Below are 288,358 nucleotides of genomic sequence, written 5' to 3'. Positions count from 1 at the left end.
TACCTTGTAGGTCTGTCAGCACAGTTTACAGCGATGTATTTCTTATTCAGGAACGCAGCTCCATTCTTGTAAAAATCACATTAACACACAACCCCTATATGAAGCCAGCTTCCTTTACTTCCTGGTGTAGGATGACGTCATCAGACATACACAGTACAGTTAGTGGGCAGCAGTTAGCAGCAGCAAATAGTTAAGCCCATTGATGAAAGCAATGCCTCAAAAGGCCCATTAATGGAAAGCAGCTCCTCTAAAGGCACATTGATGGAAAGCTATGACCCTAAAGGTTCATTGATGGAAAGTAATGACCCTAAAGGCCCATTGATGGAAAGCTATGACCCTAAAGGCCCATTGATGGAAAGCTATGACCCTAAAGGCCCATTGATGGAAAGCTTTGCCCATATAGACCCACTGATGGAAAGCTATGACCCTAAAGGTCCACTGATGGAAAGCTATGACCCTAAAGGCCCACTGATGGAAAGCTATGACCCTAAAGGCCCATTGATGGAAAGCTATGACCCTAAAGGCCCATTGATGGAAAGCTATGACCCTAAAGGCCCATTGATGGAAAGCTATGACCCTAAAGGCCCATTGATGGAAAGCTATGACCCTAAAGGCCCATTGATGGAAAGCTATGACCCTAAAGGCCCATTGATGGAAAGCTATGACCCTAAAGGCCCATTGATGGAAAGCTATGACCCTAAAGGACCATTGATGGAAAGCTATGACCCTAAAGGTCAATTGATGGAAAGCTTTGACCGTAAAGGCCCATTGATGGAAAGCTATGACCGTAAAGGCCCATTGATTGAAAGCTATGACCCTAAAGGCCCATTGATGGAAAGCTATGACCCTAAAGGCCCATTGATGGAAAGCTATGACCCTAAAGGCCCATTGATGAAAAGCTATGACCCTAAAGGCCCATTGATGGAAAGCTATGACCCTAAAGGCCCATTGATGGAAAGCTATGACCCTAAAGGCCCATTGATTGAAAGCAACGCCCCTAAAGGCCCATTGATGGAAAACCACGCCCCTAAAGCCCTTTTCTGCTCATTTGCATAACACTCACTTGCATTACAAGAATGGAGCAGTGTTCCTGAATATGAAATACATCCTTGTAAACTGTACTGATAACCCTACAAGATACAGGGATTAGTTTATATCCCAATTTTATGCTGACAGACTCCCTATAAACACCCCGAACACACTCTCACTATAACTAGTATGGCATTCATGTCAATATACATGAATGTTATTACAAATTATACATCGACAAGGCCCATGTATAGTACTTGAATAGAAAATGCAGACCAGATGGAGCAGCTCTCAAACATGCCACCAAATATATACTGTACATAATTTTTGTTACGTTGTGTCCAATGGTTTCATAGACTTCAGCGCCACAAAGTTTAATTATGAAAAATCTGAGTGCAACTGTGACATCTGGCAGAGAAATCCTGCTTTGACCTCGCGCCTGTAAGAGAAATATTTTTCTGATTACCATGACTATCATCTGTATTTGTTCTAATTCTAATTTTTATTCGCCCCAACCACTCAACATTATTGTGCTTCAATTCTGCTCGTACTAAAAAGCACATAAAAAGTTATTACATTCTTTGTGGCAAAAGAAAATCTTTACTCAACAGATTTCTGGCTTATAATAATAAATAATCTCTTTACTATGTCTTCATTGCCTTTAAAAGGGAACCTGCCAGATCCATCTCCTCACCCAAATCACTAAAAGTACCTAATAGGCCATCTCACGAGCTCTGCACTGGCGCCATCATAGCGCCCAGAGGTGTAACTTGAAGCTCCTGAGCCCCAATGCAAAATATGTAACAGGGCCCCCACTTACCATGTAATATCTATAATACTGGAGTTGTAGAGAAGCCTGTGGACCCCCTGAAGCTCCAGGGCCTGGTAGCAATTGCTACCTCTGCAACCCCTATAGCTACACCTCTGATAGTGCCCATCCAATACTTTCATCCATTGAAACTGAACATTTATTCAATATGTAGGTAAATTGCGTTTTTGACATAAAGGGGCTTAGAGCTACTTGCGAAAGGCAAGCTGTCCATGTCTATTGTAGGACTGGGCCAGTAGAGTAACAGAGGACCTTCTAGTAAACCCTTGCTCTAGTATAATAATAATTCAGCAGAGTTCGTGCAAATCTGCATGTTACTTTGGTCTACTTACTAGAGGTTGGAAAAGGGTCCAAGGATTCTCAGTCCTACATTGTCCATATCTCTACCTTTGCCTCTCTTCTCTGACCATGGGTGCAACTAGCATAGACTAGGCCCCATAGAAAACTTTTGAACTAGTCCCCCCCCCCCATGGCATAGCACCCCATTTAAGAAATAATCCATTGTAGAGTCTTTAATAATAATACTATAATGTCTTCCTCTTGTGAGTTCAGATATTTCTGAAATATGAATTATGGAATTATGAAATATGAATTAACTATCTTAACCTTACTGTTGTACTTTGTTGTACTTTGTTCTTGAGGATCTTTTATTTTGCCACTTGGTCACCCAGAAGGTTGCTCTTCCCATTCTCAGGTATTCCTTGTTGTTAGGATAACAGATGTAGATCTGGGCTAATAGTGAGAACCAGTACTAGATACTCAGATTTAAATGGTAAATACGGCACCATGTGTTCAACACCTCCTGGACCGCACCAATTCCAATCCCGCAATGGCGTTCACCAGAGCCCCAGATGGCGGGGATGGACTTGGCTGCACTGCTGGGCAGAGTGGTACAGGTTGGGAAACTCCAAACTCACAGCGCACCACAAAGCACAGTAAACCAGACACTGAGATCTCTTAACAGCAGACGTTTTCAGGTAGAAGTGTATGTCCAGGATCCAGAAGGCTGTGGCAGGTGGTTAACAGGTGGCAGCAGAGATTAAAGCGTAGACGTATGGTCCAGGGTTGTCACCAAGAGGGAAACGTTGTACAATGGGAATCCAATGGGAACGTCAGGCAGGCCGGGTCAGTAACAGGAATGGTCGATCAGTACAAAACGGTAATTCAGGAAGTGGAGGTCTAGAAGCAAGCTGGGGTCATAGCACAAAATTCAGGAGGCAAAGGCAAGGTCAGAGGTCAAAGCAAGGGGGTCAGAAACACAGGTAATCAGACAAAGGAATATGCTTACTATCAGAACACAGGATCAACTGAATAGCCATCGACTGGCCAGAGCCCACCTTAAATAGCTCCGGTCCGCTGCTAGGCCGCAAACCGGAAGTACCCTGTCCAGCTCAGGAGGAGGCCAGCAACTCTTGCACAACGTTGCGGAGGTTCCGGCCTGCCTCCTGAGACCCATAAGTAAGGGACCCAGGAGCGCAGGAGGAGGAGGACTGGCAGCTTCTGCATGGCGCCGCGGAGACTCAGGCCCTGCCCCTGGCACTTGTGCTGGGTGGTCAATTAGATTGTTAAAACCCTTCAAGACATTGAGGGTCATAGAATACTGGTAAGAACATTTCAATCATAAGTGACAAGGTTCATATACTGTAGGTGAAAACCTGGATATGACTACATGAAATATAAGACATGAGATACATAGATGTATATGTTTCATCTTCCAGTCTGAACCGCGTACCCTACCCTGTAAATAAGGGTGAACCATTGCCTTGTTTTGTTTAGTATGGAGTGTTACATATTTCTAGTCTGTGCTTCAGCTCTGGATCTCGAGTGATTGCCTGGCTGGAGAGTGATAAGGATTGTAATATGTTTTTCATCTGTTCTCCACATGACAGAACACTCGCTGCAAGCCAAACGCCGTCTAATTCCACTTACTAATGTAATAAAGGCACAGCTAATAAAAAGCCCTTGATGGACAAAACAAATCTTTTGATGAAAACTGAAATTGTATCAGCACATGGACTCAAAATAGTTACGGATGTGCACAAATATTTTAAGGAAAACAGATTCTGCAGTCTTGGCATCCTTCAAGAATACTGTAGCTTGTAGACAGGAATCTTACTAAATATTAGTAAATACTACAGGGTCTTATAGAATGATGTATGAACAAGGATCTGGGTATACATATCCCTTTAACAAAAGCATTTAACTCAGTTTCTTAAAGGGGTTTTATGATGTGGACATTCCATTTCTGTTAAAGATATTTTCTGTAACTTTTAAACATTTTCATGGGAGCAGATAATTCTGTAAAGGATAAGAGAGCGTATCTCACCATTGGAAAATATCAGAAATCTCCTACATACTAAGGCCCCATATAGCAAGCCACAGCCAAAAAGCGCTGCGGGGCATTGCCTTGGTTCCAAAAAACAATAGGCCCGATTCACATCTGTGCATGGGTTTCCATTTGGGGAGTCCACTCGGGAACTCCCTGAACGGAAACCTAATCTGCATTAAAAAAGCGGTTACCTTAGGAAACCCGCAGACCCCATAGACCTTAATGGCGTCCATGTGGTTTCTGCTCAGTTTCCATACAAAAAATGCAGAGACAAAAGTACTGCTTCCAGCGCTTTTCTCTCCACATTTTTCATGCAGAGAGGGGAACGGAATCCCGAACGCAGATGTGAACCGGGCCTAAGTGGCATCATCGTAGTTGCTCTAAAGAGCTCATTTGCAAATAGACACAAAAGGCAAAATATCAGCAATGGCATCACTGAAGCAGAGAAAAACACTATATCTGATTCAGGACACCCTAACCTATCTGGGTTGTGTTGATATACCGGGTTCTGGTAAAAAAAAAAAAACGTGGTAAAAGTGCCAGCTACACTCGTAAAGTCGATGGAAATGAAGGTCCGCGGAGTAAAATTTAACTTTTATTTTGTCATCAATAAAACTGTGCCATCATAGCAGAAGTCTGGCCTGAGAATAGAGCAACGCGTTTCGGGACAGTACGTCCCTTCTTCTCGGCTCGACGTACTGTCCTGAAATGCGTTGCTCTATTCTCAGGCCAGACTTCTGCTATGATGGCACAGTTTTATTGATGACAAAATAAAAGTTAAATTTTACTCCGCGGACCTTCATTTCCATCGACTTTACGAGTGTAGTTGGCACTTTTACCACGTTGTTGCACCTGATTGAACAGCAGGAGGAGGTTGCCTGCATGCCGTGCTCCTCAAGATCTGGTGGACTTGTCTATTTCAACAGAGGGTAAGCTGATACACTTCGATTTTCTTTGTCTTAAAAAAAAAAAACCCTTTAAAGAGGACCTTTCACTATCTCCAACAAGTACAGTTCTTCATATCATTTAATAGTTGCTGCTCCACTGATTCTGGCACAGTTGGAATTTTCTCTCTATCCCCCACCATTCCAGGGCAATCAATGCTGTTAGTTTTGGTGCCTGATATAGTATTTCGTCTCTGTACCGTCAGGAGGGCAGTGTCAGGCAGGAGCAGATAAGGGGTTTGAGTCTGAGCTCTGACACTGGCTGCCTCTGATTGGAGCTCTGAATCACACCCCCTGCCTGACACCACCCTTCTGACATTTCAGAGCTTAAATAGCAAGTCAGGCACCAAAATTAACTGCTCTTGTTGCTTGAGAACAACAGGGGCGCCTATTAAGAGATGCTAAGAACTTGAATTGGTGGAGGTGGCGAAAAGTCCGCTTTAAGGTGATCACAGGGTGTCTTGCTACTGGGACCGACAATGATCAGTTTTCATCTGCAAGAACCTGGCATGAAGTGTTCAATCTCCCTGCAGCACTACTACAGGAAAAATAAGGTATTACATGGTGCCCAATGAAAACAAAATACTGGATACTCAGAAGTGAAGGTAACTTTGTATACAGATGTATTGGATAGTCTGACGTGAAGATAGCTTTGCTGCTGCTCTTGGTATAGATGACTGCCTCAGATTTTCTAACAGATTGTTTACAGCTAGGCTTTCTATAGTGCTCACAGTTTGTTATATACACTATACACTATTCTTGCACTGTAGGTTTCTCTGTTTGAATGCTGCAACAATAACCAAGGCAAACATGTAGGATTACATTCAGACTGCAATTTATAGAGGGCTTAAGCCCAAGCGGACTCCCCCGAACGGAAACCCAAACGCAGATGTGAATAGGGCCTTCCATACGTGCTAGTGGCAGATCATTGTGCACAGTGGATAGCCTGGAGTAGTTTGTGATGTCACTACCACGCTGTATACTGTCATCACCTATACACTTTCTGGAAACATCACCACTCCAGGGATCGTTTCTTAAGAATTAAGGCTCCTCTGTAACTCGGTAAGATTGCAGAAATGTGTCCCACACACATATAAGATGCGCTGTTCAATATCATTCCAGAAGAAGGTTACAAATTTCATCCATTATGAACATCAAATATAGCAAATAAGCAGAATAACTACATGAAAAGCAAGGATCAAAGATCTACCTGCCATACTCCTTGGGATGCACGATACATCCTGGCAGCCACATGTGAGGAGAAGAAGAAAGCACTGTAGATGAAAGGCAGATGATGGATGTAGCACCGAGATATGATTATGCAGTGATATTATTATGGAGACCATACACTGCGTTGCTGTTGAGATCATCGCGTTTTTGCTGGATTGGAATTGTACTAAAATCAAATGCCAAGAATTCAGCAATGTGTTGGACAAAGGGGAATATTCCATCACAGATTATCTGTCGCCTTGGACTCCATCCAAGTAGGCCATACTTTAAAGAGATATTCCCATCTCAAGTATTTATGGAATATTTTTAGGAGATACCATAAAGTCATTGAAGAAAGTAGTGGCAAACTGGATGTCCCCCCTCCATCTGCAGCAATTCGATTGCACTTGTATCCTGGTATATAGCTGCCTCCATGACTGCTCACATATTCTTAGTTATGCATTAAGGAAAATGTTTGTTTTTGTACCGTGTTAGCCAGTGGTTATGAAATATAAAAAACAAAAAACTTGCAAGTTTTCAGTAGGTGATACCTTTTTTAATGGCTAACTCATAATGATGACAGAATATAATGTTTCGAAGCTCTCGGCTTCTTCTTCAGATATAACTAAAAACACTTTATAAAGGCTGCATATTTATGTACAACTGGACACATAGGGATAGGATTTCAGGAGGGAGGGGGAAGAGGCTTATTACTATATACATATAAATATAAACAATTCACAGTTCCCAGGTTCTTTATCTTTATGGCTGTCTTAGTTCAGTGATTTGTATAGAATGACATTAACCCATGTGATGCATTCATTCCATTCTCCAGAGTGTTAAATAGGGTCATGCACCTGTACTCATAAATACGTCTGTTTCCTTGATTTGAAATTCCCTCTCAAAATCTAGATTTTCATGTCATTGGTGATATTATGATCTTCCTTGCAGAAATGTTTTGGCAAGGTTTTGGAAATCGCAGCATGTCAATAATATCTACGGAAACGCCGGCGGCTTTCCCATAGCTGTAATGGTAACAAAGTCCGCTGAGGAAAACTCTGTGAACTTTCTGTTCAAAGCGCTGCGGAAAGAACCGCAATGTGTTCCTGCAGCAGTTTATGCCGCAGCGCTTTAGAGCTGTGGAATGTCCCGTGAGGCCTTAGCTTTAGGCCAAGGACCCACATTACAGAAAAGCTGCTTTTTTGTTGAAGATTTTGCTGTATTTTTTTGAGTGAAAGCCTGGACCGGAGTGAACAGAAGGGAGAAGTATAAGAGTTTCACTTATACTTCCAATTGCTCTTGTATCTACTTCAGTGTTTGGCTCAAAAAAAAACCACAGCAAAATCTCCAACAAAAAAAACAGCTTTCTGCAATGGGGGACCTCAACCTTTAAGGTACTGTACTTAGTGCTAACCTTTTTTAAAGGCACGTTATGCATCAAATTAAAATAGAGTATACAGTGGGGCAAAAAAGTATTTAGTCAGTCATCAATAGTGCAAGTTCCACCACTTAAAAAGATGAGAGGCGTCTGTAATTTACATCATAGGTAGACCTCAACTATGAGAGACAAAATGAGAAAACAAATCCAGAAACTCTGATGCTGTGTTCATGTACTGAGCTTGGTTCTGGTACTGTATTCATGTGATAAGCTTGGTCCTGGTACTATATTTATCTATGCACTGACCTTGGTTATATTTAGTTTGATTTTGGTGCTGTATGTATGTACTGGACTTGATTTGGGTGCAATATGTTTGTTTATAGGGCTTAGTTTTGTTACCATATTTCTGATCTGAGCTGGGTTCTGATATGTATTGTTTTTCATTCTGGTCCTTTCATTACTAGGCTTGGTTCTAATACTATATTCATATACCGAGCTTTATTCTGGTACTGTATATGTACTGACATTTTTGTCTTTGCTGTCTGTCTTCTATCTCCCAGATCCTCCCTAGGGTGCTTGTGGGGGTGCTATTTCACTGTTTGCCTCAGATAACAAACCTGGGTGAGACTCACTATTGGGCAGCATGCCATTAATGTTTCCATAGTGAGGTTTTCTAACGCAGGTTTACAGAGTGAGATCCTATATATGACAATGGTATATGGAAAAACCCTGCACTTGTAAAGATATTCTGCAAGAGTAATATTCAAGTGCCATAACCAGTATGTACAATTCTGTGAAACATAATGAACTGTAATTAACTGACTTTATTTATTTAATATTTATTGTACGTAATTAAAATTGTCATTGTTTTAATTACTCTTTATTTATTATAGAGCTATGTAACACTGCCCCCTACTGATCCAAAACAATTCAGTAGAAATTTTCCATGCACGGAATAGGAATCCAGCGGTTTCCTGATCAACACAAGATGAAATGAATGTAACAAAGAATTAAGACCTTTAATACTGTATAGACAGGGCTTAATAGGATGCCTATCAGTCAAATGAGCCAAGCATATACATGGACAGGTTTCCTAGTAGGACTAGAAACAAATGTAAAAACAAGTTATAAAATATTTTTGAAAATTTTTAAAAACACAAAAAAGCTTTTTAGACTATTTAAAATGCTATATCATGTTAAAAAAGCTAAATAAAAAAAGTACATATAATTGGTATTGCTGCGTCTGTAACAACCTGAACTATAAAAAAAAAAATCACTTTATTTATGTGTAATCGGGTTTTATCAAGGATTTTATATAAAAACAAAGGGAAAGAGAAGAACGACCAGCAACGTTCAAGAGAAAAAAAAAAAGAAAACATGTCAGATACTTTATTCAGCTCAATGCCATGGAAGGAGGAATCAAGTGATAAAGCAGCAGAGACACAGACATGCTGCTGCAGCTAGTAGGAGGTTTTCTATCTTACCTAAGTACTTTATTCACTATTCGATCTATAATGTTCCTTTACTTCTCTATAATGTGCTCCATTCTGTTTATGGGAGACATCATAGCAACTAGTCTCTGTCCATCAGCTCAGGGAAAACTGACGCTAGGTTCACACCAGCGTTCGGCAGTCTGTTCTGTGGTTTGCATGCAGAAGACGGAAACCTGTCAGATCGGTCCGGCCGTGAGCGCCGGTGAGTGTTTTATGTTCTCCGCCACGAAACTGTTTTTTTTAAAACGGGACACAGAGTACTGCACGTCCGACTCTGTGTCCGGTTTAAAAAAACCAGTTTCGCCGTGAAGAGCATGAAACACTCACCGCCGCTCACGACCGGACATCTTTCAAACCTATTCAAATGAATGGGTTTGAAAGAGTCCTGCAGGTTTCCGTCTCCTGTCTCTGTTTTGTGCAGGCAACGGAAACCTGCAGAACGGAGACCGGGCGCAGATGTGAACGAGCCCATAGACGTATGGATAGAGGAGAGCCTGTACAGGGGAAAACTGGTGAAAAATGCAATATACAAATAATAAAAATGTAGTGTAGGGTACCGACTTCATGGCTGTCCACTCTCATTTGTTACGACTATTAAAAAATTATTGTTTAATGCTTTTCTTGGTGATTTTGCAAGTTTCCCACAAAACCAAGTGGATGTTAACAATTAACAGGCAGCTGCCATGTGTGGCCTTACATTGGAGTTTAATGATATGCTCAATACTATGTGCTAATCCATCTGTTCTGTATTACAATTATTAACCCAAGCCACTCTCAGGCCAGTAATGTAATACACCATTAGGCCTGGGTTATACCTAGAGAGGATTTCTATAGTAAGAGCGCCTGCTAGTGCACCACTACATCTGCACATTCTATAGTGAATTCACATTGTGTGGCAAAAAAATTGCAAGTGAAATCTGTAAAAACCATGTGGCTTCCCTGTATTTGCCACATAGCCGAAAACTTTGCAATTCAAATACATTATATACATGCACCGGTATACTATGACTTGTTTATTCGTTTATGTTGCTTACTTATATACCGCCATCATATTCTGCAGCGCTTTTTTCTATGTAGTACCCTATTTAAAGGGATCCTATCATTAGAATCACTTTTTTAACTAAGTACACGTCGGAATAGCCTTAAGAAAGGCTATTCTTCTCTTACCTTTCTTTTTCTGATTTATGCCGCTGTTCCTGAGAAATTTCTAATTTCTTCCATATGTAAATGAGTTTTCAGACAGCACTGGGTACGTTCCCCTGCGCTCAAACAGCACAGAGGGAGTTCCCTGTGCTGTCCGAAAACTCTCCAGCGACCCATCTGTCTTCTTCTCCAGACCGCCGCTTCTCTGGGTCGCCGGCCCCATCTTCGGCCAAAGGCGCTGACTGCGCATGTTCATTGGCCATTTTCCTTTGGCCTCTTACAAGAGCGCCCATTTGGCCACAAAAAGATGGCTGATGGACGTGCGCAGTCGGCGCTTTTGGGCGTAGATGCTACTTTATGCATATCTGTGTATAGTGATTCTGAACAGTTATTCATAGTGAAAGATAAGAAGTCTACAATAAGTTGCTATGCTATCTCCCATAGACAGCATACAGAAGGAGAGGAGAACCTGCTCCATAACTCACCTTGCTTCACCCAGAACCATCATCAAGCTCATAAAGATTACTTTAGAGAAGTACTAATCTGCATAGACGTAAATAAATTACATGGAGTGTGATACAAAACTTGCTATTATCTTCAGCTTCTCCTCTTTTACTGGACTCTCAGGTAACCCTCTCCCCCCACCCCATCTCTTTTGTATAGACTTCTATCCTGAACTGTAATATGATACCACTAGCAAGTCAGACTTTAGCAGAAATTTCAGAGTGAAAGTCAGTTGAGCAGGGAGACTTGCAAGTGTACAAAGAAGCATTTTTTATCTTATTTATTAAACAGCTTCATATATTCACTTAATTTATGCAAAATGTGTTAAAATTTATTGGCCATTTAAAGGGAGTCAACTACCAGTACTACATTAGATAGCAAATAAACATATATAATCTTTGTTATGTATGTCTGGTAGATTTGGAAAAAAACAGATTTGAAGTCCTATGCAAATGAGGAATCTTGTTGTGCAGGAGAGGGAGGGGGCTTCAGTTCCCTAAAACACTCCTCTTGCCACTCAGACCCCTACCCCTGTTTTTATGGGTTATTAGTAGCCTAGGGAGCATTTTTTGCCAACGTGCAATCATGCTCCAGAGTGAAACAATGTTCATATGTGTGTGAGGTCTCTTTTTATCATCTCAATTGCAGCGTCTCCGTCAGAAATCACTGACCAAAAGATTACTGCAGGCAAAAAACGGACACCCTATGGACCCCATTATGATCATTGGAGTCCATTGGGCTCTTTCCTAGTCTTCTATTCTTGTGGTCCATTTTCATTTCTTCTGGTCTTCTGACGGATGGATATCCAAAAGCAAATGTGACCTTAGTTTAATTTGTATGGAAATTAGCTGTTTGGTGCATCTAACCTCAGCATAAAGATTGACAGGTCCTGATGTGCAATGAAAACAAGTAGTGTTCTGGTAGCCAAGTGCCGAAGCCCAGATGGAGGGAATCAAAGGATGGGAGTAGTAATGGTGGTAGCTGTGCCACCGGATAAGCCGAGTGCCCTCAACCAATCTCCCCTAGCCCAGCTCCTAGGCCGGACACTAATGGGGGGGCTGTTGTGCTACCAGATGTTGGTGGTAGTAGTTTCCCCAGGGCACTTCCAGTTGGAGAGGGGTCCTCTCTTACCCTGACCTCGTGTGATGGTGTTCGGAAGCGCCTTGATGTTAATGCAGGAATGTCTTAGGAGGCAGTGATGCAGTGAAACACGTTTTCTCAGCAAACCGTAAACCTTGCAGATTCCAAATAGGGGTTGTAGTCTCCCACTGTATAGTTCTCCCAGCTTTAGTCTTCAGGAAATGCCCAGTTATGTTATGGCTCTAGTGCTGTACTCCACTCCAACAACTCTATCTCCAAATCTCAGATGCCTCCAGCAGTGGATACTGGAGTCTGTTCTCCAAGCAGTCCTTCCAGGGGCCTGGTTACCTTGTGATGACAGGTCCCAGACAACATTTCTGGCAGAGAACTCCTTCTCTCCTCCTGGCACAGAGTCCTAGTGATGGACAGCAGAATTATTTGTCTCAGTGCTGTCTCTATGTGGGCCTTGGGCAGAATCTTCTCCCTCAAGGGCTGTGTGGAAGCTGTTGGGTCTCAGTACACAGAGCTGGCTCGCTCTGTTTCCAACTACAAACTACTAACTCTAGGGCCCCAATGGTCTTCTGGAGAAAAAAGTCTCCCAAACCCCACCAATGGCTTGTGATAGGTCAGGTTTGTACCAAGTGTAGGGGACTTAAAATTGGGAAACAAATAGGGAATTTACAAAGGGAGAGCTGCAAAATACAATACATTGAACGTAAAACATATAGACAGAACATAGAAACACATCCAGATACACAAAGACAAACTCAATAGACGTAGGAGCACTCTGGGATGCTGCACAACCATTTGTAATGTGTATATCTCACAAAGTGCAGGGAGTAGGGGAGTTAGTGGTTGCCATACAGACACTCATCCCCAGTATCCACAAGGGTCAGTTGTAGCTCAGGGTGACATTAGAACTGCAGAGTGAAAACCTGTAGTAACACCTGCATGTTAATATATAAGAGTTTGCATTGTATTTGCCTTTATAATAGAAACAAATCTACAAAATGCATTTTTACACGAGCCATTGAGTTCTCTACTGAAGTCAATTAAGTAAAACTGCTGCAAAACCGCAACAGATAGGATATGAGTTCAGTAAAGCATTTCCCAATGAAAAATGTTGACAAGTCTTACTCACCATCATGGCTCATCAATTTCTCTACTGCAAAGAAACACAATTGGAAAAAAAACATGCCAGAAAAGTTCTTTTGTATTCCACTAGATGGAAGCAACACCAAATACAATGAAGAAGTATTCACATTATCTGACATTGTATTGCCCATTACTAACAGTCTATTTGGAAAGGAATTTAAAAAAAAATAAGGCAGACCCAACCTAACCTATATATCAGAGAAGTGTCTAAGGTCTGAAGATAAGTTGTACATGGGCGTCAGTGTAACAACCATGCCCTTTGCTATGTAAGAGCAGCTCCCGCTCTGTTGGACCAGTTGTCCATACATGACATGGATGCCAAGGTAATGCTACATTTCTACTTCTCTGGCAATAATCATAAATCATGGTGGATGGGAGGCGGCAGGATGGAATAATTACTTTAATATAAAGATTATCTTTGAAAACTACCTTAAGAAATCTTTTTGCCAAGATGCCAATATTATCAATATTTATATGTCTTCCTCCCATTTAAAAAGGACCTTTGATGTCCTCATGTATATGCGGTTTTATATACCGCTAGAAAGCTGACAGTTTTCTCATAATGTGCCCTAGGTAGGGCTGTTTTAACCCATTGGTGGGCCCTGTGCAAATGTTTCATAAGTGGGCTCCTCGCCCTCACCACCACCTAGATATATCTGACCTGTACAAATTCTAATGCCCCCTAAATGGCCCCCACATAGTATAACGTCCCTTAGTGGCTAATGCCTCCCTAGTGGCCCCATAATGACCCTCATAATGTCCACTTACAGGTTGCCCCCACAGATTCATATCCCCCACCCCCCTGGTTGCTCCCACAGTGTCATGTGCCCCCCCAAGTTTCCCTCACACTGTCATGTCTACCGCTGGTTGACCCCATAGTGTCATGTACCCCCAGGTTGCTCCCACAGTATCATGTCCCCCCACACTGTCATGTCCTGCTCAGGTTGCCCCCACAGTATCATGTTCGACCCACCCCTCAGGTTGCCCCGACAGTATGTCCCCTACAATGTCATGTCCCCCCCCCCTGGTTGCCCCCACTGTATCATGTCCCCCCAGGTTGCCCTCACAGTATGTCTCCCCACACTGTCATGTCTGCCTTACGTTGCCCTCACAGTACCATTTCCCTGACCCCTCAGTTTGCCACAACAGTATGCCCCCTTGAGTGTCATAGCCACCCCCCAAGATTGCTTCCACAGTTTTGTGTCTCCCACTGTATATATCAGAGAAAAACAAACATTATTACTCACCTTTCCCAGTTCCCCTGTTCACTCTTGTCTCTGGTGCTGGAGTCTTCAAGGAGCATCAGGCGTGCTGTAAGTGATATCACTACACCGCGCCTCCTGCTTCCACGACACTAGGAGCAAAGACTGCAACTGGGTGGTGAAGCAGGGAGAAGATGGCTCCCTACTGAATCATTGGCTTCAACTCATTGGTGTCCTCTGGATGCCGATAAGTTGGTGCAGACCGGACCCACTGCCCTGGACAGTGGGACAGCAAATGCAGGACTGTCCCACACTGTCCCTCACACTGTCCAAAGGGAGCCCCCGCTACCATAGGGCCACTGGTGTACTTAAAGCATCCCTGGCCCCGGGGCTGGAGATATCGATGCAAGTCTATGGACGTAGTCTCTTATGTTTTATTTCTAGAAAGTATGTACATGTACTATCGGTGGGTGTTTCTCACAGCCCAGCTAAACTGTCAGGATCACCCTTCTGACAGTGGGGGAATATCGGTGCCGAAACTAACTGCACTGATCTCTCCAGCCCCGGGGCACATGACGGGAAAGTCAGCAGTGCGCTAAATTCAGCACACTGTCGGCTTTCTAGCGGTATATAAAACAGTGTATGCATGAGGACATGAAAGGTCCTCTTTAATATATTTGCAAATTAATTTTTTAGCAGTTTAAAGGGGTTTGCTCATGAATAACTATTACCCCATCAATAGAATAGAACATAAGCTATAGATCTGTGGGGGTTTGAACAGAGGGATCCCCATCCATCATGAGAATTGATGTCTCTTGTATCCAGTATAAGTGGATTGACAGTCTCTCAGAGGCACTGCCGCTCAAATCTATAAGACGGCCAAGTACAACGCTCAGCTACCTCCAGCAGTCACAGAGAATGGAGCAACACACCTACATGGTCATTGTTTCCTTCAGAGAGAAGTACAAGGGACCCTGAGGTGTAACGTGAAGCTCATGGGCCTCATTGCTAAATCTGTACCAGACACCATTGTTTATACTGGTAGTACTGGTTTACTCATAATGGGAAGGGACAGGAGCGACTGCACCCTCCTCACCCTCCTCACTCCCTCATCTTACGCCCCTGAAGGAACTCCAGTTGGACCTCTACCAATCTAGAACTTATCATCTATTCTGGGTATAAGTTGTATTCATGAGCTTTGCCATTTTATACACCTATAATACAGTCCTGTTTTCCATTTTCCTTATCAGCGGGAGTTTTATCCACTTCACAGTCACTTATTTTCTGGTAGATATTCCTATTCTAAATATTTTCATGCATTATTAATACTTCTTACAAGCTAGGAATGAAGCAGCTGTGAAGTTCTTTCAACAACTTCACGACCACATTAATTTTGCCTCAAATGAGCTCGCCAAGTCAGTTTCAGTGGTTATAATTTTCCATGGAGAATCTAGGACAGCAGCCCACTCCGCTGCTGTACACACTGCTATAGGCCCCGATACATATTATACAGCTCCATGCCGGTCTTAACCTGCGCAATAAGTTTATACTCTCTATGAACTTTAAAAAAAATGACGGATTATTGAAAGAAAGTAAAAACTAAACATCTCTTGGTCTCTAGGCTGGGTCCCACATTGCAGGAACGCAGATTTTTTTTATGCAGATTTTTTTGAGCCAAAACCAGGAGTAGACTGTGCAAAAGGTAGAGGTATAAGAACTTCCTATATATTTCCCATTCCATAGTAGCAATTCTTGGCTTTGGCTCAAAAAAAGGCAGCAAAATCTGCAACAAAAAGAGCTGCGTTTCCACAAGGTGGCCTTAGCCTTAAAGAGATTCTCTAAGACCCAAAGGTAATGGATACCAATGACCTAGTCACAGGATAGGTCACCAGCATCTAATCATTCGGGGTCTGACACTCGGACCCTGCACTCATCAGGTTATTCCACTGTCAGAAGCTGTATATAAGCCAAAAGCAGAGCTGTCGTATACGGCGCCACTACTACAGTATACAGCTCAGCCTCCATTCACATTAATATCATCAGAGCTGCTTCCAAGCATATTCCATATATGCAGCTTCCGGCAGCCGAATCAACTAATAGATGCAGGGTAAAGGTGTCAGACAATGCCTTTAAACACTGTCTTACATTCAACTACATATTCTTTAAAGGGGTTTGACCAAGGTGGCACATTATTAATATGGTGTTTTAGGTTGTTATGTGACACATTTTATTGTCCAGGTCTTCAGCATACGCATGGCCTAGCTTCTCCTGAACCATCATGTTTCCATGTTAGTTAAGACCACAAACTGTGACAGAACAGATCGTATTGATCCAGAAATCATCAAAGTCTTCTACAGTTAGTATTGTTAAATGGCAGCTCAGTGATAAATGAACCTTGGTTTCCCATTCCTGACTTCACAAAACTTTGTATAAAGTAAAATGTCTTATATTTTAATATTTTTTAATTTAATATTTTTTTTTTTTTTTTAACCATATTTCAATTTGACTACAATCATATAATACAACCAAATTCTACAAAAAATAGAAAATATATATATCAACTTGTTTTCTTCCTCCATTCCTTCACTAAGTCTGTTATCACTATTATCCATATGTTAGCCTCATAAACTATGAGGGTAAAGGAAAGTAGTCTGATAAATGGTGAAATAAGCATTTTTTTCAATAAGATATTTCACATAGGTTCTTCTAGTTATCTGAATAAGCTGGCGTTCACACTACTCTTATTAATGTCTGCTGCTGTCATCAATCACAGGATGATTGCAATGGACATTAAATGACAGATGTAGTTGGTCTTTTTGTTTTGTTTTTTAATGACAGATGTAGTTGTAGCTCCATCCATTGGGTGTCCATTGCATTCACTCCAATGTAAAAAAATATAACGGAAGCTTTCTTCCGTCATGTTCTTTACTTTTCTGATGGAATAAAAAGTTGTACATGCAAGACTTTCTCTTCCATTACAAAAGTGTAAACAAACATGACGCAAGAATGTATCCGTCATATCGTTTACATTCATGTCCGTGGGAATGGACACAGACAGAGGGGGCTCTGTCTATGTCTGTTACTCTGCTACAGTTAATGTCCATTACTGTCATCTCCTGTCATCTCAGCTAGAAGTGGAGCTTCCAAGTAAATGATCTGTCCAGGTGAGGACCTTTTGACCTCCGTTCTTTGTCACATCTAAACATCTAATAGAATATTTGGGGAAAGAACGTAACTTCTGACCCCAGACAGTATCATTGGAGCCTTCAGTAAATGTGTCCTGTCCCGGTGTCTTTGGAGTGTTCACCAATTGGGTATGTCCACTTTGTGCCTACAACTGATACACATATCAAACATCTACTATTTAGCTCTCATATAAGAATATGGAGATGTATGTGATTTGGGATTCAGCTTCTGAATAAGCTTCAGAATCCTATCCAAAGATCACCCCTTTATCAAAGCCAGTTTTTCTGCCATATTTCACTTCCATCTTAGGGTAAGTTCACACAGAGTAACGTGCCGCGTGATGTGGCACGTATATGCCGTGTGAGATTTTGAGCGCCGTATATGCTCCCATTGATATGCTCCCTACAACTGCCGATTGTAGGTAGTGTAGTGGAGGGGGGGAGGTATCATACTTACCTTTCACATCTTCATAGCAGCGCTGGTGCTGCTGTTCATCCCGCCAGTGGTGGGAGGGGCTTAGCGAGGATTCCAGGGGCGGGGCTTAGAGGAGCTTGCGTGGGCGGGGCTTAGCGATCCCCACTTCACTGACACAGCACCCGGCTGGATGCTGTACTCTGTGCTCCGTGTGCACAGCAAAGCCGACTGCTGCCTCTGGGGTGAGCTGGGAGAGCTCATCCTACAGCAGCAGGGACAGTGGACACAACAGCCGAGGCAGCAGCCGGCTTTGCTGTGCACATGATTTTTGGGCATGTCTTATTTTCGGGGGGTGTCTTATATTAGGCAATTCAACAGAAACCCCTGTATGCCTTACTTTCGGGGAAACACGGTATATGTACATAAAATGCAAACGTGAATGAGGCCTAAGGCTGTTGCTGATACCTTGCTCACCTTTTTTTATTTTAATGCTGAACTTTAGGCAATAGTATAGTAAAATATAAATTGTATACTGATCCCCCCCCCCCCCCCCCCGAAAAAGTTGAAAACCACAGTATTTATGTATTCATATAAGCTAAACTAACATCTGCTTATGCCATAATATTCCTTCATATGTTCCAGCCATTTTGTATTAGACCAATTGTGTAAAACAATCATCATCTTCAATTATCATTGACGTTCAAGTAAAGATTTAACCCTAGTTCTGTTGCTGGTGGTCCTCTGCCCATCCTGAATTGTATAAGGGTAATTGTTAGGTGATAGATTTTTAAGGCCTCGTTCACATCTGCGTCAGTAATCCGTTCAGGGGAATTGACCTGGGGACCCCCGAATGGACTACTAAACACATTTGCAAGTAGAGTGCCAGTGAAAGCACACGGATCCCATAGACTATAATGAGGTCCATGTGCTTGCCACCAGATCTCCACAGGGATCATGCGTACATGAAAGTAGTGCATGATTTGTGCAGGCAATACGCGGCAAGCACACCGACCCCATTATAGGGGACCGTGTGCTTTTACTACACAGCACTTGCAATTGCATTTGGTATTCCGCTCGGAGAGTCCCCATGTGGACTCCCCAAACAGAATACCGATCACAGATGTGAACGAAGGGTCAGTCTTGAAAATAATCTGGTATAATGGGTTATGAGCTAAAGATATGCCTATGGCTATTCAGGTGCTGAGTGAGTAAAAATACCCCCCCCCCATTTTTGTTAATTACCTTGGTAATCGATATGTAAATTAGGTTGATTGTGCATGGTCGGCATATCGTGCACCCCTTAGCGTCATAGCTTCTGCATGCCCACCGCTGCCTCCAAGCCCCCCCTCCTCCGGCTTATTCACGGCGGTTTCTATTGAACGCTCACAGGCGCTCATGGCTGGACACTGTTTGTTGGGTTTCCGTCTCTTGTCAGCAGAAGGCGGAAACCTGAAAGCAGAGCCCGTGAATCCGCCCTGAGAGTCTGTTACTTTCATCCTATAAGGAATGTCAGTAATGAGCATTCACAACAGTAGTGTGAACATCCCCTTACTAATGTGTTAGGTGAGCAGCCATGCCGGTGGTGTCACCATCACATTCACTTTCCTCTGGATTTCATCTTTATCTCCCTGATTTCAGATCACATTGAGGAACTTGACTCATTTATTAGACCAGCACATGGACACCCCATAGGAATAAAGACATGGACACAAAGATATAAGGAGAAATTAACATTTTATTTCTAGTTAATAGTGGGGCAATTATTTTATTACTTTAAACCTATTTTTACATGTATTAATATTAAGTATATAACATTTCTATATATGTAAGTACATGGCTAACGTTAGTATCTATCTGGTATATTTTTTTTAAATATTATTTTTTTTCTTTTATAAAGGTATACTAAGTTACTATATTTATGTGTACAGTATTAAATGTGCCAAACTAAACCTATTTTTTAATATATCTATATTATTTATGGGTGTTCCTAGCAAAAGTCAGTATTTAATCTATCTGATATATTTTTAAAAAATATTTTTTCTTTTATATATGTGTGCTATATTACTGTGTATATGTGTATACGATAAATTGTGTCAAACTAAACCTATTTATAGACTGCGTTGATCCAGAGGAAGGCGAAAACCCCCCTTGAGGAAAGAGCCAATTGTCCTCATGTAAGGGGGGAAATTCCTTCCTGACCCCAAATATGGCGATCAGAGCAAGTCCCAGGATCAAAAGACAGTATCTAACCTTCCTAATGAGAAAAAATAAGTTTTTCTTAAATAGATCTATTTTATAATACTATAATCTCTATAATATTTATATGTATCTGTATAATATATAATATGTGAAACTAAACCTATCTATAGACTGTGTTGATCCAGAGGAAGGCGAAAACCCCCCTTGAGGAAAGAGCCAATTGTCCTCAGGTAAGGGGGGAAATTCCTTCCTGACCCCAAATATGGCGATCAGAGCAAGTCCCAGGATCAAAAGCCAGTCTGGTGTGAAAAAAGTGTATTATTAGTATATAAGCTTTACATTAGATGAGACTAAAACTATTTTTTCTTTTTTTTTCTATTTTTATATTGTTATATGAATTACTACTTATTACCTTCAGATCTATTATACTAAACCTATTTAAGGCTGAGTTGATCAAGAGGAAGGCAAAAACCTTTTTGAGGAGTGAGCCAATTGTCCTCAAGGGGAAAAATTCCTTCCTGACCCCAAATATGGCGATCGGATCATGTCCCAAGATCAAAGCCGATATCTAAATCTAACATCTATCTATCTATCTATCTGCCTACTTGTATCTGTGTGTATCTATACGTATCCATCTACATCTCTATATGTCTATACTTGTATCTATGTGTCTATACTTATAGCTAGGTGTGTGTGTAACCTATGTGTAATGTATGAGTGCTGTGTATAACTTACCGTATTTTTCGGACTATAAGACGCACTTTTTTTCCCCCAAATTTCGGAGGAAAATGAGGGTGCGTCTTATAGTCTGAATGTGGGTTTGCAGCATGGCCGCGCTACTGCCACTGCTGGTTTTCTTCAGCGGCAGTAGCGCGGCAATCAGCAGGCCCCGGCAGCTAAGACAGTCCCCGGCATCTGCTGTAATAGACCGGCGGATGCCGGGGAGTGTCTTAGCTGCCGGGGCCTGCAGATTGCCGCGCTACTGCCACCGCTGGTTTTCTTCAGCGGCAGGAGTGTGACAATACTGCAGGCCCCGGCAGCTAAGACAGTCCCCGGCATCTGCTGTAATAGACCGGCGGATGCCAGGGACTGTCTTAGCTGCCGGGGCCTGCGGATTGCCGCACTACTGCCGCTGAAGAAAACCAGCGGTGGCAGTAGCACGGCCATGCTGCAAACCCACTGCTCCTCCGCAGGTCCCGACAGTCAGTTAGCCCCCCCCCCGGCCTCATACCTTTAGTGATGCAGGCCGGCTCCTGCACGGCGAGGCCGCAGGAGCCGGCCTGTTCCGATGACAGCCGGGAGCCTAATGAAGGCTCCCAGGCCTGTCATAGATATATATTACTATCGCGGCTGGTCTATGACCCTCCACGATAGTAATGTATAGAATCTCCCATAGACGGCAATACACTTGTATTGCCGTCTATGGGACTTGCAATCAAATGATTGCAGGTTCAAGCCCCCTAGGCGGGGGATATTAAAATAGTAAAAAAAAAAAAAAAAAAAAAAAAAAAAAAACACCACTTAAAAAAAATATAATAAAAAATAAAATAAATAAAAGTTCACCTCCTTTCCCTAGAATACATATAAAAGTATAACATTACTGTGAAACATATACATTAGGTATCCCTGTGTCTGAAAATGCCCGGTCTACACCTGGCCCGACAAAAAAACGCCCTATACATCCCCGTACAGCTGCAGGGTCACCTGTCAATGTGGCCTTGCAGCTGTTCCAAAACTACAACTCCCATATATTAAATATTTTACCATTTTTTGCCTGAAAATTTTTTTTCCCTATTTTTCTCCTCTAAAACCTGGGTGCGTCTTATAGTCCGAAAAATACGGTACCTGGCCTGCACGCATGCACAGGCCACTCCTTGGGGTCGCGGGCAGTCTTTAGGAGGTAGTGATGTCCGATGCCAGCCAGATATTAGGATGATGAGGTCGAAGTCCAGGACAACAGCTTGATGGAAGATCAGCAGCATTGAGATGGTTCGAGAGGATGTTGCAGGCAGCCGAGGTCTCTTCCAGATGTAGAGGTATGGGTCGGGAAGCACAACGTTCTGGGCATTAGGCGCGGCTGATCCGGGTCCAGCTTGGTGACTTGTATGAAAAATCGGACACATGGTGAAGAGTCTGTTTCGCCGGCCACAGAAGGTGTTGATTCTCCAGAACTGCCTTGGGTGGTACAAATGGCGGATGTGCTCTCCTCATCTCCAGTTCCTCCCAGCAGATGATGGTAAAGAAGGGATGGTCTCTGATGTTACCGTTCACACCCAGCCGCTTCTTAGGATTCCTCTGCAGCAGTCCTGAGAGCAGGTGTTGTAAATCGGTGTCCAGCAATGTTGAATGTTCTGCTTTGGCTGGGTTGATGGATAATTTCACCGCGGGGAAGCATCCTGATGACATTCTGTGCACAATAATTCCCAGGCTCCACCAGTCCACTGCTGCGTCATAATCCTCTCTTAGAAGGATCTCTGGGGCCGTATAACGTAATGTGCCCGCCGCTCCACGGATCTTATTGGAGGAGGTGACGTCATCTCGGGCAAGCCCCAGGTCTATGATGTGGATGTGACCATTCCCGTCCAGCATGATGTTGGCTGGCTTCAAATCTCTGCAATGAAAGAAGACAGATGAAGTGTAAATGAAAGAGAATGGGAAATCTGTCCAAGGTTGTAGTGATATAAAACACATGGCATGTACCTCAGCAAAACCAAGCATCATTCAGGGCTCTGGAAAAGCTGGGTACATTATTCCACCATTACAAATGACATCTGCTTACCTGTGGATGATGTTCTTTCCATGAAGGAACTGGAGGCCGCATACCATCTCTGCCGTGTAGAATCTGAGAGAGGACAGAGTGTAGTATCAATGACACGAAATCATTCCCTAGTAATCCCCTAATATCCTGCTATTATCTAAGAGTCACCAGCAGCAGAAGGCGCTGTGTATGGTCGTCTGTATTCCCTCCAGTCTCTTCTAGATCTGACCTGACATGTCACCATATATTTTCCACCCTTCAGTCCACTGTCACTCGTTTCCCACGTCATTCACGTACCTTGTAGTTTCGATGTTCAGACTGCCGCACCGTCTCAGTAACTCCTCAAGGCTGCCGCCGGACAGATACTCCATGATGAAATACGCTCTATCCTGAGACTGATGTGCGGCATTTAGATGGCAGAGGAATGGGCAGTCCCGGACCTTGAGGAGTATCCGTCGCTCTCTCATAATAATTGCTGCGTTGTCCCTTTTCTTGTTGACGATCTTGACAGCCATGAAGATGTTTTGGCCGGGGACGGATGCCAGGACCACCTGAAGAAAAAGATGGAAAAGTCATTGAATGTGGCCATAGGGGAAATTCTTACATATTTATTACATGGGGGATTTTATCTACAGGGGTCTCTGGCTATTCTGCCACCTGTGACAGAGGGGTGGACCGAGTGGTCGCTCAGTCAGCTGGATCCAGACCCTACAGATCAGAAGAATATAATGTACCATATACATAGGCATAACTAGAAGAAACTGTAGATAGGAACAGTGAAATAATGGTCAAGTATATTTACAGATCTAGGTGGACATTGGTTGTAATATGTATACAGACGTCGATATATACATTGTGTTCTTACTGCAGCCAGGGCAGGTAAATAATAGAGATGAGCGAACAGTGTTCTATCGAACTCATGTTCGATCGGATATTAGGCTGTTCGGCATGTTCGAATCGAATACCGCGTGGTAAAGTGCGCCATTACTCGATTCCCCTCCCACCTTCCCTGGCGCCTTTTTTGCTCCAATAACAGCGCAGGGTAGGTGGGACAGGAACTACGACACCGGTGACGTTGAAAAAAGTAGGCAAAACCCATTGGCTGCCGAAAACATGTGACCTCTAATTTAAAAGAACAGCGACGCCCAGGTTCGCGTCATTCTGAGCTTGCAATTCACCGGGGACGGAGGTTTCCGTCCAGTTAGCTAGGGCTTAGATTCTGGGTAGGCAGGGACAGGCTAGGATAGGAAGGAGAAGACAACCAACAGCTCTTATAAGAGCTAAATTCCAGGGAGAAGCTTGTCAGTGTAACGTGGCACTGACGGGCTCAATCGCCGCAACCCAGCTTTCCGCGGATCCTGAATGGAATACACTGACAGTGTATTCCCGTATACCCGATATATACCCCCGATACCCGTTCCAACGGTGTGCCCCCCCACCTTCACCCCAGAAATACCCTGCAAGTCCCCTAGCAATAGAATTGGGGCTATATACACCCACTATTTTTGCTACTGCCATATAGTGCCATTGTCTCACTGGGAATTCAAAGAATATATTGGGGTTACAAATACCCTCATTTCTTGCTACTGGTATATAGTGCCAGTTTCTGACTGGGAATTCAAAGAATATATTGGGGTTATAAATACCCTCATTTCTTGCTACTGGTATATAGTGCCATTGTCTGACTGGGAATTCAAAGAATATATTGGGGTTACAAATACCCTCATTTCTTGCTACTGGTATATAGTGCCATTGTCTGACTGGGAATTCAAAGAATATATTGGGGTTACAAATACCCTCATTTCTTGCTACTGCCATATAGTGCCAGTTTCTGACTGGTAATTCAAAGAATATATTGGGGTTACGTGCACCCACAATTTTTGCTACTGGTATATAGTGCCATTGTCTGACTGGGAATTCAAAGAATATATTGGGGTTACAAATACCCTCATTTCTTGCTACTGCCATATAGTGCCAGTTTCTGACTGGTAATTCAAAGAATATATTGGGGTTATAAATACCCTCATTTCTTGCTACTGCCATATAGTGCCAGTTTCTGACTGGTAATTCAAAGAATATATTGGGGTTACGTGCACCCACAATTTTTGCTACTGGTATATAGTGCCATTGTCTGACTGGGAATTCAAAGAATATATTGGGGTTACAAATACCCTCATTTCTTGCTACTGGTATATAGTGCCATTGTCTGACTGGGAATTCAAAGAATATATTGGGGTTACAAATACCCTCATTTCTTGCTACTGGTATATAGTGCCATTGTCTGACTGGGAATTCAAAGAATATATTGGGGTTACAAATACCCTCATTTCTTGCTACTGGTATATAGTGCCATTGTCTGACTGGGAATTCAAAGAATATATTGGGGCTACAAATACCCTCATTTCTTGCTACTGGTATATAGTGCCATTGTCTGACTGGGAATTCAAAGAATATATTGGGGTTACAAATACCCTCATTTCTTGCTACTGCCATATAGTGCCAGTTTCTGACTGGGAATTCAAAGAATATATTGGGGTTACGTGCACCCACAATTTTTGCTACTGGTATATAGTGCCATTGTCTGACTGGGAATTCAAAGAATATATTGGGGTTACAAATACCCTCATTTCTTGCTACTGCCATATAGTGCCAGTTTCTGACTGGTAATTCAAAGAATATATTGGGGTTATAAATACCCTCATTTCTTGCTACTGCCATATAGTGCCGGTTTCTGACTGGTAATTCAAAGAATATATTGGGGTTACGTGCACCCACAATTGTTGCTACTGGTATATAGTGCCATTGTCTGACTGGGAATTCAAAGAATATATTGGGGTTACAAATACCCTCATTTCTTGCTACTGGTATATAGTGCCATTGTCTGACTGGGAATTCAAAGAATATATTGGGGTTACAAATACCCTCATTTCTTGCTACTGTCATATAGTGCCAGTTTCTGACTGGTAATTCAAAGAATATATTGGAGTTACGTGCACCCACAATTTTTGCTACTGGTATATAGTGCCATTGTCTGACTGGGAATTCAAAGAATATATTGGGGTTACAAATACCCTCATTTCTTGCTACTGCCATATAGTGCCAGTTTCTGACTGGTAATTCAAAGAATATATTGGGGTTACGTGCACCCACAATTTTTGCTACTGGTATATAGTGCCATTGTCTGACTGGGAATTCAAAGAATATATTGGGGTTACAAATACCCTCATTTCTTGCTACTGCCATATAGTGCCAGTTTCTGACTGGTAATTCAAAGAATATATTGGGGTTATAAATACCCTCATTTCTTGCTACTGCCATATAGTGCCAGTTTCTGACTGGTAATTCAAAGAATATATTGGGGTTACGTGCATCCACAATTTTTGCTACTGGTATATAGTGCCATTGTCTGACTGGGAATTCAAAGAATATATTGGGGTTACAAATACCCTCATTTCTTGCTACTGGTATATAGTGCCATTGTCTGACTGGGAATTCAAAGAATATATTGGGGTTACAAATACCCTCATTTCTTGCTACTGCCATATAGTGCCAGTTTCTGACTGGTAATTCAAAGAATATATTGGGGTTACGTGCACCCACAATTTTTGCTACTGGTATATAGTGCCATTGTCTGACTGGGAATTCAAAGAATATATTGGGGTTACAAATACCCTCATTTCTTGCTACTGCCATATAGTGCCAGTTTCTGACTGGTAATTCAAAGAATATATTGGGGTTATAAATACCCTCATTTCTTGCTACTGCCATATAGTGCCAGTTTCTGACTGGTAATTCAAAGAATATATTGGGGTTACGTGCACCCACAATTTTTGCTACTGGTATATAGTGCCATTGTCTGACTGGGAATTCAAAGAATATATTGGGGTTACAAATACCCTCATTTCTTGCTACTGGTATATAGTGCCATTGTCTGACTGGGAATTCAAAGAATATATTGGGGTTACAAATACCCTCATTTCTTGCTACTGGTATATAGTGCCATTGTCTGACTGGGAATTCAAAGAATATATTGGGGTTACAAATACCCTCATTTCTTGCTACTGGTATATAGTGCCATTGTCTGACTGGGAATTCAAAGAATATATTGGGGTTACAAATACCCTCATTTCTTGCTACTGGTATATAGTGCCATTGTCTGACTGGGAATTCAAAGAATATATTGGGGTTACAAATACCCTCATTTCTTGCTACTGGTATATAGTGCCATTGTCTGACTGGGAATTCAAAGAATATATTGGGGCTACAAATACCCTCATTTCTTGCTACTGGTATATAGTGCCATTGTCTGACTGGGAATTCAAAGAATATATTGGGGTTACAAATACCCTCATTTCTTGCTACTGGTATATAGTGTTAGGAGTATTTAGGTTCTTTACTTTCTATTTTTCTTACCTGGGGAGTTTTTGGCTGCGCAGTGTCTGGGGTGGCATCCTGGCGCTGCGGGGTTGTCCTGACGTGAGTATTGGTGCACACCTTCTGACTTGCACGTGCGCACTGATGGTAGGCAGCTTTATCTCCTGGTTGATTAGTCTGTCCTCCCATTTGCACCTGGGAGGAGTGGTCTCTACTCTGTATTTAAACCCATGCCTCCCATGGTTCTGTGCTGAGTGTCGCTTTTACAGAGTTAGGCCTTAGCAGGAGGAGTAGGTGGTGTTCTGGGATAGAGGAAGTTCCGTGGTTGATTTTTGGGAGGTTTGGGTGAACGAGTTGGTTTGTGTGTTTTCCCTTCTGTGTTCACCAATTCTCCCTCAGTGTATAATTGACTGTGTGAGTGAATTGCCTTATCCTTTGATTTCTACTCAGTTTCCCTGTGTTTGTTTCCTAGTGTAAGGTTCCTTCCCATATTGGTTTGGGGGAATCCTTTCCCACATTTTTCCTGTGTGCTGCTTGTGGTGTTAGTCAGCGCACACCCTTGTCAGTCCCTGTCAGTAGCAGCTTCACTTGTTCGTTAGGGGTGACCCCCTTTAGTCTCCAGTCCCTAGAGGTCTTATAGGGCATTCCTTCTCCCACTTCCCTCTAGGCCTACGGAATCAGTGAGAGAGGAGCTGTCGGGGTCAGGCTTAGCCTGAGTACAGCCGACCAATACCCATGAGGCAGGGACCGGGATAGCTAGTGGGAGTAGTGCAGGGCGAGATTCCCTACTGCTATCCCTTAACCCGTTGCAGCTACCTGGACTGACATAACATATAGTGCCATTGTCTGACTGGGAATTCAAAGAATATATTGGGGTTACAAATACCCTCATTTCTTGCTACTGGTATATAGTGCCATTGTCTGACTGGGAATTCAAAGAATATATTGGGGTTACAAATACCCTTATTTCTTGCTACTGGTATATAGTGCCATTGTCTGACTGGGAATTCAAAGAATATATTGGGGTTACAAATACCCTCATTTCTTGCTACTGGTATATAGTGCCATTGTCTGGCTGGGAATTCAGAGAATATATTGGGGTTACAAATACCCTTATTTCCCCCTACGCCAAACAGCAGCACAAGATGGGGTATTCCTGCCCCTGTGTGCTGTTAGGACAGGTGGAACTTTTAATTAGCTAACAGTTTTTCCCCCTATAAGAGGCCAGAGCGACCTCCTCCCCCCTGTGTTTTTTCTGTCCTGTGCGACTGGACAGGTGGAGGAGGCTGTGGCCTCCTCTATGGTTTAGAATAAGGTGTCTTAGATCCTTTCTTCTCTTTCCCTTCTTTCTGAGTGAAAGATCTAGGTTTATACTGCAGTCTTTTGTCTTACCTGCCTTGTGCAGGTTACTGACTTTTTCAGCTGCAGTTCATTTACTGCCCTGCAGTAAGGTAAGCCATGTCCTTTTTCAGCTTTCCCTCTGTGTTCACTGCAGAGACTAAAAGCACTAATTTCTATTTGCTATGGGCACTCTGTCAACTTCACAATATCGAAGTCGATTCACCGCCATTATGGTAAGATCCAACCAAATTTTTGTATTTCTTGCGGTTTTTCAATGTGCATTTAATTCCTAAGCGGGGACTATATGCTGTGAACCTAAAAGAAGGGTTCAGATACCTATGTACTGTCATTACTTATTAGGTGCATATTTGCTTATTGCTCACATGATGGTGGATGCTCTAAGGCATTTTGTTGTAAGGTTATGCATGTCTGCACTGCTGTCAGTACGGGGTCCTCCAGCTAGGAGCCCTTCATTTATTGTTGTCATCTCCTGGGTGAAGGAGTACATGCAGATTTCTGGTAAGGTTCCCTCTCCCAGTTTTCATAAGAGGTCTTACTTAGAAATAGAAGCCCTAGTGGCTCAAGCTGTAGGGTTACAGACTTGTATGCCTGAATCCACAGTATCCTGGGTTCAATCCCAGTTGCGCTTTGCATTTGTGATATATAAAAAAAAAAAAAAAAAAAAAAAAAGTTAATAAGGTACTTGTGGTTCTCATGGTCCATTCACATGGAGAAAGTCTCTAAACTTCATGCTGGACTCTGTCTGCTTGAAAATCTCCCTCCTCTAGGTGGGAAAAGATCATATCAGCAGTGCATTATTTATAGGTAATACAGCGGGTTTCCATCCTAACTGCCAAAGGTTACTGGATCTTATGTCAGTTGCAGTCCCTTGGGCCATATAGCGCATGCGGCCTGCAGAAGGTAAGTCTGAGGCCTGGAATCACAACCCGTGGGGCCTGGAGGGGCTTCATTTTAAGGGCTGGATGTCCATGTCCAGATAGTCTGGACCCTGTTGACCACAGAGACAGCCCTCTCCGGTAGAGAGCGCATCTACAGGAGATTCCCATACGGGCAATGAGGAATTGGATGGAGGAGGCTGTGTCATCCAGCTGACAAAAAACTCAGCAGTCTGGGTCAAGCCAATTTAGTTATTCCTCAAAATTTGTCTTTCATCCAGGTGGTGTTCCATCTTAAGGACGGGATGTCCATGGTCCAGCTAGCGCTGGACCCTGTTGACTATAAACGCCCCTCTCTCACTAGTGGGGCGAATCTAGAGAAAAGTTCCATAGGAATAAAGTGGAATTGGATGAAGAGTTCATGGTCCAGTTTACCTGGACCCTGTTGCCCACTGATGCATCCCTCTCTGGTGGAGAGTGTCCACGGTCCAGCTAAGGCTGGAACCTGTTGACTACCTATGTCTCCCTCTCTGGTGGAGAGCACATCCAGATAAGCATTCCATAGGAGGAACATGAAATTGAATGTAGAGTCCACGGTCCAATTTATCTGGACCCTGTTGACCACTGATGCATCCCTCTCTGGTGGAGAGTGTCCATGGTCCAGCTAAGGCCGGACCCTGTTGACTACCTATGTCTCCCTCTCTGGTGGAGAGAACATCCAGATAAGCGTTCCATAGGAGGAACATGAAATTGAATGTAGAGTCCACGGTCCAATTTATCTGGACCCTGTTGACCACTGATGCATCCCTCTCTGGTGGAGAGTGTCCATGGTCCAGCTAAGGCCGGACCCTGTTGACTACCTATGTCTCCCTCTCTGGTGGAGAGAACATCCAGATAAGCGTTCCATAGGAGGAACATGAAATTGAATGTAGAGTCCACGGTCCAATTTATCTGGACCCTGTTGACCACTGATGCATCCCTCTCTGGTGGAGAGTGTCCATGGTCCAGCTAAGGCCGGACCCTGTTGACTACCTATGTCTCCCTCTCTGGTGGAGAGAACATCCAGATAAGCGTTCCATAGGAGGAACATGAAATTGAATGTAGAGTCCACGGTCCAATTTATCTGGACCCTGTTGACCACTGATGCATCCCTCTCTGGTGGAGAGTGTCCATGGTCCAGCTAAGGCCGGACCCTGTTGACTACCTATGTCTCCCTCTCTGGTGGAGAGAACATCCAGATAAGCGTTCCATAGGAGGAACATGAAATTGAATGTAGAGTCCACGGTCCAATTTATCTGGACCCTGTTGACCACTGATGCATCCCTCTCTGGTGGAGAGTGTCCACGGTCCAGCTAAGGCCGGACCCTGTTGACTACCTATGTCTCCCTCTCTGGTGGAGAGCACATCTAGAGAAGCATTCCATAGGAGGAACATGAAATTAAATGTAGAGTCCACGGTCCAGTTTACCTGGACCCTGTTGACCACTGATGCATCCCTCTCTGGTGGAGAGTGGCCATGGTCCATCTAACGCCAGACCCTGTTGACTACCTATGCCTCCCTCTCTGAGGAGAGCACATCTAGATCGGCTGGGTAGGCTATTTGGTCTCATCATATGTCCGCCTGATCACGGCTTATCCAAGATCCATCGGTCCTTCAACTTGTTCAAGCCAGACAAATACGTAAGGACCCTCCCTCTCCAGGGCATCAAGCAACTTTATCTAGACAGCTCTCCCATTCGGCAAATCCTTGGCCCCCCACACCTTCACAAAGGTAGTGGCCCCGGTCGTAGCCGCCCTGCGCCTCCAAGGGATCTTATTGTCCCATAACTAGACGAATGGCTCCTAAAAGCCCGGTCAAAGGAGGTGCTTGCCACACAGTTGGAATCCACTGTGGCTTTCCTAAATGAGCTGGGCTGGCTAATAAACTGGCAGAAGTCGGTAGTGGTTCCATCTACCCCGATTCAATTTCTGGGTTTATCTTGGATTCTCTCAGCATGATGATCTCCCTGCCTCCTCCTTGGAAGGAGAAGATTGGTCAAGCGGCTCATCACCTATCCACAACCCGGAAGGTTACTATCAGGACCGCCATGAAGGTCCTAGGTCTCATGTCCGCAGCCATCAAGGCAGTTCTGTGGGCCCTATGGCACATGCGCCCCTTACAGTGCGAGATCCTGAGAGTCGGGAACCACAGTCCTTCGGGGCTACAGAAGCCTATCCAGTTATCCATCAGAACCCGTCGATCACTGGCTTGGTGGTCCCAGCTCAGAGACGGGAAATCCACGGTCCAGACATCCTGGACCCTGTTGACCACAGATGCCTCCCTCACAAGATGGGGAGTGCTTCTGGGGGAGACCCCGGTACGTGGGACCTGGAACCAACTTAGAGAACGCTCATTTGTCCAACTGGCGAGAGCTCACTGCGGTGCACCGTGTGCTTCTAATGTTTGCACCCCACCTGCAAGGGAAAGCTGTGAGAGTGAAACAGACAACTTAACAGCAGTCCGATATATCAGCAAACAAGGGGGGAACCAGATCCCCCTCGCTTCTGCAGGTGACAAATCTAATATTCTCCTGGTGGAGAGGAATCTTTCACAACTATCAGCAGTTCATATTCAAGGTGGGCTGAACATCCTTGCGGATCAGCTAAGCAGAGGCCTGGTGATGACAGGCGAATGGTCCCTAAATCCGGACATCTTTCATCATCTCACTGAGATGTGGGGTCTCCCCGAGGTGGACCTGATGGCCACCCAGTACAACGCCAAAGTGACAAGGTTTTGCTCCCTCTACCGGGAAGACAATCCTTTGGCGGTAGATGCCCTGTCAATACCTTGGAGGTTCAAACTGGCATACGTTTTTCCTCCTATTCTGATGATTCCGAAGGTATTGGCGAAACTCAGGCAGGACCAGACTTCGGCAATAGTGATCATGCCGTTCTGGCCAAAAAAGGGCATGGTTTACCCACCTCATCCTAATGAGTCAAGGGACCTACTGGAGGCTTCCACAAGTCCAAAACCTGGTAATTCTGAACTGACAGCTCTGCCAGGACCTGGACAGGTTCAACCTCATGGCCTGGAGGTTGACCGCATCGTATACGGAGATAGACGATTATCCCAGGCCGTTCTAAGAACGTTGGCCCATTCAAGAGCGGATTCAACTAACAGGAGTTACCAAAGGATCTCGGATAGGCAGCTTAATAACTCTGCTATCGAATCGGTCTTGGAGTTCCTACAGAGTGACCTGGATAAGGGGCTAACTCCAGCTACCCTGAAGGTTCATGTTTCAGCACTTTCCGCTCTTCTAGGGACCTGGTTATAACAAGATCCTCTATTAAAGTAATTCCTTAAAGGGGCCTCTAGGCTCCGCCCTCAGATGCAGCCCCCTGTCCCGCAATGGGACTTGGCTGCGGTTCTTCAGGGGCTTTGTTCTCCCCCGTTTGAACTCTTAACAGAAGTGGACTGGAGATATCTCTCCTACAAGGTAACCTTCTTGTTGGCAATTACCTCTGCCAAAAGGATTGGAGAATTACAAGCTTTGGCTGCCTCGGAGCCATTCATTACCTTTTTCCCTGATAGGGTTCAACTTGGGTTCATCCAGGGATTTTGTCCTAGGGTCGCATATATCTGCGCATATATTTGGATTGTACAGCTTCCTTTCGAAGAACCTGCTCATCAATACCTACGGCCGTAACAAAGGTGTTAAAGCCACCCTGTCAAGATGGATCAGGGAGGCCATCGCTTGCTCTCTTCGCGCTCAAGACCTACCAGTACCGGAATTGGAGCAACTTCCCGGTCAGAGAGACGCTCGCTCTCCTTAGAGCAGATATGTTCCGCTGCTTCCTGGAGTTTTCATCTGATGTTCGCCAGACACTGCAGATTGGACTGGCGCAGCTCAGAGGCCACAGCCTTCGGACATTCTGTCTTGGCATCTGCTTGCCAAGATCTCCCACCCTAGTTGGGATTTTACTTGCTAGATCCCCATCTTGTGCTGCTGTTTGGCGTAGGGGGAATGGAAGATTATAAAGATAATCTGTTTTCCCTTAGCCCAAACAGCAGCACAAGGCTCCCTCCCATTGTTTATGGTAATGTTTGTATTGTTATATTGCCTTTTATACTTTTTGACTAACACAGGGGGGAGGAGGTCGCTCTGGCCTCTTATAGGGGGAAAAACTGTTAGCTAATTAAAAGTTCCACCTGTCCTAACAGCACACAGGGGCAGGAATACCCCATCTTGTGCTGCTGTTTGGGCTAAGGGAAAACAGATTATCTTTATAATCTTCCATTCTTGCTACTGGTATATAGTGCCATTGTCTGACTGGGAATTCAAAGAATATATTGGGGTTACAAATACCCTCATTTCTTGCTACTGGTATATAGTGCCATTGTCTGACTGGGAATTCAAAGAATATATTGGGGTTACAAATACCCTTATTTCTTGCTACTGGTATATAGTGCCATTGTCTGACTGGGAATTCAAAGAATATATTGGGGTTACAAATACCCTCATTTCTTGCTACTGGTATATAGTGCCATTGTCTGACTGGGAATTCAAAGAATATATTGGGGTTACAAATACCCTCATTTCTTGCTACTGCCATATAGTGCCAGTTTCTGACTGGTAATTCAAAGAATATATTGGGGTTACGTGCACCCACAATTTTTGCTACTGGTATATAGTGCGATTGTCTGACTGGTAATTCAAAGAATATATTGGGGTTACGTGCACCCACAATTTTTGCTACTGGTATATAGTGCCAATTTCTAACTGGGAATTCAAAATGCGCAAGGCTCCCGGAAAGGGACGTGGACGAGGCCGTGGGCGAGGTCGGGGGAATGTTTCTGGGGAGCAAGGTAGCAGTGAAGCCACAGGGCGTCCCGTGCCTACTCCTGTGGGGCAGCAAGCATTGCGCCACTCCACAGTGCCAGGGTTGCTTGCCACATTAACTAAACTGCAGGGTACAAACCTTAGTAGACCCGAGAACCAGGAACAGGTCTTGCAATGGCTGTCAGAGAACGCTTACAGCACATTGTCCAGCAGCCAGTCAGACTCTGCCTCCTCTCCTCCTATTACCCAACAGTCTTGTCCTCCTTCCTCCCAAAATTCCCAAGCTTCACAGAACAATAACCCCAACTGTCCCTGCTCCCCAGAGCTGTTCTCCGCTCCTTTCATTGTCCCTCAACCTGCCCCTCCACGTCACGATTCCACGAACCTAACAGAGGAGCATCTGTGTCCAGATGCTCAAACACTAGAGTCTCCTCCATCTCCGTTCGAATTGGTGGTGGATGACCAGCAACCCACCCTCATCGACGATGCTGTGACGCAGTTGCCGTCAGGGCATCCAGTTGACCGGCGCATTGTGCGGGAGGAGGAGATGAGACAGGAGTTGGAAGAGGAAGTGGTGGATGATGAGGACACTGACCCGACCTGGACAGGGGGGATGTCAAGCGGGGAAAGTAGTGTGGATGTTGAGGCAAGTGCAGCACCAAAAAGGGTAGCTAGAGGCAGAGGCAGAGGTCAGCAGCTTAGGCGAAGCCAGGCCACACCCGGAATCTCCCAAGATGTTCCAGTTCGTACCCAGCCCCGAAAAACTCCCACCTCGAGGGCACGTTTCTCGAAGGTGTGGAGTTTTTTCAAGGAATGCGCCGAGGACAGATATAGTGTTGTCTGCACAATTTGCCTCTCGAAATTGATTAGGGGCTCTGAGAAGAGCAACCTGTCCACCACTTCAATGCGCCGTCATTTGGAATCCAAGCACTGGAATCAGTGGCAGGCAGCAACGGCAGGACAAAGGCCGCCTGCCGTTCACGCCCCTGCCACTGCCACTGCCACTGCTGACTGTGCTGGCGATGCACTCCAGAGAACGAGCCAGGACACCACTTCATCTGCCTCCGCCACTTTGTTGACTTCTCCCTCATCCTCCCCTGTTCCTGTCTTATCTCCTTCTCCTGCACCATCAAAGGCACCATCAGGCGCTTCTTTACAACAACCCACCATCTCTCAGACATTGGAGCGGCGGCAGAAATACACTGCTAACCACCCACACGCGCAAGCCTTGAACGCCAACATCGCTAAACTGCTGGCCCAGGAGATGTTGGCGTTCCGGCTTGTTGAAACTCCCGCCTTCCTGGACCTGATGGCAACTGCGGCACCTCGCTATGCCGTCCCTAGCCGTCACTACTTCTCCCGGTGTGCCGTCCCCGCCTTGCACCAGCACGTGTCACTCAACATCAGGCGGGCCCTTAGTTCCGCGCTTTGCACAAAGGTCCACTTGACCACCGACGCGTGGACAAGTGCATGCGGACAGGGACGCTACATTTCACTGACGGCACACTGGGTGAATGTAGTTGAGGCTGGGACTGCTTCCCAAACTGGCCTGGTGTACCTCGTCTCCCCGCCTAACATTCCTGGCAGGGACACGAGAAGAACACCCCCCTCCTCCTCCTCCTCCTCCTCCACCGCCTCCTCCTCCGCCACCGCCTCCTCCTCCGCTGTTAGATTGACCCCAGCTACGAGTTGGAAACGTTGCAGCACTGGCGTTGGTAGACGTCAGCAGGCTGTGCTGAAGCTGATCAGCTTGGGGGACAGACAGCACACTGCCTCCGAGGTGAGGGATGCCCTCCTCGATGAGACGGCAATATGGTTTGAGCCGCTGCACCTGGGCCCAGGCATGGTCGTTTGTGATAACGGCCGGAACCTGGTAGCAGCTCTGGAGCTTGCCGGACTCCAACATGTTCCATGCCTGGCCCACGTCTTCAACCTAGTGGTGCAACGTTTCCTAAAGAGCTACCCCAATGTTCCAGAGCTACTGGTGAAAGTGCGGCGCATGTGCGCCCACTTTCGCAAGTCGACAGTAGCCGCTGCTAGCTTAAAATCTCTCCAGCAACGCCTGCATGTGCCACAACACCGGCTTTTGTGCGACGTCCCCACACGCTGGAACTCAACGTTTCAGATGTTGAATAGAGTGGTTGAGCAGCAGAGACCTTTAATGGAATACCAGCTACAAAACCCTAGGGTGCCACAAAGTCAGCTGCCTCAGTTTCACATCCATGAGTGGCCATGGATGAGAGACCTTTGTGACATCCTACGGGTGTTTGAGGAGTCCACAAGGAGGGTGAGCTCTGAGGATGCGATGGTGAGCCTTACAATCCCGCTCTTGTGTGTTCTGAGAGAATCCCTGATTGACATCAGGGATAACTCAGATCACACAGAGGAGTCAGGGATAGCATCCGATCCGTCACAGCTGGAAAGTAGGTCCACACATCTGTCCGCTTCATCGCGTTTAATGGAGGAGGAGGAGGAGGAGGAGGAGGGGGAGGAGGAAGAAGAGTTGTCCGATGATGTGATGGTGATACAGGAGGCTTCCGGGCAACTTCGAATCGTCCCATTGTTGCAGCGCGGATGGGTAGACATGGAAGATGAGGAGGAAATGGAGATTGAACTTTCCGGTGGGGCCAGAGGAGTCATGCCAACTAACACTGTGGCAGACATGGCTGAGTTCATGTTGGGGTGCTTTACAACCGACAAGCGTATTGTCAAAATCATGGAGGACAACCAGTACTGGATCTTTGCTATCCTTGACCCCCGGTATAAAAACAACATCTCGTCTTTTATTCCGGTAGAGGGGAGGGCCAATCGCATCAATGCTTGCCACAGGCAATTGGTGCAGAATATGATGGAGATGTTTCCAGCATGTGACATTGGCGGCAGGGAGGGCAGTTCCTCCAGTAGGCGACCAAGTTCTCACCGGTCCACACAAACGAGGGGCACACTGTCTAAGGTCTGGGACACCTTGATGGCACCCCCTCGCCAAAGTGCCGCCACGGAGGGTCCTAGTGTCACCAGGCGTGAGAATTATAGGCGCATGTTGCGGGAATACCTTTCCGACCACAGCCCTGTCTTCTCCGACCCCTCTGCGCCCTACACGTATTGGGTGTCGAAGTTGGACCTGTGGCTTGAACTTGCCCTATATGCCTTGGAGGTGCTGTCCTGTCCTGCCGCCAGCGTCCTATCTGAGAGGGTGTTCAGTGCAGCCGGTGGCATCATCACTGACAAGCGCACCCGTCTGTCAGCTGAGAGTGCCGACCGGCTCACTTTGATAAAAATGAACCACCACTGGATAGAGCCTTCATTTTTGTGCCCACCTGTGTAAAGCACCCCAACATGAAACTCCATGTCTGTACTCAACCTCTCCAATTCCTCCGCATCCTCATACTCATCCACCATAAGCGTTGCACAATTCTGCTAATACTAGGCTCCCTCCACCCTGATTTCCACCAACTCTGCTGGTTAGAGGCTCCCTCCACCCTGCTTTCCCACAACTCTGCTGGTTAGAGGCTCCCTCCACTCTGCTTTCCCACAACTCTGCTGGTTAGAGGCTCCCTCCACCCTGATTTCCACCAACTCTGCTGGTTAGAGGCTCCCTCCACCCTGCTTTCCCACAACTCTGCTGGTTAGAGGCTCCCTCCACCATGAATTGGTCCAAACTGGGGTTTTTAGAGGCTCCCTCCACCATGAATTGGTCCAAACTGGGCTGGTTAGAGGCTCCCTCCACCATGAATTTGCCCAAACTGGGCTGGTTAGAGGCTCCCTCCACCATGAATTTGCCCAAACTGGGCTGGTTAGAGGCTCCCTCCACCATGAATTGGTCCAAACTGGGCTGGTTAGAGGCTCCCTCCACCATGAATTTGCCCAAACTGGGCTGGTTAGAGGCTCCCTCCACCATGAATTTGCCCAAACTGGGCTGGTTAGAGGCTCCCTCCACCATGAATTTGCCCAAACTGGGCTGTTTAGAGGCTCCCTCCATCATGAATTGGTCCAAACTGGGGTTTTAGAGGCTCCCTCCACCATGAATTGGTCCAAAATGGGTTTTTTAGAGACTCCCTCCACCATGAATTTGCCCAAACTGGGCTGGTTAGAGGCTCCCTCCACCATGAATTTGCCCAAACTGGGCTGTTTAGAGGCTCCCTCCATCATGAATTGGTCCAAACTGGGGTTTTAGAGGCTCCCTCCACCATGAATTGGTCCAAAATGGGTTTTTTAGAGACTCCCTCCACCATGAATTTGCCCAAACTAAGCTGTTTAGAGGCTCCCTCCATCATGAATTGGTCCAAACTGGGCTGCTTAGAGGCTCCCTCCACCATGAATTTGCCCAAACTGGGCTGGTTAGAGGCTCCCTCCATCATGAATTGGTCCAAACTGGGCTGCTTAGAGGCTCCCTCCACCATGAATTTGCCCAAACTGGGCTAGTTAGAGGCTCCCTCCACCATGAATTTGCCCAAACTGGGCTGTTTAGAGGCTCCCTCCATCATGAATTGGTCCAAACTGGGTTTTTTAGAGACTCCCTCCACCATGAATTTGCCCAAACTGGGCTAGTTAGAGGCTCCCTCCACCATGAATTGGTCCAAACTGGGCTGGTTAGAGGCTCCCTCCACCATGAATTTGCCCAAACTGGGCTGGTTAGAGGCTCCCTCCACCATGAATTGGTCCAAAATGGGTTTTTTAGAGACTCCCTCCACCATGAATTTGCCCAAACTGGGCTAGTTAGAGGCTCCCTCCACCATTAATTGGTCCAAACTGGGCTGGTTAGAGGCTCCCTCCACCATGAATTTGCCCAAACTGGGCTGTTTAGAGGCTCCCTCCATCATGAATTGGTCCAAACTGGGCTGGTTAGAGGCTCCCTCCACCATGAATTGGTCCAAACTGGGTTTTTTAGAGGCTCCCTCCACCATGAATTGGTCCAAACTGGGCTGGTTAGAGGCTCCCTCCACCATGAATTGGTCCAAACTGGGCTGGTTAGAGGCTCCCTCCACCATGAATTGGTCCAAACTGGGCTGGTTAGAGGCTCCCTCCACCATGAATTTGCCCCAACTCTGCTGGTTAGAGGCTCCCTCCACCCTGATTTTCAAAACAAATGTTGGTGCCAACCTCAACTTACTACAAGGGCCAAATTCACTGCTGGTGACAAGCTCTCCTCACTGCAAGTGCCAAATACACATGTTTCAAGGTGTTTTCCTACTGTCAGAGAGGTGGTATTGAGTGTGTAAAGTGTGTAGTTGTTAGGCTGTGATGTTGGGGTAATAGAGGGTCTTTGGTGTGTTAGATGCCCCCAGACATGCTTCCCCTGCTGTCCCAGTGTCATTCCAGAGGTGTTGGCATCATTTCCTGGGGTGTCATAGTGGACTTGGTGACCCTCCAGACACGGATTTGGGTTTCCCCCTTAACGAGTATCTGTTCCCCATAGACTATAATGGGGTTCGAAACCCGTTCGAACACACGAACATTGAGCGGCTGTTCGAATCGAATTTTGAACCTCGAACATTTTAGTGTTCGCTCATCTCTAGTAAATAACAATGTACATTTCCCAATCTCTTCAGTCCCTGAGACCAGCACCCCATCACACGGGATATCTGTTTCTAAGAGAATAGACCATGTGGAGGCTTATTACACTGCAGCTCTATAGAAGGAGTCACACATGTATATAGAAAGTTATTGGAGGTCCTCAGCACTAGAGATATAAAGGACTTATCATGGAGGATGGGAACTTTCTGGGTGTCCTGTCATTTACTTCATTAATGGAATGAATTCAGCGCACTGTCAGCTTTCCAGCAGTATATAGAACTGCCTGTGCCCGATCTGATGAAAGGTCCTCTTTAAGGAAGAATTATATTCTGAAATCTGAAGTGTACAATAGTTTATTTCCTAGGGGTTGTTGGAAGGTAGGCCATTTTAGCTGGCTGGCCCAAGGTACCTCAGTCTTACACTGTCTGCTCACTTATAATGATATGTAAGCCGAGGGTAGACCTCATTTCCATTACAGTGAGTACAGATTGCCAGTGAGTAATAATACTTGTCTGGAACATGATATACACCAGGCAGCAAACACTCAAGGAAACCTAGGGGGGTGGTATTTTGGTACACGATTTCCTTAACTTAAACCAGCCCAAGACAGGCCGCTTTAAAAACATGCTGAGCGGGAGCTGTGCTGGGCTGGTGCAGTAGTACAGACAGCGGGGAGGAGACTGACATGAAGGGATCCTCCTGCAGCACGGGCGCTGCACACTCACTATCTGCAGCTCACACTAGGACATCCATTAGCTCCGCCTCCTCCCCCTGCTCTCGTGGCTCCACCCACTCTGTGTTTCACTTCGTTGCCTCCATCAGCCAGGTCGTCTCAGCAATGGAGAGACCTGATACAAGTCACAGTGGGCAAAACTCCCCCTGTCTGCCCAGACTGGCCCTGAGGTCTCCCTCCTCTCACCCCAACTACTGGTCATGTCCTGAAGCCTGGAGCCCTTCCTGTGCCCACTGGTTCACCAGCTTACTCAAGTAAGCATCAATACTATGTAACCTATGAATGCAAGGAATGGTAGTGTTCAAAATCTTGCACGGACATTAGCAGCGGACACTAGCTGTGTCCATGACATTTTTCATTCATTTAAATGGCGATCGGGTGCGTTCTTTTGCACTCCGTGCCTGTCCTTCAGTGTCCGTTCATAAAGATGTCCGACTTTTCAAGCGGACAGAAAAAACCTACATGTCGGGTACACGGCCACAAAATAACGCGGCATATACGATCTACAGCTTTTATGGCGCTCAAAATCTTACACGCCGTATATGTGCCAGGTCACGCGGCACATTACTCCGTGTGAATGGACCCTTAGATAGGAGTGGGGGAGGGGGGGGGTGGAAGCAGGAGCTACTGGGAAGTCACTGGGATTGACAGACAGTTTTTTTTTTTCTCACTGTCTCTCCATCCTTGAATGACAGTGAACGTGTGACAGGACCCTTTTTCCATAATAGGTCCTTGTACGGTCTTATTTTTTTGTCTGACAATGAGCCTGTATGTAGTACAACGTTACTGACAGCTTCACTGTAAAGTTATTTAGTAAGTTATGGTCTTCCCTCCGTAGCACTGACCTACTCTCAATTTCTGGCATGAGATATAGAACATTTATTGTGGGATGATAGGAGCATGTGAAGCTGCTAGGATGTAAACCAGAATGTTATTTATTTAATTGTTTTTTTTTTTTTTTTTTGGGGGGGGGGGGGGCGCCTTTCTATAGTCCGCCTCAGGCAGCAGAGAGGCTAGGTTCACCCCTGGACGTAGGTGATAACTTGCTGATCAGTGGGGTCTCACCAGTGGGTGCCCAAGTGATCTTGAGAACAGAATCCCATTTTACCAATATGAATGGAGCAACAGGTTAGTAAAACTCATGGCCAGTCTATTCATCTCTACTGGGACTGCTAAAGAAAGCACAGTGTTGTAATATAAAAAGCAGGGTAATGGTCCTGAAAAAGGGGAGCCTCAGGGATGATACTACTGCCATAGCTGCCATTTACAGGCCCTTTTTTAATATACAATTTTTGTACTATGTATTTTACTTACCTGTCCCGTTCCCGCTCATTGCTATCTCTGCTTTGTCTTCCACCTCCAAGGGGCACCGCACAATACGTCCTGGTGATAAACAGTGTCTAGATGTTGCTCAGCATTAAGATGTCACATGCACCAACGCCTGCGAGACAAGGCAGTGAGCAGGACTGGGTATGAGTAAGTAAATATTACTTGCTGGTTTAATGGAGCAGGTAATAACCTAAAGTCGCTCTCTAGGAGGTAGAATATTATGTAGGAGGCCCTTTAGACTTTAAAGTGGCAGTATACTGTGTGCAGGGGGCCAGGAAAGAGGCAAATACTGTTTGAGGGACAATAAAGGAGCAATATACCATGCGTGGGGACAGTAATAGGGGGCATTATACCATGTGGGGATTGGCCCAGTCCCAATCTTGCTATAGGTCCCCGCTGCTCCTAGTTATGCCCCTGGCAGCCTAATATTCTCTGTATAATATTAGAGGCCTGCAGAGGTGGAGCTCCATAGACGTCTAGAGGTGGCACATTACACCCCCATAAAGTTTGGAGGTTGTGTAGACCCATAATGAGCTTTTATTTCAATAGGGACGGCACAGAATAACTTAGTTGTTTCATTTCATCAGATTTATACTTCTGTCTAATTCTGACGAACTGAAGGCAATTTTAATGCATTTTAATAACAAGATGTTTGGAATAAATTGTCTCATTTTTTTATCCCTGAAGGTTCATTACTCTGTTACTGAAAAATAGATTACAATAACCAATGATGAGAATAATGCAATAAATAATTATTCCTCCGTAATTAGTCCAAATATTATCTGCATGTAGGCAGATGGTGACAGTGTGAATGGGAACAAAGTGATTTAGCTACAAAGTATTAAACTGCACATTTATAGCATTACAATGGCAACTTGCAAGTTTAGGACACGTTCCCACAGCAATAAAATGCTGCAGATATTCTGCTGTTTTTATGGCACTTTTAAGGCATTTTTGTGGAATTTTTAAAGGGAACCTGTCACCATGAGAATGCTGTATAATCTGCAGGTAGCATTATACAGAGCAGAGGGAGATGAACAGATTGATATATAGGTTTGTGGCTAAAACTGGACATGTACTGCATCAAAATAACAATATCATGGAGATCGCTGAACACCCAATAAAGTGACAACTGCTGTGTAGTAAAAACAGCAAAATGGTTCTGATGACCTGAAATACTCCTGACCTGACCTATTACTATTTCTCTTACACATCAAGTGATTATTCAGATCTGTATCTACAGCCATGTCCTTCCTTACCTTGCAGGATATTAGCAGAAGATGACCAGCTTTGAGAAAAAAGAATGTGTTGCTCACAATACACAAATAGTAAAGCAAACCTTTTTATTTTTCTAGGCTGGTTAGCTAAGATTTATTTGGTTTTTACAATTGACCCTACTTGGTTTTTAATACGTTTACTTTCTGCCTTTAAATAATGCAACAGATTGCCTTCACCTGTAAGCAAGTATATGCCATGATACACGTTGTTTACTAGCGTTAGTGACTCTTTAAAACAGCAGATACACACACAGTAGTCTGTACTTGTTTTTTAGAGTTTGGACACTTGGGGTTGTGGAAGAAGGCCTAGACCTTTCAAACTACATCTCAAAAGTATGTCATTGGCAAGATAAGCGGAGCCTGGATTCAGCGGCTTTCTGTATGTTTGTAGACTGTGCTTGCTTATTGCCAAATATGTGGAGCACATGGCTTGTGCCTGTATCACTATGACTGGGGTTTGCTTTCTGTTGCCTTAATTTTGACTTTAGAAATGTGAACATTTTTGCTTCGTCGGGGGCTCTATTACTGCTGGAACCTGCACGAGTCATGTAAGTAGATCACAAAGTACTTTTCTGTCTGCATGTTCCATGCGGACGCCGCACGGAGAGCACAACAACCCCATTATAGTCTATGGAGTCCGTGTGCTTACATTGCACACTGCTTGCCAATGCATTTGGTATTCCATTCGGGGAGGGGTCCTCATGAGGACTCCCTGAATGGATTACCAAATACAGATGTAAACGAGGGGTAAATGTGCAATTTGTATGTTCCTCACATGTTTGCATGGGTTTACTCTGGGTACTCTGCATTCCTCCCACACGCCCAGGACGTACTGATAGGGGTTTTAGTTTGTGAGCCCTATATGGGACATTGTTAACATTATCTGTATAAAGCACTGCAGAATATGATGGCGCTATATATTGTAAGTAAGCAAAGTAAATTGTATATAATCCTCTGTTGTAGTTTAAGAAAGTCGTTGTTTTTCTTAGCCAGTTACATGTAGATTTTAATAGCAAGAAGTAGTAGAATGTAATACGCTGGAATCAGCAATGTTCTTTAAACCCGACAGACAGGGAAATATCCACCAAATATTTAGTGTCTAGTAAATAATCCACCGACTAAGTCTCTATCAACTTCTAAAGTCCCTTGTCTCATCTCCTCCGTCTCAATCTGACACATCGCACAAATTGTTATGAATAGAAAGTTACATTCTGTCAGGAGGAATTGGATTTCTTTGTACTTAGATAAACCCACACGTGAAAATGAACCGTCATAAAAGGAAGAATTTACTGAAATCAATTTGTTAGTTAATAATTTATGGCCAGCAAAGAACGAGAAAAACAGAAAGAAAGTCAAGACATCGGAACAACCAAGGCAACATTTTAGAAACTTTCCCTCCATGGATGTTTTCTAAAGTTGTGCTTTATTTTAGCGCAAGTTACATGGAGAAAGGACGGAATTATTCAGAATCAATGCAGGACTCATGTCTCCATATGTAGAGAATCTTAGTATGTGTGTATATATATATACTGCAGAGTAGTATGTGTCTGCAGGATGTCAGAGAACCCTGGGAAATGTTGTCATTTTGTTTATATTCCGAGCCAAAACATAGAGCTGAAACACGTCATGTCGAAACGCTTTAACCCCGGCATATTCTCCAGGCCTATTCTTAGATTGTCACCATTCACAACAGTCTCTGACCCCAAGGGGGTCCACAATCTACTATCTTTTTAAAGGGACCTGTCACATGGAAATTGTAGTTCAGTCCGTAGGCACCAAGTTATAGATCAGGAACATCTTATCCATTTATCCATTATTTATCCACTGAAGTCTCTGTTATTTCTATGTCAAGAAGTCTAGGAGATGGTCAATCACTGATAGCGCTGCCCCCTTGACTCTGAACATAGAAAGAGAGATTTCTGTGGATAAATGACAGATTATATGGATATATCTTTACCCATGAAACCATATATCAATCTGCTCAGCTCCTATTTGATTCTAATAAAGCTATCTAGGCACACTTTTATAGGAATTCAATCAACCTATCATTGTTTAATGGGGCCCAGCGGGTGATGTTGGGCGTTAAATATTTAGTGCTAAGACCAGAGTATTGTAGTCAGTTCCCTAGTAGAGAGATGACGGACAGAAGCAGGTAGACACTCGGCAACAGTTCAAACCAGATATGTTTTACTCAGAAGGTACCTGATGGCACATATGGTTACTAGTTCTGGCACTGAGGCACCTGATGGCATATTTGGTTACAGGATCTGTCAGTGAGGCACCTGATGGCACATATGGTTACAGGATCTGGCACTGAGGCTCCTGATGGCACATATGGTTACAGGTTCTGGCACTGAGGCACCTGATGGCACATATGGTTACAGGATCTAGCAGTGAGGCACCTGATGGCACATATGGTTACAGGTTCTGGCACTGAGGCACCTGATGGCACATATGGTTACAGGATCTAGCAGTGAGGCACCTGATGGCACATATGGTTACAGGTTCTGGCACTGAGGCACCTGATGGCATATTTGGTTACAGGTTCTGGCAGTGAGGCACCTGATAGCACATATGGTTACAGGTTCTGGCACTGAGGCACCTGATGGCATATTTGGTTACAGGTTCTGGCACTGAGGCACCTGATGGCACATATGGTTACAGGTTCTGGCAGTGAGGCACCTGATGGCACATATGGTTACAGGTTCTGGCACTGAGGCACCTGATGGCACATATGGTTACAGTTTCTGTCAGTGAGGCACCTGATGGCATATTTGGTTACAGGTTCTGGCACTGAGGCACCTGATGGCACATATGGTTACAGGTTCTGGCAGTGAGGCACCTGATGGCACATTTGGTTACAGGTTCTGGCACTGAGGCGCCTGGTGGCACATATGGTTACAGGTTCTGACACTGAGGCACCTGATGGCACATATGGTTACAGGTTCTGAAACTGAGGCACCTGATGGCATATTTGGTTACAGGATCTGGCAGTGAGGCACCTGATGGCACATATGGTTACAGGTTCTGGCACTGAGGCACCTGATGGCACATATGGTTACAGGATCTGCTAGTGAGGCACCTGATGGCACATATGGTTACAGGTTCTGAAACTGAAGCACCTGATGGCATATTTGGTTACAGGTTCTGGTAGTGAGGCACCTGATGGCACATTTGGTTACAGGTTCTGTCAGTGAGGCACCTGATGGCACATATGGTTACAGGTTCTGGCACTGAGGCACCTGATGGCACATATGGTTACAGGATCTGCTAGTGAGGCACCTGATGGCACATATGGTTACAGGTTCTGGCACTGAGGCACCTGATGGCATATTTGGTTACAGGTTCTGGCACTGAGGCACCTGATGGCACATATGGTTACAGGTTCTGACACTGAGGCACCTGATGGCACATATGGTTACAGGATCTGCTAGTGAGGCACCTGATGGCACATATGGTTACAGGTTCTGGCACTGAGGCACCTGATGGCATATTTGGTTACAGGTTCTGGCACTGAGGCACCTGATGGCACATATGGTTACAGATTCTGGCACTGAGGCACCTGATGGCACATATGGTTACAGGTTCTGACACTGAGGCACCTGATGGCACATATGGTTACAGGTTCTGGCAATGAGGCACCTGGCGTATGATTACAATAAGCTCACTTGGAGGCACCGTCTGTAATGGGAACATATGGTAACAGCTAAACAAAACAACAACAAAGACACAGCCTGTGACAGCCCCAGTTCCTGTGAAACACAGTGTCATAGCACAGCAGAAACGTCAGCAGTCTAATTTTCAATGCAAAATCTGTTAATAATCTTATAATATACCCAGTTAATCTGCTTGCCGATTAAAAACTATATTGATCAGGGGTGTAACATGTAACCATGGGGTCACATGGCAAAACATGTTATGGGGCCTTAGTCTACCATGAGTACATTGAGCTGCAAGGTCAGACCTTGAACTTGTGCAATTATTTTGGTCTCCTTTCCACACAGGGATAATAAGATAAGATAAGATAATCCTTTAATAGTCCTTGATGTTGATTATACAGCCTGACCGCGGTTGGGAGGAAGGATCTCCGATAGCGCTCCTTCTCACACTTGGGGTGAAGCAGTCGGTCACTGACCGTACTGCCCAGTGTTATCACGGTCTCATACATGGGATGGGAGTTGTTATCAGCTCAGTCTAGTTTATTATTGAGGAGCACACCCAGGTACTTATAGGTCTTGACTATATCAGTGCCTGACCCTTGGATGTCCACTGGGTTCAGGGTACTCCTCTGCTCATGATATTACAGTATAGGGGTTAACAGTGATCTCACCATATCAGGATAATGCACACAGTGATGTCACAGTACAGAGATAATTCAGACAGTGATGTCACAGTACAGAGATAATTCAGACAGTGATGTCACAGTACAGAGATAATACACACAGTGATGTCACAGTACAGAGATAATACACACAGTGATGTCACAGTACAGAGATAATACACACAGTGATGTCACAGTACAGAGATAATACACACAGTGATGTCACAGTACAGAGATAATACACACAGTGATGTCACAGTACAGAGATAATACACACAGTGATGTCACAGTACAGGGATAGTACACACAGTGATGTCACAGTACAGAGATAATACACACAGTGATGTCACAGTACAGAGATAATACACACAGTGATGTCACAGTACAGGATAATACACACAGTGATGTCACAGTACAGGGATAATACACACAGTGATGTCACCGCACAGGGATAAGGTAAATAGTGAAGTCACAGTATGAAGATAATGTACACAGTCATGTCACAGTTTTTAGCCATACCTTCCAAGTTTAAAAGGACTGAAAGAGGGACAGTGTGCAGTGTTTAATTCTCGCTGCGGCCAACTTACCTATGTAGTAAGAGTCACCTTCAGCCTCGTCCATTTCCACTTTGGCTCTTTACCCATACAAAGTATAACACTCCAATATTGGCTCTGACATGGTAGGCCCCTACACTACAATGTTCGCCTGAATATACCCCTACATTATAATGTCCCCATCCAATTGCTCTCAAAGTATAATGTTCCCCTCTCAGTACAATGCCCTCCCTCGAGTTGCCATAAAACAGTGACACACACCTCTCCCCATTCACCTTCAATTCGTGTCTGTCTCTGCTCCCAGTGGCTTTAGGAAGAAGTAAGTGCACTTAAAGTGATGATACTACATTGAGCCTATAGCTCCCAAGACACCGGGAGCAAGAGGCAGGGGCCAAATGGTGAAGCAGGGAGTGGATGGCTCCCTGCTTCACCATTGTATCCAATTCATCTACATCCTGAAGCCAGAACATACCTCCCGCTGACCGGGACAGCACCCAGAATTCAGGACTGTCTCATTGCATCTGGGATAGTTGGCAGGTCTGCTTGAGCGATACTCATCTGATCCCTGGGTTTGGTGGTTTGCATTTGCAATGTATAAACCAAGATAACATGGGGAACAGATTGAGAATGAACATTCCTATTTATTCTCATTCAGCTAATAATCAGCCCTAAAATCTTTTGCCTGGTGGGGGCCACAATGTTAATACAGCCTTGGGCCTATGGCAGTCTTCATCCACTACTGCTTGTGTCATGGCCCTGGTAATACACGTGCTTAGTGTATTTCAACAGAGTTCATAGGTGAACTCAATGTAATGTCACAATACAGAAAGGTTACAATAAGTGGAGTGACTACAAGATATGACATGATGGCTCTACAAGATACAAGATCTGACATGATGCTCTTGGTAGTTGCACAGAGTCATTATTTGTAATGCTAGCTGACGTGTCTTTTTATATAGCTCCTTTCCTCTCATTACTAGAAAAACAGAACAGAAAGAGGTCATGGCTCATTGTGCTTAGTATACGGAACTGCCGCCTAATGGAAATGGCACAAAACAAACCTAATATGTTAATCCCAGAACACAATTATTAAAATATGTCAAAGCTATTGCAGAAAGCTCAGAGTCCTCGATTCTGACGAATTAATATGGAAAGTAATCATGTAATATTCCTCGCAGGCTCAGCCGAACAATATTAGGAACAGAACACACGGCAATTACAATCACAGACATTTCAGAATCAAACTCTATTCAGTCGATTTGTCAGGACTCGGACTTATTTCTAAAATTACATCTGGCAAGAAAATCAGAAAATATCTACAAAATCTCCTGTGATAGTTTTGATTCTAAAATGGCGTTCTTGGTTTCAGGGACCATTAGGGTGAGTATAATGTATTGCAACAAAAATCGCCAAGGTGAGACTTTTGTAATGGCTGCAATACTGTACAATGCAGAGTTTATAGAGCACCCCATAAGTGGAGTGCTATGTAATGGCCTAAATTCTGGCGCATAGGCGGTCATACATTGCTGACTGTGCACGGATAGTAGATGGATAATGTAGTTTTTATAAGATTAACATATACCTATGAATCCAGGGACATCACGACTTCACCTATAAAGTGCCAACTGTTCTTGACATTCTATATACGGTAGTAGACACAAGTGTTTACATTGTTCAACCATAAAGCAATTGTTCTATATGTCATTCTTGCATTTTTATGTAGCGTTAAGAGTAGATTTATGGCATGCGGCACACAGGTAGCTTATGTTTTACTACTGTGTTTATGCATCGCTTGGATTCATGGGCACTGGGAGGTAAAAGAATAGCATCGTAAAGAGAAAAGGTAATGCCATGAATATTCGTAGCAACTCATATTCAGATGCTTTGTTCCGGAAACTTCTTAACTGTTTAACTCAGCAAATATTACACTTGTAGGAAACAAGGTTATACATTTTTTTTTTTTTTAAAGGCAACCTGTATTAAGGCAGCAGGTGCAGAAGTACCTGTTAGAGTTATCCCTTTTAGTTATGGAGGAGTCTGCCTCCATCTTCTTAGGGACGGGACCTATAGTGTTAGTTTCTTATGCACATTCCTATATAAATACTATATCAATTCTGCTTGGTTTTGAAGTTCTGTGCATGATGGCACTTTGCATGTCAATCATATTCCAGAAACCTGTTTAACTTGCCTGGAAATGTGAATTGTCATTGGATTTGACACAGCTTTTGGCTTGGAATCCATAGCAAAGCCTCAGTCAAAGGCAGCACTTGTCAAGTAATTTGAGAGTTACATTGACCCACCACCCTTGACTGAGCCCGTGTGGACTCTTGGATCCAGGAGGATGATCTATCTTACAACCATAATGATTTTGTATTACCTTTTGTAACTCATTCTTTAGTAGTTGTCTCATCACTGAAACCTCTTTAATATGGATGTCATGTCGGTGCTCAATTGTACAAAGTCAGCCTTTGGTTATTCATTCACTTTCAGCTACTATCCAATGTTGATCATTGACCGGGGTCCTGAGCAGTGGACGCCTCTCTCTGAGGTTATCAAGATGAGAAACTTTACTTGTCCATTGAGTTCACAATAGAGTCTTGTTAGGGGGGTGGAGTGCTTACTATAAAGGGAGAATATAGGTGTATTATGGGGACCCTGGTAAGTGAGGGCCACTGCTTCTAGTGCACCACCATTTTTTTCTTGCCCCTGACACTAGAAGAAGCTTCCCTGCATAGAGGTATTTACAGCACCCATTCAGTTCAGCAATAGCTGAAAACATGGTCCACATGAGGGCCATATTTCATGGACTCACCATGGATATGTACATGGAATTCACTGCTTTATAGTAAGATACGATGCAGTGAGCTCTGGAATGGCCCGATTGTTACTGTGGCCATGGTCAGTTCAAGAAATATGGCCCTCATGCACCCCATGTTTGCAGGATTGACTGTGGTCATGTGCAAAAAGCCTTACTCTCATATAGGGGCAATTTAAAGAGTGTTTTCCTTAGGATAAGTTATCAATATCTGACCAGTGGGGGTTTCAACACCTGGAACCTCAAAGATCAGCTATTCACTAAATACATCCCCGTAAACTGCTGAGGGACTGTGATTGGTATGGCAGCTCAGACTCATTCACTTGAATGGAACTATGGGAAGAATATGCAAATGTGTTTCCCAGGACAATATCCCTTGAATGGAACTGAGATGCAAAAAAGTCATGTGACAAATAGACGTGATGGGGAAGAGGTTATCTGTGTGGGTACCAAGGGTCAGGGTTAACAATCCTAAGGATAGATCATCAATATTAAACTCCTGAGAAACCCCTTTAATGGTCTTGACCGTACATGCGCAAAGCTTGGGAGATACAATAAGATTTTCAGAAACCATTTTACGTGCAATGATGTTCAGGGACCATTGTGACAGCTGAACAGCAATCTTTAGTGTAGTTGTGGGAATGGACATTATGTTCCTTCAGTTGGCCATAAGTAACCTTGCAGCAGTGCACAGCTAAGCATTACTCACAATCTCTTACGCAGTGGTGATAATCCACTTCTATCCCAGCAGCTTGCTCACTGCCTGGCAATCTCTGTATGGCAGCTTCCATGCTACCCAACGTCTTCTGTTTGACAGCTTACACCCTGCCTACTGCCAGATGAACCAGTCCTAATAAGATGAACTCGCAGTTTCATGATGCACCCTGGACTGGACTCTGTAGCCTTGGACTTTGATCACAGCTTGCTTTACCTGGTTTACACAACTTAAAGAGGGTTGCCCATTTTTTCATTTTTGCCTGGACAACCCCTTTAATTTCCAGCATTTTATCATACACACCTAAACCACTTTTTGCACAGTACTGTGTGAGTGTGTATATATGGCACTACAAAAAAAATAAGTAAACAACACAATAGACACAGTACCTCCTAGAGGTCCACAGCAATATACAAATATATATATATATATATATATATATATATACATATATATATATATATATATATATATATATAGTGTGTGTATATATATATTCTATATACACACATATATGTATACATTGTGAGAAGGTGACAGGCAGAGTGCTGGAGTCCAGCGCAGGTCTTGAATAGGCTTCAGCCCCAGGCTTGTTACTGGGCCATAAAAGGCTGCTGAGTAAAAAGGCCATAAAAGAGCCATAAAAGGCTGAGTCTGGTAAGACTGTACTTAGCTCTTTTTGTTGATTTGTGTGGCTGGTAGTAAGCCACCCGTACATTTAGTACTTATTGTATCGTTAGTGCTCAGACGAGCAGGATTTTGTTTCATACCGTTTTTTGCCTCAAGGTAAGGCTATATTTTATTTTGCCCATTCTGTGCCTGATGTGAAGGTTTATTTATTTTTGCATTTTTTTTTAAATAAATTTGTTTGCTACAGATTTTGAGTCCCTGTCTCTGACTGTTTGGGTCCATACCATTGTTGCTACCAAGATACCTTCCCCACTATGTATGTATATGTGTGTGTATATATATATATATATATATATATATATATAATATATATATCGGCCCCATTCTTCTGATAGAGATGGTGTTTGCCATACAAAAGCTTACCAGTGTTCTTCAATGCCGGCTCTGATGTGCACGCTGGGAACACCCTACAGGAGCATAGAGCTCCCCCTAGTGATAGCTGCAGACAGACCTTCTGCAAATAAGTGAAGGGAAGCTAAAGTATAACAAGTAATACAAATCCTCCTAAAATATTCTAGTCTATATCCGCATCGCAGAGCGTGAGAACTGAGAGCTGGCTGACAGCTGCCTATTTCCCAATATTAATATACTCTGTCTTTTCTCCTTCACATTCTCATATTATGTTATTAGCCACATGAGGTATATAAACCCATTTGTCTCATTCTTTCCCTGTACACTTTTATGTATCTTTTACATTTTCTGCTTCATGGATATTGAAAAACAGAGAAATAGTTCACAGGAAAAACAGACTTGTTGTGACAGTTCGGGGCTTGGCATCCTTTGTTGCCGTTTAGTGACCTGTGGACAATTTAACCAAATGATTTAACAGCGGAGATTCAGCTTGTTATGATCGTCGAGACTGTGCCGTGTAATTCAATGGGAAGAGAATACTCATGACAGATAAACAATGGAATATTACCTGGGCGTACAGGGCACATATATCAATATACTGCTCTCGATAACATCATGAAAGCAAAGGAAGTATTATTTGTACAAAATCTATGCAATTCTTTGGGAAAACTTCCAACAGATCTAACATTTTTGGTATAGTTCTTAAATTGATACACAATAATTAAAGCGAGTCTGTCACCAGGGTGAAACATACAATGTTGCATTACTCATCACTGTTTATCCTTATTGATGTTCTGTATTTGCAATAACTTATAAAGAAGACCTCTAGTGGAAACACAACTTTGTATCCTCCCCACCATCTCATACATTATGCTTTGGCACTGTTTCATGCAGGCAGCTAGAGCCAGCACCATCTCTGCCTGCTATGTACACTGTGCTTATCCTCCACTCTATATTCTCCTATACAAATAAAAAGACATACAGTCAGAGGGTATGCACCATCATCTACATTATAAGCATGTGACCTGTTGTCTGTCTCATTAGTGTTAGTGGTATATTCTATGCAATTTCATAACACAGGAGCTGCTGTTGCTTGCTGTACAATCCACATTACAAAAAATTTAGGACACTGTGTAAAATGTAAATTAAACAAGAATACAATGATTTGGAAATCTCATATAACTATTATTAATTCACAATAGAACACAGCAGAAGTTGAAAGACATTTGTCGATTTTATTTGAAAATATCAACTCATTTCGAAATTGATGTCAGTAACACATCTCCAAAAATTTGGAGTTTTGGGTATTCTTTGCTGGATTTTTTGTTTCATAATGCACCAATTGTTTTCTATTGGTGAAAGGTCTGGCAGGCCAGTTCAGACCCAGACTCTTCTGCAAAGCCATGTTGTTGTGATGGATGCAACATGTAATATCAAAGGTGCAGGCTTATGTACTATGAACTGATAACAAGCTTGATGGTTCCTCTCCTCTTGAGTCCTCAGGACACGGATTCCTCTAACCAAAGAACAGTTTTCCAGTTTGCCTCAGTTCATTGTAAATTAACCTTAACCCCCGAGAAGACGGTGGGGTTTCTGGATTGTGTTGATGTATAACTTCTTCTTTGCATCATATAGCTTTAAGTTGCATTTGTGGATTGCACAGCGAACTATGTTCAGAGGCAATGATTTCTTGAAGTATTCCTGCAGTGATTTGTATTACTGATTCACACCTGTTTTTAATGCAGGGCCCCTTCACATGGCCCGATTCACACCTGTTTTTAATGCAGGGCCCCTTCACACGGCGTAAGCGCTCATTTAGACACATATACACGTGTCCGAGCGCGGCACTTCAAAACAGAGCCCATTGATTTCAATGGGAAGCGCGCGTATATCGACATATACGCGCGCTTCCCATTGAAATCAATGGGCTCTGTTTTGAATCGTCGCGCTCGGACACGTGTATATGTGTCTAAATGAGTGGCGCACTTACGCCGTGTGAAGGGGCCCTAAGGGTCTGTATACCACGAGCATCAAATATTGACCATCATTGTCCCCTGAGCACATGGATTTCTCCAGATTATCTGAATCTGTTCATGATATTATATACTGTTCATGATGCGATATTGAAATTTTTTGAAATTTTACATTGCAAATTTTTTTACATACAAATTTTTCTGAAATTGTTTCTCAATTTTTAGATGTAGTTTTACACAGATTGGAGAACCTCTGACCATCTTTGCTGTACTCTAGTCTCTATTACATCGGCCCCTATTTTTAACGTCTCAATCTAGAACTTTCATGGGTCAGATATACATAAAAATTCACCACTTTATTGAACTGTCTATCTAATCTATTACAATGTAAGATTTATTGCACCATTAAAATACAATTACAATCAAACACACTATGTTGTAACCGCACTTGCAACTGTAATACGTACTATGGCCCACTGGTGATCAATGGAAAAAGATTGTAGATAGTCTCTAAAAGATAATAGTGTCTGAAGTCCACTATACTAAAGAAAATGTTTTCATTGTAAGGCTACGCTAGTACACGGTATAGATTGTAATAACAATCACTCATACTGCCCTTCCCTTTTAACATGTTTCGCCACAAGAGGCATTCTCAAGGATCTATGGGGCAATGCAAACAAATGCTGTGTGTATGTGGGTTCTAATAACCTATGTTTGCTGACATCACAAACTGAAAGACGTATGGCGAACAACCAATTATATATAAAATTTGTCTGTCCGGGTCAAAACCACCCAAATTGATAGGTTCAACTCACCATCAATCAGAAAACAAGAGTCAAAGAAAAAGTATACTGACATACTGTGTTAGGATAAAACACAAGGATAGTCAGCGCCTCACGATGATCAAACCAAGATCCCATGCCTGTGTCATGAAAAAAGGTTACTGAGGATGAAACACTTCCAAATATGCACCATATATGGTTCCCAGACTGATCCTAAGCACACACAAAGGAAAAGGCATTTTGAGTCCAAGTCCTACTTCAGACCCAATGTGCATGCGCATGAGAATGTGATTTTATTCCTACTATAGTGGTGGTAATATAAGGGAGCCTTCACACAGAGTTTACGCCGTGAAAGTGACCGCTGTAAAACACAATCCCATAGACTTCAATGTGTGCTGGTTTTACGCGCGCTACACAATGAAATCAAGGGGTTTAAAAGCCTCCCATTGATTTCAATGTGTAGTGCGCGTAAAACCGGCACACACTGAAGTCTATGGAATTGTGTTTTACAGAGGTCACTTTGACATGTGTTTACGCGTCTGAATGAGCGGAGCGTAAACTCTGTGTGAAGACTCCCGAAGTTACATTTTAATAGACTAGATAGACATTTCAATGGCTAATGTGGTGCATTTTTGGGTATATCATGTTCCTAGGGTCTTTGTGTCTTCTTTGCACCTTTTTACGGTCCTTTGTCAAAATACTCTCTAAATCTCTACCTAACTCTCTAACTTTGTCTCTGTCTTTGTCTCCATTCCTCACAGGAAATTGTGTGTATCACCACCAACAAGGCTCAAAGGGTTCTAACTTTTACCCTTTCCTTCTCCTCCCACAGGACAAAGCCAATACATGGGGTTATCTATGGCTCCCTTATGGTCAGGGCCTTGAACTAGTAAGCCTCTTTCCAAATGGGGAGAATATGCAAATCTGACTTCCATGATGTAATTAGGATGTTAGTGCCTCAAGTATGCACACCAATAGAGGGCGCTGACTGAGAATGTGCAAGTCTATCTCCCATGATGTAATTAGGAAGACAGAGCCTCAGTCAAACCTATAGAGGGTGCTCCCTTTAACATCATGCCGACCTTCTCAGAGGCCTTTGTTTGCAATGATGTTGGGATTAATTACATCATGGAAGTCATATTTGCATATTCTTCCCATGTTCCTTTGCACAGTGGAGCGCTCATGGCTTAATAAGACTCCACACACCTATATGGTGGTTCTCTCCCTATGGAGTGACGATATCCCATCTTTCCAAATGGTAATGGTGCCTTTCTGAACAGAAGTGACGGTTACAACACAATGAACCATCATGGAGGAAAGCCATTAATAAGAACTATATGGCAGCACCTAAACAACATACCATAAATGCTATATCTCAGACAGCCAGAGCAATATAATAATAAAGTCATTGACTGTAATAAAAACATACAAACACAACTATGGTGCCAAATGTCATGTTAGGTGTTGTATACACATTGACTTGGACTTTCATCTGTATGGATACATTCTCTAGATTGCGTCACCCTCAGAAAACAGTGTTTCAACAACTCCAAGAGATCCCTTCTCTTTTGAATGTATGAAGAGGACTGAAAGGTTTAGACAGGGGCGTACTGCTAATGAAGCGAGGTGAGGCGCTCAGGCCCCACTATCAGAGGGGGCGACAATTTTACCTTTTTTTTTTTCTAAACTAGCCCAAGACAGGCCACTCTGAAAACAAAACTGAGTGGACCCGTCCTGGGCTTCACGCAGACATCTTATGTGCAGCTAGGTGAAGAAGAGGAGGCGGCAGCGGCGGCCGTGGTGGCTCCATTGAATGATCGCAGGTAGGTCAGAATACCTTTTTTTTTTCTTTTTTTTAATAGGCCATTACCTGCTGGACCCCCAAGTATAATAATCTGAGACTCAGGGTAGGTGAAGAAGCATAAAAAACACTGCTACTCACCTCTCTTGGATCCGGTGTTACTCCTAGTAGGCATCGGGCCTTTATGGTAATGTCCCACACATGGACGGTCCACATCAAGTCTGGGACATTACCATAAAGGCCCGAAGCCTGTGCTAGGAGTAACACTGGATCCAGGAGAGGTGAATTGGTAACTGTGTTTTTTATGTTTCTTCACTTCCCTTGAGTCTTCTATTATGATACTAGTTATATATTATATTAATATAGTTATATTATAATAGTTCATGGGTGGGCTACTATGGGGCATAATAGAGGTTAGGTGGTCCACTGTGGTCCCCTGCAACCTCTATTATGTAACAAAACCAAAAAGGATATGTCCATTATAAATATAAGAAGAAATGAACATGTGTAGACACCTATTTTATTAATGGTGCATAAACTAAAGTGATAAGTACGTATGAAATAGCCAGTAAATTACCAGCTAAGTAAAAATTGCGCTTGGGCACAACAAATCAGGGACCAGCAGGCCTGGGCATCAATATTTGGATATATAAAAACTATTGACCACTCACAATTCACATATTAGCCTGTTCTCTCCTAGATGTTAGGTATGTGTCAGACTCACCACATTGATATCACATATTCGACCACTATTCTATGGGAACTATGAATCAGTACACCTATCTGGATGGATTTAGCTACGCCACCCTCAATTTGATAGTACCACAACTGCTAGAGCAACACACACCTAATTGCGCTCTTATAACAGGCCGATAGCCTAAATAAAAAGCACACAATACAAGGGAGTGAAATAGCTGACCAGGCAAAAGCTGTATTAATTGCAGATATATATCAGTACTGCTGTAACATCTCTGCCTGTTCGGGTCTCTGCGCCACCCTCTGGTCGTGGGCTGCGGCGCAGGAGGTGTGTGCAGTTTGGTTCATGGCTTAAAGTTTTTGGTCGCACTGTGTGAACACGGCTCTAGTTCTGAGATTGTAATTGCAGCACACCCATCTTCTGCCCTTGTTTGTCTCTTCTCCTCTAATGGTTAATCTGGCCTTGCCCTGTGATTAACAGCCTGCCTTCCTGTCAACTCCAGGGGCGGGTTATTCCTCCCTATTTAACCTTGGCTCTCATTCACACCTATGCTTGCTATTGCCGTGTGCATACTTGCTCCTTACTGTCCCTATTTTTGCTTGCATTCTTATCCTTGACCTTTGGCTTTTCTCACTGACTACTCTTTGGACTCCGATTTGGCACTGCATCGCTCGACTGTTACTGACCCCTGGCTAGCTGACCTCTCTTTGTTGTTGTCCATCTTGTCTGCGTTTTGTGTCTCACCTATACAGGAAGGCACTGTCTATTACGTAGGATAGGGCCTGGCAATAGGAAGGGTCAGTTGGGGGCTTCGGCTTAGGGCTCACTGTCTCTTGTGTCCTGTCCAGGATTCAAACACTTCTGGGGAATTGCTGTCCTAGCAATTCCCTTACAACTGCTAACTAGGACCACCTGCCTCCCAAGATACCAGAGAACTGACGACGAGGGTTAAAGATTAGAGATGAGCGAACAGCGTTTGATCGAGTACATGTTCAATTGGATATCAGGCTGTTCGAGATGTTCGATTCAAGTTGACCACCAGGTTGCAAACTCACAAAAAATTTGTATCCCCTCCCACCTTCCCTGGCGCTTTTTTTTTTGCACCAATTACTGCGCAGGCGGGGGTGGGACAGGAACTACGACAACGGAGGCATTGAAAAAAAAATCTGAAAAAGTAATTGGCTGGCTAAATCAGGTGACCTCCAATTTAGGCGTATGGTGGATTTAAAATTTGGTTAATTTGAGACTGTGAACTATGTGACTGTGAGACAGGGACAAATCTACAGGCAGGGTTAGCTAGCAATTACCTTTATTTAGGTGGGAATGTTACTCACCCAGCTCTTTGGGGCTCTATCTGGTCGAAATCCCTGTCAGCTTGCAATATGCGCAAGCTGACTTTTTCCCATAGGAATACATTGACCAGCGTTGATTGGCCGAAAGCCATACAGAGTACAGCATTCGGCCAATAAACGCTGGTTCTGCCGGAGGCTCGTCTGTGAGGAGATGGAGTCTAAGATCGGACCAGAATGGAGACAACTGTGGACCGATCTTAGACTCTGCCTCCTCTGGCAGAACCAGCGTTGATTGGTCGAATGCTGTACTCTGTATGGCATTCGGCCAATCAACGCGGTCAATGCATTCCTATGCCGAGATGTAGCAGTGCTGGCCGTGCAGTCAGCACTGCTACGCCGGAGATGAAGCAGAGCTGAGTGTGCACTGAGCCCTCCTGCACACTCAGCTCTGCTGAGATGCAGAAGAGCTGAGTGTGCAGCAGGCTTCATCACACACTCAGTCCTGCTACATCTCTGATGCAGCAGAGCTGAGTGTGCAGCAGGGTTCAGTGCATCTCTGAAGCAGCAGAGCTGAGTGTGCAGCAGGGTTCAGCGCATCTCTGATGCAGAACCGGCTTTGATTGGCCGAATGCTGTACTCTGTAGGGCATTCGGCCAATCAACGCTGGTCAATGCATTCCTATGGGAAAAAGTCAGCTCCCACATATTGCAAGCTGACAGGGATCCCGATGTAATACAGTGACTTGGGCATGTTAGATGACCCCAGGCATGCTTCCCCTGCTGTCCCAGTTACATTCCAGGGTGTTGGCATCATTTCCTGGGGTGTCATAGTGGATTTGGTGACCCTCCTGAGTTGAATAGTGGTTTCCCCCTAAATGAGTATTTATTCCCCATAGACTATAATGGGGTTCGATGTTCGATCGAACAGTCTAGTATTGAGCGGCTACTCAAATCGAACTTCAAACATTTCACTGTTCGCTCATTTCTATTAAAGATGTCTCCACTCCATCACTTCAGTTACTCTATATAAAAGGCATTAATTGGTCTCTAATATTAGCCCTGCAGAAATATACAGCCTCTCTATCCAGGTACTAACACTCTCCCTGTTGCTGGCATGAGTAGGCCTCCTAGTCCTACAATAGCATGTCTATAAAATGCCCTCCCTCCCATAGGTGGCCTACTCATTCCAGCAACAGGGAGAGTGTTAGTACCTGGATAGAGAGGCTGTAGAGAGGCTGCAGGGCTAATTATATATGTACTTATCACTTTAGGTTGCGCACCTTTAATAAAATAGGTGTTCATTTCTCTTTCATATAACCTCCCTTATGCTCCACAGCAGCCCCTGCAACCTCCATTATGCTCCACAGCGGCCTACCCAACCTCTATTATGCCCCACAGCGGCCACTGAGGTGGGCCGCTGTGGGGCACAATAGAGGTTGCAGGGGCGCTGTGGGGCATAATTCCGTATGCAAGGGACATTTATAAAAGTGTACATTATTAGAGATGAGCGAACACTATTCAAAACAGCCGTTTCGAATAGCACGCTCCCATAGAAATGAATGGACATAGCCGGCACGTGGGGGGTTAAGCGGCTGGCTGCCGGCAAAGTCTGCGTGCTGGCTGCTTCCATTAATTTCTATGGGAGTGTGCTATTCGAAACGGCTGTTTCGAATAGTGTTCAATCATCTCTATTCAATAGGGGACATTATGAATAGAAGGGGCATTATATATAAGAAGTCAAAGATGTCTGTGTTGTAAACTTTACAGAGACAATTCACAGCTGAAGGACGTGGTCATGGCGGTCCAAAGGGAAGAGACGGGAAATGTGAGCGATGAGTCAGTGATGTTTCCTGTAAGTCACAAAATGTTACTGCACTGTATTCACTGTAATGTTACCACTAGCGCTCCCTCCATCCTCCATCTTTTGATTGTCCGCCTCAGGCAGCAGAGAGTCTAGGTTCACCACTGGGATTAGAGTAAAAATAATGGTATCACTGAAGGTCCATTGCTGGTGGTTCTTGTCCTCAAGCATCTCTGCTTTCCTAGTGGTCACAGCTGCTGGAGTACTCACTTTTCCTTTCTGTGCTCTGTTCCCAGGGTGCTTGCATATCCTGTCTGCTTCTTAAAAGGTTGTATAAGTTACATTTCCACACAGGAAGGTGCCTGAGCCAGTTTGGTTCTTAGCTTGTCTATTTTCTGCAAAAGTGCTTCCTGTGTATACTGTCTACCTGGCTTTGACTCCGAACTTTTGCCACCTGTCCTAACATCAGCCTGTCCTCTGACCATATGTTTTGGTACCCCTAACTCAGATATGTTCAATGACATGGTCTGTCCACATCCACCGCATTACCCTTATTTTCAACATATGTCATCATTTATTACTGGAGGTTCAGCCTTTGAGAACCTCCCAAAACTTCTTTTTTGAGGCCATGGTATACCGTTTACTGTATACACAGACATAGCAGATCATCTGTATACACGCCTGTGCCTAGTACTGCAGCTTATCCTCTTTGCTGTGCTGATCTTCAGGTTTCTCAGAGGTAGGACCACCTCCAATAAATTATTAGTCCTATAGAATTGCTTCACAATATTTTTCTACTCCTTCAGGACACTGCTGGCTTGTTTGCCAAATTCTTCAAAAAAAATATCCTGAATTATGTGATCAGTCAGTAGATCATTGAAGGTATTTCCAACAATGTACATTTCTTCAATACAACTTGGAATCTTACATAATATTCTTACTTCATGGTCCTTCTTCAGTCTCTGTATCATGGTCTCCAGGGTTGAATCTACCGTAGCTACGACTTCTTCATAAATGGCTGAAAGCTGTGGTCACACAGAACCAGTAAAGATCCTCTAATTCATTAAAAAAGCCAGTAATGGGATTCTAAGGAGTCAAAATCCAATTCCACCCAAAACTGGTCCCAACTCTGACTCCTAGTGATGACACCCTAACATGGATACCTGACCGCCGCCGCCAATCATTGGGCAGTGACCTCCGTGGTATTGACAGGTCTCCACTCTGGCAGTTGGCACATCAATGCTACAGGCAGCAATTCAGAGACCACCGGGACACCAGGGAGCACTAAGATGGGATTACTAAGGTGGATATAATTTTTTTTTAGAGATTTATAAAATTCTAGGTGCTTTGACTTAACTTGAGTGCAACAAACTGTAACCTCAGACCCCCTCCAAATTTTTGGGATCAAGTAAATGTAACATCATTTTTAAAATCCAGGGGCATAGCTACAGAGGGTGCATCAGTAGCAGTTGTTAACAGGCCTTGGACCCTGGGAAACCTCAAATGCCCTTCTGCTGCATTATTAAACATTCCACTATCCTAAATGGCACAGGGTAAGTAGGGCCTCACTACAGATTTTGCACTAGGTCCCCAGTGCTTCAAGTTACCTTCAAGTCTGCTCAGACCTCACCAGTGTCGGACTGGGCTTTCTTGTGCCCACCAGTTAAAATGATTCTGGGGACCCAACCTTTAAAAACCCCAAGGAAATTGACCACTGTACATACCTCCCAACCGTCCCGATTTCCGCGGGACAGTCACGATTTGGGTGACATGTCCCGCGGTCCCGGTTGGAGGGAGGTATGTCCCGATTTCAACTCAGATCTGCGTCCAGAGGACGCAGATCTGAGTTGAACACATATGCGGCTGAAGCAAGGAGCTGACACAGGTCAGCTCCTTGCTTCGCCGCTGCCCGCCAGAGGACGCAGATCTGAGTTGAACACATATGCGGCTGAAGCAAGGAGCTGACACAGGTCAGCTCCTTGCTTCGCCGCTGCCCGCCTCTCTCCCTGACACATGCGGCTGAAGCAGCTCGCGTGCTCGCTTCGCTGCTGCGTCTCTCTCTCGCTGACACATGCGGCTGAAGCGAGGAGCTGACCTGTGTCAGCTCCTCGCTTCGCTGCTGCCGCCGGCTCCTGGCTTGTAGACTCGATGTACAAGCCAGGAGCCGGCGGCAGCGGCGAAGCGAGGAGCTGACACAGGTCAGCTCCTCGCTTCAGCCGCATGTGTCAGAGAGAGAGAGAGACGCAGCGGCGAAGCGAGCATGCGAGCAGCTTCAGCCGCATGTGTCAGGGAGAGAGGCGGGCAGCGGCGAAGCGAGGAGCTGACCTGTGTCAGCTCCTTCCTTCAGCCGCATGTGTCAGCGAGAGAGGCGGGCAGAGAGCGGCGAGGGAGCGGAGGAGAAGGTAAGTTTAATGTGGAGGTGGAACGTGAATCTGGGGGCAGATGAAGGAGAGGACGGCATGACACTGGGGCCAGAGATGGAGAGGACGGCATGACACTGGGGCAGAGATGGAGAGGACATGAATCTGGGGGCAGAGATGGGGGACATGAATCTGGGGGCAGAGATGGAGGGACAGGAATCTGGGGGCAGAGATGTGGGGACATGAATCTGGGGGCAGAGATGGAGGGACATGAATCTGGGGGCAGAGATGGAGTAGACATGAAACTGGGGGCAGAGATGTGGGGACATGAATCTGGGGGCAGAGATGGAGGGACAGGAATCTGGGGGCAGAGATGGAGGGACATGAATCTGGGGGCAGAGATTGGGGGACATGAATCTGGGGGCAGAGATGGAGGGACAGGAATCTGGGGGCAGAGATGTGGGACATGAATCTGGGGGCAAAGATGTGGGGACATGAATCTGGGGGCAGAGATGTGGGGACATGAATCTGGGGGCAGATATGGAGGGACATGAATCTGGGGGCAGAGATGGAGTGGACATGAAACTGGGGGCAGAGATGTGGGGACATGAATCTGGGGGCAGAGATGGAGGGACATGAATCTGGGGGCAGAGATGGAGTGGACATGAAACTGGGGGCAGAGATGGAGGGACATGAATCTGGGGGCAGAGATGGGGGACATGAATCTGGGGACAGAGATGTGGGGACATGAATCTGGGGACAGAGATGGAGAGGACATGAATCTGAGGGCAGAGATGGGGGACATGAATCTGGGGGCAGAGATGGGGGACATGAATCTGGGGGCAGAGATGTGGGACATGAATCTGGGGGCAGAGATGTGGGGACATGAATCTGGGGGCAGAGATGGAGGGACATGAATCTGGGGGCAGAGATGGAAGAGGGACATGAAACTGGGGGCAGATGAAGGGTGTATATGAAACTGGGGGAGAGATAGAGGGGGGACATATAATTTACGGGTGACTGTAGGAGGATTATACTGTGTGCGGGCACATGAAAAATTAACGAGTGGGTGGAGTCAACACAAAAGTGGGCGGGGCTAAATTTGCAGCGGCGCGCTACACGCGCCGCACATTTTGTCCCTCTTTCGGTTCTTCAAAAGTTGGGAGGTATGCACTGTATGCTTCACATTTGGGCATCTTCTGATGGACTATTATTGTGTTATAGCCTGAGGCCACCGGAGCATCCTCAGGTGCTTTTGTAGGCCAGTCCAACACTGGACCTCACTGCTTCTTACTGAATGGATATGTATACTAACAGCCAGGTCAGAGTGGCAAAATTGTACTATATATAAAGTTTAGGTGCATGTATATGCTTCTGGCCATATAGACCTTCATGGACCTATTCTGCAACCTATATAGCAAACAGCATTAATTACCTATGCCCCTCAGCCCACCATTGCCCTCCTTGTCCACTAGATTACCACTGGGGATCGCAATGTATAATTTTTGAGAGATAGAGCACTATATATAGAGCTTTATACATATTTTTCTTTTGAGAATCTTCTAGAATCACTTTTTTTTTAGCTACTAGAGAGTATAAAAATATGTAATAACCTGTATAATTGTATATCTCTGTACTATATTACTGCATAACTTGTCTATGTGATCAGAATCTGATCTGACTTGGATTTGATCTCTCTGGTGATAATGGGGTTAAGGATGATGAAAAGAAAAAAATCTGACATCTCATAAAACATATTCCCTCCAGCGCCACCTACTGAAAGCATCAAGGTGCAAGCTAAGGCTGGAAGAATAGACTGAAAAGTAATTGCGCAACCAGTGTCAACAGCAGAGAAAATGCAGACCTATTTATTCAGATGAGTCGCAATTACCTTCCTGATCTCTCCAGACACTCACATAATCTATTTGTGATGCAAATACTCAGAGCACATTTCCTTCAGTTCCCCTAAGTGGAGGGATTTCTGGAGCGATATCATCTCACGGAGGCTCCAAGACTGTGTTATTGAACCCTCTGATTTGTGAAGTGCCAAGGAATAGCTCATGTTATGAAAGTAAAAGTTATTTGTCATTAATATGCAAGGAGACAATAACATAACAAGACAATGGGTGGATAGACATAAAACTGGTGAAAATAAGGTATAGCTGATATATCACGGTATATACTATTTATCCAGTATACAGCGCTATTGATCCTATTGCTGCAACTATGAAGATACTTAATAAAAATCTGCACATTCTCACAATCAGTTACCACAATCGATAGATTTCTAAATATATTCTGTGCATATATAATTGTGATCAATTTTCTATTTCTGTATTAACCTTTTAGTGTCACCGAAGAACTCTGGAGCGGTTGCACACATCATATTAGATCGTAGACCTTGGTGGGAACCTATAGCTTTTTACAGGAATATGTGTTTGCTAAATCTACATTGTAACATCACTGTGGTCCTTAGGCTTTGGCTATGAGATTATCCTTGCTAGGTGACATTACTGTGGTCCTTAGGCTTTGGCTATGACATTATCCTTGCTAGGTGACATCACATCCTAGCCTTTGGCTATGACATTTGTTATGTGACATCAATCTGGTCCTTAGCCTTTGGCTATGACATTGTCCTTGTTTGGTGACATCACTTTGGTTCTTAGCCTTTGTCTATGACATTATACTTGCTAGGTGACATCACATCATAGCCTTTGGCTATGACATTTGTTAGGTGACATCAATGTGGTACTTAGCCTTTGGCTATGACATTATCCTTGTTTGTTGACATCACTGTGGTCCTTGGCCTTTGGCATTACCATAACATTTTCTTTTTTTGGTGACGTCGCTGTGTGCATTATCCTTGTATTACTGTGATATATTGTGAAATCGTATTATTCTTGTAGTATGATGTGATGTTTATGATCAGTTTGTAGTGACATCACTTTAGTCTTTAGCCAACAACTCTGAAAGGACCTGTGTTGTGACATCACTACAATTGACGGCTCTGTTTTGTGACATCCCTATTATTATCCTAGTTATGTGACATCATCTTTGTTCAGTGACTTCACCGCAAGCACTATCCTTGTATTATATGGTGGAGTTTATAACCTATGTCTGGTGGTCTTTAGCAAGCAACTGTGACAATATTTCTTTTGTGACATTATTTATTCACTATCTCTGTTCTATGACATCATTGTGTATCTTATTCCCATACTGTGACATCATGTGAGCAAAACTCATTTCCTATAACATCCAACAATCCATGAACTGTTACATCGCTTTGTGCTTTAGCCCTGTGTTGTCATACACTGTGACTATGACTACTGTACTGTGACATGACTGTGCACAATAAACCCATGAGCCTTCCTTATGTCTTCACAGTGATGCTTAACCATGTACTATGATGTCACTATGTTTATTATACTTGTCAGTGACATCACCATTTATTATCCATGTACTATGTTACTGTGTTGTGTTTATTACTACTGTATTGTAACATCACTGTGTGTATTATCCCTGTACTGTGACATCACTATGTGTATTATCTCTGTACTGTGACATCACTGTGTATTATCCCTGTACTGTGACATTACTGTGTTTATTATTCCTGTATTTTGACATCAGTGTATATATTATCTCTGTACTGTGACATCACTGTGTGTATTATCCTTGTATTATGATATCACTTTATTTATTATCCTTATACTGTGACATCACTGCATTTATTATCTTTGTATTGTGACATCACTGTGTGTATTATCCCTGTACTGTGACATCACTGTGTGTATTATCCCTGTACTGTGACATCACTGTGTGTATTATCCTGTACTGTGACATCACTGTGTTTATTATCTCTGTAATGTGATATCACTGTGTGTATTATCCATGTACTGTGACATCACTGTGTATTATCCCTGTACTGTGACATCACTGTGTGTATTATCCTGTACTGTGACATCACTGTGTTTATTATCTCTGTACTGTGACATCACTGTGTGTATTATCCATGTACTGTGACATCACTGTGTGTATTATCCATGTACTGTGACCTCACTGTGTGTATTATCTCTGTACTGTGACATCACTGTGTGTATTATCCTGTACTGTGACATCACTGTGTTTATTATCTCTGTACTGTGATATCACTGTGTGTATTATCCATGTACTGTGACATCACTGTGTATTATCCCTGTACTGTGACATCACTGTGTGTATTATCCTGTACTGTGACATCACTGTGTTTATTATCTCTGTACTGTGATATCACTGTGTGTATTATCCCTGTACTGTGACATCACTGTATGTATTATCTCTGTACTGTGACATCACTGTGTGTATTATCTCTGTACTGTGACATCACTGTGTGTATTATCTCTGTACTGTGACATCACTGTGTGTATTATCTCTGTACTGTGACATCACTGTGTGTATTATCCTGTACTGTGACATCACTGTGTTTATTATCTCTGTACTGTGACATCACTGTGTGTATTATCCATGTACTGTGACATCACTGTGTGTATTATCCATGTACTGTGACCTCACTGTGTGTATTATCTCTGTACTGTGACATCACTGTGTGTATTATCCCTGTACTGTGACATCACTGTGTTTATTATCTCTGTACTGTGATATCACTGTGTGTATTATCCATGTACTGTGACATCACTGTGTGTATTATCCCTGTACTGTGACATCACTGTGTGTATTATCCCTGTACTGTGACATCACTGTGTTTATTATCTCTGTACTGTGATATCACTGTGTGTATTATCCATGTACTGTGACATCACTGTGTGTATTATCCCTGTACTGTGACATCACTGTGTGTATTATCCTGTACTGTGACATCACTGTGTTTATTATCTCTGTACTGTGACATCACTGTGTGTATTATCCATGTACTGTGACATCACTGTGTGTATTATCCATGTACTGTGACCTCACTGTGTGTATTATCTCTGTACTGTGACATCACTGTGTGTATTATCCTGTACTGTGACATCACTGTGTATATTATCCCTGTACTGTGACATCACTGTGTGTATTATCTCTGTACTGTGACATCACTGTGTGTATTATCATTGTACTGTGACATCACTGTGTGTATTATCCTGTACTGTGACCTCACTGTGTGTATTATCCGTGTATTGTGACATCACTGTGTGTATTATCCCTGTACTGTGACATCACTGTGTGTATTATCTCTGTACTGTGACATCACTGTGTGTATTATCCATGTATTGTGACATCACTGTGTGTATTATCCCTGTACTGTGACATCACTGTGTGTATTATCTCTGTACTGTGACATCACTGTGTGTATTATCCGTGTATTGTGACATCACTGTGTGTATTATCCCTGTACTGTGACATCACTGTGTGTATTATCTCTGTACTGTGACATCACTGTGTGTATTATCTCTGTACTGTGACATCACTGTGTGTATTATCCATGTACTGTGACATCACTGTGTGTATTATCCTGTACTGTGACCTCGCTGTGTTTATTATCCCTGTATTGTGACATCAGTGTATATATTATCTTTGTATTGTGACATCATTGTGTTTATTATTCCTGTAATGTGACATCACTGTGTTTATCTCTGTATTGTGACATCACTGCATTTATTACTTCTGTATTGTGAAATATGGTGTGTTATTATTCCTGTGGTTGGATATCATTGTGTAGGTTATTCCTGCTCTGTGACATAACCTGTAAGAATCATTCGTTAGTGACATTATGTATCTGATGTAGAAAGCTTGCAGCTGGACCAAGGATCTGGTATTGGAGGGCCTATACCATTCTGCTACATATGAGGATTCTGCGGAATGGGGTATGGGCATGAAACTGGTGGAGTATTTTCTTTTATCACTGCATGTAGCGGTATGTGTTCTTTATACGAGAATTTATTAAGCCATGGCGTAGATGAGTTAGTAATGTAATCTGATGGCCTATGACAGACTTGCAAGGTGATGTTGTTGCACATGTTTCAGGAGCTATAGGGTTAAAGCTGGGCTGATTGTGTTCTGGAAGATGGTGACGCAGCAGATGGAAGATGTTCATTACTGGAAGTGCACTGTAATAAACTAGTGTATGATCCCAGGCTACTGCATGCTGCACATACAGATACGAAACTTGCATTCACTTCCTGTGTTAGTGGAGCTCATGGCTGAGCTGCGTGTTTTGGCTTCTGTCAGATGTAGGAAATGTGTGGCACCACCCCTCAGCGAGAGGGACGGATTTACAGGGCTGTGCTGCTGATTTGTACACACTGGAAGTGACAGTCCTGAGCTGATTATTGCATGCTGATCCCCAGGGCTGCTTAGTCCATAAACTCTCACAACTGGCTGGGGCGAGGTCCACTTACTCCACAGAGGGGCGTGAGCGGCTGCCAACATGTTTGCATTCTCCAACATGAAGGGGTTTGGACTTCTTGGCTGGTTGAGCTACAACTAGTCACCTGGAATCTCTCACGCTGGCATTCGCTGGATCCTGGCAGCTCTCCACATCTGTGGTGGTATCAGGAGCAGCGACAAGTTTTCTAAAATTCTGTGGGGATAGATCAAAGAATGGGAAGCACAGCGATGGATACTAAAAAGAAGAAGGAGCTTTCCAAAAAGACCAGCAGCCAAAAACGGAGGATGCTGAGGGTTCATATACCTGTAAGTATCTCCTGCACATGTCAGAGGATTCTGCATGCGAGTGCGCACAGTTCTTGCACATCTTGGCTTCCTTCACATTTTGCATTTGAGCACCTCCCATTTGTCACAAAATATATGGATCTTGCAGGTCTGAAGAGTAACATGACTCATTATACAGCAGTTTTGTATCCGAGTAGCTCGGAATAGCTGCATGTGGCATTGGATTAATGTGTGGAAGAGTGCAAGAAAGTAATGTGGGTCAGTGTGGTCACCGTGCTGTTTTTGGATCTTGTAAAATGTACCTGTAATTCACTAACATACAATAACAACAACATAGCAATAAAATGTCATCACATGCAGAAGTAGTAATGTGAGAGCACAACAGGTTAGCAAGGCCTTCCCGAGCACTGGGATATAAACAGTTTCAATCTAGTTATGTCCCATTTGCAGAATATAGACTGCTAAAAATTGCAGGACGTAGCGAATCGTAGGGAATTGGACAATTTGCTAAATTTCTGTTTCGGGATAACTTCTGCTGCTTACAGGTTACGTGAGATTTCCTGAAGCGATTAGTCTATGTCCATGCTGACGTAATTTGCTTTTCATTGGGGGATATTTTTGCCGGCAAGAAAACGTGGACTACAAAACTATTGTTGCCATTAAAAGTCCTGCAAATTTCCTGGCCAAGTATTGGTGAATTATGAGAAGAGTGATTACTGAATGCAAAGGGGCCCATAAACTGCTCTTGTACAAGGTCAGGGGCAGACACAGATAGATAAGGGATACAGAACTGTGAAGGCTCCTGTGCAAAAAACAGTCATGGGTCTTGTATTCCAGTACCTCTCCATAAGCAACCATCATGGCTCTCTATCAATCTACTAGTAATAGTTAACCATAAAGCTCATTATCTTAGGCATTTATCTGCCATCCAATAGACAGTAGAAATCTGTAGCCAAGGTGATACGGCCGCCTAACCTACTGGGTCACTGTGCAACTGCAAAGGTTGCACCAAAGGTATGCAGCGTTGGATTGGCCCATGCAAGTACCGGAGGGCCTAGGCCCTAACACAATAATGGTCCAGCAAACACCCAAATTTGAACGGCACTGTGGTCCATTTACTAGGGTGGTCCTTGAATGATTTTATTTGGTGGGCTAGTAGAGCCTCAGTCTGACACTGATGGCATGTCTGCTCCTGGCCTTGTGCAAGAGCAGGTTATGGATCCCTTTGTATTCAGTAATCACCCTTCTAATAATTCACCAATATTTGGCCAGGAAATTCAATAGCTCAGTCCCTTTTATAATCAGTAGAGAGTACAAAGATGATGGTGGACTCCCCCACCATCTGAGCCCCTGAGCAATTTCATACGCTGAAGACATGGTGTGTCCAGCCTGGCATCAATCATGAAGATTGACAGGAACATCTTCCATATCTGGTTGACATGTTGTTTACACTGATCACAACTTGTTGCATTTGCCATTGACTTTTGACACGTACTGTCATGCAACCACAATATTTGCTTTACCTTTTGTTGGCGTCTCAGTTATTAGCTGCCCCTTAGACTATAGTTTGGTTTATGCTAAGGCTTTGCTTTAGAGCTCATTTACATAATACATTTGGGAATTGTATCATCGGAATATCTGAATTTATTTGCAGTACTCCAGTACCTGATATGTATAGTCCTGTTCTCCTGCAGACTCAGCAGACACAAACTATTGTCTATTGATAGTTCTGTAGGGCAACATTGAGGAGTTTCAAATTCCTCTCCAATATCCATATTTTTATTGTATCACTCCCACAGTCAATGGGCCAATTGCTATAATCCTCATATGCTCCATAAACATACATTTTGAGCTGAGCAGAATCAGAACTGTGTGGGGGACTTACATATTAGGTCCCCACCAGATATGGGCCAAAGTGTGATAATATAATATGATAGTAGGGACGGCTAATTAGATAATTTCCTAAAAAACAGTCAGTGCATTCAATGAACCCAACCCAATAGTTGACTAGAAGATTATGGATGTGCCAAAATGTTGTAAAATATTCTTTACTTCTGTTGGCAGGTATATATATATATATATATATATATATATATATATATATATATATATGTGTGTGTGTGTATTTCAAGAGCTTTTTCTGGTTTGGAGAATTCCTACTTGTTAGAAGGTCCTTTGTCAATAAAAGAGTCACAGCATATCCCTCCGTTTGCCTCTTTTTGTAATTGCTTTCCACTCCATCCCAAGAGATAGAAATTCTGGACATATGACTCCCCTATATTAAAAAAAAACACCCCGAACAAAAAATGTGTCCTTTCTATTTGAAAATGAGCCTGTGTAATGATAAATATCTTACTTTTTTAATCTGAAGTTATGTGCTCTCTATCTTAGCTCCGCTCCGCTAAAGGAGCACAGTATTTCCTGTATGAAAAGGTTGATCTCTCCATACAAGGGTATTAGATCCTCAATCTGACTCCCATAGACCTGTTATGTTTCCGTTGATAGTTTGACCTCCTGTTTGTACAGGAAAAATAGTGAGCACGGTGAAGGTCAAGGCTCCGGAGGGGAGCACATGACTTAAAGCTGTCAGTAGGTTAATCAATAACATTATACTATACATAGACTTGTTTTCAAACAATGGGGATTACATTTTTTACTGGAAATCTTCTTTAATTTATAATTCCATATAGGGTATAAGAAAATGGGGTTCCTCAAATAGACACCCCACCCGGTTTCCAATTTTTCCCAATAAGTGATATTTTTGCTTGAGGAAGATGTGGTCAGATGCCTATTTCACCCCCACAGAAGATGTGCAATTACATAGTAGCCATTCAGCTGGACAGCTTAAATCCAGAGTCAGAAACTAGAAAATATAGAATAGGACACCAATTTTAGATCAGCAGTGGGCTGACTAACAGGGTGTCTGCTGATCAGCTGTTTCTTGGCTGCAGCTACTTTTAATAGAAGCCGTAGTGAGTACTGTAATGGATGTGCTATTCAAGTCTATGGGACAACTGCGGCAGTACTGGCTACAGCCGCTATTAAAAGTAAGGCCTGGTTCACATCTGCGTTGGTATTCCGTCCGGGGGGTCCGCATGAGGAATACCCCTGAATGGAATACCAAACGCAACTGAAAGTGGTGTGCCAGTAAAAGCACACAGACCCCATAGACTATAATGGGGTCCGTGTGCTTGCCGCCAGATCTCCGCAGGGATCATGCGGACAGGAAAATCATTCACAATCTACCCTCCTGCCTGCATGATTCGTGCGGGCAGCATGCAGCCAGCACACAAACCCCATTATAGTCTTTGGGGTCTTTGTGCTTTCACTGCACACCACAGACTGCACATTAGGGGGGCTTTAGCCTAAAGGAGATTTCCAGTTTTATGTACAGTAAACTAAAAAAAAATGGAACTTAGACTTTGCAGGAAGAAGCTACAACTATTTCGGTACCTGCCAATATTCAGATATCGCTGCATGGCTGCCGCATGGCTGCCGCATGGTGAATGTAGTATTAAATGGCGGCCAGTCAGATAAATGGTCATCTCTTTACAGGGTCTACTCTTACACAGTATCTCCTCATTCAGGCTCATAGAGGGGGTTGTGGTCAGAGGACCCCCTTTATGATACTCATATGCCCTAATACATCTTATAGACAGGAATTGTCTTCATTGTCATCACTATAAAAATAAAATATTCAACAACCTTATAATATATTTTGTGTTTTATTTCTCTTCATGATCCATGCAGTGATTAAAAGCACTGCTGTAAACAGAGGCTGAAAAATGTGAACGTTCTTAGTACATTCCCAATGCTGCCTGCCCACCTACCTCTCACCCACCTTCCTGGTCCGGTCAGCTTATGACCTCTGCTTTTAAGCAATGGGTGCAGCGGGCCACCATTACAACCAGCAATTACCAGGAAGTGCAGAGAGGCAGTGGATTGAGTAGCACTGGGAACAGAGTGGTAGTGGATCTGTGTGTGTATATATATATATATATATATATATATATATATATATATTTCTGTTGTAAACATATTTTTATTTACCTGGAAGCTCCCCTTAAAGTTCAACCAAAGTCCTGCAATCGTCTAATTTTTATACACAGACAATGGAGCAGGAAGCAGACAGCTGTTCTCTGTGGAGTGACTGAACCGAGTCTCTGCAGCCTAGCAAGTGAATGGGAGCTGGTCTGCAGTACCTTGTCTGACCACTACACAGAGAAAAGCGTTGTCTGCTTCCTGCTCCATTCTCTGTGCATCAGGTGCTAAGAACAGCTGATCGACGAGAGACCCCAACTGATTTTTTAATGTTGCTTAGGCAAGGTGAAACATAACCCAACAAATGTAAAACTAGAAACACATCTTTTCTGCAGCGTGTGGCCTCAGTCCTAAGAGGATTTTGTGGTTTTTGCTGTGTGATTGCTGCAGAGTTGATGTGAAAGTCTGAGAATCCTCACCAAAGAAATCTGCTATGTGTGAATAAGAAAACCCAAATGTACTGCATTATACTATGCTTTGTCATGGATTGTCGTTGCGATTGTCACTCTGCCACTTCTGAACGTGGCCTATATCTGCTTCGCATAAACCAGCAATTCCGGAAAGACAATAGTATAATTCTATCTATCTGCATGTATCTCTATTGGCAGGCTGCACACTTTCTTCATTGTGTTGGGATATTTGGCTGAGAGTGACTTATTACAATTGGAGCTGCGATGAGTCAATGATATTATGTAACTCTATGAGCGGTTTAATATCATTGCACGGAATGACAGGCCATTAAAGCTGCCGGCAACCTCGTCCCTGATATATAGCCTGCAGTTCAGGTCCAGCACAACTTGGTATTGAAAGTTCATCTAGGAGGAAATGCTACATTGCCGCCGCCAAATACAACTTTGACAGATATCCAACTTCCCTTTCTCCAACTACAGAAACATCCGTCCTTGCAATTGCTTTCTAATTTGCAGTAATTTTTGACTCACCTATCTGATAAGAATATAATACGGATCGGAGGATATGGCCGATACCTTCATGTCAGTAAAGAGGAAATTGCATCTATCATTTTTATTATTTTATGACGATGCAATATTTTTATATAATGATTTGGGGCAATGAAAACAGCTCTTATGTAATCCACAGCTAGGAAGAAAGATGATAGGAAGTTGAAGATCCCAATACCTTATTCTTAACTTTAACCCCTACAGTACTGAAAGCCCTGGAGTGCATTGCACAGACCACTGTATATTCTGTAACTCCATGGTGTTCCGTCTTTAGAGGCAGAGCAGGGTTAATGTCATGGAAACCAGGATTGTTCCTGAGTCATTATGTAAATTTTTCTTAACAAGTGAGATTTCTTTTTTAAGGGGATATATAGTCTATTGCTATCTATTACTATGGTTGGACGGACATTTAAGGCTTTAGGAGACCTGACTGCAGTGTTCTAGGAATTACAGATAAATATATATCCCCAGGAACAAGACATCTTAAGCCGGCCACATCGCCACATCGCATAGCTGTCGTCAAGGAGCTTTCTATCCAGATCACCCGTAAACATGCCTGCTCAACTTGACTTACCACCCAGGGGGCTCATTACACGCTTGAGCCTATTCTCCTGGAGGTCTGACCAACATAAATCTCATGTGTCTGGCGAGTATTACTTACAGAGGACCTTTCACCACCTTCAACAACTCCCAGTTCTTTTCATTATTTAATATTTTCTGCATCACCGTTTCTGGTACAGTTGCATTTTTTTCTCTAGGCCCCACCATTCCTGAGCAATCAGTGCTGTTATTTTTGGTGCCTGATATGCTACTTAGTCTCTGTACTGTGAGGGGGCGGTGTCAGGCAGACGCAGACAATGGGTGTGATTAGTGAGCTCTGATTGGTACTCTGAGTCACACCCCCTGCCTGACACGGCCCACCTGACATTACAGAGCTTACATAGCACAACAGGCACCAAAACGAACAGCACTGATTGGTCAGGAATGGTGGAGCTAGAGAAAATAAAAATCCAACTGAGTCTGAAGTAGTGGAAATAACACTAAGAGCTGGAGTTTGTGAAGGTGGTGAAAGGTACTCTATATAGGGGTATTACAATGTCAACAAATTGGTAGCAGGTTAAGTGTGCACACAGAAGCATAATTTATGCGAAACCTGTAAACATCCCCACCAAATATTGTGCATTATGTATATTATTAGGCTCCTCCAGGGGTGAACCTAGGGTTTGTGCCGCCTGAGGTGGACGTCAGAGAGCCGCCCCCCCCCCCCTGAAGGAGGGGGCCGAGCGGAGGGGGCGGGGCCGAGCGGAGGGGTCGTCATTAGCAGGCAGAGAGCAGGCAGGGAGAGGACCTGCTCTCTGCTAAGCATGAGGGGCGGCTGCTGGAGCAGCTTGTCCTGGACTGGCTTAGGTCAGCAAAAATGCCGCCCTCCCCCGGGGCCCCCTCATAGCGCCGCCTGAAGCGGTCGCTTCAGGTCACCTCATGGGAGGTGCGGCGCTGGGCTCCTCATAGGGGCTAAATGACATTTTAGACCTCCTCCTGCTCCAGTGTCCATGTGCAAATATAACACCTATAGTGTTGCCCACCAATTTATGGCCCATCCTTTAGTGTGACGCATGAAGCCAAAAGGTTTAAGGAATGTAAACAAATGAAATATAATCTGGTCTCTGGAAATCCTCAAGTGAAGCTTTACTCAGCGCTACAAGTCTATGTAGTGATGGAGAATTTAGCAATTCTGAGCGATTTCTTAGGTCCTATTCACACATTGCAGAGTCGATCAGTAGTTGCATTGGTAATTTGGAGTCCGACTCAGGAGTGGGATGCAAAGAGGAGAAAAAGTACTGGTCTTTCCATTGTAGTTCCTGTTTTTAGCTTCTGGTTCTGCTATTGACCCTAAAATTCTTATGAAAAATTTCTGATCACATTTGCAGTAAGTTTATAGAAATTTTTGTAGTTGCAAATCCTACATATGAATGGGGTTGTTACTGCATGTCTTTCTGCATTCTGATTTATGGGACAGGGTCTTACCCATAGAGTGAATTGTTCAAAGCAAATGCTGTAATATTGCAGAAATTCGGGGATTCCCAATATCATGTAGATCCTGTGAAGGCCATGCAGAAGGTTGTCTGTGTCACACAATGTAGTAAATGATACTAAAGTTAGCATTGAGCCCATTTCATGTGTCCGCCCTGAAATCAGATGAAGCCAGCAGTTGTCACAGCGGATCAGTCAACCTGCTCTTGCAAGCATAGGCAAAACACTAGTCTTTTCAGACACCTCTTGCCACATTTGTTGGGCCCGAGCCAGATCCTGTATCTCTTGATTTGCATTACGCAATATATGGTGAGTGTTGAAATCTCTAGTTTTGTAAGAAGCCGCCATCTAGGCATTTTAGTTGCTGCCACCAAACTTGTTTAGTGCACATAGATTAACCAGTTCAGGACCAATGTCCCTGGTTCAGGTTTGGGGGGCTATAACATTTTTGTTTTTGCAGGTTTCTTTAACTATTTGTTCACCCTGATATTGCAGCTAAACTACTATTCACTGCAGTAGAGCTGAGCTCCAATACCAGACACAGCTCATGGAGCAGCATGGAAAAAAAAATCATTCAAAGATATTTTCGACCAACAGAAGGAATTCTAATCAATCCATATAGGTGTCCTACAGGTCAGAAACATCATTGGCAGATTATCTCCTGTTTTTGGCAAACTTATAATAGAAGTTGTCAGAATTTGTCTTCACGGGGGATAGACGCCAAGAATATGAAGACGTCATATGTTGTAGTTTTGGCATACTGGGCTTTCAGTCTGCACGTGCCTAGTGTAGAAAGTAACAGAAATGTAAATGTTTCTAAAATGTATGGCTGGGACGGAGGGGATGCTAGGCTCACACTAGCGGTTGGGTTTCCATTCTTTGGGTCTGCGTTGAGACCAGAAGAACAGAAACCCAAGCCACTAAAATAGTGGTTACCCACAGAAACCTGCAGACACCACAGACTATAATGCAGGACATTTCACTCCGCATTTTTCAAGTGGAATGGGGGATGGAAACCATGAACAGAGAGTGAGCGCTAGTGTGAACCTAGCCTGACAGAGAAGTTGCACAAGATGGCCCAAGCATTTAGTTATGTCCCTGTCCTCAACAAGCCGATCACTGCCCAAGGTGGGCCACCACTGCATTAAGAAGGACCAGGCCGTAGAGACCAGTAGGCGACTAAGGAAACATCTCAAAGAGCGTAGTATGGGGTGCATGAGGCCAGTATTATTTTTTATTGACTGCACAAACGTCTTTAAAAATTAGTCTCTTGGCCTAGTGTTAGGTGAACAGGAATTACGGAATTTGCTGTGTGCTTCTACTTAGAGGCCTTCATGACTCTCATTCCAATCTGCTCCCAGCAGGGAATGTTTTTCACGTGAACCTATACTTTAATCCATATTTTTCACTTTTTCCCTTGTATATAAGTAATTTCATTCACAATCCACAAAGCCTTTTGTAAAGTTACTTATAGAGAAAAGCTATTGAGTTCTGGTATGTAAAGCCTATTTGTGCTGACTGTGCATTCCACATCTATGAGAAGTTCATTGCACATTATAAAAACTTATGAAGAATTCCGACTTCCTCAACTTCTGAGCAGATGTATAATTGACCTGTTCAGCATTTTATGAAGACAGAAATGCTAACAGAACATTGCATAATACTGGAATCATATACACATCTAACGGATTGGTTAAACATTGCGCCACCCCACAAAATATGTAGTTTGCTTTGCAGGATCATTCAAAAAGTGCAGCTAAACTTTTCCCTTCTCTTAGGCCAGGTTAGGAACTCCATAACCTGGCATGAGTTCTAATAAATATTTTGGGCCAAGGTGTTCCTGCCCTTCACTGCTCCTTATTGAGCCAAGCACAGAATGGGGAGTTGTGGCACACGTTTGGGGCCAGAAATGGCAACCTCCGGTGTCCGGTATTTTAGCAGTCCGTGTCCATTGTTCTGGTCATCCAACAAACTAGAAAAATGCACATATCGGTGCAAATGTGAAGATCTGCTGCTGATCTACCGGCAGCCATTGGTCTCTGTTGTCCACCGTAGGGTGATACTGATACCTGTTGTACGGGATCTGTTGGTCGTTTCTGAATTTGACATTGTGAGCCTGACCACCATGCAGAGGCCACTAACATGAGTCCTATAGGACTGTCTTCCCAGTTTCCCATTAAATTTTGGGTTGGATACATGTGCTTGATTGGTTTGTTGAAACTCAAACCACAGACCTGGCATCAAATTGATGAAACTCTCATCTTTAATTAGGTAGTCGGGAAACCTCCATACTATATCAGTGCCTCTGTGGAATGAATACAGAATATTCAGGAGTACTGGGGTCATGGTTTGAGATGCCCATATCCCCAATATTAGCAGTGCGGATACGTGCGATCAAGGGTCTGCTTAAACAAATATTGTCTATTCTAGACCAGGTATCATGTGGGTGGGAGTAATGAGTATACTATTGTGCAAGTGGCGTACATATTCTCCAACCATTTACCAAGTGAGTAACCTCCAGAAATTCCCTCAAAACCCGTAATTTCCTCTTGAGGTAGTTCTGTCCTCTTGGAGGGAGACGACTGAGATAAGGGAGACGACTTATACATGCTGAAGGTCTGGCTCGAGTACATAAGGACCATGTGGTGTAATCTGCCCTAAGCATCACATTCCTCCGTAAGCACCGAATGCGAGAAGTTATGGTTAATCAAGATCAAAACCCCCGCCCATCCTGAGACCACTGGAGACCCATAAACACTGCAGATGTACCTCACACCAGAAACACATACTTTTGGGGACTTAGTAAGTCACTACAGGCCGTGTACATGGATTTACTACTTAAATTTCAAGTTTCATTTAAAGCAGCTAGTTATAGGTAGAATAACCCACCCACCCAAAATCTGTGAAATAGTTGGGTTAAGCCGCGCTTGATCTAATGCCATAGGCCATCTTTGCATGCAGTCCAATAACCCGAGACATTGACAACCATGGGTTACAGACAACTCATCCTCTCCTTGCAGTCCCAATGCATATTAGGAGGCTCGGTACTACATGTGCCCGGTTATATTACTGATGGTTGCTATATTCCCAAAGAACCAGTTTAATAGTTTATATTTAGTATTATTACACATGGAAAGAAAAAGTGATGTTCTGAACTTCTGATGCATTTTTAATGTTGTGTGAGTACTTTCAGATTATTCTCAGATATAGAAGTTTTTATTACCAGAATTATGTCTCTAGGAAAGTTGTGGACACTTGCAGAACTTTCCATATATCTTTGATCTAGCCCAATAATTACTTATGCCGGTATTCATTATACAATCCCTGTAATGTAGATTCGGTGTGAGCTTGAATACACTACAAACATAATGAAGATATAGCAGGTTCCTCACAGTTCTCTTAGGATAAGTTTACATGTCCAGCAACGGATTTTCTGCAGAACATTTCGGCAGCATATCTGGGCAAAATCCCTGAGAAATATGCATCTAATCCTTTGGACATTGAGACCAAGGCTCCAAGTAGCAGGCCGCAGCCAAAAAGCGCTGCGGGAAAAACCATGGTGGAAATGCATGGCGGTTTTTACTGCATCGCTTTTCACAGAAAGAGGACACGTCCGACATCTGTACGATACACAGAGGTGGAAGCAGTTGGCTTCGGTCCCTGTATAGTACAGCTGACTTCAATGGGAGCGGAGTATACAGGGACTGGAGCCAACTGTTTCCAGCTCTGTGCTGTGTATTGTCCAGGTTTTCGGAAACAGTCCTGTACAGCTGAGCCTTGCTGGGTCCCCTCTGATCAGATATTTATGGGGTTAAGGATATGCCATAAATAAAAAAAATTTCCTTTATGATGGGGCCCCCACATCCCATCCCCACCTCAGGAAAATTCATGCAACGGACATGCTGCGATTTCCAAATCCATTGCGGTTTTGGAAATCTCAGCATGTCAATTATACCTACAGAAAGGCTGGTGGTTGCCATATAGCTATAATGGTAGCCGAAAGTCTACAGTGGACTTCTGTGAAAAGCTCTGTGGGAAAAACTGCAATGTGTTCCCGCAGAGCTTTTTCGTTGCAGCCCTTTGCGTGGGGCCTTATCCTTAAAATAAAAAATCAGTATACAGACCGTTGCTTCTGCAGCTCCCAGACTTGTATTCTTATGCGGATTTGCCCGAATAGTTACAATCTTTCCCACCGTATTTGCTATTATTATCAATGGTTTATATTATTTTATTATATGTACTACAGCACTCACAATACTATATATGATCTATATACCAAACATATTGGTAATATGCAATAACCTATGATAAATAATTCTGCAGTACAATATGTAATGGTAAAACCTTTCTTAGTAAATCGTTTTGCTTAATCTGGACAGTCTCGAGTCTCTTGAAAACATTCATGAGGCTTGGAGCCAAGTTGTCTTTCTCAAGGAAACGCCTAGCATTCAGATGCCAACCCTGTGCAGTCACCTGTATACTATGTGTGACATTTCTTCTGGCCTACTCTACTGATAAAGAAATAATAGAGACATTTATCTAATAAAGTGCGGGGCTAAATCTAATGCACAATAATATTTATAGTGACAGTGACTGTAGTCAGGACTCTCTGTTCTTATAGTCCTCTGTTTCTGCCACGCATCCCCTTAACCATAACCACTATCAATCTATTCAATAGAATAGGGGATCTGATGCGGCACCAACAGCACCTTCCGGTATTGGAGTTTCCTACTAAGACAGCTTTGTGGAGGTTCCAGAAGTTGGGCCCCATTGGTCATACCAATCTGAATCTAGCGATGACGGAGCGATTTGCTTGGCTATCTCTATCAATCCCATAGAGAGTAATAGGGTGAAGACCATGCCTCGATTCAAGCGGAGTTACAAGGAATTCCTGTTCCTGTGATCACAGGGGTCCCAGAGGTCGGTGGATAGGAGTTATGTATGTAAGAAAACCCTGATATCACAAGATGCTGGTGGTACTGCTATATATTCTTATCATTTGAGCACAATCTTTCATGTGTGTCTATAAAGTGTTACTACACGGAGAACTGCAACTGATAGCAGGGTAATAAAGAAATATGAAGTTTTCTTCACGAAGCTCAAATGGATATGGATTTGGCATCTTCCACATAAATAGCTTGGTGTTTGACGTGTTGGATTTTATGGGCATAAGCACCATGAAGACAATCCAAGTGGCTGCTCTGGAGACTATGGAGAGAAGGAGACAAGCTTTCCAGGTCCAGATGTCTTAGTAGGAGGCGAGAACTTGCACAGGGATATTGTCTCCATAGGTGTTGCAAGGTTATGGGATGGAGGCACCAGAAGAACCTGTTATGGGCAGTCAGGGCGCTGCCACATGGTGCTCCCGGGTGCATGCGCTGTGTGATACTTGCAGGCTGTACTTGTATATGTCACTGCTTTATATAGGAAAGTATAGTACATGTGCAAGTATCAGTAAATGCATGTGATTGCATCCTCAGGAGTGTGATGGTATCAGGAGCACCTAGAAGAGCAATAATTGTTATCTTTGCAAATGACTCCATATAGGCTGATGGACCTGTGTATAGTCTGATACATTATAACATGGCTTACTCCCATGGACACAAAGGATTTGGATAAAGTTGAGATTTAGGTCTGGGCCTCACATGGTGTAAAAGCTGCAGTTTGGTCAGGATGGAAACGCCATGGCGAAAACCACAGCATTATACAGTCAGTGCAAAGCTCTAGCAGATCCTGTTTACACATTGCAGAAAAATTCACGTAACGGAAATCACAGCATGTCAATTTCTCTGCTATGTGGGGCCTTAGACTTGAAAGGATTTTTCCATGAACAGCACTTAACCTCTATCCACAAAATTGAGGATTATTGGGTTCTGAGCATTGGTCAACAAATGAGGGCAACAGAGTTCCCTTAGGAATGGAGGAGAAGTACTCATACACAAAGGACTGAAATATCTGAACATGCCACTCATAGAAATGTATGGAGTGACGGTCATGTATGCACACTAGGTCTCCATTTAAGGCGGGTTCACACCTGTGTCCCGGTCTCTGCTTTCAGTTTCCATCTTCTGCCCAAGAAACTCGACAGGAGACGGAAACCGGCAGTCATTTTTTCAAACCCATTCATTTGAATGGGTTTGCAAAGTGTCCGCCTGTGAGCGCCTTTGAGTCTTTTATGGTCTCTGCAGCGAAACAGGTTTTTTTTTAACCAGACACAAAGTCGGACATGCAGGACTTTGTGTCCGGTTAAAAAAACCTGGTTTCGCCGCAGAGACCACAAAATGCTCACTGATGGACATGGTTTGGCGGGTTTCCGTCTCCTGTCAGCAGAAGATGGAAACAAAGTGGAGACCGGGGTGCAGGTGTGAACCTGTCCTTACACTGGGGACTTGTTCTTATGATAGTTAGGGGGGGCTAAATGGTTAAATATTTATACTCTATGGAATAAGTGTTATTTATGGGAAAACCTCCACATAGCTCAAACGCTGCGATTTGCCTGCAGTGGAAACGCCCTGGGAAAAATCACATAGTTTTACAGTCAGGACAAAGTGGATGGGATTCAAGTGAATCCTATGCCCACTCTGTAGTGAAGACCACGCCATGGACACACCTTAATTTCCTAAACTGGCATGTCAATTATACCTACGGAAACGCCGTCAGTTTCCCCATAGGTATAATTGAAACAGAAAGTCCGCAGCGCTGCAGGAGGAACCGCGATGTGTTGCCGCCACGCTTTTTTTTGCTGTGGGACGCCCTGTGGGGCCTTAGCCTTAGGAATGGTTTGGAGGCCACACAATCTTGGACTTATTTTGCACTAGCACATTTATCTCTAGTTCTGACATATGTGATATAACATAACTATTAAAGACTGGTTGAAGCTATTTGTCACTTGTATACAGTATTATGCCCATGAATATCTGTTATGGATATCTTTTCTCTTTAAATTCATTACGGGCTTGATATTGTAATAACTGCCGTCACTTTTATTACTTTATAGAGCTATTTGTCATTCTGGCTGGTGAAAGTGTTAAATGGTTGTTCTCTTGGCCCTAGCAACAAATAACGGATTTAATTGCAGTGAACACGTGGAATGTGCAACAATGGAATTTTCCAATGGTCCTGTCACTAAATGCAGATTCCTTGTCGTACAACGTGCACCTTGTCAGCCGAATACTCCAGGCTAATGTCTTATGATTTGGAATCAATCATCCAAGAGAAAGACAGAAGGTGCATCCAGCCATGCAACAGTTAATTTTGACACCTCTGTATGGGCAGATGCCATAGGATGTGTTTAGCTACATTTAGACAAAGAGTCATTGTTATGACAAGGAAAGGCGTTTAAAGATTGCCAGCCATGTGTATGCAGTTATAGGGTATATACTGTACCTGACATATGACTGTATATTGGAATGGGAATGACGGTTCTTACTGACATTAAATAGCTATGAATGGGCAAGTTTACTTTATAAGCAAAGATCAGCAGGGAATCTTGTCTCGCTATACTGTGTCCTACATGTAGGATTTGTTTGCCTGTGAACTTACTCACACACAGAATAATGGCGGTATCTTATCAGATAACACACAGCTCCATTGAAATTAATTGATGTATTCAACTTGTTATATCTTGGCCCATTTTCACGGATTCCTCAATAGACTTAAAGGGGGTTATCCGTCCTGTAACATTGATGGCCTATTCTTCAATGGGACAGGGCCGCAGTACCTACACTCACCAGTACTGTGCCTAAGCAGTGCGGCTCACAGTATGTAACAGTGAGAGCCGCACTGTTTCTGTACAAGTTACAGGCTATCTGCGGGAGTCCCACATGTTGGACACCCACAGATATCAATTGCCTATCATAAGGATAGGCTGTCAATGTTGGAAAACGGATAACCCCTTTACGTCTATGAGGGATCTGTAAAAATGGATTACACTTGGATGTACGACAGACTGTTATAGCCTGGTACACGGCACGGTCATGTGAATAAACTTCTGTGTCTGCCCCTCTTCCCTCCTCGTCAATTCCTTCTCTGTAGACTTTAATGGACACATATAATCTGATACTTTAATAAAATCACAGTTTGTCTTAGTAGATCAAGATGGATTCAGCAGAAAATCAAGAGTGAATGTCAGTTTAGAAGGGGAGGCGGAGAGCCTGATGAGTAGAGAAAGGGGCATTTTTCTACAGTCAGGCTAGATTCACATCTGCACCCTGTCCCCCAATCTGCTTGAAAAATGCAGAGAGAAAAGTCCTGCAAGCATTTTGCTGCCGATCTCAGGAATCTTCACTGGTAATTTACATACAAAACACAGCACTGTATTAAAGAGAAAATTATGTAATGGGCAGTTTTTAGAGGATCATTTTAGGACCCTAGTCCTCAGCAGTATAACAACATGTGAAATCTAGTAACAGGTTCCTTCTAACAGAGAAACCTTGTAATGGCCAGCAATAGTAAATAACGTCCCTGCAGAAATTCCCCCTACCGCTGCCTGAGATGTTCTGTTGACACATTTATTGAAGATTTTTTTTTTTTTATTTCCAACGTTTTTGCATTTGTCAATGGCTCTTTTCACATTGGTGCTTCAGAATCCCCAGTTAGGGGTTCTAGGCAAAAAATAGTGCAACATTTCAGCTATTCTTGTTCTGGTGATGGACACTTGAAAGATGATGGGGTGCAATGGTCACAGTTGGATTTGTTATACTAGAGTTCCCCTTACCTGTAGATTGAGTCAGGTACTCACTCTACATAACTGAATAGGGGCAGGAACATTATCAGATGAGGTCACAACAATGACGAGACAACACGAGGATCTGTGGTAAAACATGTGGAAAGGACATAGGAGGACTTCGCTACAATTAATAACTAGCTTTGGTGTATAGGCAAAGTGAATCAGAACAATTGTAACTATAAAATCCATATAATGTGTAACTATATGATCCATATAATGCATTACTGCAAGAGCCATATAATGTGTAACTATATGATCCATATAATGCATTACTGCAAGAGCCGTATAATATGTAACTACTGTATAAGATCCTTATAATATGTAACTGTAACACTTGGTTCACACTTGCATTCTTCCCTCCGTCATGGGGACTATGCAAGATACTATGATCACTGTCTAAGGGAATTTTTAATGTAGCGATAACCTTTTATATTCTTGGAAAGACTGCTACTGAAACTGCTAAATATTGAACTATGCAAATGGAAAATTAAAGAAATATATATATATACACACATATATATGAAAATGGGACAAAGCTAAAGTACCCAGACAAGCTGCTACTAGATGTATGGCGTGTAAAGTGCAGTATAAACAGGGAAGCGACTACAGTGCATGACCACAAACACTTCAGAAAAGTGGAAGTGTCAGAGTTGGGCTTAGGGGGAATGGTGTGAGGCCTCCTGGGGCCTGGCACTGGTGCATAGTCTCCTGCAGCCTTGCACATTTACTATATTTTATGCCCAAAACTAGCATAGCTCAAATCTAGCCAGCTCGTAGCTGATGTACAGGGGTGTATTATAGGGGGTGCAGTGGTAGCAGCCGTTTACCAGGCCCTCGTCCCTGAGGGGGCCCAAAAGTTCCACTGCTACATAAAATAAATCAGTATTCTAAATGACCCAAGGTAGATAGGGGCTCCATTACAGATTTTGCATTGGGGCCTAGGAGATTCCAGTTACGCCTCTCCTGATGTAAATTTCAGTTTTTGGAACACGGGGGTTAAGACATGTACCTAAGTTATTAAGGAACGGACACAAAGAAAGAGTCACATGACACTATAAAGGGGACAATACAGTCTGGGAATATAGTAGCCTGCCATTTTGTATGCTGCAATTTTTTTCACCTATATACTCAATATAAAAAACCCAAAGTATTATAAAGATGTAACTTAAGCCCAAAGAATATTCTAGGCTTTATATCCGATTGTAGGCTGTGCATTCATGGGCCAGTATGGTCGTCCTCCTGAGACAATCAGTTGAATGTGTACAGTGACCTAAGCCATCCAGATCATAGCTGCAGATTCGGTTTATTGCTTCTATATGTTCTTTGTAGTCCATGCTCATGTAGTGCTGGGCTTTATAACATTCAGTAAATTGCCTACATTCATTTTTTTTCTATTCTGTTTATTTTATAAGGCTTTCCTGAAGTTTATGACCCCCTTCTCCCTCCTCGCTGTTTCCATCCTTTAACAAAGCTTGTAAAATAATTAAAGTGTAATCCATGGGCTGAATCCTGTCCCTGCAGGAGCCAATGTGCGGCCTGATGCACCTTTGATATGTCAGCTGTAATAGGATGTCGGGAATTAAAGTGCACGAGCGTTTTATTATCTTAGGAGCTTTGTTTCTATATAAAACAAATCATTGCAGGTGGTTAAAAGACATCAGCAGATCCCGGCACATGCTGGGAATTCCTGTGCAGGCAGATACCAGTCTGGAGCATGAAAGGACGAGCGCCGCGTGTGTCACAAAGCAAACCCAAAGACTAAAAAGTGACCACAATCACTAGACTTTCAGTCATATTTTATGACCCAACATGAAATGTGTATTGTATATAATAGAAAAGATGAATGAAGAATATATAATAGTTATACATAAAATATATTATATACATTGTATAAATTATATTATATTGGGGGAATTTATTAAGACTCGTGTTTGCTCCACAAAGACCCCGACTAGTGCAAAGTGTCCAGTTTTCTGCTGTCAATTATAATACATTTTTTGGGTCGAGGCATCACTACTACCCCAGCCCACCTTGCTATCTGCCCCACAAAAGTGGCAAATGAGGTGCGGGCAGGGGTGAACCCAGTGGCGTAACTAGGAATGGTGGGGCCCCGTGGCGAACTTTTGACATGCCCCCCCCCCCATCCCAACTGACGCCGAAGACCTCGACCGACCCCCTCCTCCGCACTCTATTATGTCCCTTACTGGCCCCTGCACACAGTATTAACCCCAATAGTGTCCCCTGCACACAGTATTAACCCCAATAGTGTCCCCTGCACACAGTATTAACCCCAATAGTGGCCCCTGCACACAGTATTATGCCCCATAGTGGCCCCTGCACACAGTATTAACCCCAATAGTGTCCCCTGCACACAGTATTAACCCCAATAGTGTCCCCTGCACACAGTATTAACCCCAATAGTGTCCCCTGCACACAGTATTAACCCCAATAGTGTCCCCTGCACACAGTATTAACCCCAATAGTGTCCCTCTGTGGACACCCTTTTCAGACCCCAGAGTATAATAATCGGAGACCCGGGGAATAAAAACATTAAAAAAAAAAAAAACACTGTTGCTTCTTACCTGTTCCCCGGCTCCTGTGCTGTGCTGTCCTCCTGTGCTGACCATCGCTCATGTCCTTCGTTAATGACGTCGGATGTCACATGACCCGGAAAGCATGCCGGGTTCATGTGACGTCAGACAACAGTAGGACGGAGGCCTGGCAGGATCGCGGAGAGGTAAGTAACAGTTTTTTATGTTTATTACCTCTCCCAATCCGCCGTTCATTATACTCGGGGGTCTGCAAAGACCCCCGAGTATAATGATAGCCCCTGTGGGGCCCGCGGTGTCACTTGCCGATCCCGGCCCAGCCAGGATCGGCAAGTGAATAGGGCCCGTAACAGCCTATTTAAAAAAAACCGCAGCGGTAGTGGCTGTCACCGGGCCCCCTAATGGCCCGGGCCCTGTGGCAGCTGCTACCACGGTAGTTACGCCACTGGGTGAACCTAAGGTTTGTGCCGCCTGAGGCGGACGTCAGAAAAACGCTTGACAGCTTGTCCTGGACTGGCTTAGGTCAGCAAAAATGCCGCCCTCCCCCGGGGCCCCGACATAGCGCCGCCTGAAGCGGTCGCTTCAGGTCGCCTCATGGGAGGTGCGGTGCTGGGTGCAGGACTAGTGATGCAGCATATCGTTGGTAAGGGCTGAAAGGCAGCGTGCACCAAAAATGCACCACAATTGCACCCAGTATGAGGTTGGGTCAGCCCAGGATTTTCCTGAAAGCATTGCAAAGCTTGGTGTTCACTTGGAGACGTAGAAGCCGTGTGAGCTAAGACATCTGTGTGAACAGGGAAACTGCTGTGTGCTGCTGCAGAGCTGCTTTGGTTACGCTTTTAGAAGGTTGCTGAGCCTACCAGCAAACTGTGAGGAACTCTTCTGATAGTGTATTTCAGCAAATGTTGTTAATCACTAGCGTGCCAATCATCTGCTCATTAAATTACCATTAATAATGAATGTGTGCTTTTTTTGGCCATAATTAGCAAACACCAGGGTAAGCGGGAACCTGGCCATCAGGAGGGAGCCATAGTCAAGGACTTATGTGGCCCACGATAACAATGGGCAGGGTCCTATCCCATTACGTGACAGAAACAGCTAGAGATTTCCATATATACTTTGTCTAGTACCTACCAAAGGTCCAAGGTCGCCATTGGGGACATTGATGCACATGAGGAGTGAATACTAGCTTATCTGGTCTAATCCCACAAGTTGATGAAAAAGTTAATAGTGATTATAACATTGAAGTGTCAGAACACAAAGAGCATCATAGCTTGCAAGATATAGGGCTGAGTAGCCACAGATGAGTTACATTGCTGAGTCTAACCCATATCTACCTAAAACAGTGTCTGCAATGAGCATGTACTTGTGTACGGCCTACTTTGGGTCCATTCCATTTTTTACACGTGTAAAAAAATGTCATTGAAGTCAATGGGACATTTTTTACACGTGTGTTCTTTACATGTGTATTGTGCCAAAATGAGCGTGCGTTTACTCCGTGTGAATGGACCCTTACATAGTAGTTGAAACCGGCACACACTATGGGAAGATGGTAGACCAATGGCAGTATGATGCTCTGGGAAATCCTGGAAATCATTTGGATTTTACTTTGACATGCACACCTACCTAAATATTGTTCTAGGCAAAGTGCAACTCTTCATATTCTCTAATGGCCGTGGCTTATTTCAGCAGGAGAATACTCTCTGCCATACTGCGAACATTTTTCAGAAATGGTTTGAGTTCTTGAGACCAAATTCCCAGGTCTTAATGCTGGGAAAATATGTGTGCCCCATGGAGGCCCTACCTCACAACTTACTGGTCATGAAGGATCTGCTGCTATCTCAATGCCATTCCTATAGAGGTCTTGTGCAATCCGTGCTTTTATGGATTAGAGCTAAGGATGTTGACAATATTAGTCATTGCATCGGTAAAAAAAATTGTATCCTGTAGAACACAGAAAGGGATATATTAGCATTAGGAGTTCTCAGTAGTGCAGCCTCAGGCTTTGGCCCTATAACTTCATGTGATCATATCTCAGCATAGATGTAAGATATGCAAAAATAGTTGCCACTATTAAGTGTACTATAGCACATTTAATGTATCTTGTCCAGTGTATAGAGAAAAATGACACTTATAGGCAATTGGAAGTTTGGGATGGAATTTTGAAGAAGTCCAGTAAAATCCCTTTTTTCTATCCCTGCACCCATCAGCTGCTTCTCTATGACTGCCAAGACTTCTTTCATGCATACTGCACCCATATCCTTACAATACAACATCTTTCTCAACTTACCCTGATCAGAGAAAACTTTGGCTTTCATATTTCTCTTTGGTGTGCTATCAATCCCTTTATACTTCAGTGCAGCAACATATGGGCAGCTAGAGACTGTACCATGTATACCTGCTGGGGATGTGTATTCTCCAAAATGTAAGAGGCTATAAGTATACAGTAATGGAGGCTGAGCTGTGAGCTCCTTCATTATAGCTGTGTGACAGGAACTGTCTTCTCATTAGTAGTTAGTGCAGAAGATTTTGCCTCCCCCTGTGGAGAGCCTGTGCGGTACAGTCCATCATAGAGGAAGTTAGAGACTTGGGCTGTACCACCTGTATATTTCATCAGGCCTGGGTGACCGTCACATACAGCAGAAGGGGATTCAGGTAGAAAGAAGTAACTAAATAAGAAAATACTGGATGACGTACATGTACTGGGGGACAATATTACTAAACTACATACTAATAAAATAAAATCACTTTTAATAATTTGGAGGCGGTGGTGTTATGGTGTGGTCATGTTTTTCATGGAGGGGGATTGCACCCCTTGTTGTTTTGCGTGGCACTATCACAGCACAGGCCTATATTGATGTTTTAAACACTATCTTGCTTCCCACTGTTGAAGAGCAATTCGGGGATGGCGATTGTATCTTTCAACACAATGGAGCACCTGTTCATACTGCACGGCCTGTGGCGGAGTGGTTACACGACTATAACATCTCTGTAATGGACTGGCCTGCACAGAGTCCTGACTTGAATCCTATAGAAAACCTTTGGGATGTTTTGGAACGCTGACTTCGTGCCAGGCCTCACCGACCTACATCGATACCTCTCCTCAGTGCAGCACTCCATGAAGAATGGGCTGCCATTCCCCAAGAAACCTTCCAGCACCTGATTGAACGTATGCCTGCGAGAGTGGAAGCTGTCATCAAGGTTAAGGGTGGACCAACACCATATTGAATTCCAGCATTACCGATGGAGGGCGTCACAAACTTGTAAGTCATTTTCAGCCAGGTGTCCGGATACTTTTGATCACATAGTGTATATTCAGCAAAAGTATGGATAAATTTGGTCTCGGTGCATATACTGCATAGAGATACTGAACTGCATTTTAGTGTAACCTACAAGTGATCTCTAGAGCTCAACATCTGGATGGTGTTGTGGCCATGTTTACTTGATACTATACTTAATCATACTTGTGACTGTTTCTCATGAGCGTAGCCAGTGTCCGGATTTTAAGGTCTTAATGTTCTCATTTATTAAGTTGCAGGAAATCTTAAAACTTAAAACCTTTATAAAATAGTTCACTAAGATGTGACAACTTCTCAGTCTATAAGCGAGAATGATGAGGACTTTGATTCTTTTGATACCAGAATACAATCTCGCAGGTCAACTGTTTGTAAGGGAACACCCTGTGCCATTCATAGTTTCACACTGCAGATCTCCATTAAATTCATAGGGCCTGGGCATTGTATTAAAATAGAAGAAGCTGGGTCATGCAATTCACATCTGTGCCAGAGTCTGTTGCAGAAACCACTGAAAATCGTCAGAGGGAAATGTTCTGCGTGGCGGACTTTTCTCTCCACCGTTTTCAGTTTGAAAACAGCGGAAACCCAGTGGACTCCTGAAGAACCCATTATAGTCAATGGAGTCCACTGATATCCATTTGTAACCGTTGTTTTAGCGTCCAGCCTGGTGAAGATGTGAACCCATCATTAGGGATTGGGGAACCTATCATTTGTTGTTGGTGAGATCCCAGAATCATTTTATCTGGTGGGCCCAAAGAACCTTTGTCCAACACTGAGTAAGTATAGTATATTCTATCTTTTTGCCAGTGGCTCACACTACACTATGTAGTGTGAGCCACTGTAGTTTTTTCATGGGTTCTTCCATTGTTCATGGCATTGCATTAATGGTGTTGCAATGTATTTGTTCTCCTGGGACATGATGGAGAGGTTGAGCAGTAGGTTTAACCAGGGCTGTTATGTAGGAAATGGTTAGTAAGGTAATGTCCTACAAATATAATTACCGTATTTTTCGGACTATAAGACGCACTTTTTTTCCCCCAAATTTGGGGGGAAAAGAAGGGTGCGTCTTATAGGCCGAATGTGGCGCCTGGCACCCGCTGTACTAGAGAGGCGGAAGCCGGAAAGGGATAGACGCCGGGGCCTGAGACATCGCTGTGCTCCTCTACCCTGCATGAAGCCAGCAGCGGGAGGAGTGATGCTGCTATTCGGCTCCTCCGTCCCCCCCGCCGCTGGCTTCATACAGGGCAGGGCAGCGATGTCTCAGGCCCCGGCGTCTATCCCTCCCTCAGGCCCCGGCAGTCTGTATCAGCGGCCTCTTCTCCACTGGGGCCGGTCCCCACCGGCCCCGTACCTGTAAAGTTGCAGGCCGGCTCCTGCGCGGCGATATCGCAGGAGCCGACCTGTTCGGGTGACAGCCGGGAGCCTAATGAGGCTCCCCGGCCTGTCACGGCTATATTAGTATTGCGGCTGGTTTCTATGACCAGCCGTAATACTAATAGACAGAATGTCCCATAGACGGCAATACAGTTGTATTGCCGTCTATGGGACTTGCAATCAAGTGACCGCAGGCTCAAGCCCCGGGGGGGGGGGGGGGGGGGGGAATAAAATAGTAAAAAAAAAAAAAAAAGCTTTAAAAATATGAAATAAATAAAAGTTCTAGATCACCTCCTGTCCCTAGAATATATATATAAAAGTAGAAAATCATATATCATAAACCACCGGGTTTTTTTTTCAATAAAAGGTGATCTAAGCAATAGATATTCCCCAAAATGGTATAACTAAAAAGTACTTCTGGCCCCGCAAAAAAAAACACTCTATGCATCCCCGTACAGCTGCAGGGTCACCTGTCAATGTGGCCTTGCAGCTGTTGCAAAACTACAACTCCCATATATTAAATATTTTACCAGTTTTTGCTTCAAAAATTTTTTTCCCTATTTTCCTCCTCTAAAACCTAGGTGCGTCTTATAGTCCGAAAAATACGGTATATTATAGCAAGAACGAGGATAACTTAGTTTTATAATGGGCTGTGGAAAATAATCACTAACTATTATTCTATTTATTCTATATTAGTTCTTTGTAATGTAATTCTCAGGGTATAAATGATTTACATTTCATGACAATTATTGATGCTACACATATTTAGTATATTATGTACAACAGATTTCTCAACTTTCAAGGAACAGAATGTGCGGCAAATTCCATCTACTATTCAGTTTAATGTGAGGCAGGCGCTTCATTCTCCAATAGCTGATTTTTTCCAAAGAAAGTCTCCAGTCCCATGTTTGGGTGGATTTCGCCTGAACCTCCCACTGAAGTGAATGGGAGTAGGAAACCTTTCTGCCACTAGCAGGGAGATTTCTGTGGCGGATTTTGCATATTGGGTCCCGCCAACCACAAAATTTGATGTGACTTACTTTAAGGTCCTTTTACAAGGGGCGTTCTTAGTACAAATCCTGCGATTCGTACATAATGTATAATGTCATCCAACTTTAGCTGCTATCTGAATTTAGAAATCTGGATTCTGCCTGATTCTGATCTGCTTGACCAATGTTCTGTCCCCATATGAAGGCGATTGAAGGTGTAACGAATAGTGGCCGTGTGACTTTCCTACCTTCGTATCCAAATAGTGGAGCAGACCGGATCGGCAGGAGCTCAGGGTAGATGGATTCAAATGTAGACACGATGATATGATGAACCAACGTGGGTTTATTTGACCTAAGAACAGCGATAACACGATACTGTAATAACCTTGGTAGTAGTGGTATTAAATGCAGTCCTGTTGGCGTCTTTCCTGAGGCTAACTGCTGGTCAAAAACTGATGCTTTCACAAGCCCAAGTATAAGCAAGTCCTGTCACACAGCTATGAAAAACTAAAATGGCCAAGAACCAAGAACAATAAGATGTGGCTTAAAATATCCGTTAATAGATGAATCAGACAAGAACAACGTCCTTTTAGAAAGTTTCCTCGCCCAATTCTGTCAAGTTGTCTAGTGCACAGTAAATTGTCTCAGTTTGTGACGCTCCATATATTACAATGTCCCAAAGCCAATTACAATGGTTTGATCGAGAAAATTAAAGGTTGTTAGTTGGTGTCTGAAGTAGACGTAAGGAATCTGCACAAGATGGGTTTGGTCATACATAGGCCATTAGACATGAAAAGGTTCAGTAATGATGAACGCCTTATTATCTCTCATTTCCTTACTGTCAATTGTAAGTGTGTCATTGCTTTATACTGTACGTGTCATTTAACTATATGTTAACTTTCAGGTAATCCTTAACACATATTGGTGTATTATTATTATTATTTTTTTTTTTTTTTTTTTTTTCTTCTCTATTTTGCTAGATAATAATTAATAGGTTTTGTAGAGGGACGTTCCTAGACGAGAAAAGGTCCTGTAGGAAGATTAAAATGGGATCCCCATTTAGTAGACTGGTACAACATTTTATAACCATTTAGATGCATTGGTGCTTGTTTGCACCCAGTTGCCCCCTCTATGATCTTTGGATTAATTCCCCACCCTTGTTTTCTAACATTGTATGCCCTTGGGGCCACTCATAGGGCATTGTCTAAATGATCCCCCTGGTACTCATCCTTTAACTTCACTGCAGGAAGAACATCAAACAATATTGGACTGACGAAAATATGAAGGGTACTATGGTCTATTTCATAGAAGTTGTTGGACGATCAACCCCAGAACCATTTTACATGGCGGACCCAATACTCACATCAAGTCACCACCTCTTGAAATGGTCCTAGAGTTGGTGACCTACAGTACATAACAGAAGGCCAAGACAGATGACAGAAATACATACATGGGGGAAGTACTCAAGCAGAAACCTACATGGTAGAAGACCAAGACAGATAGTCCAGGACTGAGAGTACTCACTGATATTCAGACTCAAGCATATAGACGGAAGGAAAACATACAAACAGGAACTCAAGATACACAATAATTCAGATAAAGGCTAAAGGATAGCTAAATGTGCAACGAGAAGGACAGCACTGGGAATAATTGAACTGATTTGGATAGCACTGGATTCAACCTTAATTTTCCAAATATTTCTGGTTCAACCCCAATCTAAAACTTTTGGGGTTTGTCACCCACAAAACACTATTATATTCTGGGGTGTATAATAAGTGGAGGCCCATGGGAGGTGAGTAAAAATAACAATCAACTATACTCACCTTGCCTCTCCTCTCCTGGGCACCCTTGCAGACTTCTTCTAGCCTCTGGCCAAGGTCTCTGGCTTTGATCCAGCATCTTGATATTAGCGCATCCCACTGTGATGGGCCTCAGCAGTGACCCTGGGCTACATGACATCAGCTGGAGGCTGTAAGAGGCCTAAAGAGGATGACGAGAGACTGCCAGATGTTGCAATGAGTATAACTATTTGTTATTATTATTCGCCTCCAATGGGTCTCCACTTATTATACTCTGGGGAATGATGAGACCCCGGAGTATAATAGTAGAACTTCCAGTACGTGCTGAACAAGTTTACCTGAAACAAACTGGAGGGCCAGACCTCACAAATATTTGTCAAATCTTGTGTGGTTCACCCATCTCTAGACAGCATGTGTCGAGACAACAAACCATGGCACACAAGAATGCAAACAGAATAGAGCTTTGCTCAAACATGCAGACAGAAAGGCATGCGTGCACACAAGAATACATAGCAGAGACCAGAGATCAGCTCTGCATACAAACAGAAGCATGTATGTCCAACAGGAGAACATGATAAAGAAATTAAGCATTGCTCAGGCAGGGTGTGGAAAGAGTAGCAGGAACCACACAAGTAGAAACACACAGGTATTGACAGGAAGCTTGCAAGGTGACCATATTAATCCTTAAAGGGATCCTATTAGTCAGACACAAATTTTTCTAGGTACCACGTCGGAATAGCCTTAAGAAAGGCTATTCTTCTCCTACCTTTCGACATCTTCTCTGCGCCGCCGTTTGCCTACAATCCCGGTTCTTGACGGTATGCAAATTAGCTCTCAAACAGCACTGGGGCATCCCCAATGCTGCGAAGGAGCTCTCTCCAGCGCCGCCTCTATCTTCATCAGCAGCATCATCTTCAGCCTCTGCCTTGGGCAGAGCAGACTGCGCATGCCCACAGGCCACGAGAAAATGGCTGCTTGCACAATATTGTAAGTGGCCATTTTCTCGTGGCCTGTGGGCATGCACAGTCTGCTCTTCCCAAGGCAGAGGCTGAAGATGACGCTGCTGATGAAAATGGAGGTGGCACTGGAGAGAGCTCTCTCGCGGCATTGGGGATGCCCCCAGTGCTGTTTGAGTGCTGGGGCCCGCCCCCAGTGCTGAGAGAGAGCTAATTTGCATACCAACAAGAACCGGGATTGTAGGCAAACGGCGGCGCAGAGAAGATGACAAAAGGTAGGAGAAGTATAGCCTTTCTTAAGGCTATTCTGACGTGGTACCTAGAAAAAATTGTGTCTGACTGATAGGATCCCTTTAAAGATAGAGGAGCACACACAGAGGTAACCGGACAGCTTGGCCTACTTGGAAAAGTAGTACTTCGGCGAGCGCAGAGTGTCAACGTTACATGTACACTCTTGGCTTTGTATGTTTAAGATGTTATCTTCGTATGTCTATGAATCTTATCTTAGAAAGCTACTAGACATGTATCATGGCACTGCTACTTTACAGCAGGTACCTGGCCATGAGAAACCTCTCTCATAAATGACCTATTGACTTTTATGGGAGATTGATCTGGGCCTGGTCTGTGATTTGTGCTGGATCCTGTGTTATCTGCCCTGAGGTTTATAATAAAGGCGTGATGCTAGGTTCACACTAGTGTTGCATTTCAGTTGTTCTGGGCTGTCGGAGAACCAGAACAATGGACAGATGGAGAGCTGTTGTAGCAGTTACACATCAGATCCATTTCACTATAATGGCGTTCGTCGGGTTTCTGTTGTTTTGAAACTTGCAAAATCAGTAGACGATAAAGCCGTGCGTGCAAGCCTTTTTCGAGCCACCGTTTTCAGGCGGACATTGCGACAGAGTTTACAATGTAGATATGAACGTGAACTTACTTGTCATTGTGAACATAAAGAGATGACTGCCATTAAGTGATCCTACGCTAGCTTCAAACTAGGTTTCGGGTTTCTGTCCATTAGTTCTGCGTGGGGACCTAAAAAACTGAAACCCTATCTAAAAGCAGTTACACATCGAAACCCGCGGATCTCATAGGCTGTAACGGGGTCTGCCAAGTTTCTGCCAAAAATGGAGTCCACATTGCAGGACTTTTCTCTCTATCAATTGTATGCACATTGGGGGACGGAGTCTCATATTGAAACTCAAACACTAGTGTGAACCTAGCGTAAGTCGATCATGAGTGCCCAGTGTGGAATTATTTTTTAGATTGTCAGCGACACTATAAAAAAAAACAAAAAAAACCAGACTTTTTAAAAAATACATATTTCCCATACAATGGAGACTTAAGCAATAGGTTGTTCTAGGAGGATATTGGACTTCCTGTTTAAGTTGTTTTATTCTTTCAACACTTAAGTGAAAAGAAGCGATCATTGTAGATTGTATAGATATCCACAAACACTTACCTGTGAAACTGGTCAAACAAGCCAGATATCTCTCCTGACCCTGTTTGTATTGAGAAGGCGGCATACAAGAATGTATGTAATATGAACATTTCTGCATTCCTTTGCTTTTTTGTTCTCCAAAAAGAAGGATAACAAAGATATCCTATTACCAAATAATATTTATCACAGTAGGAAACTTGTTTCAATGTAATTATATTTGTATACAACCTATCCAGAAGATATACCAAGACCCAAGGGGGCTGATGTACTAAGACTGGTGTATAGAATGCCAGTCTTAATGAATGGCTGTGCTGGGGTGAGTTGCTTCATCTCTTCAGGGGTGGGGCCATCATGGGTGGTCTGTGCCTCAGATATCTATACCTGAGGCTAGATGCTAGCTGAAAACTGGCATAAGAGGGCCTGGATGCCTTTCTTGAAGAGAACAATATTACGGGTTATGGATTCTAGATTTTAAGGACACGTTGTTCCAGAGTTTTTATACTGATTGACAGATTGGAGTCGGGAAGGATTTTTTTCCCCTGAAATGGGGCAATTGGTATGAGTCTCATGGGGATTTTTGCCTTCCTCTGGATCAACACGGTAGGGATTGTAGGGTTATAGGTTGGACTTGATAGACTGATGTCTTCATCCAAATTCATTTACTTTGTAACTACGTATAAAAAATTTTCTAAAATAATGTTACGAGATTTGTCAGGGCACTCGTAGATTTGTCAGGGCACTAAGCCCCGTCCACAGACTTTTACTAAAAGTAGTAAGTATAGCACAAATAGGGGAAGGTTGCAATTTTTGGCACAAATTGGATAAAAGTTTTGGACGCTTGTTAATCCTTAACAACTAACAATATGCCGTCTGCTATCTTGGACCACAGGTGGAGTAAACATTTGGGGTTACTAGACAACCAGTATAGAGGCAGATCTCATTCTTCAAAAAGTTTTCTTTTCCATTTAAAGAGGACCTTTCATGAGTTGGGGCACATGCGGTTTTATATACCGCTAGAAAGCTGACAGTGCGCTGAATTCAGCGCACTGTCTGCTTTCACGATCTGTGCCCCGGGTGAAGAGATATCGGTGCTGGTACCGTAGCTCTTCACCGTCAGAAGAGCGTTCCTGACAGTCCTGAGAGGGGGTGGAACTCCCCCCAGTACTTGTCTATGGACAAGTACCGTGAGGAGAGAGCGGAGGCATTCCTCCCCGCTCTCACAGTACAGCGCTATAGACGCTGCTGTGAGGAAGGGTGATCCTGACTGTCAGGAACGCCCTTCTGACAGTGAAGAGCTACAGTACCGGCACCGATAGCTCTTCACCGGGGGCACAGATCGTGAAAACCGACAGTGCACTGTCGGCTTTCTAGCGGTATATAAAACCGCTTGTGCCCCAAGTAATGCAATGTCGTCTTTAACAACACTTACACCATCAGCAGCCATGTTTGTCTTTCTGCCTATTGTGAAGTATTACAACTACTTCTCTTTTTTATTTCTGATCCCTTTTCTTAGTTCTATCACTAAGTGAAATCCTTCTGTAAGACTAAGCCCCCACGATTCTTCCTGCAGCACTTTAAACAGAAAGTTTGCAGAGTTTTCCTCCGCGGACTTTCTGTTACAATTATATCTACAGAGAAGCCGCTGGCGGTTCCGTAGATATAATTAACATGCTGCAATTTCCTAAACCATGCAGGTTTTGGAAATCATGGCGTGTCTACACAGCGATTCATGCCACAAAGAGGGCATGGGATCTTTCCGGCCCATGGGACCCGACTTAATAGATAAATTATCTAAATTATCTCTTAGTAAATTACTCTGTTCTACATGCACAAGACCCTTTTATGTCCAGTGTTGTAATAACCCACAGTACGGCACACATAGAAATCTACAAGCCTATGTGCCCCCAATTTATTACAGAGGTTTTTCTTAAGAATTCATATTATTATGCATGCATTCTCATCAGCTGGTAACATTGCTTCTAGAGGAGTATATGATTCAGTGTGGAGGACCTATACAGTGGTATATAGAGGGCCATGAAACCAGAAGGACTATGTGGGAATATAAAGGGTGGAGATGTTTACACAGCTGTAGGTGTTCTTACCCTTAGGCCTCATTGTGGGAGAATGCAAAGCAGAATGGGGCACCAGAGGGAGCACATGAAACATCTACAAGTCTATGATACGGAATGGTTGGAAATCCATATGTGCTGTAAAGGTGCCATGCACATACAATAGTATCTATAGGTATCAAATATAGGAGAATACATTGCTGTACAAAGGAAGCATGCAGCAACACACAGAAAGCCTATGGAGAAAGCTCCAATATACAAAGCCATAGGTGACTTTGTGATACAATAAAGACTCCATACACACAACTTTCTATGTTCATGCGGTCTTAGGCCCCGTGCATTGCAGAACTGGGGGCAGATATTGTCTACATGCAACAAACTATAAAATGGTAAAGAAATATATTAGCAGCTATATCTTTAAATAAAAATTTTCAAGTGGAATTTAAGTTTCATACCTTGGAAAGTTTCCATGGAAGCCATCCTCATAATGCAACAATGCATTTTATATAATCATACGCTTTTAAGCTGCTTTTATGCTTCAAAATACACAATAAGTCAATGTCAGACTTTCTATTCTCACAGTACATTGATGCCCTAGGATGTCAGAGTTGATCGCTGCACTGTTTTCCACTATTGTCTGTTTTTCAAGTGTTGTTTATTGAAATATTCTGCCAGATAGCGGTATTTCCATATTCAATGGAACATTAGTGACAAAGTAGTTCAGCTAAAGTATGGTATAAAACTTGTCATTGCGAGAACATTGAGGTCTTGTAATGTTCTTTAGAGTAGAGTGTTTGTGTTCTCCTGGCTTATGTATGGAAAAAAGGGTAGATTTAAAAGCTTAATGGATTAATGTGCGCCAAAGAACAGGGTGACATGCTGTGCGATTTATTTATAATGTGTTTTATACCTCATTATCATATCGTCCAACAAGGTAGTCGACTATGTGTTACAACAATGTAAGCTAGAATTGTGCAAAGAGTGTGACACAGGGTCAACTTAGGCCAGGTTTGCACTTGAACCTGGTGTGGACCCGAACGACGGAGAGCCTGTCTACTAAAACAGCATTTACCTGCGGACACCTACGGACTATAATAGTATCCAGTGGGTGTCCAACGGGCTTTTTTTTATATTGAAACCAGTGGAGAGAAAAAAGCCATCGTACAGGATATTCTCTCCGACTTTTTTCAACAGAACCTGCAGAGATTCTGACATAGAGAATCTTATAGCAACTCCTATGCAGGTGTGAACGTAGCCTAATAGGTAGTATAAACTTAGACTACTAGACAGTCTGTAAGGGTGTGTAGGAACGGCAACAGACTGCGCTCACAAGCGGCTGCTTATTGTGCCATTTTATTTGAGCATCTTCAGTTGCATCGGGAAGTAGATACAACTTGCAATCAATATAAACAGAAAGTAATTTGCTGTTTGTATTTTCCGTTTTTGGCAGAACCACTGTGGGGAGGGAGTCTCCCTCTCCCCTCACAGGTAGTCTCCCAGGGGTCGGCTTGGCAATTGTTGCCAGTCAGTATTTACAGCATAAACAACTTTCTGGCAATGGCTATCAGTGTGACTACCTTACAGTCCTCTTGCTAAATGTGCTTCTCCTCTAGTCACTGGAAACTTTGCATTCTCAACTTGCTGGTTTGCTGGCTTGCAGCTTGTGCCGCTTTTCATGCTGAAGCAAATGGGATTCTGCCATGGCCTGTCTGCAGCAAAGCATGCTCATCAACAGGTACCCACTTTCCTTCTTTGGTACACCATCTTCACTTTTGGGTCCCAATGGTATTATGCAGCACAGCATCTCCTTACTTGTTCTCTTCTGCTCCCAGATTGAACTGTTTGTCTTTCCTAAGGGCTGGTTCACATCTGCGCTCGTGACTCTGTTTTGCAGGTTTCTGTTTCCTGCACAAAACAGAGCAGGAGACGGAAATCTGCCGGCATCTTTAAAACTCATTCATTTAAATGGGTTTGAAAAGCGTCGGGCTGTGAGCGCCGGTGAGCGTTTTATGCTCTCCACAGCGAAAACATTTTTTTTAAACTGGATACAGAGTCAGACATGCAGTACTCTGTGTCCAGTTTTAAAAAAAAAAATGGTTTCGCTGCGGAGAGCATAAAACACTCACCGGCGCTCATGGCCAGACTCGGCATGACAGGTTTCCATCTTCTGCATGCATAGAGAGAGGCAGTACTATCTGTACCTACATCATTTACAGAGAAATAGAGGGAGGCAGTTGTAAAATCTCTGTCTGTTCTGGTCTCTGCGCCACCCTCTGCTCGCATGCAGCGGCGCAGGAGGCGTGCACCGTTTGATAACTTGCTTAGAGTTTTTGGTTGCATTGTCTGAACACTGTCCTATTCCTTCACCTTGTTAATTGATTTTCCACCACACCCGTCTCCTTCACCTTCATTTCCCTCTGCTCCTCTAAGAGTTAAGTTTTCTTTTGCCCTGTGATTGACTGCCTACCTTCCTATCAGGTTCATGGCGGGATCTTCTTCCCTATTTATTCTTGGCTCACATCCACATTGATGCTTGCTATTGCTTTTTGTGTGCTAGCTTTTTCTTTTTCTGTTTATTCATGTATTCTGATTCTTGACCCCTGGCTTTCCCTATTGACTATTCTTTTGGATATCGATTTTGACACCGCATTGCTCGACTGTTACTGACCCCTGGCTAGCTGACCTCCCTTTGTTGTTGTTTTTCTTGTCTGAGTGTTACGTATATAGGAAGAGATCGTCTCCAAGTTGTCGCCTATCACTTAGGATAGGACCGGCAAGCAGGAAGGGACAGTGGGGGGTTTCAGACCAGGGCTCACTGTCTCTTGCGCCCCTTCCTCCAGGGTTAGGCAGCTACTGGGGAAATGTCCTAACAATTCCCTAACAGCAGTACTATCTGTACCTAGATCATTTAGAGAGAACTAGAGAGTTGCAGTACTACCCATTCTTATATTATTTGCAAGGAAACAGTACTATCTGTGCCAAGTGTCTACCTTCTTTATAGAAAAGAACTTTGCAGCCAAAAATATTTACACTGAAATAATGGTTGCTATTGCCATATACCCACCTACAGCCATTGATAGCACATGAAAAGGGTTGTACCAACTTAAGAAGTTATTTTTGATAGGTTAAGGGATAATTTCATGATCAATGGGGTCCAACTGCTCCAGGAATGGGGGTCCGATGTCCCCATCCTGAGTATGCCACTGTCACTCCATTTATTCCCTGTAGAAGTAAGAGCACTGTACTCAGATATCTCCTATAGAGAATCAGTGGAGCAGCAGGGCGCACGCTTGGCCTTCCACCCCATCAGGACAGGAGAACCAGACTTCTGATCTCTGGATCAGTGGGGACTCAGGAAGTTATCACCTACCCTAGCGATAGGAAATAACCTCTAAATTTGGTATAACCCTTTTAAACCTATTTTCTGGTCTCTTAACCTGTTGTGCAAGAGTTTATTTCATTAGGTTACCTCTTTAGCAGACTATAAGTGGATTAGGAAAAAATGACGTGAGGCAGCAATGTAAATCCAGCCATACACATAAGACAGCTGTTCTGCTGGTAGTTATCTTCCATAAATATTCTCTGGTTGTCTTTGAGCACATCGCCATACAGACAGAGCCCAATCGCGGTGTTTTTAGTCATTGGTAGATGCCAGGACCCATCACCCCAGTATGTGCTCCTCAGAAATGTAATAGCTCATGAAGGGTAAAGATTCCAATGGAGACACAGATTTCCCTAGAAAAAAAATCCTGAAAATATTCTATAGATTATATACTAATCTCCAGCTCTTGTCTCAGCTTTACCTTACAGGTTGTAACTTGTCTAAATAGTTTCCTTAATTATTTAACTCTCCGAACGCCTTAATCTGTTTTTATATGGCAAGGCCGTCCGGATCTTACTTTATACATCAGTAAACATTATTTTATAGGCTTGATTTGATGTAACAGGTTTGGGGTTTGTTAGGTTAACTGGTATACGAATGTAATACATGTAGAAGAGGAATTTGTCATTAAGGCTGGTCTTACACGACCGTACTGAATGTACGGTCCGCAAGTTGCTGATCGGCAACATAGACTCCGCAGACGTCCGTGTCCTGCCGCACTTGCCCATAGATTTCTATGGGTGAGTCCATGCAGTGCCGCAATTCACGACCATTACGGACATGTTCTATAAATTGCGGACCACGGTTGCGGCCAGGCCACACCATGGATAAAATATCCGGTGGGGTAAGAGGCCGCATTGAATATAATGTGTCCGCAAATGGTCCGCAATTGAAAAACATTACGGCCGTGTAAGACCAGCCTTAAAGGGGTTGTCCAGGAATTGGACAAATCATATGTTTCCTCTTACTTGGTTCATACAATACCTGGACAACCCCTTTAAGGTTTGCTTTGTGTCTCTTGTAACTCGGCAAGGCTTTCTTCACACTCGTATTCAGTTTTTTGTTTCTAGTAGAAACCACAAGGCATAGTCAGATCTATTGTACTACAGGTATCTCCGGTCCCCAATCGACCTCGCCCACTGATCAAGGTGAGGCAAATCGTCATTGTCTATAGTCTTGTATGTATAATGTGGCTTTAAGTTACCACGGTCCAGGAAATACCATTGTTTGCTGAAAATATAGTAACCTGAGGCCACTGTATCTTGAGGAAGTTTTGTACAGTATATCTGTAAATACCCATAAGAAAGATCAGAGTACTAGTCCATATGTTACCGGTAATGTATGAAATCTGGCATTCTATTGAATGCCTGCTTTCCTATATTGCCTGTAACATACAGTATATAAGTCTAAAAATAAGAATATTTCATATAAATCTCTCAATGTAAGATGCCATTTCCCATTGATATTCTGAATTCCAAAATCTAAATATTGCAGTACACTAACTACTTCATATATAGCCATCCATTATCATGGATCCTGTAGGGGACTGTATAGGACAGGACCAATTCCTTTCCATGTTGTGACCCTGGTTCATTAATGATATGAACAGGTCTATGGAGGACACTCAGATATCCTCCATGTGCCATACGTGCCATTTTCTCACGGACCTGTGCATGGTTATGTTATAGATGTGTGTGAAGTTGAATGCTTGGAGCTCAGATCCTTGCTTAATATTTTGGCCTTAATATTCAATATTTCACAGACCGAATATGTCCATGTGAAGTTGGCCTTAGTGAATCTTTCATGTTACACTAGGTTCACAATTATGTTAGGCTGTCCGTTGTTCTGCTCTGTCGGAATAACTGACATATAGACCGCTAAAATATTGGACACATATAGAGTCCATTAACCATATTGAAGTCCATTGGGTGTCCTATATTTTTAATTGATTTTAGGATGACTCTCCAACAGAGTCTCCAAATGGCAGATGTTTGTAGCCTTAAATGGAGGATCAAGAGGATACGGTAACAAATGTCTGCCATACAAGTGTCACCAGGCAGACCCAGTTATAGCAGTTCATACCATGGTGTGTATGGTAAGCTCATATGGTGACATATTTATTGATAGGATGTTTTATTGAATTTATAGGCAATATATAAAAGAGTATAAATTCAGATTAATTAAAGCACACACATTATAAACATGACAAATAAACAGTGCAAAGGTTGCGGAGTTCCCACATTGTCCCACTTCCTGCCGGGACCCAAACACATATTACGCTGTATATAATCTGCAGCTGCCATGAAAACTGGTATTGTTAATTCTGTGGTTGTTTTCATTCCATGTTCGGGGCACTCCCTATTCACAATCATATACATAATACGGGTGTTTAATGCAGTGTCCAGGTCAGGAACCAGCAGAGGCCGGTATACATGTATCTTAGGGAAGTGTAAACTGATACATAAGGAATGTTCTTCATTGCTTTACACAGAAGACTTCACTTCATCTCAGTTACAAAAAGCAGAGACAGGGTATGTTCATATGCAGATATATTGCTGACGTTTCTGTGATTGTTCCATGTATTTCAATGGGGCTTGCAGAAATCCATGTACACAGTGGCGTAACTAGGAATGGCAGGGCCCCGTGGCAAACTTTTGACATGTCCCTTCCCCCCAGACCAATCCCCCCCTACCCCGAAGATCCCAACCGACGCCCCCCCCCCCCCACAAACACACATTCCTGCACACACTATTGTGCTCCATAGTGGCCTTTGCACGCAATATTATGCCCATAGTCGTGCCTGCACACAGTATTATGCCCCATAGGGGCCCATGCACACGCAGTATTGTACCCCATAGTGGACCCTGCACACAGTATTATGTCCCATTGTGGACACCCATGAACAATTATTATACTCTGGGGTCTTTTCACACCCTAGAGTATAATAATCAGAAACCCAGGGGAGGATATAAACATAAAAAAACAATATTACTAACCTCTCCTGGGCTCCGACGCACTCCCTGCTGATGTCAGCCATTTCAATGATGTACGGGACATCACTTGAGCCAGGACTTGCGTCGCAACGCATAAGGATGCAAGCCCGGCCCACGTGACGTCACACATGTAGGCCTGAAGCCTTACGGAGCCAAGAGAGGTAAGTAACAGTGTTTTTTATGTTCCCTCACCTCTCTTAGTCCTCCGGTCATTATTTTTGGGGGTCTGAAAAGACCTCCGAGTAATCCAGAATGAACAGGGATTTAAAATGAATCAGTCAAAATGATAAATATCTCAGGCCTGAAACTTTTTGGAAAAACAGACGATGGGGAGAGGGGAGAAGGAAAGGGGGATTAATCCTCTTCTTCATGTACACCCTTGTATATATCTAACCCAAGTACTTCCACCAGTGAGCAGAAAGAAGGCGCACAGTACTTCTCATAGCATATATGTATATTATAGTGTCATTTTAGAGTGCTGTTTTTGTGCCCCTTTCACATTTCTTGTATTGTACCTCCTCTTGGACAAAGCGACTTTGTTCATAATTTGTTAATAAAAACTTTTATAGAATTCTGTGTCACCAGACTACAAACAGTCCCAACGTAGTCTGATCTCATAGTCATATTTTCTCCCCTACAGTCACTTTTTTCTATTCGGGATCTTCCTTTATCTGTTACATTGTTTTTTCCAACATACATTTGGTAGGTTAGCAAAAAGTAGGGGACAGATGGAAGGGAATATGACTTTGGGAACAGAGTACAAAGAGTTTATCTGTAGTCTGTTACCATGACTCAAAGTGGCAGATTTTTAATTAAGTTGTTTCTTTCTCATATATTAAATTAATATAATTATTAGATTGCTGTGGATTACGTAGCCATTAAAGTGGAGATGAAAGTAAAGTAACAGTAGAGGCTGCTAAGACACAATCATACAAGCATTTTCCTGTTTCCTGAATGTAACACAATGAAAATGAAAAGTGAAACCCTTAGAAAGTCGCCTGGACTTTTTTTATCCTCTCCGTCACAACAGTTTGTTGCCTGAATGATAGAACGCTGTGAAACTAGCGATATTTCTGAGCGTGTGCCAGACGTCCACATTCCTCTCCCTACTTCAGTCATCTATATTGTGCTATGATGTCAGTTACATTTACTTAGTATTTCACATGGGAAAAACCAAATATCGTATATTTATGGCTTCTTTGTTGTAAGTCACACGCCTTTAACTACAGTATATATGGATGAAACAAGCTTTGTAGTAGGCCAGCAGATGAGGGGCCCCATTGTACAATTAAAGTTGAGGGGAAGAAGCTGATAGAGGAGATGCAGTATGTACTGGTAAGACTGGATTCACATCTGCATTGGAGTCTCCATACGAGAGTCAGCCAGATATTCCACTTAATATAGTCAGAGAGAAAAGTCCTGCAAGGACCCCGTTATAGTCAATGGGTTCCAAAGGTTTTGGCAGGTCCCTATGCAGACCTAAATGATGGAGACCCAAACTCTAGTGTGTACCTAGTGTAAGAAGAGAAGTGAAAGATCAACAGTGTTGAAGCTCGGGGATGCACAAATGACCTTGAAGATGGTAACTATTCCACTTCATGAACATGCTCTTCATGAAGATGCCCTCAATGCACTGACCACCATGATGATGGTATTCAATGCATTGAAGGGATCTTCCATATTTTGCTAAAGAGCTTTAGGATCACTTCTTGCATCCATACTAGTTAGTAGTAAATTATACAGAGTATAGGGGTCTCCACTGCCTTGTAGAGCTAGGGGTCCTCCACCATTCATCCTTCCTGATGGTCACTTGGTAATCATGTCCAGCCAAGAGGCGGTGAGTAGATGGTCACACATTTTTGCATAAGGTAGTAAATTATACAGATTATAGGGGTCTCCACTGCCTCATAGAGCTAGGGATCCTCCACCATTCACGATGATGGGTCAAACAGTTCAAAGGTTTTAAAGGTAGCTTGGGGGCATCACCATATTTCTTGTCCATGGGTTTATTATTGATTATGGATCCTTTAGGACTCATGTCCTAGCACAGTGTCATAAAATCCATGCAACAGTCCAGCTCTGCACTAGATGAACTTTTCAGGTTTCGTCCACTGATAGACAAGGTCTATGAGATTATTATTCCCTGTTAGAGATACAATCTTTAAAAAAATCTCTAAAAAAATCAATTTGTTCAAATAAGAATTCCTCCACAAATATGAATTCTGACGGAGGATGTCACAAATTTTTTGTCATATTTATACTGTATTGTATCCAGGTAAAAAAAAACTCGGCCTCTTTGTGAAATTGTAGATATACAGAGGTATATGAACACTAGTATATTTTCTTATATTGTGACAGGGGTCATTTTCTGATGCTTGCACCCTGTCTGTTCACCATAGGCAGAGAATACAGACAACAATGACAAAGGTTAGGGTGACAAGTGTTGAATTTCTTACATAATTTCTTTGTGTAGTTTAATTTAAGGAAATTGGTCATTGTTCTGCTGACAAATAGCAAAAAATGCAGTACATCATATTAATGTAGGTCATTTACATGCACCAGTTATTACTCAGCGCGGTCAGGATGAATTCAATTACTTGCTAAATTACAGCACCCAAAGTTATGGGAGTCTAAGATGAGTAAATGGGCTTTACCTGTGAACCACTATAACAAGTGCAATAAAAATCATATTTCTTTTTAGAAATTTGCAAAGAAACTGCAGGAGACTATATAAGACTGTATGTTTTAGGCTGTACGGGGAGGTTTTTTGCAGTTGCCTCCTAGGCTGCCAGTACTGAATTTCTAATCATATAGAAGAAGAATTTGGAAGAGAGAAATTGGAAATCATTGACAAACATTTGGTGATATGTACAAGATGACATTTGGATGATGATTCAGTAAGAAAGCCAAAATCTCTATGAGTACGAAGAATGAAAGCTAGAGCTAAGAAAGGGGATAGAGAATGTGTCTGAGTGACCGGGTGACAGAGAAATAAACCCTATGGTGGTGAATCAGACAACAGTAATTTTAGTTGTTGTACCAGAGACCAAAAGTAAGAGAGGTCCCACATTGATTTTAAAGTTTGTATACAGGATAGCAGGCGCTTAACGGGGTTGTCCAGACAAAAATGGACAACTTGTTTAAGTTTTAAATAGGCTGGGGGCAGTGAAAAAAACTAAATAATTCTTACTCACCTTTCCACGCAGCTGCAGTGCTTCCCTGTGAGGTTTGGTCTCCCAGCTCCAAGTGACTGCTGAGGCCACATCACTGTGTTTGTTATCCCTATACTGTGACATAACTGTGTTTATCCCTATAATGTGACATCATTGTCTTTGTTATCCCTATACTGTGACATCACTGTGTTTGTTATCCCTATACTGTGACATCACTGTGTTTGTTATCCCTATACTGTGACATCACTGTGTTTGTTATCCCTATACTGTGACATCACTGTGTTTGTTATCCCTATACTGTGACATCACTGTGTTTGTTATCCCTATGCTGTGACATCACTGTGTTTGTTATCCCTATACTGTGACATCACTGTGTTTGTTATCCCTATACTGTGACATCACTGTGTTTGTTTTCCCTATACTGTGACATCAACGTGTTTGTTATCCCTATACTGTGACACCACTGTGTTTGTTATCCCTATACAGTGACATTGGAATGTCCGAATATACATTTGGCATTTCCAAAGCAAAGAAAGTGGTTGGGGTAGGGGTTATGTTGAGGAATATGGGGGTGAATGGGTGATTAGGAGGGGGGTTGGGTTGGGATGTTCGGGGGTGGATGGGTGATTAGGGGGCAATATTAAAAGGGTTGTCAGCAGAGTAGCATTTGGTCACTATAAAGACACTATGTTATACTAACTGATGTCGGCCCCTACCAGTCAGGTACTTATGGCCTATCTTAAAGATGGGACATACATTGAAAAAATCATGGACTACTCTTTAATATTATTTTCTTTACTTGGGTATAATGTAGTAACTATACAGTATTATTATATTGACATGTGAAGATATGGTAGATTTTTTCTTAAGTAATGACACTCCCAGCCATGCAGCATTGCTTACAGTATATACTTATATTGGTATTTACACTGTATAAATACTTTTATGTAAATATTTTGTAATTATTGAATATAATATGTATCTTCTTGTATAAAAATCCTTATTCTCATTCTTGTCCTAGTTTTCGTCTGCTTAGTTAAATATACAAGCTCAGATTTCATTTAGATAAACAACTTATAGTTACAGTAACAAGTAGTTGAGATTGATAATATGGCAATAGCGCTCCGCTCATATAAAGTCAATCATTAACCAGAGATTATCATCATCTCCTATTATTGGTGCTGTTATTCCGCTTACTATGTGTTCCCTATTGAAAAATAGAACTAAAAAAATCCTGTAATGTGGAATTTGGAAATCGGATGGATGGGGGAGGGGATCAGAATTATAAAGAATCTACAAAAAATCCCCAAATTATTTTGTTTTTTTTTTAAATGTAGATTGTGAGCCCCACATAGAGCTCACAATGTACATTTTTCCCTATCAGTATGTCTTTGGAATATGGGATGGAAATTCATGCAAACACGGGGAGAACATACAAACTCCTTGCAGATGGTTTTGTGCCCTTGGCGGGATTTGAACACCAGGACTCCAGCGCTGCAAGGCTGCAGTGCTAACCACTGAGCCACCGTGTGGCCCCTAAATTGTTATTTTGGTCTCCTGCACCAGCAGTTTTGACAAATATATTACCCATTCCTTTTGTAGCCATTCTTGGCTTTGGTTCAAAAAACCGCAACAAAATCTGCAACAAAAAAAAAGCTGCGTTTCCGCAATGTGGAGCCTCAGCCTAATGGATGCTTAACAGGGATCTCAGGCACTTGGATTGGAATATTTTTACAAATTGCTATGTTCAATTCAATTCTTCGCTCCTGCATGGTCTGCCCTCTCCACACTACACACTGCAGTTGTTGTCCATATCATTTATGTATCATTCAAGGCAGATATTTGATTCCACAACATTAAAGCATATTTATACAACAATACTCTGGCAAGTATTTCTATACTGGGTCCAGGTTTATAGGTCAATATTGTCTATTATTAGTAAGCTGAAGATTTACTGGTCTAGTGTGAAAATAAAGGTATCCAGTTAAACAAATATATCTTCAGATTTTGCATTTGGAGCTCAAGAACTGTAATCCTTGCACAATGGCTAAAGATGATCACTTGGAAAGCATAGACTCACAGTGCACAACCTTTCCTGGAGGGCCACACTGCTATAAGCCATACTACATACAATTCCCAAGGGATACAGGAAAGTTTAAAGGCGTATTCACATCTTAGACATACAGTGTATGGCATATCCACAGTACAGATGTAGCAGTTCTATGGTCGCCTGTTGTCCCAGTTTGCACTATGCTGAGTTATGACAGTCGCTTTCATACAAAGTTAATAATCAAATGTTCGTTATTGTAAAACTATTTTTTTTTTTAGCATAATTGAACTTTCCTTTAATAACTATTACATCTGTATATGTAGTTGATGTCTGCTATATCTGGTTACTCCTTCTGGGAACAAACTTATTTGCAGAACTGGTGTTCCCTAGCCTTTCCAGGTACTATTGCTATCTCCAGTCTCTTCTGCGGGAGCGTAAAAAACCCCAGAGAGCATTTGCTTGGCTGCATCTGGAAATCAGACCCATGTGTGACCACTTCTCCATTCATAGTAGCCACTGCACCCAGCAGAATGGGGGGAATCAGGAGACTCTATCGCCAGGCATATATTAGCACATTAAGGCTCTGTAGTGGGGTGACATAAAATAGGTTGTAATTGTAGAAAAAAAACCTCTATGCCAGGGCTCCATGATGTAAAAACACTGCATGTTACATTACCTGCAAAGTGATTCTGGCTAATCCCATCCACACATTGTAGAACAAAAAATCTGCAGCAGATTGTGTTTCTGTAAATCGCAGCATGTCAATAAAACCTATGAAAAAGCTGGTGTTTTCCACTCCCCCCCCCCATCATGTACAGAAATGATTATGACAATGATTCTATCTGTAGTAGGTACACGCTTGGTGTAGTAGTAGGTACATTCTTGGTGTAGTAGTAGGTACACGCTTGGTGTAGTAGTAGGTACACGCTTGGTGTAGTAGTAGGTACATTCTTGGTGTAGTAGTAAGTACACGCTTGGTGTAGTAGTAGGTACACGCCTGGTGTAGTAGTAGTACACGCTTGGTGTAGTAGTAGGTACACACTTGGGGTAGCAGTAGGTACATGCTTGATGTAGCAGTAGGTACATGCTTGGTGTAGTAGTAGGTACATGCTTGGTGTTGTACAGTAGGTACATGCTTGGTGTAGTAGTAGGTACATGCTTGGGGTAGTAGTAGGTACACACATGGGGTAGTAGTAGGTACACGCTTGGTGTAGTAGTAGGTACACGCTTGGTGTAGTAGTAGGTACACGCTTGGGGTAGTAGTAGGTACACGCTTGATGTAGCAGTAGGTACATGCTTGGTGTAGTAGTAGGAACACGCTTGGTGTAGTAGTAGGTACACACTTGGGGTAGTAGTAGGTACACGCTTGGGGTAGTAGTAGGTACACGCTTGGTGTAGTAGTAGGTACACGCTTGGTGTAGTAGTAGGTACACGCTTGGTGTAGTAATAGGTTCCGCCTTGGTGTAGTAGTAGGTACACGCTTGGTGTAGTAGTAGGTACACGCATGGGGTAGTAGTAGGTACACGATTGGTGTAGTAGTAGGTACACGCTTGGTGTAGTAGTAGGTACACGCTTGGGGTAGTAGTAGGTACACGCTTGGGGTAGTAGTAGGTACACGCTTGGTGTAGTAGTAAGTACACGCTTGGTGTAGTAATAGGTTCTGCCTTGGTGTAGTAGTAGGTACACGCTTGGTGTAGTAGTAGGTACACGCTTGGTGTAGTAGTAGGTACACGCTTGAGGTAGTAGTAGGTACACGCTTGGGGTAGTAGTAGGTACACGCTTGGGGTAGTAGTAGGTACACACTTGGTGTAGTAGTAGGTACACGCTTGGGGTAGTAGTAGGTACACGCTTGGGGTAGTAGTAGGTACACGCTTGGGGTAGTAGTAGGTACACGCTTGGTGTAGTAGTAGGTACACGCTTGGTGTAGTAGTAGGTACACGCTTGGTGTAGTAGTAGGTACACTCTTGGTGTAGTAGTAGGTACATGCTTGGTGTAATAGTGGGTACACGCTTGGTGTAGTAGTAGGTACACGCTTGGTGTAGTAGTAGGTACACGCTTGGTGTAGTAGTAGGTACACACTTGGTGTAGTACAGTAGGTACATGCTTGGTGTAATAGTAGGTACACGCTTGGTGTAGTAGTAGGTACACGCTTGGTGTAGTAGTAGTAGTGTGTAGCTCATGTGGCTATTTTGTTCCTGAATATGACATTCTAATTCTTTATGTTGGTTGACTATACAAATCAATCTTGGCCAGCAGTGAAGACCAGGATGGAGAGACAGCCAGGCAGACTACATGACATCTCGGCCTCTTCTCTTCACTGCTGCATTGATTTCTTAAAAGACTTTACAGAACCGGCCAATACTCATTGCAGCTCATACAGACGTCTTTGCTGCCAAGAATCACTACATATCTTCAAAGAAATCACTATCAGTTTCTTGCTTCATAAACAATGAAATTCACATCTATTGTTAGACGACAGAACTCTCCATAGTCATAGGTAGAACGATGAGCAGTGAGAGGGATTATAGTGAAGAACATTGCAATGGGAGAAATCTATCAAATCTGGTTAAATGAGAAAAGTGGCGCAAACAATCAGATTATTTCACTTATATGTGTAAGTGGGCAATGACAGAGGGATTATCACTAGGGGGGGGCCACACTGTGGCTCAGTGGTTAGCACTGCAGCCCTGCTGCGCTGGAGTCCTGGTGTTCAAATCCCGCCAAGGGCATAAAACCATCTGCAAGGAGTTTGTATGTTCTCCCCATGTTTGCATGGATTTCCATCCCATATTCCAAAGACATACTGAGAGGGAAAAATGTACATTGTGAGCTCTATGTGGGGCTCACAATCTATATAAGATAATAAAGAGGGATTATCACTAGTACAGTAAAGGAGGAAGCCATTGTGTTAAGCCAAGTGTTTTGTGTCTGCTATAGTCATCTATGAAAGACTCCAGGTGACCTGCAGAGGACTGGACAGCTATTTGGTCATGACTGGACCCTAGTGCCACCTGTAAGTCGTTACCCTGTAAGTCAATTTAGACCCATTTAGGCATTTGATGAAGTTCTCGGGTTACTGATTCTCCTTGCAAAGGTCCAACTGGTCAAATAGATGTTTCCTTAAGATAGGGAGTAAATGTCTAATCGATCAGGAGAGCTGAGGCCTACAAATACCCCTGAAGCCTTCCTGTGAGTGAAGTGGCAATGCGCTTTCATGGCACTCCATTTACTGCTACTATAAAGGGCTACCAGGACGGCAATATCAACCAGTTCTGTAGCTGGGAATAGAGCACCAGTCACACAAGCACTTGACACTTAATTCACAGCAACACTTCAGATAGATTTTCAGACCCCATTCAGACAATGTTTCCTGGAAAGAACATGTATGTAAATGATTTCTCCTGTAAAAGGAAGAAAGTAGTCATTTGTTCACTAGATATAGATAGGCTTCCGTACAAATACATTAGAAAAATCTAAATCCACCTTCTGTGCTAGAACCTATTGCCAACTTACCTGGGCATTTTCTCTTATATTAATAGGGGCATTTTGTTAATATTTTAACCCTTATTAACAAGGTGGGGGAATAATTGTCTAATCTATGGGGGTCTAACTACTGGCACCCCCACCAGTCATGACAACAAGGATCCTCTGTGCCCTGTATGAATGGAGTTCCACATGTGTATTACTGCTCCAAATCCAGTCCCATAGAGGTAAATGGAGGGGCATCATGTGTGTGCTTCCTGGTGCTCCAATTTTACTGGAATATGGGTCCCCTATTCTTGTGGTTGAACTGCTACTTGTCAACATACCTACCGAAATAGCCCTTTAAGATGGCTGAGAACAATAGATTCTGTAGTCCTCCCGTATTTAGCATTACTTGCAGTGTTGTGTAAGTATTTGTGCACAAAATGACTTACGCTAGGTTCACACCTGCATTCTACTCTCCGTTCTGTGCTTTCCGTCTTCTGCATGCCAGAAGACAGAAAGCACAGACCGGGTCCGGCCGTGAGCGGCGGTGAGCGTTTTATGCTCTCCGCCGCGAAACCGGATTTTTAAATTCGAACACAGACTACTGCATGTCCAACTCTGTGTCCGGATAAAAAAACCTGGTTTCGCGGCGGAGAGCATAAAACGCTCACCGCCGCTCAAGGCCGGACAGCTTTCTCACCCATTCAAATGAATGGGTGAGAAAGACTCCTGCAGGTTTCCGTCTCCTGCTCTGTTTTATGCAGGAAACGGAAACCTGCATTACGGAGAGGACAACGCAGATGTGAACGAGCCTTTACTGTTATATAACACCCGTGTTAGTGTGGCCGCCTGCATCAACATTATGTAGATACGACAGTGTCACTCTGGTATTACTGCATTGTGATATTGTGTTGAAATAAAAGTAAAAGTGTATAGTAACCACAAAGAGAATGTGCTATTTAATATTATCCACCAGTTGTTGCAGCTCAGGAAGAACTTGTGGTCGCTTTGTTTCCTTTAATAGAGCACTGTGTATGAAAATGACATGAAAGATGTAACTCGTCTCATACAGACATTTCTTAGGAATTCAGTCCTGTTGATATATATATATATATATATATATATATATATATATATATATTAATACACACATATACATATACACATGTATATTAATATACACATACATATATATAAATATATATATATATATATATATATATATATAAAAATATCATTATATAAATATATATATATATATATATATATATATATATATATTGCATTATAAAGTGACCACTAATGTCGAAAAGAATTGATCCGTAGACATGACATGTCTATAGGGAAATATGTAACCTAAACATTTATCAGCTACATGTATAGTACTTAAAGGGTACCTCCAGTTATAGACACCTATTCAGAATTGAATAATGCCTTAGAATATAAGAAACTTTGTAATATATTTTATTTTTATTTTATTTATTTTACATGTATCAAGCTCCCCATACCTTTCACTCAGACTGTTTGTTTACATAGGATCCTGTCTCTGTATCCAGGTCATGAACAGAACAGTATATTAAATTCCTTTCTGCTCGAGCCCTGGTGCTCTGGTGGTCCTCAGTGATCTTTGTTTATTTTCCTGTAGAGGTGACGTACCATATATCTACATAACCGCTGCAGAAGTCTTGTGAATGTACAACCCTCAACACTAGAACAGCTGAGGATTTAACAAGGAATAGTTGTGGTTTTTTTTTATGTTTTTTATAACATTTTTTGCTCTTAGTTTAATTTCGTAAACTCCCCATATTGTGGCAAATTCATTCAAGAAAATTCTAAGAAAAAAGAATCAACTCCATGTTGTGAATGGGGTCATTTCTGCAGTGTGTGAATAGCTTTCTATAAGCCCGATTGATATGACTATTCTGTTGTTTAGGTACATAATGTAGTAAGGACTGACTTCACTTGTTTGTATAAGTCGACTCCCATAGGTTGGCTCCAGGCATTTATTATTACAAGCGCTCTTAGATTTATGGCTAGTAGCTCCACCTACAGTAGTTTACCTGTTATCTATTTACTGATAACAGTGAGTGGCGGTATGTTGGTAGTCTTTACTAATAACACTGAGTGGCGGTATGTTGACAGCCTTACCTATAAATTCAGTACAAGGATATGTTCACTGTCAAAACACTGCAAAACCGGGGAGCGAGGACACGTCTGGGCACTCTTATTCAGTCACTTCAGATGTCACTATGAAGCAGGTACTTCTATCCGTCATGTAATATTCTTAATAGCGGGTTATGAGCGGTGTGGAGTTACAGGGATGGCACAAACAGATGTCCTCTAGCAATTGGCCACTTTCTTAATCGTAAGAGTTAATGTGACAGGTTGCTGTGTTGATGTAACAGGATCTTCCACTAGCCCTGATACATTTTTGGCACAGGAATGGGTGGTTGGGGCCGACTGCCTGTAATATACAGAGATACCTGAGCCGTCCATTTCCCTCTTACTTTACACTGTGGAGGGAACTAGGAAACACATGCCGCATTGATGCCCATCTGCTGCAGGCACAATAATGCAAGTAGAAGCCCAGGAACACAGTGATATTATTCACTCACTGCTACCCATAGACTTTTCCAGCTTCCATCAAGATATTGCAGATCTGTAAGTCAGAAATACATTTCCTTCTTATAGCTGGCATCGAGGTTGCACAAGATATCGCTTTAGTTAGTATCCAGTGGCCTTGTAGTTGGCAGGGCACTATAGGTCTCTTAATATAGGCCCTTACGGGGTTTGCAAGCTACGATCAGACTTGTAGATTTAAAGCTTCTATGGATGTGAAGGTTACTGTATCTTACAACACATATTATAGATTTTTTTCACAATATTTTTCACTATATATTTTCACATCTTTTATATGCGAATGGCGCTTTTTCACTTTATTTTCCTGATATTATATATGTATGCTTTGCACGTGTATTTTTCTTTTCACCCTATACATTATGTATGTTGGTTTGTTTTATATGCACCGTGTGCTTCTTGGTTACACTGTTTAATGGTATACTTTGTATATAACTCACTTTTTTAAAAAAAAGTATCACTAGTTATTATGATGATATTGTGTTTTTTTTAAATGTAATTAATTGTAGAGATGCAGTTATTGATATACTTGGTGAATTACTATCTCGTACATTGCTTGAGACATATCCCAGGGCATGTGCTGGCTTAGGCTTTGGTCACACCTGCGTTGGTCGATTGTTCAGAGATTCTGCCCCCATTCTGCTTGAAAGATTGTGCAAACAGGAACTTTTCTCTCCATGGTCTTCAGGCAGAAACCCAGGGGAAACCCAGCGAAACTCATTTGGATTTCCATGGGTAACCACTTTTTAAGTGTATTGGGTTAACCATAACCGCAACCCTAGTGTGGACCTAGCAATGGTTGTATCCACGGTTGTGATGTGATATTCGATCACTTGACTTCTCACATTAGTCTTGACATGGGTTGGTCGGTTTGGGCATGGATATGGCAACATCATTATAGAATGGATAACCCATTATTGCCCTTCCTTTTTTAGTTCCCATTTGGCTACTTACCCCCTAACATTTTAAAAACACTTACTACCTGATGGAGCCAAGGAGCGGCAAAACATGTTGAGGGTCCACACCTTGTGCACCCTCCAAACATGATTGTATTATTGTGTTGAAAGGTACATATTGGCGCAGTGGTGTAACTAGGGATGGCGGTGCCCTGTGGCAAACTTTTGTCATGGCCCCCCTTCTCCGACCAACTTCACCCCGAAGACTCCGACCGACCGCACCCCTTTTCCCCCTGCATTCAGGCATGCACTATTATGCCCCTTAGTGGCCCCTGCACACAGTATTATACCACATAGTGACCCCTGTACACACTATTATGCCCCATAGTGGCCACTGCACACAGTATTATGCCCCATTGTGGACACCCATGAACAATTATTATACTCTGGGGGAGGATACAAACATAAAAAACACTGTTACTTACCTCTCCTGGGCTCCGGTGCACTCTCTGCAGATGTCGGCCATCTTCAATGATGGAAGAAACATCAATTGAGCCGGGGCTTGCATTGCAACGTGTAAGGATGCAATCCTGGCCTATGTGACGTCTGGGACATCACCAAGTAGGTCTGAAACCAGGAGAAGTAAGTAACGGTGTTTTTTATGTTTCCTCACCTCCCTAGGGCCTTCAATCATTATACTCAGGAGTCTGAAAAGACCCCCCCGAGTATAAGTATAGTTTTTGTGGGGTTCACAGGCCCGCGGTCTTACTTACTGGTCCTGGTTCCTGCTCACAGCCTCCGCAAAAGGGGAAGCGCATGAGGACATGAGCAGGAGCCAGGATCGGTAAGTAAATAGGGCCCGTTACCTGCTGGAGTTATTCTAGCAGGTAACGGTTTATTGAAAAAAACTAAAAAATCTGCAATGGTAGCGGCTGTTGCTGGGCCACCTAATGTCCCGGGCCCTGTGGCAGCCGCTACCGCTGCTACCCCGGTAGTTATGCTCCTGTATTGGAGAATTTTTAGGGTTACTTTTTAGTTATTTTATTGTATTTATACTTCACTATATGAGATTATACTATACTATATGAGATTGATTATTATATTGCTGGTATACAGAGTATATAGGTAGTTTTTATCTAGTGGGCTTTATCTTGTCTTGCTCCCTGTTTTCATTAGCATTTGTACATAATTTTTGACTGGTTTGTGGTTTTTGATAAATAGTCAGTACATTCTATTATGTGTAAGTGTAGGTATACTGTGTGTTTGTTTTGTGTTTTTTTTTCAGGGACACATGAATATATATGAACATATAACGTCATATGGGGAATTTCACATAGTGTTCCGTATAAACCAAGCGTGTCAATGTATACAACATGATGCAATGTTAATAGCCAATTGCTTCATGTGACAATTTTGAAAAACTTCTCGAATATTCTGGTTTAAACATGACTGGTCGCTGTACAGTGTCGTACATTCAGCAGATGGAATAATAAGAATTGCAAAATGACTAAATGTTAAAAAAGATCATTGCTTATTTCCTTGACAATTCAAACATTGTCATGTAACATATGATACAGATTTACTTAATTCAATACTAGTTTGGATAGTAGATAGGATCGGTGTCTACATTGTCAGCAGTTGGTACTAGCTGTATATTGCACTCTGACTTTTAACCCCACCAAAGCCCACCCTGGGGTCGTTCACTAGGTCCCCAAGCTCCCTATATGGGCACCAGCTGAAACTCTTGTGATCATATCAATCGTTTCTATGGCAGCTGGTGGTCTAAACAGGTCTCCGATGTCTGTCATGTATTATAGGTTGCCCAATGAATACAATAAAATTACCAGATGTCTTTTCATCTCTGCCATCATGAATATCTATAATTGATTTTATGGAGCGGTTTATGCTCCGGAAAACTTTTTCACAATAAAAGTTAAGTTTTATTCAAGGAATTGATGCTGGATTTTTTCAATTATGGACGCTTGTGTCATGTATTATAGGTTGCCCAATGAATACAATAAAATTACCTGTTCTCAAATAAGGATAAAATCTAACCAGTAGGCCATGTGTTTCCCAAAATGGTACTAACCGCGGCTTATCCTAGAAAAAATAAGCCCTCATATAGCCCAACAATGGATAACAATTGTGTGAAAATGGTGAAGCAAACACAGAGAAGGAATGTTGTATTGTGTAAAATTAGTATAATGTATCAAGGGTGAATGGTTTGGTTTGTACTGTTGCCTTACTGTACTGGTGTCCTGGGTTCAAATCCAGCCGACATCTGTATGTCTGTATGTTCTCCCCATGTATTGATTTGTTCCCAATCTCCAAAGACATACTGATAGAGAGCTTAAATAGTGAGCCCTATATGGGACAGTAATGACAAGATCTTTAAAGTGCTGCAAGGAGTTTGTATGTTCTCCCCATGTTTGTGTGGATTTCCTCCCGTTCTACAAAGACATACTGATAGGGGAAAAATGTACATTGTGATTCCTATATGGGGCTCAAAATCTACATATAAAAGAATACAATGATTTAGTATTGCCATTCTGTATACTCTTATTGGCAATACTATTGTTATTTGATTACCAACTATAAAATTATGATATCATCTATATCAGACGTAGGGAACCTTCAACTCTCCAGCTGTTACAAAACTACAACTCCCAGCATGCATACTTACTCTGCTGTTCTTGGAACTCCCATAGAAGTGAATGGAGCATGTTGGGAGTTGTAGTTTAACAGCAGCTGGAGAGCCGAAGGTTCCCTAAGATATGCTATGTCTTATTTTCAGGGGATGTCTTATTTTATGTTTGTGTGCTGCTGCCACTACTGTGCTACACTGAGATGTGATTGCTGTGCAAAGACTGTATGAAGAAAAACATTGCAGCCGGCTGAACGCTGTGTGCGGTGCTCCGTGTGCACAGGAAATCCGGCTGCTGCTGCTGCTGTGATACTGTACGTTGTATCCACTGTTCCTGCTGCTGTAGGATGAGCTGGGAGAGTGGACCCCCCGCCACATACGATGCTTAGTGTATGCACAGCGGGCATCTCTCAGCTCATCCTACAGCAGCAGGTACAGTGGATGCAATGTATCGCAGCAGCATCAGCAGCCGGCATACCTGTCCACACGGAACATCGCGCACAGTGTTCAGTCAGCTGCAATGTTTTTCTTCATACTATCTTTGCGCAGAAAGATTATTATTTTTGGGGTGTGCCTTATATTAGGCAATTCTACAAAACCTCTGCTATGTCTTACTTTCAGGGGATGAATTATTTTTGGGGAAAAAGAGTAGATGGTGAATGTCCTAAAAACAATAGCAGAATAGTTGTTTTTATCATTCCACCACAAAAATATGAATGAGCCTGTAACTGGTTTCATTACAAATGACAAAAACAAGCCCTCAAAAAGAAAAATTCCCCTCTGGGTATGTGATGAAAGCAGAAATATTACTGTTTTCTCAAGAAAATAAAAAATTCCGTTAAAGGGGTTTACCCCCAAAAAATATTTATATCATATCCAGAAATGTGTTTTTTTTTCCTGCACATTGGTGCCCCGGGGGAAGCTCCATTCAAGAAAAAGGGGGCAACTGCATTTCTTGCAAAACCAATTGATCGGAGAGTGCATGGTGCAGGGAAATGTAAATTTGAAGTTATCCGATCGGGGCAGTCCTGAACAAGGGTCCCCTGTGAAATCGATATACATGACATATGGAAAGTCCTAGCCATTTGCTGGAATACTTGGTCTTAGTATAAGATCTTCTTTTCATGTAATTGACAGTCTACTCGGATACATGATATCTGGGAGCTTCTCCCGAATGATCCAGCTCTGCAGTGATGAATCATGGTCCGTGTGTGTTTGGAATGATCAAGCATATTTTCTGTGCTTGCAATGAATAATCTGTTATTATGACGCCTACAGAGATGATTTTTATTTCTTTTCACTTAATATATGATTCATACTAGAAAAGTGAGGCAGAATACTTTAGGAGGCTTATGAAGGTCACACGTTTGTGCTGTAGGTTCAGGATCAGAAGCAGCTCTAACCGTGATGACAACTCTCAGATTGCAGACCATGGAGAAGCACATAAGCCTTGATGTTTATGGATCTTTCAGATGGGCTGGCCACTTATAAGGTGCTTGTTTTTCGAGGGCGTCTTTGTCCTTGTTTTGAGAGTTGTGAGATCTGCTTATTTTCAATGATATGAACCAAAACAAAAGAAACGTCTGTTGACTTAGTGACCTGGGTTAAACTTCTGCCTTTTCACCTTTGTTTTGTCCCTGGTTGCACTCCGTCTGGTTAAACACGTAATAATACATGGGGATACTCTCAGTACACATACATTAGTGTGTATTGGAGTAGAAAATTTGACAATGTTTTAGGTTTTGTTACATATTCACTCCTGCATGTCTGTAGATATTACCATAGCACCAGATATTCACAGACGGGGACATATTGGGACCTGAAAGTAGCCCTGGAAAATTTTTTTTCCTAGTAGCTCCTCCATGTAAAGTCATTTTGCACAGAATTGCTTTACATGGAGGCAGAGGCAGCAGTCCTATGTAAGTTACCATGTTTGGACTTCTGCCTGCTTTATATGTAAAGGCAGCAGTGCTATGCAAATAAAGTTACAGGCAGTGGGGTCAGGGCGGCCATTAAACTTTAGGTGAGATCCACCGCCATCACACACACAGTCCACCGACTCTTACATCTATAGGCTCTTAGGATTTGGACAAACTCCAGAGGGGTTCAGGGCTAGTGTAACATGAAATAAGAAAAACATAACCTTGGTGCTGTTGTGTCCGTTGCTGCACCCTGTTTGGTCATTCCCCATGTTTCGGTCTTTGGAACCCCTACTGCTGCACCACCTATAGCTACATCCCTGGGTGTTTATTCTGCAGCTTAAATCTGCATTAACTCAATAGCAGGTTGAAATTCCAGAATATACAGATTAGCAAAATGGAATGCTCACATAGACAAACGCTAAGTAGCCATAGACAAACTCTAGCAAATCCTAACGAACCTGTGGTACAATGCTTGGGTAACTTCAGGTCCATTTTGACAATGATAATGGCACTAATATATATAGCTCCCCAACCTCCTTTTTGCTTTGGCAACACCAAATGTTTTATTCTTTGGTAATGCTAATAAAGCACATTTGTATCTTGTATCTTTGTATCTATAGCCCTGACTAATAAGAGCTTAGTATCTCCTTCTAGCAACCTAGTTCTTGGGCAAGAACGTCATTCTGTGCATAGTCTTTTTCATTGAGTTGGATAGGTATTGTAGAATTTATACTGTATCGTAATATATAATCCTCTCTGTTCTGACCCAACCATTGTCTCTGTTCATAATAAAGTGATATTTTATGGCCAGTGACTATATTCTTAACTACATACAAACTACTTTATGAAATAAAAGGTATAATGATCCCTGCAATAAAAATGGCACAGGCATTGGTGGTATCCACAGTACTTCTGTGCCAATGACAACCACAATGGTCCATAACAATGCAAGTCATAGTGTCCCATTACTAGAGGTGGCCTTAGGTTAGATGGTGTCTTGTACAGGTTAGGTTCTCTAAACTTCACACGGCCATGTATGAGAACAAAAACTTTATATGTTGTAAAGCATCACTCTCCCATGATATCATGTTCTCCACTCTTCCGCTACCATCTCTCCCTCCTCCCAGGTGTCATCTCTTCTTTTCCCCCAGATATCATTTCTTACCTAGGTTTCACCACTCATTAGGGTATTATTTGTCTTCCTCAAGGTATATTATCCCACTTAGTGTATCATATCTCCATCCTCTCCATCATGTCTCATTTCCTTCCCAGGTACCCACCAGTTTAAGATACCATCTCCCTCTCCCACGGGTATAACCTCTTCTCCAACGTCTTGTCAGCAGCATCTCTAACTGGTCATTGAAGTACTACACATTAAATATAGAGAAGTGATATGCTGCGGCAAAAGTAATATGTCAAGATGTCCAATAGCCTTGGTATTGGCAGCAACAGTGCCTACCTATACTTGGGAATGGTAATATGCCCTTTGTATCCTGCCCTGATGTCTGTTACCATCAGTGATACCATAAGGGGGTATTTACATGTAGGAATTTGATGCTGAATTTGAGGTAAAATCCACCTTGAATTCCACCAGAAATCTGTCTCTCAAAAGGTTTCTGCCGTATGAACCAACCCTTACAATCCCCATCAGTGTTTGACAAGCAGAAAAAATCTGCTTGAAATTTCAGAAGCAGTCAGAGTATCCTGAGGCCCAACGTTGCTGAAACACAGCTTTTTTTGTTGCAGATATTGCTGCCTTTTTATGAGCCTAAAGCCAAGATTGGCTACAAAAGGAATGGGAGATATACTGGAAGCTTCCACTCTAAGCTTTGGCTCAAAAAACTGCAGCAAAATCTGCAACAAAAAAGTTGTGTTTCTGCAATGTGGGGCCTCAACCTCACACAATGTGCAGATGAATATCACTGAGGGATTGTCACTCTATAGAAAGTAGTTCACTGAAGGAGTAACCAAAATGTAACTTTTATTGGATCCGTTAAAACAATTATTTCAAGGATAAATCAAGTCCTAAAAACACCAAAATGTGGGTGGCTGGACCTTTCAATAGTGTGTGTGTGGTCTAAATATACACCATTTTAAATACTCCCACAGGTCTCTGCCCAACCTCACATCAAATAGAAGCCTCAATACAAAAAATCCAAGGCTCCTTCAATACCAAGAGTCCCATAGATTAAATGAGAACCCTGACTTAAAAGCAAACAGGACTAGGCTCATTCATATTGTGTGCACCTAGACTCAATCTCTATTCTTAATAAAATGGTTATAGAGGGTTTGCCCTACATCCTTTTATCCCCTCAACATGTTTCCCTAGCCCTATTATGGACTGTTCATCAGGAGGAGTTTCAAATGGATTAATGTCCACAGGATTTGTGATAAGAATCACAGTTCCCCTGCCCTAGATGGTAGGACAGGGTACTTAGATGTAACGCAAGGCATTAGTCGTCATGTTACTCCTCCGTGTCCCATAGCAGTAGATCGACATGCAATGAAATTACTGTATACCTTCTTCATGGAGACTTTGGTGACCATCGAGTGATACACTCAGTGGCCAAAAGTCATGGGAAATCATGTCCCAGGGCCGGTTGTGTCGGATATGATGCTTAAATGGTGTGACGCGATACAGCCTATGGCGCTAGTGTTGCCAGGATATCTGAGCAGTCTGATGCAGACAGGTGTCTCGTAAACATGGCAGGGCATCATGAGTTAAGTGACTTTGAACATGGGATGATAATCGGTGCAAGACGCATGGGCCATTGCATTTTGGAGATTACCTGGGAATTTGGGTTTCCAAGGTCAACAGTGTCTCGGGTGGACCTGCAATATACTCGAGTGTTCAATGAACGGACGTCACGTCACTTCACTTCACAGAGTTATACGGGGCTCTCAACGGTCTACTGTGGGTCAAATCGCCGTCGATTTGAATGTGGGGCACCAAGACCCCATTCCCACCAGGACTGTGCGCTGAGAACTGCACCACATAGGCTTCAACCGCAACACAGAGCTCGAAGACTGGCATGGGCCCACAACCATTGACATTGGACCATGGAACAGTGGCGGCATGTGGCATGTTCTGATGAATCATGGTTCCTGTTGTACAGAGCCGATGGGCGTGTGAGAGTGTCACTTTATGCCCCATGAAGCCATGGATCCTGCATGCCAACAGGGACATGTCCAGGCGGGAGGTGGCTCCGTCATGGTTTGGGTCAGGGTCGATGACCAGTGCTAGACACATGCAACTTATGGCAGACCATCTGCACCCCTTTCTGGTGTTGGTGTTCCCTGATGAGGATGCTGTGTAACAACAGAACAATGCAACATGTCATTGCTTGTTCGTGGCACGGGACTGGCTTAATGAACACACCAGTGACCTCATGACTCTTGATTGGCCTGCCTGCTCGACCGACCTCAAACCCATAGAGCATTTATGGGATGTTGTGGATACCAGTGTCCACTCCATGGACCTAGCGCCAACTACACAGGACCAATTGTGGGCTGCAGTGCAGACTGTGTGGATCAATATCCCTCCAGAATTCTTCCAACACCTCATTGAGTTCATGCCTCGTCATCTTGCTGCGGTTATCAAGGGCAACCCACTATTAATGGTGCACCCAGTATCTTCCCATGACTTATGGCCACTCGGTGTATATCGTGGTGTATAGTGACCGTATATGCCCTATTAGGTACCTCTGCCTCTTGGCAAACAGAAAGGGATTTCCACAACTGTGTTGGATTATTTTTCTCAAATACGTAAAAACAAGAAGAGATAAAATCTGAAGTCATAACATGGACAGACTGTAAATTTAGGAGCTGTAATATTCTTTTCTGCATGTTCCTCGTGTTGTGTTTCTCTTAGTGACAAAGTATTTTGCTGAAGGCCACGGACAACAAACATGTTTTATCTGAAAATTCCAGTTGTATGTTTTCACTACGTGTGCCAGCCACGGCCATGTTTGTGCACAGAGGCAAAAAACAATGTAGGCTGACAACAAACATATCAGCGAGGGCTGACGGTACATGTGCTAGTAAGCTAGAGAGGTTGTCATACATTACCATATTCTGTTCATACAGCGCAAGTTTATTTCTTCAGCTTTTATCAAAGTGATATGTTTGTAATTCTCTTCTACAAAGATATATTCTTGTCTTATGTCAGCTCTTTTTGTTTCTTAAAGGGAGTCTATCACCAGAACCAAGCATGTCAACCCAGCATTGCAGTGAGATAACTTAGCCACCTTAATTTTCCTTAGTGAATCTGTTCCCCCGTTGACAAGATATCACTATTTGTGTCAGTATGCAAATGAGATATTAGGAGCAACAGCTAAGCCCTCATTGCTCCAAACAACTCATTTGCATATAACAGAAATGGCGATATCCCGCTCAATTGATATGTAGGGGTGTAACTTGTGGGAGTGCAGTTGCACTGGGGCCCATAAGCATCAGTATTAAGATTGCAGCTTCCATCTGTCCCATAAGACAAGGAGACCCACAGATTACCCTAACCACACTAAGGTGGCTCAAACTCCTTAGCATCCATAACCATGACTAAAGAATTTGCTGTAGGGATGAGGTAGAGGGCCTGGACAAAATATTGCACCAGGGTCCATAAGACTTTAGTTACGCCACTGTGCGATAGTCTTCGCTGCATGTGACTGCTGAGGTCAATCAGTGGCCTAGGGAACAGACCCGAGATGTCACAGGTGACGTATGTGAGTGACATCCTGTTTTCTTTCCTTAGGCCACTGAGGTCAACTCTGCTACATCTGAGATCGGACTACAATGGAGACTGCTGTGGACCGATCTTAGACTCTGCCTCCTCCAGCAGAACCAGCGTTGATTGGTCGAATGCTGTACACTGTATGGCATTCAGCCAATCAACTCTGGTCAATGCATTCCTATGAGAAAAAGTCAGCTCCTGCATATCACAAGCTGACAGGGATCCCGACTAGCATATAATGGGCTGCCACGAGATAGAGCCCCAAAGAGCTGTTTGAGTAAGGTTCCTACCTAAATAAAGCTAATTCCTAGCTAACCCTGCCTGTACATCTATCCCTGTCTCACAGTCACATAGTTCACAGACTCATATGAACCGAATCTGAAATCCACCATTCGTACTGTATAAAGTGGAGGTCACCTGATTTAGCCAGCCAATTACTTTTTCCGAATTTTTTTTTATTTTGATGCCTCCATTGTCGTAGTTCCTGTCCCACCTCCCCTGCACAGTTATTGGTACAAAAAAAGCGCCAGGGAAGGTGGGAGGGGATACGAATTTTTAGTGTGTTTTCCGCGTGGTATTCGATTGGAATCGAATATCTCAAGCAGCCTGATATTTGATCGAATACCAATTCGATCGAACGCCGTTTGCTCATCTCTACTTCTTACTGAAACCTGTAATTCTTGGACATCTCCTTTAGGCTGGGGCCCCACGGGACGTAAACGCCATGATTTGCCCGCAGCGGAGACGCTGCAGGAAAAATCGCAACTTTGTACAGTGCAGGCAAATCCCATCCCCATTTTGCAGAAAAGATCGCAGCGAGGAACATGGCTGCTTTTTCATGGGTTGTGTATGGTGAATGGTGTTGCGCTTCCATTATAGACACCATTGGCCAAAAGTGGTGCTATTAGGCTAGAAATACGCAGCAATCAACGTATCATCCTGCAACTTCTTTAGCAATGTATGTGAATGGAGTCGCATTAGAACCCTGAGGGTGTTGCAACTTTGCCTTGTAAGCACAAAAAACATGTTTTCTAATTTTGCGGCACCCTCAGGGTCTCAGTGCCACTCCATTCACTTACTCTGGTGAAGGAGGCGCAGGGCAATTAAACTAAAGAGTTAATGTTTTGGCCAAAAGAGAGTTTGCCCTTCCGATAACACAAAAACACTTTATTTGTGCCAGGTGACAGTATGGCTGAGATCCAAGACATTAAGGCTGGTGTTTGCTAGTAAGAGAACAAAGTTCAGGAATTTGGTGAAAGCAGAACTGCATCCTAATAGCGCCATTAATATAACAAACCCTTACCTGTATACTACACACGGTTCCTGCTTGTTATAGTCCCTTTCTGGATCATTGCAATAATGCATTGTCTGAGGTGTTACTGGCTGGCACCTTAGAAAATGTATTTAAAGGGAACCCGCCAATAGTCTAATCTGCAGACGACCTGTTATAGAGCGGGAGGAGCTGAGCAGATTGATATATAGTTTTGTAGGAAAAGATTCAGTATAACCTGTCACCGATTCATTAAAATCTCTGCTTTTTCTATGCTTAGAAGTCTACGAGGCAGAGCTATCCTAGATAGGACCGTCTCCTATATTTCTCAGCATAGAAAGGGCCGAGATTTTAGTAAATAAATGCCAGATTATATTGGTTATTGTTTGGTCGCATCTCCATTACATCCTATGTATAGACAGAGAAGAGAGCTGGCTTAGCTAATGAACATAGATATATACATACATATCATTATATCACATTCCCCCAACCATATTGTATCGTATATAGAGTCCCCAAGCAGACTCCTCGAACGGAATACTGAACGCAGATATGAACCCAGGCCTAAGACTTGTATCGCTGCTATAGCAGTACATGACGATTATGACGAATTTTTGTCTTGGACTTCCCTTTATATTTCTGTGCCACATTCTTAAATGGAAAGGGAAACACAATTGTAAATTATAAGAAGCGTGCGCCACGAGAAGACAAGCAAAGGTCACAAACAGTTGACAACACTAAGTATCTGTCTGGGCTTTCACTGCAAGTCATAACTTGAAGCGTAGAAGAAAACGTGGAATTCTGATAGGAGTTTTAGAGAGTCATTATTCGTCGTGTTGTTGTCACCGTTATCACATGCATCATGTTCCTACACGACACAAAAATATGAAAGAAGTCGAGGCAGAGGATTATGTGATGCTATAAACACAAGTATAAAAATCTTGCAACACAAGTCTGTCTGGGGTTATGGAACTGACGTAGTTTTGCTGTATCTTTTGACCAAAATATGTTTATGGAATAATATCATACATCAGTTGTTATGCCTGATGGAATAGTACTCAGCGTGTCCTATAATCCCCTGTAAGCGTGCTGAACATGATCCTGCTCTTTACATGGAAGACACTGAGGACGTCCCTTTAAGAGACTCTTCATGGATTTAATGCTATAATTGTTCTGTACACAGTATGTTTTATCATGTAAATGATGTGTATATAGTGTCATTTATTGTATAGGTACTGTGTTGTACCCCTACATTATCTAAGCACCTTGTACTGAGAGATGTAATGGGCCAGTGATGGGTGGTCTTTTCAAAAGACCACCTCTTTAAGAAGACCACCCCCTTCCCCAGACCACATTTTCTATGACAGATTTTCAGTTTTACATAGTTGCCATCTTCTTTGAGAAGACCACCTCTCTAGAAGACCACATTTGAATGCAATTTTGAGTGGTCATCTCAAAAAGGTTTCCTTGTATATGGCAGCACCATCAGGCCCTGTCAGAATGGTTGGACACCAAGAATAAGCTGATCTGCATGTTGATAAAAACAGCGATATCTTGGTGACGGACACGGCACGATCCACAAGGGAATAACCACTCGATTCAGGTGACCCTATCCTATCCTATATGCTGGGTCTGCACTGATGTGCTGTTGGTTAGTTATACGTAAACCTACAAAAATCTGTCCCAGAAAGCCAACCATCAACTAAAGTTGGTTAAAAACCAAAATCTGTTGTACTGGATTTTTTCTGCCGTCTGTCTGCCATGATCTGTGGTGTATGGGGTAAACTGACAGACTGGTGGGTAATTTTTGTATTGTGGGCCTGTGTACTACTAACAAACCCACATAGTGTCCGTCATTTCCTATTTTTATCACTTTATTAGCATTGAACGACTTTCATCTGTTAGTTTTCCAGGTGTCCGGGGTAGTAAAATGCTCTTTGGAAGGTTTGTGGTTGTTCATGTATTTGGGACAATTCGCTGTACAACCAACTAACCAACCATAGCAACTACAGTCTGAAATGTAATCTGTATTAAGCTTAAGGCCTTAGTAAGGCTGAATTCATACAGGGTTTTTTTGGACCAGATTTTGACGCGGAATCCGCTTCAGAATCCGTCTCCAAAATCCACCTCCCATTGACTTCGGTTTTTTGCTGCTTGCGGAAAAAAGAGGTGATCTGCCCTATCTTGCCGCGGATTCTGCAGCTGACTCCGCCGCGGAGGCTCATTCAATTTGGGCCTAATCCAGAATGGAATGCTGCGACTGGATGCTGGAGCACTGCAGCGGCATCCAGTCGCGGCTAGCCGTTTTTTCGACCTGATTCTGAAGCGACCTCCAAAAAACCCAGTGTGAACTCAGCTTTAGTCTTATCGCTAGATTATTCTCTGCTGCTCAGCGACAGCCAACACTGGCATCAGCTGACAGGACTCGGTTTCTATGTTCCTCTGAAGATTAGCACCTGTAAGAGTCAAGTTATCCAGCCTATATATAGACATTTTTTGCTGTGTCTTTAGTAAAATATATTGCAATTCTGGTCATTTTACAGATCCCTTTATATCTCTTATTGTAAGTGTAACATTTCAATGGGAGAATAAGACAAAGTTTGCATAAATATGGTTGCCTGGGTAAGGAAGGAAACAGTACAGATTTATGATGCTTTGTATGCCAGTTTTCACAAAATTTTTGTTTACTTTTTGCACAAAAATGTGCATCTTTCTTCCATGCCATTTTCCTGGAAGGTCGATGTGGCAAGGTTTATTGGCGTCAGTACCTGAAATCTACTGCATTAGTTATTACCAGAGCAAGTCTATAGTAAATGATAATTACACCTGGTCTAATTGTAATTGTAAAGCGTGATAGTGTGCCCGTCCTTGTGTTATTCCTACTGATATTGTGCTTGTCCTAGAATTGCCCCATTTGCAGCTATTTTTGCAACCTCTTCAAGGATTATAATGTATATTTTTGTCTTTCACAGGATCTCAGCTCCTTTGCTATGCCCTTTCTGGATGGAGATCTGGACGGTTCGGAGAAAAATGTTACCCGCAAGGTACAGAACATGTAATGCAAAAATACATCTTATCCTACTAATCCTATCCTACTAATATTCCTACTTCCTATCCTATCCTACTAATATTATATGTTTGGATGGCGCAGGAGCAGGCTGATCAAACTTTGGCACATTTCAGCAACATCCATTCAGCCCTTTGTAACACAGAAGCTGCTCACACACTGACATAAGAACACCCCTATAATCCAAGTGGCCAGATGTAGCAGAACTTAAGCAGCGCTGTAGCACAGCTGATTACGCTCTCCATATGCAGAGATGTACATACAACTGAGTATGTAGCAGAGCCGAGACGCGGGAGCAGGCTGATCTTCCACAACAGCAATTAGCTAAGTATAAGTGGCTCAGCGCCAACACCAACCCGCAGATGAAGTCGCGGGCAGATGCTAGTTATTTATATATTCAACCTTAAAGAATACCATTGAAGAGTCAGTGACTGTTCTGCTTTATAGACTTGTTATTGCACAGATATACATTATACCAGGAATGGGAAACAGTTTCTATGGGTAAACAGCACAGTACTAAACAATGGATCTGCTCTGACTAGGCATTTCCTCAATTTGTTTAGCTGCCATTGGCTTTACGCACTGCAAGGGAAAAATAAAACCACAGACAAGGAAAAAACAAAAAGACCACACATATCCACAATATGACTTGCTTAGTTTCTAAACTATCAACAAAGTTTCTATTAGCTCCCCTTTATTCACAGAATATTAGATTGTTCTATTACATTATACTTTTTATAAACAAATTCTCAAGGTAACATACGATATATACCCTATGTTATGTCTAGTACAGGGCCCAGGCTTGTTCACGACACACATTCAAAGAACTTCCCCATCAGACCTTCCACTAGGCGTAACACAGAGTAAGGGGCCATTCACACGGAGAAAAATGGTGAGGTATTTGGTGTGGAATTTCAGCACTGAAAAAAAAAGCCTCCCATTGACTTCAATGGGCTCCTTTTTCTCCTAGCACAAAAAGGAACCCATTGAAGTCAATGAGAGGCTTTTTTTCAGTGCTGAAATTCCACACCAAATTCCTCACCATTTTCCTCCATGTGAATGGCCCCTATAGGTTTCTATCCAGAGTGTTTCTTTATGGCCCTTTTACATGAACAATTTTGTGGGGAAAAAAAACAGCACACGGTCATCACATAGACCCATTATAGTCAATGGAGTTATGGTTTCACAATGTGACTCCATATTATAAACCTTCTAACAAAAAGGGAGTATCAAAACCAGTAGATGTGTGTGTGTATCTTTGTAGCCCAATCTTATACTATTTTCCTGCACTAGACAGAAGAATCCACCAGTACGGGGAGCCCATCGAAAAGCTTTTTCCCAAGAGCTCTACAAAACCGACCATCCAGTCCATTATCTGCACCAGTGAAGTCAAAATACAGCCCTGGATCCCCAAAAACTGTGTTTCCGTTCCCACACCAGGAGTCACCTCCTCGCTCGCCTCGGCGTATGAGCTTCAGTGGCATATTCAGATCCTCTTCCAAAGACTCTACATCCTCTAACCAATCTACCTCACCTGGCGGCATTAAATTCTTCACACGATCAAGAAAAGGTAAGATGGCAAAATGCTCCTCGGGTTTTTCACACAAAAATTTTACCAATTTTGGTGCAAACTTATGTAGCTGTCAAGTGCAAAGCGCTATCGATTTCAGATTGCTTCAATGTCTCCTATGATATTGTAGGGTTTTTTACCATTTTTCTGGGTATTTTTTGTTATTATGCCATACAGTTCTTCCCTCCACCATGTATGTAACATTTTATAAAGTGGAAATTCTGCATTTGTATTCCGTCCGGGGGAGTCCGCATGGGGACATCAATGAAACACCAATGAGTATACCTAGGAGGAACTATGGTGAGGTGAGGACAAATTTTCCTCTAGGGACTAGAAGTTACAAGTAAAGCCTCCTGAACATATGTTGGGAGGTATAGAGGAAAGAAGACTTGCATATAAAAATAAGTGCTGTTTATATAATTCCTTGATTTATTTTCTGAAGTTGATCCAGAGGAGGAGGTTCGAGGCAGTGAGAGCCTGGTATATAAATAGAGCAGGCATTTTAGAGATCTTTGATGGAGATACCAATAATAGATACCGGGGGCTCGTCACTTCTGTCAGCCGGATGTTTTCTTGGGCTTTTGCTTGATCAGCAGCTCTTTCCTGGAGGGAAAATAAAACATATAACTAAAACCTAATACCTTCCTCAATGGGATGAAATGGGGACTGTACATACAGCACATTCCTGACAGCCTATTTATACCCAGAGGATGAAAACAGCCGCTCATGTATATAGTATATAAGAGCGATCTGCCTCTGTATGATGGTGTATTGTACACTCTATGTTCTTAAATTAATATGTAACCCCCCTCAAAGAAAAAAGGAAAAAATTGTATACAATCTATCACCACCAAAATTCCTGCTCTCCAACTTTCTACGGTGGTTCATACTCCTAACGTGAATGGAGCTAATCTGAGTGTCTTGTCTCTGTGGCTGAATCAACCACGAAACCCGTGGCAAGATCGAGCTGGGTGCTAATTTTTTCAGAATTGTGCTTTGATCTTTGCTCCTATTAAATACAATGGGAGGGAAACTCAGGGCACTGATTTGGAGGTGGTTTTCATCTGTGTGAATATACCCTTAGTAGCATAATGAACATACCTTTCTTGTGTCAAAGTGTAATCTTATGCTATCTATATTCACACCAGCGTTCAGATTTCCATTTTTTGGGTCCACTTGGAGACCCAAAAAGTGGAAACCCTATCCATGTAAAAAAAACAGTTACCCTAGACTGCTTGCAGGACTTTTCTCTCCCAATGCTAGTGTGACCGCAGTCTTACTGCTGAGATAATAACTTTCTGAACCAGGTCCATCACCGATTTTTCACCTGTTGTCTCCACCTAGTTCCAACCCCCTAACATAAAAGTTGACAGGTCCCATGTATAGCAACCACAAGTGAAGATAAACGCCCCTGCAGACACGGCCAGGTTGTGGCGGCCACTAACAGCTCATCTGCATATGGATTGAAAGTTGATTGTCTCAGCAGGTAGATTGCACTTTCATACAAAAAATTATGTTATGTTTCTAACAGCCCCTATGACAAGGCATAAGTGGTTAAGAAGTCATTTTGGTGGCAGTAGACTATTGTCAATGAATAAAAGTAGTTAAAACTGCTCATATAAAGTCTTAAAATAAAAAATAGATATACAGGGTATGAGGTCCCCATGGGGTCTGGCAGTCATGAGAACTGCACCCCCTACAGACCACTCACACAGTACTGGCAGTTTGGTGTTGTGTTGTGCAGGTCAGGCTCGTTTTGGGAAAATTTGTCAATAAGATCCCAGACTTCCAGTCTGTGCTAATCTTTTTAATTAAGAGGTAATTGGCTCCGAAACATTAAGAAACACTGAATAAGATCAGCATCAGTATAGACCTTGAGCAAGGTTAATACTTTGCCATTTAAATTAAAGGGGTTGTCTACGATACAGGGCAAGCTCAGGAGAGGGCAGGATGGGTGTATAACAAAATATATATATCTATACTCCCATATCCCCAGCCCTCTGTTCCCCTGTCCTGGATCCTTTCTCTTGGCTTTTGCTGGAGCTCGAAGTAGGAAAGCTCACATGACATCACCGATTCCTTACCTGTAACTATTGAGGCCGCTGATTGGTCTCAGTGGTCATGTGGCCCTCTCTGCTTCTGACATGGAGAGTTCTGGAATGGGTCAGAATGGGGACCAGAAAAGGGCAAAGGAGCCGTATGTCTTTTGTTTTTGTTCTACACCTACTCTGGTCACCCCTGAGTTTTCTCTAAATCCTGTTCAACCCCTTTAATGACCAACCATGGATAGGCCAGGTCTGCCAATGTGAGACTGCCCTTGATGACTACTATATGCTCTGTTGGGACTTATGGAAAGGCTTGCCTCCATGAGCCATTCCCTTTAATGATCACAGCTGTTGAGGCCCATTTTCTAATGAGAGCAAAGGAGGAAAACTTGATTTTGACTTCTGGATTAATGAATAATTACTGAAGAGATTACTGTCTGTATACCAAGGTGTAAATCACAGTGGGACAGAGGCGACCTGAAGTCTTTGGAACATAGTCTGGTCTTCTTAATCGGATCTTCTGTTTAATCAGATTCAACTTCACTTAATGAAGAATTAAGGACACTGTGGGAACCGTAATATTAATCATTAAATAAGGCATTTACTTTCACACTTATCAAACCCTTAAAGTAAACCTACACCTAGGATAGATCTCCTTTACAAAGTATTTTAGGACTTGCATTAGATATTGTGCTGGAAAAGTTGTGCAGAACAAGACAACATGAAGGTTTATGTAGGCCTGACATTATCTGAGAACAGTTTTATATACAGTATATTAGGGCAGGCCCACCATTCCCTATACAGATCCATAGTTGTACGTTGAAGGGCCTGTCCATATGACCAAGCAGGGGTTACCATAACTGGAAGGAAAATGGAGACCCCCCCAAGCACTACTCATGAGGTTTTGTAGTTCTGACAAGTTCAAACTGTGAAGACAATTGGGGACTTTGCATGAGTTTTCCAACATCTGTACCATCTCCATGTTTGACAAGCCATATACAACATTCATCATCACAAATCAGGTTATATAGAAATGGATGGTGTAGGTTCAACTATAAGCTAGCCATCTATTGAAGGTATCCAGCCACAGTTAATTACCCCATATCCACAGAATTGGGGGTAACATGCTGAACAGCAGGTGTCCCAACTGCATCCCAGTTTTTAATGAAGCACCTGGTTGGACAGCACGTGCCGCTCCATTCATTTGAATGTGGACCACTTCGAAATAACCAAGAAGAAGAAACTCTAACATTAACTAGGCCTTACCCTATTCTATCCCAAGATCCTAAAGCATCCCCCGTTAAGTAATTTTTGTCACTCCAGGGTACACTTTTTGCGCTGTACATAACTACCATTTGATAAACATGAAAGGCAACATCTTGGAGATGGAGATTGATGTTTTACTATAAACATCTTCACTTATAAAGAATTATATGGTGTCCCCCCCCCCCCCCCCAAAAAAAAAAAAAAAAAAAAATCTGTATTTTGCTTTGGATGACAGTAACCAGAAAACACAGCCCCACAGGTAGAGCAGAATAAATTGTAATTTTTATTAGAAGTATCACCAGCAGAACTTCTCTCCCAGGTCACAGTGTAAATAGCTAACAAGGTTACAGCCATTAACTTTGACTTTATCGCAATTTCAAGATTAAATACAACATTAAACATTGGAATATGAAGGAAACAATGGATGAAGACTGAATAAAGGTCTTGTATGTATATTTCATATATATAAGTTCTTATCTTGGTGAACACAGCCAGTATAACTGGGTTTTTTCCATTAATAAGATTTATCCCATACTCACAGACATGAAAGTTCTCCTGTGTGCCCCATGCAATTGGAGCCGTGGTGCCCATGCATGGCCACTGTTCCCTTCACTTCTATGGGACTGCCTCTATAAAAGTGAAAGGATTGGTGGGCACGACTCCATTCATATGGAACACACAGGGGAACTTGTGAGCCCCCGTTTTATAGCTCATGGGGATTCCCAACATTTGGACCCTCTAGTGCTCAGACACCTAATTCCGATCCTAGATTCTTGACCACCAGCAGCCAATTCCAAAGACATAGAATATAACATGGAGTTACAGATAGATGATACTTACAAAGTGGAACAAATCTGAAATGTGAAATTTGGGTGGTGCTGCATTGGAGGAATAACTTTTCCCACCATAATACCCTACACATAAAGACATCTTTTTAGGAGTACATGACGAGTGGGACACAACAACAATACATGTCCACACCTATATATATATATATATATATATATATATATATATATATTTATATATCTATATATATATATATAGGGATGGTTGGGGTTTGGGTGGAAAGAGCAGTGCTACAGGGAGCTGAAGGCCTGAAACCAGTGCATAAGACTTGCTTAAAATGTCAAAGATGTTTTTCTCCAAATCCACAAAGGTGACATACATGACAAGGGTATGCTGTATATCACTTGCATGTGGAATCATCTGACTGTCACTATGGAGCCACTTGATCATGCTTGGGGGAGGTGGTAGAGTGGGGGTCTAGGATAGAACTTTGTCTTTTTGGTAGATTATGATGGGTATATACAAAAGCACAAATGATAAAAAGGGTTCTTAATATCTCATGGATCAATAATACATAATACAAGCAAAGATCCACAATTATATGACAAATAAAACTTAACATTTAATAATCATCTAAAATATAATTAAACCCAATGATTGGATGGTATAAAAAATGGAAAATAATTGGAACACTGTTACCTGTTTTAGATGAAGGGTATCATACCCCACCTTTAGGGCCACCATTTATCCAAATGCAAAGAGAATCAATGATGGGTGCAAGAAATTAACCCTGTATAACCCTGTCACCCAAGCATATTATCTTCCACTCTTATAAGAGCAGTCCCAATGCTGACCCTAAAATTGCCCAAGGCAGGAAAAGAGATATTAACAGGGCAATTTCAGCATTGGGACTGCCCTTGTAAGGGTGATAAGGTCAAAGCCGTGTTTGTGACTAATTGACCAATAATCCCGGGTAACTGTCTTCATCCTAATTAATTAGGCTGAGTGCCAGCAGTAAGGAAATGACACCAGACACACTATGTTGGTATTAGTTCCTCTCTCAACCAAGGAGGAAATACTGATGCACTTTTATTAAAACAACGTGGGGTTAAATAGTAGCAGGGAAAGGAAGAGAGATAACAACAATGTAAGTTTTCATATTCATTCCTGATTGGTATGATACATCTTAATCCAACAGAAAAAGTTTAAGCAGTTTCATATATAGCCAGCTACTCCCGATCCTGCGTGGTGACCTTGGGGAGCTGTCTTCTGGCAGCAAGCCAAGCATCTGATTCAAGCCAATGTGTGTATGAGGTGTAACACTTGTATACATTTTTCACCTTTTGGCTGGCTCTGTCTCACTAGTTCCCTCTCTGTGTCTCTGTCGGCGTTTGTTAAAAGTATAGTGCCTATTGAAATAATCACATTAATCTACCATTTAACTGAATACTAACTGCAAAAATATACGTCAAAGAGATATAAGATAAAACAGGGGGTTGACTGAATGTAGAAAAATCTTATCTTTAAACTCTATGACTCTGTAGTCATTTCACTGGTACCTGAGAAGGGTAAAGATTTCCTTGTACTAGAAAGCCCCATGAAAGCTTGCCTTTAGGAAGGAAGTATGCAAATTAGTTCTCTTCCAAAAGGAAGGACATTTTTTTTACTGCCACCTAAAGGTAGAGGTAGGTAGCACAGCCTATATATTCTCTGTTAGAAGAAGATCTAATGTGTATACTTTCTCTCATTGGAACACAGTTTCTAAGACTATATCAGTAGGATTTCCTCAATGAGAACCAGACCTGATAGGAAAATGCACAGGATGAAGGAATTGATCAACACATCAGTTTTCCGATTATTTTTCCCTGGTTATATTCACAACGTCTTCCCATTATTGTTATCTCATATAACATTTACAACACTGGATTTGTAGACTATCTGATGTGAATGGAGCCACAAACACATTGTGACAATGACAGTGTGATGCTCAGCAGAAGGCAGATCAAACCATTGTCCTGGCTCGTGTTTGTGTTCGCTCCGTTCTACGTTCTGAGCACAGTTGGCCGCGATAGGTAAGATTTTTATTTCCTACTTCTATATGGCTTGTGTTTGTGTTTTCTATGGATTGACTACAATTCACTAGGAGAAAGGAAAGCTTATATAAGTGTTATCTTTATGGCACTGCGGTGTAGTTCTGTGATATGTCTATGTCTGCAGTGTTTCAGCTTCAGCCAAAATGCTGTGTTTTCGCAACGTGGGGCCCCGGCCTTTCATTAAAAATGGTGTACGTGTTAGTTCATTTAGTATCAGTAACTGGAAGCACAAATATATAGTATATATTGCAGTATACTCTTGCAGGTTTATGATAAGATGTTTTTAGTTCTATTTTTGGACACATTGGGTGGCCCTTAAAAGGGCCGTTGGGTCTGTGAGAGGCATTTAGAAGTCTGAAGGTGGCAGTACCTGGATAACACATTGGTATACATCCCAGATAGGAGTGCAGGTGACAGCGCCCACTGGAGTATGATGACATTTTTAAACAATTCATCCAGGTCCACATCCTGATACATTGCCAGTTGTAAGTGATGGGGTATCATATGGTGACTGCCCCAGGCCCGGGCTTCATACTCTGCCAAGAGCAAGATCTCCTTAGTCAAATCCTCCATCACAGCAGCCAGGAATACTGGAGCATTAGCACTGAAGTGTTTGCCATAATTCCATTTCTTCAGAAAGCGATGAATACGGCCAACTGGAAACTTCAGGCCAGCTCTGGATGTTTTGCTCTTCCTGCTTATTCTGCTGCGTTCTCTCTGAGACATGTTCACAAGGAACAGAATGGCTACTATGCAAGACAATAACCAAGAATGAGGGGAATAGGTGGCAGTGGCATCTATTTATACCCAGTGCTGCTCTCTGATTGGTGGAAATATGGGCGGGGCCCTTCTCTGATTGGTGGAGAGCAGAGACAGCTGACAGCTCATAATGGCTATTACCTCATAGAAGGCTCTATCTGTTTCTGGGCGGGCCCTTCTCTGATTGGTGGAGAGCAGGACAGATGACAGCTCATAATGGCTATTACCTCCCGGGTGGTTCTATGGAGAATGTATCAGACGTCTGCACCTACCCACAGGACCTACCATATAGCATACACTTAGCACTTCCATACTGCAACCGTGCAGTCTTGTTAGTGACTATAGTGGCATGGATATACAGTATACTGCTCTGAGCGTGCAAAAAAAACCGCTGATAGCTGTGTTCTCCACCATTGTATTTAACGCTAGCCGTATGTTATGGAGTTGAGACTGGTATCCACCGCCAGGAACAGAATAGCACTGTCCTGCTCTATCCAGGTTGGCTGAGATCAGGGCTTTGTGGTCGGCCATATCATCTTTTTTTTCCAGGACTCCTCCTTCAAGGGGCGATCACACCAAATATTGATGTGGTTCAGATTTCTCTATTGCTCATTCAATTTGCATTATGTTACTTTGCAGCATCTTTTCCACACCTGACCGATACTTTTGCACAGTACTACATATACATCGTTCATAGCATATCCTATAAATGACATCATTTATTATATAATATCTGACAAACATGGTCAGTTTTTATGAGGCTGATCCTTGACAATTTTTGTAGAATAATTCCCACTATTTGTATTTTGGGAAACAATTTGTTACAATTGAGTATCTAATCTCATTGTCCATTCTATCTGCAGATAACCTGATAATACATAGGAGAATGTTCCCGCTCCATGCAGTACACTGTGTGCCTTAGCCGGGCGCTGGTAAAGCTCAGCAGTACTTAGTCATACCGAGTCTAACATTACAATACATAATGTTATTTTTTGGCAGCGTTCGAGCGGTTCTTGATGCTTTCAGTCTAGAAGCCTCTTTGTGGCGAAATTAATTTTTAATGATTTTTGCGCTGTAAGAAGCTCACAGCGGCTGTGGGGTTATTTGTGTACACCTCTCACAGATTGCCAACTTTCCAGGATTATTACGTTTAATAAGCCTCCAGCTTCATCACTGAGGATAGGACCAGGGTTGACTTCACTGGCATGTGTGCAATTTCATCATGGTAATACCACGCCGAGGATCAATCTGTGACATATCATTTAAAAGGTATTACAATGGCGCTGCCTCGTCTGCTACGGGAACCTGCCAAGTTTTAGGGATAGGGATTCTTGAAACAGGATTTCTTCTTATAAACTATGCAGGGAGATATAGATATCCAATAGCATACAGTAAAAAAAATATAAAAAATATATATTTTTTTTATTTGTGGAAAAATTGCAGGAGGGTAAGTTTATCACTTTGGATAATGGGGCTAAAAAAATCTACGTACTGTCGCCATTCCAGATGTATATTATTTATTGCGTTATTGCTGTTCATTGGTCACATGGTACAGCAACAGCTCAGACCCATTCAAGTGAATGGGGCTGAGCTACAATACCAAGCACAAACCCGACAATATGCACACCGCTTTAGTAAAGAGGCTTCAGCACTGACCTGAACACTGCAGCTTCTTCAATAAGCTGATCAGTGGGGTTCCTGAGTGTTGGACCACCACCAATCACATATTAATGACCTTTGAAGTGTAAAACTAAAAAGCGAGCAGTTTGCAGTACGCGTACCATATCTATACTGCCTCATTTCTGTAGTGTTGTCACTCCTTTTCGAACACAAAATGTACATAATGTGGCATGTAAGCACTCATGTGACACAGTATGTACTATTGGCATGACTGCTGTGTATGCACTCCTTATGTAACCACTGTGTGGCATGGCATGCATTGTATGTATTATTTATCTGCATCTTGTGTGCACATTGTACAGTACTATTTAACTGATTATTAGGTTTTGGGGATCAAAGTCGTAACAAGCCCTAGGCCTTGTGTTTTGGTCTGGTTTTCATGCAGTATAAGTATCACTTACTAATACACTGACTGTATCTGAGATACCTCTGTAAGCAACATATGTAGTGACGTATCCATGCTCTTTGTGTATATTTCCAGTTTGTGTGGCTTTCAAATCCTGTGGCTGTCTCCCCCCTCTTTATATTATAGGGCATCACACTCCTAGTCCCCTTCTCTGCTTGCAATCTCCACTGCTATCTGTCTCTGGAGGAAACATGTTTCACATACTGGGCAGCAGATAGTGTGATTCAGCAGCAGAGCTGTGTTGTGTATGAAAATAGGAAGTAATTACAGCATTAACCTACACCACCTAGTGGTAAAGAGAAGCAATGACTATGAGAATGGAGAGGTATTATGGGAGCTGTAGTCTTTTATATTAGTAATCCCACCCTCAGCTAGCTATGAAAGCATGAGAACAACTGTACTGCACAGAACCGTATGAGTCAATGAAAATGAATAATAACTACTTCTAAGCTATGGTGAGATCACCAGGGAGCAGAAAGGTTTAGCTATTGTTCTACATTTTCTAGAAGCTTGGAAATACCATTTAATCTTACTTCATTGTTCTAACTCAGTGACCTATCACAGTATAAGAAATGGCTTAATGACAAATTCAGCACTGCTAGAGCTGTCACATCCAGTAAAGTTGGTAACTTGGCACTCATCATGATACATTGTCAGATGGTTTTTATTGTTACATAATTTGATGCCAAGTTAATAATTTAGTAATAAAAAGACTATTTCATTTTTGTTGTATCTATCTATGTACCTATCTATCTATCTATCTATCTATCTATCTCTATCTATCTATCTATCTATCTATCTATCTATCTATCTATCTATCTGTCTATCTATGTACCTATCTCCTATCTATCTATCTATCTATCTATCTATCTATCTATCTATCTGTCTATCTATGTATCTATCTCCTATCTATCTATCTATCTATCTATCTATCTATCTATCTATCTATCTATCTTCTATCTATCTATCTCCTATCTATCTATCTGTCTATCTATCTCCTATCTATCTATCTATCTATCTATCTATCTATCTATCTATCTATGTACCTATCTATCTATCTATCTATCTATCTATCTATCTATCTCTCTCTCTCCTATCTATCTATCTATCTGTCTGTCTGTCTGTCTGTCTATCTCCTATCATCTATCTATGTATGTATGTATGTATGTATGTATCTATCTCCTATCTATCTATTATCTATCTACCTACCTATCTATCTGTCCATCTTTCTGTCTATCTATCTGTCTATGTATCTATCTAATTTTAAAAATAAACAATTAGAGCAGCACCAACAAATCTGGGTATTATCCCATAAATTGCACGGCAGAAATCTCTCTCCAACCAAAAGTGTTCCCAATAGAAAAAAACAATCCGACAATCCAGTCTGTCAGCAACTTGTATAGATGGAAAATGTCCTTTTATTGGAAAAAGCAGTACACAATAAAAGCACATTTTCCATCTATACAAGTTGCTGGCAGACCGGATTGTTTTTTTTTTTTTTTTTTTTTTTTTTTTTTTTTAAATCTATCTATCTATCTATCTATCTAATAGATAGACCGATAGATGTATAGATATATATTATCTATCTATAGTCTATCTATTGTCTATTTATCTATCTATGTATTATCTATCTCACAATCTACACTCCCTATCAGTATGTCTTTGGTGTGTGGGAGGAAACCAGAGTACCCGGAGGAAACCCACGCAAACACGGGGAGAACATACAAACTCTTTGCAGATGTTGCCCTTGGCAGGATTTGAACCTAGGACTCCAGCGCTGCAATCTCTCTCCTATCTATCTATCTATCTATCTATCTATCTATCTATCTATCTATCTATCTCCTATCTATCTATCTATCTATCTATCATCTATCTATCTATTTATCTATCTATCTATCTATCTATCTATCTATCTATCTATCGATCTATCTATCTCCTATCTATCTATCTATCTATCTATCTATCTATCTATCTATCATTATCTATCTATCTATCTATCTATCTATCTATCTATCTATCTATCTCTACTATCTATCTGTCTGTCTGTCTGTCTGTCTGTCTGTCTGTCTTTCTGTCTATCTACATCATTCTCACTGCCCTCAAATGTTCCAAGGGTTATTTTTTCCTAACTCTTTAGATAAAATAAAGATGATTTTCGCTCACCTTCACTTCTGTATGGTGACTGTGGATGTCGGCACAGCTTGCCTGTCATTTCAGTGAAGTCTGTCTTGTCGTTGTCACCAGGTAGCATTTAGTTTTCACTCTTCTGTCACTTGACCTCTCTAAGTCTGATGTAATTTTTCTGATAAGACTCTGACATTTGGTTAAAACATCTCCTTTAAATAAATCTTATACACAACAATCTGTCAATGGTCATACATTTGCATATATCATAAGAACGGCCAAATATCAGGACACTGGGCACAAGGCATTACTCAAGTTTAGGGTAAAAGTTGTATGATAATGGAGGGGATACTTTATTATTAAAGGGGTTGTCCAAGACCCCATGTGTTTTGGGTACTACTGACATATCCACAGGGTAAGTCATCAGTATCTGATAGGTGGGGGGCTGACACCTGGACACCACACCAATGAGCTGATCTGGATACCAGAATCTGTATACAATGTATATACAGCTCTGCTACTATTCAAGTGAATGGAGGCAAAGCTGAAGTTATCTCTTCTGACTGTGTTAGTAAATACTTGTATTTTCCTTACAATATCAATTCTAAAACCTAATGTAATAGAACTCCAGATCGTGTCTTTCCTCTGTTATTCTTCCTGGAAATTTATTCACAACTGGGTATTACCATTCCCCCTATGCCATTTGATATTCCATGGACACCGTCCAATAAGTTCATGAATACATTTCCTACAGGAATAGCACAATGTACAGTTTTAAGAGTAAGGGCCCCTTCACACAGCGTAAGCACTTGGCTCATTCCGAGCCGTACACGCGAGCGCTTCTAAACACTTCCCATTCACTTCAATGGGAGCGCTCGTAAACGCCGTGTGACGGGGCCCTAAGACGTTTAAGAATTCATCCAGGGGGACCTCAGATATGTACAAACATAAATCTTTAGGGAAAACCTTCGTGTTTAAAGCACGAACATGTTTCCTAGATCCTACAGTATTAGACTGCTGTGATTTCGGGCCACAAGAGACATGTAAAATAGTATCGCCTGCAGCAATGAAGTGTCATGAGGTGTTTTATAATGTAGTCAGAGACTACCCGTGTCTCAAGACTGTCATGAATATTTTAGTTTTTCACAATAGCTGAAAATGTACTAAAGATGTGGAAACGTATCGACAAAGATTAAACATTGTGATAAATGTAGTGTAGAAAAGGGTTAAAAAAGTATTAATCAACAAAATAATTATTAAAATGGAAACATATTGTGAAATCATTGCAGCACGTATTGTCTGCCTGTGCGGTTTATTTTACCAATACAGTCTGCTCTTCTACCACTAGAGGGCAGTATGGCTGAAGTTATCTGCAGCAACAGTGACAAGGTTCTTGAAATTAAAGGCCAGAAAATGACTTATAGTTTTAATACAGTTTTATGTTTAACAAATCTGGATTTTTGGCGAGATTGTTAATGTAGGTACCAGATTAGCGGAGGCTGCTGTCATGGTTGACCTTCTGGAAGTTTCTTCCATCTGCACACAGGATCTCTGGAGCTCAGTCAGAGTGACCATTGGGTTCTTGGTCACCTCTCTTACAAATCCCCTTTCCCCCCAATTACTTAGCCAGTTCTAGGAAGAGTCTTGTTCGCTACAAACTTCTTCCATATAAGAATTATGGAGGCCACAGTAGTCTTCCAGGGCAGCAGAACTTTTTGTGGCCCCTTCTCCATATCTGTATCTCCACGCAATCCTGTCTCTGAGCTCAACAGATAATTCTTTACTCCTCATGGTCAGAGATGAGACCTTATATAGCCAGGGGTTTGTCTTTCCAAGTTATATCCAACCCTCTGAATTTACCACATATGGACTCCATTCAAGGTGTAGAAACATCTCCAAGATCATCTAGAACAGGGGTAGGGAACCTTCGGCTCTCCAGCTACTGTGAATCTACAACTCCCAACATGTTCCATTCACTTCCATGGGAGTTCCAAGAACAGCAGAGCAAGTATGCATGCTGGGAGTATGCATGCCGTACGTTCCCTACCCCTGATCTAGAGAGACTACAGGCTGCGGACCTAAATTTCAAGTGCCATAGCAAAGGGACTGAATACTTATTCACTTGCAAAATGTTTTTCCTTTTTTTAAAAATTGCAAAAATTTATAAAATTCTATTTTCACATTGAGTGCAGATTAATGGAGGACAACTTTTTTTTTGTATAAAGCCTCAACACACCAAATTGTGAAAAAGTAAAAAGGTCAGAAGACTTACCACATGTGTTGTATTCAGTATAACCTCAATCTATTTTATCTTTAGTGATTCCCTTTGTACTTCAGTCCATTGGAAAGTGATTTTAAAATTCTCAAAAAACGATTGAAACCACGTGTACTTATAGAGATGTACGCGAGCTATGATACCGGTTGGTCCCAATAGTCCCTCTATACATATAAGGCGGCCATATTGTAAGTAGTAGAAGGTAGGCAAGGACCTTATTACATATTTTAGATTGGGGACCAAGAGCTAATATTTACACCCCATTATATTACTAAAAGATGACATTATATTATATATTCCTGCAGATTCGATAAATGTCTAATAAATACTGGTTGGACCTAATAATTTGACATATAATGATAATGAATTGTAAGGATTATGTGGCAATTATTTCACTAAATAATGTTTTAAGACAATGTTAAACTGCTATAAAATAGAAAACATATTAATAATGAAAAATTTTTAATTTCATTTTGCCCTCGGCAAGCAGTTATAGGATTAGTATAATAGGATTGGTTATAGGTTTCATTCATCTTGTGCACAAATTGATTTTTTCCTCAGTGGTGCTGTTCTTCTACAATCCACTAGAGGGCGCCTCATGTCTTCAGTTTATAGATTGTCCTACATAAAGGATTTTCAGGAGAATATTCTATTTAGATGTGACTATTACATACATATAGAGGTAGTCAGTACCGGCCCGGAGGTCATGTTTCCTGTGTCTTGTTTTCCACTCCAGTTAAAAGCTGGATTTGGTGGCGACTGGTTATAGGATTTATATAATGGGGTTGTTTCTGTAAGAACGAAGACTGTTCTGCCATGAATTTTTGTGATACAAAATTGTGCCACATTTCTTTAACCCCTTAATACAGAATAACATGTATGTTATCATCTTTGAGGGGTACTTTATGCAAAATGCCATATACACAGTCCAGTCACATTAATGTGACCACCTATCAAAATCCAGAGTAACCACCTTTGGTAGAGAGGACCGCTGCGAGACGTGCAGGAAGAGAGGGGATGTTGTGATGATGTCACTGGGATGTTGAGCCATGCCGACTCCAGTGCCGTGGCCAGCTGTGCTAGGTTACGCGGTTGTGCATCCATGGCGCGAACAACCCAACTGAGGTGGTCACACAGATTCTCAATTGGGTTCAAGTCCGGGGAATTTGCTGGCCAAGGGAGTTCGGTAAACTCATCCTGGTGCTCCTCGAACCACGCACGTACACTGCGAGCTTTATGACACATCGCATTGTCCTGCTGGTAGATGCCATCATCCTGAGGAAAAACATTTCGCATGTAGGGGTGAACATGGTCCGCAAGAATAGATGCATACTTGTGTTGATCCATCGTGCCTTCCACAATGATGGGGGCACCCAGATGGCTGATGACACGCGCCTTCTGCGACTGGTTATTTAACATTGACGTCAAAAGTAGGCGGTGGTCACATTAATATGACTGGACTGTGTATGTACATGCCAGCGGCTCGGCTTCCACTGCAATCCTTAGCCCCTTAGATGCTGCGGTCAATAGCGACCACTGCATGTATACACTTGTATCCCCATTTTCAGTGGCCTCCATTGCGTCCTCAAAATTTTTAAATAAAAATCATACATGCTGTAAAACTCATTTGTATAATCATAGTTTTTTCTTTCCTAAAAGACTTAGTAAAAAGCGATCAAAAAGTAATATGTATCCCAGAATGGTACCAATGAAAATGTCATCAACTTATTCTGCAGGAAAAGTCACTGAAAAAGAGAAAAAATATTAAAACCATAAAAAAAAACATAACCATAAAAACCTAATCAGAATAAAGTTAACATGTTATATACGCTGCACAGTTAGCAGTGCAAATTTATTTAAAGTTAATAAGTTATATGTACAGGGATAATAAGCACAGTGATGTCACAATGGCAGTATAATGCACAAAATGATGTCAAGGTATAGGGATAATACACACAGTGATGATCCAGTACAACAATAATAAGCACAGTGATGTCATAGCACAGTGATAATGCACATACAAACAGATCACTGTGTACATTGTGACATCACAGCATAGGAAGAAAGTAATGATGCAAATATCTGATAAATGCAGATCCCACTTGTGGACAGTTGGAGGTTCTCTGACCCATCAGATGAGCATCCATTTATTCTCTACCTGGATGCAAATCCCAGAGATGAAACCCACACTTATCGTTTATAGCATATTCTGTGTTGTGAATCCCCCCTAATCTCAATGAACCAAGTACTCGGCAAATCTCTCCAAACATCTGGGAGGCCCCACAACAAGGCGTGACTTCCTTGGAGCCCTAGAAGACTGAGCACAGATTCCAGGTCCAGCAAAATCCACCAGGCTCTCAGTCAAGTTATACATGGTCTAGGTACTTTTTGTGATGAAAAGTGGTGTAGCCAATTAAAAATTTGGGAAGTATGGTGAACCATGGGCAGGACTTGATGAGAGGCATAAATATTCTTCAGCTTAGAAATATGGTTAAACCATAGGATGACCTTTGGTGGTCTCAACCGCAGAGGTTCATTACTATATATCGACAAAACCAAGTCGGGAAGTTGGAGTCGGGAAGGAATTTTTTCCCCTGAAATGGGGCAATTGGCATGAGTCTCATGGGGTTTTTGCCTTCCCCTGGATCAACATTGTAGGGATTGTAGGGTTATAGGTTGGACTTGATGGACTGATGTCTTCATCCAACCTCATCTACTATGTAACTATGTAACAATACACTTGTAGGGTATAGACACACACTACACATTACATTGGTCTCAGGATACAGTATTTTTAGTATAAATTGGTGTTCCATGGAACATTGTAACTTGTACTCTACATAGAATGTAGACAATCCAGATCTGCAGCACATGTGACTAGTTGACTGATCAGCACAGGCCTTGCTGATGAATCCCCTGTATTACTGAATTGCATGCACTGATCAGCTGTCTAATAGCGCCCCCTACAGTACAGCACAGTATTACATGCACTGCTCTGCTCTTGTGTGATCAGTATGTTATACTTTGGTGCCATTTTTCTTTTTATTATTTTGGGTAAGATTTTTGTACTTTGTAGCTTCTTACTAGGACAGGATATAAGGTTGGACATGTTTCAGTATCTCCTTCTATGTAACAAGCCTGGTACCATGTGTCTGGACTTTGGCCTTTTTAGATGTTTAGGCTGTATCCAAACCGCTATGTTTATACGTATTAGGAAAGAGAACAAGCCGTACTTTAACCTGCCGGACAATGTCAATGTACAATCATTTCTTCTTCTAAAAAATAAAACCTGGATTGTGACATGAGGACATGGGATGAAATACCAAGATAACCTTTACAACATCAAACATGGGCGGGTGGCAGCTCATGAAAGCGGGAACACGTGGACTGGTGTTATTTTGTGTTAGCAGTGTGTGGAACATTTTATTCCTTACAGGATAGCCATAGAGGACAGGTCAAGAGCGCAGCTTTTTAAACTCCCCATTGGCGTGTACATCAAGACCCCCAACCCTGGAAGAGATTTATTTTTCAGGCGTGTGAATCAGAGGCAGAACTGAATGCTGGTCCTATGAGAAGAAGGCCATTGTCAGATCCCACCGATAGTGACAGGAGAATATCTAGAAGATACAGGATTTACTGCGTCTTGTCATGATCTAGAGTCAGCCCCAACATTGTTCTGCATGAAGGTTGTCATGGTATAGACTATATCCTGCTGGAATGATGGAATGTTATATCTATCGCTTGTACCGAGACAGGAGCCTGGGCTTCAGGCCAGCAATGAGTATCTCTCGCAACGCCATGGAAGGGAATGCGGTCAAATGTATGTAATGTATACAAAGACTCATATATAACACTTGTGTATATATAGACAATATACTAGGTATATATAGAGTTTATACTGCTCTTTGTGTATGTTAGGATATCTTATACTTTATTTCAACACTATGTATTCATGTTCTTTATAATCTGACAAACAGAACTCTTCTATAAGACGGCTCAGGCCCATTCTGATCATGTCTTATGACTTCTAGACATACATATCCATCATATGTTATTGTGGAATGTATTATGTTCTTCATCTAGGATCCTACTATTATACTACACTGAGCTAATCTCATCTCGGATACCTGCACAGCAGCAGGTCACATAAGGATAATATGCTGGAAGTCATTTAATTAACAAAGCCATAGGCAGGCCAAAGATGCTTTAAAGGGGAACTCCAGCTGAAATCGTATTACGTGAGAGTTACAAAACCTTAAAACATCCATCACAACTGGGACTGAATACAATAAAGTTATTTTTTTGTGTGTGTGTGTGGGGGGGGGGGGGGTTCTAATCACAGCTTTATGACATACTGAATTCAGTACCTGCTGAGACAGAAGACAATTGACCCTTTCGTTTTTTTCATTGTCACATACCAAGCCCTATAACTTTTAAATTTTTCCGTTAACGTAACTATGTTTTCTTACGGGACAAGTTTTAATGTGTTATGTCGTTATTCTGGAGTAGATATATCTCATTGATTAATTTTATTAACTCTTACTATAAAATATAAAAAACAAAAAACTTGCGAGTCTTCAGTAGGTGATACCTTTTTTAATGGCTAACTCATAATGATGACAGAATATAACATTTCGAAGCTTACTCTGGGCTTCTTCTTCAGATATATCTAAAAACACTTTCTGCAGGCTGCTATACTTACTATAAAGGAATGGAAAAGAAAAGAAAAATAACAATTTTGCCATTGCCTTTTTATTCTATAAATTTTATTTGATACCAGTGTAATAAAATCAAACATTTGCAATGCGCTTTTTTTCACACAAGGGACTCAAAGTGCAAGGAGCATTGTGGAGTAGGGGAGTTAGTAGCTGCTATACAGGCGCTCATCCCCAACACCAAGGGTGAGTTGTTTTACCGGTCAGTATATTTTTGGCATGTGAAAGAAACCAGAATACTCAGACGAACTCCAGGCAAACACTGGGAGAACATACACACTCTTTGTAGTTGTTGCCCTTGGTCAGATCCGAACCCAGGACTCCCACAACTGAGCCCAAACTTTTTTTCCACCCAGACCCATAACTTTTTGGTTAATAGAACTGTGCAAAGGATTATATTTTTTAACATATTTTTCTTATACTGTTCAACATACGAGTAAAATAACATTACAATAGTATTGCTTGGGTTTTTAAAGATGTGGTAATACCCAATATGTAAGTTTTTATTTTTTGGGATGAGGGGATTTTTTTCATTATTATAGTTTTTTTTTACTGTAACTTACAATATTCTGATCACTTTTTATAATACAGTGCACTCTGCCAGTCGCTATTGACCGCAGCATCTAAGCGGTTTTGGAGGCCGGGGGCTCCCTTCTGTAGGCATCAGAACCCTTGCGAATAAGATCACAGGGGTCCAGATTGATCACCTCAAGTGTTAGGAGTAGATGCCCAGCTATGAGTATTATTCACATTTGTGATTGACATAGAAAGTCTATAGGCCGGTCACTTATGGGTAAAGGCTTTGTCCAGTTTAGACTAGATATATATTTGCTCTCATATTTTTGGTTCACTGTGCACAGAAAATTGAAGGTAACGACAAAGCCAGATCCATTACAATATGGACACCAATGATGCCTGATGGACTCCATTGACTATAATAAAGTCTGTTGGGTTTCTGTCACGGTGTCTGCCATTTACAGGGAAAATAGAGCAGCATGTTGCACCATTTTTCTACCATATTTGATGGAATGTACAATAGAAATTCCTAATCAAACTTCCATGATAGATGAGAGCATAGTGTTAAACATAGATTGACATAGATCCTTACTGAGATGCTCGGCCTGGTTGTACTTGCGCCTGATACACGACAAGTCCTCAGTCAATAGATTATCAAGACTGTAATATAGTACGCCGGTCTTGATGACTCTACCTCATTGACTTTAAAGGTAAGTTCACACAGAGTTTTTTGGTCAGGATTTTGAGGCTGTATCCACCTCGGAATCCTGACCAAAAAGAAGACTCCCATTGAAATCAATGGGAGACGGTCAGGTCTTTTTTCTGGGAGCCAGTTTGTTCTGGCTCCCGGAAAAAGAAGCGAGATGCTCGTTTTCCATGTGGAGTCACCTCACGATTTGGCCTGAAGACACTCCCTCCTCCGATCTAGGCCCATTGGGCCTATTACAGAGCATAGTGCACGACTGGATTCCGGTGCAGTGCACTGGCTTTCAGTCACGGCTCCCGATTTTTGATCCGGAACCTGAGGGCCCCTTCACACTACTGATACGCTGCCTGATTCTGAACGTTAAGACATTGTCAGAATCAGCGCGTATAAAGCAGATCCCATTCATTGCAATGGGAGCTGGCATACGAGCGCTCCCCATTGAAATGAATGGGCTGCTTTTTACTCTACGAGCGCTCCCATTGAAGTGAACAGGAAGCGCTTACGTGTACGCCTCGCCGTGTGAAGGGGCCTGGCGCTCGGCTCAGTCCGAGCCGTACACGTGAGCGCTTCCCATTCACTTCAATGGGAGCACTCGTAGAGTAAAAAGCAGCCCATTCATTTCAATGAGGAGTGCTCGTATGCCGGCTCCCCATTGAAATTAATGGGATCTGCTTTATACGCGCTGATTCTGACAGTGTTTTAACGTTCAGAATCAGGCAGCGTATCAGTAGTGTGAAGGGGCCCTGAGGCAGCCTCCGCCTCAGGTTCCGGACCAAAATTCCCCGTGTGAACTTACCCTAATAGAAACTGTGTAATGTTCTCTTTCATTTGTGATTGTGCTACAGGGAAATTTTCTCACTGGCACCAACAGATCTCTGGATCCCGTTAGGGAGTTCTCTAGTTATTCTTTTATTCTCAAGACACCTTTAGTAGTAGAAAACCTCTTTAAATATATTGAAATAGCAAATTCTATGATTTTCCTACTGATCATTCTGAACATGGTAGATCTAGTTTTACTTGCCCCGTCAGGGAAATTCTAGTTTTTCTGATGAGAACTGCAGATAATTTCGAAGTACATCTGATAAATTTCAGATTTCAGTAATAGGAACTTTGCCCTAAAACTTCATTTTGTGACTCTCACAGCTAGATGACTGAGGGATATACAGCTGATATATCTGTGGCCAGCTGATTTATAGTCCATGTCCCTAATCTCTCCTTCAGCCAGAGCAGCATTCACTGCAGAACACAAACTTTTAAATGGGCCTTCTATAGGTCCCTAAAGATCCTTAATTCCTGATACCTGGACAAAAATGACTGTATTTTCCATTGGTAACCTTTTTGTATTATTTCCGACTTGATGACATATTATTATTATTATTATTATTATTATTATTACACCATTATATCCATGGTGCTGCACATTATTGTATTATATCCCTGTTCCTGGACATTATTATAATATTTTCATGATGCTGTAAAATATTATATTCATTCCATGCATGGTGCTATATATTATTATATAATCCCATGGTGCTGTATATTATTATATTATTTTCATGGTGTTTTACATTTGAGGGTTTACATACAGTACACAAAATATACAAAACAAATACAATGTTAACAGTGATCAACTGGAACAGGATTGAGGGCCCTTCCCGCAAGTGCTCACAATAGATAGAGACAGTAGGTAAGGGGAGAGTTATTATTTTTGTTTGCTTCTTAAAATGTCCAATAAACTTTAGATTCACTAGTTTAATAATGAAATATCCTAGAAAATAATTATTGTAAATTTTCTGCTATGTTTACATTTGCCCCGCAGTGTTCATTGTTCTGTTCCACCGATAATATAGAGTAGACGTGATATAGAGTATGACCACTGACATAATATAGTAGACGTGATGTAAAAGTATCTTGTACATGTCTGGTATAATGCTGTATCATCTCCTCGACCGTCAAAAAATGAACTATTACAACTAGAGATGAGCGAACACTAAAATGTTCGAGGTTCGAAATTCGATTCGAACAGCCGCTCACTGTTCGAGTGTTCGAATGGGTTTCGAACCCCATTATAGTCTATGGGGAACATATACTCGTTAAGGGGGAAACCCAAATTCGTGTCTGGAGGGTCACCAAGTCCACTATGACACCCCAGGAAATGATACCAACACCCTGGAATGACACTGGGACAGCAGGGGAAGCATGTCTGGGGGCATAAAAGTCACTTTATTTCATGGAAATCCCTGTCAGTTTGCGATTTTCGCAAGCTAACTTTTCCCCATAGAAATGCATTGGCCAGTGCTGATTGGCCAGAGTACGGAATTCGACCAATCAGCGCTGGCTCTGCTGGAGGAGGCGGAGTCTAAGATCGCTCCACACCAGTCTCCATTCAGGTCCGACCTTAGACTCCGCCTCCTCCGGCAGAGCCAGCGCTGATTGGCCGAAGGCTGGCCAATGCATTCCTATGCGAATGCAGAGACTTAGCAGTGCTGAGTCAGTTTTGCTCAACTACACATCTGATGCACACTCGGCACTGCTACATCAGATGTAGCAATCTGATGTAGCAGAGCCGAGGGTGCACTAGAACCCCTGTGCAAACTCAGTTCACGCTAATAGAATGCATTGGCCAGCGCTGATTGGCCAATGCATTCTATTAGCCCGATGAAGTAGAGCTGAATGTGTGTGCTAAGCACACACATTCAGCTCTACTTCATCGGGCTAATAGAATGCATTGGCCAGCGCTGATTGGCCAGAGTACGGAACTCGACCAATCAGCGCTGGCTCTGCTGGAGGAGGCGGAGTCTAAGATCGCTCCACACCAGTCTCCATTCAGGTCCGACCTTAGACTCCGCCTCCTCCAGCAGAGCCAGCGCTGATTGGCCGAATTCCGTACTCTGGCCAATCAGCACTGGCTAATGCATTGTATTGGCGTGATGAAGCAGTGCTGAATGTGTGTGCTTAGCACACACATTCAGCTCTACTTCATCGGGCTAATAGAATGCATTGGCCAATCAGCGCTGGCCAATGCATTCTATTAGCTTGATGAAGCAGAGTGTGCACAAGGGTTCAAGCGCACCCTCGGCTCTGATGTAGCAGAGCCGAGGGTGCACAAGGGTTCAAGCGCACCCTCGGCTCTGATGTAGCAGAGCCGAGGCTGCACAAGGGTTCAAGTGCACCCTCGGCTCTGCTACATCAGAGCCGAGGGTGCGCTTGAACCCTTGTGCACACTCTGCTTCATCAAGCTAATAGAATGCATTGGCCAGCGCTGATTGGCCAATGCATTCTATTAGCCCGATGAAGTAGAGCTGAATGTGTGTGCTAAGCACACACATTCAGCACTGCTTCATCACGCCAATACAATGCATTAGCCAGTGCTGATTGGCCAGAGTACGGAATTCGGCCAATCAGCGCTGGCTCTGCTGGAGGAGGCGGAGTCTAAGGTCGGACCTGAATGGAGACTGGTGTGGAGCGATCTTAGACTCCGCCTCCTCCAGCAGAGCCAGCGCTGATTGGTCGAGTTCCGTACTCTGGCCAATCAGCGCTGGCCAATGCATCCCTATGGGAAAAAGTTTATCTCACAAAAATCACAATTACACACCCGATAGAGCCCCAAAAAGTTATTTTTAATAACATCCCCCCCTAAATAAAGGTTATCCCTAGCTATCCCTGCCTGTACAGCTATCCCTGTCTCATAGTCACAAAGTTCACATTCTCATATGACCCGGATTTGAAATCCACTATTCGTCTAAAATGGAGGTCACCTGATTTCGGCAGCCAATGACTTTTTCCAATTTTTTTCAATGCCCCCGGTGTCGTAGTTCCTGTCCCACCTCCCCTGCACTGTTATTGGTGCAAAAAAGGCGCCAGGGAAGGTGGGAGGGGAATCGAATTTTGGCGCACTTTACCACGCGGTGTTCGATTCGATTCGAACATAGTGAACACCCTGATATCCGATCGAACATGTGTTCGATAGAACACTGTTCGCTCATCTCTAATTACAACTCCTTACTGACCAGTTTTAGTACTATCTCTGGATAATCTTGATGATCTGATAAACCAACATCTTTATCGGCTCAAAACAGATCATTTGTATGTGGACTGGTCATCAATAATGGCTTGCAGGGGCTTTGGCCACGGCCATGACAGATAGATTGGCAGCTTAAATGGGGGTTCTCAGGGATTTTTAGAAATGAACCTAGCTGTAGGAAATGTTATAAAAAACCCCACGAGCAGGCTTGTCATACCTGCAGTTACAGTCCTATGAAAAAGTTTGGCCACCCCTATTAATCTTAATCATTTTTAGTTCTAAATATTTTGGTGTTTGCAACAGCCATTTCAGTTTGATATATCTAATAACTGATGGACACAGTAATATTTCAGGATTGAAATGAGGTTTATTGTACTAACAGAAAATGCGCAATATGCATTAAACCAAAATTTGACCGGTGCAAAAATATGGGCACCTCAACAGAAAAGTGACATTAATATTTAGTAGATCCTCCTTTTGCAAAGATAACAGCCTCTAGTCGCTTCCTGTAGCTTTTAATCAGTTCCTGGATCCTGGATGAAGGTATTTTGGACCATTTCTTTCTACAAAACAATTCAAGTTCAGTTAAGTTAGATGGTCGCCGAACATGGACAGCCCGCTCTCAAATGATCTGAAAACAAAGATTGTTCAACATAGTTGTTCAGGGGAAGGATACAAAACGTTGTCTCAGAGATTTAACCTGTCAGTTTCCACTGTGAGGAACATAGTAAGGAAATGGAAGACCACAGGGACAGTTCTTGTTAAGCCCAGAAGTGGCAGGCCAAGAAAAATATCAGAAAGGCAGAGAAGAAGAATGGTGAGAACAGTCAAGGACAATCCACAGACCACCTCCAAAGAGCTGCAGCATCATCTTGCTGCAGATGGTGTCACTGTGCATCAGTCAACTATACAGCGCACTTTGCACAAGGAGAAGCTGTATGGGAGAGTGATGAGAAAGAAGCCGTTTCTGCACGTACGCCACAAATAGAGTTGCCTGAGGTATGCAAAAGCACATTTGGAGAAGCCAACTTCATTTTGGAAACAAAGATTGAGTTGTTTGGTTATAAAAAAAGGCGTTATGCATGGCGTCCAAAAAGAAACAGCATTCCAAGAAAAACACTTGCTACCCACTGTAAAATTTGGTGGAGGTTCCATCATGCTTTGGGGCTGTGTGGCCAATGCCGGCACCGGGAATCTTGTTAAAGTTGAGGGTCGCATGGATTCCACTCAGTATCAGCAGATTCTTGAGAATAATGTTCAAGAATCAGTGACGAAGTTGAAGTTACGCCGGGGATGGATATTTCAGCAAGACAATGATCCAAAACACTGCTCCAAATCCTCAGGCATTCATGCAGAGGAACAATTACAATGTTCTGGAATGGCCATCCCAGTCCCCAGACCTGAATATCATTGAACATCTGTGGGATGATTTGAAGCGGGCTGTCCATGCTCGGCGACCATCTAACTTAACTGAACTTGAATTGTTTGTCCAAAATACCTTTATCCAGGATCCAGGAACTGATTAAAAGCTACAGGAAGCGACTAGAGGCTGTTATCTTTGCAAAAGGAGGATCTACTAAATATTAATGTCACTTTTCTGTTGAGGTGCCCATACTTTTGCACCGGTCAAATTTTGGTTTAATGCATATTGCACATTTTCTGTTAGTACAATAAACCTCATTTCAATCCTGAAATATTACTGTGTCCATCAGTTATTAGATATATCAAACTGAAATGGCTGTTGCAAATACCAAAATATTTAGAACTAAAAATGATTAAGATTAATAGGGGTGCCCAAACTTTTTCATAGGACTGTATATCATAATTAGAGATGAGCGAGTACTATTCGAAATGGCTGTTTTGAACAGCATGCACCCATAAGAATGAATGGAAGTGGCCGGAATGCCGACTTTGTTAACTATGTTATAGTGCAATATAATAGAACATGAGACATAATATAACTGTGGTCACGGTCACACGGTATTGTACCAGGCAGGGTATTTCCATTTATTGCTTCTCTGTTAGTTCTCTCATTTATAACAATATAATTCAATAAATGGGAAGAGCACATGAAAGGAAGAAGGAATATAAGAGGTGTTAGCCACGACCTCCACAAAGAGGAAGTTTTGTGCCCTGTTAATTTTGTAAGAGGGCACCATGCACAAAATCCATCATATGTATACCTGGCCTTATGGATCCAGTGATGTCACAGTGCACAGATGGTCCACACAGTGATGTCATAGAGTAAGGGTGATCTATGGTACATGGACAAATAAGCACAGCAAAATTATAGGAAAAACGTATCATTCACAGTGATGTCATAATATGGGAATAATTTACACAGTGATGTCACAGAACAAAGGGAATATCACAGAACAAGAATAATTAACTGAGTGATGTCCCAGGCAATAGACCACAGTGATGTCACAGTGCGGAGATGATAAACACTGTGATGTCACATTACAGGGATAATAAACACAACACCATAAAACAAGAATAATGCACACGGTGATGTCACAATACAGAGATAATTTACACAGTGATGTCATAGCATGGGAATAATTCACACAGTGATTTCACTGAACAGGGACAACAAACACAACACCATAACACAAGGATAATAAATAAAGTGATGTCACAGTACAGAGATAATAATCACTGTGATGTCACAATATAGACCTAATATATACAGCCCAGTGATAATAACCAATGGTATTCGCTTAGGTGCCAGAGTGGTCTTTGGACCCTCCCTTAAGCCATAAGGCCAACATTCAATAGCAACCTCAGCGTCCCGTTTTGCCTCTCTGTTTCCATATTGAGGGGCAGGTACCAGGGGTGGCACTGTAAATCAAACAGAGAGCTGGTTGTGCCTGCGCTGTACATATCACTTTCCATGAAAGCCTATAGAAATAGTCAGAAAAGCTTGCTTGATTCTTTCCATAACCCTTACAGACTAGAATGGAGGGCACACATACTGGTAACCTTACAATGAAGTTTAGACTGGATGTTGCCACTGTCAGGGATCAAGGGTCTGTTGGGTCTCAGAGGTGGAACCCCCAACTAGTAGGCATTTATAGAGAACCCATTTAAATAATTCCAGGTTCCAAAATCCCCTGAAATAAGTGGGACAAGATGACCAGCTGTAGAAAAGAAATTGTGTTACTTTATCGGATGGTGAAACTGACGCAAGATGTTTTTCAAAGCTGGTCCTCTTCTTAAGCATATACGGTAGTATCTATAGAATGGTTTTCTAAATGAACTGTATCCCTCCATAGGTTCTGGATAACTATGCACGATCCAGCTTTATTGCGGGGAAGAGTGAGGGCCGTTTGTCTGGCTGGTGTGAACAGATACTGTTTTTGAGTCATTGATTTTAATCGCTTCTGTTAATGTTTCTTTAAACAATTGCAGCAGAACAGCATTAGCTGCAGAGAACAGCGAGCCATTAGTAAAAGGTCATTGGGCTGGTTAGAGACTGAGAACACTTATTTTCTCCTCCAGGTATGTGCTAGCGAGTTAAGTGTAAAATCATTAAAGTTCCTTCTAGTCTGAGACCACAAAGTAACTCGGTTCCCAGACGTGCTCTGCTTCTAACTCAACAGACCATCAATTTTTAATCCTTGGCGTTGGTTAAAGTATTGTTGTCTTCCTGTCATTACAGCTATACGTTGATGCGACGTGCTCAGTAGTTGCAACGCTTATGATGAGAATGGGGGATTCAATCTATCATTCTCTCAGTATGTCACTGGGCCTGTCAGAAGTAAAGTCAGTCATATATATATATATATATATATATATATATATTGCTAGTTTTTGACTATCTATACCTTGCAAATAGTTTGCCCCCCTAATCCATTTCTTTTCCAAACTGAACAACCCCAAATTTAAGGTGTAAATAAACTTTAATATTTTTTTTGTCATAATTCAGTAGGGCGGGTATAGGTAACAAACTTTGCAATGTACCTAAAAGAAACGTGTCTGTGTCTTAAACTATTGCTTCTATCTTTACTTCATATCTGAGTGAGTTTGGTTCTGACTCCATACAAAAGCAGTGTAGGTTTGCAATACATTCTATGGAGAGGGAAGGTGGAAGAAGGAGGATAGTAATTCCTGATAACTCAGATGTATTGGGAAAGAGAACTGTCTCTCTTCTTCCTCTCTCTCCATAGACTGCTATTGTACAGATTTAATCAGTGGCAAAAGGATGCAAATAAGTAAATGAGTCAAGAAACAGAAACTTTTCTTTAAGACCTTTTTGCGCATTCCACATTCAACATCACCATAGTCAGGCTGAAGGTTGCGGGACTGGTGGTGGTCAGCATTCCCATTCATTTCAATGGAAGGGTTTGAGATAGCCAAGAGCTGTACTTCGGCTAACTCAAGTGCTCCTACTGAAGTGAATGGGTGCACTAACCACCACCAATCCTGCCCACATTCACCGTGGCTGTGTTCAGGTTAAATGTGGAGCACACAAAAGGTCCTGCTCATTATACATTGCGGAACAATCCCTTTAAGTGCCATGATCATACTCCTCTGCACTTGCTCTAGTTCAACTATTTCCTTGTCTATACAAGTGCCCAAACTTAGGCAACGTTTTCCGTAACTGGTGATGTGTATAGAGGCAGGACTATGCTCTTTTCATGCATCCATGTTCCCCTTGGCAGCACCAGCCTGGCATTGGGTACACATGTCTCCTGTCTTCAAATATATCCAAGTATTGAGAGATAGGACGCAAAATATATCCTCTAAAAACAAAAATTCTATGTCCTAAACCCTTATTAATCATAAATAACATGACAATGGAATATGACATTCTTAGGGACGTCCTGTTAGACGTCTTCTCTTTTCCCTGGTGGCTAGATATTATTATGGGATGGCGGCGCCCACCTGTCACATTACCAATTTGTAATTATTTAATTAGGTGATTAAAATTCTGCCAGCATGTGACCAAGCCAACTGGTTCAGTGGGGCACTGGAGGGGATATTAATCCCATTCTATATATAGTGCACTCACTGATTGATCATGTCCAATTACACCGCTATCATACAGCTCCGACTGACCGAAGAGTCCATGTAGTGACGCACTGCTCCCAGGGCTCGGATTATAGGGCTCATATCATATATTACAAGCTAGTTTTTATAGCACATCTCATGTCTTACCCACGGGAGTTATAACTTATGAATGTAGCCGGGTGGTCTGATGTCTGGGATGATTTACAATAGACGCATTGCTTGAATGTTTTCCATTGCTGAAACAATCTGTCCTTCAGCATTTTGTCTCACATGTATCATTCACTTACATCATGCATTATTCACCGCCTGTCATATTTGATTGTCATGTACTGTAGACTGCCACTTATATCATATTATTACCACAGTATGTATAGTATGTATACATACACACATAGGAAAAATAGGAAGATGGTAGTTGGCAAATTTCACAAAGGCAAAAGAAATTTATGTAAAAATGGAAATTCTGTGAGTAAATAGGGAAATTCCCATGTACTTCTGTAAAGGGCATCAGAAAAGTGAAGTTTGTTCAGTATGACTTGTATAATCCATTAGGTTTACAGACTGAAGCTACATTATATATTTAGGAATGAAGGGATGTAGTTCGATTTGCCAAATTGCATTTGGGCCCGGTGCCCTGCGCCTGTGGTCCGCTTTTAAGAGCTGCATTATGTGATCATTACACCATAGAAGTCAATGGAATTTGCAACCACAAGAGACTTCTATGGAGAGAAAAAGAAAGTTGTTTGGGTGAAATCAGATGACAAGTTGTGCAACACTTCTGCACATCAGGAGCCATATGGCTCTAAAGCCGGTTGCCCCTTTAATTTTATGAATAGGGGTCACGGAAGCAAGGCCGCAAAATCGGACAGGAATAGGACCCGTTCCATATTTTATGGCCTGGACTGTCGGCCCGCACATGTGATCATGTAATTTACAGTCATGTGTACAGGCCCATAGAAATGAATGGGTGAGTGTCCGCAAGGGGGCTAACATTGGGAATGTGTCTCCATATACGAGGATGTGCTCATATTCGCTAATGTAAGCTCTGCTAAAAGCCTAAGAGGTCAACAGAAGTGGCATAACAGATGTTATCAATAAATGGGATTATATATCCATCCATCCATCCATCCTATCTATATGTAGAAGCGGAGCTTTAAGCTTCTGGGTTTATCTGGAGCAGATTTTCACGTAAATACAGTATATATAATGTTATACAAAACTATAGATTATAGTATACACAATATACATTATATTATACTACACTATACATTATATTATACACACTATACATTATATTATACACACTATACATTATATTATACACACTATACATTATATTGTACAACACTTTACATTATATTGTACAACAACACAATAAACTGTAAATATATTTTATATTTATATTTATATTTTATACTACCAAATAAAATGATGCATGTCTTTAAAGGAACTTTAGGCTGGGGCCTCATGTTGCGAAAACACAGTGTATGCCGTGGCAAAAAATGCTGCAAAATGGATGAGATTCTAACTAACGTATATACTTGAGTATAAGCCGTCCCGAATATAAGCCGAGGCCCCTAATTTTACCACAAAAAACTGGGAAAACTTATTGACTCGAGTATAAGCCGAGGGGGAGAAATGCAGCAGATACTGGAAAACTTCAAAAATTAAAATGGTCGGAGTTTTTGGGGTGCAGTAGTTGCTGAGTGCTGGGGAAGGGGAGGGGGTGTTTTGGTTGTCTGTCTGCCCCTTCCCTGTGCTTGAGGACTGTTTTTTTTCCCCCCACTTGGAATTCAGCCTGGCTGAATATAGGGTATCTGCAGTGCTCCTATTAACACTTTCCCGACAGAACAGGAGCACTGCAGATACCCTATATTCAGTAGACCGGGCACTGTCAGACACAGGGATACCTAATGTGTATGTGTTTCACAGTCATTTTATACTTTTATATGTATTCTAGAGAAAGGAGGGATTTAGAACTTTTATTTACTTTATTTTTTTATTATATTTTTTTAAAGCTTTTTTTTCACTATTTTATGGGAGATTCTATATATTATTATTGTGGCTGGTCATAGACCACCCCCCTTCCTCCCAAAAGAAATTTTTTTTTTGTTTGTTTTGCTTGACTCGCGTATAAGCCGAGGGGAGCTTTTTCAGCACAAAAACTGTGCTGAAAAATTTGGCTTATGCTCGAGTATATACGGTAATCCCATCCACACATTGCAGAAAAAAATCTGCAGCAGACTAGCTGCGATTTTTAAAAACACATGCATTTTTTGAAAATCGTGGCATATCAATTACACCTGCGAAAACGCGTTTTCCATGTAGGTATAATAGGGGCTGAAGGTCCACACAGGAAAATTGTGTGAAAATACAATAAAATACACTGTGTAAAAAAAAAAACACGATTTTTGCGGTTTGGTTTTGAAAATCACAGCATGTCAATTATACTTAAGGAAACGCCAGCCCGCAGGGGTTTTTCCCGCGGTGCTTTTTTGCTGCGGAACGCCACATGGGGCCTTAGCCTAAAAGTGTACTGAGCAGAATTCATGGAAGGAAAAGGGCAAAGGTCACACCAAATATTGATGGGATTTAGATTTATTTTTTTTTATTGACAAAATGAAACTATTGACAGCATTCTTACTGTGCGGCTTTATTTTTCCTCCTTCGCAGCTATTGCACCGCACTGTGTGTACTGTGTATGCTGTGTGTGTGTGTGTGTGTGTGTGTGTCCTGGGATATCCTTTTCCATCCCTGACCTACCAGCTGTAAGACTGAAGGGGTTACGCCAAGTCCCAAGGTCACATACCATAGCATTATGTCCTGGAATGACAATGCTACCAGTGCACAATGTTACCGATTACCCTTTCCCAATGAATGAATGAATGAATGAGTGCGCACCTTAGGCACTCAGGTACCTGCAAAAAAAAGGAAGAAAACGTGCACTGAAAAAGATTGCACACCCAGTGCTGTGAGGGTTAACCGTTGCATTAATATCTAGGTTCTTAGTTAATCCCCAGGCCTTTCACTTTCGGAGGGAGAGCATTTTCTATTTTGAATGATCATGCTGTAGTGACATGTGGGTCTGCTGGTGACTGGAGAGCACTTGATATGAACCCGTAACCAGCATATGCTTGCCTGCTTCAGCAAAGGGCCCAGAGCACGAGTCAAAATAGCAGCGTGATGTCACATTATAATGAGAATGTGCTCCGGCCAATTGGTGCCAAGAATTGTCTGGACAAGGGTGGATTCCTTTTACAGTCTTTTTAAAGAGACATTATTCACAACCCGCACATGACAATCCCCTGCCTGGCTTTCCTGATGTGGAATTTTATAAAAGGAGTCTTATCAGTCGACACTGACCTTCCCCAAGCAGGAAGATCTTGTATGGTATCTGCAGCCTGTTTCACCACTTAAGGAGAAGAATTCAGTGTGTGAGTTGCAGATCTATAGCCGAGCCTGCGATGCAGCCTGCCTGCCAGATTCTCCACGCCACTTCCTAAACTCCAAGAAGTCAATCCACAAGTGGATTTCTCCACGTTCTCCAATTTTTGCCTTTTTCCCTCATTTATATACGGCGTAGATTTTGGCACTTTTTATATTGTATTTCTTTTTGGTTTTGTATTGGATATGATCTGCTGAAGTAGCATTACTCACTGCCCCTGATGAAGCGTTTTGGCAGTCTGAGAGGTAGCAAGAAACGAAAGGATCAGGGACGGGGCGCAGAGAGACGTCAATCAGAACCCCATGGACTCCTAGGTACGATATAAACACCTTCTTGTGTTAAGGTTTTGCATATACAAATTTACTTTGGCTTCATAATATACCTTGTGCAGACAGTTCTTTCTATGTCTACTCTTATCTGCCAATATAATACAAAGATATTTGCCGTGCAATTGCAAACTAGAACAATCTTGCACATATGTTAAGAGCAGAGAAGTAGATGGATGGATAGATAGGTAGATAGGCAGATGGGCTTACACAATTTGATCAAAATGTGGACCAAGAACCTCATTTTCATGTATTTTTTTGGTGATAGTGAAGTGCTGTTGCAATGTTGATGTTTACGATAGATAGATAGATAGATAGATAGATAGATAGATAGATAGATAGATAGTGAAACATCACTACGACCACCCAAATTTGCTTTAAAATGTATTCTGCAAGGAAGGTAGTCTTCACAAAGCAGACAGCCAGTATGCATAATATATGGTGAAATGCAAAATCTGTATGAATAAGGGGGTGGTCTTCTTCAAAGAGGTGGTCTTTTGGGGAGGTTGCCCTGTAGATAGAGTGTTCATTCATTCATGAAGCACTCAGTACAGAATGATATATTGTATACAGCGTGCAATGATGACATCCAGTGACATAGTGCCTTTGGCGGTTATACAGCACTGCTTTTTTCCCAGGGCTGAGGAGCGCTGCTCCTGTAACTTAAAGTTTCTTTCAAGGCAGTTTTGCAAAGGTTGTGTGGAAGCGATATAGGTTGCTAGGTCACACCAGTGGATACTCCATGCTTTGACACTATGATGGACCCAAAAAAACTAGAGATTATAACTGATGAGATGAGTCACAAATAACCTTACTGATCATATGTCCTATATGTGATATCATAACAACAAAGATTATGATGAAATTAAAGGGATCTTCCCAGTAATGCTATGACTAATGTGGATATGGGATAAGCGTCTGATCACTGGAGGTGAAACTGCTGGGACCTCAAGGGATCACAAGAAGAGGGGTCTAAAAGTGTCCTTATGTGCCGCTATGTGAATAGCGCAGTGATGGCTATGCTGTCGCAGTTCCAGGAGTCCTATAAAAGTAAATAGAGCAGTAGGGCCCTGGGGGGCACTTGCGGGTCCCCATTCTCGTAATCGCGTATAATCTCACTGCTGGGTCAGTCTTATTCGTGAAGAAACCAATTTCAAAGTGGATGTGAACTTATGCTATAAAAATGAATGGTAGTCCCTTTGATCTGACACTGTGGTGCTCTATATGCAATACAGTATATTAGATGAGAATATATTTCAAGCCGTTTGCCATTTTAACTTTCTCTATAATTTAGGAAAGCTGCTAATTTCTAAATGAATCCTGAGTGTAATAATACTTGGATAAGTGACAGGAGCGCACTGATGTTTCCTTTGTGGTTATACAGAGTGATGCGCTGTTTGGCAAAGTGTTAGATAGCTTTCAGGTTTTTCTTCATTTTGGAAATCCACTGAGAATTACAACATTTTTATTGTTTCAGTGGAAGATTGAAGTTCCCCAGTATGGCAGTACATTGTGTATAGTGGCTGTCAGCATTGATCATATTGTGCATGTCTGTGTATACAATCCTTTTTATGTAGGTTCCTTGGCCAGCTGACTGATCTACCCATGGCTATACCTATACCGTCTTTAGATGGCAACTTTTTCTCCCGACTTCTCCATACGTACCTAGGGGTCACTTAAGTTAATGGTCTAGGTGATATGGGGCTGCTGGAACCCTTTGTTTCTGTAGTCTCAAGGGTCATTTGGCACTTCTCCACAGAACACCACCTGTATATTATTAATGGAGGAAGGAGAAGATCTGGTGTGATGGTCGTCAGCCTATTACAACATAATTTATCTTTCCACTATTAAAAGCAATAATGTACTGCCCATATTCTTACAGGGCAGCAGAGATAAGGAGTTAGATCTTCTAATACTCGCTGTCCCCCATGACCTCAATCGCTCCCTCAGTCACTTGTATTGGAAGTCATTTCAGGTAATGATATTAATGGGAATGTAAATGTATATGTTATTGAATTAGTGACATTTCAGTAAAGGTGGCCCACTTTTACAGAGGAACTTTCACCACCTCCACAATCTCTAGCCCTTTGCATCGTTCAATAGCTGCTACTCAACTGATTTGGTTACAGTAAGAATTTTTCCTCTAGCCCCCACCATTCCTGAGCAATCAGTGCAGTTATTATCAGCACAATTATCCTCTCTGCTGTCAGGTGGGCAGTCTCAGACTAGGACCACCCACCTAGAGCCTTATTATAATATCAGGTGCTAAAAATACCAGCACCAATTGCTCAGCAATGTTAGGGGGCCAGAGACAAAAATAAAAATTGCGCCAGAATCATTGTAGCGGCGCATAATAAGAGGGATGTGAAGTGTTGGTGAAGGTGGTGAAAAGTTCTCTTTAAGTAAAAAAATAATTCACTCTTCAATATAAAAAAAGTACATAACACATGTATACTTAGGCCTGCTCTTAAATATAGGATGAACAAATTCTGATTCAAAATGGCAGCAAAAAGTTTGTCTAAGTTAGTGTCTGGGTTTTGTTTTTTTTTAGTAACTTCACATTCGAAGAAATCTACTTTTTATTCCTAATGCTTTAGGCCGGGACCTCACGGGTCAGAAACGCCACAATTTGCCCGCAGCAGAAATGCTGTGGGATAAATTGTGGCGTTTTACAGTAATTGTCATCCCATTCTCTTTGTGGGAAAAACCACTGCGCGGACACACCTGCGCAGTTTTGGAAATCACAGCATGTATGTACCTGATGTGTGCAATGCAGACCAATGTTAAAGGGTCCTTTTCATCACAGCAAATTGCCATGCTTATAAGTCATAACAACCAAGGCATTATGGAAAAAGGTGAGCAGTTCTGCTTTATAATGTTTCTGTATTTCCTATAGAAGTGATTGGGAGCTACAGAAACAGCGTAGCACATTTAGTTACACTGTGTAGAGCAGCACTACTCGCCTCTCCTGCTCTGGTGGTCAAGACTTAAGAGCCATCATTCTCGTTTCAGAAATGATTTACCAAGATGGGAAAAACACTTTATAAAAACGCTTTAGAACTGTATGTGCATCTGAGTTGGGGGCCGACTTTATCACAGAATGGAGTTAGGCGATATCCAACTGCATTCTGTGATGCATTCACATCTATGGGGCTTCCAGACCCATTCTGCTCCAATAATATAAAATGTATATAGACCAGGTCCTATTCTGCTCTGTATTATCATAATGGAATGGATTTGGAAGCCCCATAGATCAGAATTTATAAAGGGATGAATGGGCCTAGTCCGGAGGAGGGAGTGTCTTCAGGCCGAATTGCAAGGAGAAACGGCCTGAAGAATGAGCATCTCACTTCTTTTTCCAGGAGCAGGTAGAAGCCGGCTCACGGAAAAAGCCCATGACCAGCTCCCATTGATTTCAATGGGAGCCATCTTTTTGGTCAGGATTTTGAGGCGGATATGGCCTCAAAATCCTGACCAAAAATCTCCATTTGAACTTACCCTAAGGGTTTTGGAAACAGCTGAACATGACCATTCTACACTGCTTCTATAACTACCAAGGAAGTAACCAGGAGTTACCATAGTACAACAAGCGGCATTGTTTCCATAACTAGCAGCTTGCTTTACTATACTGTTTTTGTCATGTCTATTTATCTATATGTGGCATATGGAAACGGTAAATATTAGTATATGTCCGAAGCTGACAGTCGAATAAGGGTAAGGACACACATCCAGGTTTTTGATGCAGTTTTTAAAGCCAAAACCAGTAATGAATTGAAAAAAAAAAAAGAGAAGTATCACCATCTGTCATATATAGGTACCCATCCTTTATGATCCATACCTGGTCTTGGCTTCAAAAACTGCAAGGGTCCATTCACATGGAGGAAAATGGTGAGGAATTTCAGAAAAAGGAACCCATTGAAGTCAATGGGAGGCTTTTTTTTGAGCACTGAAATTCCACACCAAATTCCTCACCCTTTTCCTCCATGTGAATGGACCATTAAGAATCTTGACTATGGCCGAAGCCCCACGTTACGGAAACTCAGCTCTTTATGTTGCATTTTTTTCAGCCAAAGCCAGGAGTGGATTTAGCAGAAGGAAGAAGTATAAGAACTTCCTATATATTTCCCATTCCTGTTGTAGCCATTCTTGGCTTTGGCTCAAAAAACCACAGCAGAATCTGCAACAAAAAAGCTGCATTTCTGCAACGTAGAACCTTGGCCTATTTGTTCTTACCATAATGGTTACAAAGTAGATGAGATATTTTGGGATTCGGTGAAGCTACCGGGAGAGTCGGGCACCATGCTGTGCTTGAAAAATGATGAAAGATTTTGTATAAAAAACCCTCTTATTTATTCTCTCTGCATACATAATATTACATAGAATCCCAGAAAACGACTTATTTTACGAAGATAGAAGAAAAACATAGACAAGTGTTTATAGAAAATCTAAGGCGCTCCAACATAGTGGTGGTGGCCTTTCATAGATATTCAATCCCCTACCTGCCTAGGAATGTAATTTAGCCATCAAAGGCCGAGCTGTTTTATACACAATGCTTTGATCTTGACTTTTGCAAATGACTATTTTTATTCTAAACTTCTAAGGTATAATCTTAAGGGAGATTTTATATTAAATATAAAGTACAAAGTCAAGGCAGACACAGGAGGGGATTTGCTGTAGAAAGGAGACATGCCTAGGTATACTATAAGTGTAATTGTGTAAAGCCTATTCAAATCTTGATTATTTTTCTTTTTAATTTTTTTTTAAACATATAAATTTAGTCAGCATTAGGTAAATGTCATTTACCACCTTTACTACTTTAAGGAAACCTTACTTCAAGACTTATGTACGGACCCCGAACAATGGCACCCTGCGATTCTATATTATGGACATGTATCAATATAGATGATGATATGAATGGGAGCCGAGTATAGGTCATCTCTTAACACAGTGAATGTAGAAAGGAGGGGTTGATTCTCTTCACAGCCCACACACACACCTCTGCAAAGTGTTGCTCTCTGCAAAGGAATAAAACTTCTGTTTTATCACAGCTTACAATGTAAGAAAAAAACCCTTCTATATGTTTGTATTTACTTCTGGCTACTTGCCTAGCTACAGATTGAGTATTATTCACAGACAGCAAGCAGCTTTACTGACCATGTGCCCATATTGGGGTTTTTTTCTGTGTTTTACCAGCTTACCTCCATGTATTTGCCATTTATTTGCAGTTTTGTGTTCCTATCTTATGGTCACTTCGACTTTTCTCAGCTATTTGTTTGCTATTGAACAGTTACTCCTGGCAGTATGGCAGGACAGTAGAGATGATAGATAGGGGTGTGGGTAGATTGCTCCTTATTGTACACACCCTCTGTCTGACAGAGAAATGTAAACTGTGCTGCAGCCATAATGTGATTATTAGCAGCAGAGAAACTGATAGGACACCATGTATGAAGGCTTATAAAGTCATAGAACAGACTGTCCAGCAAAACCCTGCACACATTTTTAATGATAACTCAGGTACCCCTTAAAGCAGCGGTTCTCAACCTGTGGGTCGCAACCCCAGCGGGGGTCGAATGACCAAAATACAGGGGTCACCTAACGCATACCTCCCAACCGTCCCGGTCGGTGGAAGGTATGTCCCGGTTTCAACTGATCGGCGCCCGGAGTACGCCGATGAGTTGAACACACAGGCGATTAAAGCAGGAGTTGTCACAGCCAGCTCCTGCTTTAACGCTCTGCTGCGGCTTCTGTATGTGTAGCGGCGATGTGATGACGTCACATCGCGCCTACAACTAGTGAGCGAGACTGCGGAGAGAGAGAGCGGCGTTGGAAGGTGAGTATAAGAGGTTTTTTGTTTTAAACATTAAGGTGGAACATAGTGAAGGGGGGGGGGAGACGGCATGACACTGGGGGCAGAGATGGAGGGACATGAAGCTCTGAGCAGAGATGGGGGAACATGAAACTGGGGAACAGATGGGGACATGAAACTAGGGGAAGACATGGGGGAACATGAAACTGTGGGCAGATGAAGGGGGGGCACGGCATGACACTGGAGGCAGAGATGGAGGGACATGAAACTGGGGAAGAGATGGGGACATGAAACTGGGGGCAGAGATGGGGGACATGAAACTGGGGGCAGATGAAGGGGTTATATGAAACTAGGGGGAGATGGCGAGGGTACATATAATGCACGGGTGACTGTAGGAGGATTATACTGTGTGGGAGCACATGAAAAATGAATGAGAATGGGCAGAGAAAACATAAAAGTGGGCGCCGCATATTTTTTCCCTCTTTCTAATCTTCAAAAGGGAGGTATATCCAATCTGAATGGGGTCACCGCAACATGAGGAACTGTATTGCGGGTCACGGCGTTAGAAAGGTTGAGAACCACTGCCTTAAAGGCTCACAATAGTACACTATGTGGCTATGAGCCTATTCACTATCTAGATACCTCTTAAGTCTGGCCCTGGAGGAATCTGCTGTGAAGTTTCAGTCCATGGACACATATTTAGTCTGCTATATATGGACTGATATGTGCCATGTCTTGATTTACAGAATTGGAAATATTTTCTTCTTATCAGCCATAACTATTTATAAGCCAATGCATTCTCCCAAGACCAGGATGTGATATGTAACATAGTGGAGTGTATAAATCTATGCTACTAGCAGTATCACATGATTTTCAGCAGAACATTGTATTTGTGTTTATTATATTTTGCATTTTTTTCAGTTTTATTATAAAACATTAATAATCCTTATGGCTAAACTTCCTCTGAGACCTTGAATCTGGTTGTTGCACAGGGTGACGTTGTCTTTGTGTTTTTTTGTGTGTTTCATGTTCTTTTATAGAATTTGCTATACATTGTAGTTGTTAATCGTGCACTTAGGCATTGCTGTGCCGGCAGACTGTCCTGATCTAAGCTGAGGAGCTATGTATACCTATGCTGGCGAACTCAGGGCTAAGTTTATATTGACCAATAGTCACTATGGTAACATTTAGCACAACCGCCTGCTAAAAATAAACCACCTTTAGCACAAGAAATCAGAGAGAACATTTTGTAGGAGGCGTCTTTGTAAAGGACCTTCACTTGTAAGGTCTGATTATTTACAGTAGATAGAGTTCTGTTTATGTAACAAGAACAGGTTAAAGGGGTCCTCCGCCCGCACCGTGAAACTAAAGTTATTAAACTGAGAGCATTACATGACCAAAACAGGTCTGTCTACCACTATAAATACCAATGTGCTTGTTTACATTGGGGAGGAGGGTTATTAAATTTGGTGAAAGGGGAAAACGGAGGAGTTGCCGATAGCAAATAATGGGATTTCAGAATGATAATTTTATGCCCTCTCATCTTGAGTGACACCAGTTCTTGCAGCCAAAAGAAGCATTCATGTAAGCCATGGGTACTACGATGTGCTAAGTGCAGGCTCGAACTGGCCCACAGAGGAGCAGGTGAATCTCCCAGTGGCCTAGGGGGCCTAGGGGGGCTGGTGGGCCCCTGGCCTAGGGGGGCTGGTGCACCCCTGGACCCCCAACACCTGCAAAAGAGCATTATTATATATTGATGTGCTCGGTGGCTGAGATGACAGCTAGGCAAAGAACAGGTTGACCAGGGTCCCGTCACCAATCATCTTGTTCACAAAGCTAAAGGGGCCCTAATCTAAGGCAAGGTCTTGGCAGAAGGTTAATACTGAAAAAAATGGAGGCTGTATAATTATTGCATGTAGTATATAGTGGGCCACTAGGATTCTACTAGAATCCTACTGATGGGCCCTAGGCACCCCATTCCGACACTAGCCAAGAGGGCTCAAGTGATGCATGCAACTCAGAACAGACGTTAAAGGGCTGTTAAATTGATGCTATTGACACAGAATTAAAGGGGTTGTCCCACCTCAAGGATCATATCTATACTAGTAGCTTATGTAAATTGAGACTTTTCCTAAATATATTGCTATAGAAATGCTGCTTTGTTTGCCTGCTTATTCCTCCCATTGTTTACACAGTGTTACCATAACCATTGACCTGTAGGGCCAGTGATTTCACTCACTGCTCTCACTGTTATCTATAGTTCTGCTGGAAGGACGATCAGTTCAGCTAATTGCAGTTTGCTGATAAAGCCAAGTCTGCTATCTCTCTATGTAAACACTGAGTCAGTTCTCTACAAGCATATCTGATCTGCATATGTGATACTTCACAGTGTCCATTCAGCAGAGGGGGGGGGGGGCAAATACGGGAAGTGAGAAGAAGAAACAGCAGGCAAACTGCTGAAACAGTGAGATGGGAAAATTCCTTTAACAAGTCATGTGCTCCAGTTCTCTAGTGTAGAAGGCATGAAATAGTTACAAGTTTTCATATAAAAATTGCAATTCCCCCTTCCCCGTTTGGCATGGACAGGGCCTCCACTAGATTTATATGATGCCTGAAATGATCTATGATGCCTAAAATTAAAGTGCATGTGCTATGTCTTCACCGGCACACAGGAGATATGAATCCTTGCATTGTATACGCAACACTTCCCAAATCTGATTCCCCATTACTAGGACATCTTGTAAATTACTGACAGATGCAAGCTATTCCTAGATAACTCTCCATACATACACCAGCTCCACTCGGATGAGTCTGCATGTGTTTTTAATAATGAGAGTAGAATAAGCTGTTGCCACCTACCTCTGGTGATGGGCTGTCCTGTCGGGAGTTGAAATTTACTTGCCTGAGCCTTCTTTTGTGCAACATTATGTATTAGGAGAGAGTTGGAAGTCCCATATACGCATTAGATGGTCAGTCCCACAAAATTGGCAGGTTTGTCTGACATAAATGTAATGTCAATGGCCAAATTATTAATTTCCTTTGGTGCAAGTATTCAGTTTACTGCTGTAGCCCAGTATGTCAAAGTGCCCAACCACCTTCAATAGCTGTCAGCTAGATGCTTGTACTGTACAGTCATTCTGACCGAGCATGCATGCTTTCTCAATAGGCAGAGGGGAGTAAGTGGCCGCACAGCACCTCTACAGGTGACTTACAGTATCTCCAATGAGAACAAAGAACTTGGTATGCTGAGCTGGAATACCCTTGTACACACAAATACGTATCCAGAATAATGCAGTACTCCTGGGTTCAGTGTTCTGTGGCTGGATACAAGTTCCATCCCATCATATATATCCAAGAAATTGCAGTGCAAGCAATGTAGAGCCCACACCATGCACTTAGCTTGCATTGCAAACCATCAACCGGGAAAAAACTCCATAATATGGACCTCCCATCTCTTGTCTACACACGTCAGCTTTTGTTGTCATACTAAACATATTGCTGATGAAGGGTAAAAACCCGAAACGTTGCATTATAAATTATGAACATAGGCAAGCAGTGTTAAGCAAGTGTCACTTCAATAAATTCTATGAAGCATAACCACTCTGGAGTGCTATATACACAGATATTCAGCCATTCTGGTCTGAGTTTGGCTGGCTTTGCTCTTGTAACGTGTGCAGGGTAGGGCACAAGTACGTCAACCAGGTTGTTACTTATTAGAAGCTTACTAAAGTCTTTAATGTGAAATAAAACAGGAGCAATTCTCAGACTGTCTATATCAGGTCCTCCTTCATTAGCCGCTTGGCCTGTGTAAGGGGGCCGTCACATGGAAGGCAATGGTGGAACCAACACAGGTTCCACTGGTTTTACTGTGGCTCCGGTTGTTGACTGGACTCACAAACTATAAGATAGCCACCTTCTTCTCTTCTAACTCTAGAGCTGGCTGTATCCTCAATGGTAAGAATTTGGTCCTCTTCTCCACCTCTGGGGACTCTGACTAGATCCCCCTCTGGCTTGGCTCTCTAGCCACATGACATGTCCCTGCTCTCTACTACTTGAGCATGAACTGTCCTCTAACAGTTACATTGAGATCTACTCTGTCTATGTTCCTGTTATTCAGTTATGTATCCTCTTTAAACATTGAACATATTTATTCAGTTTCAAGGGGTTTTCCAGGCTAAATAATTGATGACCTATCCTTAGGTCATCATCAGGGTTCCCAGGTGATCAGCTGTATGTAGAGGCTGCATCCTTCCACTGAGTGCTGCTGCTTCTTCAGCCCTTACCAAACTCAGCACTGTACATTGTATAGAGGCTGTACTTGATATTGAAACTCATCCCATTTAATAATATGGGGTTGTGCTGCGATAAGGCCATGTGAACGATAAATGTGATGTCACATGGCCTGTCAAATGGAATCAGCACTCAACTGCTTCAACCAGCTGATCCATAGGGGGTTTCTGGGTGTTGGACCCCTCCAGATTTTTCATTTATGACATGAGGTTCCTAATAGTCCTGGAAAACTTCTTTGGCCAGGGCTCCACAGAGTAAATCTAGCTAAATCCATCCCCACAGTGCGGGAAAATACACACTGCTGATATGCTGCAATTTCCAAAACCGCTGCTGTTCTGAAAATTGCAGCATGTTAACTATACCTACAGAAACATGGGCAATTTGCCTATAGGTATAATGGAAGCAGAACTTTTGCAGAGGAAACATCTGTAGACTTTCCGTGAAAAGCACTGCAGGTTTTTCCCGCAGCACTCTTTTGGTACGGGACACTACATAGGGCCTTAGCCTTCAACTAAATTTTCATATCTACATAGTAAGATATGGTATTATATGTTGGTCTGGGATTTTAGACTAATATGAATAGTATATAACAAGGTCCATTAAAAGGTCCTTTTAGCATAGTGCTCTGATATTTCTAGCTCTAATTTTGCTCCCCAAAATTTCCCTTCTTTAGGAACTTATTAACTGGAACATAATACCATTGAACAGCATGAGTCATCATGGGTTAAATTATTGGACATTATTGTCTTGGAGGATAATTAGCTGCAATCTAATAATATAGCTGAAAAAAGAAGGCAGAATCCTCTCGAGACGGCCATAATTATGTAATCACTTTTCCTACTTGCCGACTACATATCAGTATCCAGGGAAAGGCTCTTCTTCCACACTGAGCTAGAATTGGAAACCAGATCATCAGCAGAACGGATTACACATTAAATAATTACATTGTAAACTCTCTCCTTCCACAGATTCAGAGCGGTGATTAAGTGGAACGCGTCTGGCGGTAGAATCGTTTATTTTAAAACACCTGAGTCATGTGCGCCAGTTTTAATAGTAATCTAATAACAGTGAGACCTGCTGTGAATTACAGTCCACCGGTGATTTACTATGTCTGCATTACATTTACAAAGTTATCATATTAAATGCATTAAGTGAAGGTAATTGCTTAATTGTTCATTTGTGCCCTGGATTTAAAGGGTAACTCCACCGCATGATGGATTCTAGGATCAATGCTTATTTACAATCCAGCGGTGCAGCTCGGCAAAACATTCAGTGCGCTGCCCTAACCCTGCAGAGTACTTTTGTTGGTGGTAGTTACCCCTGGGCACATCCGGATGTGGTAGTCCTCAGCCTCAGTGAACCAGGTAGTGATGGTCGGAAGAGCCCATGATGGTAGTTGCAGTAATGAAGAGCAGCGGTGCACCTGTAATGAGGCAAGGTGAAGCGCCCTCCTCGGGCGGCCGACCAGAGAGGGGCAGCAGCATGGGTGATTTTTTTTTTTTAACTGTTTTTTTATCTGAACCAGCACAACCCGGGGCCAGGCCACGATCCCACTACCGCTATTATTATACTCGGGGAGTATAATAATCGGAGCCCCAGGGAGGTGAGGGAACATAATAAACATGGTTACTCACCTCTCCGGGATCCGATGTTACTTCTAGGAGGCTTTGGGCCTATATGGTAATGTGTCAGACATCACGTGGTCTGGGATATTACTATATAGGCCCGAAGCCTGTGCTAGTAGTAATAGCCTGTTACTACTAGCACAGGCTTTGGGCCTATATATCCCAGATCACGTGACATCTGACACATTACCATATAGGCCCGAAGCCTGCTAGGAGTAACATTGGATCGTGGAGAGGTGAGTAACATTGTTTATTATTCTTCCCTCACCTCCCCTGGGGCTCCGATTATTATCCACAGGGGTCAGACCCCCGAGTATAATAATAGTTCATTGGTGTGGGGCATAATAGAGCGGAAGGGTCCACGGTGCCTTTTGATCGTCCGCCTCAGGCAGCAGAGAGGCTAGGTTCACCACTGAATGCAACCACAAGGGACGCAGCCTACAGACAGTGCAGTGGTGCATTAGGGGTTCCTCTGTAGGATGTGGCTATGAACCAAGGTAATGGTTTTTTAGCAAGGGATACCTGGTATATAGATGTCTAAGTCAGTGCCTGATATCTTACTCCTCTATGTATCTGTGTTTTTGTCTCTCCCCATATATGAGGGATGAATGCATAAATCCCAGGGATTCCCTGTCTACTTGTGGGATTACAGGGTCCTGTCTGTAACGCTCTTGTCTCAGCACTGCAGCAGTCATAAGGATGGGCAATGGCTCTCACTAGCAGAAACTCGACAAAAGTCTACATTCTCTATTGGCTCGAATGGATTGCCATGAGGTGGCTCAAAGTCTCCTTCCCTTACCCCAGCCAACCATGGGTTGTGCAGGACCATGGCTCAACAAAAAGAAGGGGTGTTCCTTCATTCCTATTGGAACAACCCTAACAAGGCCTATATACATGGTAGCACATAACTACTGTATATTACATGCGGTGCATTATAGCGTGTATATATGTAAACAATGTAGAACGTTTAGCAGCGTCCATTGGGATGGTACAAAATGGCGGTATAATAACACCAGTTGTAATTATTTTTGCACCAAGCAGCATTTAAAAAAGTCACAAATCCAAATCCAATCCGAACTTTTCTGGCATAGAGACATTATACATTGGCCTTTATGTATGTTGGTTCTATGCTGTCACTTGCTTAGATGAAAAATCTACTAAAACCTGAAAATAGGGGCTAGACCATGTACCAATTCTATATGCACATTGTACAAGGAGAACCGATTGAAACTCCTGCTGTATTGGTACCACACACCACAGCCGGTCCATACATTTAGTCCCTGAAATCTGTTGGCATTGTGGCTCCACCTAGATTTTTGAGTGTCCCTCGTCAATCCCTGAGCGGAGAAGGTACCAGGCTGCTTCTACATGGTCTCACCACTGCTAAATGTCTTATTGATCTTATTTTTATGAGTGGCCAATCCCACCATTCCGGGCAGACCTATACTCTAGGATAGCAGATCTGTGGGTTACGGAACATTTGACAGCTATGGTCCACGAATTGGAGAACTATACAGAGACATGGTCCTTATGGGACGAGAATCGTATCTATGCTGAAACTGTGTTCCTGGGTTTTTCTCTAGGGTATGGCTTGGTGACCCTGATTTATTGACTCTTTGATTCCACTATTGACATTATTGTGGTTTCATCCATACCGATATTGTATTGTACTTGTACTTCCTATTTCCTTTTTCTTTCTTTTATTTTTTTTTTTTGTTAATTTTTTTTTAAATAATAAAGTAAATAGTTTAAAAAAACCCTGAAAATAAAATATTATTAAATAAATATAAATATATCAAGTGGTATCGCAGATCTCAAGTTGGCATTTCAGACAAAATCCACTTTGTTACTTTCCAAAAACATAATTAAAAAATAATGATGTTATTTCTTTCAGCCCTAAAAGTGTATCACTGCTAATGGAAATCAATAAAGAGAAATTACATTGCCAATTATCGCTGGCAGGCTCGGCTCTGCTTTCACAACAACCATTTTATGTCATGTAGAACAACCAGGAACATAACTCATTCTGCTTTTACTGCTGCGCTGAAGTCACAACTAGTTTTGCACTGAAAGCATCTTAGTTATTCTTCCCATTAACATATCATAAATAACTTTTTCATCCCTTTAAGATGTCATGAGTAAGGACTAGGCAGGGACCTATTATCTATTACAATGCCACAATGTCAGCATTAAATATTTAAAACCCTGCGCCAACTAAAATAACATTGTACTCAATATGGAATGGCATGGCCTAAAGTGAACCTTACATGTTGAACATGGTTTCTGATCAGCAGGCAGCATGGATATATAGTCTTAAGGGAAAAGATTCAGTACAACCTGTCATTACTTACTCATTTACATCCCTGCCTTTACTTTGCTTAGGAGTCCAGTGGGCGGTCCTATTTAGTGGTTGACAGCTTTCCTTGTAGATATCGAGATCAATGTAAATCACTCTTCTCCCTGGTTCAGTACATCCTTGCAGAGATGGATACATAGTGCACCAACTTACAGGGTTAGATACTTACTGCCCAAATTTATATAGTCGATGGGCAATAGGCATCTGTTTAATAAATGTCTATCAAGAGAAATACCTTGGAACTGGTATAACGCATTTCAGGGTGTGACTTGCTTACGAATAGCATACCCCTATGCTCTAAGTCTGGCTGCTCGTTTTCACCAGACTTAGATCTGATGAAGGGGTATACTATTCGTAAGCAATTCACACCCCGAAATGCGTTATCTTGAATAAAGCTGTTTTGTACTACAACTAACGGTGTATCCAGTGTGTCTGTGAGAAGCGCGATTCCCGGCCTTGTTTCTTGGAACTTTTGGCAGTTCCAAGATATTTCTGCTGTATTCCTGCGGCCTTGGTTTCTTCTTGACCAGGCGGGCACCGGTTGAACGCGACCCTCTATCTGGAAATCATCCCATCATCCCCAACACTACCCGACCTATTGCTTGGAGTGTATACCTCCAACACTGATGGAGTCAGAGATTATTGTGGTCATTCCAAGGGAAAGTATTCCTTCCAGGAGCGCAGTCCTTCTGTATATTTTACCCTCGGAACTTTACTTGGTGTTTTCAAGAGATGTAATGTAATCTCCATTGTGCTTAGTGATATGGTTAAGACTGTCTGCGTAGAGGATGTTTGTTCCTTTTGTACAGCCCATAAGTTGCTTTACTTTGTGCTAAAAATATGAGAAGAGGGGCCACACGGTGGCTCAGTGGTTAGCACTGCAGCCTTGCAGCGCTGGGGTCCTGGTGTTCAAATCCCACCAAGGGCAAAAACCCATCTGCAAGGAGTTTGTATGTTCTCCCCGTGTTTGCATGGATTTCCATCCCATATTCCAAAAAGACATACTGATAGGGAAAAATGTACATTGTGAGCTCTATGTGGGGCTCACAATCTACATTTAAAAAAAAAAAAAAATATGAGAAGAAATGTTGACTCAATTTTGGCACACATTTTGGAAGATTTATCTTAAATATTTTTAAAGTCATTTTCGCTGGAGTCTGCATTGTTGTAATTTGTGTCAAATTTATTAACTAGGGGTCTCTGCCACCCAGCAACATACTGTCCTGTACCGATTACAGTATGGGACAGTATATGACTGAGAGGCAGAAACTCACAGTATTATAGATAACTATTACTAGTCCCTCTCCTGGCATGAAGGTCAGGCTGGTAAATTTGGCGAATATACGGGCCGAATTTCATGGGTGAAACTTGGGCATGTGAATCTTGGCTAACTATTGTGCAGACATCCAGACAGGCTGACCACAGGCTGTATTGGGCGGTGCAAAAATGCAAAATGCCACAAAAATTTAGTGTAAATGAGTCTAGAAGGTCATAATAAATGCAACTTTTTAATGGCAGAATTGTGTAGGATACGGGTGATAAACTCTGACTATTATCGTATTTTAGGCCACATCCCTCTAACATGATAGGGCTTTTCCAAGTTTAATGATGATCTATTCTTAGCATAGGTCATCAGTTGAAGATTGGCGGGGTCCAACACCCAGGCACCTAGCCAGTCACCTGTTTGATGATGCGGGATTTGGGTGAGTGGTGCTGCCTCTTCACTTCTTACCTCGTAGCAGCTGTGCTTAGTATTACAGCAAAGCCCATTAAGTGGGACTGGGCTGCGAGCGGGCCTTGTGACCATTGAATGTGATGTCACATGGACTGTGAGTGGAAGCAGCACTCAGGGGTTAGACCTTCGCTGATCTTCAATTGATGGCCTATTGTAAGGTTTGGTCATCAGTTAAAAAGTTGATAGGAAAATCCCTTTAAGCCGAAACCTTTGTTGGATGAGGAAACAAACGTGTGGTGCAGGGATGTACGCCATTTTGTATGGCACAATGGTAATTCATAAATCTCTCCCAATGAGTCTTCATAGTGACTGATAGCCCTGTTTATTGCATTTTACCTTACATCTACAATTGTTTCCCTAAAACCCTTTATTTCCATCCTGATAAACAGACGACATGACTATATGACATCCCTCATTTACTGGCTGACATTTTTGTCAGGTCCGTCACTGACTTATTTGCTCGCTAAACATTTTTCCATCTCAGTTCAGTCGTTCACTCATTGTTCTTATATAAGATTCTTCTTCATGATGTTTCTAGCCAGCGATTCACAGAGCCGTCCTGTCATCGTTTCCATTCATGTATTTCCTCTGCGTCCCGTACCTAAGTCCTTTTATCCTCTGCAGTGTTTGAAAGCCAATTGTGAATTGTGAAGCGAATCCCACCTCACTGCTCCGCTCTTCATGCGGCCTTCTTGGCATGAACAATTTCTAGGTTTATTCAATCTTAAAATGTTTTGGATTTTTTGGGTGGTCACCAGTCCCAATACTTAGGGTATTTGCAGTTGTAAGGCGGTGCTGACGCACATCTTGAACTTTTGGCTTATTGCACGGGAAGGGTTAAATCCCTATCCCAACTGCGCAGGCACTTATGGCAGTACTAGCAGGGTTTAGTGCAACAAGGGATTATTATTATTATATTGTTATATTATGTGCTGTGAATGATTTTCATTGAATTATATATTTTGTTATACAGTGGCGTAACTAAAGTCTTGTGGACCCTGATGCAACCTTTTGTCCGGGCCCCCTACCTCATCCCCACAGTGAATTCTTGATAGTGATGGTTACAGGTGCTAAGGAGTTTAATCCACCTTAATATGGTTAGGGGTAATCTGTGGGTCTCCTTGGTTTATGGGCCAGATGGAAGCTGCAATCTCAATACTGATGCCAGTGCTTATGGGCCCCCTATGGTTCCTGGGCCCCGGTGTGACTATATGTCAGGCATTCAGAGACGTTAACCGTTTACATAGAATAAGTCTTTAAAAAGAACAATGAAAAAGCTGTCAGCCGGGTGAAAGTATCGGTTGACTAAGTAAGGGGGCCTGAAAACTGGAAGACTCCCAGCAAACCCAGGTGAGTTGACATGTCTGGGTATTGCCCAGGTTACCCAGGTTGGGAATGGCCCCCTATTTAAGGGCCCATTCCCACACTCTCAGGGAGTAAGCTGGCATGGAGGACAGCTTGAGCAGAGGACTTGTTGGGCAACTGCGTGGTGACTTGCAGGATAGGTTTAAAGGGGTATTCCCACGTCGCATACTCACCAGTCTTCGTTGCTGTAAAATCTTCTGTCTTCCTGCTTTGTTGCGTCATTGGTGGGCGGGGCTACATATGCAAAGCCAGCGGCGAGATGCCGCTGGCCCTGCGTGCACACTCATAGATGGTGAGACCCGTCTAGCCTTCACAATGCGAATACAGACCCAGCATCCGCTGTAATAGAGAGGCGGATGCCGGGGAGGGTTAGACGCTGGCACAGATGCCTGCAACATCGCTATGCTCCTGCCCTGCATGAAGCCAGCAGTGGCAGGAACGATGCTGTTACTCCGCTCCTCCGCCCTCCCCCCCCCCCCCTGGAATAGCAGCATCGCTCCTGCCGCTGCTGGTTTCATGCAGGGCAGGAGTGTAGCGATTTTGCAGGCATTTGTGCCGGCGTCTAACCCTCCCCGAGATCCGCCTCTCTATTACAGCAGATGCCGGGTCTGTATTGGCGGCCCCTTCCCCCCAAAGGGTAACCTACCCCCCCTCCAGGCTCACTCCTGTGCACTTAGCCCCTCCTCCTTCCCCCCTCAGAGCAGCAGATACATCACTTGACTTATGACCAGATAAGTCAAGGGATGTGTCAAAAAAAAAAGAATAAAGTAATATAGTGGACAAAGCAGTTTTGCTGAAGCAATGTATTTAGGAAAAGTCTTACATTCACATTAACAAGCAGTATAGATAGGATCCTTGTGATGGGACAACCCCTTTAATGATAGGGCCAATGGTTGTGGGGGCCACCTCAGTCACCCCGGATTGATTGGGACAGTCCCACATTTCGGGTTCTGTCCCACTATTCTGGGTACAGGGCAATGGTTTCATCTCTCCTTAGGGCACAGATAGAGGTTGAATATAATAGTGGAGCACAGAGTCATAAGTGCCAAGTTGCAGACATCATTACAGCTGGAGAATGCGGATCCGTGTGAACGAGGTTCGGTGCATCCAAGCAAACACTAAAAGAAGGTTTTGCCTTTATTATAGACGGGTAATCTATACATTAACTGCAGTGAGACTTTAGACTTTTCAGCCTCTGGATCTTGTCATTGTTGATTCATGAAAGGAGTTGAAAAAAAGTTAAACATATTTTTCTTTTAAGGCATATTGTGTTACTGTACTAGATCCCGATTGATTATCTGGCAGCTTCATGGGCCGTCTCATGGAAATAGAGTGTGACTGTCTTCTATTACATTTCCTAGAGCCAGGAATATACCGGCCATGTGAACATTATACATTGCTAAAAGTTCATTTTGAGCAATTCACATGGAAATGAGAACAAAGCTCACAAGACCCGTCATCCCTCACCTGATTTCTCAAGTCTATTTACTATGCGCATGGTGCCCGTTACAGGGCGCAGGGCCAGTGATTTCCTCAAATCACATTACACACAGCACATGACATGAAATGACAGGCTTCCCTGTTCCTGCCCAGCGTTGCGCTTTTTCCTGGCTCTGGGACAGCCCTGCTAGTCACACATTGATGTTAAAGCTGCTGGCTCAGTCTGTTCATGCTCACTTACCATATGTGGTGTCAAAAACGAGTCGGGTGCAAGTAGTGTATCAAGAGAAATACTTAAGGGGAGTTGTGGTTAGCATATAAGTGTCTAGAGAGTAAGATAAGATGCACAAGTATGTATATACAGAAAGTTCAGACTGTCGTAGTATGCTTAAAGAAAGGGACCTATTGTTTCAAACAAATTTTCATGTCAAACGTGTATTTTTAAAAAAAATTTCCATGGTATTATTAATATTTTAAAATATCCTAAAAATCCTGTAGTACTCACATTAGCCACCAAATCTAATGATGTGCCGCCATACGGAGGTGATTTCTTTTGGCAGTAGACACTTCGCTTATCATCATAGAATAATTATTACTATCTTGTATATGTAGATAAGACAGAATCCGGTGGTCACAATAAGCGATTTTATATCTTATCTACTACCCCTACCTGCACAATGACCTCTGCACGGGTCATAGAGCATGCCTAGAAAAGCACAGAAGTCAATAGGGTCTGCTCCAAACCAATGTGTCTATGGCCCATAGTCCATTTCAGGAGAGAGGAAGTGTCAAAGGCTTAGTGGCCAGAGTTACGCTTTGAGTCTTAGTAAGAGACTCCGTCCCCCATTCCTTTGGACACTTTTACCCAGTGAATATGCCATAGGTACAAATATGATATAAATAATATGTACAGATGTGAGCGCAATCCGCTCTAAGTATCACCGTATTGAAGTCCAAATTGTTAAAGACATATTAGTATATGCTAGAGACGCGCACAAATTACACTCAGCTGTGGTGTAAATGGTGGTTCTGCTTTAATGATGACAATGAAGCGGTATATAACACATTGCATACACAGGAACAGGTTTGGCTAGGATAATTAGCATAACATGAGGGCTGAGGGGGGATGTGAGTTCTCTTGAACAAAGGTGAGTCCACATGGGCTCAAAATCTAAAATGGAGTCTGTGAGCTCATGGTATGGTGGCTGCATGATCTCACAAAATGGCAGCCGCCAGCACGTCTCAAATACAAAATGGAGGTTACACAAGCTGACATCCTCCACAAGAGATATATCAAATTATATAGTGTAACTGCTATGCTTCTAAATAGTAACTGTATTGTATTGTATTGGTACTGAGGCCCATTATATATATAGCATTTATATAGAATTTATATAGCATATATAGCATTGACCTATTCCCCTGGGCTGTACACGGGGGCACTATGCCTAGCGCAGTTATTATTCTTGGACTATGTTACAAGCCAATTAATGCAAATATGTAGTGAAAATGGAGGAATATTCAAAATTCAGGCAAATATTGTCCAGACCGATCCAAACCCTCTTTGTTAACTACTTAGTCACCATGTTTGGACATATATAATATTTAAGCAGAATAGGACAATGTACGAGCAGAGATCTAGAATGTATTTGTTCACATTCCACTATGAGGTTTTACAAGTTATATTCACATCATATCTGTGGAGCCCCGTCTTCCTCCACATAAGATACGTCTCCCAATGCCCACATCTGCCTGCTTATAGATATATTTGGTGCAAATTTATTTCACTAAGGGCTCGTTCACATCTGCGCCCAGGTGTCCGTTCTGCAGGTTTCCGTTTCCTGCCTAAAACAGAGCAGGAGACAGAAACCTGCAGGAGTCTCTCTCACCTATTCATTTGAATGGGTGAGAAAGCTGTCCGGCCGTGAGCGGAAGTGAGTGTTTTATGCTCTCCGCCGTGAAACTGGGTTTTTTAATCCAGACACAGAGTCGGACATGCAGTACTCTGTGTCCGGATTAAAAAATCCGGTTTCGCGGCGGAGAGCATAAAACGCTCACCGCCGCTCACGACCGGACCCGGTCTGTGCTTTCCATCTTCTGGCATGCAGAAGACGGAAAGCACAGAACGGAGACCAGAACGCAGGTGTGAACCTAGCGTAAATTGTAACTTAATGGGGTCATAACAAATAGCAGTCAGACAAATAAGTATTTCGAATACAACTATTGAAGGTGTATGGGCATAAAAGGAGTCTGCCATCAGAACCCAGCATATCAACCCTAAATATAGATAGGTTAGGGTTATCCAAATGAAACAGTATTTTCCCCTTGTGAATCGCTGCCTGTATTGATGAGATATTGCCATTTATGTCAATATGCAGATTAGCTTTTCAGAGCAATGAGGGTGTTGTCACTCCAAAGATTCATTTGCATATTGACAAATCAGGCGATATTGCGGCAATGGAGTCAAAGATTCACAAGAGGAAACCGCAGCTTGATTCAGGTGACCTTTAATCTATCCATCTGCAGGGCTCGGTCCTGGTAACAGACTCCCTATAAGAGACATGTACACGTACAGGCAGGTACAGAGACCACTGGGATTATCCATTCAGCATCTACAGTGAGAATCCACTCTGTTTCCATTGTATTATATCCCTGGGTGACACAATGCCCCTACCCCAAGTACATTTTTTCAGGCAATCATGCTTTTCTTCCCTATGCTCTAAGATTTGTCTATTTTTCCATATTAAGATTCTGTAAACTATGCTTCCATGTAAACCAATAAGTTGGAAGGCAATGACAGCAGCCTTATATGTCAGCTTTCTCAGGCTTCTATGTATGACCTACTGTGTGACACTATTCCTGCCAGGGGATGTTGCTGGAAATGACTTGGCACAGAAGGTGATAACAGCTTATAATGTATGATAAGTTTAATATCTTTTCAGATTTAGACCATGTTAAAGATCACGGCCTAAAAGTGCAAAGGCAGATCTGTTGTCAGCCAAACCTTCTGATTCCACGCGGCGATGCCGGTAATAGTAAGTGAATAGCCAAATGCTGACAATCACTTCTCTGTCTGCCAGGAGGAACTGACCCGTCATATATATTCCATCAAACTGAAAATTCGTCTACAGTTTCTCCTGTTTATGGCATCTGTAACTGAATAAAAGCTGTCACCAGGTCATGATGCTCATCAAACAGTCAAAGCATTAAGAGACTATAAAGAGCATCCCTGACTCTGGAGGACTGAGAATGTCAGCGCGTTATACAGATAGACATTCATTTTAGTGGACATTGTGTAGTACTTCATTTCTCCAGTGGTGGAGCTGCAGGAAGATTTAACACTTTCTCTAGGATTCCTGAAGATATTACAGCTGATTTCTGGGATTCCAAGAAATAAGATATCTTTCAATTAACTTATCATCAGAGACTAAGCCTTTGGTATTTATGCTTGAGCTTTACAAGTACAGCCTATTGATTTCAATGGAAACTGTGTGATACTTAATTTACCAGTGGGGGCGCTGCAAGAAAATGTACTTGTTGGGTTTCCTGACGTTATAGACTTCATTTGGGTCCACAAAAGGCCTTTAAGTGTTAACCACCCTAGACCTCCAGTGATATTAGATATTAACCCATACGTACCCTAGAAAATCACAGACATGACCGTATACTCTTTGCCATCCTAGACCTTTAGACAGAAGGTAGGGACCACAGGTCATCAAAGACACTAGGCATGAACAGCTAATGCTCTCTAGACCACCAGGAATATTACACAAAATATATCATAGATTCCTAAACCTTTCTATGTACATGGTTGATGTAGAATGGTGGCAAAGTAATTGGGGAAGAATTGTACCTTCTGCATTCTGGGCACTGGTTTCCCACCATAGATATATATAGTATATACTACCCAGACCTGTCTATGATATTAAGATAAACCAGTTTCTCGGTGAAAATGTTGTTGTTCGAGTGGATTGGAGTTACATCAAAAACTTTAAACCTTTGTTTTCATCTCTCAATGATCCATTTCTCCGTGTCATATTTCATCAAGATTAATTCCTTGAGGTCCATGAGAATGAAACGTAGCTGAGACATAACCCTTTAAGCTATTCAAGGTTAGAAAGACAATTTTCATCTGAACCAAGTACAGAATACCTTATCGAATAATGGGAGAGATGGGATATATATACATAGCTCCTTATGGACATGCTACATGGTGTGCGCTCCTTGTCCACTGCTGTAACGTCCGATGCCCAGAGCTGGTCTCTGCAGGGTGTCACAGATCATATACAGACAATGTATTCTGTGGATAGGTCATCTGCATAATAATCCATTAGGGGCCAGACAGCCTCTTTAAGGCACAGATGTATGTTTGGCAATGTTATATTGTAAATTATTGGCTTTACTAAGAATATAGAGATGAGCACAGTTTCTACTAAAGCTAATTATAGTTAAGGCCACATCCATGTAGTACAGAGCCATGACATAGTGATACATGGGGTTCTACTTTACCTCCATATGCATCCAGTTTCAGATTTCTCAATCACAGGCTGCATTGTCTGTAAAACACGAAGCCTTATGGCCAGATGCATGCAGATATATTATCGGCATATTTTTGTGCCCATATGATGGAGAGAGTCCTGGCCTGAGCAACCAACATCATTGCAACGATCAATAGACCTACAGACCTAATACATGAGCAAAATATACTTCCATAATATACTTATGTGAAACTGGCTTTATACTGTGTATTTCCAGCAGCTTCTTTGCATTGGGCACATCTGGGCGAAAAAACCCAAAACTACAGCAACATTATGATTTAAGACATGTGTTCTTGACCCATAGTCTGAATACATGCAATTTTTGGATTAAAGTATAGAGCGCAGATCTGTCACTCGGCATCTGTAAACTATAATTATGCCTTTTCAGACTGTGAATCTCTGGTAGAATAATGCGCATTGGATGATTGTTTTGCTGTAAGAAATGAGTGCAGAGCGGCTGGAAGAGATCTTCAGAGTTAATGGAGAGCTTTGTGCGAGCACTTAGCCTATACGCCCGTATGTTTATGAATTCCACCAAATTTACATTTCCTCTGTTTGCGTAAAGCGAACGTTTTATGGCATTTCCTGTGTCCCCAAGACATTGAAATAAATGACATTAAACACGAGGCTGCTGGGCTTGAAGTGCTCCACTAAGGGGCTAAATGGCAGGTGCTGCGACTGGAGTAAATATAGAAATGGAGCTGTAAGCACTGGTTCACACAGTATCCAGATCCATCCAGCAGCAGTGGAAAGCTCACTAAATGATCTACGTCTTGTGATATGACACTTGACTGGTATAAAACTTCACTTAAGGACTCTTAAAGTGAACCTGGTGCCTTGGCATAGGGGAATCCATCATTTTATGAGATGGATGGCTATATCTTGGAATGGAGCATGATTAATAAGATTTTTGTCACAAGAATACTGATATCTGTCTATCTATCTATCTATCTATCTATCTATCTATCTATCTATCTGACTACGTAATATCATGAGCATCAGATACCAGGTATGCATACCTCCCAACCGCCCAGATTTCCGCGGGACATTCACGATTTGGGTGACATGTCCCGCGGTCCCGGTTGGAGGGAGGTATGTCCCGATTTCAACTCAGATCTGCGTCCAGAGGACGCAGATCTGAGTTGAACACATATGCGGCTGAAGCAAGGACGTGACACAGGTCAGCTCCTCGCTTCGCCGCTGCGCGCCTCTCTCGCTGACACATATGCGGCTGAAGTGAGGAGCTGACCTGTGTCAGCTCCTCGCTTCGCCGCTGCCGCCGGCTACTGGCTTGTAGACGCGATGTGATGATCGCGTCTACGATGCCAGTAGCCGGCTGCAGCGGCGAAGCGAGGAGCTGACACAGGTCAGCTCCTCACTTCAGCCGCATATGTGTCAGCGAGAGAGGCGCGCAGCGGTGAAGCGAGGAGCTGACCTGTGTCAGCTCCTTGCTTCAGCCGCATATGTGTCAGTGAGAGACGCGTACAGAGAGCTGCGAGGGAGCAGAGGAGAAAGTAAGTGTAATGTGGAGGTGGAACGTGAAACTGAGGGCAGATGAAGGAGAGGACGGCATGACACTGGGGGAAGAGATGGAGAGGACATGAATCTGGGGGCAGAGATGGAGGGGACATGAATCTGGGGCAGAGATGTGGAGACATGAATCTGGGGGCAGAGATGGAGGGGACATGAAACTGGGGGCAGAGATGTGGGGACATGAATCTGGGGGCAGAGATGGAAGGGGGACATGAAACTGGGGGCAGATGAAGGGTGTATATGAAACTGGGGGAGAGATGGAGGGGGGACATATAATTTACGGGTGACTGTAGGAGGATTATACTGTGTGCGGGCACATGAAAAATTAACGAGTGGGCGGAGACAACACAAAAGTGGGCGGGGCTAAATGTGCGCGCCGCACATTTTGTCCCTCTTTCGGTTCTTCAAAAGTTGGGAGGTATGGGTATGTTCCCCATTTTTCCTCTTCCATCATTTAACCTATCCATGCTACTACTATGGGGCTTTTGGGGAAGTTAGCTCGGTAGAAGCAGTGGTGCGGACCCAAACAGTCAAGACAGGGACACAAAATATCCAGATAACAGGTTTATTTAGAAAAAACAGGAAAATAAACAAACCTTGACTTCAGGCACAAAATGAGCAAAACAAAATACAGCCTAAACTTCAGGCTAGAACCAAAATTTAAAAAAACCTGCTCGTTTGAGCAACTAACTAAACAGAACTGATAACCTAACTATACATGTGGCTTGCATCCAGCCACACTAACAAAACAGGTACAATATTGTTTTACCAGACTCAGGTACAGGACAGGACCATACACTCCTTTCACCTCATGGAACTTCACTGGAATGCAGGAACTGCAGCCTTTTTCTAGCTCAGTAATGAATCAAGGATCTACACCTAGGCTGAGGCCTACTCCAGATCACACATATGGACCTGGACCACACATATATATATCACATATATCTGGACTCAAACACTTTGCCTGTCACCTTCTCACAGACTATAGATGAGAGTCTGAAACTGATCCATCTAGTGCCAATGCATAATATCAGTAGATTCCTGCTGTGTCTTGGGATCTGCAGTGCTATTGTTGGTGGCATCATTCCAGCGCCGCACCTCCCATGAGGCGCCCTGAAGCGACCACTTCAGGCGGTGCTATGCCAGGGCCACGGGGAGGGCGGTATTTTTGCTGACCTAAGCCAGTCCAGGACAAGCTGTCCTGGACTGGCTTAGGGTCACCGTCACTGAGCAGTGGATTGGGGAGGGTGCTCCAGTGGCCGCCTCTCACGCTCAGTCAGAGAGCAGGTCCTCTCCCTGCCTGCTCTCTGCCTGCTAAAGACGCTCACTCCGCTCGGCCCCGCCCCCTCCATGTGGCCCCGCCCCTTCCGTTCGGCTCCGCCCCCTCCTCGGGGGGCGGCTTTCTGACGGCCGCCTCAGGTGACAGAAAGCCATGGTTCACTCCTGCATCATTCATATCTGAAAGTTACATTTACAATACATGCGAAAGAACTGCATGAAAATGATTGTTCTGATGGAAACGTCCATTGGGTACTCATAGCATAGTCAGGGGCAGGGATGTAACTTGAGGGGGTGCAGAGGGTGCAGTCGCATTGGGGTCCAGGAGCCTTAGGGGGCCCATAAGCACTGGCATCTGTATTGAGATTGCATCTTCCATCTGGCCCGTAAACCAAGGAGACCCACAGATTAGACTAACCACACTAAGGTGGATTAAACCCCTTATTACCCGTAACCATCACTATCAAGAATTCACTGTAGCGATGAGGTAGGGGGCCCTGGACAAAAGATTGCATCGGGACCCACAAGACTTTAGTTACGCCTCTGGTCAGGGGCTTGAAAAATTGCTATGAATGGCAGATGTATTTATCCATTATCATAACTTTCACATCTACTCTATTACAGAAAACTGCACGTGTGAATAGGGTCTACTTCTGAATTTCGTCAGACATAGGAGATTATTTCTAGAGTGGTCTCCATAGAGAGACAGACAGATAATAATCTGAACCCCAGGGCATCAGAGCAGGAATCCCCTTGTTTTCTGGATTCTTGTAAAAAAAGAAGAGCTCAGCAACTCTCTAAACACATTTTGTCTCTCAATTCTTCATAATTTTGATGATACAGTGTAGGGAATGTGGGAATTCTGTAAATGTGGTGTATATGTGGTGCACATCCCGTTCTTGCGCCAAAGATGTGCCAGATAGTTCCTTCTGCACTTTGCTAGCCACTTTATATGAAAGTGTTCAGAGCAGAGTGGCCCAACAAATTTAGGCTCTATTCATTTCAATTATTTTTAAAACCTTTTAATGGATGCAAAAGCGGATGCAAATGGATGGCCATCTATTTACATATACATCAATGTTAAAAAAAAAATATTGATCCATTTCTGTCTGGTTTTTTTTGGACAGATACAAAAGTAAGGTTTGTTTTTGTGTCAAAAATGTGCGGAAGGCTCTAAATGAATATTAACAAGAATGTGCCCATTTGCTGACAGCAAAGAATTATAGTGAGGAATTAAAACACAAGGTATATCAGAAAGTTTTTGAAATTTTCTTTTTACCAGGATTAAAGGGGGGGAGGGGGGGCGCCAAAGAAATAAAAATATATTTAAAAGTGCTAAAGGCGGTGTTCTAACATGAAAAAAGCTCTATTCACGTCTTCCTTGCTGCTGCAGTTTCCGTAAAGCTTTAGTCTGAGGGCATACGTTACGGAAATGCAGCCTTTTTTGTTGCAGATTTTGCTGTATTTGTTTGAGCCTAGGCCAGGAATGGCTACAAAGGGAATGGGGAAATATAAAGGAAGTTCTTATTTATTTTCAATTCCTTCTGTAGCCTTTCTTGGCTCAAAAAAGGCAGCAAAATCTGCAAAAAAAAAATAATTTGCGTTTCCATAACATGGGACCTCAGCTTTAAAGCGGTTGTCCGAAATAAATGGAAAGCCCTACACTAATTTAAACATCCTCACCCCTCCTAATTTATAAATAATTAATCAAAAATGTATAGTTACCCATATCATTTTGTGATCATCTGGTGATAATCCATTTCCCCATTTCCGGAATCGGATTATCACTACCACTCTCCCCGCATCCACCCATCATACTTATCTTCCAGGCTTCTTCCTGCAGGACGGCCCTTCCTTCTTTACTGATTCTATAGGCGCGCCCTCTTCTCCAAACACTGCTCTGCACTCTGCCGATAATCCACCTCTACTGCGTAGCTCCCACGCGTGCACAGTAACGGTCGATCATCACTGCAGAGCACAGAGCAGCACTGGATAAGAGCGAGTCCTGTAGAAGCAGTAAAGAAGGAGGGGCCGTCCCGCAGGAAGAAGCCTGGAAGGTAAGTACAGGGAGGCCATAATATGACCTCAGGTGTTTGGAGTCGTGTGCAGGCTGACCCAATGGATGGAATTGCATGAAAATTTGTATGTGTGCTAATCAAGGCATGGGGAAACGGACGGCATGAAAAATTTTTAAAAAAATTAATACAAAAACTCCCCACCAGGGGATAATGTGGCACTGTACAGTAAGCGTGCAGCGCAAAACCCGTAGGGCTAGTAGTGGGTGGGATAGCTAGAGAGACAAGGAGGGGGTGTATGGGAGGAAGAGAGAGAGGAGGGAGGGAGTGAAGGAGGGGGGAGTAAAGTGAGTTGGGTTAGTGTGGAAGTTAAATAGCAGGAAACTAAACCATGTAAAGAAATGCAGGAGTTACCAGGAGCTCCCAGAGACACCCAGAAATCACTCAAAACACGGCTAAAGGTATATGAGTGCCCTTATTAACCCATTAATAGCACTAAGGGCGGGTTCACACCTGCGCCCGATCTCCACTTTCGGGTTTCTGTCTTCTGCCGAGAGAAACTGGACAAGAGACGGAAACCCGGCAGTCAGTTTTCAAACCCATTCACTTGAATGGGTTTGCAAAGTGACCGCATGTGAGTGTCTTGTGCATCTCCGCAGAAAGCCCCTTTAAGAATTATTCTAACTGACCAAGGGGCTGTAGGCTGTCATAGTCTCTCCACCCCCATAGTCTGCAGATACACTTTAAGTACTATGGATATATGAAGATCTGCATTGTTTTACATAACAACTCCTTATTCTGTAGATGTCATCAATGACCTTGAAGGTCGGACTAAAATAGTCAATAAGTTTCAGTGAGTCCTAAAACACTGGCAGCTCTTCAGACTTCACCCTGCTACATATACAATGCTGAGGAATTTCCACTATAAAGTAGAACATTTCAGATAAAGGGATAAGCCAGTTATTGTGAATGTGTTCCTGGCTGAATGCAGATTAGGACGTGTCTCAAGACCCTACTTATGAATGCAGCAGCCAGGGGCCGTCTTATTTTCGGTTTAACTGGCAAGAAATTGCTTTGCTAAATGCAAAAGAATAATTTCAAGGGTTATTAACGTCTCAAAGTTATTCATTATTCGTGCGCACTGTATGTGCTTTTGTGCTTGGGGTAACAAAAACAATATGGGAATAGCAGTATTACATCCATGGATAACTGGAAAGTTTGCACAGAACTGACTGCGCGGTATGGTAGCTGCTCCGACATCAACCCCTCTGTATGGGGTGGGTTTATTAATGGGGCTAATAAGCAAAATTGTTAGAACAAAAGAAAGTATATGTGACACAGACTGGAGGAATCTGGTGATTTCCTTTTCATGTGAATTATGTAAAAATACAGAAACGTTTGCACAAAAATATGCACATTTCTTCATGTTTTTATTGAAAGGGTGACCAAGGGGGTGCTGTGAGTTGGGCCATCGGCCTCACCAGGTTTATTATAATTTCCAACTGTGTACTGGCATAGATGTAGCTGACATAGATATCAATGAAGGCACACCCTTGGAGGAGGGCGAGTCTGACTCGGAGGAGACTTGCACCACTTTGTAAATGTGGTGCATCCTCAGCCAGCAGAGGGTATATGAAGAGTCGAAAGCAACGGTTTTCATGAATCAGAAATCGGCCCCATTGATCAATGAAGCTAGCCATAGGTCTGTTTTAGTACGTTCATTTAAATGGGCTGTCAAAAAGAGGACATGTTCTATTTTTTTAATGTAGATTGTGAGCCCCATATAGGGACCACAATGCAGATTATTATCTTTTTTTTCCTATCAGTATGTCTTTGTAGAATGGGAGGAAATTCACACGAGGAGAACATACAAACTCTTTGTAGATGTTCCTGGCTGGATTTGAACCCAGGCCTCCAGCGCTGCAAGACTGCAGTGCTAACCACTGAGCCACTATGTTCTACAAGACATGTTCTATTTTGTCCATTTTTAGGGATCCATCAATCAAAAGTCAATGCGGAATCCATGAAAACTACAGACCGTTTCATTACTTTTTCATAGCCATTTTTACCGAAGTTCACCTGAATAAATTGTTAGGGGGAGTTCACACTACCATTACTAATGTCCGTTGCTGTCTAACATCATAAGGGGGAGTTCACACGGAGTAACGTGCCGCGTGATGTGGCACGTATACGCCGTGTGAGACTTTGCGGGCCGTATACGCTCCCATTCATTTCAAAGGGAGTTAGTCTCGTATACGCCGCGTTATTTTGCGGCCGCAAAATCACGGCCGCAAAATATCGCGGCGTATACGATCCCAGCTCCCATTGAATCAATGGGAGCGTATACGGCCTGCAAAGTCTCACATGCTGTATATGTGCCACATCACGCGGCACGTTACTCCGTGTGAACTCCCCCTAAGATGACAGCAATGGACATTATACTGTCACAGAGAACAGTCACAGATTGATTCTGTGTCCGTTCTCATTGACACTAAAGCTAGCTAGCCCTGCATGGAGGACATTAGCTTCCGTTACAGAAGTAAACAAACATGACGGAAGCTAGCATCTACCTATGATGAAAGACGGCAACAGACATAAGTAACGGTAGTGTCATCTCTCCCTGAGCTGCAGACAGATACCAGCAGACAGTGACTTATGTCCCCTTAGAACAAAATGATCAGGCATCTAAAATTCATCATGTTATCTTTTGGAGGAGAGACCAAAATCAGCGCGTTCAGATGTAAGGTGTACGGGCAATAAGTACATTTCTCTTTTGTGTTTGTGAATGGCCAGGACTCACTGAAGTTAGCCTGGTGCGTTCACACGATGTAAAATGGAGCGCAAGCTGGCACGTATACGCGTGTCAGCATTTTGCGCGCTCAAAAAGATCCCATTGATTTCAATGAGAGTTACGAGCGTATACGCCACGTTATTTTGCGCCTGTAATTTTGTGGCCGCAAAATTACGGGCGCAAAATAACGCGGCGTATACGCTCGTAACTCCCATTGAAATCAATGGGATCTTTTTGAACGTGTAAACTCTGACACACCGTATACGTGCCAGATCACGCTCCATTTTACTACGTGTGAATGCACCTGTCAGTCAAATACCTATTCCTTCTGACCCTGTCCCCCCTTGTATACTTGGTTCAGCTGACAAGTTTTTGTAGATCACCCTTATAGCCTGCTCCTTTTTGTAGTTTTCTTGAACAGTGGTCACCTTGGCTTGCCAGGAACCTGTGTAATACATAACTTGATACGTACACTGGATTTTGCCCAGGGCTTATGGACATGTAGAGGATGTCCTCAAGCTACCTATACTTCACTGTGCAGGCCTCTTGCATGATTCTCTTGTGAAGTCATACTGTAATATTATGCCCCTGTCCTAATTTTAGGAAGTGTGTTTCACTAGAAGGTAATAGCGTAAAAGGTGATCTTCCCAATTTACGAAGGTACATGGTTAGGCCTTCTGGTAATAAAGCTTTATGACGGAAGCTCTGCATTTATAGAGATCTAATAGGGTGATAACAACAGTATATGTGTCTGCACTGAGCCAAGACAGACACGACTATATATCTACCACTATCATTCTATGGCAATTTCTTATCAATGACCCCAGAACATGAAGGTACTACATTGTCACCGCATACGGCTGCACCTGTTATTTAACAAACAAAACAGGTAATAAAATTACTTTATTACTTATTTGTTATATGAATAGTTTTATCTGTCTGGTGTCTACACTCAATACGAAGCTCTACACAGACCGCTCAGCAAAGGCTATACAGATTAGGTTTCCATGGACAAGGTGCCATTCATACGCCTAGGACCACTCTACGCAGCCAAATATGGCACAAGCGGTATACAGTACACTTCTCTGGAAGTGGAAATAAACACACGCTTCAATATCTACCAATCTAATCTAATGAAAGAGTCTGGGCACCTTCCAGGAGGGCAGATACTGGGTGAATGTCTGGAGTGAGGTTTGGTGAAGGAAGGATAATAGTCCAGAGCTGTATTTACAAGTATGAGGATGAGCTCCTAACTTCCAAAGTGGAATCTTCAAGGAATTTTATGATTCTGGTGCATTTAGTGTTTTCTTTAGCTTTGTGCTTACAGTGTCTCGAGCAGTGGATCGTGGACCCACTGTTCCACCTAACCAGTTTGGCTTTGAGCCACTGCCATGTTGATGTGGTCTTTACCATGGGAGACTACTATGTTGCTACCTCTCAAAGTGGTCCCTGTATAGGTGGCTGCTGAACAGAGACCAGACAAACCAGGGAATCAGGCAAAGGATAGTCAGGTTGAGGTTAAAGATCAGTGTCAGCTTATAAAGAAGGTCAAAAACAAGCCATAGGGTCAGGGCGGGCAGCTTATGGTAGGCAGGCGTCATACACAGGTAGGCTGCATAGTGAGTATCCAGGCCTTGGTCAATAAATGGGAATCCAACAGCAGAATAAAGACACAAAACCCTTGCAGACGCTGTAGAGGAGCCTAAGCTCATAAGGCCTCTAAGTTGCAAGGAGGAAGGGCGCACCCTATGGGCTGGACCAAGAGCGGCAACATAAGGAAAAGCTGTGGAGCATGGAGTGTCAGAAACTGTATAGTGTCAATCACAGGCAAGCTAATGACCTCATGATCTAGGAGCAAGAGCACAATGGCCGCAGTCCATTATGTAGAGTTTTGTATAACAAAGTCGCCCAAGTCAAGTCCAAAAAACATAGTCTATATATTCTGATATGAAAGAACCAAACGATACCACCCAAATAAACCCCTCACAATTCCTTTCTTAATCTCATCCTTATTTTTTATCTCATTTTTCTCAAACTGTAGTTAAAAATAACTACCGGTATCTTGAAAAAAAAAAGAAGTTTTCTCTAAGGGTCCCAGGAAAATTACTACATCACACCCCTGCACCCCTGGTTGTAAGATTCTTAGCTGCAGCAGGAGCCTCTCCCCTCTGCTGCTTCTGCAGTAGGAAACATTAACCCAAGCCCTCTTGTCTATCATTCACCAGACAATGATGGAACAGACCAGCAAAAAAGGAATCCCTGTGTCTCCAAGATTTCGACAAGAATGTGTCAGAACTATGGAGAAAATTCTGCAAACTGGCAAACTCTGGGGACAAGATTATACGCTATTACCTTTTATTATACATGTCTATGTTTATTGTATCCTTAAGGGTTTACAGGTTAGAAGTAAATTAATACAGATGCCCTATAACTAATTATCTTGCTGAGCATCGACAAAACTGTTCCCCTTACAACAATGAACACATTGTGCTCCTGCCTGGTACAGTGGAAAAATAGATGAGACGTTCACTCATTCTTTATTAGATATATTGTAGCTATGACGTTATTGCCTCATGTTATGATGGAAAATATTTCATTGTAATTTTAGACAAAAAATATTACCTAAATTGTATCTGCATTTCACCCAGTCCTAATAACAAGTTCGGCCTTCATCATGGTTGAGCTGCTCCTAGTCGAAAAACAAATAAATGCTACATAGTACATATAAGATACATCTGTAAGAGCATTTCATGTTTGAGCTCTGATCTGGAATTTCTTAGAGCTGATTTACTCTAAGTTCACATCTGCGCTTGGGTTTCTGTTCTTTGGGTTCGCTTGGGGAATCGAAAAATGGAAACCCAATCTGTTTGAAAAGTGGTTACCCGCGCATGTCATAGGTTAAATGGGGTCCACAAAAAAATGCAGAGAGGGGAATGGGGAACGGAATCCCTGAGCACACATGTGAACCTTGGCATTGTTCTTCATCTTTTTGTTATATTTTCTCCAATTATTTTATTTAAAACTTAATCTTTCACCAACCCTACCACCTACAACTCACTGAACACTTGCAGTGTAGTTCTGGCATGGGTGTCTGCTGTTAACAGCTGACTGGTGGGTTGTCGGGTTGGTCTGAAATTGATGATGACCTATCAAAAGGACCTATTAAACTTAAACGTAATCTCAGTTACCATTTTTTTTTTTTACAATTAAAATAGTCTGTGCAACAAAATAATTAAATAATTATTATTACTTTCCTTCCAATTTAAAAGGACTTTTCCCCAATTTTCTGTTTATGGTTCTTTGAGACAAGCCATCTACGAATGATCAGTAAGGGTAAATTCACACTGAGTTTTTTGGTCAGAGTTTTGAGGCCGTATTCGCCTCAAAACCCTGACCAAAAAGACAACTCCCATTGAAATCAATGGGAGCTGCTCAGGTCTTTTTTCCTAGAGTAGTTTCTTCCGGCTCCTAGAAAAAAGAAGCGAGGTGCTCATTCTTCATGCGGAGTCGCCTCACGATTTGGCTGAAGACACACCCTCCTCCGGGCCAGGCCCATTCATTGGGGCTAATCCGGAGAAAAGTGTGCGGCTGGATGCCAGTGCAGTGCAGGCTATGTTCACATTTACGTCAGAGACACTGTTAGGAGGATCCACTGCAGTCCTGCATGCATCATTTTTTCATCCAGAACTTTCAGTTTAAGAACAATGAACACAGACCTGATTATATTCAGTGGGGTCCGTCGGTTCCTTATGTGTCTACTTTTTTAGTAGCCTGTCTGTCCATTGTTCTGATCCTCTGAGAGACCAGAACAACAGAGTATGAATCTAGCATAAGAGTACAAACCCCAGGACCTCAAACAATGAACATAAAGAAACAAGGCTGTGCCTGGCATTGAAGCTTGGTCCTGATCACTTGAATGCTGCAGTGCAGGTGCCAGAGGTCTTCCTTTTTGTTCTGCTTATCATGATGTTGTCAGGGTTGGTACTCCCTGAGATCATACACGATGGCCCTGACTTTTGATAGCATATCAGTTTAATAAATCTAATATAACATATATATATATATATATATATATATATATATATATATATATATAATGTGTAATGCTTTTAGGGCTTGTATTATGATAAAACTCATAATGATAATGTCATTCTATATTTTGCAGCCTCAGGCCTATCTTCATCCCCATCCACTCCCACACAAGTGACCAAGCAGCCCAATTTTCCTCTGGAATCCTACAAGCATGAACCAGAACGGCTAGAGGCCAGGCTCCGTTCATTCTCCTCTCCTCCAGACACGGGGCAGAGGTTTTCAATATCACATCTACCAGTTACTGTGACAAAATCCTCCCTAGCATCTTCAACACTTAGCGCTACCTCAAAATCAGTAAGTACCTATAACATACTGTTCATTGACTTCAGTAAGTCCTCAAGAATCGGTGCATTGGTTTCCCATATAGACTTATAGCAAGATTGTCCACCCCAGGGTTTTTTAAAGCGTACCTCCAGTTATAAGCAACTCTTCATAAATGAATAGTACAGCTGAATATAAGAAACTTTGGGAAGAATATGCAAATCTGTCTTCCATGATGTAATTAGGAAGTCAGGTGCCTCAGTGTTGCAAACCAATAGAGGGCACTCACTGGAATGTGCAAGCCTGTCTTCCTTGATGTAATTAGGAAGACAGAATTTCAGTGATATAGCCCAGTAGAGGCTGCTCCCTTTAACATCATGCTCGACCTTCCAAGAGGCCTTTGTTTTGCAATGATGCTGGGATTATTACCAGGTATAGTCTCTCAACCGAGGACGGCCGTTTCGATGTTATTGCATATCGTCAGCCCGGTGTAGAGAAGACTAACCTGGTAGAGGTGAGAAGCTTAGACAGGGTTAGGGGGATATCGTCACTCCTTGGGGAGAGACCACCATTTAGGTGTGTGGAGACTTATTAAAGAGGACCTTTCACCATATCTGGGCACATGCAGTGTTATATACTGCCGGAAAGCTGACAGTGCGCTGAATTCAGCACACTGTCGGCTTTCCCGATCTGTGCCCGGTGTGAAGAGCTTACGGTATAGCTCTTATATGGTCAGAAGTGCGTTTCTGACCATTAGCCAGAGACGTCCTTCTGCCTCGCGGCGCCAATCGCGCTGTGCTGTGGAGCGGGGAGGAACGCCCCCTCCCTCTGCTCACAGCGCTCGTCCATAGACGAGTATTATCAGGAGAGGGAAGGGGCGTTCCTCCCCGCTCCACAGCACAGCGCGATAGGCGCCGCGAGGCAGAAGGACGTCTCTGGCTAATGGTCAGAAACGCCCTTCTGACCATAGAAGAGCTACGGTACCGGACCGTAAGCTCTTCACACCGGGCACAGATCGGGAAAGCCGACAGTGCGCTGAACTCAGCGCACTGTCAGCTTTCCGGCAGTATATAACACTGCATGTGCCCAGATATGGTGAAAGGTCCTCTTTAAGCTTTTAGCACTCCACTGTGCAAAGGACCATGGGAATAATATGCAAATCTGTCTTCCATGATGTAATTAGGAAGTCAGGTGCCTCAGTGTTGCAAACCAATAGAGGGCTATATCTTATTAATAATGAGATCTGTTACCTTCTCCTCTTATTCAGCTGCTCTCCTGCTTCTTATCTTCCATCGGACTGCTTTCTTACATTATATCCCTCTCTGCATTCAGCCTCACACATAGAGCTCTATGGAGCAGGGATGGGTGATGTAGAGTTCTCCCACCTGCTGGTTAGTTGATATTGTCTCATTCTGTGTACTAGTAGCCTCTTATCTACAACCTACCAGCGTTAAATAGCAAGGGATAGCAGAGTATAACAGCAGGAATTATTTAAGTGTCTTTTCTATCCACTTCTACAGTCTTTATAGACTAATATAGAGAAAGTAAATGCTTGAAAAGTATACAATAAAACCTATTTATTTAATAAGATATATTACAAAGTTTCTTATATTCACCTGTACTATTTATCTGTGAAATGTTGTTTAAAACTGGAGGTATGCTTTAGAGGGGTTTTCAGGCTCCAAATTGAATCCCAATTAAAACCATCAGATATGCCCCCGAAACGTTTCAACGGCATTTTTAGGAGTATAGCTATATATTTGTAGTAAAACCTACTGTAATGTCAATCATTTGAAGGAATGACTATGTAATACATGGGTGTCGGGGTGATATTGTTTCTCCACCAGATTGGTGCAATTTTACAGGCACGATAATGCTCCCTGGGAAAAAAATTGTGCAAAGTAGCTCTTCTCTAGGGCAAAAGAAAACAGTCGCTCTAGTGCAGTGGTACCGATCCCCAAGTTTTTGTTCGTCTTGGGGGAGAGTTAGGGAGCCTGCACACGGAGTTTACACACCGCTCATTCTGAACGTAAACTCGGTGTAAAAAACAGATCCCATTGACTTGAATGGGTGCCGGCATACACGCGCTACCCATTGAAATCAATGGGGGGCTTTTTTACCTATTGCTTTGAATGTGATACGCGCGTATGCCATTCAAGTCAATGGGATCTGTTTTTTACGCCGCTCACTCTGAACGAGTTTTACATTCAGAATGAGTGAGCGTAAACTCCGAGTGAAGGCTCCCTTACTTTGCATATGTAATACCTAGAGGTTCGGCCAGTGCAGTAATAATAGTTATTTATATAGCACCAACATATTCCACAGCCCTTTACAATTCAGACGGTTCATGTACAGTCATGGCCAAAAGTTTTGAGAATGATACAAATATTAATTTTTACAAAGTCTACTACTTCAGTTTTCCTAATGGCAATTTGCATATACTCCAGAATGTTATAAAGAGTGATCAGCTTAACAGCAATTACTTGCAAAGTCAATATTTGCCTAGAAAATGAACTTTATCCCCCAAAACACATTTCAACATCATTGCAGCCCTGCCTTAAAAGGACCAGTTAACATCGTTTCAGTGATTGCTCCATTAACACAGGTGTGGGTGTTGATGAGGACAGGGCTGGAGATCAATCTGTCATGATTAAGTAAGAATGACACCACTGGACACTTTAAAAGGAGGCTGGTGTTCGGCATCATTGTTTCTCTTCTGTTAACCATGGTTATCGCTAAAGAAATACGTACAGTCATCATTGCACTGCACAAAAATGGCCTAACAGAGAAGAGTATCGCAGCTAGAAAGATTGCACCTCAGTCAACAATCCACCGCATCATCAAGAACTTCAAGGAGAGAGGTTCCATTGTTGGCAAAAAGGCTCCAGGGCGCCCAAGAAAGACCAGCAAGCGCTAGGACCGTCTCTTAAAATTGTTTCAGCTGCGGGATCGGGCTACCAGCAGTGCAGAGCTTGCTCAGGAATGGCAGCAGGCAGGTGTGAGTGCATCTGCACACACTGTGAGGCGGAGACTCTTGGAGCCAGGCCTGGTCTCAAGGAGGGCAGCAAAGAAGCCACTTCTCTCCAGAAAAAAATATCAGGGACAGACTGATATTCTGCAAAAGGTACAGGGAGTGGACTGCTGAGGACTGGGGTAAAGTCATTTTCTCTGATGAATCCCCTTTTCGATTGTTTGGGACATCTGGAAAACAGCTTATTCGGAGAAGACGAGGTGAGCACTACCACCAGTCTTGTCTCATGCCAACTGTAAAGCATCCTGAAACCATTCATGTGTGGGGTTGCTTCTCAGCCAAGGGAATCGGCTCTCTCACAGTCTTGCCTAAAAACACAGCCATGAATAAAGAATGGTACCAGAATGTCCTCCAAGATCAACTTCTCCCAACCGTCCAAGAGCAGTTTGGCGATCAACAATGCCTTTTCCAGCATGATGGAGCACCTTGCCATAAAGCAAATGGCTCAGGGAACAAAACATAGCCTGGAAACTCCCCAGATCTTAATCCCATTGAGAACTTGTGGTCAATCATCAAGAGACGAGTGGACAAAAAGAACCTACAAATTCTGACAAAATGCAAGCATTGATTGTGCAAGAATGGACTGCTATCAGTCAGGATTTGGTGCAGAAGTTGATTGAGAGCATGCCAGGGAGAATTGCAGAGGTCCTGAAGAGGAAGGGTCAACACTGCAAATATTGACTTGCTGCCTTAACTCATTCTGTCAATATAAGCTTTTATTACTCATAATATGATTGCAATTATATTTCTGTATGTGATAAAAACATCTGACAAACACATAAAAACCAGAGGGAGCAGATCATGTGAAAATATAAGATTTGTGTCATTCTCAAAACTTTTGGCCATGACTGTATAGCCAAAATCAACCATTAGTGGTTAAAAAGTAATCCGCATATCAAACAGTAGGAGTGATAGCCCTGCTTACAAGAGCTTACAATCCACTGTTGTGCAACCCCCCCCCCCCCCCCATGATCTCTGTAGTCATAGTTTGGCCACACATATCCAGTTGGTTGTGATGCTGCCGATCAGTCGATGGTGGGATTATTCATGTACAGCTCTGGGAAAAAATTAGGAGACCACTGCAAAATTTTCATTTTCTCTGATTTTTCTCTTCATTGGTATATTTTTGAGTAAAACGTAAATTGATCTTTTATTATATAAACCACTCACAACATGTCTCTGAAATTCAAAGCGAAAAATGTATTTATTTGCAGCAAATGAGAAATTGTCAAAATAATAAAAAAGAAGCAGTGCTGTCAGGCCTAATGCCAAGAAAACAAGTTCAGATTCATTTAGAAACAACAATACTAATGTTTTAACTCAGGAAGAGATCAGAAATCAATATTTGGTGGAATAACCATGATTTATAATCCCAGCTTCCATTCATCTTGGCGTGCTTTCCACCAGTCTTTCACACTGCTTTTGGGTGACCTTAAATTCACTGCTAGGGTTCGCTTACAAATACTGATGGAAATACTAACCAGAATACTGCCATCGGAATGGGGCCTTAGGGTGCATTCACACTGAGTAAACGCTAGCTTATTCTGAACGTAAAACACGTTCAGAATAAGCGGCGTCTAAAGCAGCTCCATTCATTTCTATGGGAGCGGGGATACGAGCGCTCCCCATAGAAATGAATGGGCTGCTTCTTTCACTCCGTGCAGTCCCATTGAAGTGAATGGGGAGTGCCGGCGTATACGGCAAGCTCTGCTCATGCCGGAGCGTACACGCCGGCACTCCCCATTCACTTCAATGGGACTGCACGGAGTGAAAGAAGCAGCCCATTCATTTCTATGGGGAGCGCTCGTATGCCGGCTCCCATAGAGATGAATGGAGCTGCTTTAGACGCCGCTTATTCTGAACGTGTTTTACGTTCAGAATAAGCTAGCGTTTACTCAGTGTGAATTCACCCTTAGGAAGAAATTCACATATTTAGACAGTTATATTATTATAACACTGAAACATAGACAAATCTATCTAATGTAGGTACTTTATACAAGCCTTATGATGTAATGAAGGTTCATTAATTATGTCATAATATGTTGTCTTCAGCTGATGTGGATCTCCATAGTGCAAGTGCAGAGTACATTTTACAACACTAGGTGGTGCTATTTGTAGTTTTCATTACTTATAAGCAGGTTGTGCTCAGGAAATAACACACAGTATGATACTTGTTAGGAAAATTTAGCACATCAGCCGCTGTACTGCCCTCTCCTCCCCCATCAGCCATCATCATTGTGCTGATGCACCTCCTATGAGGTCATTACTTCTTTTTTTTTTTAATTATATTCACTAATCTGACTTACTTTAGATTCACATGACCAAGTTGCACCCATGAAACTCTGTCCATATATCTATCTTTATTATTTCTTACTTATATAGCACCATCATATTCCGCAGCGCTTCACAGACATTGACAGTCACTGTCCCATATAGGGCTCACAATCTACATTCCCTATCCGTATGTCTTTGGTGTGTGGAAGGAAACCAGAGTACCCGGAGGAAACCCACGCAAACACAGGAAGAACATACAAACACCTTGCAGATGTTGTCCTTGGCAGGATTTGAACCTAGGACTCCAGTGCTGCAGTGCTAACCACTGAGCCACGTAGGACTCCTACGGTACCATAACAGTTATCTATGATATTAGGAGTCGCTCGCTGCCTTCCAGTGACATATGTCCTGCACCGATAGTAGGGTGAAACTCGGTTGTGTGAATTTACAGTTAGTGAACATGTACACAGTCAGGATTTATATGCTGACAATCTGCATCAAATTCCACATGTATCTGCACAGAAAATCTGCACCAACTAGATTTTAAAGACAAGTACAGACTAACTCAGGCAGTCGCATTGAGATGAGAGGAGCCGCAGTGCACATGATCCATTTATACATTGGACTCTAACGATTGGAGCGGTTCCAGAGGATGAATTCCCATTGATCAGATATTTGTCACCTATCCTTTGCAGTTGTGTGAGCGCCACTTCTACTTCACAGGCCAGAGATCAGATCAGCCTTCATGTGATCTGTTTGCAGCTGAATCCCGTTCCAAGTGGATGGGGCTGAGCTGCAGTGCCAAGCACAGCCTCTATGCAATGTGCGGGGCTATACTTGGCATTCAGTGAAGAGGCCACAGCATTCACCTCAATTTTCCAGTCTTTTTGAACAGCCAATCAGTTGTAGTCTCCTACTGATCTGGTATTGGTGACTTGTCATAAGTATAGATCATCAAGCCTGGGAAACCTCCTTAATGTATATAAGACACCAGATCAAAATGATCAGATTTTAGACAGTGTCTGCCATCTGTCTTACATGGGATTTCCCATCCAAGTGTGTTATGTCTTATCCAATGGATAGAGGATAACTTACAGATGAGTGAGGGTGCGACCACTCAGACCCCTCAGGAGTATGGGGGGCTATTGTCCCCTCTTCTCAGTGGAGCGTTGATTGGGCAATGTGAACACTTCTCTATTTATTTCAGTGGAGATTGCTGAGATTCAGCCTTCTGGCTTGGACATTGTAAAGAGGTTGTCCTGGGAGTAGTAATTTAATTACCTGGTCCTGGGGATGCTGATGATGGGCCTGGGGGTTCTAGCAATATCATGACCCATGTGATGTTATCTGAACGTTCATTCCCTTACCCCCCACTCGTAATTAATTTCCTTTGCCATTGGGGTTGGCCAACTGTAGTCAGCCACCATAGCACAGGTAATTTACCTGTTGGATTGGAGAAGGAGCCAGGGGACTGCACGCTGCCTTGGATCATATAACTTGGGGTTGTGATGTGTTGCCGGAGCCCCCAGGCCCATCATCAGCATCCCCAGGTAATTAAATTAATACTCCCTGGACAACCCCTTTAAGGCCAGGGCTACACACAGAATTTGGCCGCCATTGCTGTTGTGCGACTAAAGATCGTTGTGTCGTCCTGAAACGCCTTCACTTGTGTTCGTGAAAGGAGTCGCACCACAACCCTCAGTATTACAATGTGACTCCATTCGCTAATATGAGTGACAGAGTCGCAGGGCGACATGGCGGCCAGCGTTGTCGTATATCTCTAGCCTTATAGCAAACTGTCAAAAAAAGTCATGTAAGGCTCGGTTCACACTTGTGCTGGGATCTCCATCGTTAGAGAGCCGCACCGCTAGCACAACAGTTACACATGGACCCCATACACTATTATGAGTCCATTGGATTTCCGCCATTTTTATATTGCAGGACATTTCTCTCCCCCGATTTTCAGCGGTTTGTGCAGTAGCGTTTCTAATGGACAGCGCAGATGTGACCCTAGTCCTAGTGAAATCATTGGATATAACTATTGCCTGGGACCAGTTTTAACTTCTCTCTTGAACACCTGTATCATGGAAACCTGAACTTTACTCTGAAAAACGCAACAAAAACGCATTCAAAATATAGCCATTTCCACCCATGTAGTGCCAAGTGACCTCGGCCTCTTTGCCGCATTGGGCAGGCAGCGGGCACACAGCACAGACCCCCGGCAGGGTGGAGCCGGCAGATGCTCCATAGCACAACATAGCCGCTTAGAGAATGACCCCCATCAGGTCCCCATAGTGACAGCCGGCGGCGGCTCTTGTTTGTGCGCTGCAGAAAAGGGGCGGAGCATTGTTTAACAGTCCCATTGATTGGTTACGGCTGTTTATGCCGCGAGCCAATCAGAGCTCTATTTTCTTGATGGACCAATCAGCGTCACGGTGAGAGTGTGAGGCTCCGCCCCCGTGCAGACAGGGCAGTCCCGGCGCTGTGTATAGAGGGAGACTAGATTTGGTGCCGCTGCCGCCGCCGCCGCCGCTTCCTCCCTCCTCCTCCTCTCCTGTATGAATGCTCATCCCCTGTCTCTGCCTTCTCCCCACACAGGCACAAGGCACCATTGAAGGCATGCTGGAGAAACTGGAGCTAGAAGACGAAGGTAAGAGCCTACACCATTCATGTCCTGTGCCCTGCATGGGGCTGCCTCACCTGCCTGCTGCTGCCTGTCATCACCGGCTCAGGGCTGGATGGGACTGCTGTGGGGCAGTAGCAGCTGCTGGGTGCAGGTATGTGGCTGTAGGAGGCCCTGCTGTCAGGGGGACACTTGTATATAGCAGTAGTGGTCTTGTATACAGGGGCCTACTGCTAGGCCAGTGCTGTAATCTGCATGCATAGGGTAATCCCAATACTCAGGTGTGATCTACAATGGGGCTACCTAATACCTCTCAGCCTGTCATGGCTGGCTACTAGATGACTTGTCTTGGACAATCACTCCCATCATTGTATGATTACATCAAGGCCTCCTAGTCCGGATCTATATGGATTGTTCCCGCCATATAATGCACATATACCACATAGAGCAGTCCGAGTTTGCTGTATAGCCTGAGCCGCAGAGTGACTGTGCATCTACCACTACCTGGTGACAATATTTGCAGCCCCTTCTTAGGACTTGTGCTAAGCCCCTAGCGGTAAAATGTTCATGGATGTCCTGTAAGCGTCTATAGCCAGAATCACGTTAGCTGAGCATACATGTGGTCAAAACTTAGACCCTATTCACATGTTCAGGTTTTTATCTTTAAGCCAAATTCAGATTTGTACCTTGAGAGTATAAAATAGCCGCTCTTGGCTTCTGCTTCCAAAACTGCGTCAGACATTCCTAAACTCCACCATAAACCTGTCTAGGATGCAGGTTGTTTCAGTGTTGCTGCTTATCTCTTGGCAAAACAAAGGACCTGAGAACCTGTCATGTTGCCGGTGTCAGAGCAAGAGGAGTGTAAGGCTGGGTTTACACAGTGCTGCTTTTGCTGGGAAACTGCATGCAGTTTTTAGTTGCTTGGCACATGTTACTATGCGTTCCACTTGTATGGTAATGGTGGTTGTCATACAGCTGATATGTATAGTAACCTGTGGTAGGGGTGGCCGCCATTAAATGCTGCGTGCAGTTCTTTTAGACTTGGTTCACATGGTACTTTTTGCTGAATAACTGTGTGGTTTTTAATTGCAGTAATGAGTAGTTCATATTGCTCTACATCTCACCTGCTATCAGCCAGTACAGCAGGGGCTTTCAGTTTCATGGCTGATACTACACAGGTGAGATGCAGAGTAACATTGTCGAAATTAAAAACTGTACATGGTTCTTCAGCAAAGAAAAAAAAATAACCCACTGTGTGAGACACCACTGGTTCGGTTCATTCATCAGAGCCAAATTAGCGGGTGAAAACCGGAGGGGCAGAAATGGAAGAGGAATTTGAGGCAGTGGTCCACATCATAGTCCTCTTCTGTTTCTGCTGTGTGAACTTACCCCTAGCAGACAGGTTCCCTTTAGGCCACATTTACATGGTGCTTTTATCTCTACTGGTTTTTCCTGCAATTTTTAATAATACCTGGCCCATGTTACTATACATTTCTTCTGTATGTTAATGGCCGGTAAACTGCAAACTTTTAGCTAACTGGCATAGAAGAAATGGATTACTCATGGCTGCCATTAGAAACTGCATGCGGCATAAAATATAAGATCCTTTTAATAGTCCCACAATGGGGAAATTTCAGTGATACAGTTTCATAGATGGTACAGTAGTATATAACAAGAAAGAAACACATACAAGCTCATGGCAGATAGAGAAATCCTAGGAATCATAGCAACTAAAAAGAAAGAAACACAGACACACTGCAGGATCATTTAGTTCTCTGTGCGGAGTGATGTTAATAATACAGCCCGACCGTGGTTGGAGGACACGAGGAGGGGTCACAGCATGTAGATATAACAGGCAGAAACGTATTTTTATATAAATATAACCATTTCTATATGGCAGTATACCAGAGATTGGCATATACAGGTGAAATCTATAGTAATGTGCTATATACACTCGGACTACCCCTCACATGATCCGCCCCCACCCAGAGGGGTTATGTGGGTCCCATTGTAACAAGTGTGGTTTGCTGGTAAATGTCTAATCTAAAGGGCAATTCTCAGCGTATCTTTCACACATCCATGTGAGATATATTTCGTGTTTTTGAGCCCATTCACTTCAGTGGGTAAATCAGGATGGTGAAAACGGACTTGAAAGTCCAATCTTCACAGATCACAGGCAGCACACGTCTGAGAAACTTGGTTGTGTGAATAAGCACTTGGTTAGACGATATATTGTCATCTTGTGTATAACTATGATCCTACAGTTGAGGTACCGTATATGCGATGGAAATGAGGCCTTTTCTCCTTATATGCCTGCTTTTGGGTTCAGAATACATGTATGTGCGTATTGTAATACATGCATGTGAATAAGGCCTTATGCCCTATGCACACGATCATACATTTCTGTATATTGTCCATCATAGTGGATAGTATATATCCTCATTCACTGTTATGGTCCCAAACACACATCTATAGTTTTTACTGATGGTCTCCTGGTTGTAACTATTCGCACTTTATGGAGCATGTCCTATTGTCTGTATTTGCGGCACAGACTCAGATACAAGTCTTTTTGTGGATCAGTGACTGCGGATTACGTAGAGGTGCAATGCGGACATGTTTTGTGCAGACCGTACTGTCTGCACCCTCAGTCCTGCACATGTAGCCTTAGGGGGCCAGAACACCACTTCTAAAATCCTAATTTGTATGATCAGTCTCTTTGGCCAGATATAGCAGAGTTGAGTTTGTCATTCACATAGAAGTGTAAGAAAATCAACAACCTCTTCAAGTCTGAATAATCTCCTTTCCTATACGAAATGGTCTCCAAAGAGTTAAATGAGAAACTGAGCTCTGCTGCATCTGTAGTCTAATATTCAAGAGCATAAAGCGAATGCCCCGGCACAATGACATACGTCAGACATTCCTGTGCTGAGGATCCTGCAGGCTGGATGACATGACAGTTTTAGTTTCATCCTGCTCACTTCAGGCGCGGACCGTTCAGTCAGTGACTGTCAGTGTGTAGGAATAATGTGCCGAGACCTTCTGCCCATTCTGCTGTGGACAAAAGACACAATTGCCCCGCAGCGTGCACTTAGTGGCCAACTTCTATAAACTGCATTTTGCGCAGTGATGTCATTGAAAGCTGAATGCCAGCAATGAGTCAACACTTATCACCGAGTGGGATTTCTCTGCTGGTCACAGGGCGACATAGGAAATAAACGGTGGAAATGTCACTGCTATTTTAGCTGTATGGTGCATGCTGTATGTGGCAGACTAAACATCTAGTATATTATATCTATATAAATGCATGGATGATATTAGATCAAGAGTATGTGTCGTAGTATGTGTGTTTATTGCTGATGTGAATGGACTTAGGGCATGTGGCCACAAGTCACTCTTAGTTCAGAGAGTTGTAATGGATCTGGTATTGTTTTTCCTTTGTCGTTTGGGTCTTAAGCTATGTACTATGCAGCTATGGAGTAATAGGAATGGACAATTGCTTGCAGTGCAATTCCCCAATGAATAATAAAGCATAATGTTACTCTTCTTCTTATGGGTTGAATGTCTGTTAGCTGTGGGTGGCAATGTTCTGTACATACACAGAATATCTCCTCTGCCTCCATCTGCTGCTGTATTTCTACATTGTGTAGCTGCGGTGGCTCTTGTTGCTCCTACCCAGGTTGACTTGTTGGTTTCCTCCAGTGTTCTCTATACAATGCAGCGTTTGTAGGTTTGAGATATCTATCTATCTATCTATCTATCTATCTATCTATCTATCTATCTATCTATCTATCCTGAGGATTTTGAGTAAAATGAAAAGAAATCCCATATGCACTCCTCTTTGCCATCCTTTGCTTTAGTAAATACTGCTCTAGTGCCATGTAAGAAACTGCCAAGAATTTTTTTTGACTCTTCCAGGAACCTCATATAGCTAATGCCATACATTGTGGAAATGCAGCGGACAAAAAAAATGTACCTGTTAATCTCATCCATTTGTTGCATATAACCCCCCCCCCCAACTGCAGTTTTAAATAGGAAACACAAGAATTCTGCAGTATATATTTTTTTTTTCCTCTTCAGCTGCATTTATACTGGGGTTTTTTCCACTTTTTTTTTTTTTTTGTGTGTGTGGTAAAAGCTGGCGTATATTACCTCTCCCCCCCCCCCCCATGGACAGCTTTGCAGATCGTGCGCTTAATTTCTGACTTCCTAAGAGGCATACCCTCTAGCGACTCCAGGGTTTTGGAGGCTGGCATTAGTAACTCCAGTCTTTAGGAATCTGCCCTATCTTTTGTTACATACTGTAATTGCTTTCTTAAGAATTCTTTTGCGACTCTTCTTGCATTAGCGGGAATAGAGGTTGCTGTCTGACCCTGTCTGTCGGCCATTTATAACAGAGTCCGAGTTGGACTGTGGAAATAAGAGTCAGTGGTTTGGCCTAGTTTGTCAAGTATCAAGTTTTGTGTTGGCGCCTCCTGCAGGGGAATCCGGCCCAGCAACTCCAGGACAGATATTTGTCCCAAATTTAGGCAGGAGACTGGGACTCTATATCCTAGTAATCCATGTTGCTGAGTCTCTAGCTCCCTACAGCTCCACTGTCCTATACTATATAATACAGGACAATGGACATTGTGCATTCAGATGGGCGCTGTTATACACTTATTCCCAATGCAGTTTTATGTCCAGTCTGTAGGGTTTAATATTATGTATACCCATCTATGTGCAGTCACAGCATGTAGCAATGAATATAATCCTGATGTGTAGTGAATATAATGTACAGGTTCATCATTATGGCCACTTAAAGGATGGTATCAAGATTCACGTCCCGACATGCGAGCGTACTTATTGCTGCTTTGCTCGCTTGAATGAGATTCTATTAAGATCCTTGAAAATGCCCTGGAGCTTTTTTGTAATTGAAGAAAACCTAGAGCTGCTAAGACATTGAAGGAATCTCCAGAATTCTCTAATGAAGTTGTAAAGCTGTGCCCTTAGCTCATACATGGTGCCAGTCCTTACAATTAACCCCTTAGGGGAGGGGTAGGCAATCTTGGTACTGCAGCTGTTGGGGTACAACTCCCAGCATGCATAGCTGCTCTTCTTGGAGCTACCCATAGAAGTGAATGGGCATGCTGGGAGTTGGAGTACTGAAGATTGCTGATCCCTGACTATAGGTGTTTGTGTGCTGCCAGCATAGTCCATAGCCACGTTGAAATGTCTGTTTTCTATTAGTTGGTTTGTATTTGGACACACAAATGAAGAGCTATAGGTATTAGGCTTAAAAAACATGAGATTTTTGGCTAAGGGCCAGAACTCTAGCTTATGCCTGCAGTATCTTTGAGGCCTCATGTTGCGGAAATGCCTTTTTATTTTATTTTTTTGTTTTGTTTTTCTTCTATCAGTATGTCTTTGGAGTATGGGAGGAAATCCACACAAACGGGGAGAACATACAAACTCCTTGCAGATGTTGTTCCTGGCGGGATTCGAGCCCAGGACTCCAGCACTGCAGTGCTAACCACTGAGCCATACCCGCCTCAAACTCCTGACCAAAAAGATGGCTCCCATTGAAATCAATCGGAGCCGGTCAGTTTTGTTTGTTTGGTTTTTTTTGTTTGTTTTTTTTACTTTCCGAGAGCGGTTTGTTCCGGCTCCTTGAAAAAAAAGAAGCGACATGCTCATTCTTTCAGGCGGGTTCGCCTCCTGACATCCGCCTGAAGACACTCCCTCCCAACTAGGCTCATTCATTTAGGCCTAATTTGGAGTAGAGTGTGCGACTGGATGCCGGTGCACTGCAGCGGCATCCAGTCGCAGCTATCGTATTTTGGACCAGAACCTTAGGCGAGCTCAAGTTCTGGTCCAAAAAAACCCGTGTTATCTTGAGAACTTTGAAAGTAATAACTTGATAAGTAAAGAAATTCAGTTTTTCAATTTTCAGTATATTCTAGATTTAAAGTGTTAGCTTTGCTTTGTATGTGGTATAGGTACTTGGGCTGTCCTGGAACCAAGCATCAAATAAATTTCGCTGTTGTAGGTAGGTTTAAAGGGGCTCTATCAGCAAAATTATGCTGTATGAGCCCCACATATGCATGAATAGCTTTTAAAAAGACTACTCGGGCACCCCTAATCTAATTTTAATCCCCCTGCCTGTTTTAAATTAAAAACTATAAAAACATATATGTAAATGATACCTGAAGGCGCACGCTGGGCACGATCCGACGTCATCGTCGGTCCCTTCTTCCTCTTCTTTCTTCTTCCAGTGACGTCCTCCTCTTCTGGATCTTCTCCGCCTTCATCTTCTATTTTTCCAGCGGGTTGTGTTCAAATCCCACATGTGCGCAGTAGTGCTCCCTCCAGAGCCATTTATGTTGTAGTTCTAAGTATCCTTAGAACTACGTGAGCATGCGCAGTACGCTCGCGAATGTCTTCATATCCGGAAGAAAAGAAGATGAAGGCGGAGAAGAGCCAGGACAAGAGGGCGTCACTGGAAGAGGAAGGAGGGACCGAAGATGACCTTAGATCGTGCACGACCGCCCAGCGTGCACGTTCAGGTATCATTTACATATACACTCACCGGCCACTTTATTAGGTACACCATGCTAGTAACGGATTGGACCCCCTTTTGCCTTCAGAACTGCCTCAATTCTTCGTGGTATAGATTCAACAAGGTGCTGGAAGCATTCCTCAGAGATTTTGGTCCATATTGACATGATGGCATCACACAGTTGCCGCAGATTTGTCGGCTGCACATCCATGATGCGAATCTCCCGTTCCACCACATCCCAAAGATGCTCTATTGGATTGAGATCTGGTGACTGTGGAGGCCATTGGAGTACAGTGAACTCATTGTCATGTTCAAGAAACCAGTCTGAGATGATTCCAGCTTTATGACATGGCGCATTATCCTGCTGAAAGTAGCCATCAGATGTTGGGTACATTGTGGTCATAAAGGGATGGACATGGTCAGCAACAATACTCAGGTAGGCTTTGGCATTGCAACGATGCTCAATTGGTACCAAGGGGCCCAAAGAGTGCCAAGAAAATATTCCCCACACCATGACACCACCAGCCTGAACCATTGATACAAGGCAGGATGGATCCATGCTTTCATGTTGTTGACGCCAAATTCTGACCCTACCATCCGAATGTCGCAGCAGAAATCGAGACTCATCAGACCAGGCAACGTTTTTCCAATCTTCAATTGTCCAATTTCGATGAGCTTGTGCAAATTGTAGCCTCAGTTTCCTGTTCTTAGCTGAAAGGAGTGGCACCCGGTGTGGTCTTCTGCTGCTGTAGCCCATCTGCCTCAAAGTTCGACGTACTGTGCGTTCAGAGATGCTCTTCTGGCTACCTTGGTTGTAACGGGTGGCTATTTCAGTCACTGTTGCCTTTCTATCAGCTCGAACCAGTCTGGCCATTCTCCTCTGACCTCTGGCATCAACAACGCATTTCCGCCCACAGAACTGCCACTCACTGGATGTTTTTTTCTTTTTCGGACCATTCTCTGTAAACCCTAGAGATGGTTGTGCGTGAAAATCCCAGTAGATCAGCAGTTTCTGAAATACTCAGACCAGCCCTTCTGGCACCAACAACCATGCCACGTTCAAAGGCACTCAGATCACCTTTCTTCCCCATACTGATGCTCGGTTTGAACTGCAGGAGATTGTCTTGGCCATGTCTACATGCCTAAATGCACTGAGTTGCCGCCATGTGATTGGCTGATTAGAAATTAAGTGTTAACGAGCAGTTGGACAGGTGTACCTAATAAAGTGGCCGGTGAGTGTATGTTTTTATAGTTTTATTTTAAAACGGGCGGGGCTGGGTTAAAATTAGATCAGCGATGCCTGAATAGCCTTTTCAAAGGCTATTCACACATACGTAGGGCTCATACAGCATAATTTTGCTGATAGAGCCCCTTTAAGTGTGTAGGGTTTTTTGTGTGTGATACATACACATATATGTATGTTTTTAGAGAGGGATATTGGGCCAAGACTTTAACATTGTCTTTTCGGCCTGCCGCTCCCTATAACACGAGTCACTATCTCAGTTAGTTCATTAATGGCTATAGGTACGCAATGCAGCTTATCAATGTGCTAGTGTGAACTGCGGGCTGGGCAAGGCCCGGAGGATCCTCTCTGGCGAACAGCTGAGTTGGGTGAAAGTGCAGACTTATTTACTGCCCTGTCACTCTATATAAATCTGTGCCGGAGATAATAGGCACATAAATAGTATGTCTTATGTGTAATCAATGGGGACTGGAGAGGCTGCATTACAGCAGAGAAATCCCTATAGATCATGCACATAAACTGCTCACTGTGGACACTGCCTGGTTAATTTATTAGGTATGAAGGAGGCTGCGGAGACCAGAAACATTGTAGTAACCCTCTAGTAACTGGCTGAACTTCAGTATTAGCCATGACTAGTTCAGGGCATATGACGCATGCACTAGGGAGGGGTAGGCAACCTTTCTTGTTCGCCGTACCAATTTAAATAAAAAGAGAGGAGGTCCTCAGAGTGCCACGCAATAATTATAAGGTTGACGACCCCCTACACTAAAGTCATATAGAACAAAGCGTAACATAGGAGTGCTGTCATACTGTGCTCACCGCCACATGCATTTACTGCTATGTGCCGGATATACCTGTGCTTTCCATTAGAAGCAAGGTAAGTAGTAACAATGTGTAAGGGCTCATTCACATCTGCGCCCGGCACTCCGTAGTTCAGGTTTCCGTTTCCTGCCTAAAACAGAGCAGGAGACGGAAACCTGCAGGAGGCTTTCTCACCCATTCATTTGAATGGGTGAGAAAGATGTTCGGCTGTGAGCGTTTTAGGCTCTCCGCCGCAAAACCGGGTTTTATAATCCGGACACAGTCAGACATGCAGTACTCTGTGTCCGGATTTAAAAAAAACGGTTTCGCGGCGGAGAGCCTAAAACGCTCACCACCGCTCACGGCCGGACCCGGTCTGAGCTTTCCGACTTCTGGCATGCAGAAGACGGCAAGTTCAGAACGGACAGATGAACGCAGGTGTGAACCTAGCGTAACTAACAACTTTAACAAAGTCCAAACAGGAAACCTCTGCATGCCTTCTGTCTAAAGTGCTGCGGGAAGAACTGTGATGCGTAGCCATAAGTCCCCCCCCCCCCCCCCCAGCAGCACTGTTTTGTGGTGGGGCCAAAGGCTGCAGCAATCTGCAACAAAAAGGCTGCAATTCTGCAACTTAGGTATCAGCCTTAGGCTGCGTTCAGACAGAATTTTTTGGTCAGGAAACTGACTCAAATTCCTCCTAAAAACACCTCACCATAGGACTGTATGGGGTAAGTTCACAGGGTTTTTTTTTTTTTTTTTTTTAATCAATGGGAGCAGCTCAGGTCTTTTTTCCGGGAGCCGTTTCTTCCGGCTCCCGGAAAAATGAAGAGATGCTGAGTCACCTTGCGATTAGGCCTGAAGACAATCCCTCCTCCGGACTAGGCCCATTCATTAGGCCTAACCCAGAGCGGAGTGCGCTGCTGGATGCCGATGCAGTGCACCAGCTTTTAATCATGGCTACTCAGTTTTTGGATTGGAACCTGAGGCGGCCTCCGCCTCAAGTTCCGATCCAAAAAACCCCATGTGAACTTGCCCTAAGGCTTCCTGCACACAAATAGCACGGATGTGGCTTTCACTGACTTTTATACATTTAAAAATGAATTGACAGAGTTGCAAATGCAGACAGATTCAGGACCTGCTGTTCAATTTGGAAATGTATAAGTCTTTACTTTTATCCACCATTGTGGATAAAAAGTGTGGTCATGTGCATTACAGTTTAGTAAATACATGTGCCTCATATTAAGAGCAGTTAACCCCTGAGTGCTTCATATATAGGTTACTGATATGTGAGTGACATGGAGGTAATAATTAACCCCTTTTATATAGCAGACACCATGCACTAATGCTCGAGGTCGGTGCCCGCCCAGATCGTGTGCATTAACTTCTCTGGTGCCTCAGTGTGTCAGTTTACCAGCGATCGCAGGCACCAGAGCAAGTTCCGGGCCCTGCGTCCCATTCCTCTGACAGCCGGAAGCCTTGTGAAGACTCCCCGGCCTGTCATTCTATACTTTCTATTGCAGGCTGCTCTATTTATCCGACAATAGAAATTACAATGCTAATGCATTGCAAAAAAACATAATGTATTGTATTAGTGAACAGACCTCCTGGGAGTCAAGACCCCCTAGGGGGTGTAATAAATGCAAAGCAAAAAATAACAAAGTATAAATAAATTATAGTGATTAAAAATTCAAATCCCCAAAAGTCAAAAGTGTCAAACCGCTGTGTTTTTTTTTTTTTTTTTTTAATAAAAAGTGATCAAAGCAATAGCAATTCCTCAAAATGGTATAACTGAATAGTAGACCCAGCCACGCAATAAAAGACGCCCTATATATTCCCGTACACAGAAGTATAAAAAAAATGTACGGGTGTCAGGCTATGGCGACCTTCAGAAAAGAAATATTTTGGCAGTTTGGGATTTTTGTTAAGGGGTTAAAATGTAAATAAAACCATATAAAATTGGTGTTCTTGGAATTGTACCGAGACACAGAATATAGGCGACACGTCATTTTGGTTGCACAGTGTGCGCCAGAAAAACGAAACATATATACACACACACACACACACACACACACACACACACACACACACACACACACACACACACACACACACACACACACACACACACACACACACACACACACACACAGTCTCTCTGGTGTGCCATTGACAACTTGCTCCGGGTCATGTGATCAACCCAGCTCTCCTCCTCCTAGTACATAGAGTAGAGCTTGGTCAGACTCGGTACTCATATTGGGCAGTAAGTCAATGCAAAAAAGATAAAAATAAAAAATGCACATGTAGCCATAATTTTAACTCTGTATTGACCATATGGCTTAAAAACTGACCTTACATATACCTGTATGAATGAGCCTTTACCTCAGAGTCATTAGATTTGTCTGCTCTGAATGGTATTTTCCGGTTCCACCTGGTTATCTGTAAAGAAATATATTTTATGGTGTCTTGTTCTAACCTGTAATGCCTTGTGAATCCTGATATATAAAAAGCAGCTTGTCAGTCATAGCATTCAGGTGTCCAGGTAAGCAAGGCTGGGTGTCCACAGCAACCTGCCATTTGTAAACCTCATTTAACCCTTAAGTACTATCATGGTGTGTATCATAAGGATATGTGTATGATAGTGGTGTATGATAGACACCATGATAGTACTTACGGGTTAACTGTATGAGAGTCACCAGACCCTCCACCAATTGGCAGATGTCAGGAATGAAGGGTGGGGGTGGATCGGGCATAATGGATTTCAGCATGCCCAATCTTTATCATTTCTGGAGACCTCTCTGGTACTCTTATCTACCTCTCATTAAAACATACATGAGTCTGCAGGAGGTATAGTGATTGTCCAAAAGAGTCTCCGAATAAAGAACTGAATACCTGACCTGAATAATGGGGCACTTATTGCCAGAGCGGCATTCCAGTGCCCCGAGATGAGGAGTTGAATGGGGTGACGATCAGATATGATGATATAGCTGAGCATAGCCCTTGCCATAGTCCTATTCAACTGCTCCTAGCTGCAGATTTGCATCTTAGTAAATTGGAGTTATGGTGCTCCACTTAGAGATTGGTGGTGGTCCGACCACAGGAGTCTAGCAGGTATCCAGTAGATTGGAGATTATTGCTTATGACCGAATACCTCTAAGGCTGAGTTCACATGGTATTTTGGTCAGGATTTTGAGGCCGTATCTACCTCAAAATCCTGACCAAAAAGACTGCTCCCATCAAAATCAATTGGTACCGATCAGTTCTTTTTTCCGGGAGCAGTTTGTTCCGGCTCCTGGGAAAAAAGAACGGACATGCTCATTCTTCAGGCGGAGTCGCCCCGTGACATCTACCTGAAGACACACCCTCCTCCCGACTAGGCCCATTCATTTGGGTCTGATCCAGAGCGGAGTGCACTGCACCGGCATCCAGTCGCAGCTACCCGCATTTTGGACTGGAACCTGAGGCGACCTCCGCCTCAGGTTCTGGACCAAAAAACCCTGTGTGAACCCGGCCTTAGTGTATTATGGCCAGTTGGGGTGGAAGATGACAACTATTTCCTTGATCTACAAATTATCTGATGTAGTCTTTCCACGGCATTACTAGTTACTGGATTATCAGCCCTTTATGTGGTTAATCTCATTTTAAGGTGTGACACATACCACATTCAAGCCCCTAGATTTTACTTATAAATCAGGGTTTTTTTGCACTTGAAATATGCACTAGCAGAGGCGTAGACATGCTTACCTGCATGTGATCACAAGTCTATGAACTGGTCATGCATGAGTACAGGACATGGACAGGTTGGATTTCTTGGGAAGGTAATGTAGCAGAACATGTCTCGGGTCTGTTTGCCCAGTTGAGAGGCTGCCTAGTAGGAGGTAGTAACTTACAAGTGTGAACTATGACTTGGGCATCTGACTGGTCTCTACATTGAGGCTGGAGAAGACTTGCACCTATAGGTAATTCATGTTTGTGAATCTGTGTTACTGGGTCATGTGAATGCTGCAGCCTTGACAGTGAGTCAGTACAATTGTATGACAATAGCTTTTCAAGTGAAACTGGGTTTACTGCGTAGTATTCTTATACAGAGACTATAAAGGATGAAAAATGTCTTCTAGTTTATTCTAGCTGAGAGCGCGGCTGATAAAGAGAGAACCGTCCAGACAGCTGTCACCGCCAAGATCGGTATCTAGACCTGAGAAGCCATAGCACTCTGAAGAGGCAGAATTGTAGTCCCAGGTCACATTGATGGATGATGCTGGACCAGTCTGGTCTTCTAAAACCTAGTACAATATACAGAATTAATTGGGGAGGGGGAGATGGTGCTTGCCTGAGAGTCAGCAGGTAGGAATACGTTAGGGAAATCTTCATTTTGTATAGCTTTTTAAAATGCTCTCATTTTTTTCTTGGATAATTTGATGGCGTTGTGATTGTCGCCATTTTATGGGGGGATTGGTCCCAATTATCTCCTGAAGTTGGTGGAAAGAATGAACAGGCTGTTGGACTTCAACATGGCCGATCCTTTGTTCTTGGGAGCAAGAAGCCACTTAACATTGGATTGTATGTGAGAATGAGGTATAGACACCAGTGGTGCCTGATGGTCCATTCATGACTATATATTGTTATATAGTGTCTGTGATGAAGTCTCAAACATTGACCGAACACTACACCACTACTGCGTATCAAGAAACCGTACACTTTCAAATTCTCAAGTTTGTTTTCTAAAACACAAAATCACGTTTAAGAAATGGCAACAAAACCTAGAATATGGCCACAGCAGGAACCATGAAGAGAATAGCGCAGGCCAGGGAAGACTGAACGAAAAGATTCAGCAACGCTGCATGGAGGCAAAATGAATGTAAATGTAGTCTGACCTCTGCTGTAAGAGGAGAGTCTGCTGTGCAGGTTTTGCTGGATTCCTCGCCTCTGGTTAGCAGCGGCTGCAGCTCCGCTCCAGATTTAATTAAATGTGCACCTATCAGGTTTCTTTAATCCATGTAGCTTCAATGTCCTGTGCTGAGTGAGGACATAATAAATCTTCACAGGTCTGGACTGTTCCTCTTTCCAAATCCTATTCTTCACTTCACACTGGCATGGAGTTAATTCTAATTACCTGCATCCACCACTAGGAGGAGCTCACTGCATACAGACTTGTACAGCATTGATCTCTGGTAGTAAATGTGTCTACATTATTGGATTAGACACACAAGACGTGTCCACTGCCGATTTCAAGTTGTGAGAAATCTGGAGAGACTCTCTCAGAATTCTGCTATGGCAAAAGCCTGAAAACGCATGGCGTGTGTTTTTTTTTTTTTTTTTTTTTTTTTTTTTTTTTTTATCTTTTTCTTCCCCGGCAGGGAAAATGTGCATGAAATTTTTTTTTTCTTTTCATTACATTTTACTTACAACATCCCCCTCCCCCCCTTCACAGTTCATTCCCTTCCCCTTAGTGGCTGTATTCAGGGCAGATCTTATGTATACATGGACAGATGTGCAGTCTCCTGCGGGCAGTGTAAATGCAGGCTTGTGTGTGGGTCACGTCACTAGTCACCCACCTCGTAGCCATATGTTTGATCAGTGTGGTCGCTGCGGGAGAAGCCGACTAGTTTTCCTGTCTCTCTCCAGGTCTCTTTTATAAAGCCGCTTTCTTCTATGGTATAAATAGAGCTGCAGCTAAAACAGTTTTATTCAGGGTAATGAGAGCGGGTTCAGTTTGAGACAAGTAATTTGTGAAGCGAAAACCTTCCTGCTAAAATATGTAGAGAAAATGAACTGTTTCTAGTGGGGGAGGGGGGCATCGGTGTGTTTTTGTTTTTTTCCTCTCCTCTCCCCCACTGCATTCTGAAGGGTGAGCGCTCCATTTTTGGTTGCTGGTATAAGGGGTCTCCTGTATGACAGTCTGGTATGTGGCCATAGAGTATTCTGGACTAATCTGGATCATCAGCCATTTTGACGGGAGACCTAGATTTGGGCAAAGGGACCTCACTCTGGATGTTTGCTCGGGAGACCATGACATGGTGGTCCGTTCAGTTATAGTCAATCTGCTTTTTAACCCCCTGAGGTTTGGCACTTTAGAGCCAGAATTTTCGTGTGTGTGTGTGTGTTCAATGTTTTCAAAATTGCAGAAACCCCCCCCCCAGTATTTATTTCATGACATTCCAAAATTGTCATAAATGTCACAAATTTAAATAGATTGTAGTCGAAGCAATGCTGTATCCATTCATTATATTGTCTTTGGACTAATCGTTAGAGAATCTTTCGCCAGTTACCACCTCTACCAAGTGCTTAATCTGTGAATAGTCGCGGCTCCACTAATTCTAGCAGAGTTGGAATTTTCTCTCTAGCCCCCACCATTCCTGAGCCCCAAGCGCAGGTAGTTTTGGTGCCTGATGTGCTACTTAAAGGGATTCTATCATTAGAATATCCTTTTTAACTAAATACATGCAGGAATAGCCTTAAGAAAGGCTAGTCTTCTCTTACCTTTATTATTCTGATCTGCGTCGCAGTTCTTGTGAAATATCTTTTATTCCTTATGTAAATGAGTTTTCTCGCAGCACTTGGGGGCGTTCCTTGTACTGTCTGAAAACTTTCCAGCGATGCCTCTGTCCTCTTCTCCGGTCTGCCTCTTCTCTCGTGCTCTTCATCATCGGGTCTTCATCCAAAAGCACAGACTGCATAGGTCCGTCGGCCATTTTCCTGTGGTTTCACCAGTTCGGCCACAGTAAAAACGGCCGACGGACATACGCAGTCGCCGTTTTTTGAAGAAGAGGAGCGCAAGAGAAGAGGCGGGAGGCGAAGAAGACAGAGGCCGTTGCTGGAGAGTTTTCAAGTAGCACTGGGAATGCCCCCAGTGCTGCGAGAGAACTCATTTACATAGGGAAGAATGAAGATATTTCTTAGGAACGGCGGCATGGATCAGAATAAGATGAGAATATCCTTTCTTAATGCTATTCCTACATGTCTTTAGTTTAAAAAAGGGTATTCTAATGATAGAATCCCTTTGTTATCTTACTAGCTGTCTGCAGCCACCACAAGGGGGAGCTTAGGAGCTATCTGCATGATGTCTTATTATTGAGCTACCTCTATACACAATCCTACAGGCAATCTTCATAGAATGTACAGAAAATGAATGAAATGCAAGTTATTCAAGATCTCTATCCCAGAAAACTCTGTGAATGCTCAACTCCACCAGTTCTATAACTTACTGCCTGCACATCGGCTACCACATCAAACATGATGACTTCCCTTTAAGGAAACTCAGCGTCTCCAGACATTTCCCCAAAGCCAAGCAGTCTTGAGACACTAAAACTTTCAATCTGAGCTGTTATATAGTGTATATCGGGCTCTCTCCACATGTCTGCTACATTCCATCCATACGCACACCAGTGACAGCCCTGTAGCTATGCTTGTCAGCATGCAGGGTGTGTACAGTGACGTAAAGGAAAATTACTGTCATCATAGGAGCCCATAGATAAAGTGTTGGTGCTGAGAAATGTCAGGATTTAGCCTGTGAACATGCAGCGTTATACTCGTCTAATGGGGGAACAGCGGGGTCTGTGTTGGTGGATTTTAATTATTTTTGCTAGTTATAAAAATATCTTGTGTTTTCAAGTATATTAGTGACAATTGATGTTAGAGGTGCAGCATTTCATTGTATAAGCTATAAAATATAACCCCTCCCCCACCTATTTTTCCATCCTGAAGATGTCAGAATTTAGATCTACAGATAACACAGACCATCATTTACATCTGTACATTGCTGATGCCTTTCCCCATGAAATAAAAAGGCTGGATCATGTTTTCCTTAAATTCTAGATTGGACTGATTCTCTGTTACTCCTCCTGTAAATATGACTAAGGCCCGATACACATCTGCATTCAGGTTTCTGTTTGGGGAGTCCGCTTGGGGACCCCTGAACGGAAACCTATATGCATAAAAAAGGGGTTACCCAATGAAACCTGCAGACCCCATACACTATAATGGAGTCCGTGTGGTTTCCACACGAAACATGTAGAAAGAAGTCCTGCAAGCAGCACTTTTCTCTCTGCGTGTTTTGTTCAGAAACCACACAGACCCGCATTATAGTCTATGGGGTCCATGGGTTTCCTTAGATAACTACTTTTTTTTGTGTGTATAGATTTCCATTCAGGGGGGTCCCCAAACGGACTCCCCTAACGAAAACCTGAATGTGGACAAGGCCTAAGGCCATATTCACACATTGCTTTGTGTTTTCCACTGACAGCTTGGGCTAGTTAAGTGCAAAATAACTGAAACTATTTCCCTTATTTTGCACCCACGCCATCTTGTATTGCATTGCCATTGGCTATAGGATATGTCGCTAACTGTATACCGATTGCTATTACGTGAATAATTCACACCAAAATTCAGTGGATTGTAAAAGGGGAGCATCCTAAAATCTTATATTGTAATCAGTTGTGACCTTGCACGGGCGTTTAGGTTTTATGGGCTTGTTCTAAGGGGTTCAGGCCAATTTTGGGGGTCTTTGGATGTGTCCCACACTTGGATGCTTTAGGCCTACACTTCGTACGTTTGCACATCATGTAATACGTCATACAGGAGCTTTGGCAAATGGTAGTGTTAAGATGTAGGATTCTGATAAATGGTCATGTGGCAGGACAGACAGATTCTTAGCTAGTACTGTAGTAATGGCTGACATTCCTAGTCTTGTGCTTTGCCTTGCCAGGAGACCTAAATGGCTGCAGCACAGGATTCTGGAAATGAGATGGCTGTTGTCTCTTACAGGCCGGGGACAGTAGGCCTGAAGAATATGATGTCTCCTCCTGTGAGGATGACTATCCTGTACTGTTTGCTATTAGTATAAGGCCCATATAAGCAGGTTCTGAGGGATGAAGAGCGTTTGGCCGTCGGTCAATTACCTATAGCGTATGCATATGGGTAGCATCATTTGTTTCCTTGTAGGTTTTCATAGTATACGATTATCTCAGAGCTCCATGTTTGACTCCATGGTTATAAAATCTTTGTAATAACTTCATAACCTCGTTCTATAAATCCTGGCTAAGGGAAGGCCCTGGTATAGATTTAGGGCTCACAGTTTACCCTCAGCAGTACCATAATGATGCTAATAGTTATGTGACCACAGCCAAGATACGTGACCATAATATGGGCGTAGAAATGTATGAAATTTCCCCGCAGTAGAATTTCCTCGACCACTCCACCAAATGGCCATGAATGTGGCACATTTAGTAATGTGAATGTGCCTGAATCTTCATCAATTTTTGCCAAAACTGCAGACCTGCCTTGCCACCACATTTATGAAAGGTTGCAGTTAAGAATGGAAGGCACGGGGTGCGACAGGCTGTACCCACATGGATCAGCTGTACATGGCTGCTTCTGACGCCATAGTATACGTAATGCTGGAACAGAAGCAGTTGGCTCCTTCCCTGTTATGTGGCCTGGTGCCAGTACTGCAGCTCAGCTCCCATTGATTTCTGCTGTCTGACTATGGACAATGTAACTCTGCCCAGGTATCTAGTCACGACCACTTGATCAGCGCTATGCTCAGTCAGTGAGGTCAAGGCAACTTGTTAGTGTGTGTGTGTATATGTGTGTGTGTGTGTGTATATATATATATATATATATATATATATATATATATATATATATATATATATATATAAAAAATTTCTCCCCATTTGCTGTAAATGGTGTCTGTTCAGAGGTGCTTCAGGGCCCTGTCATTGCTTCAGTCATAAAAACCCTTACAATAAAGCTAATATATTATTTAAAGCACACACTGAACAAACCAATGCACAAATAAGGCTTCACGTGTGCGATTGTGTAGTAGGAGTAAAATAGAACAAAGCTATGGTATAATATAACACACTATTATATCATGCAGTGAAATAAAAATGAATTGCGTGTTTTATAAGTTCATATATGGTGTCATTGAAAAACACAACTTGCCCTACAGAAAACAAGTCCTCCTCTAGCTATGTTGATGCGAAAAAATGAAGGCTAAAGGAAAAAAAATATTCCAAAACACGCTTGTTAATGAAGTGGCGAAAAACTCTCCAGTATTGCATTGGTTAAGCAAGTTGAGTTTATATAAAGACTTGGGAGCAAACTCTATATATTGTGGTCCTGAGTAAAGATTTGTTAGCCTGTCCACTTGATGTGACGGCGCTATAATTTTCTTCTCAGAAGGACTGACAGGTTGTTTTCACTCTGCATCTATAAAAAGGCAAGTCTGGATGACTGATGGGATAGATTTGTGGCTGCGCTATATCTAGGTTAGTAAGGCTGGGTGATGGATGGGATACACTTATGGCTATGCTATATCTAGGTTAGTAGTCTTCCCCGTGGTGATCGGTCTGAAGGCCCTTCTACTCCTACAGGCGTATGACTTGTTATAGATCAGGCTATGAAGGATATTCTACTGCTACTGTACTCCCTGAGCAGTCTGATTTATATGTATATACTGCTAACCTACATACTGCTTCATGCATATATTATTCAGAGCTGAAACCCCTAGCTCTATGATCAGTCACTTGTTATAGAAACCACTACATGTCTGAAAGCCTTAAAGTGAATTTAACAAGTGATTTCTGCAGCTGTGATTGAGAGCGGGATATGATGGGGGGGGGGGGGGGGGAGAGAACCTGAGCTCTGTGATATATAGGGTTATACGATAGAGGAGAGAAGCTGAGCTCTGTGATATATAGGGTTATATGATAGAGGAGAGAACCTGAGCTCTGTGATATATAGGGTTATATGATGGAGGGAGAGAAGCTGAGCTCTGTGATATATAGGGTTATATGATAGAGGAGCTGAGCTCTGTGATATATAGGGTTATATGGTAGAGGAGAGAAGCTGAGCTCTGTGATATATAGGGTTATATGAAAGAGGGAGAGAAGCTGAGCTCTGTGATATATAGGGTTATATGAAAGAGGGAGAGAAGCTGAGCTCTGTTTATATATAGGGTTAGAGGGAGAGAAGCTGAGCTATGTGATATATCACTTGTATATGATTTGGTGCAGGGTTTCTGAATAAAAACTATAATCTTTTACAGGACTCCTAGAGCTTGGGAGTCCTGATTGCTCCGCCCTCACGCAGTGATTGACAGCTCTCACTGTATCGGTGTGTTTAGAGGAAGATGTCTACCTGTGAGTCCTGTCAGGATTTACTCTACAGGAGAAATCCCCAAACGGGTTCACTTTGAGGGAGGTACATACAGAGACCCTCCCTAGAGGTCCCCTTTCGTTTCTATTGTAGATGAGCTGTTGGTTCCAACCATTGGTCATGGGATCGGAACAAGCACCAGCCTCCGGGTTGTTCTACCCCCTCCTGTGTTAACTGTACAAGGGGACTGGCTGAATACATTAGTAAAACCAAGCCCTCTAGTATAACTCTCACAGTGAAATTGGGAGGGGGCTCTGGTTTGTGCCCAGGGTCAGAACCAGCATGGAAACTCATGATTTGTCCACAAAGTAACCTGGAGGAAGTATAGAAATTCTGCCAGGCAAGTCCCTGTAGGGTTTGTACACAGAGTTCCTTGAAGTGGAATCCTCCCAACTCTCCAATTTATTTCTGTGGGAGGCAAGATGTGAAAAAAATCTATGTAGGGTTTAAAGATGTCCCAAATTTATCAAATGTCAACATTAATACATTTAATGCAAATTAGGTAAAATCCTTCCCTTGTAATAAATCTCTCTGTGCCCCACGTGTATGTATAACCATTCCAATGAACCCCCCAAAGTTCATGTCCTAACACACAATGGAATTACAGAACTGCATTTTTATTTTTATTTATTTTTTTTGCATCATGAACTGTGTTGTATAAATGTAAGGAATTTGGAGCTGGTGGCGGATGAATGAACAGATGGTAGCGGTCACTGAATCCTCGGTAACCACAAGTGGGCCTTCCCTTAATGTCACACAGTGGCATATATGAGATTCTTCTTTTGCAATGGCTGCGGCTCACGTTATCTGGACGCTTTCCATGTGACCAGTAGTAAGTCTTATGGAAAGAGTCACAGTAATCACCCTGGATTGTATAGAATAAGTGCCATGTATAGTCTGTAATCACTCGAGATGTCTTTAGGCTTTCTCGTGCTGTCCTCCCCTCTTCCTCCTCCTCTGTGCTGGCTCTCTGCCTCTTAAAGGTCCCCCCAGCCTGGACTGAATTACCTTTTCCCAGCCAATCCCTGACCACCAAGCACTATTTAAGCCTACAGGCGTTCTGTGACTGAGCAATGCAGCTTTATAGCCTGGATGGTGTTGGCGAGGGCTTCTGCTTTTTCTGTTGTGTCCATTTTCTTGTACATCGGTCTGGTTTGTTCATCCTGATCTGATTCCTTTTTATTGATCACTGTCTGTATCTGACTGACCCGCCCACCATGACCCTGGAAATGATCTTCACTACACCTTTGACCTTTGGGTTCTGTACTTCCCACTGGCATCTCTGGCCCTTAGACAGCCCACTACTGAACCAGGGCCACTCTTGATGGAGGGGCTTGGTGGCCTCCCCACAGGGAAGGGGGGAATATAGAAGAGAGTACTTAGACAACACAATGTAAACGCCGATTGAACATTTAAACCAAACTCTGCCCATTGGTAACGCCTAATTGTCAATTTATTTATACATTTCTAGGAGGAATAACAGAGGAACACAGGAAAAGACTCGAACATGTCAGAAGAGGTGACTGGTGCTTATATAAATTTTTAATATACTTGTCTTAATAAATATATTTATATATAGTCATTTCCTTACAGCATTTAACCTGCTGGTCATACTGCCGCCGTTGGAGTGTACATTGCAAGAGATAATTTAATATAGATTTGGGGTAGGCATCTGGCTGGCTTTGTGTGTTATGTCTTGGTCATAGATGAATATTTGCACATGTTCCCCCCTCCTTGACAGTCGCTGTTCCTTTTGGACTAAATTGTAGCCTACCCTGTATCAGGAAACCTAGACATGCCTAAGGGGCTGTTCACACTACTGTTGTTAATGTCTGTTGCAGTCATCCTATGAGAGACGGCAACGGACATTAAACTGTTGCAGAGAAAGGACACGTCCTAATTCTGTGCCCGTTCCCATTGACTCTAATGTAAACAAGAAGATGGGCGGTATCTTCCACACCATCTGTCATGTTTACATTAGTGTCAATGGGAACGGGCACAGAATTAGGACGTGTCCTTTCTCTGCAACAGTTTAATGTCTGTAGCTTACATCCTGTAAGGATAGTGTGAACACCCTCTTATTCTGTAACTTTAGTGATGTTCTACAAAAGACCCCAAAATAATTGGGGTGCGGACTGGACCTCTGCACTGGCTTGTTCTCTATTCTGCAGACTGTGACTAGAGGTAACGATAGTAAAACCTACTTGTATATCTTACACAGGTTCTGGGCCTGCTGTAATATCCTGGGAACAAAACTAATTATCTTAATTGCCAAAAAGTCTGGTAATTATGGGAAAGCGAAGCATCTGTGGATTAGGTTTTTTTTTTTTTCTTCCCATCGCCTATGCTTTGTCATAATGCAGAGCGATTTTTCTCAGCATTTCCTTACTGCATTTTTAGCACATTATAAAATAGCCGCGCTTGCTTTTAGTGAGAACCCCCTACAGCGAGCGCCAGTGACCCAGAAGACTCGGCACGTCTGCGGACATGGATGGAGGAATATTTTCTATAGAGTAAAAGCCTATGGAACATTTTACTTTTTACATTAGGGCTCCAGAAAAGCTCAGTTTGCCCGTGTACAGGCTCCCACATGTAGTGTACACATGGTGTAAATTGTAACCATGAAACCCAGGTCTTAAAAATGCAAGTTAAAGGTATACTGGAAGTCTGCTTGACATATATGCAGCTATATATGACAAAGGTTGAAAGCCGCCTGTTTTTACATTACAGAGATGATCAGCCACTGCCTAATATTGTATGAGACTCCATTGTACCACCAAAATGGCTCTAACTCTGCAAAACATGGACCCTTCAAGGTGTCATGTGTTACCTGGCACCAAGGCATTAGCAGCATATCTCTTAAAGGGGTCTTCCAGGCTTTATCAATTGCTGACTTTTTTGTAGCATAGGTCATCGATTGAAGATCAGCAGCGGTCTGACTCCACTCCCACTTCATAGGTCATGTGATGTCACATTGCTTGTTTGCAGCTCAGTCCCATTCAAGTGACTGGGGCTGAGCTGTAATACCAGGCCTAGATGCTATACGATGTATATCGCTGAGCTTGATTGAAGAGGCTGCAACGCTCATCTGAATGCTGGAGAACAGATTATCGGGATTCTGGGAGTTAGACCTCTGTCCATCTTCAATTGATGTTACCTCCTAGTGATAGGCCATCAGTGAATAAGCCTGGACCAAGTATAACTCTTCATGGCAGTGGAATTCTTTGATGTCAGTGGGCTTTCCAGAAATATTTTGGCGGACATCAGTCCATGGTGTTGACGTTGACTCCAGACCTGAAGTGTGTGATAATAATGACATTGTACATTCTATGGCTATTACAAGCACTTAGTCTTATAGCTGAATGATAGAAAAAGTTCAACCTTGTACACTTATATGGTTATGTCCATGTATATAGTAAATAAAATTAGTATTACTAGTATTCTACTAACAATGACTTGTCTCTTCTAGTTGTTGAAGAATCGGAGGGCGACATATACATGCGCTTCATGAAATCCCACAAGTGTTATGACATTGTCCCCACCAGCTCCAAGCTTGTTGTGTTTGACACTACATTACAAGTAAGTTCTCATTGCTATGTGGCTTACTTATTGTTCTTTATACCCCCATTTCTTCTGCATGTCTGACTTTGTCTGTGCAAAAAAAAACAACAAAAAACTGTTCCTCCACAGGTTGTATACAGACATTGGTGGTTTGCTTTAAAAACCCATTCAAATGACCTGACCGCCGGGAGGCCATCCCCTATATAGTCTTCCCGGGAAATAGGATGGAGACCTGGTGGGCAGACACGGGCGCAGGCGTGAACGCACCTAAGATGTTTCTCCAGTGCCATGACTGAACTGTGATTAAAAATAATCTTACGTAACCCCTCTTCAAAGTTTCTCCCTTGTTCTATGACAATGATTTGAATAATTTGGGTACAGCTGTCTGATCTACACCATAGCTATGATATTTGGGGTACTGGGTAGGACCTTAGAGTACTCTTTAACTAATATAGAATGGGCTCTTGGCACATAAGAGCTGTCTGTGGATGAGCGATACAAACATACCTCTGTACAGGACCCTGCCATTATCCTTTAGAATTGGGATGGAGTAGATGAAAGTTAAAACTCCTCTTGATTCCGGGTTATGGGCACAAGTAACGTGTTCAGAGGTGGCCGAACCTGCTGTATTTGTGGCAGCCCTCCCTGTCATAGATGAAATGAAGGACTGGCTTGTTGAATTTCAACATGTCATTCTTTGTGCTATTGGGAGAGAACCTACCACTACAGGTGTCTACTAGTGGTCTGAGTGGAGAGCCGAGCATGCATGTGTATAGATGTCAGCTACTAAAGGTATATGATCCATTATCCATGCTGCTGTAACATATTGAGTTTCCCTGTGGTGGGACTATTAAAGGACTATCTTATCAATGGAACATTCCACAGCCCAGTGTCTTCTCACCTGTCCCAGTGGTGGCCCCGTGGTTAGTATTCCTAGCCGTGCAGGTGGGTGCCATGCAGCAGGCCAATAACCCCAAATGGCCAACCATTAACAATGGTCTGAACGGCAGTAATCCTGGTAGTTTAACTCTTAAGACATTTAATGCCAGTTTTGGCTATATTTGGCGTTTGCAGGGGCGAAGGCAGGCTCTACTTTTTTTTTTTATTTGTGAGCTTTATTTGCATTTGTGTATTGTGTTTCGTGAGACGTGTTTTTTCTGTACATGAAACCATAATTCCTGTCAGGGATTTCTTCCTCATAGCCCAGATCCTTCCTGTTATTCTCTCAAATCTTCAAGGAGCGGAATTCCCTTTGTTGGGTTTTAAAAATTCTTCAAAGCCATCTCAAGCCTTGTACGCTCCAGGCTGGGTGGTTGTACTGCAGAGCAAGTCTCTTATGCTGTTGTACTTTTTTGTGAATTCTCATGTTTTGTCGGTTTAGGGGTCAGGGTTTATATTAAGTCTTGTCCTGACATTTAACCACAAGAAAATGTTTTCTTACCCTTTAACTGCAGCCTTGTTTTTACTATGATGCTTGTGGTCTGAGCATGTCTTCTGCAGACAGTACGGGATTAGATGACCCCTAAATGTTTGTTGGGCTGTGGTGAGGTCATTAGTTCCTGATTGATGGATTTGCTTGTTGTCATGTAAAACTTGGCATGTACAGTCATCTATCCAGTTACATCAAAGTTTAGGAGCTAAACTCTGGGGCGGAGGGGGGGGGGTGACTTTTGGATCAACGTCTGAGCACCTTCATAGACCCTAGCAGAAATGGCTCCTTCGCCACTTTCCCAAAAACGATATAGTTAGGCCATGCATGTATAGATTTCACTCTAGGTTTGTGGTCCACAGACGATAGGTCTTGTATAAGGCACACCCTCCACTGTCCGTATGGATATTGGTAACGTTGGTATTTGTAAATCTCCCCCATTTGCTACATACGTGACTTGTTTAGTGCTATATTAGGCCACTTTCAGAACCGTATTACTAGCACATCTTGACATCTGTATACGCCTCCTCTGAGGATTAGGGTAAAGGGCCATGGTCAAACTGCATGTACTACTGAAGTCTTCAGGTAAGGGTGAGGTACCCTGTATATAAAAAGAAAATCTGAACTTGAATATATATATATATATATATATATATATATATATATATATATATATATATATATATATATATATATATATATTTTTTCTTTTTTTTTTTTCTTTTTTTTAATACTACGCAGTCACAACTAATGCCAAATGTTTGATGAAATCATAAAATTATAAAGTCAAGCTCATGTCCCTTCTTTCTTCAGGTGAAGAAGGCCTTTTTTGCGCTGGTAGCTAATGGTGTAAGGGCTGCTCCGTTATGGGAAACGAAAAACCAGAGTTTTGTAGGTAAGCACAATTGTACAAGCTCGCTTGGTAGCATATACCATCCGTTTCATTAAGGTTCTTCCTTAATTCTTCCCTTTCTTCCTTACCTTTTCCTTTTTTTTTTTTTTTTTTTTTTTTTTTTTTTTTTTTTTCTCTCCTATTCCTGATCTACCTCCCTATCTCCCTCCTTCCTCTTTCCTGCCAGTGGGGTGAAATCTGTGGAAAATCCATGTGTTTTCTGATTTTTCCATATATTTCATGAGATTGCAGTCAAGGGAGTCTTGTCACCAGGTCCCAGCACGCAGATATCTGCATCAGATGGTGTGCTCCGCTTGTGATTCGGAGCCTTCCTTGCCAAGAACAGATTGTCAATATGCAAATTAGGACATTAGCATTGCTCCACAGAGGTAAGCCGCCCTCCTCTGTCCTCCTCCGCTGCTTCCTCTGGTTTACTGAGCCAGGCAGTGTGTAACTGATCTTACTTGGCCCGTAGTTCTGTGGCCACCGCTGCTTCTCCTATTCAGTATTGCTGTGATGTTTGCCTGGTCCAAGTCCCGTATACTGTGCATGCACTGAGAAGATGAGCAGCGGCAAGTGTGACATAAGCCAAAGCCAAGCAAGATCAGTTATCCACTGCCTGGCCGGGTCGGAGGGACGGGTGGGACAGAGCTGGGTGCTGGTGACTAACTCCCTTTTTAATTTACATCCCACATGGACATAGAGCTGTATAGCACGCTGTATTATTGTCCGATAGAAATTTCCCGTGATGACTGGATCATAATCATTTCGCTGGTATTTTCTATAAGGGTACTAAATATAGTTTTTCGTGTTACTATCTGTCAATGATATAGGGGGTCATATGACTGTTGCTGTTATCTGAGGCACTGTTGCGTTTATTGGGAGCACAATTAGTTACAAAGCGCATTTTCCAGGAAGTTGATTGTGTATTTTGCCATATTTATTCTTGTGTTCAGCGTTCCGTCTTGCGTATCTGAATCTGAGACCAGTGACCCATGTTTTTCGACATCTTTTCCTTTTGCCCTTTTAAGGCCAGGCTTAGCTAGCAGATGGGGCTCCTAAGGATGGCATTGCCTCCCTTGTAAGCTAAAAACGAAAACTGTGCTCTGCAGAGCTCTTTACACTGGAAACTACGAAAAAGCAGAAACTGCAGACCCCCCGGAAGATGCAAACCAGTGGGGTCCTAGGAACAAGGCCCTACAATATGAAGCATGCTTGTAAATCTCAAAGGCATAGACCAATGATGAGCAAGAGTAAAATAAATTGAACACTTCGTGTTGCTCCCGTCTGAATATTCATGGCATAGTCTTTAGGATTACTCACAGAAAGTTAACACGTGAAGCCAATGAGCTGCTAATTTCGGATGGCGCTGCACATCTGCGGGGAGTGTAAAGCGCTGCTATGGAGACAGAGTTAAATACAGTTCTTCTCTGATCTGGAATGTCGCTTGGAGAGGTTCTTGGAAAAAGACGTTGATAAAAGACGTCTATATAAATAACTCCTTCCCAAAGACCAAGACTGTTCACAAGTATGGAGTTAGTCTGCTACCCGGGAGCTCGGAGTGTCCTAACCTGCTGTATGGGAGGCTGAGCCGTACCTAATCCGCACCTTGGTTTGGCTATAGAAATTCCTTACGTATTGTGACCATACCGCCGTATGTAATGCTATGCGGTTTACCAGTCATTGCTGTACTTATCCGAAGTGTGAATGCACCCTTATAGTGTGCTTTTTGCTGTAGCCTCCTCTTTACTTTAAAGAAATGTTTGGGGGGTTCAATACTGGCTAGGTAAGGGATTCAACAGATCTACCAGAGAACTGCTGTGAGTTATTCCTGAAATCTATGCTAATTCCGGTCTTCATTTTTGGTGCACTGTGCCCCACTAGATTATCAGAAGGAGGCAACCAGAGCCTCTTAATTCTGGTGCCACCAATAGTAAGTAATAGTAAAAAGGCCGGAAATGCCACAATTTTGCCATGAGAAAAATCGCAGCGTTTTACAGTACTTGCAAGGTGGATGGGATTCATGCGAATCCCACACTCACTTTGCGGAAAAAATCACAGCGCAGTCACACTGCAATTTCCAAAGCGTAACGGTTTTGAAAATTGCAGCATGTCAATTATGTCTATGGAAACACTGGTGTCTTTCCCTTAGATATAATTGTAACAAAGTCCGTGGAGAAAAACTCTGACACGGTTGTTCCCGCAACACTTCAGCGCGGCGGTTCCGGCCCGTGGGGCCTTAGCATTACAGTTTATTTGTTGCAGAATTGCTGCAAAATCCTCATAAAAATCTGCTTAAATAGGCATCAGATCTCATCTGGGTGCATGTAGCCGACGTGAAAAGCTACTAAAACTATGAACTACAAATGGAGAATAGCAGAACGTCTTCCAGTTGGCCATTTTTGATTTATGTTTGTTTTTTTCCCCCCACTGATCTTGCGTGAACCACTGCTTTCACTCTACCTTTATATAGTATGGAGCATAGTTATTAGTATGAAGGATGTCCAAAATTGTGGAACTGTTCATTGTGGTTCTTTTTGCATTGTGACACGTTAGATATGGTCAATTATACTGTTTCTTTTCTCGCCATCCTCCCGTCCTCACTCTCCTGTAGGTCTCTGTTCTTGCAGCTTTAGTGATGACTTGTGAACTCGACCTATTACTGGTCACTGCAGTCAATCATTGGTGTGTCATCACTAAAAGAACAGATGCCAGCAAGGGACCGAGGGGCACGTGAATGAGCACTTAATTCTCTTGTTATGTGCATGTAAAAGAGCAAAAAAGTGGCACTACTGCAGCTGAGGCAGAACTGCTTTATAAGCAGGTTAAGGCAAAAACTGCATATGGGCTCAGAAAAAAGATCCCTGGTGGTGCTCACTATTATAAATACATCAACATTTGGCACGTGAAAAAAATAGAAAAGAAAAAATAGGGCACTCACCAGTCAACAGATCTAAAAACAGCAAAATTTTATTTCATCCTTAAAATACACGGTCAGCCATTTCGACCATCAGGACAGAGAAGATGGAATGATACAAAAAGAAAAAAGCGACGATCGTTTCGTGCGTCTAGCACTTCGTCAGGCTTCCCGAAGCCTGACGAAGTGCTAGACGCACGAAACGATCGTCGCTTTTTTCTTTTTGTATCATTCCATCTTCTCTGTCCTGATGGTCGAAATGGCTGACCATAATTCTCTTGTTATCTTGGCACTTGTTGTATGCTACTTTAAGGGAGGGGAAGGAGAAAAAAAATTCATGGCTTAGATCGCCCCTTGTAAGAGGTAACTACATCTGACCAGTTCATTGTGCTCTATTTCAGGTATGTTAACAATAACAGACTTCATCAATATATTGCACCGATACTACAAGTCCCCAATGGTAAGCACATAATCTACGTATTTTACACCTCACCTCTGTGCTCCCAACTAGTTAATAGCCATATACTTGAGATTCAAGAAATGCCTGACTAGTAAGCCATATTGTCTGTGGCCGTGTATGTAGGAGCAGGCTTCACACATGCTACTCCTTGCCGCAGCCATACTAGTGACGGACTGGAGGTCTTTTGCTCTTGCAGTTGGCAGGGGGGTTGTGTTGGATAGGTAATAAGTGGAATCCTCGGGCATACTACTTAGGGCACATATTGTATTTGGTATTGGATTTGCTGATCTGTTGAGTTAAAGGTGATGCAAAGTCTGAGGAAGAGATGTGGCGTTTGCATTTCCTAAAGTGCCATGAGGTCATCATCGTATATGAAACCACTGAGTCACCACATAAAGGGAGGTATTCGGCTAACTGAGCTATACAGAGGATGTGAGAGGTGTCCCCATACCTGGGGTTGGTCATGCAGGTTGCATGACTAAGAAATCCATGTGTCTAATGCTGGTCTGGACAGCCTGCTTATGTGCTGAGTCCAGGGGTCTCTACATTAGATGCTTCACAGCCCCCTCCCTATACTACGAGGGACGAGTCTAGCAGCGGCATCTAATACTAAAGCTGTGATGAATAGGGGAGCGTTCAGGGCGGAGACCCCTGGGAACTTCACATGAAGAAGTCACATCTTGGACACAAACTGCGTCACAAGGAGCAGTAAAACGTCAGTTTGTAGGTCATGTCGCCCGTGTGTGTACACAGACATTGCTATTCTCCTTGTAGTAACTCCTCCAAACTCTTGACACCCTTTTAATGAGTAAATGATTGTGTAGTTATATCGTACCACTGACGATCCCATATTAGTTATCCCAAAACTGTCAAACTTGTGTCGCCCTCTGTAAGGCTCAGGAGCCCTCTCCCCCTCTTCTTTGTACATGTCAATCTTGTGTAGGTTACTTCCACGTTCACACCTGTGCCTACTATGCCCTCTGGGATTGGTACACAAGGGGAAGGCATGTTATTGATGTGAGGTATATATTATGTTGGGGCCATATAAGCAATAGGAAATACATGTACATCTATTTCTTCTATAGGTACAGATCTATGAATTAGAGGAACACAAGATAGAGACCTGGAGGGGTAAGAACCTTCACTTTATTATCAAAGTTGAACTTTTGTTTCACTCTTTGCAAGCCTTATGTGAACCTTCCAGTAGAAATCCTGCAGAGAACACAGGGTTAACTTCCTGCCAATCTGGTGGCCTGCTAGAGGAGGTGCAGCTTAAAGGGGCGATCCATGGAGTGGTAAAGCTTATCAGTGCAATGGTTAAGCTTTAATACTAATGCACACCACAGAGCCCTGTTCATTACTTATATGGAGGGCTGCGGTGGAGGCCGTGATTTCTGGCACTTGTCTGTCCTGCAGCTGCTCAGACTCTGAATCACATGACTGACTCCATTTCTACTGAAGGCACTATGGCCGATGTCTGTGCGGAGTAGGTGGAGCACAGACGTGGAGTGGCTTCAGAGATGACTGAGGAATCAGAGTTCTGGCAGCCACAAGACAACAGGCTGTACATTGGTAGTAAAGAATAACCAGTGCCGGTAATGCACCGACTAACTTTTACGCCCCAAATAACCCCTTTAATGATCTCTTAGTGCAGTTGGGTCCTATGAGGGGGGGGGAGGCTCCTGCTTCAGCCGGTTGTCACACAGCCAACCACAAAACTGTAAGGAGGAAGAGGGGGGGATATGATAGAGCTCTAAATACTAAGGATTTCTATAGATCCATATTCAACTGTAATGCAGCAGAAGTACCAAGGGCAAGGCTTGGCTTCTATATGTTCTGTTTTGTGTTCCTTTATTAAACGGTGTATTCTTATACTAGAACCATGAATTGTGTGTGACAATATTTCTAACGTTACTGTTTCTACAGAATTGTATTTACAAGAAACCTTCAAGCCCTTGGTGAATATAACTCCAGATGCAAGGTAGGGATATAGAGTGATAGGTTTGTTAGAAAGCAGATGTCCGCAAGGCTACGCACGCTATAATTCAGTGGCTTTTATAGGTGCACTTCTTACACCAAACCTCTACAGTGTCCATGATGCTGGTATCCCACACGTACCGCTTCTGTGACTACCTCGATGAATGCAATTTTTTTTTTTTTTTTCTCTTCTGTTTGGGTTATCAATCTGTTTATGCTCTTAAGCAAAAGTGTGACTCGAGTAAGGAGCTTTTATGAACTTGGTAAAAATCCAAATTCCAACATGAAGAAAAGTAATTTAGGATTATTATACCTAGTTGAGGGATCTGGAGTTCTGTACCAGCCAGCTCTGCCCCTCCAACGGTTGGTTCACAAAGGAGTGGGACTTGCAGGACTGCAGCCCATGAGAATTGCAGACTGGCACCCGCTATCCCAGGAAGGGCCACAAAGTAGAGCTTTGTAGCCAGTGTGTTAAATAAAGGCCCATGGCTTATATGCTTCTTGCCCTTTGGGAGGTTTTTGGTGTGGCTGTTTTTTTTTTTTTTTGTTTTTTTTACAACCCTTTAAGTCCGTTCAGAATTGTGGACTGCAAAACAAGATTGGGCTTTCCAGTTTGCCTGGAAATCTTAAAGGGGCCTATGGGTGGGGTAAACTAATAATTTAGAACAGTCCTACTGTTGGATGTGTTATTTAGCCAGTTCCCCCCTATGTCCCTGAATGGCCCAGTTTTCTGACTCTATCCCTTCTGTTACAGTTTGGGGGAACGTAAGACTGGCATTCTCTATGCCAGTCCTAATCATTTCCTTTCTTGGCATAAGACACTGCAGCCTCGTAAGAATTCTTGGAAGGTTCTATGAACTTTAAATGGGACCTTTCATGTCCTAGATGTGCAGTACTACATAATGCTACAAAGCCGAAAGTGTGCTGAATTCTTTGCACTGTTGGCTTTCCTGATATGTTCCCTAAGGCTGGAGATATTGGTGCTTTTAGTTTTTGCACCCTTCCCCCTTTTTACCTCCAAAAGACTAGTGAAACTGTAAACTGTCACCATCATGATGATGGGTCCACTGTAACTTCATATAACCCTTGTCTTTCTCCCCCAGCTTGTACGATGCGGTGTACTCTCTCATCAAAAACAAAATTCACCGGTTACCCGTCATCGACCCAGTCAGCGGGAATGCACTTTATATTCTTACTCACAAGCGAATCCTCAAGTTTCTTCAGCTTTTTGTAAGTAAGGAGGGTAGAAATGTTTCTTTCCCTTGTTATCGTCTATTTATAAGTAGGAACCATCTGCATTTGTGGCTTTAAACGTCATTGTGTGGACAACCGTAGCTCAGCTGGAAACCTCTCTGCCCTCTCATAGACTTGACGTTAAGTGTCCTGGGAATCCACTGGAGCTCCAGAAAATGCTTTCGCATAGTTGTTCTACTTGGAACAAGAATGGCCTAAATTAATAGACTCTCCCAACCATTTTACTGTTCATATATAGCTCTTAAGCTACATCGAACCGGAGTAACTTTGTAGGATAGTCTGATCTTAACATTTATGGCACACGCGTAGGATGTCGGAAAGGTACAGGTCCTGAAGTTGGGGGCCCATATTTACCTCCAAAACCAGGATCCCTCCTCAAATCTGGTGGTTTCGGGGCAACACGGTGGCTCAGTGGTTAGCACTGCAGCCTTGCAGTGCTGGAGTCTTGGGTTTGAATCCCGCCAGGAGCATAGTCTGCAAGGAGTTTGTATGTTCTCCCCGTGTTTGTGTGGATTTCCTCCCATTCTACAAAAGACCTACTGATAGGAAAAAAATGAAAATGTACATTGTGATCCCTATATGGTGCTCCCAATCTACATTGTGTCTCCCAGAGAAGTAAATGGAGATGGTCACACATGCTGGTTGTAACAGCCAGCAAGTACCTCGCCACATGGGACTGGGGTTGGGATACCTGCATTGTGGGGATAGATGTGGGGCTCAGAGGCGAGACCTGCATCTATCAGAGACTTAGACATTTTTGGCATACACATAGATGTGTTTAGGATCAGAATAACACCATTAAAGGGTTTTTATGGGACTATATTGATTGATGTGTCCTCTTCACCACTTAGTACAGTGCTTTACATTGCATAGTGGTTGTGCTTGATATTGCAGCTCAGTCCCATTCATTTCAATGGGACTGAGCTGCAGCATGCCCATTAGACAACTAAACGTGCAGTCTTTCTGAGAAGAGGAAGCGGAGCTTGCTATATTTTTCCTTAATAACCCCTGGGTTACCCAGAGCAAGTAAAACTTCCTTTGTGGAGGGGTAGTCATAACAAAATCAAAAACCCTAAAGCTGGCTATGACTATTTCATCCTGCCATGCCAGTATTGTGGAACGGTGAGGAGAATGGGAGCCATTCTGCAATGGAGTAGTCTTTGGCTCTGTCGTCTTTCTGTCTGCCCCCTTTATGACTGATCCCGCCACCAGAGCAGTTTTTCCCTCTCTGAATAAACCCTTTAACTACATTGCAATACGGCCTGTATCACTGCCCCGCGCTGCACTTACAATTCTGCTGGTTGTACTTTGGCAGGCAGTGAAAAAGGATTGCTTTATGGAGGATGAGGTTACATGGGATGCCAAAATATCCATTAGGTAAACAATTACATCAATTAAAATAGTGAGTGTGGTATTTTTAGCCCAAATCCCTGTTTTATCCATCAATTTATGTCTTCCTTGTCCTGTTCTCAGCACTGCAGGCTCTGTGCCATACCATCTGTAAGACTGGAGATGTTCCACGAGCACTTTGCTTCTCTTTATCATCTTTATAGTATTATACATGGATCTTGAGTACGACAAGGATTGGGATACATTGAATGTTTAGTGGATGATGTCCTGTCGTTCAGTTTTTGTCAGAATAAAGCGGCCTCAATAATTACTATCCTATGAAAGAAGAGGTGCAGATCACAGGGAATTGCTGTACCCACAGTCTTTTATGGCAGGTTTAATACTATTAACCTGTTAAACACTACTATTAAAGAGGAATGACCAACACTGATTTAAGTGGGAACTATCACAAAGAAAACCCCAAAGTATTGTTCACCCCACTGTTCCCGTTCTAATGCTTCCCAGTCAACTTAGATGTCCTAGGCCCTATAAATCTTGCATTTTATGCTCTGAGCTCATGAAGGGGTGGCTTCATACACAGTAATGTTTTGTGGGGGGGGATATTTATAAGGGAGCATCATGTTTTATAGCAGGGTTTTTTTTGCGTGGGTTTTTTTTTTTTTTCCTCCCACCTTTGTCCATTACACATCTGTGAAGCGCCGGTTTTGGAAATTGCAGTAAAGACTGTGGTGCAGACACGCCACAAAGTGGACGTGAGATTTGCTAGAATCCGATCCACTTTGCACTTACTGTAAAACGCCGTGAGCAAATCGCGGCGTTTATGTCCCATGGGGACAAGTCCGGAGTGTCTTGAAAAGGAATGAGAAATATAATTGAAGCTCTTAGGATCCCTTTAAACACAAGGGAAATGTCTATCAGTCAGACACAATTTTTTTTTTTTTTTTGTAGGTACCATGTCGGAATAGACTTGTAACTTCTAAGGCCTTCGGCAGAGCAGACTGCGCATGCCCACAGGACATGAGAAAATGGCCATTTACAATACTGTGCAAGCGGCCATTTTCTCGTGGCCTGTGGGCATGCACAGTCTGCTCTGCCCGAGGCCTTAGAAGTTACAAGCCACGACCGGAAGAGGAGGTGGCGCTGGAAAGAGTTCTCTTGCAGCATTGTGGACACTCCCAGTGCTGTATGAGCGCTTGGGCCCGCCCCTAGTGCTGCATGAGGGCTAATTTACATACCGAGAGAAACCGGGATTGTAGGCGAACGGCGGCGCAGAGAAGACGACGAAAGGTAGGAGACTACTAGCCTTTCTTAAGGCTATTCTGACGTGGTACCTACAAAAAATTGTCTGACTGATAGGATCCCTTTAATCTCTACCCCCAGCAAAATCTACAACAAAAAAAAAAGCTGTGTTTCTGCAACATGCAGCCCTTAGCCTTAAAGAAAATCCTATACTTGCTCACCCTGGCTAACCAGGGATTTTTTTTATTTTTTGCCCCCTTAAAGTATCTAGGGATCAGTCATCTGAATTACCAGATAAGACTATGGTGTCATCTTCATGTACTTGCTCCTTACAGGTGTCAGAAATGCCAAAGCCTGCCTTCATGAAGAAAAACCTAGAGGAACTTGGGATAGGGACGTACCACAACATTGCCTTCATACATCCCCACACTCCCATCATCAAAGCTTTGAATATATTTGTGGAACGACGGGTCTCTGCGTTGCCGGTTGTGGATGAGTCGGGTAAGTTCTTATTCGTATATGCTCATTATTACATTGTATTGTCACATGATAATTATAGGTTATACGTTGAATTATTGTGTTCTTGTTATTCTTAGTCTGTGTGCCAGTCATTTTCCGCGTATTGCATTCCATTAATATCTGTGGTAGAAATGACCAGTTCACGACTGGTTTTGATTTTTCTCATTGTACCAATGAAAAATTAACCACTAAAGGAGTTGTCCAGAAACTGCTCGTCTACAGCTGTAAATATATGGCCAGTGGGAGTCACAGGCAGCCCCCTCGCCGAGGAGCTATACAGGGTTGCTTCCATTGGCTGGATACATAACCTGGGGAAGAAGTGGTTGTGTCAAGTCCCTGTGTAACTGCTGGGTGCTAGTCGATGAGATCTGAGCTGCAGTACTGGCACCTTACAAGTACGCAGGGACCAGAGCCAACAGCTTCCGACCCAGTACTGTGTATATTATGGGATTTGGAAGCAACCTCATACAGCTGAGCAGTGCAGTGGCCACCTCTCTGCTCCCCCATCCCCCAATTATATATTTATTGCCTATCCTAAGGGTGGATCATAAAAAGTAATTCCTAGGGAGGGGGCAACATGGTGGCTCAGTGGTACGCACTGCAGCTTTGCAGCGCTGGAGTCCTGGGTTCCAATCCTGCATTCTGCAAGGGGTTTGTATGTTCTCCCCGTGTTTGCATGGATTTCCTCCCACACTCCAAAGACATACTGATAGGAAAAAAAAAAATTACATTGTGGGCCCTATATGGGACTCGCAATCTACATTTAAAAAAAAATATTAGTTCCTAGACAACCTCTAACCATAAAGCAGCATTAACCCCAACCTATTTACTGCATCAGGGAAGTAACATGGTAATGAGGTGTTATATGTCCATGTGGTGAGACTATAGACTTGTTCATTGTGCTTAAATAATGGTTTTTATTTATTTCATTTCAGGGAAAGTGGTGGATATTTATTCCAAGTTTGATGTCATTGTAAGTATATCTCGTCTCAGTTATTTCCTTCTATAATTCTTTAATTCCTCTGCTTCTATGGAAAGGTTTACTAGATGGATGGTTAGATATATAGATGGATAGCTCATAATAATAATAATAATAATAATAATATAATTATATATTTTTTTTTTTTTTTCCCCCCAAACTAGTCAGTTTTTTTCCAAATTTTTGACTACCTCAATATACTATTGTACAGTACCTGTACCTAGTACTCACTTTTCACCCTGAAGACCTCTACCACTTTGTGTACCACCCACAGCCTGGGTAAAATCATTTACAGGAATACTAATAGTTAGAGATGAGCGAACAGTGTTCTATCGAACACATGTTCGATCGGATATCAGGGTGTTCGCCATGTTCGAATCGAATCGAACACCACGTGGTAAAGTGCGCCAAAATTCGATTCCCCTCCCACCTTCCCTGGCGCCTTTTTTGCACCAATAACAGCGCAGGGGAGGTGGGACAGGAACTACGACACTGGGGGCATTGAAAAAAATTGGAAAAAGTCATTGGCTGCCGAAATCAGGTGACCTCCATTTTAGACGAATAGTGGATTTCAAATCCGGGTCATATGAGAATGTGAACTTTGTGACTATGAGACAGGGATAGCTGTACAGGCAGGGATAGCTAGGGATAACCTTTATTTAGGGGGGAATGTTATTAAAAATAACTTTTTGGGGCTCTATCGGGTGTGTAATTGTGATTTTTGTGAGATAAACTTTTTCCCATAGGGATGCATTGGCCAGCGCTGATTGGCCGAATTCCGTACTCTGGCCAATCAGTGCTGGCCAATGCATTCTATTAGCTTGATGAAGCAGAGTGTGCACAAGGGTTCAAGCGCACCCTCGGCTCTGATGTAGCAGAGCCGAGGCTGCACAAGGGTTCAAGCGCACCCTCGGCTCTGATGTAGGAGAGCCGAGGGTGCACTTGAACCCTTGTGCACCCTCAGCTCTGCTACATCAGAGCCGAGGGTGCGCTTGAACCCTTGTGCACACTCTGCTTCATCAAGCTAATAGAATGCATTGGCCAGCGCTGATTGGCCAATGTATTCTATTAGCCTGATGAAGTAGAGCTGAATGTGTGTGCTAAGCACACACATTCAGCTCTACTTCATCGGGCTAATAGAATGCATTGGCCAGCGCTGATTGGCCAGAGTACGGAACTCGACCAATCAGCGCTGGCTCTGCTGGAGGAGGCGGAGTCTAAGATCGCTCCACACCAGTCTCCATTCAGGTCCGACCTTAGACTCCGCCTCCTCCGGCAGAGCCAGCGCTGATTGGCCGAAGGCTGGCCAATGCATTCCTATGCGAATGCAGAGACTTAGCAGTGCTGAGTCAGTTTTGCTCAACTACACATCTGATGCACACTCGGCACTGCTACATCAGATGTAGCAATCTGATGTAGCAGAGCCGAGGGTGCACTAGAACCCCTGTGCAAACTCAGTTCACGCTAATAGAATGCATTGGCCAGCGCTGATTGGCCAATGCATTCTATTAGCCCGATGAAGTAGAGCTGAATGTGTGTGCTAAGCACACACATTCAGCACTGCTTCATCAAGCCAATACAATGCATTAGCCAGTGCTGATTGGCCAGAGTACGGAATTCGGCCAATCAGCGCTGGCTCTGCTGGAGGAGGCGGAGTCTAAGGTCGCTCCACACCAGTCTCCATTCAGGTCCGACCTTAGACTCCGCCTCCTCCGGCAGAGCCAGCGCTGATTGGCCGAAGGCTGGCCAATGCATTCCTATGCGAATGCATACTTAGCAGTGCTGAGTCAGTTTTGCTCAACTACACATCTGATGCACACTCGGCACTGCTACATCAGATGTAGCAATCTGATGTAGCAGAGCCGAGGGTGCACTAGAACCCCTGTGCAAACTCAGTTCACGCTAATAGAATGCATTGGCCAGCGCTGATTGGCCAATGCATTCTATTAGCCCGATGAAGTAGAGCTGAATGTGTGTGCTAAGCACACACATTCAGCACTGCTTCATCAAGCCAATACAATGCATTAGCCAGTGCTGATTGGCCAGAGTACGGAATTCGGCCAATCAGCGCTGGCTCTGCTGGAGGAGGCGGAGTCTAAGGTCGGACCTGAATGGAGACTGGTGTGGAGCGATCTTAGACTCCGCCTCCTCCAGCAGAGCCAGCGCTGATTGGTCGAGTTCCGTACTCTGGCCAATCAGCGCTGGCCAATGCATTCTATTAGCCCGATGAAGTAGAGCTGAATGTGTGTGCTTAGCACACACATTCAGCTCTACTTCATCAGGCTAATAGAATACATTGGCCAATCAGCGCTGGCCAATGCATTCTATTAGCTTGATGAAGCAGAGTGTGCACAAGGGTTCAAGCGCACCCTCGGCTCTGATGTAGCAGAGCTGAGGGTGCACAAGGGTTCAAGTGCACCCTCGGCTCTCCTACATCAGAGCCGAGGGTGCGCTTGAACCCTTGTGCACACTCTGCTTCATCAAGCTAATAGAATGCATTGGCCAGAGTACGGAATTCGGCCAATCAGCGCTGGCCAATGCATTCTATTAGCCCGATGAAGTAGAGCTGAATGTGTGTGCTAAGCACACACATTCAGCACTGCTTCATCACGCCAATACAATGCATTAGCCAGTGCTGATTGGCCAGAGTACGGAATTCGGCCAATCAGCGCTGGCTCTGCTGGAGGAGGCGGAGTCTAAGATCGCTCCACACAGTCTCCATTCAGGTCCGACCTTAGACTCCGCCTCCTCCAGCAGAGCCAGCGCTGATTGGTCGAGTTCCGTACTCTGGCCAATCAGCGCTGGCCAATGCATTCTATTAGCCCGATGAAGTAGAGCTGAATGTGTGTGCTTAGCACACACATTCAGCTCTACTTCATCGGGCTAATAGAATGCATTGGCCAGCGCTGATTGGCCGAATTCCGTACTCTGGCCAATCAGCACTGGCTAATGCATTGTATTGGCTTGATGAAGCAGTGCTGAATGTGTGTGCTTAGCACACACATTCAGCTCTACTTCATCGGGCTAATAGAATGCATTGGCCAATCAGCGCTGGCCAATGCATTCTATTAGCGTGAACTGAGTTTGCACAGGGGTTCTAGTGCACCCTCGGCTCTGCTACATCAGATTGCTACATCTGATGTAGCAGTGCCGAGTGTGCATCAGATGTGTAGTTGAGCAAAACTGACTCAGCACTGCTAAGTCTGCATTCGCATAGGAATGCATTGGCCAGCCTTCGGCCAATCAGCGCTGGCTCTGCCGGAGGAGGCGGAGTCTAAGGTCGGACCTGAATGGAGACTGGTGTGGAGCGACCTTAGACTCCGCCTCCTCCAGCAGAGCCAGCGCTGATTGGCCGAATTCCGTACTCTGGCCAATCAGCACTGGCTAATGCATTGTATTGGCTTGATGAAGCAGTGCTGAATGTGTGTGCTTAGCACACACATTCAGCTCTACTTCATCGGGCTAATAGAATGCATTGGCCAGCGCTGATTGGCCGAATTCCGTACTCTGGCCAATCAGCACTGGCTAATGCATTGTATTGGCTTGATGAAGCAGTGCTGAATGTGTGTGCTTAGCACACACATTCAGCTCTACTTCATCGGGCTAATAGAATGCATTGGCCAATCAGCGCTGGCCAATGCATTCTATTAGCGTGAACTGAGTTTGCACAGGGGTTCTAGTGCACCCTCGGCTCTGCTACATCAGATTGCTACATCTGATGTAGCAGTGCCGAGTGTGCATCAGATGTGTAGTTGAGCAAAACTGACTCAGCACTGCTAAGTCTCTGCATTCGCATAGGAATGCATTGGCCAGCCTTCGGCCAATCAGCGCTGGCTCTGCCGGAGGAGGCGGAGTCTAAGGTCGGACCTGAATGGAGACTGGTGTGGAGCGATCTTAGACTCCGCCTCCTCCAGCAGAGCCAGCGCTGATTGGTCGAGTTCCGTACTCTGGCCAATCAGCACTGGCCAATGCATTTCTATGGGGAAAAGTTAGCTTGCGAAAATCGCAAACTGACAGGGATTTCCATGAAATAAAGTGACTTTTATGCCCCCAGACATGCTTCCCCTGCTGTCCCAGTGTCATTCCAGGGTGTTGGTATCATTTCCTGGGGTGTCATAGTGGACTTGGTGACCCTCCAGACACGAATTTGGGTTTCCCCCTTAACGAGTTTATGTTCCCCATAGACTATAATGGGGTTCGAAACCCATTCGAACACTCGAACAGTGAGCGGCTGTTCGAATCGAATTTCGAACCTCGAACATTTTAGTGTTCGCTCATCTCTACTAATAGTAAAACTTGCGCTCTGTAATATCTAGTGCAGGCCTTAGGGGGCAGTGCAAGACACAGGAATTGGAAGAAAATTCCTATGTATTGCACTGACCATCCAGGTCTGGCGCTAGATCGAACACTGTTAAAGAGTTCAGCGAATTCAGCGCACTGTCGGCTTTCCTGATCTGTGCCCGGTGTACAGAGCTTACAGTGCCGGTACCGTAGTGCTCTATGGTCAGAAGGGCGTTTCTGACCATTAGCCAGAGACGTCCTTCTGCCTCGCGGCGCCTATCGCGCTGTGCTGTGGAGCGGGGAGGAACGCCCCCTGACGCGCACTGTCAGCTTTCCAGCAGTATATAACACTGCATGTGCCCAAAAGTGGTGAAAGGTCCTCTTTAACCTTTTATACACCGATTTCCCCCCCCCCCCCACCCTCTGATCTCAGCTATACCATTGATTCCAATGCTCCCCCATGCCTGCTGCAGCCATTCACATTAGTCAGCTGCAGTAGTTACACCATAACCTCTGTAGCAATGACTTAACCAACTACTATATGTGACTACTGAGGTCATTGATGGGCTGCAGCAGCCGACTGGTGACATCACTGGTGCATTAGAATCTGGGACTAGCAGAGAGGACTGAGTGCATCAATAAATGACATAACACCCCCCCCCCCTTACCCTCCCTGTATATCTAGTCAGAGCTAGAATTACAACACATGTCCGCTCACACCAGAGGCTTGGAGATTCCTTTGGTCACTGAATGTGCTCCTCACACCCTCTATTACACGGCTGCTTTCAATACATAACCAAAATTCTTGGTAGCTTTGTCCCAAACATAGGCTATCTGACCTAACAACATAGCTCTAGCAGTATAACAGCCCATAATGCACTGCTGTCTAGTAACATGAAAGCTGCAGCGCTGTCAATTGACAGGGTTTGTCTTAAAAAACGGTAAATAAAGGTTTTATTGGCCGGTCAAAGTTTTTATTTGCTTTACTCTTACTGTCCTGTTTGATGGGACATATCCTTTAAGTAACTTTGTGTAATAAATTCCAAATTTCTGAGATTACTGCCCCTTGACGATCAGCACAGGCCCCCCTTCAGCAAACCACTGATAGGGCAGTTGTGGCCAAGTAAGTATTTTCAGTGCAGGAGAAATGTTTCATGGAGACCATTCAGGTGAAAGGTTTTCTATGTTATTGGTCTGCTCTGGTCCACCAGCATGGGAGATGGCCATGCAGAGAGGCGTCCTGAGAACCACCCCCCCCCCCCCCCCCAAATCTGACTGCAAGGCCGCCCTTCTGACAGTGCAGATCCGGATATCTGTGCCGAAACTCTTGGCACAGATATCTGGCATAAGCTGACCATGCCCTGAATTGACTTGGTACTCTCAGCCTTTTAGCGGTATATAACACTGCTAATGTCCAAACATATGACATGTCCTCTTTAAGAGCGGAGTCCCCTTTTAATAATCGGCACTAAGTTTATCTCCCCCAGTGGGGAAGTGTTTTCTGGTAATGTGCACTTGCTAGAATAATTGGCCTATTTAAAGACATGTCACACCTTCTCGCTGTGCACGTTTTCACAAGAATTAGCACCTAGCAGTGTAATATATATCTATACCACCAGTGACAATCACTACAAGGTTGAAAACTTGGGTTAAAGGGATTAAAATAGAATAATCCTCAAGTGAGCTGCTTGGATACGTCATGTATGCTGTAAATATAGAAAGCTCTGGGGACCAATGGCTGTTATACTGTGCACCAATCACTGCCTGTATTGTGTGCTCCTGTCTTTTCATGTGTTGGGGTAGTTAATAGTATTCAAAATACATATATTATAATCTGTTGGTTGCTTTAAAATATAATATTTTCTTGGAATTTTCCTAAAAATTAGCTCATTACAGCAACTCCCAACAATAAGCTGTCATAAGCAGCAAATGTTGAAATTCCCTGCAGCGCCACCACAGGTTATATACAGAAATACATGGTTATTCTGGCTAATTAAAGAGGTATTTTTCAAGGGTTTTTCCAGGCTAAAAAAAATACTGATGTATCCAAAGAATAGATCAGCAATCCTAGATTATTGGGGTTCTGGCACAGAGAATTGAGCAGAACGTAAACAGCGCTGTTCCCTGTGTAGTGGCTGATCTGAGTCACTGCAGCTTAGCTCCCATTGAAATGAATAGAAGCTGCTGTGCAGTACCTGGTGTGGCCACTATACTAAAGCAGGCAGAGCTGTCCCTTCCTCTGTGCCAGCTGCTCATATAGCTAATAGCCAATCTACTATTGATGATGACCGATTGGACAATATATTGGTCCAGAAAACCCCTTTACAAGGACAACCTCTATCTGTTCACATCACTGTAGAGTCTGAATAGAGATACAGAACCAGGTTCAGATCCTAGTGATGCAAATGTTTTAGCAAGATGGGGTAACCATCTATGGCTACGTCCACATCTATGAGTGTCTGTCTGAAGACTCTCGCGGTGTGCTTTAAGAATTACCAGACCAACAATTCCTACAAGTCCGGCAGTTGCAGTTGTAAAGAACGGACCCCTGACTGATCCCATTCTAGTTAGTAGGGTCTGTCTGGCTCTATGTAGCCTGTCCATTGTTCTGGTCCGTTAACGGTCAGTGTGAACATGGCATCAGTTGGCTTTTCACAATAAGTTTTGTAAACTTCTCCTTTTACACCATCTGTGTCCTGTCTTTATAAGATGGAGGATGACTTCCAAGCTAGTAAAGGTTCATGCTATTTCCCTGTATGTAATATTATTTCCCATGTGGTTTAGTCCCCAAGCTTCACATTATATTGTGTGAACTCTACCAATAATCCAACACTGGCCCAGTGAATGAAACTGATCAGGGTGACACAATGAGAATACTGACATGTGAGTCCAATCCTCCGTGTGAACTAGGCTTTCCACACACTGGCTTCAGACCCAGGTAGATATATGGCTACAGGGAGTCAGTGTGTTAGTGTCTCCCCCTAGTGGTTCATACATGTATTGTATACAACTGGCTCCATTCTACCTTTATCTCCTCAAATTTACTGTACCTTTAATTGACATATACATAATTCATTTTCAGAACCTTGCTGCTGAGAAAACCTATAATAATTTAGACATCACCGTGACCCAGGCACTGGAACACCGCTCTCAGTATTTTGAAGGTGTAGTAAAATGCAGTAAGCTAGAAACACTGGAGACTATCGTGGACCGAATAGTCAAAGCCGAGGTAAGGACTTTGCACTCATTGTACTCTCTAAGGCAGGGCCCCCACGGGATGGAAACGTTGTGGGAAAAATTGCGGCGTTTTACAGTAAGAGAAAAGTTGATGGGATTCTAGCGAATCCTATATGCCCACTTTGTGGTAAAAACCACGATGCAGACATGCCGCAATTTCCAAAAACGCTGCGGTTTCCCCATAGATATAATTGTAACAGAAAGTCTGCAGAGGAAAACTCTGCAAACTTTGTCTAAAGCGCTGCGAGAATAACTGCAATGCGTTGCCGCCACATTTTTCCTGCAGCACTTTTTTGTCTCAGGACGTCCCGTGGGGCCTTAACCTAAGACTGGGGTCGTCAACCTTCGGTATTCCAGCTGCTGTGAAACTACAACTCCCAACATGCTCCATTCACTTCCATGGGAGTTTCAAGAACAGGAGAGCAAGTATGCATGCTGGGAGTTGTAGTTTTACAACAGCTGGAGTTCCGAAGATTGCCTAATCCTGCTCTAAGGGTTAAATAGCATTATTATTCAGTAACTGTTTTGTTCATGCCGTAACCAGATTATATCCAGTTGTCAATGTCGGTAACCTATTTGTGCTTAAAGGGGTTGTCGATAGATAGATAGATAGATAGATAGATAGATAGATAGATAATGTGTGATGTATTGTCATTTAATGTATGCTTTGTCTCCTAGGTACATAGACTGGTAGTTGTGAATGAAGCACATAGCATTGTTGGAATTATATCCCTCTCAGATATTCTACAAGCACTGGTGTTGTCTCCTGCAGGTGGGTAAATGATCTCCCCATTATACAATTGTTACAGTATTTTTGGCTATCGATTTATAATTTTTGCATTCAAGTTGTTGTTCAAGGGGAATTTGGGGGATTTTAAAAGGTTACCCTTAAGTAGGTAAAATTTAAAAATAAATAAATAAAAATCATTGCTCATTAAAGGGGGTTCTCGGACTCAATGGAGTTTTCATTCTCCGTTTGGGATCAATATGTGACCTATGGTGGTCCAAAAACTAGTGCAGTGGACAGGGAGCAAATAGAGGCTATACTATTAAGGCAGTAGGAGCAGGGCTGTATTTTCTGGCAACCACTGCTATATACAAGCACTCACTGTCCTCTATAGCACCAGATATCCTGTGGGTAGGTAATCAGTATGAAAACTTGTGGCCAGAAAACCTCTTTAGGGGGCATTCACACGGAGTAAAGTGGGGCTGATTCTGCCACGATAACTCGCAGCACAATCAGGTAAATGGTGGACCAGCCCTCTTGGAGGAATGGGCAGAAAACAGTCAGCGCTCACTCAGGTACAGGAATGGAGGAACTTTATTGCAAACTAAACTGTTTGGCACAACGCGTTTCGAACCCTTCCGGCTCTTTATCAAGTGCATGTAATCACCTAGGATAACAGAAATCAAAAGCCAGTAGAATCACTCAGGACACAGCTCCAAAAATAGGACCTCTTTCTTTGGCTGTAGCCAAGCTCTGATAAACACTCCCTTTGAATTCAATGGGTTCCGTTTTCCACGCGAACACATTGAAGTCAATGGGAGGCTTTTCATCAGTGCTGATTGCGCTGCGAGTTATCGTGGCAGAATCAGCTCCACTTTACTTCATGTGAATGCCCCCTTATATTCCCCTGACACTCACAGTCCCTCTTTGCTGCAGCAGTGGTTGTTGCAATGACTACATGCTGTACACCTGCAGGAAGTCTGGGGAGGACTATACTGAATTGTTGGGGTGCTGGTGAATTTGCAGTCAGTGGTTTTTTTCTTTGGGCAAGAAGCCTCTTTATTTGCTTTCTTTTGGTATTGTGGTTTTTCACCTTTTTAATATTATTGAAGTATGTCAGTGTCTGAATTTCATGAGAAAGAGAGAGATATTTTTATTATTTATATAATATATATTTTATGTTGGTCATGTTTTCATCTCTTACAGGTGCCAAAAGGAAGGAAAGCGAAGCGGACTGATCCTTATCCCACCCACCCCCTACCCCAAACCGATTTATCACATTTTCTTTAGAAAAAACTTGAATGATGTTTTTGTGTCAAACTTTTGCCTCAGAAACACGGACTATAACAGATGAGCAGAGGACTTCTGGAGAACGTGTAAAGCTCTGGAGAGTTGTATCCTGGCACAATGGTTTCCTCTTTGGCCATTTCTCAGTGTCACACAGGCAGGACGATATCAGATTGGGATACAGAAGAATAAAACATTGTTACTTAGGTCACTTTTTTTTTTTTTTTTTCCCCCCCTCTGGTTTGGCATATCAAAACCTCTACCTGCTTTCGGAAACCTTGACCTTTTTTGGGTTCTTGAAGAGTTTGATGCAGAGGCCTGGTCCTAGGCTAGTGTGCAGTGTATATAGTAATAAGACAGGAACCTCTCCCGAATGTAATGGACATGGCGGTGCAAAGTTTGACACTGTATTGAATGTGAATCTTAATGCGAATTCTAAACCGGTAACTGTTGGAAATACATGATGCAAGGTGCCAAAGACCACCCTAGCACCAAATCACTTGCTGTCCTCTTCCCCCATTACCTAGGCCAAGTTGTGTACAAAACCTGTAAGTGATTCCTGTTTAGCCCCCGTAGAACAATATGGTGGGGAGAGAGCAAGGTTCTCGCCTGTCTGTAGGACTATAAGGAATGTTTTCCTACATATATCTGGGCTGCAGCAATATACATCTAGACCGCGTAGCTGTATTTATAACTTTTCCTGCTCGTCCGAGCACAGAAATACTTATACTGTAATCTGACACGTGACTGAACCTCTCTATCCATCATTGCTATGTGTAGATACGATAACTCGTCCATCCCGCAATGATGACCTTACTACCAGTGTAATGTTCCACAGATATATACGAGACACTGAACAAAAAAATATATACAGTTATTTATTTTTTACATTCAATTTTTTGAGAAATTGCACCAAAACCGGTGAATACAAAATAATTTCACCATATCAATTAACTATTGATTGTTTATTAAGTGCGCATTGGTTTCTCATGGTCAGGGCTCCATGAAAAGGTTCTCTGACTTTTCTTGCAGCTTTGCTACAAAGACTGGTATATACTGTACTGTAATGTAAATACGTAGTTCTCGAGGGATAAAAGTGCCAGAGAAACTTATCTATATATAAATATATAAATATATTTTTTGTGTAAAATGTAAAACCTGTTTAAGTTTTTTTTTTTTTTTTGTTTTTTTTTTTCAAATGCAATTTTCCGTATGTTTTTCCGATGGGTTGGCAAAGAGTGTGTACACTTATGTTTTACTGTTAGGGAGAAGAAGGGTAAATGCCGTGCAGCTTGCAAATAATTTTAATGTGAAGTTCTGTTATGGCGGGTGCACATACTTTACACAGGGCAATAAAAAATGCATTGTTTATTGTATTGTCGCCTCTATCCTCTTTGATCCATGTTCTTGGATTAAGTATATTCATGATTACATTACTTGACCTACTGAAAATGTTATAATGGAAGTAACCTGGGTATATAGAAGTGTCTGGGTCCTTGGAGTGAAGGTGTGCCAAGATGGCAGACATGTGAAGAAAGGTATACAAGGCTACAGCAATGAGAAGACTAGTGCAATGACCAGAGCACTGATGATACAATTTCATGGTTACACATCTCCGAAGTGGAAGACTTTCCTAATTCTGATCACAGCTCTTGCCCTAAGGTTAAAGGGGTATTCCCATGACGCTTGTTCACTAACCTGCAGGCTTTTGTGCTCTCTTCACTTCCTGCTTTTCTCGGCATGTAGGTGGGTGGGGTTTCATTTGCACGGGATTGGTTGTAAATGAATTACCACATTGTGAAGCTGATGTAGAGCTGGATTTGAGTCAGTTTGCATTACATACAGAGGTAACAGACTCCTTATCTCAGCCCTTATCAGCCAAATTCAATTAAACTGACTGATAAGAGTTCAGAAATCCCGGAGCTCTCACCTTCCCTATCTGAGAAGCTCCGCTACTTAAGACACAAACAGCTCAGAGCTGCTCCCAGCCCCTCCCTCCCCCCTGAGAGCAGGCAGCTACATCATTTCACAAATGAGCAGATAATCCCAAGGGCAATAGAAACTGAGTGTAAACAATGAAGTGAATAAATTAAGATAGCGGCCAAACAAATCAGTTTTGATAAAGCAATGCATTTAGGAAAAGTCTTAATCCACATAAACTAGCAGTATAGATAGGATCCTTGTGATGGGACAACCCCTTTAAGTAGGATTTTGACTTTGACATCGGCTTTGAAATCCACTTCCCATTCATTTCATTAGGAGGCAATAGCAGACTATTCTGCTAGCGAAAAAATAAGCCTCCTGCTTGTTCTACAGGTGCGTGCCACCTTAGAAATCCCATTGCTATTAATGGGAGGCAGAAAAGGATACGCTTTCCGTCTGTACGGAATTTGTTAATCCGCTAGCGGAACTTGGAATGTGTCTGCACAATAAAGGCAAAATCCAGTGACACTCTTCTACAAATTCAGCATCAAATTCCTCACTGGTTTTTGCCAAGCAGAATCCACTTGAACGTCTTGAAGCAGAAATGTTCTGCTTGGCAAATTCAGTATCAAATTCTGCTGTGTGAACATACACTTACAATTACATTCCGGTCGGAAGTTCTAGAAAGGACACTTGGGTTGGAAAGAAATGGGCTCCAGGAGACAATGTCCTGCAGAGATCTGCACAAGCAAATCCCGGTTACAACTAAAGTTAGGGCTACATGGTGACTTGCTGCTTGAGTCTTACTTGATTTTTTTTTTTTTTTTTTATTGAGCTGCAATATCACAAACCTGATACTTGCAACTTCCATAGAAGTGTATGGCTAAAATTTCACCTTTGACCTGCAACCAAAATCCAAGAGATTTGGAGTTTTTGACTTTCGCAGTTGCATGATATCACACCATAGAGACACATTGTAGCTTTTGTATAATGTTGTGTAGCCTTAAGCCTCTGACAAAGGGACTTATTACACAGGATTAAAACCTGCAGCACATCTGTTTCTTATGCTAGTGGTTGAAAGGTGTGGGAGCAGCACACTGCTAAACTAAGGCCTCGTTCACATCTCCATTGGTAATCCGTTCGGGAATCTACATGGGGACCAAACGCATTTGCAAGCGCTGTGCAGTGAAAGCACACGGATCCCCATAGACTATATAATGGGGTCTGTGTGCTTGCCATGTGCTTCCTGCACGAATCATGCGGACAGGAAAGTAAATTGAACTATTTTCCTGTCCACATGTTCCCTGCAGAGATCTCGCGGCAAGCACGCGGACCCCATTATAGTCTATGGGGATCCATGTGCTTTCACTGCACAGCGCTTGCAATCTGCGTTCGGTGGGGTGGGGGGTATCTCCATGCGGGCTCCCCACAATGGATTACCAACATCAATATGAACGAGGCCTAACTGTGAAAATGAAGTAGTCTACTAGCCTTAGGCCTTATTCACATGACAATGCTGGTGCTAATGGTCATGAATGTCCCTTTTTCAATGACAGTTTTATCAGTTTTTACTGGGCTATTAAAGGTGACTATCATTTGGTATTTTTTTTAACGGCTGTAAATCTGATGTTTATCTGTCTAACATCCATTAAACCAATCCATTGACTTATATGGGCCCAAATACCTATTAAAATGGACAGAGATCATAAGGTGTTTTTTTTTTTGTTTTTTTTAAATAAAAAGTCCTACTTATTCGCTCACTGTTTGAAAACCAGCAGTTTTACAATGTTGTGTGAATAAGGCCTTTAAGTGGCAATCACCATCTGTTGGTTAGTTGGGTTATTTGGATGATGGCGCGCTCGGACACTGTTCTTACACTGATTCCCATCTGCAGCAAGTTCTTTTTCCTATAATTTCTGTATTTCTGGAGTTGCTATTGGGCTCCCCAGGCTTACCACAGGTAAGTGGTGTACAGGGTATTTGATAATCAATGGATGAAGAGGTTCTGATACCTACTGTAGACTAGATGGACCCACAACAAGTCATGTACAGGAGCTGAATTGATCGCTCAAGTGTATGCTGATGGAAAAGTCAATAACCCGCGGTGATGAGACTCTTCTCGTTTCTGTCCGCACAGTAAAATCACTTTAAAGAGCGACTATAAAATGTCACAAATCCAGGCCCTACATTTCCAACTACTTTACAAGGTGCTAGTTTGTGGTTTTATATAATAGCATGTGACTAATGGTCCTCAGGTTATTCAGTTAGATTATTTTATGGATGCCCTTGGTGCGAGTTTACACGTTTTAGGTTTTCAGGTGCAGTTTTCGAGGCCATAATCAGGGCTGGATTGAGAAAAATATTGGCCCTTTATAATCTCTCCCTTTTATTAGCGATTTACCTGATCTTGACTTCAAAGATTGCATCTATAACAGTGTTATCCCTCCTGACCTGTTAGTAGCCGCTTACCTAGCCAACTAGTACCCTTTTCCAAACTGATGGGGGGGACAAGAATTCCAAAAACAGCTGTCTGCAGATGGGAGGCTTTTCCTGAAGAAGTCCCATGTTGTAAAAACGCTGCGTTTTACAGCACTTGAAAAGTGGATGGGATTCTGGCTGATCCCATCTATACAATGCAGAAAAATCTGCAGCGGAAAATACGTTGTTTTTCAAAACGCTTCCATTTCCGCATATAACTGAGACCTGCGTAATTGACTTTTTGGCTTTTATACCAAGACCTGTTACAAGGGTTTGTAATAAGTCTGACACGTACTTATAGGATTGTAACCTTCTGACAGGTGGCGCTAGAGGCACAATTGTCCTTTTTCTAGCAAGGGAATTACTGCACTCCTGCTCAGCACTGGTAACAGTACAATCCCCCTACGCCCAACTAGCAGCACAACTGGGGTATTCCTGCCCCTGTGAGCTGGTAGGACAGGTGGGACTTTTAATTAACTAATAGAGATGAGCGAGTACTGTTCGGATCAGCCGATCCGCACAGCACGCTCGCATAGAAATGAATGAACGTAGCCGGCATGGGGGGGGGGGGGGGGTTAAGCGGCCGGCCGCCGTCAAAACGGAAGTACCAGGTGCATCCATTCATTTCTATGGAGCGTGCTGTTCGTATCGGCTGATCCGAACAGTACTCGCTCATCTCTATTAACTATTAAATATTCTGCTCCGGCGACCGGAGCGGAACCTTCTGTGCGCGGCTGTTTCCCCGGGACCGGCGGAACTTCCGCTTCCGGGGTTGCCACACATGTGCGCTGGCTGTTTCGGCTGGCGCTTACTGTAAAATGCGGCTTTCTTGGTCTCCTCCTCCCCATTAGTTGCCGCTTCAGGAGGAGGAGGTATTCTACTTGCCCCTGTCCCTTTTTGGCCGCTATGAGAGGACAGTTTGGGGCATTTTTTTTGGCGGTTTGCAGGAGAGGGGGCGGGGTCCCAGTTTATCCACACCCCTCTCCTTCCTGGCCTTTATAAGCCCCTAGTTTTTTGCTTGCCACTCTCTGGGTGCTGAAGCTGTCGGTTTGTTCCCCTCAAGTGTTGGTGATACACCGATCTGTTGTTTTTGCTAGGTGGGCAGGGGGGAGGGCAAGTAGTGGATCTGGATATTTACTTCTGGCCTAATAACTGTGTATGTGAAAAAATTTTTTTTTAATATTACATTTCTTTGATGAAATATGACATTGCACACCAAAGCTCAAGGCTGCCTCTGCTTCCGTTCACTCCTACCCTCCCTCTCCATAGACTTCTATAGACATGTTGAACCTTGGTTATGCAGTCTACTTCGAGATGGATATAGCAGAGATTTTCAGAATGAATTTCATTTTCTCAGAGGGAACAGGCTTGTGCCTCATAAGATATATTACAACCTTCTTAAGCTGAGTTCATACAGAGTTCTTGGAGTGGATTTTGATGTAGGAATCCACCTCAGAATCCGCTCCAAAAAAGGCTTCATGTGGCTAGCCATGACTGGATGCTGGTGCAGTGCAATCATAGTTCTGTAGGCGAGTCCGTGCAGTGCCGCAATTCACAGCCATTACGGACATATCCTATAAATTGCGGACCACGATTGCGGCCCGGCCACACCACGGATAAAATATCCGGTGGTGTAAGAGGCCACATTGAATATAATGTGTCCGCAATTGAAAACCCTCAATTGCGGACCATTTGTGGACTTACCTTACGGTCGTGTAAGAGCAGCCTAAAAGCCTTCATGGTATCTAAAACATACCGTGTTTCCCCAATAGTAAGACACCCCCGATAGTAAGACGTAGCGGGGGTTTTAGGGAGGTCGGCTAATGTAAGACATACCCCGAAAGTAAGACATAGTGGGACTTTTGGGGTAAAAAGAATGTAAGACACTGTCTTACTTTCGGGGGGGGGGGGGGGGGGTATTATTACTGTATCGGGGAAACACGGGGCTCCGCTGTGCTGTGAGAGCCGGGGGGAACTCCCTGGAGAGGGAGGGGGCGTTCCCCCCCGGCTCTCACAGCACAGCGCTGTGAAGAAGGACTTTGCCGGCGGCCGCTTAACCCCCCGCGTGCTAGCCGCTTCTATTCATTTCAATGGCACGCTTCCATTGAAATGAATGGAAGCTCTCAGCACGCGAGGAGTTAAAGGGATTCTTCCATTAAAAGAAGTTCTTTCCTCTGACCACGTCGGAATAGCCTTAAAAAAGGCTATTCGTCTCCTACCTGTTGCCATAGCCAGCGCCGCCTTCTTCCTCAGCTGCGTCCGCCCCGTCTGTCTCTTCTTTGGGCCTCATGGATGACGCATGCGCAGTCAGCTCTGGCTGCGAGAGCCTGTTAGAGCCGACTGCGCATGCGTCATCCATGAGGCCCAACGGGGACACAGACGGGGCGGACGCAGCTGAGGAAGAAGGCGGCACTGGCTATGGCAACAGGTAGGAGACGAATAGCCTTTTTTAAGGCTATTCCGACGTGGTCAGAGGAAAGAACTTCTTTTAATGGTAGAATCCCGTTAAGCGGCGGCCGCCGGCAAAGTCTGCCTGCCGCTTCCATACATTGCAATGGGAGCGTGCTATTCAAATAGTATTCGCACATCTCTAACTTCAATTGTAAGAAGTTACAATTGAAGTTAGAGATGAACGAATACTATTTGAATAGCACGCTCCCATTGCAATGTATGGAAGCGGCAGGCAGACTTTGCCACCGGCCACCGCTTAACTCCTCGTGTGCCGCCTCTTCAATCCATATGATTGATGATGATGATGATGATGATGATGATGATGGGGGGGGGGGGAGGGTGGTTGGTTTTCCCAATATAAGACATACCCCGAAAGTAAGACATAGTGGGAATTTTGGGGGTAAAAAGAATGTAAAACACGGTCTTACTTTTGGGGAAACACGGTAGCACTATTTCATACTGTTAGGTGAAGAGTGAAAAAGAAATCTGCTTACTCCCTCTGCTGGCCAAAAAAATTCATAGCAATTATGTAGCTGCACAAAACTACCGCTGCTATCATTATACTTGGGGGTCTTTTCGGACCCCCAAGCAGGGCCGCCGATAGGCCAGTACTACTGCTACTGGCGTCAGGGGCCCGGCCAAATTTTAAAATGGGGGGGGCCCGGGCCCCCTGGCGCCGGCAGCAGTCATTATATGTCCTGTTTCAACTCAGATCTGCGTCCAGAGGACGCAGATCTGAGTTGAGCACATAACGCGGCTGAAGCGAGGAGCTGACACAGGTCAGCTCCTCGCTTCGCCGCTGCCGCCAGTCTCGCTGACACATATGCGGCTGAAGCGAGGAGCTGACCTGTGTCAGCTCCTCACGTCGCCGCTGCCACCTCTCTCGGTGACACATATATGAGGCTGAGCCGGAACCCGGCTCAGCCGCATATGTGTCAGCGAGAGAGGCGGCAGTGGCGACGTGAGGAGCTGACACAGGTCAGCTCCTCGCTTCAGCCGCATATGTGTCAGCGAGAGAAACGCGCAGAGAGCGGCGAGGGAGCGGAGGAGAAGGTAAGTTTAATGTGGAGGTGGAACGTGAATCTGGGGGCAGATGAAAGAGGACGGCATGACACTGTGGGGACATGAATCTGGGGGCAGATGAAAGAGAGGACGGAATGACACTGGGGCAGATGAAGGAGGGGACGGCATGACACTGGGGACATGAATCTGGGGGCAGAGATGGAGAGGACATGAATCTGGGGGCAGAGATGGAGTGACATGAATCTGGGGGCAGAGATGGAGGGGACATGAAACTGGGGGCAGAGATGGAGGGGACATGAAACTGGGGGCAGATGAAGGGTGTATATGAAACTGGGGGAGAGATAGAGGGGGGACATATAATTTACAGGTGACTGTAGGAGGATTATACTGTGTGCGGGCACATGAAAAATTAACAAGTGGGCGGAGTCAACACAAAAGTGGGCAGGGCTAAATTTGCTGTGGCGCGCTAAGCGCGCCACACATTTTGTCCCTCTTTTAGTTCTTCAAAAGTTGGGAGGTATGGAGATGGGGGGACATGAATCTGGGGGCAGAGATGGAGGGACATGAATCTGTGGGCAGAGATGGAGGGGACATGAATCTGGGGGCAGAGATGGAGGGGACATGAATCTGGGGGCAGATGAAGGGTGTATATGAAGCTAGGGGAGAGACGGAGGGGGACATAATTTACGGGTGACTGTAGGAGGATTATACAGTGACGTGCAAATGGAAAATTAATGAGTGGGCGGAGTCAACATAACAGTGGGTGGGGCTAAATTTCCCGCGGCGCGCAAAGCAAAAATGGCAGGGGAGGGGGGGGGCCCAGACACTTAGGCTGTATGGGGCCCCAAAATTCCTGATGGCGGCCCTGCCCCCAAGTATAATGATTGGCGGACCGGGAGAGGTAAGAAACATAAAAAACACTTACTTACCTCTTCACGATCCGTGCAGACTTCTGCCTAGTTGTCTGACATCTCATGACCCCGGCCTGCGTCCCGGGTCATGTGACGTCTGACGTAATTGAAGATCGACTACTTCGGAGGCCGACAGCGTAGGAGATGGGAGATAGGTGAGTAACAGAGGGGTTTTTTTTATGTTTTTCTCCACCTGGGTCTCCGATTATTATACTCTGAGGTCTGAAAAGACCCCAGAGTATAATAATTGTTTATGGGTGTCCACAGTGGGACATAATACTGTGTGCAGGGGCCACTATGGGGGATAATACTGTGTGCAGGGGCCACTATGGGAGATAATACTGTGTGCAGGGGCCACTAAGGGACATAATACTGTGTGCAGGGGCCACTATGGGACATAATACTGTGTGCAAGGGCCACTATGGGGGATAATACTGTGTGCAAGGGCCACTATGGGGGATAATACTGTGTGCAGGGGCCACTATGGGGCATAATACTGTGTGCAAGGGCCACTATGGGGGATAATACTGTGTACAGGTGCCACTATGGGGGATAATACTGTGTGCAGGTGCCACTATGGGACATAATACTGTGTGCAAGGGCCACTATGGGACATAATACTGTGTGCAAGGGCCACTATGGGGGATAATACTGTGTACAGGTGCCACTATGGGGGATAATACTGTGTGCAGGTGCCACTATGGGGGATAATACTGTGTGCAGGTGCCACTATGGGGGATAATACTGTGTGCAGGTGCCACTATGGGGCATAATACTGTGTGCAAGGGCCACTATGGGGGATAATACTGTGTGCAAGGGCCACTATGGGGGATAATACTGTGTGCAAGGGCCACTATGGGGGATAATACTGTGTGCAAGGGCCACTATGGGGGATAATACTGTGTGCAAGGGCCACTATGGGAGATAATACTGTGTACAGGTGCCACTATGGGGGATAATACTGTGTGCAGGTGCCACTATGGGGGATAATACTGTGTGCAAGGGCCACTATGGGACATAATACTGTGTGCAGGGGCCACTATGGGGCATAATACTGTGTACAGGTGCCACTATGGGGGATAATACTGTGTGCAGGGGCTACTATGGGGGAAAATACTGTGTACAGGTGCCACTATGGGGGATAATACTGTGTGCAAGGGCCACTATGGGACATAATACTGTGTGCAGGGGCCACTATGGGGCATAATACTGTGTGCAGCGGCCACTATCATACCTCCCAACCGTCCCGATTTCCGCAGGACATTCATGATTTGGGTGACGTGTCCCGCGGTCCCGGTTGGAGGGAGGTATGTCCCAATATCAAGTCAGATCGCGGCTAAAACAAGGAGCTGTCACAGCTCAGCTCCTTGCTTTGCCGCTGCTAGTCGCTGTGTAGACGCGATGTGATGACGTCACATCGCGCCTACGACTGTTAGCGAGACTGCGGAGAGAGAGAGAGCGGTGGGGGAGCGAGGAAAAGGTAAGTTTAATGTCTACAATGAGGTGGAACGTGAATCTGGGGGCAGAGATGGAGGGGACATGAATCTGGGGGCAGAGATGGAGGGGACATGAATCTGGGGGCAGAGATGGAGGGGACATGAATCTGGGGGCAGAGATGGAGGGGGACATGAATCTGGGGGTAGAGATGGAGGGGGACATGAATCTGGGGGCAGAGATGGATGGGGACATGAATCTGGGGGCAGAGATGGAGGGGGGACATGAATCTGGGGGCAGAGATGGAGGGGGGACATGAATCTGGGGGCAGAGATGGAGGGGGGACATGAATCTGGGGGCAGAGATGGAGGGGGGACATGAATCTGGGGGCAGAGATGGAGGGGGGACATGAATCTGGGGGCAGAGATGGAGGGGGGACATGAATCTGGGGGCAGAGATGGAGGGACATGAATCTGGGGTAGAGATGGGGGGGCATGAATCTGGGGGCAGAGATGGAGGGACATGAATCTGGGGGCAGAGATGGGGGACATGAATCTGGGGGCAGAGATGGGGGGCATGAATCTGGGGGCAGAGATGGAGGGGGGACATGAATCTGGCGGCAGAGATGGAGGGACATGAATCTGGGGTAGAGATGGGGGGACATGAATCTGGGGGCAGAGATGGAGGGACATGAATCTGGGGGCAGAGATGGAGGGACATGAATCTGGGGGTAGAGATGGGGGGGCATGAATCTGGGGGCAGAGATGGAGGGGACATGAAACTGGGGGCAGAGATGGAGGGGACATGAAACTGGGGGCAGAGATAGAGGGGGGACATATAATTTACGGGTGACTGTAGGAGGATTATACTGTGTGGGAGCACGTGAAAAATGAATGAGAATGGGCGGAGCCAAATTTGCCACGCCGCACGTTTTGTCCCTCTTTCCACTTTCCAAAAGTTGGGATGTATGCACTATGGGGAATAATACTGTGCAGGGGCCACTATGGGGGATAATACTGTGTGCAGGGGCCACTATTGGGGATAATACTGCGTGCAGGGGCCACTAAGGGACATAATACTGTGTGCAGGGGCCACTAAGGGACATAATACTGTGTGCAGGGGCCACTAAGGGACATAATACTGTGTGCAGGGATCACTATGGGGGATAATACTGTGTGAAGGGGCCACTATGGGGCACAATAGAGCGCGCAGGAATGCGTAGGAGGGTTCGGTCAAGGTCTTCGGTGTCGGGGGGGCCCCCATGTCAAAAGTTCACCTCGGGGCCCCGCCCTTCCTAGTTACGCCACTGTTTGAGGTTAAGTCTCCACGAGATGTCCCGCAGCAAAAAAGGGTTGCAGGAAAAACCGTGGAGGCAACGGATCGCGGTTCTTCCCGCAGCACTTTAGACAGAAAGTTTTCAGAGGTTCCCTCTGTGGACTTTCTGTTGCAATTATACCTATGGGGAAACCGCTGGCATTTCCATAGGTATAATTGACATGCTGAAATTTGCAAAATCGCACCAGTTTTGGAAATCGCAGTATGTCCGCACTGCTATTTTTACCACAAAGTGGGCATGGGATTCCCTAAAATCCCTGACTGTATAACACCGCGATTTTTCCACCGTGGGCAAATCACGTGGGGCCCCGGCCTAAAGGCTGAGGCCCCATATTTTGGAAACGCAGTGTTTTCTGTTGCAGATTTTGCTGTGTTCTTTTAAGCCAAAACCAAAAATGGCTACAAAATTAATGGGAAATATATAGGAAACTCTTATACCTTCTGCTCAATCCACTCTTGGCTTTGGCTCAAAAAACCACAGTAAAATCTGCAACAAAAAAGCTGCATTTCCGCAACGTGGGGCCTCAGCCTTAAACATCCAGCCTCCAGCGAGGCTACAGAACACAAATGTCTGTCATTCACCATTACACTAGAACCAGGTGAATTCATGTTACTTATGTCTATAAATCTAAGCATAAATACAGTAAAAAAATATTTAAATTAAATATTAAATTTTTGTTTTGTTTTACCTCATCGCATTTTCAGCGCTGGGGTCTGCCCCCATCGCTGCCAGAGAACTAATTTACATACCGGTAAAAACCAGTATTACTAAGGAACGGCGCGGCGGAGATCCCATCTAAAGGTAAGAGACGAATAGCCTTTCTAAAGGCTATTCCGACATGTTAGCCACAGAAAAAAGATTTTTAATGGTAGAATCCCTTTAAGACTATTGTTTCTGTTCAGGCTGTGTTACCCCAAACGCCACTCTTTACCCTTCGGCATCAGGAAACTTTCCAGGATGTTTTTTTTTTTTTTTTATTATAGAGAAGGGCAGTAGCCATATATGCCATATTTTTTCCATAATTATACTTTTAGGGGCAAAAAGGGACTCATTCACTTACTAAGACGATGCAAGTAGGTATTAGGGCAGGTACCCTGATTTTTTTTTTGGCCTATTCCAACACTTCAACACTGCCCTTCTTATGCCCCAGTGTTGCTTCATTATGTAAAAAAAAAAAAAAATCTCTTTTACTCCTGGTTTTAGTGGTGCGCAAGAGCTTGGGGTGTGGGTCACAACTGTTCCTGATGTATTCTCCGTCTTACCCCCCAAAAAGACTCTAGCTAAAAACTTTGCATCTGTATTTATCAACGATGTTGTTCTAATGAATCTAGCGTCTATGGCTTCACACGGATGGATTTGGTCAGGGAGTTACGGACCAGAAGTCATCTATACAGTTCCTAAGCCAAGACCTGGACTTCCAGCTTCACAGTCATCTATGCAAGAATTCCCTATTTTCTGCAGCTCTATTGTCCCATAAGTTAAACGTGTTTCACTTGAATGGGGCTGAACAAATCCCATCCATATACTGCAGAGAAAACCTGCAACACAAAGTGTCTTGAATCTGCAGAATGTCGATTTTTTGCTGTAGGTTCGGCACTATTTTGGAAGATTATAAAGATAATGTTTTCCCTTAGCCCAAACAGCAGCACAAGATGGGGTATTCCTGCCCCTGTGTGCTGTTAGGACAGGTGGAACTTTTAATTAGCTAACAGTTTTTCCCCCTATAAGAGGCCAGAGCGACCTCCTCCCCCCTGTGTTAGTCAAAAAGTATAAAAGGCAATATAACAATACAAACATTACCATAAACAATGGGAGGGAGCCTTGTGCTGCTGTTTGGGCTAAGGGAAAACAGATTATCTTTATAATCTTCCATTCCCCCTACGCCAAACAGCAGCACAAGATGGGGATCTAGCAAGTAAAATCCCAACTAGGGTGGGAGATCTTGGCAAGCAGATGCCAAGACAGAATGTCCGAAGGCTGTGGCCTCTGAGCTGCGCCAGTCCAATCTGCAGTGTCTGGCGAACATCAGATGAAAACTCCAGGAAGCAGCGGAACATATCTGCTCTAAGGAGAGCGAGCGTCTCTCTGACCGGGAAGTTGGTCCAATGCCGGTACTGGTAGGTCTTGAGCGCGAAGAGAGCAAGCGATGGCCTCCCTGATCCATCTTGACAGGGTGGCTTTAGAGGCTTTAACACCTTTGTTATGGCCGTAGCGAATGCAAAGTGCAACTGGGATTGAACCCAGGATACTGTGGATTCAGGCATACAAGTCTGTAACCCTACAGATTGAGCCACTAGGGCTTCTATTTCTAAGTAAGACCTCTTATGAAAACTGGGAGAGGGAACCTTACCAGAAATCTCATGTACTCCTTCACCCAGGAGATGACAACAATAAATGAAGGGCTCCTAGCTGGAGGACCCCGTACTGACAGCAGTGCAGACATGCATAACCTTACAACAAAATGCCTTAGAGCATCCACCATCATGTGAGCAATAAGCAAATATGCACCTAATAAGTAATGATAGTACATAGGTATCTGAACCCTTCTTTTAGGTTCACAGCATAAAGTCCCCGCTTAGGAATTAAATGCACATTGAAAAACCGCAAGAAATAAAAAAATTTGGTTGGATCTTACCATAATGGCGGTGAATCGACTTCGATATTGTGAAGTTGACAGAGTGCCCATAGCAATAGAAATTAGTGCTTTTAGTCTCTGCAGTGAACACAGAGGGAAAGCTGAAAGAGGACACGGCTTACCTTACTGCAGGGCAGTAAATGAACTGCAGCTGAAAAAGTCAGTAACCTGCACAAGGCAGGTAAGACAAAAGACTGCAGTATAAACCTAGATCTTTCACTCAGAAAGAAGGGAAAGAGAAAAAAGGATCTAAGACACCTTATTCTAAACCCTAGAGGAGGCCACAGCCTCCTCCACCTGTCTAGTCGCACAGGACAGAAAAAAACACAGGGGGGAGGAGGTCGCTCTGGCCTCTTATAGGGGGAAAACTGTTAGCTAATTAAAAGTTCCACCTGTCCTAACAGCACACAGGGGCAGGAATACCCCATCTTGTGCTGCTGTTTGGCGTAGGGGGAAACAACCTTTGGCTTAAAACCAGCCCAGCCATAGGGGTAAATCCTACTAATATCGTCTGTTTCCTGCAGGCTGGCCCATTGTGGAACAATACAGGCACTGCTCAGTATTGTTGATGGATAAGGATTTGGCTAAATGTTTGCCTCTTTTTGAAGAAAGTCCTGAAATTTGGGTGACATTTTAACCACTAGCCATTACCCCCCTCGTATGGAGACCAATATTATTGGCAGTACAGGCCACTGTGAATTATACAGTATATTTTTTTCACATTTGGATGTTGGGATATCTTTAGCATTTATTTTGTAACATTCTCTTAATCCCTTTGGTGTTTTATTTTTTTCATATTTTTATTATATTGATCGATATGTTCATTGTATTTGGCTTCATATTTTGTTTTTGTTGATATTAAGAAATTATTTTTGATTTATTTTTTATTGTCATTGTATGTTTTATGTATAGTCATTTAGCAAATTGCTGCCATCGATGGTTTGCCTGGTCCGGTGTTTCGACAGCTCTCCTGCTGCTGAACTTGTTCCTCACACCATGCCTGTGATTGTTCTGGCATCTCAGCAACTTGCTGGGATGCCATATAATGAGTGTGTTGTTGGCGTTGATGATCCACCTGCTCCGGCAGCTGTCAAGCTGGCCTGCCGCTGAACTAATTCCTCGCTGTGCCTGTGATTGTTCCAGCATCTCAGGAGCTCGCTGGGAAGCCATATAATGAGCGTGTTGTTGGCGTCAATGATCCACATGCTCTGGTGTTTCGGCAGCTCTCAAGCTGGCCTGTTGCTGAACTTGTTCCTTGCACCGTGCCTGTGATAACGAGCATGTTATTGGCATTAAAGGGGTATTCCCACGTCGCAGACTCACCAGTCTTCGCTGCTATAAAATCTTCTTTCTTCCTGCTTTGTTGTGTAATTGGTGGGCGGGGTTACATACGCAAAGCCAGCGGCGAGATGATGTCGCTTCTATGCCGATGGCCCTGCGTGCACGCTCGTAGATGGTGAGACCAGTCAGTTCCCCAGCCTTCACAATGCCAATACAGACCTGGCATCCGCTGTAATGGAGAGGCGGATGCCGGGGAGGGTTAGACGCCGGCACAGGTGCCTGCGACATCGCTACACTCCTGCCCTGCATGAAGCCAGAGGCGGCAGGAGCAATGCTGCTATTCCTCTCCTCCGCCTGCCCCCCCCCCCCTCCGGAATAGCAGCATCGCTCCTGCCACTGCTGGCTTCATGCAGAGCAGGAGCGTAGCGATGTCGCAGGCCCCAGCAGCTGTGCTGGCGTCTAACCCTCCCTGGCATCCGCCCCTCTATTACAGCGGATGCTGGGTCTGTATTGGCGGCCCCTTCCCCCCCAAAGTGTAAACTACCCCCCCCCTCCAGGCTCGTGCACTTAGCCCCTCCTCCCTCCCCGAGAGCAGGCAGATACATCACTTGACTTTTGACCAGACAAGTCAAGGGCTGTGTCAACAGAGAAATGAATAAAGTGATATAGTGGACAAACAAAGCAGTTTTGCTGAAGCAATGTATTTAGGAAAAGTCTTACATCCACATTATCAAGCAGTATAGATAGGATCCTTGTGACGGGACAACCCCTTTAACAAGCAGTATAGATAGGATCCTTGTGATGGAACAACCCCTTTAATGATCCCCCTCAGCTCCGCTTCAGGAGAACTCTGTTGACTTCTGGCTCCTTCATAGCTCTAGTTGTTTTAAAATTTTGTGACAAATTAGATTTTCTTTTTCCCGGCATGTTTAAAAGTATCAAACTGCCAATTTGGATATAAGGTGTTTCTCCATCCATTTTGTCAACATGGTGCCTGGAGCAGATCAGATAATATGGGATAGCTGTGTGTTTACATAGAGAGATAACAGACATGGTTTTATGAGCAATCTCAGATAAGGTGCTGCCAAGAGCAGTATAATATAGTATGTCAACATAAATTCATAACAGTCATGAAGCCATGTCATTTACCAGGATAAAAAGTAGCCTATGTGTTAATCGAGGTTACAAACTATCTGTGTGCCAAATTTCATCCAAATCCGTTCAACTGTCTTTGTGTGATTGAGTAACAAACATATATATATATATATATATATATATATATATATATATATATATATATATTAGTAGGATATATAGATATATATATATATATATATATATATATATAGAAAATTTATATAATAATATATATTATTAAGTCTTGCTGCTTGCCTTAGATTACTATATAGATGTGTGCAGGCGCTGTTCCACAGACATACAGGGACACCTTGTGTATCAGTCGTTGTGGAGATGTTCATTGCGGCACGTTCGTGTTCTAAAAAAACTGAATTTAAGCTATATTCACACAACTGAGGTACAAAACGGCTGAGACTAAGGGACATTTCTCATGCCCATTTTCAAGGGTCTATTGAGGGATCCATGAAAATCGGTAAAAATAGAACACGTGTAAACAAATGCAGCTACATGTGTACCTTCCACGCTAGCTCCCCCCCCCCTTCTCTCTCACTGTGTTACATCCTCCTCCGTCTCCCTAGCTAAACTACACTAAGATATGCCACCCACTACTCGCCCCCCTCCTGCCCTAGCTATGCTAAGCTAGGCTATCCGTCCTTCCCACTGATAGCCCTCCGTCCCATAGCATCATACTTACCTAGCTTCCAGTATGGGAGCCAGGTTCTCTTCACTGTACGCACAGACCGAAAGTAACTGTAAGATATGTGCAGTAGAGATGGATTGCCATCTCTACTGCGCATGTCTTGAACTCACCTCCAGACTGCGCATGCGCTGGAAGAGAAGAGGAGGACCCGTTCTGGACACAGGAAGACACATAAGTATAGATGGGGATGGGGGGAGGGAGTACTGGTGACGTTGTTTTAGAAGCGGTGAAATGGAACATCAACGGATTATCAGAAAGTGTCACTGGAGTGGTCACATGACCGCCCCAGCATTATAGGTAATTATATATTTTTTTAATTGATGTAAATTAGTAGTTGGGGGGGGGGTGTTAGTTTATAGGAAGAATTTTTGTTTATCTGGGACAACCCCTTTAACCCAAACGCAGGTATGAACCTTGTGTAAGTTTAAGACCCCAAGTAGCATGCCACTGCCAAAAAATGCTGCAGAAAAGGCCGCGGTGGAAACGTATTGCGTATCTTCAGCAGCGGTTTTCACAGAAAGTGTGCAGAGTGTGACTTTCTGCTCTATTATACCTATATGGAAAACACCAGCGTTTCCGTAGGTATAACTGACATGCTGTGATTTCCGCTGTGGATTATTCTTTGCAATGTGTGGATGGGATTAGCCAGAATCCCATCTATGTGCAGGTAATGTAACACAACGCGTTTCTTGCTGCTCCCATAGTGCACTGCTTTCTAGTAACAGATAGCCAGGATTTTATTCTTCTTTTCTGTGTGAGAATAAAATATTATTATTATTACTATTAATATTATTAGACACTGATCAGCAGCACAGCTATAACACCGTATGAGGGAACACTACACACATGCACAGAGCTGGTGTCTCAGGGAGTATTGCAGTTCCCTGCACACACATTCCCACCCTACGTGCAAAATCATGGTCACCTTCACTGACGCACGCCAGCAACGACGTTCACGCCGCAAACACACATTATTGTCTCCACCTCTGGAGCCATTTTGTCGACGCTTTTTCCCACTCCCATGGTGAATCTTGAGCGGCGCAAAGATGTCTGACGCCGAGTACGCGCCGCCACCGCCATTCACCCCCACGCAACCAATTTACTTTTACCCGACGACAAGCGTGTGCAGACGACGTCTCCACGTAGCCCCGCCCCCCGCCATTATGTTGTCAGAAAGGCACCGCCTATGTCCAATAGAAAGCTCCTAGGTAACATCCGCCCCGCCCCCTGCCACAAGTATCCGCCAATCAGCTGCTTCCCCGCCACAGCCCGCGGACTGGGATGACGCAGCGAGTTTTTTCCGGACAGGCGAGAGGGCGGGCTGAATAATAAAAACAAATCCGTGCCGGAGAGGAGAAGGCGGGATATAAAGGCGGGCTGACGCCATACGTCTACGCGCAGCAGCAGCTAGCGAGGCCGTGGGTTGGTGGGAGGGAGTGCAGGCTCCGGACCGGTGCGGTGTCAGGCGGTGAGAACTTCAGCTCGTGCTTGTCGGCCGGCCGCGCCGTTTTATCTTCTTCTTCTGTCGGTGGATGCAGCGCCTTCGGGTCTGAACGAAAGGCAAAACAGTGGAGGCGCCAAAGATGCCGCAGCTTAAGTCGCGGAAGATCGCTATCCTCGGGTACCGGTCTGTGGGTGAGTGTGGCCGTCGCCTGGGCACACGTGTGGTGGTAGTGCCACATGTCAGGCCGCCAGCCTGTGCCATAGGCCTGCCGTGTCTGCCAGGAGAGTGACCTTTACCCTAGTGTGCCATGGTCCGGCCAGTACCTGCACCCCCTGCCCTGACAGGCTAAATATACATGCTCTTCTGCCATGGACTGTGCTGCTCTCTTCTGCCAGTCCCTGGCAGTGGTCTCTTGGGGTATTGCAGATGGGACCTGCCTACAGGACTAGGGGCTTCAGTCTGGTTCTGCCATCTGATGCCACTGGCTAATAAGGGTTGTAATGACTGCTCCACCTTGTGGCCAGATGGCTGGGGGTGAGTAGGTGGTGGAAGTGATCCTCCATATTATCCAAAATTGGGTTTTCTCTGCACTGTTCAGGCATCCAGTGCTGCATGTGCCATAGATCCCTATGCAGAGTAATAGGAGATGCTGCAGGTACTGCTGCCATATGGAAAGGCTTTGACTTAAAGGGGCTCTCCACAGGATGGCTCATCAGTAGGGGTTCTGACACCTGGACTTGGCTGTTCTGGAAGTTATGTTCTATGGGGATGCTGTGTTGCTCCTATTTCCTGAATGCGATTTGGTGACCGTCAAAACTACTGATCTGGGTGTCAATCCCCCTCCCCATTAATCACTAAAATATTTAAGGGGTTGTCTAGATTTTAGGCTTTAAGAACCTCTCCTTAGGATAACCCATAAACATCAAGGGAGCGGATGGCTGGCTGCTGCACCGATCAGCTGTTTGGGGCAGCCTGTAGTGTACGTGGTGCCCGGCACTATACAAGACACGGGGCCAGTTGTTTCTGGCTCTATACAGTACTGTGTATAGTCAGGTGTCAGAATTGCCCTGTACTAGTGACTGATGCTGAAGTCGCCCCCTCCCCCACTGATCACTTATTTATGGGTCATCCTTAGGACACCAGGACAAGCCTATAAGAGGTACAGCGCTAAACCTCTAGTAGTGGCGGTGCCCGGTATTACAACATTGTAACTCTTCCTTAAATGGGACTGGCCTGCACAACCAGGCATAGAAATGTTTACTAGTAGGCTCAGCCAGGAGTCAAGGCCTTATGATAAATATTGCACATCCCCCCCTCCCCATACACATTCTGGATTTTTAAGGGGGTGATATATTAGGCTGACTACCTATGAATGATCATGTACATATCAGATCCCATACCTTGCATGACTGCAGTCTCCTAGTTGGCCACACATGGTGTCGCTGTTAGGACAAGGCTGGTGACACATGATGAACCTATAGCTGCATCTAGTCCCCCAGGTCTCTGGTTGCTGTAAATGAGACCTGATTTTTGGCCTGGTTTTGTGGTTACTGCCCAGCCTGAAACGTTTCCCTTACACAGAAGTGGGAGCACCCAGGGTTGGGTACTACATGCCGCCATAGCTGCACCAGGTACACGTGCCCTTGTGGTGTTTTTTTTTCCCCTCTCTACTGGTACAGCATGATGTGGATTACACATATAATACCCAGCCAAAGTTTCTGTACAAGTCACCTGACAAATACTGACCATTAAAGTGTATCTCCTGGTATAAGCGACTCTTCATACATGAGTGCGGCATGTGAATGTAAGAAACTTTGCAATGGCTCTCATGCTGTTCTGCTCCATTTCTTCAATGTAGCTGCTTGTTTACATTATATTCCTGTGTATTCAGCCTTGCACTTGCATCTTTATAATGAAGGGAGGGGTAGAATAGGGGGTTCCTGCTGGCTGACTTAATGCCTCATTCTGTGTACTAGTAGTCTCTTATCTACAACCTAGCAGTGTTAAGAGCACTGAATAGCAGAGTATAGCAGCAGCAATTATTTCTTTTCTAGCAACCTCTTAATTCCCTTCACCTCTTCATACAATATATAGAAAGTAGCTCAGTCTGAATAGTGGAGAATGTGTTCTCTAATGATACAGTATAGTCTTGTAGTAATGTGTCCTATACATTGTGTATAACCAGACATATGCTTTTGGCTTACTGACCTAGTACATAGTAGCAGTGTTGCCTGAGTCCCAGATTCCCCATCCCCCTCTTCCTACATTCACACAGTGAGGAGCGAGGCACATAACAGGAAATTGGTGCAAGAAGGGGCTGAGTGCCTGGGATGGCCCACATGGAGACAGCCATGCTGCTGAGCTTGTGTAGATGGGTTGATAACTTCTCCCGATGTTCCTGATTCAGCTCTAGCCGCGTCCAGTCCCCTGGGCCACTGCTGCCCGAGCTCACTTACTAAGTAGAACACCAATTAATTTCTGCTGGATATCATTACTGGCTGCTCGGTAACATGGCCTGTAATATCTGAGAGTCTGCAGGCTGGATGTGGCTTTAGTCACCCCAGGTATTGACATCCTCTTACTGGGGGGTGAAGGTATCGGCGGCCGGGAGAGCCAATGGCTATAGCTACATCATGTAGTGGGAGGCAGGGCTTGTGTCACTACTGCACAGGATAGAGCTGCCAATACAGATTAGATTGTACACTGCCATTGCCTGTGGTTAGGGAAGAGTTTAGATCTAAAGGATGTGTTGTATAGATGAAATATTCAGCTCTGTGAGCGGGGCATGAGACCTGTCTGACTCCGCCCTCCTGACAGTACAGGGCCTAAGTAGCGTATCTGCTGCCAGAAGTAGAGGGATGGCTGGTATCAAATGTGCTCGGGCATACTTGGTCACTAAATGACCTGTATATGGACTACAGGATATCCTCACCTGATGCTTGGGCCACCAGCCAGTACTTTGGCTTCACTGTATTTGTGGGGAGTGACTGCTGTGCTATCCTTTAAGACAAGAGCTACACTTGATCCTGGTTGACCAGCCCCACCTAGCTAATAGACTCTTGTGCCTACAACCTGGCCATTGTGGTCGCTCCTCATGGTACTAGCAATGACTACATAGTGTGCAGTCACATTGATCCATCCTATTCCATAAGTTAGTGGAACAGAACGTTTTCTACTTCCAGAAGTGTCTGGGAACAATCCGTGTAACCCTGGTAATGTTTCCCTGACATGAAAGGCAGCAGATGACATTTCAGGTCACGCTGCTGGTCTGGAAACATCACTGCAGCACTCGGGTGACCCCGTGGTTCATGGGGATTGTGTTCTGTAGTGTTCCCTTCATAGTGCTGACCTCTCCCACAGCAACAGAACGGGGACACTTTCTGCAGGTTGGAATAAACATGGCACATGCAGGATGACTCTGCTGTTCAGGCCTTGAGAAATGTTAGCTCTGAGGGTCGCTCCTTGTGGACATGTAGTATACATGGCAGTAATATGGCATCGCCTACTGTAAGCCTTCCTAGTCTAGGTTCTAGAGGCAGGCTTTTTTTTTTTTTTTTTTTTCCCCACAATTCTCTACCCCTCATCCACATCAGCTTTTGTATTCTGTCCAGGGAGAGTCTGCATGATTCCTGCAGGCAGCACAGAGCTTGCAACTGCGCTTGTATTCCATTTGGGGGGTCTCCATGCGGACTCTCCCTGGACGGAATACAAAAGCAGATGTGAACCAACCCTTCAATATCAGCAGTGTGTGCTCACCTTAAGGCATTGAAGTTGCCTTTGGGTGGAGTGCACTCCATCAGTTTCCTGCAGCTTAAAAGGAGATCAACTTGACTTAGGGACTCTAAACTCACCTACAGGTCCTTATGGCCCTGGGATTTAGATTCTCAAGTTGACCTGTTGTATAGCGGTGCGCCAACACTTAAAGAAGAAATAGTTTGCCTGGAGAGCAGTCTCTGGACTCCTCTGTGGTGGTGCTGGGATGTGCACCCTGATGTTGTGCACTTGCCCTGAAGGTGAGGTGTAATCTTCTGGTATTCACTGAAGGAATGCAGCAGCCGGGTGCGTAAAGTGCAGAGCAGGCAATGATGGGTTTACAACACAGTGACTTGGTACACTAAACCCCTGGTCCACCAGAACCTGTCAGTGTTGGTGTCTCTGCTTGCCCTTCTGGTTTCCCTGTGCTTGGCTTCCCATACTGGTCATATGTTCCTGCACCAGCTGAAGGCGCAGCATGTGACTGGTGCAGTAACCATTGCCACTGCTTCATTGTCCTGTGCGCACACTGCTGGGAACATCAAGGTGAGCACTGCTCTGATGGGGGGAGGGGGGGTAATAATGCCCCAAGTGCTAGCCAGGTTCACCTTCACAGTCCTATAATGTTGCTGTCATCCGTCTTGTTTGGCCCAGGCCTTGAGCTATATTCACACTTCTCTCTGGGGCCATGTCAGCAGTTCCATCAAGTAACCTTTAGGTCAGGCTGGATGTCGGTATAGGTGACTGCCTTGGAAAGCCATAGGGTCAGTTTACATGAATGTAAGCTATATACAAATGAGCAGGAAGAACTTGTTTCAGACCTATGTGAACAATGCCTAATCTGCCAATATTTTTTTTTTCTCTCCTTCAGGGAAGTCTTCATTAACCATCCAGTTTGTTGAAGGACAGTTCGTGGATGCCTATGATCCCACAATAGAAAATAGTAAGTGCCCTATAAAAAAATAAATTCTAGTGCCACAACTTAAGCTGTAACAGAGCATCTGACATGACAAATACTTGTATTTTGCCCTCTTTAGTGGGATGTGACTCTCCAACCACTGAGTGTATTCTTGGGAGTGTCAATGGACTACTCTTAGGCTCCTAGTGTCCGTTCAAAATCTGGCACGGACATTAGGAGCAGACACTAGCTGTGTCCGTGACACTTGTCATTCACTTAAATGGCGATCGGGTGCGTTCTTTTGCACTCCGTGCCCTTCCTTCACTGTCCGCATGTAAAGATGTCTGACTTTTCAAGCAGACAGAAAAAAACCTACATGTCGGGTTTTTCTGTCCGCTTGAAAAGTCTGACATCTATTCAAACGGACACTTAAGGACAGTCACGGAGTGCAAAAGAACGCACCCGATCGCCATTTAAATGAATGAAAAGTGTCATGGACACAGATAGTGTCCGCTCCTAATGTCCGTGCCAGATTTTGAACGGACACTAGGAGCGGACACTACCTGTCGGACACTGACGGTAGTGTGAACGCCCCCTTACTCTACATGGTACAGAATGGCTGTGTGGGTAACTGATGTTTGACACTACACCAGTTCCTCCCCTTCCCTCATATAAATGACACAATTGTGGTGCGATACTTCTGGGAACAAAATAGCCCCAGGTCTCACTATGTATGTTCTTTGAGACCACCTGTATTGTGGCGTCAGTAGGCCAGACCACTGAATTGCTCTTTTCAAAGCCCAACCCATTTATAAAGGCCTGATGGCCATGGTAAAGATCCTCCAAGTCACTAAAGTTGGTGAATGCATTCCTATGCAAGTACATGCAGAATAAACTATAACTCTAGTTCTAGAACTGTAGAAGTAGAAATCTTATTCTAAATCTGGTAACTTTTCCTCTGACACTGTTCACGTGAGCGCAGATTCAACTTCTGTGATAGTCTCCTCTACAGTGTTATATTGACTCCCTCCTTAAAGTTGTAATTTTTGAACTGAACATTGTCAGTAATAGAGATGAGCGAACACTAAAATGTCCGAGGTTCGAAATCTGATTTGAACAGCCGCACACTGTTCAACTGTTCGAACGGATTTCGAACCCCATTATAGTCTATGGGGGAAATGCTCATTTCAGGGGTACATAAAATTCGACAAAATTATACTTACCAAGTCCACGAGTGACAGTCGGGCTGGATTCTCCTTGAAGTCTTCTCCTGGCGCAGCGTCCCCGCATCTTCTTCCGGCTGGAATTCACTCTGCCTAGGCATCGGGGCCTAGGCAGTCGATTGCGCATGCGCAGTCGGCTCTGCCTAGGCCCCGATGCCTTGGCAGAGTGAATTCCAGCCGGAAGATGCTGTGGTAATGATGGTTACAAATGTCCGTGGGTTTGTTTTATCCTATATTGATAGAATAGGAGTCTTTGCTTTTACAATCCTAACAGCCCTCTCCAGGCTCCTCTGTAGTAAGGGTTATGCCTTAGTGTGTCAGACTTCACTGCTATAGCTAACGTGACCTGTGAAGTGGAAGTGTCACTTGCTAGAGTTTTTCTACTACAAGTGGGTGGTCTCTGAAGTCCCAGATATTGGTCTGTCAGATATTGATCTTTCTGAAGAATGGATAATTATTAAACTGTTGTAAACCACTTTGTCCTTTTACATAACCAGAGAAGGAGATGCAATGTCTGCCTTATTGTATAAAAATCTGAACACTTGCTGCTCCTTGAAACAATTGTATGTACAGCTAGACCTTGGAAGCCATCGCCTACCAGTGACAGACCATGTTGTAGGCACAATGTTGCATTACCAATGATGATGAAACCTGGCCCAGCTTAAGTATGCAATTGGATAAAATGTAGTGACCACCCATGATACAATATTATATAGCAGTGATGTGACTGGAGTGAAACATGGTATCTCTTTACTGTCTCACTTGCTGGCATATACGATGTCCTGTTAATGCTTGGTACTAACATAAGCCGTGTTTATTTTCTAGCATTTACTAAACAGATATCTGTGAACGGACAAGAATACCAGCTGCAGCTAGTGGATACGGCTGGTCAAGTAAGTCGAGTTGTCGGCATTCATTCTAGTGACACATGAGCCAAATGTGTGCCTGGGGCTATGTACACGGTAATAGTTGTCCTGATACCACATAACTGTTGCAGATCGTCAGAGATCACTTTATGGATCATGTTTACCAGGTAATGGTGTATCGATCTTCAGGTGGAGGTCGTCCACTTCACTGGTTGTTTAGCCATGCAGGGCCTAAGTCCATTCAAATGGGTTAGAGGGATTAAACAGGCTATATTGTTATGGACTCTTTATTGCCTGTGCAGTCACAAGGTCCCCCAGTGATCAGAGGACTGAATTCCCATAAGGCCTCCTTATAGTGGTAGGTGGCAGTGCACTTGTCTGAGCAGCACACTATTCACTTCTATGGGGCTGTGGTCTAGGAGACCCTAGGAATTTTCAATCCTCCATCACTGGGGACTTGGCGATCAGACACATCCTTTATCTACAGGATAGGGATTGTCTATACAGAACCGCTTTAACACTCCCTCAACCAAACTGTGGGAGAGTGCTGAGCACTTGTCCTGTCCTCTCGAAATGGCTGCATACAGAACAATAAATGACACTGCTTACACTACAGCAAATCGATGCCTAGGTTTTCTGTCCCTGGCGTCTCTACATACAGCTCCTGGTGGTCAGTAGTGTGGCACAGGCTGGTCTGTCTCCGCACCTCTTCCTATCTCCGCCACTTTGCTGCCTGCACTGACTTGCTGTGACTTAGATTAATTAGATCCGTTTCCATGGAAACAGGGATGTCGTGGTCATGCTGCCTGCATTGATGTGAAACATTTGGTAATTGTGTATAAATTGGGGTTTTCAACTTTATTTTTTTAGGATGAATTTTCCATTATTCCTCAGACATACTCCATAGACATTAATGGATACATCCTTGTATACTCTGTCACTTCCATCAAAAGGTAAGTTCTTTGTTAGGGTATAGTTAGTTTTCTGTTTAGTTTTTTTTTTGCAAGTGATTTTAAGACTAAATCTCCTCCTAAAACACCAACTCCCATTCGTTTCAGTTAGATAGTAGTTACCCCCCCAACTAGGCAGGTTCTGCTTTGAAATGAAAGGGATGTGGGGAAAAACTAACATACAGAAACGTCTCAAGAAACGTCTTTAAAAACAACTTTTTGCAACTTCTCAGTTTCATATGAAATATTAAATGGTGCAACTATGAAGCACAATCTGTCCCACCAAAAATAAGGCGACCGTAAACAGTTGTGGCTTTTGGAAGACTGGGGTGTAAAAAAAGAAACTGGAAATGATTATAGGACAACAATGTAGACAATGCAGTGAAGTTGTCCAAAAAGTAAATCCCATGTGAGAAATCTAGTCTTGGACTAAATTTGAAAAAAGTATATGCACGTACACACGAAAAATGTATTTATATGTTCAGCAGAGAGTTAAAGGGATCCTATCATTTAAACTTTTTTCCTGCCTAACGCGTAAGAATAGTTTTGAGAGGCTATTCTTCTCCTACCTTTAGATGTCTTCTCTGTGCTGCCGTTTGGTTAAATTCCTTTTTTTTTTTTTTTTTTTTTGCCAGTATGCAAATGAGTTCTCTCGCTAGGGGTGTCCCCAATGCTGCGAGAGAACTCTCCAGCACTGCCTCCTTCTGGAATGGGGTCTTCACACGTCTTCCAGAGGTTGGCTTCAAACTTCTAGGGCAAAGCTGACTGCATGGCCACTTACATAATTGTCTTGCAGCATTGGGGGTGTCCTCAGTGCTGTTTGAGCGCTGTGGCCCACCCCCACTGCTGCGAGAGAAGTCATTGCATACCAGTGAAAAAACAGGATTTTAACCGAACGACAGTGTGGAGAAGACATCTGAAGGTAGGAAACGAATAGTCTTTCTTAAGGCTATTCCCATGTGATAGGCAGAAAAAAAATTGCATTTAAATGATAGGATCCCTTTAATGTGCACAACCCCAGTGTGTAACATGCTTCAGTATTGTTTCCAGCAAAACTGATATCGGATGGGAAGCTGATCATATACAAAAAACATCAGTTCCATCATATGATAGTAAAAGGCCTGACACCAGTGTGAATTGAGTCTTACAGGGCAGCAATTGTGTTTTTTTTTTTTTTTGGTTACTGGTCCTCATAGCCTAGTAATACAGTTCTAGAACTGTTAATCTAAGTCTGTCAAACACCTGGTTATGGGATTTTGTAAACCCTCTATCAGATCATGTCGTCATCTTGTCTCTTCCAGGACTGACTTTCTGTAAAATACCTCCTTGTGGAGATGTAGTAAATGTCTCATGTGCACTGCTCTAGTACTATATTATTACAATGGGGTGTAACACTGTCTCTTCTCTCTACAGCTTTGAAGTGATTAAAGTTATTCATGAAAAGTTGTTGGATATGGTGGGGAAAGTCCAGTAAGTTGGTTCAGCTCTTAAGATCCATTGCAGATGTGTCACCTATCTTCTCTGACTGTATCTCTCTTCCAGGGTTCCTATAATGTTGGTTGGAAACAAGAAAGACTTGCACATGGAAAGGTTTGTAGAACTTTATGGCCTTACTTGTAAGTGTTGGATATGGCAGACTAAAGGAAAGAATCCTGGATATAGACTAGTCACTTATATACCACATATCCCATTAAGACCAGAGACAAACCTTACACTGCAATAAACTTTTTTTTTTTTTTTTTTTTTCTTCTTTGTATTAGAGTGATCAGTTATGAAGAAGGCAAAGCCCTAGCAGAGTCTTGGAATGCAGCTTTCTTGGAATCTACTGCTAAAGAGAATCAGGTAGGTCTTGTGAGTTTAATAATCCATATCTCAGAGGGTCTCTGCCTACTCTGGTCACTGATGTGATGCAAGTGTCTTGCACACTTGCGTAATTAAAAACGTATTCAATCTGAAACGCCACTTACAATTCCTACTCCCGAATTGGTCTATAACTGCTCCCTCTTCAGAACATCCAGTAAGCTGAGTTGCTCGTGTCTTCACTTCCTTGATGTACTAAGATGTGAGCCTCTGGGTTACACTAATCAGAACACTATTAGTCTGCTGTTGCAATATTGATTTGCTTATACTGTGTACATAAGGTAACTTGGTTTGTGTGCATGTGACCTTGCAGTGAAAGCTGAGCTGCCTTCACTACTCATGAGTAATGGAATTGGGCTAATGGTTTAGGCAGAAGACTGCTGAGCCCAGAGCTCTGGTTTTAGATTGCAAGTCCAGTATTGTGCAATTTCACTATCATTGACCTGCTCTGAATGTGATGCAGCTTCCATTTCTTTACTCCCCCACTTCATAGTTTAGCATTGCTTATAAAGTATATTTCAAGTTTGGTGCTCTTGTGTGGTTTTTCAATGGAACCTGTCATGACCATTTGGGATGCTAAACCACAAACTGGTCCTTGTGCACCTGGTATTTGATTTCCCAATTGTGATCTCCATTCCCTTGCTAAAACCTTTGTATTCACTCCTGAGCAGTTTCTCAGTGACACTGGAGGATTACTGTGCATGCTTGGAGAGTACATCCCGGCCTTATTGGGCAACCTCCCAGATGCCAGAAGTACCAGGGACCAGTCACACTGAACTCGTCACCCAGTGGTGACAATGTAGGTTCCTCTTTATGCTGGCTGACCAAACAGGCCAATGACTATCTGCCACATGTAAATGTTAGTGACTACTGCTTTATGGGAAAGTCTATCCTCATACAGTAAGTTACCAGTAAATCGCTGCTTGTAAATGATGCAGTCAACTAACTTGCTTGCCAAGTAATCATTGGCAGGTTTTCAAAGTCCATTTATTGGGGGGGAACCATTTCTAGGAATTCTACCTCAATATGGCCTGCATAAAAGGACCAGAATCTGCTGCCTCTAGTGGTATCTTCGGGGAGCAAATGGTAAGATTCAGAATTTCCCCTTTCACTGCAGAGGCCATTCTAAATGCATATATCGTCATACATATAGGATTTATCTGCAGATCACTGGCAGATTCAGCTTTTCTTGGCATAATCTGCTGTTAATCTTGTATGACAACAGATTTCATCTTTGCAGAATTCAGCTTGTTCTGCAGGTCCAATTGTATGTCCAACTTTATATATTGGTAAAACCTCACAGGGATATCAACAATATGTTGCCTGAAGATTTTTGCCTGGTCAACAAAGCCTGTCTCACAAGAGCTGTAAATGACTCCTAATGTTCCCTGCCCACCTCTTCTATATAGTTGCACCCTCCTGACCTCAATAGCCAATATCCTCAACCCTTGAGTCCTGGTCACACACAAATCTTCATGGTCACTAGAGCCATTCTGAAATATTGTTTTCCAGCCAGAGAATTCACCTCCTGCTTTTACTAGCTGCTCTGCCATCTTTACCTCTTTTATGCTTTTCTTTTCCAGACTGCAGTTGATGTATTTAAAAGAATAATTTTGGAAGCTGAGAAAATCGATGGTGTAGGTTCACAAGGGAAGTCGTCCTGCGCCGTAATGTAATTCCACTACACAAGCTGCGGACACTGGGAATATATTCTACTTGAATAAGCAAACTGCCTGTTCTACTTCGAAAACTAGGCTCATCTGTGAACTATTCCTCTCCCAGCAGACATGTTCATGCTAGCAATGCCTTGGGACTTCTTCTGGGACTGGAAAGGTTACACGGATGTTAAGTTAGGGATGGTCACAGCCGCCTTTTGTTTTCTTTTTGTTTTTTCTTTTCTATTCAGAAAATGCGAAAAATCTGACTTCTGTGCAGATACCTACCATCTTCCACTCTTCAATCACACACTTTCAATTTGTATATCATATTTCTTAATATTATGGCCAATACTTTTACTGGCATTAATTTTTTCAGTGTAGTTTGTTTATAATATTGTAATCGCTTAAATGATACCTATTGTTACATTACCCTTTACTTAACCAGGCTTGAATGTCAGTGTTTCTTTCATTGTTCAGTGTAAACTTGTAAATAAAACAGCTGCAGACCTTGCGCTTGGTGTCGTCTTATGTCAAAACTGTATTGAGAACTTGCAGTGTTTAAGACTACAGGGAATATAATACTGTACGTGATGTCCTTTTTATTTTTTGCAGCTAATGGGTAATTATGGCTGCAAAACGCTATGTATTTGAGGCTAGGGCTGTGTACATGGCAAAGAAACTAGTGAGAAGGGAGAGAACGCTATTTTGTGACTTATTACAAGTCAATGTGATTATTAGATCCAGGGACACTAGACCAGGTTAGAATGCATCTGAAAAGATCCATGGCAGAAATCTGAGCACCATAAAGAAAGCCACCTGCTGTCTTTGACTAACATCCCATGAGCAAGACCTCAAGCAGCTTGTCAGAAGTACATAGAATCTCCCTGTACTCCGAGAAGCCGCAGATTCATTTGTGCAGGGTTTAGGCTGGTCTTACATGGCTAAGCTTAGCCCGCAATTGTGGGTTCTCAATTGCGGACACATTGTATTCAGTGCGTCCTCTTATACCACTGGATATTTTATCAGTGATGTCGTGCAGTGACTGGGGTCCACACTGAATACCGCAGGTCCACAAAGTCACAGACATCACTGTCCCAAAGAACTTTATGGGCACGTGCCAATGGACACGGATGTCTGTGGAATGACTTGGAGTGAAATTTAGTGTTGCCAAAGTCGCAAAAACCGCTACAGTAGTGTAAGACCGGCCTTAGGCTGTGAGGAGACCTGCCCTGCCACGTGCTCAGTCTTGATCCTGTTGGTTTATAAACTTACCTGGCTTTGTAACAGTGTGAACAGTAACTTGTCGAGTAAGAACTCTAGGTTTTCAGGCAACATGCGTGCAATCTGCTTTCGTAGGAAGTGACAGCATAACTCATTGGTCTCATACATTGTAATGGGACAAAGATGTGGCCTTGCCATGTGATCAACAGACATGACTGCTTCCTCCACAGGAAGACTTGTCTCAGTGTTGCACAACCCCTTTAAATGAGACTAAATTGTCTGCAAAGTTGTTACTTTGAACAGCTGACACTATGTTCACTATCACTGTGTGCTAATCCATAGCTGCATAGCTTAGATCTGCCAGGGAACTGAGCCAGATCACTAAAACCATGGGTACACACCAACTCCAGCAGAGCCCCAAGTCTCCAAACAAAGCTGAGGGACTGAAGTCTCATCTTCCAACTTTTAGGCAACTCGGCGCATATGTGAATCCAACCTTAGAACAATAACAAATACATGAAAAAGTTGTGAAGTGGGCACACACTTCCCCCTTAAATCCACTGGAAAGTCATGGACAGTCAATCAGTATGTTAGAGAACTGGAGTACCCAGAGAAAACACATAGACAAACCAGAACCTCAATGCTGCAAGGCAACAGTGCTGACAGCCTAGAGTAGGTGGTCCAGACTGAGCAAGCAGATCATGCTCTGATGTGTTTGGCACATCTTTAGACATTTGTGTGGGTCGGGTCCTGCCAGATGTTGGGGATAAGGATTGGGTTGTTGCATTTCAATCTGCCTGATCTAACTAGGGTGAAGTTGTTGCCAGGTATTTAGTACTGGCTTTCTGTATTCGGAATGTGTCCATGTGGAAGTCCAAATAAAAAAAAAAAGTCCACTAGCTGAATAACACTGTACTGCTATCTGACGTCTATGGTCAACTTTATGGCACCTCTTACATCAGTCATTATTTCCTAAGGAGGACATCATGATACCTCTTTGGCATGAAGCGCCTATTAGCTTGAGATCTTATAAGGAGAGCCTTCCAGTTTCATTAAAATGTGAACAAGATCTAAGCTATCTGATATTGGAGCTTTAGTAAACTCTTCCTGACTCTGAGATCTTTACAGGCCCCTGAGGATATTTCTCATAAAGGGTCATGAATATTCTAATGTCTGCCTAATCTATAGCACATGGGCTGTAGGTAGGAACAATTCGCCTACGTTACGTTCGTTAGAAGACTGAGGGGTGTTTGTTTCTTCTGGAAAATAATCTATGTTGCTCCTGGGCTTTATTTGTCTTCTACAAGTCTGATTACCAAATGTCTTCAATGGCAAATGTTTTATACAGAGCACATTTACTTTGGAAACTCAAACAAGGGTAAATCAACAGATTGTGATGACTAAAATGTTACGTCTACGGTTTCCCTTCACACCTGAATAAACTGGGTGGTAAACAGGGCAGTGCATACCATGATGAAGTGAGAGAGACAAGTCCATAAGAGCCCACTGGACTGTGCTTGAAGTGTAGAGGTATCTAGTATGCTTAAAGGGGTATGCCACTGCAATCATGTTTCATATAGAAGTACATTGCAAAATGGTGCACTCACCCATTAGAAGAAAAAAAAAAAAATGTATGACCTAGAGAAGAAAAAAAACCCCCAGTGACATCCCCATTCCACTGTCATGCTCAGTTTGTTTTCTGTAGCTGCGTATTAGATCAAGGCTCCATAACATGCATGAGCCGTCCTAACAGATGGAGCATGTGCAGTGCATGAATGATTTCTGCTAGGAAGGGTGGACATCTAGGGGGTAAACAGAACCAAAATACAGGTAGCTGCGACCGGTATCCAGTCGTGCGCTCCGCTCCGGATTAGGCCCAAATGAATGAGCCTAGTCGGGAGGAAGTGTCTTCAGGTGGATGTCGCGAGGTGAACGCCATACAGACGCATCAGAGAAAGCCCGCAGCACTAGATGTCCATCACTGATCTGCTGCAGGTCATTTAGTCGGCCATGGTTTTCTGCCTGTGCAATCTGTTCCAGTTGATGCGAATCCTCTGTCATGGGGTAAAAAGCCCTGCAAGGGCTGAACATCTTAGGCCGGGTTCACCTTCCAGTATTGTCACTAATGTAAG

At 43.3% G+C, this 288,358-nt stretch overlaps 2 protein-coding genes across 5 annotated transcripts; both read left to right on the top strand.

Annotated features, from left to right (window-relative positions):
- Positions 1–69,566: 69,566 nt before the first annotated feature.
- On the top strand, positions 69,567–256,420 carry PRKAG2 (protein kinase AMP-activated non-catalytic subunit gamma 2). 4 transcript variants are annotated; one of them, XM_075271534.1, is made up of 17 exons: positions 69,567–69,955; positions 132,300–132,371; positions 133,688–133,964; positions 201,084–201,304; positions 209,175–209,226; positions 230,407–230,454; positions 232,405–232,514; positions 234,739–234,820; positions 238,136–238,194; positions 239,280–239,325; positions 240,121–240,175; positions 241,275–241,401; positions 244,350–244,515; positions 245,469–245,506; positions 252,876–253,022; positions 253,709–253,802; positions 254,964–256,420. In XM_075271534.1, the coding sequence occupies exons 1-17, from the start codon at positions 69,863–69,865 to the stop codon at positions 254,993–254,995; spliced, it is 1,719 nt and encodes a 572-aa protein (XP_075127635.1). In that variant the 5' UTR covers positions 69,567–69,862; the 3' UTR covers positions 254,996–256,420. The 4 variants fall into 4 exon arrangements, with proteins under 4 accessions (XP_075127635.1, XP_075127636.1, XP_075127638.1 ...); XM_075271535.1 differs by lacking the exon at positions 230,407–230,454; XM_075271536.1 differs by lacking the exons at positions 69,567–69,955; positions 132,300–132,371; positions 133,688–133,964 and adding an exon at positions 165,657–166,134.
- A 17,207-nt stretch (positions 256,421–273,627) lies between these two features.
- Positions 273,628–285,516, top strand: RHEB (Ras homolog, mTORC1 binding). The gene is made up of 8 exons (XM_075271501.1): positions 273,628–273,988; positions 278,422–278,493; positions 280,497–280,564; positions 281,408–281,490; positions 282,901–282,957; positions 283,030–283,077; positions 283,248–283,329; positions 284,931–285,516. The coding sequence occupies exons 1-8, from the start codon at positions 273,937–273,939 to the stop codon at positions 285,021–285,023; spliced, it is 555 nt and encodes a 184-aa protein (XP_075127602.1). The 5' UTR covers positions 273,628–273,936; the 3' UTR covers positions 285,024–285,516.
- The last annotated feature ends 2,842 nt before the right edge of the window (positions 285,517–288,358 follow it).

The sequence above is a fragment of the Leptodactylus fuscus genome, chromosome 4 (genome assembly GCF_031893055.1).
Source record: "Leptodactylus fuscus isolate aLepFus1 chromosome 4, aLepFus1.hap2, whole genome shotgun sequence".
Taxonomy (NCBI): Eukaryota; Metazoa; Chordata; class Amphibia; order Anura; family Leptodactylidae; genus Leptodactylus; species Leptodactylus fuscus.
The sequence above is the reverse complement of the archived record's forward strand: the minus strand, read 5'-3'. Positions and strand labels throughout refer to the sequence as shown.

What these genes read in the sequence shown, in the direction of transcription:
- PRKAG2 (XM_075271534.1), top strand. Translation starts at nt 69,863, where the DNA reads ATGGGAAGCACAGCGATGGATACTAAAAAGAAGAAGGAGCTTTCCAAA. An exon ending in ACTGGAGCTAGAAGACGAAG is followed by an intron (nt 209,227 to 230,406) that starts GTAAGAGCCTAC and finishes ATACATTTCTAG; the next exon opens with GAGGAATAACAGAGGAACAC. An exon ending in GCCGGTTGTGGATGAGTCGG is followed by an intron (nt 244,516 to 245,468) that starts GTAAGTTCTTAT and finishes ATTTCATTTCAG; the next exon opens with GGAAAGTGGTGGATATTTAT.
- RHEB (XM_075271501.1), top strand. Translation starts at nt 273,937, where the DNA reads ATGCCGCAGCTTAAGTCGCGGAAGATCGCTATCCTCGGGTACCGGTCT. An exon ending in TGATCCCACAATAGAAAATA is followed by an intron (nt 278,494 to 280,496) that starts GTAAGTGCCCTA and finishes TTTATTTTCTAG; the next exon opens with CATTTACTAAACAGATATCT. An exon ending in CTACTGCTAAAGAGAATCAG is followed by an intron (nt 283,330 to 284,930) that starts GTAGGTCTTGTG and finishes TTTCTTTTCCAG; the next exon opens with ACTGCAGTTGATGTATTTAA.